The following is a 267,841-nucleotide window of genomic DNA, read 5'->3' as shown; positions in this document are numbered from 1 at the left end:
CAAGACCGTCACACCACATGCGTTATCAAATTCCAAGCAAGCATGTTACAAAGTCCAGACTAAGTTTTTAGCAGGCAAAATGCAATGACCACAAGTAGTTTCTGTCTGAATGTGATGTTAAGAAAAGCATTTGAATCACTATTACTGAAATATAGCTTCAGGCCACAAATGGCAGCATTAAGCACGGCGCTGCTGAGTAGCAGGTAACAGGTGGTGTATTTTATAGATGGCAAAAACCTTTTTTCTTTAGTTTGCATGATACTGTGTTATGTTCCCCTACATAATGATGTTTTTCCTGCCAGTCCTGGATCAAATGTGATTTTAGATGTTTTGTCAAGATGTTCTTGTCACCAGAAGAATCTGGGTCTTGGAATAATGTACTAGTACGTAAGTTAATGATGTTATTTTTTTCTTCACTTACCGTTTGGACACTGATCCAAAACTGTCTAAACTGACAGTGAAGTTCAGAGAGAGGTACACATCCCTTGACAGGAAGAGATGTCAGTGTGTCAGAAATGAGTACATCTAAACAGAAGTAAACACCAGCCTTATTTTGGTCATACATTTTCCTTTTAAAGAAAAATAAATACAACTTGTGGATATATTTGTGTAGATGTTTTAGTAAAAACAAGTAGTGAAACTAACCAGAAACAGAAGCAGGCAGCAAATAGCAACAGTAAAGTCTCAACCACAGGAAGACTGGTTTCCAACCGTAACCACACACATCAAAGGCCTCGCAGTTTTCAAGTTCAAGAACGATGCTACTAAAAAAACTAAAAAAACAGGATACATTAACGCTCCGACATGCAACAAATTAACGACTCCTCCTACCACCTCACCTCTCGCAGTCTTACTGTAGAAAATTAGAAACACTTTTTTTTTTTTATCTAAATTTGATGATCAACTTCCCGGGCCTGCTTCCAAACAAGCTTGTTTGCACATCTCAAAGAAGTCCAGTCGCACATCTTTTTCATATCTTAATTACATCATTCATGGTTGTTATTATAACTTTGTTCTCAACACAAACCTTTTTCTACCTTTACACCAGCGACGGCCGTAGCTGGTTGTATCATGTTTCTGGTTTGTCCGTCCATCCCATTCTCGTGAACGCACTCTGAAGAATTTCTTCAAACTTGGCACAATCTTTCACTTTGACTTAATGATGAACTGAATAGATTTTGGTGATCAAAGGTCAGAGGTCAAGGTCACTGTGACTTCTTCTCCATCTCATTATTGTGAACGCAATATCTCTAGAACACCTCGAGGGAATTTCTTCTAGTTCAGCACAAACATTCACTTGGACTCAAGGATAAACAGATTAGAATTCTAAGGTCAAAGGTCACTGGGACTTCAAAAAAAAGCTTTGTAGGTATAACTCTTGAATTCATTCATGAATTATGACAAATCTCACACCAATGTCTGATAGGATGAAATGGTGAAGCGAGAACTGTCGGGATCCCCGTCTGTTTTTCCTTCTATTCTGCCTCAGCCCCGGTGAGAATTACGAGGACACTCTCACCAGCCTGCACAGGTCTCAGAGACCTGAGGCCCGGTAGGATCCCGGGTCGGTAGTGACTGTTGTTGACTTACAGCCATCCTGGACTTCCCTCCGTCCTCACGCACAAACCTCTGGACTATTCACCTGTTTAGTGTTGAGAATAAACCTATTTTATATTTTTTGTTCATTGTATATACTTCGGTTTGAATATCATTTATGTAATAATACTAAGTGTTGATGCAGGTGCTTCACTTAAAAGAACCTAAACAGTTCCCATTTTTCTGAAAGCACGTGCGTGGTCAGTCTGAGCAACAGTTCAACAACACAAACACTCCACCTCCTGACATTGAGAACACCCTTCTTGTGGCTCACATCAATTACAGACACTGCAGAGCTTCAGTCCTCAGCGCAATGTGGAACTTCACCCTGACAACAGCTTTGAGTCTCTGCAGCCTCTGTAAGTACTGACTCTTAATTACTCTGTTTAACCCATCATAAATGAAATAGATTTGTTTATTACTTGCCAAGTTTGATGACGAGGTATTATTTAACTTCATGTTGCTTTAAAGTTAGTCTCTTCTTGTCTCTGCTGTTTGTTTCAGGCTGGATCTCAGTCTCAGGTTCTGAGCTTCGGACTGTGGAGGTTCAGCCGGGTGATGGAGTCACTCTGACATGCTCCAACCTTTACCATTATTCTGTGGCATTTTGGTTCAGACTGGTCGACAAGACCGAACCCAGCTGCATCTCAGTGATGTTCACATCTACCAGCAAGCCTGAATACTGTGAGGGAATGAAAAACAGATTATTTGAAATGAGATCCAACATCTCTACTTTCTCTCTCAAAGTCAAACGAATGGATTCGTCTGACTCTGGGCTGTATTTCTGTGGATTTTACATAAATGCACGCATGCTTTTCAGCGCGATTCGTATAAAAGTTAGAGGTAAGATGATTTCCTCTTTTGGTTCCCTTTACTTAATTTTATTTTTAAATCATGTAGCCAAAATAAAATCCAGGCTAACATGATTTTTATTTCCGTAAAAAGGCAGAGACGAGATTCATGGTGAAATAGACAGCAACTGTACTGGTAAGATTTTTTTAATTTTTCATTGTGCAGGAGATAAAAATTCAGCCATTCAACTCTGTTGATTTTTATTTCTGTAAAAAGACAAGCTTCATGATGAAGTAGACAGCAAATGTACCGGTACAAATTTTTTAATTTTTTTTTTATCGTGCAGTAGATAAAAATTCAGCCATGTCTCAAGTCTGCAAAGTAAAAACAGAAGCTAACTTAATGATTTGTCTTGCAGAAAAGTCTGGCGGAATAACAAAATGGACGAGTGTGACCTTGGGAGTTCTGACCGTTTTACTTGTAATGGTCATCATTGGTCTGATTGTCCAAAACAGGAAACTTCAGACAGGTACTTTAAAGGAGCCACAGTGCGAGTGTTTTTGTTTTAAGCATTCACTTGAAGTTGTGTCAATATTCTTAATACAAATTTTTAAAAAAGCAAAACTGTTTCACCGAAGACGACAATCAACTGAGCGGATGTATTGTTTCTGTCCCTCAGCTCATAGAGGAGAACACAATGCAGAGCAAAACAAGGTGAATCCAACTTCAAAATTTATTCATTATATGTATATTTATAAATATATTTGTATGGTGTATATGTGGAACAATTAGTAAAAGGAAAGATGCAGTTTGTCTATTAGTGAGAGTAAAAACATTTTAACAGTAAAAAAAAAACAAAAAACTAATTTTATAGGGATTTGTAATAAGCCCTTGTTAATAGCATGTATTATTTACCATAATAAGACTGTGAATTTTATTTTCATAGAATCGTGGCTCTGATGACCTGAACTACGCTGCTGTTCAATTTCAACCAAGAGCTAAGAGAAGGCAGCCGGATGCAAATGTTATTTATGCTGCTACCAGATAGAGTCTGGAGACAACTGGAGCTGATGCTGCATCATGTGGATATACTCCGAGGCGCTGTATGGCTTTTTTGGTGACAAGAAAAAACCCTTCGCAATAAAGACCACTTATTAATTCTCTGTCAAGTTGGGTTTTTTGCACAGCATTTCCTTTCTCTCTGTCATGTTATAACGTAGCAACACAAACATAGATTATTGTTTCATGGAGGGGGAGCTGGTAAGAACACTGATGAATGTCCAGATCGTTTATAGCGTTACACCGTTTTAACCGGAAGAGACAGCAGGTGTTCTGAACCCAAACAAGATGAAAACCATGAGACCCGTTAACTCAAATCTTTCCAGTAGTGGAATCTCAAAGGAAGCAGTGAATACCGGCTGACTTTCCTCTGCAATAAGAAAAATAAAAGCCACTACATCTGTAAAGTAGTTTAGTCCTTCAGGGTGGAAACTGGATATAACTGTGTTGTGATGTATATACGTATAATCACATGGATCAAAAGCACAATATACTTTAAAACTGATTATTAAAGTGTCTGTTACTAGATATAGATGCACATACATTTGAACTCTGCTGTTTGTCTTTTGTTTTGGGACGAGCGAATAAGGCCACCGGTGACTGCCTGGAGTGTCTTGCGATGATGGAGGTCTGCAGCAGTGGAGGAGAGGGTGAGGTGCACATCCCTTGTTTGATAGGAATTGACAACACAGTGTGGTCTGAACAACCGATGGGCATTTCAAGCTAAAATACTGTTCGATATTCACTGGGAACAATTCAACTATTATTCGACTATTCAACCTCTCCATCCAGTTTCTCCTTCATTTCAGATTTAGTTCATCCTGACAACCAACACTGCAGTTTAATGTTGAGGTTCAGACAATAATTCTGTGCTGGTAGCTCCACCTCCACAGGGTCATATACTGCAGGTAGAAAATATTACAGACAGACAGGTTTTCAGTTCATATAAACAAGCTGAGAATGTGTGTTGAACCCTCTGCATGCCACTTACACGTAGATGTACTGTATAGAAGCTCAGGTCTCCCATTTATTTAGTCTCACCATATGCATGTTGCAGCTATCATCTCAACATTTCTAACTTGCATCCTGTTTCTGAGCCTAAAAAATATCTTGCCAACAATCTCTGATCATCTTGTAATGGAGGTCAAAACTGTGATTTATTAATATAATGATACATTTTGACAATCTGAAAAACGGTTTTGAAATTTCATTTGTACATAACATTGACTTCTGGTGTAAACTGTGCTATTATATGCTAGTTTTTGCTTACAATAATACAATATATGTATGCCATATTATATTTCTTACGTGCAATCTCGTATTAATCAATTATTACTCCTCAGGCGTATGCAACAGGCTGTGCCTATATAGGTCAGCGATACTGCTGTGCAAAACAACAAGGTCACCGGGTACGGTATGGAACAGTTGATTTACAACCGTTAGTTTCACCTCTTGTTTTTCTTATCTCTTCTGAGTCATAAAACAGGAACAAGCTGCTGTCGCGACAGCTCCAGGCTGTGAAGGAAGACAACCCCCACCTCGACCAATCAACAAAGGACACATCATCATACATGACTTTTTGGTTCCTGTACTATAAGAAGACTGGGTCAGGGAGAGTCAGGAGGTCAGACTTCGTGAACTGACACATACTCTGTTGCAGTGAGGGAAACATGGTCTGGACCCAGAGCTCTGTAACACTGATTATTCAGCTGTTAAATAAACATCTTGAAGCATGACATCTTCTCCTGTAGCCTCATTAAAGAACACGCAGGACTGGGGGCTTACACATATTGGCTTTGTACTAGCAGGAGCCCGAGTCCAACATAACGTGTTGTCAAATAACACGGTCTAAAGAATATGTTCGGCCTAACAACAAGCATCTGCACTTTTTGTTCCTAAAAGCATTTATGTGGTCAGTGTTAGCAACATGATGAGCGCCTCTAACCCCCGCCTCTTACATTAAAAGCACCCTTACTGGAGCACAGTTCATTGGCGGACATTGCTTTGCTGCAGTCATACACACCATGAAGAACTTCCCCTTGGTAACAGCTCTACTCTGCAGCTTTAGTAAGTACTGGCACCCAATTATTTTAAACTTTGAGAATATAAACTTTTAAAAGTTATTCAAATGATTTGTTTTCTTGTTTCTTTTGTGTGATTGAAAGTAAATCGCTTGTTTACTTGTTTGTTTCAGGCTGGATCTCTGTATCAGGGTCTGAACTTCAGTATGTGGAGGTTCAGCTGGGAGCAAACATCACTCTGCTGAGCCCCAAAATTTCAACACATCCATCTGTAATGTTCTGGTTCAGACTGGTGAACAAGACCAAGGCCAGCTGCGTCTCTGTTATGTACACGGACAACACTGTTAGATACTGCGGGAAATTTGAAGATGGATCATTTGAAATGAGCTCCAACATCTCTACTGTCTTTCTCAACATCACAATGGTGGATTTATCTGATGCTGGACTGTATATCTGTGGATTTTACACAAATGCTCACCTGGATTTTCATGCAATACATTTAAATGTCAAAGGTAAGAATTAGAAAAATACCACAAAATATGATAATGATACAAATCTGTCAAAATAAGATCAAGATAACACTTTTCTCCCTTTAATTTCCTTAAAAGACGTCAACGGATTTAAACATAAAATAGACAGCAAGCCTGAAGGTAAGATCTAATTTATTGTCTTGGTATATAAAGCCAGATCTCACGTCACCAAAGAAAACATTTAGTCTAATTATATGATTTTTGTTGCAGAAAAGTCTGACGGAAAAACATATCTGATAATTAGGATTCTGGGCGGCCTGCTCGTTCTTCTCATCATGGTCATCATCTGTCTGTTTGTTAAAATCAAGAAACTTCAGAAAGGTACTTTGTGAGAGTTACTGAATTTATCTTATTTGAGTATAGTTTTACATCCACTTTCTCATAAAGAGCCCTTTGCAAAAGGATTGTAATCCATAAACCAGAAATAAGTAATCAATGTAGCCAACTTTTGAGATGCCAAGCTGTGCAAAAATCTCTGAGGTTGTTTTTTATCTTCCTGGAACAAGGCACTTGATTTGTCTTTGAAGCAAGAATCAGCGAGGAGCTGGAATATAATTCATGGACATTTCAACATTTACACCAGCATAGCCGATTGATTTTTCTAAAAACCACGTTTATCATTTTCACTGACTTAATAGCTTTTGCAGATGACTTATCAGAACGTGAGAAATCTATGACTCTTTATAAAAAAAAAATTAATTGTCATAGGAGGCCCACAAAGATGGGTACAAATTAAAATGGTTGTTGTTAAATAGATGTATACTGACTTTTATTAGCTAGTATGGATCAAGCTCAAAACATGCTGGTCCGACAACTTTCATAACATACTCTGCAACTTCTTTCATTTATATAATTGTACATTTGTATAGATTCAAAACATCAACGTGGATGTTGGATGTATTTAACTGAAATGTTAATTTGCAGCACGTCTGAATAAAAATAGAATATTCTTTAAAAAGAGTGAGTTGTGTTTATACAAATAAGTGAGCCTCACAACCTCGCTTTTGCTGTTGTGTGCAACGGTGACAAATACTATGTGCATTATTGAGACGTTTGTATCTTTCACCTCTGACAGACTCAAGTCTACCTGATTTTCACATCGTGTTTAAGCGTCTACAAAACGTGTGAACCTGCGAAATGCCCAAAGCAGCGTGAGCCTTTTATGGCCACATATGAAACCACTCCGTCTGCTCCAAGCTCTACATGTTGAGAGAAAAAGAAAAAGAAAATAAATCACATTACTACAGCGACTACTCAACAATCACTGGCAAGATAAAGCTTCATTCTAACACTCAGTCTGATGTTGACGTTGTATGTAACTCAAGGCCTAGCTGGGATTTGCTTATCTCCCGATTCACTGCTGGCATGAAACTTGGTGGTGATTTAATATGTATTGCCATTCTTAAGTGTTGTCGATCCTACAACTATTGAGATTTGATAATACAATCAGCATTAAAATAATCAGAGTGTATCGTGATTGACAGTTGCCCTGACAACGAAGCTTTCCGTCATTGCTCCACTGCTAAAAGCTGCTAATATGGTGATGCTTTTCATCAGGTTGCATCCTGTTTGTAGTAAATCAATCTCAAACAGTGTCACTGTGGATCACATCACTCCAGTTCGGAGGTCTTTACACCATCTTCCTGTCGAACAATGAAGCGACTTTAAAATCCTGCTGTTGATTTATAAAGCACTGAATGGTTTGGGCCAAAATACATTTCTGATCTGCCGTTACCTCATGAACCATCCGGGTCGTCTGGGACTGGTCTGCTTTCTGGTCCCAAAGTCAGAACTAAACATGGAGAAGCAGCGTTCAGATTTTATGCTCCACATATCTGGAACAAAGTCCTAGAAACCTGCAGGTCTGCTGCAACTCTCAGCTCCTTTAAATCAAGACTGAAGACTTTTCTATTTGCTGCCTTTCACAAAACCAGATTTGAGGATCTTGATTCATTTCTTGCATTTCACTACTGTAAGTACTACGACTGTATCTTGTGTATTAAACTGCACTGTAACTTCAATCCTATTTTTAGCTTGCTTAATGTTTTAATCAGTTTTGAATGTTTTAATCATTGTTTTTAAACGTCCTTTTCATTTGCCTTGTGTTTTTATGCTTTTATGTGACACACTTTGAATTGCCTTGTTGAAATGTGCTCCACAAATAAACTTGCCTTGCTCACTGGACCACAAGTCACACCTAACAGTGTCAGTGCTTACAAAGCCTTACGTCACTGCTCTCTGTTGAAATGACGCCTGAAGCAAGGTACACTTGCGCAGCCTCATATCAAAGCATCGACTCTGCTAAAGGCTGCATATTTTAAGACATGAAAACAGCAGCAGCTGAAAGTCTCAGACCTCCACTGTGCACTGGAACCTAAGCCTTGCAAACATGAATCAAATAATAATCATTGTCCAGGTAAGATTCAAACTGCTCTTACAGATATAATCATTTAATTAACTGATATTGTGTGCACATTATAATCATGCAAGTACATCAAAGTTGTCTTTTTTTTTTAGCTCCTGTAGCAGGTTTAATAATCTTCATCAATAACATCAGCATTTTAATAAAATAAATAAATTAAAAAAAAGACTTTCAATTATAATTATGCTATAATCAGTCAAGATGAATAAAGTCATTGCTGCACAATGATATAACACTTTAAAAGTCAAGATAAACAAAGGGTGTAAATACTTCCCATGTGAGATGAGTGCAATATATTTGGACATATTTGAAAAGATTTCAGTATAAAATCAAATCACAAGTGTGAAAATAAATAACTGTTGAATTGTAAATTTCTTACAAAATGAACACAGCTAATACTAATTAGACTAAAGAACACCACTTCTGGTTTAGTCCCAACTGTTTCTTAATTATATTGTCAGCATCATGCTGATATCAGACAGACAAAAGAGTAAATGTGCAACGATGTGACAACTTGTTCATAGATACAGAAACTCTTATTTAAACTTGTTGAACATCTATTGTAGCAGCTGGAGGAAAAGAACAAAGATGACACTTCCTCATACTCTACAGACTTTAACAGACGGATGCATCGATTCTTCTAAAGTTTTCCTAAAACATAACAGAGATACTTTAAAGTGTCATCAAACCAGATAATAACGCTGTCCTGTTCTGTTTGCTCCCTTTACTTTGTAATCATTTCACTGACAGCATTTACAGCGTCAGTCTGAGCCAACATAAGAATAAAGGAACACCCCACCTCTTTACATTGAGATCACGCTCACTGGAGCACAGTTCACTTGCACACATTGCAGTGGAGGAGTCCTACAGTACGAACAATGGTGAACTTCAACTTCATATCAGCTTTACTCTGCACCTTCAGTAAGTACATCTAACAATGATACATCAATAATAAGCCTTTATCCTGTAACCAGAGCTGAAACTGACAGACAACTGTTTGACATCAGAATTTCAAGGTATAGTTTGAATGTTGAATTTGAAGTTTATGAATACTTATTTGTTTCAGGTTGGATCTCTGTCTCACTTTCAGAGTTTTACACTGTGGAGGTCCAGTCTGGTGAAGAAGTCATGCTGATGTGCAACAACTTCAGCACTTTGTCTTCTTACATATCGTGGTTCAGACTGGCTGATGGAACGAACGTCAGCTGGATCTCATCTATGTTGTCATCTGATAGCAACGCTTCGCTTCACGATGGATTTCAAAATGGAAAATATAATGTGACATCAAACAGCACGAACCTCTTCCTGAGAATCAAACCAGTGAATTCATCTGACTCTGGGTTGTATTTCTGTGGTCTTTACAAAGATGAATACCCGGTGATTGTCAGTGCAACATATTTAAACGTTCGAGGTAAGTAGTTTCTGTCTTTTGATTGTTAAGAAGTTACAATTAAAAGCACTTATTGGAGGTAGAATACTAACCATTAAGTTTCATTTAGACATCTCTCCTGTAGACATGCTTGATGGATTAACAGACCTTACCAGCGTGATCCTGGGAGGTTTAACTGTTTTCCTCTTCATGGTCATCATTAGTCTGCTTGTCAAAATCAGGACATTTCACAAAGGTATTTATATTTGTTTTTATTTAAGCTGCTAATACAGAACTTTACAAATACAAACTCCTTATTTAAAAAGCAACATTTTGGAACGAGTAACTATCAGGTGAACTTTTTTCTGTCATTCAGCTCAAGAAGACGTAGAGAATCCACAACACAGTGAGGTAATCGAAGTTTAACTTTAGACTGAAATGTATTGCTTGATTGATATATTCTCTGGTTTAAATCATCTAAGAGGTAATTTTGTGAGATGAGAGATTGTAAATCTTTTCATTTCCAGAACGTTGGCTCGAATGACTTGACCTATGCAGCACCGAGTTTCCGTCCCAAAGTGAAAAGCCGCAGGAGGCCGACACCAGAGAGAGAACTGGAGCCTAATGTGGTGTACGCTGCTACAAGATAAGACTTCTGGAACAACCAGAACAACAGTGAATATCATGCTTTATCATATTAATCTGCTTGTGGAGGTTTGTATGGTTGGTGAATGGGAGGAGTTATGATGACAAGAAAAATCTAAATTTGTAATAAAGATTCTTTGTTCATGCAATGTGTGAAATTTTGATTCTTCTCCTCCCTTTCCCTTGTTTGTCTTCTGTAACTGATATGATTGATGTTTGATGGAAGAGGAGCCAGTAAAGAGACTGATGACAGTCACATTATCTTATCGTGAGAGTGAGTGGGGGTCTGCTGCAGTGGAGTCATGAGAGATACACATCACCTGTTTAACAGGAAGAGACGGCACAGTGTGGTCGGACTACTGCTGAAAAACATGAGGCCTGTCTGACATTTGTCTGTATTTACATGTTAAAATATCAGGATGAAAAATAGTCAGTTGCCAAAAGGCACTTTCCACTGTAGTAACGAAGGTGAAAGCAAAAGCTGCGTCCTCAACCACAGGAATACTTCCCGTCAGCTCTGAGCATCACAATCACACAACAGTTCTCAAGAATTACAACAAGATGTTATTTTTCCCAGAAAAGATTGATATTTATAGTTGAATGTTATCAATAGGGGGCCTTCGTAAATCTATTAGTTCAAGCATCATGTCTAATGTGAAGGTCCAGTCATGGTTTGATATTTCTGACAACAAAAAATAGTGCAGTTTCTTTGGATGAAAACCAGAGTGAGACACCAACACAAGTCTCACACTGACTGTTGGCATTGTTTGGTTATTGTCAAGGAGTGCTGCGTAACAATTGGACCTATGATAGGACTGATTTACCCTTACCAACTCTTCTAAAAGCAACCTCAAATTCTAATTCTCTCTCAGGCAGGCTGTTGTTTTTTTTTACTTTGTCCTTTACTGTGCGAGTTAGATGGAGAACTGCAGCAGAGGAGGAACTTGTACATCACAAGAAAAAGACAGCACGGCACTTTGTCTGAACACAACTGAGCCAAACATCATGCGGCATATGTTTAGTCAAAACTATGAGAAGAAATCCTGGTTGGAAGCAATCAATAACTGCTAACCATCTGTAGTAAAATCCCTCCCCACCCCATATCTGTATATTTAAAAACTGTCTATTCCCGCTTTATTCGTGAGCCTGACCCAGCTGACTTTGGGCGAAGGCGGGCTCCAACCTGGACAGGTCGCCGGTCCATCCCGGGGCCAACACAGAGGCAGAAGCACACAAACATTCACATTCTCATTTATACCTACAGGCAACTTGGAACCACCAACTAACCGAACATGCATTCATGGGAGGAAGGCAACATTTTCTACATGTGGCGAGAGGAGGGTGTGGTTAGAGTTTTGAAGACATTAACCAATATTATTAGTAAGAGTGCGACAACGCCATCTTTGGAATTAAGCAGATCTATATTCCACAATCCCCCTTTTGATCTCAATTTAAGAGATCACCATTTTGACAGGTATTATTAACCACAAAAATACAAAAAATGCTAAGCTAGATGACATTCACAACTATTACATACGACCTGATATCTTTTTCTCTGTCTGTGTTCTTCGGGTGAACTGTACCCGGCGTGGTTGTTCCCTTTTTCATCTGATGAGTGCCCTTGTCTAGTTATGGTGCTCCTCTGGTCCCAATGGCACACCTGAAACCCCTGTCTCCCATAATATGACACATACTACACCTGCAGAGATGAGTCCCAAGGCCATGAGCCATCTCCAGTCACCCCAAAGGCTGGTTCTCTTGTTCATCTTAATTTGTCAACAGAATTATTGCATCAATTAACAGCACAGGTATCAATAGCCAAGCAAAACATAAAATTTATATATGTGGATCATCAACTTGCGAACTTTGAGTGACGTGGCAGACACTTGATGCAAACGAGCCCTCCCTCGTTCGAGTCGGCTGTCTTCTTGCTTCGAATACCGAGAGTAGACTGTCTCGGTATCTGAACGTTGAGGGGATTATTCTGCCCCTTATGATGCGATGTCTTCAGGCCCAGCCGGGCTCGAGGTGTTTGTGGCGACGTCGGTGCTCGCCTCTTCCAGGGTCCGCTGCGGTTCCAGTGCTGGCTTTGTCCTCTACTTCTACTCGTCGTACGCATTCATGTACCAGTCCTTCTCCTATTCTGTCTGCCATGTTGATTCCTTCCTGTGTGAACACCAGATTTGGTGCTTCCAGACTTTTGAGAATCGCTGTTGTCTCAGTGATGTCATGGTAGAAGTCTGTGAGTTCACATATGCCACTATGCTGTGTGATGTTAGGATGTGTAGTGGGTGTCCCATGACTATGTGTGTGCATTTTGTAATGAGTTTGGCTACTCCTGCTGCATGTCTTGTGCATGATGGATGCCTTTTTTCCATTGGATCCAGCATGACACTTAAATATGTCAATATTGTCCTATCACCTCCTTTTTTCTGAAACAACACACCATTTACAACTGTGTTTGTTTCAGAAACATCCAAATAAAAGAGTAGAGTGTAGTCCACCAATGCCAGCTCGGACGAGTTGGCCAATAATTGTTTAAGTGTAATGAATGCCTGTTCGGCCGTGATAGTCCATTTTAGCGGCCCAGTGAGATTATGCATGCCCACCTCTCTCACCATGTTACGTAAGCTCTGGGTGAGGCATGTGAAATCGGGTATATAGTGTCTACTATATCCGATCAGGCCCAGAAACGAGAGCATGGTTTTGACTGTCAGTGACTTTGTGTGGTGCAGGATCGATGTTCGGTGTGCAGGCGACATTGAGGCCCCCTTTTGTGATATTAATCGACCCAAAAATGACACCTGCTGTCGTGCAACTTGTAGTTTGTTTTTACTAACCTTAAACCCGTGTGTAAAGAGATGCAACAGGAGTGTCTGTGTGGCAGTGAGGCAATCCTCCGCTGTGTCAGAGGCCAATAATAGGTCGTCCACGTACTGTATGAGTGTGGTGCATGGGGGTGTCTGTTCTCTGTAGCATCTAGTATCACTTCTCTGTAGCATCTAGTGTCACTTCTCTGTAGCATCTAGTGTCACACTTACGTACATCAACACCTTCCTGTCCCCCCCTTTCTCTGAAACAGCACACCATTTGCTGTCTGGGCTGTTTCAGAAACATCCAGATAGAATGGAACTTTGTAGTCAGGGACAGCAAGATCAGAAACAGTGCTAAGAGCGTTTTTGAGTGATATAAACACCATTGCCGCTTGCGCGGTCCAGAATAAGGCGGCAGTAAGGTTCCTCATAGTCTTTTGCTCATTATCTTTTCTTTTATTTATATTGTGGTTCTATTATTATTTATCTACTTATTCTAATCCGCCCTTCTACTTCTGGTGTGACTAGCGCTCTCCTATACTACACTGTCTTTGGGCCCCTTTAAATTTTAACTTTTACGTCTTAAAACTTAGTATTCTCTTATTTTCTTTGATCTATCTTATCCTTAACTTCGTTCTATCTTTTCTATTAACTCAGCTCTAACTAATCTCATATTATTTTAAGTTGATTTATTTTACTTTATCTTATCCAATCAAACAACTATTCTTCTGAGACAGTTACTGTTTCAGAAGTTGAATTGCTGGTTCATCAGACTTCCTGTTTGATTGTTTAACGCATTTTTCCACATCACCGCCCCCTTTTGTCCCCTGTAGCATTCTGTTGTTAGTGTCTCTTAGCAGTGATCACGTGACAGGTATGAAAGGAGTTCGAGTCGGTGGAGTCTGTCGAGGTCAGCCAACTGTTTCTGACACCCAGATTGTCCGTGCCTCCCGTACTTGTGCCACCGGATCCATCTCGGTGTTTTACTGCCTCTTGTCATGATTTCAGTGTCTTTTCTTTTTTTATTGGTCTTTATTTTGATGCCTGTTGCTTGTGGTTGCTCCGAGGAGGACTGTTTGTCTCTGTCCTCACTCTCTCTGTCCACTTCTTGCGGTGCAGACATGGTGCTGGTCTGCTGTATTGCCTCCTTTGCTCTCAGGGTGTCTTGACTGTGTTGTCGCAGAGTTTCATCTTCCTCTGCACTGGGAGAGTCCTCTTGCCTCCCTCTCTGGCTACCACACCCAAACCCTCTCAATCTGTCCGTGATCTTTGCATCTTATAATATCTCTCGTTTTTACTGTGGGTTTGTTTGATTTTCCCACCTTAGGGCTCTCACGGGGCTGTGATGCAGATTTTGCTGTCTCTAACCTAATTTTCTCCCTTACTCTCCCCGTTGTTTTGTGTCCTTTTTACTTATCAGTAGCTTTTGCGTCTGGCGTCATCTAATTGGAATTTTAAAAGCTGAGCCTGTGCCTGTCTCAGCTCCTCCTCCTGTTCCTTTTTCCTCTGTTATCTCTATGCTATCACTTATCTTAGGTTATTCTTGTTTATTCATGTATTTTCTTCAATCTTTAACCCATATTTGTTTGTTTCTTTTTTTTTTTTAATTGGCTTTCTTAACCATATTGTTTCTCTCTTTTTTTTATTATTTCGTTTTTTTAACTATCACTATTATTAATTGTTCCCGTTCTTTTATTTATATATTGTTACGTTCTGGATTATTCTAGTCATTTGTCTGTCTGCGTTGTTCTAAGTTTTTGTTTGTTTTTAGTGCGATCTTTCAGCGTTAGTTTTACTGTGTTCTGATTTTATTTTTTGCTTACTTCAATTTTTGTTATTTCTGACTGAGATTCTGCCTCTGTTTATGTTATCCTTCTCTCTCAGTAATTTTGTTCATCTAGACTTTTCTTCACCTGCTTTTTCCGTTTACTCTCCCACACTTGCTGTGTGGCTCTGCCTACTAATGCCATATTATGCAAACTTCTTCTCCTATCCTGCATCTCTTCCTTTTCCTTTTTTAATTTGTTTTTTACTGTTTATTCAACACTACCACACAGTGATAATTCAACACACACGTGGAGATTGAGTGTGAATGACTCCTTTAGGTCAATTTGTGGATCAAGCTTCTAGGCTGAATAAATTCAATCCGGTCTCACTCTAGGGGTCGCCCCAGATACCACAAATCTTTTAATTCACGCTCACTTCTTCACCAACACCACCCTTTGTCCCCACAGAACAAGAACTTGCCGAGACTGGATGTCTCTATAAAACTTGCTTAGTTCTTGGAAGCCATCCACGTTTTCAACCCAAAACAAAAAAGCTATTTCTGAGTTCATACACTCCGGGCGTTTCGACCCAAAACTCTTTTTCTGCGAGACATTGCTCTCCAGGCGTTATAGCTACAACTCTATTTCACTCTATTTCTGAGAGATTCACCGCTCTCCCAGTATTATAACTACAGCTCTATTTAACTCTATTTCTAAGAGATTCGCTCTCTGAGCTTCGCTACTGCTCTATTTAGCTCTATTTCTGAGAGATTCGCTCCCCGGGCATTTCAACCCTCTATTTCTGAAAGTCGCCGTTCTCCGAGTATTATAATTTACAACTCTTTTTAACTCTCTTATTGAGATTCACGCTCCCCGGGCATTCCAACCCACAGAATTCGGGGGGTTCCTGAAATTCCCCCCGGGCCTCTAACCCAGCGCTTGCCAAGGCCTCGTCAGACCCTGGTGGGGTCCGCCACAACCAGGACTTAATTCGGGGGCTTCCTTAATTCCCCCGGGCCTTTCACCCAGCTTTACCAGTGCCCCGTCAGACCCTGGTTTGGTCCGCCATGACCTGGACTTTACTCGCTTCTATTTCCGAGAGACGCCGCTCTCCACAACTCTATTTTGCCTTTTTAGCGATTCAGTTTACACAGATTCACAGAGACTTTTTTAGTAGTAGTCAATCGCAGAAATTCAGTTTAAACTCAGTTTTCTGCTTACCTTCGTGCGGTCGACCTGGTCTCTGAGTGCCTGTGCTTCGCTGAATCAGGTCCGAATATGCCTCTATCCCGGACGAGCCCCCAAATTGTTGCATCTCAAATTGTTGTCCCCAATTGTTTTCCCCGAGTCCGTTGATAGAAGCAGTCTTTAGGCAGTTACCGGTCTTAGTTGATTTTTATTAAGCGTAGTTTACAAGATATCTTGCATAGCAGCATACAAGACATCTTGGAGAGCCCAACATCAACCTGAGGTCTCTTTGTTGGAGTCTGACTTCCCCCTTTCCGGCACATACACTTATACTATAGGAAGAGGCGTTACCTACGTTGTGGCGGGAACATTTGCATCGTATGTTTGTCTCAGTACTTTTCCACTGTCCTCCGTTTGAACCACATCCCCCTTTTGATCTGATAGTGAGTTGCACCCTACTGTGACCCCAACGTGATAAGTTCCTGCATAAGCAATGTGTTCTACAATGCTTACAGTCAGTATGTATTTTGTGCTTCTGTGCTAGGATATGTTTACAACAATACAACACATATATATATATCATATCATATTACTTACATATAGGTCGTACCATCACTACCAATCTTAAGGTGTAGACAAAAGGCTGTGTATGTAAATGTGAGTGATACTGCTTGGCCAAACCAAAAGGTCACAGTAGGAGGTCTGCAACCTGTGGGGTCACATACTGTTGTTCTTTGAGGCATTATCAGATGACTGTCTGGAGGACTCCAGGGGGTGAAGGAAGACAACCCCCACCTCCACCAACCAACAAAGAATACATCAATATACATGACTTTTGGTGGAAGACAACCAACGAGCATACAACATATGAGCCCTCATATGCACTAAGCAGATCTATATTCCACAGGATGAAACCAAGGCCTAGAGAGTGATAAAAGCTGCCTTATGCTACAAAAAGATATTGCTGGAATGTATTTAAATAGACTCATTTCGGCCACAATAATCATATAGTGAAAGGCTGATACTGTGACGGTCACAAAACAAACTGCCTTTTTAACCAGAGGATGACACTTAGGAGACAATAAAAGCTCACATACGTGACTAAATGTCTCAGAGATTATACTACTCCTGTCTAAAAGCCACATAGTAAGCAGAACTATAATAGATAGCGGTTGTGTTTGTTTACCTTACCTGTATGTTGAGGCTCCCTTTGCTTCATATTGACGAGGCATCCAACAACTGCGTCAAATAATTTCCCTCGTGAGATCATGTCCTGCGCCCTAAACAAGGTTTCGGCTGATATCCAGCTCTCTTCTGTGCACGTTTTGTGGACTTCTTCCAAGTCGAGTTCCTTTTCACAATCCAGCGATTTCTTCAAGCACGTTGCTTTAGCTGTAAACAAAGTTAACTCATTTTAAAAACGCTTATGTAACTGATGTCATTTGCAACAATGAACAAAACGCGCTCCTGGTTATTTCCACTTTGAATTGCACTGCTAACTTTCTATCGGTTTGTAAATGTTGAACCACGTTGACGTGACTTCTTCCCACAAACTTTTTCCTGAGTCATTACTGTTTGTGAGCTTCAGTGCAGCAGATGGAGGTCTCCAATCAACGGTTATTAATTCCACCTGGCCTCCCTCACCTGACAATGATCTCCTGTGATGACGTGCACTACCCCGTTTGACCACACAGCCACGTTTACTGCCAATTGCAATGCGGGGGACGCTGTTTCACTCCTTTAAAGAAACAATCAACATTTGAGAAGCCGTGATGATTTAAACAATACAGCTAAGCCTATAAACTAATGATTGTTTTAACCAATGAAATCACCCCAACTCTATCAACTGTGTGCAATATACAGACTGCAAGTGAATTTGTCCGTCTCCAAGCTGTATTTCTGTGGATTTTACATGAAAAGTCACCCAGTTATTGTTCATTCAACATACATTTTTGTACAATCTTGTGTGAAGTTAATGGAAAAGGAACCAGTCAGGACTTTAATAAGTGTACAGAGTTTCTTCAAGTGTCTAAATAAAGATTGTGGCAGTGGAGGAGGGTGTGAGGTACACAGCGCTTGTTTGACAGGAAGAGACAACACAGTGTGGTCTGAGTACAACTGAGGTAAAGGTTATGAGCCCTATGACATCAAAGGTACCAAAGGACATAAAAGTGATATTATACAATGTTAAATATGCTAAATGTTTGTATTCAAAATTACGCTGAAAAAGTTTTAAAATGATTCCCAGTTACATTCATAAAGACAAATACACATGATATGAACTCCACATGTTTGTTGTTGTAATGGTAACAAACTGTATCAGTGAGCTACAGGAAGTTTTGCCTTAAGGTCTCAGTATACAGAACCACACACAAATAAATCCTTGATGTCCCTTCACCTTATAGCCCTTTTTAATGAGGATGCAATTAATTACATTATGGTATTGTGATTTATAAGTGAGCATGCTTGTGGAGGTAAATTAATCTTCTGCAGAGCTGTATCACCACAGTTCTCCTCACCTCACAGGTCACACTTCCTGTACCACCTCAGACTCAGGGTGCCAGTTCAGCTCTACAAAGTGCATCAGTTTGTGAAAGCAAAATACCTCCCCAAGTGCCACATGAGGGCATCTACGCTCCTCAGGCTGCACTTCCATCTCCCCATCCATTTCCACTGTAATATCTTCCCGGCCTTTGCAGTTGATTTCAGCCATTTGATAGAACCTAATCAGTGACACAGTTAAAGAGACTCCTCTCCCGTAAAAAACAAGCCTATAAGTCATGTGTGCAAGCAGTTGATTATAACCATAGACTGCAAATGTAAATGGATATTGTCTCGGGGGCTGAAGAGTGAAGCTAATGTGGAATAAAAAAAGACTGTGACTCCAGTCAATACATTGTCTTCAACAAGTCATTATTCGCTAAATTCACTCCTTCTGATCAGTGTTCCAGCAGTCCATAATTAAGATATTAGGCCTCAAAGAGACTTATGTTTGGGGTGTGTCTAATTTGATTGACAGGCCTGGGGTGGAGTCAGGTTTCCGGTATAGGTGGACAAGAAAGGTGTCCTCTGGTTCTCGTCAAAATATGGTCACTTCTGTAATGTAATTGTAATTTATGATGAGCCTGACCCTGCACATGTATTGGCACTCATGGGTAAAAGCCTATGTAGAATGCTTTAGCAGATTTAAGACCTTTATATCCATCCATCATCTATACCCACTTTATCCTGAGCAGGGTCAAGGGGGGGGGGGGGGGGGCTGGAGCCTATCCCAGCTCACTTTGGGCAAAGGCAGGGTCAACGCTGGACAGATCATCAGTCTATCACAGGGCCAGCACATAGAGATGTGGCCAGATGGAAACAAAGCCCTTTCACACCTAAGGGCAATTTGTAGAATCACCAATTAATTAACCTGAGATGCATGTTTTTTTAGACAGTTGGAGGAAGCTGGAGTACCCAGAGAGATCCCGTGCAGACACAGGGAGAACATGCAAACTCCACACAGAAAGGCTCAGGCCCAGATTCGAACCCCGAACCTTTTCCCTGTGAGGCGACAATGCTAATCACTGCACCACGGTCCAGTTCCATGCTCTCTTTGATATGCAGCTCATTAAAGTACCTTGTTCTGTTTCTGTAGAAACACTGACTATTATCCCCAGTTCTGAAACAGGTCATTTTCATAATTTAAATGGTTGACATGGCAACTCTTGACCAGCTTTGAAACTCTTTTTTTTTTTTAACATTTTTCAGGCACTCCTTTTTGTGCACAACCCTGATAGTCTAAAGAATATTTCTTTTGTACCTCTGGTGCCTAAAATGTGACAACAATTTCTTTTGCTCGGATTTCTGCGTCAGTTTGAAAGAAAAGAAAAAAAATGAACATCCTCTTGTTTATGTTGCAACGGCACTCCTCCTGAGACTCACTTCAGTTACGAACACTGCAGAACTTCAGCCATACGAACAATCATGAACTTCACCTTGATAACAGCTTTGAGTCTCTGCAGCCTCTGTAAGTACTCACTTTTAATCAGGCTTAAATAAAACCCAATTATTTATAACTCATTAATTTTATTAAGAGGTATTGCACCTTTGTGTTAAAAAAAAAAAAAAAAAAAGACATGCATATATTTATTTAACTATCTTGTTGTTTCAGGCTGGATCTCAGTCTCAGGTTCTGAGCTTCAGACTGTGGAGGTTCAGCCGGGTGACGGAGTCACTCTGAAGTGCTCCAACCTTTACCATTATTCTGTGGCATTTTGGTTCAGACTGGTCGACAAAACCGAACCCAGCTGCATCTCAGTGATGTTCACATCTACCAGCAAGCCTGAATACTGTGAGGGAATTCAAAACAGATCATTTGAAATGAGCTCCAACATCTCTACTTTCTCTCTCAAAGTCAAACGAATGGATTCGTCTGACTCTGGGCTGTATTTCTGTGGATTTTACACAAATGCACGCATGCTTTTCAGCGCGATTCGTGTAAAAGTTAGAGGTAAGATGATTTCCTCTTTTGGTCCCCATTACTTAATTTTATTTTTAAATCGTGTAGCCAAAATAAAATCCAGGCTAACATGATTTGTATTTCTGTAAAAAGGCAGATACGAGCTTCATGGTGAAATAGACAGCAAATGTACCGATAAGATTTTTAATTTTTCATTGTGCAGTTGGAGGTAAGACAATTATTATTAATTAGGAATATTTCCTTTTCCACAGGATGGTCCAAATTTTCATAATTGACTTAAACAACATGTGGATCTTAAAACATTGTCAAATTGTGAATCAGGAAGCTGATCTGCCAAATATTAAATTATATATTTTCAGGAAACGGCGGCGATCAACTCGATGACAACTAACAACGTATCTCAAAAAGTAAAAAAAAAAAAATATATATATATATATATATATATATATATTCTTTTTATTTTATTGTGCAAAATATCAAATATGTGAAGATAAAACAACTCATTTTCATTCTGTACTGTGTTGTTTAATGTCCGAGAGCTAAAGCTAATTCAAGGATTCTTTCCCCTAGCGATTGAAGGATCAACACTGATGATGTGGATCCTGGGCGCAGTGACTGTTTTCCTTGGAAATGTCATCATCGGTCTGGCTGTTAAAATCAGGAAACTACAGACGGGTACTTTTAACAGCTATGTTGTTCATTTTTTTACCAACTTCTTTCAATAAATGGTGGAAAAATGTCAAATGTACCAAGAGATTTTGTCATAAAGACTGATCTGATACTGTGTTTGTGACATAGCTGCTGATGAAGGACAGAAACCACAACAGAGTGAGGTGAGTCCATTTTTGTTGGTGACAATTGTGTGTTTCATTATTTATAAATCTGCATCTAAAATCATTGGACATTTGTAACTGGCACTGTTCTTGTGTGCAGAATCTGGACTCTGATGTCGCAGCACTGAGTGTGAACTCAACAATAATAAGAAACAGGAGGCCTGCATCAGAGAGAGACATGGAGACTCGTGTTATCTATGCTGTTAAGTAAATTTAACTCCAGCTCAGAATTAAATCTGTGATTTATTATCATTTATGATTTGGTGTGTGCAAAAATGTTTCATTAAAGGATCATTAAATTTTCTTTTTCTTCCTGCGTCGTTCTTTGAAAAGTTTTCTAAAGAAAGTAATTTATGTTTGAGGGAGGAGAAGCCTGTTGCGACACTGAGGACTGTCCAGAGTGTCTTATAGTGCAGAATCAGATGGAGGTCTGCAGCTGTAGAGGAGTGACTGAGGTTGAGATGAAAATGGTGTGGCCTTTCAGATCCAAGATTTAAAACAAAGACATGTGGCATCATAGCATGTGATAAATGTTATTTGCACACTCTAACAGCGCCATATGTCATTCATATATCTGTATCCACATCAGCTTGGCCGTGAGCTCTCTGCATCACAACCACACACAACGAAGGACTTTCCTTTTGTTTCCAATGAGCAACAAAGATGGCGTTTTACACACGATGATCTTTTTGTGTTGTAGAAAATGTAATCTTTGAGCGTCACCATGGCTGTAAAGTCTCAAACATTGTCACCCTCGTGATGAGTAACACTTCACACTCAGACACCTGCTTTTCCTGCACATGGTGCATCAGCATCTGTCTTGTAAAAAGGTGTTTGAAGCAATGTGACACCAGCACAGTCACACAGAGAAGCATTTACTTCGCTACACTGTCTTACATACTGATGTTAAAACTTTAAAATTTAAAAGCCTTAAAGATGTTTAATTTATCAGAGGATTTAAGATTGCACTTGTCTTCACTGATGACTTTCTCATGAGCTGTTTAATAGACTTGTGTACAACTATATTTGATATAAAACCGCATCTGTACTATCTGTCTAAAAATGATGTAGCAAGACATCCTCTTCAGCACATAGAGCATCAGGTCATCCTAAAGTTACAAGAGCTTACAACGCAGGACACCACAGATCTACAGATAAACTCCCAAACGCTTTCGTGTCATACAGCTCACCAAGCCGAATAAACAAACATAAACTCCCCTTTCGGCTTGGGTTTGACTCTGTCTCATGGTGTGAACCAGCTGACCTCTGACCCTTTCGTCAGCCCCACAAGGTGAAAGAATCTAGACAACTAACGTCTGCTGCCCTATAGTGGAACATTGTTACAACTCCACAATGACAAACTCAGTATTCAAGCTGAAACTATAATGAGCATATAACGTTTTATTCTGTTTGTTTCTCATGCAAATTAATAACACTTGTACATATCATTGATGTTCCTAAGCCTTGCTTATATAGTTAATCTGCATACTCTCTGCCTGTCTTTAGTTACTCATATTGGCTAACAATATAAACTTGTATTAAGTATCTGTGAACTGATATCAACTTCCATCATGGTGGATGAATAATTAACTTTATTCTTAGCCGTATCCAAATTAATATTTAAATCCAATCATCTCTCAACCCGGATAAAGCTCAGGCGATCCTTTTTGCCAAAGCTGACAGCTAACATTAAGTTGAATTTACTAATGTCTCTTGTAGAAGTCTTTGATGTACGAAGAAATCTGACGCGTGTGATCCTGGGTGCTCTGATTGTTTTCCTCCTCATGGTCATCATTTGTCTGGTGGTTAAAATCAAAACTCTTCAGAAAAGTAATTTTATTTTCATGTATTTTCACATTCTCATTTTAGTTGTTCCTGTATGAAAGTGTTAGTGAATCCTTTCCGTCATTCCCAGGAGATCACGCTGAAGAACAGACAGCACAACAGACAGAGGTGAAGTATATTAAACATTCAAATTTGTGTTTTTCACAAGTTGCTACAATCATGTCGTTTGTCAGTGAATGATACTCAGGTATAAGAGAGTGACTGAAAATGCTTTAATCCACAGAGGCTGGGCTCAGACGACCTGAACTATGCAGCTGTGACTTTTCATGCAAAAACTGACAGACACCGCGGGCCTGCTTCAGAGGGAGAAGTGGAAGGTGTAGTTATTTATTCAGCCACCAGATAGACTCAGGCAGCACCTGCAGCTGCAGCTCAGAGGGGAACTGATGTTTTGTTCACGTGTACCATCAGTTTATATAAATCAATTGGTCAGGTCACACACCGAAAAAAAAAGTCTAAAAGTCTAAAATTCACAAGCTTGCAAAATTGCTCCTGTCTGCTTTCTTTGTTACTTGGCTTCTTAGTTGATTGCATCAAAAGATGAATAAAAGCTTTTTAAAACCCTTCTTTGCATCACTATTTCAGGTATCTGTATCATGAGAAACATATTCTGCACAGCCTCGTTGTAAACCAGATCACAGCAAAGCCACAGACGGAGATGTCTCCTTCCGTCTCCACTGTGGTGTCTACTCAGGCTTTTAACACTCCACGTTTTATATGTAAAGCTTCATTTATGCATGGCTTTATATTTTCCCAACAACATATATCTCTTACACCTGCACATCACTGACCTGTAAAGCTGTTATGAGTAATCTTTGAAGCAGAAATGACATAAGAAGTTCTGAAATAATGACAAAGTAATGAGGAGCACAACAAAACCAAAAAGGGATGATCATCTGCTGCCCTATAGTGGAACATTGTTACAACTCCACAATGACAAACTCAGTATTCAAGCTGAAACTATAATGCGCATATAACGTTTTATTCTGTTTGTTTCGCATGCAAATTAATAACACTTTTACATATCAATGATGTTCCTAAGCCTTGCTTATATAGTGAATCTGCATACTCTCTGCCTGTCTTTAGTTACTCATATTGGCTAACAATATAAACTTGCATTAAGTATCTGTGAACTGATATCAACTTTTGTCATGGTGGACGAATAATTAACTTCTATTCTTAGCCGTATCCAAATTAATATTTAAATCCAGTCATCTCTCAACCCGGATAAAGCTCAGGCGATCCTTTTTGCCAAAGCTGACAGCTGTTGCGTCACTGCACCCCGGTCATCGATCCTAAACAAGACCCAACGGTACCAGCAGAAGAAGCCTGGACGGGACGCCACGACGCCAAACTCCAGGCCCCTGACATCTGCACGGAGGTCCGCAGGAAAGAGGCTTGTCTGGACGACTGGGAACCCCCTCCAGCAGGCAGAATCTATTGGAGTACTTTGATCCATTGGGTTGATGTCTGCTGATTTATCCAATTCTAAATTACCTAAATCTCTCATTTACGTCAGGAACTAGCTCCGTTTTAAGAACTTAACTATTATTCGTTCCCACCATCACTCCGCTAAAGTTTAGAAATCCTGTTCATCACATCCATAATCCATACATTACAATCAATATTCATATAGTTTATTCTTGGTGTAAATATTGTTCAATAAATATCCTTATAGACCACGCACTTGTTTTTGTGTATTTCCTGGAAGATATTGAAAGAAATCCCTGAATGCAGAAGTCACGGTTCAGACAATGTCAATTGATCACTTGTATATCGGCCTTTACAGCCTATTAAAATTAAATCTTGATTCTTTCTGCTAGACAGAAAATGGTGCCCCGAATATGAACCTAATCCGCTACAATGAAGAGCAGGGAATTATCTGACTCTGGACTGTATTCCTCTGGATTTAACATACAAGTTCATCAAAGGCCATAGTAAGAACTCACTCTGTTATAGTTTTCCATATAAAGTAAGAATCTTTTAGTGATTTCTCAAAACATCTCAGCTTCATTCATTTATCGGCACGTGAATGTCAGAAAAGTCTGAAAGTAGCGAGTGATCAAAGATCTTTCAAAGCTGAGGAGTGTGACTGAGTGGTGTCTTTGTTTTCCATGTTTTGGTCGTCATTGGTCTGGTTGTCAGAAACAGGAAACATCAGACAAGGACTTGATCTCTAAAGATTCGTCAATCTGACGGACACTTTTAGGATGACCTGAGTATTTGTCTCTTTAATTTAGCTCTTCATGAAGAACAAAATCCACAACAGACCAAAATCATTATGGTTCTTCAGAATGTGACTGAGTGACTGTAAACACTCTGAGTAGCAGAATCTGGGCTCTGATGACCATGCAAAGAAACAGAGAGATCTGCTGCTAAAAAATGAGTATCCTGCCACCACGGAGAATCAGGAAGCAACTGCAGCTCAGAGGGAAAAGGATGTGTAACCTGTAGTTTTCTGTGTCAGCAACACGTGCTTTCATAGTCATTGCACAGCACAAAGGCCTTTATAAATGTCTATAAATTGAACAACTGAAGGATTATTAATGATGCAATAACATTCATGACATAGTTTAGTGTTGAAGCAGGTTCAAGGGAGTACATTTAATTCATTTTGATGCATTTAGGTATTTTTACCCATAACAATGTATCGTGTCCTATAAACTGTCACTATTCTCTGTCAGCCTGTTCTAGAAGTCTAAACTACAGTAAGACTGGCCTTCAGCTGTTTAGCGTCACTGTATAACTTCCTCTATATAAGCCACAGACATAAACCACATGTAAAATTAAGTACAGTATTTTTACTTTTTGCCTCCATAAGCAGCATGCTGCAGCACAGAAGAGACACACTGCACATCTTTTGTGTTGTGCTGAATGTCTACATTAAAAACATAATGTATCACAATGTGCTATTACTTGTATATGATCCCACCTGCTCAATATTGCATTTGCACTGTGGGGACACACAGCAGCTTCTGCAATGATATATGTGAGACCTCCACTTGTCTGCACCGCAGTCACACGCACCAATGACTTCTCAAATGTTGAGGTTGATTTGTAAAGTTTAGTGAATTTCCTGTTATAATCTACATCCGTCCCCTCTAGTATGAGAAGATGCAGAGCTGACACATGAAACTGTCCACTCTGCACCAGACTTGATTTATCTGAGACGGGACAGAACACAACCAAGCAGCTGGAGTGCAGTTCCCATCCATCCTGCGTTGAAATGAAGATGAAAACCTAGGTACGCACGGCTTCACACAACAGGATTTCAAAACCATTCAAAAGTGGCCTAAAAGTGGAAAGTGTGAACCAGGTGCCTGGTTGGTAAGTCACTTCAATCATCTACACTTTTATACAGGATTGTATACGAGCCATATTCAGGAGCACACAGATATCATTTTATTTACAATCATATTTTAATTTGGATCCATGATTTGTCATCCTGCATGTGAACAATAAAGACCTTTGGTCCTTTTGTTTGGTAGGACGTTTTACTACCAAAAAAAATCAGCTCTAAAAAAAGTAGTTTTTTCAAAGATGACTGCATTTGTTAATTTGCAATGAATAAGGTTTGAACTTTTTCGTCGTACTGTACAAGAGTCTCCTTAAGGCGTTGATTTTGTGATGGGTTTTTTTAAAGCTGCAAAAAACAAAAACACCTATGCAAACCTCATTACAGGATCTGAATATTGTACAGGGCGGACGCAATCTATTGCACAATGGGGAATTTTACTTTGGTGACACTTTTACTTCTCTGCAGCCTCAGTAAGTATCAGCATTAAACTGAATATCAAGACATTCATATAAATGCTTTGTTAAGGACTCTGTTGCTTTATCAGCCAACAGATAGTTATTTGTTTGTCGTTTGTTTGAGGTCTGATCCCCGTCTCGCTCCGTGAGTCTCAGACTGTGGAGGTCCAGTCTGGTGAAGAAGTCACTCTGCTGTGCTCCAACTTCTCCAGCGCTCCCACAGAGATATTGTGGTTCAGAGCTGTCAAGAGATCCAATTTAACCTGTGTCTCCACCATGTTCAAAGATCCCAACTCCGCTTCATACTGTCAAGGATTCCGAAATGGGAAATTTGAAATGACAAGCAACATGTCGACTGTCTTTCTCAGAATCAAACCAGTCAATTCATCAGACTCTGGACTGTATTTCTGTGGATATCATACAAATAGAAATGTGGTTATTGTTGAAGCAACAAATTTAGAGGTCCAAGGTGAGATTTTTATCTTCATTCCTTTAATTCTGTTGCATCTCGTGATGCCATTGATCTAATTTTTTGATTTTAGATTCATGGAAAATTCCAAATACTTCTGCCTCCCATTAAAACTGTTGTTGTTCATCATATACATTTTTATATTAATCAGCCATAAAGCAGCTAGATGTATAACATTAAGTTGAATTTACTAATGTCTCTTGTAGAAGTCTTTGATGTACGAAGAAATCTGACACGTGTGATCCTGGGTGCTCTGACTGTTTTCCTCCTCATGGTCATCATTTGTCTGGCACGATGCCAAACTCCAGGCCCCTGACATCTGCACGGAGGTCCGCAGGAAAGAGGCTTGTCTGGACGACTGGGAACCCCCTCCAGCAGGCAGAATCTATCGGAGTACTTTGATCCATTGGGTTGATGTCTGCTGATTTATCCAATTCTAAATTACTTAAATCTCTCATTTACGTCAGGAACTAGCTCCGTTTTAAGAACTTAACTATTATTTGTTCCCACCATCACTCCGCTAAAGTTTAGAAATCCTGTTCATCACATCCATAATCCATACATTACAATAAATATTCATATAATTTATTCTTGGTGTAAATATTGTTCAATAAATATCCTTATAGACCACGCACTTGTTTTTGTGTATTTCCTGGAAGATATTGAAAGAAATCCCTGAATGCAGAAGTCACGGTTCAGACAATGTCAACTGATCACTTGTATATCGGCCTTTACAGCCTATTAAAATTAAATCTTAATTCTTTCTGCTAGACAGAAAATGGTGCCCCGAATATGAACCTAATCCGCTACAATGAAGAGCAGGGAATTATCTGACTCTGGACTGTATTCCTCTGGATTTAACATACAAGTTCATCAAAGGCCATAGTAAGAACTCACTCTGTTATAGTTTTCCATATAAAGTAAGAATCTTTTAGTGATTTCTCAAAACATCTCAGCTTCATTCATTTCTCGCCACGTGAATGTCAGAAAAGTCTGAAAGTAGTGAGTGATCAAAGATCTTTCAAAGCTGAGGAGTGTGACTGAGTGGTGTCTTTGTTTTCCATGTTTTGGTCGTCATTGGTCTGGTTGTCAGAAACAGGAAACATCAGACAAGGACTTGATCTCTAAAGATTCGTCAATCTGACGGACACTTTTAGGATGACCTGAGTATTTGTCTCTTTAATTTAGCTCTTCATGAAGAACAAAATCCACAACAGACCAAAATCATTATTGTTCTTCAGAATGTGACTGAGTGACTGTAAACACTCTGAGTAGCAGAATCTGGGCTCTGATGACCATGCAAAGAAACAGAGAGATCTGCTGCTAAAAAATGAGTATCCTGCCACCACGGAGAATCAGGAAGCAACTGCAGCTCAGAGGGAAAAGGATGTGTAACCTGTAGTTTTCTGTGTCAGCAACACGTGCTTTCATAGTCATTGCACAGCACAAAGGCCTTTATAAATGTCTATAAATTGAACAACTGAAGGATTATTAATGATGCAATAACATTCATGACATAGTTTAGTGTTGAAGCAGGTTCAAGGGAGTACATTTAATTCATTTTGATGCATTTAGGTATTTTTACCCATAACAATGTATCGTGTCCTATAAACTGTCACTATTCTCTGTCAGCCTGTTCTAGAAGTCTAAACTACAGTAAGACTGGCCTTCAGCTGTTTAGCGTCACTGTATAACTTCCTCTATATAAGCCACAGACATAAACCACATGTAAAATTAAGTACAGTATTTTTACTTTTTGCCTCCATAAGCAGCGTGCTGCAGCACAGAAGAGACACACTGCACATCTTTTGTGTTGTGCTGAATGTCTACATTAAAAACATAATGTATCACAATGTGCTATTACCTGTATATGATCCCACCTGCTCAATATTGCATTTGCACTGTGGGGACACACAGCAGCTTCTGCAATGATATATGTGAGATCTCCACTTGTCTGCATCGCAGTCACACGCACCAATGACTTCTCAAATGTTGAGGTTGATTTGTAAAGTTTAGTGAATTTCCTGTTATAATCTACATCCGTCCCCTCTATTATGAGAAGATGCAGAGCTGACACATGAAACTGTCCACTCTGCACCAGACTTGATTTATCTGAGACGGGACAGAACACAACCAAGCAGCTGGAGTGCAGTTCCCATCCATCCTGCGTTGAAATGAAGATGAAAACCTAGGTACGCACGGCTTCACACAACAGGATTTCAAAACCATTCAAAAGTGGCCTAAAAGTGGAAAGTGTGAAATTTCCTTGCCTTTGAAACAGCACCAGTTCTCCTCCGTAAACACAGCGAAGTTAAGGTGCCTGGTTGGTAAGTCACTTCAATCATCTACACTTTTATACAGGATTGTATACGAGCCATATTCAGGAGCACACAGATATCATTTTATTTACAACCATATTTTAATTTGGATCCATGATTTGTCATCCTGCATGTGAACAATAAAGACCTTTGGTCCTTTTGTTTGGTAGGACGTTTTCCTACCAAAAAAATCAGCTCTAAAAAAAGTAGTTTTTTCAAAGATGACTGCATTTGTTAATTTGCAATGAATAAGGTTTGAACTTTTTCGTCGTACTGTACAAGAGTCTCCTTAAGGCGTTGATTTTGTGATGGGTTTTTTTAAAGCTGAAAAAAAAAAAACACCTATGCAAACCTCATTACAGGATCTGAATGTTGTACAGGGCGGACGCAATCTATTGCACAATGGGGAATTTTACTTTGGTGACACTTTTACTTCTCTGCAGCCTCAGTAAGTATCAGCATTAAACTGAATATCAAGACATTCATATAAATGCTTTGTTAAGGACTCTGTTGCTTTATCAGCCAACAGATAGTTATTTGTTTGTCGTTTGTTTGAGGTCTGATCCCCGTCTCGCTCCGTGAGTCTCAGACTGTGGAGGTCCAGTCTGGTGAAGAAGTCACTCTGCTGTGCTCCAACTTCTCCAGCGCTCCCACACAGATATCGTGGTTCAGAGCTGTCAAGAGATCCAATTTAACCTGTGTCTCCTTCATGTTCAAAGATCCCAACTCCGCTTCATACTGTCAAGGATTCCGAAATGGGAAATTTGAAATGACAAGCGACATGTCGACTGTCTTTCTCAGAATCAAACCAGTCAATTCATCAGACTCTGGACTGTATTTCTGTGGATATCACGAAAATAGAAATGTGGTTATTGTTGAAGCAACAAATTTAGAGGTCCAAGGTGAGATTTTCATCTTCATTCCTTTAATTCTGTTGCATCTCGTGATGCCATTGATCTAATTTTTTGATTTTAGATTCATGGAAAATTCCAAATACTTCTGCCTCCCATTAAAACTGCTGTTGTTCATCATATACATTTTTATATTAATCAACCATAAAGCAGCTAGATGTATAACATTAAGTTGAATTTACTAATGTCTCTTGTAGAAGTCTTTGATGTACTAAGAAATCTGACGCGTGTGATCCTGGGTGCTCTGACTGTTTTCCTCCTCATGGTCATCATTTGTCTGGTGGTTAAAATCAAAACTCTTCAGAAAGGTAATTTTATTTTCATGTATTTTCACATTCTCATTTTAGTTGTTCCTGTATGAAAGTGTTAGTGAATCCTTTCCGTCATTCCCAGGAGATCACGCTGAAGAACAGACAGCACAACAGACAGAGGTGAAGTATATTAAACATTCAAATTTGTGTTTTTCACAAGTTGCTACAATCATGTCGTTTGTCAGTGAATGATACTCAGGTATAAGAGAGTGACTGAAAATGCTTTAATCCACAGAGGCTGGGCTCAGACGACCTGAACTATGCAGCTGTGACTTTTCATGCAAAAACTGACAGACACCGCGGGCCTGCTTCAGAGGGAGAAGTGGAAGGTGTAGTTATTTATTCAGCCACCAGATAGACTCAGGCAGCACCTGCAGCTGCAGCTCAGAGGGGAACTGATGCTTTGTTCACGTGTACCATCAGTTTATATAAATCAATTGGTCAGGTCACACACCGAAAAAAAAAGTCTAAAAGTCTAAAATTCACAAGCTTGCAAAATTGCTCCTGTCTGCTTTCTTTGTTACTTGGCTTCTTAGTTGATTGCATCAAAAGATGAATAAAAGCTTTTTAAAACCCTTCTTTGCATCACTATTTCAGGTATCTGTATCATGAGAAACATATTCTGCACAGCCTCGTTGTAAACCAGATCACAGCAAAGCCACAGACGGAGATGTCTCCTTCCGTCTCCACTGTGGTGTCTACTCAGGCTTTTAACACTCCACGTTTTATATGTAAAGCTTCATTTATGCATGGCTTTATATTTTCCCAACAACATATATCTCTTACACCTGCACATCACTGACCTGTAAAGCTGTTATGAGTAATCTTTGAAGCAGAAATGACATAAGAAGTTCTGAAATAATGACAAAGTAATGAGGAGCACAACAAAACCAAAAAGGGACGATGTTGTTGAAGTTACTTTATCATTAAAGAAAAAAAAAGATAGGGACAAAAAACTGGTTAAATAAGAAAGAACATGAGGCTGACAAACCAACATGGAGAAAAGTCCTTGATGTGTTTTGAAATCCCCGCGTTATTCTGACCAAGACCATTTCTTTAAATAGTGAAATGGTCCAACAGTGGCGAACGTTTATTATAAATTATTTGATGATCATGAGCAAAACCCCCTGATTATGCGACCCGGTATCAAGGTAAAACGTGAAATAGACACGTCGGTCCACTAGAGCAAAACCAGAGAGTGTCATGCTTTGGGCTGTCTGGGTGTGAAAGTTACATGTTACACAAAAAATGAAACCTACTACAAGCTTAGAGCCATGGGATTCACAGGAAAACAAAACTTAGCAAAAACACCTGGTTGGGGTTAGTAAAAAGAGCATGGTTGGAGTTTAGAAAGTGAAGCTAAGCGTTAGTTCAATCAGGAAGTCTTTACTTCTGACTCTTCCTTTCACTCTCTCCCACTTCTTCTAATCACCTGACAGTGGCCATATTCAGATTTACGACACAATCTCGATCAGCCAATCGTTGCACTGCTGTCAAACTATTGCTGTGATGCACTGCCTCATCCCACTTAAATATGATTGACATCCCAGTGGGGTCTAATCACCAAAGACTCTCACGTCGCTCATGTTTCTTTTGTATTTGTTCACTCAGATCGAGAGTGGGGGGAATCAGGGGGATTTTCCGCTAATTTAAAACAGAACTGCACTGCGGAGGGCTTCACATCCAGCGGCCTGTTTGACAGCTTTTGAATGTAACTGTTATTAAATAGGCAAGAAAGGAGAACCAGAGTGCACAACACAGAAGCAGGTTGTACAGCAAACGGTGGAGCAGAGTTCGAGAAACAAAACATGAGGGAAAGTACAACTTAAAGACAGATAGACAAAATCTTAGGGAGGCAAGCTGACCGTGTCAGACTGGGAGGAGATACAGTATATTGAGTGAGCTGACCGGCTGCAGGTTGGGGGACAGGGACAGGTGAGGAGGGAGGGACAGGCAGGAGACGGGGAAAACAGGAAGACACTGGAGACCTCTGGTGGGCGGAAGGAGTAGAACAAGGAGGAAACCAACAATGCAAAAGTGAAAGGCAGAACCATGATAGGCAAGGCAAGGCAAGTTTATCTTGTAGAGCCCATTTCAACAACAAGGCAATTCAAAGTGCTTCACATAAAACCATTAAAAGCATCAAAACATAAGGCAAAGGAAAAGGAAATTTAAAAACAATTAAGAACATTGATTGAAACATTAAAAACAGTCATTAAAAAATTAAACAAGCTTAAAAATAGAATAAAAGTTGCAGTGCAGTTGAAGAAATAAAATACAGTAGTAAAATGCAGAAATGCAGGAAATTGATCAACATCCTTGAGTCTGGTTCAATTTGAAGGCAGCAGCAAACAGAAAAGTCTTAAAATCTTGATTTGAAGCAGCTGATAGTAACACTCAGATGAAGAACGTAGAATATGTGTTCACTGTCTGTGAAATCACACCGTAATCAGTAAAGAGACATTACAGTGACTTATGTCCTCTTATGGTTATTGTTAAAATAAATATGATGTCAAACTTGTCAAAATAAAATAAACACTACGACGTCTAATGTAGAGGAGCTGATGAGTGTGATCCCAGCTGTTCTGACTGTTTTCCTCTCCATCGGTCTGACTGTCCAAATATATAAAAAAAAAAAAAAAAAAAAGATTCAGACAGGTAGTAGCTTACATGAGCTGTCTTATACGTTTTAATACATTTTGAACATTGATTGTCAATAACAAAGAGCAGAAAATGTAGGACAGAGGTGAAGACTGTGGTCTATTAACGTCTGACATCAAGTCATTGTTTAGGTCATGTTTTTTTCTTAAAATACTCCCACGTGATAAGAGGTGCTCTTATTTTTAGTGTGTGGACTCAGCTGACATGAACAATGCAACGCTGATTTTCCATCCACCAACAAACACCATCAGAGGCAACGGAGAGCAACATGGAGGAAATGCCCGCTCAGCTGGAAGTGGGACTGATGCTCTGGTCGTGTTGATCTGCAAGGAGTTTTTTTTTTTTCTTCTTCTTCTTCTTCGTGTCTCTCCCTGATTTTTCTCGCTTTAGATTTCAGTCTGGGAGCAGAAGAAAGTGATCGGTGTCTGTCTGGATTCACTTACAGGGAAAGTTAAAGGCAGGTCTGCAGCAGTGGAGGAGGTCAGAGACGTACATGTTCCTTGTTGACAGGAAGAGACACCACAGAGTGGTTGGAGGTGGAAATCAGGAGGCCTCCGTGCCCACGGAACAAGTGGGACGGATGAAGCAGTAAACACTGGTGCGGAAACTTTATGTCGCTGTATCCATCACTGACAGTCAACGGTGGATTCAGCTGAAATACAGAAGATGCAGCAGTTTTCCCGCTCAGGCCTTCAGCGTGTGAAGACTTTTCACCTACATGGTATCTTCCCCGTGTGTGTAACTTTAACAATGTGCACTGCAGCAGCCACAAAGCACAGCCGACAAAAAAAATCAAACCGATGTTGTTGTTTTTATCTCACTTCTCATAGACTGTTTTCCTGCCGAAATGATCAACATTCGAATGCATCACCTGCCAGCTTTCATCATTTTATTGTTGTCGTGCCTTCTGTTTAATGCCTTCTGACTGACAGCAGTTACCCACCGTGTTACTTAGTGAGAAATGTTCTGCGGCAGCTGCAGCCTCGTCGGGACACCGCGGTTTAAAAATACTTTGGATCGGTGGCTCTTCCTTTCCCACCCCGTTGAGTGTGGCGAGTGTCCAAAATTTCACACTCGATTTTTGGACTTTTTTTTTTAAGTGCACCATCCGGGTACCGTGCTTAACAGTGTGAACTCACTTGTGAACTCAAAATACTGAGTGCCAAGTACGTCATTTGGAACACAGCTCAGTACTTTCCATTTCTATTTGCAACCCCCAGTGTGATGAGCAGCTTTTCCACCCACCTACAAACTCATTACCTGGCTGATTAAGAAGTACCAAGTACATACTTTCATTTTGACAATTACATTAGAAGTAAAGAGTTCAGTGTTAAATGTCAGTGGTGCTGTTGGACCTTTATTCATATTTTTGTAAATTAATGGACTATCAAGGAAACATTCACTCTCATATCACAAGCTGAAGATTTCCTCAATGCTGCGCTGTGAACGCCATCAACTTTCTCATTTCTTAAGAAGTCATTCGTGTGACCTGTCTGAACAAAGTGATGAACAACAACCCGCCTCTTTCCAACAAAAGCCCCTGCACGAGCTCTCAAAGTGTCACTGAGGTGAGACGATCAGACGCACGATGAGGATCTTCACCTTAGTGACAGTTCTACATCTCTGCAGCCTCAGTAAGTACTCGCACTGACTTATCAAGTACCCACTTTAATGCCAGCTAGTGATGTTGCTGAAAGCTCTCGCTCCTCGTTCTCTCTGCGGTTGGTTTCAGGCTGGATCTCTGTCTCAGCCTCCCGAGTCTCAGAGTGTGCGGGTCCAGCCAGGTGAAGAAGTCACACTGATGTGCACCAACATCTCCAGAGCTCCAACTCACACATTCTGGTCCAGACTAGTTTAACAGAACCAAGATCAGCTGCATCTCTTCTATGTTCGGGTCCGATGGTTACGATGCGTTCTGTGAGGGTTTTGAAAGTGGAAAATTCACCATGAGCGCCAACATCTCTTTTGTCTTTCTTAAAATCAAACAAGTGGGTTCGTCCGACTCCGGGATGTATTTCTGTGGATTTTACTTGTACGGATACAGAGAGATTGATGTGATCCATTTAAAGGTCGAAGGTAAGATTTCAAAGTAATTTCTTTTCAACAGATTGAAATCGCAATCTAATAATTGACAAACAAAAAGAATCTCAAATTCCATGACAGGAAACGAGGAACTTCGTGATGACGATGTTGAGTGTGAAAGTACGTTTTGTCCCAGAAGATGTTTACTTGAGCAAATTGTTGGTGTGAAATCTACAACTTTTTCTCTATTTGAATGTTTTTGCAGAAGAGTCTGAAGGAATATCAAAGCTGATAAATGTGATCCTGGCTGCTTTGACTGTTGTCCTTGTGATAATAATCATTAGTCTGCTTGTCAACATCAGGAAGCTTCAGACAGGTAGGCTACTTTAAAAAGCTGCTAAGTCTTTATTTGGTTTTGTTCTGCCGGGTGTATGATTTACTCTGACATTTGTTTCTGTTGTGAAGCTCATAATGAAGAACACAATTCACACAAGCAGAATCCGGACTCTGATGACCTGAACTATGCAGCGCTCAGTTGCCATTTAAAAACGAGGAGAAACCTGGAGCCCTAACGTGGTGTACGTTGCCACCAGGTAGACTCAGGGACGTAGCAAACTTTTTTTTCTCCAAGTGACGTAATAATATGTTCACGGTTGTCCTGATTCGGTTGAAATACGTGTAAAAAAATTTGAAGTTGCCTGCTTGAGGAAGAAAACCATCTGTGCTATTGGCATTCGAGATGTATTCTTTGATTGACCGCGCCAGCCTCATTTCGATCCGCTCCCTTTTGCCCTGTTAAAGTTACTGCATTACACGTTAACACAAACTCAACATTTCCAATAGTTACTTCAAATTAAAAGAGCTCTAGTATTCCAGTAAATATATATCTTTCGTTTATTAACTAGGCTTTTATTGTGAAAGACTTGCAGGAATGTTTCGGGACTGAAATTGGACAATAACACTTCAGCTAGAACAGTGATGAAAATAGGATTGTATTGACGTCTTTATCAAATTAAAACGATGAAAATATATATTATTAACTACAGTAGGTACAACAAATGTCCACTGTTGGAACAGTGGTTAATCAACCTGAGAAACGAGCCACGACTTAACGTGTACGTGTTCATCTGTGCCCTCATGCGTGCGCTTCACAGGTACTTTAACAAATAGAACTACACGCCTGTTCAAGAAACAACCAGAGCAGCAGCTCAGAGGGGATCTGATAGTTCATCATATCAGTGATGTGGAAGGTGCTGCCATCCCTTCTTGTGGTCATGATGTCTCTTTAACTTTGTCCAAATTGAAACAAAGTTAAAATATTCATGCAACATGTGCAATCCTTTCGGATGTGCGGAATTTGAATTCCATTTTATATTTTCTTCCATCGGACAGAATGCAGTTTGTTTCGTCTGCTTGCCTGTCTGAGATCAGAGACCATGAACACATGGTGTTTTAATGCAGGCCAGTTGGACAGAAGGCCGAGTGACATTATTCTCTGTGGGAAACACAATGTGCCGGTTTATGCTCTACTTATTTTCCATTGTGGCGATGAGCAGCGGTAAAAGGAAAGTCTGAACCACAGGAAGATAAGACTTCAGCTCTCTGTACACACAACAAAGACCTCTGGGTGTCTTTGAAGGAATTCATCAAATGTCTTCAATCAAACAATGTTTTAGGAGCTTTGTTTCCTATTCTTTTCTTGAACGAGAGATCTGCTCCCCCACACATCTTCACACACAGCAGATCCTCTCGTGATTTCCTGGACATGAAAGATGACTGATGCTATCGTGACTGAGCAGCTGCAAAACCGCAAATGGGCACAAAGGCAACTTTGATGTCACTCGACAGATGACTGTGAAAGGTGAAGATCTTCTGACGTTTTTATGTGTCTAATTACACAGTGATGATGAATATTACGTTGTATTTAATTTGACTTTTGCTTTTTGGTGATAGAAAATTCACCCATTTTAAATTACAAAGTAAATTTACTCTTGCGTGAAATCAATGTTTATCACTTATACTCTGTCTATAATGTGGTCAGTATCAGGGGATTAGATCCTGTTAATGTTCTGATTCATAAAAACAAATAACATCTTGACCCAACCATAAATCTTAAGCTCAGATCTCTGAGCTTTACAGTCTGGGATCAATTTGTTTATGAAATAAAAAAAATGTTTAAAACTGATAAAAGTAATCAGCCTCCATCATTGTTTAAGATCGATAGGATTCAGATTAGGGCTCATAAAAGATCACTTCAGAGGCGTCCAATGTTTAGTCATCTCATCTTTTCATCTGGGAACACAGAACTGATGTGACTTAAAAAAAAAAAAAAAAAAAAAAAAAATGCTGCAGTTTAGTGTCATCTGTCCAGAGGACGTTCTCCCCGAAGCATTGCGGCTCGCCAATATGCAGCAAAGTCCTCCTGGGTCGTCTTCCATGGAGCCCACTGCACTCAAACAACGACGCATGCTGCAATCAGACTCCGACGTACCCAGACCTCGGAGAAAAGAGCTTATATCTACCTGGACATTTTCCTTTGCTCTTCGTCTGCCATTATCAACATGCTTCTGTTCAATATGGGATCCCATGGAGCTTAAACTTAACATAACACAACATTTGAGTCCCGGGAACATCAAGGTGCTTGGAGACGCTCTCATAACCTTTACATTTAGCATACTCGTCTATAATTTTCTGGAGTTACCAATTCATCTGTTTTATAGTCGTATAATAGTCTCCGAAGAAGCGACAATTTATCTTTTTTCACTTTTCCTTTGTTTTACTCCGAACGTACCGAAGGCACGCAAGTATATACGTGAGAAAATTACGTTAAATATCATCACTTTTCAACAGGAAGAGAGACTTCTTTTTTTTTTTTACCCACAACTGCAAGTCATAAACCTGATGGATGATGTCATGCGGTGCTAACTGTTAATAAGGCCTTGAGAAAGCAGGAGAAAGTTTTGACCAACTTCCCCTTTCTGGCCTACAGTGGTGTCTGTGGTTTAAGTTCCAAACATTTTAAAGAGAAATAAAACTAATACCAAAAAAACAAAACAAAAAATAGGCAGAAATGAAGGAAACAGTTGGAAACTCTGGGGGCTAAAAAATAGTCTGGACTTAAGTGGATAAAAGCTGTGGACAAATGATTTGATTGGGGGAAGTGGGCATTCATCAAATCTACAATAACCATTTCCATTAACCATGTTTCGTCTTCTATTATCTAAGTGCTGTTCCTTTTTATCAATTTTTTTATGAACCAGTCCCGCAACATTGCTTTGTAACAGAATTTAATAAAATTGAAGTGACAATTTGTTGATCCCTTAAGTGATATTAACTATTAATTAAAATTCTTGTGCAGCTGCATGTTAAGACTTTTTTTTTTTTTTTTTTTTTTTTAGGAAACAGGTTTGGTGGAGAACATGTTAAGATATCTCAAAGCTATTGTTTTGGTTTTGGTACTGAAACTCGGGTATTAAACCTGTACTGAGAATTTTCCCACAATACCCAGCAATAAAAGTGCGGACAGTAAAGTGATCGCTGATTGTGCATCTGCTTGAAGCTCAAATTTGTCAACAGAAAGTGAATAATGCAATATATTACTGCTGCAAACAACAATGGTATCTGGAAAACAAGTAAACCCTGCAGTTTAAATGGCAGTTCACCAGTTAACAAGAAGCTCATATCATTGTTTGAAATATTTTATTCATGCAGGTCAGAATCCAAAAATGGCGATACAATGTAAAGTACTGTGTAATTCTCATGTCCATCAAAGTTCCTCGTGTAATTTCCCTTTAAAAATGTATCAATTTCATGTTCACAAGCATTTAAAAAAATATCTACTAGTGTCTGATGAAGTTGTAACAATGCTGTGATGCTTTCTTCAGGTCCATTTACAGTAACATACTAACTCATCCTGAACACTTCTCTGAAAGCCAATTTCAAAAAAACCACATTCACCAGGTCGACCACGGTCCTCCAATGGTGCTGAATTTAATTTGGACACTGCTGCTGGGATTCAGTTTACTGACTCCACTATCCACCAAATCAGCCACAACCTGTCAACCAGTGACGGTTATACTTTAAAGCTTCACCTGGCACTAGTTTCAATGTCATGGCTGATAAACCACTATTAAAACGGTGGCAAACAAAGAGCAGCAGATTCACAGCTGGATAGTTTTGTGTACTAGCTAACACAACTGGACCAGTAAAATAAGCAAAGTTCTTCTCCCCTCATACAAACCTCTGCACTGAATAACAGTAATATAAAACAGTTCAAAGTGAGACTGCATTAGCTTCTAATTCAGTAACCCTTGACTTACCTGTTCACTCTGAAGGTGTCCGGCTGCCTTTGATGTCACCGTTCCGCCAGATTGAAGGTTAACTAGTCTCTGCTAGGAGCTCAGGAGTGTTACGCTTTTCTTCACTTGAGTTTTAACGCGGTCAAGTTTTGAATTTTTTTTTTTTTTTTTGGCACTGAGGGAGGCGGAGCGGACGGGGGACGGGGGACGGAAGGGGCATGTTAGCGCAACCGCTGATGACTGGGGAAAGCTGGAGCATCGCAGACAAGACCAGAGAGGAGGTTTGTTTTGGGTTGTTGTTGGGGTTTTTTATCAGCGTGACGAGTGGAACATGCTTTTTATACGTTATCACTGGCAGACGGATGAGCATTAGGTGGATGTTGTTGTTTTTTTTCGAGGGTATTTGACTCGGTTACACTGATGAGGGGTTTTACGGCTGATTAGGATCACATCTGTGGACAGCATTACTGCATAAATCCGCTTGACTGAAAATCGAGTTTGACAATGGACATGGAAACGCTTCGTGCCGGCCGGCCAGTTAACAGTTATTTTGAATATTTATCCTACATCTTAGCAGTTTAAATTTTCCACAGCAACGCCACATAGAGGTTTGGTTTACGATGGAACCAACGTGCAGATTAGATTTAATACCAAATTATTCAATTCAGTTTAATCTACAGTCACAAGTATCGCCTAGAAACTGCTGCTGAAGAGATTCAGCTTCCTATGGTCACACACAAGATCAGTCCTTCAAACGAAATGGTACAAAATAAGAAAAAAACGCCTGAAACGTCAAGCAATAAAAATTCCTACAGCACAATAACATACTAAAACAACCAGGAGGAAAAAAGCCGGGTGTAAAAACTGTTCCAAAATAATTAAAACAAAAACAGACGTAGACGTCGGGCAATTCGGTTCCTCCTGTGAGCGTCGCAGGGGAACGTAACGCGCTCAGCCGCAGACAGGGAGAGGATAGTGTCACGTGCATCAGGAGGCGGCGAGCGGCGACGCAGGCGGACGACAATCCTGAAAAAAAGAGCAAATGGCACAAGTGAACTAACTGGAGCTGTTGAGACACTGAGGCACGCTGTTCCATCTGGATTCGGGTTGGGTTTTTTTGGTTGTTTTTTTTTTTTTTGGCGAGTTTCGTATCTTGAGGGCGTTCCTCTCCGAACGTCTCGGCTCATCTTTTATTTTATCGGACATATTTAACACCGATATTAGCTGAGAATCCAAGTTAAGGCATCGACGTGCATCACCAACGCTTTTTACTTGTGGACCAGCAACCCTGTACGCATGCTTCCTCTAACCTCGTTTACCCCCACAAGGGTCCAGAGCGTGTGCGGCGGGGGGAATTCACAAGCTGCCTCTGCCTTTACAGGGACGAAGAGTTACTCTGAGCAAAGTGTGACCACTAGTCTACCTCAGACCTATTCTCACCTTCACAGGCCGTGCTTAATAAGCGTAGCGTGCAGGCGGTGGCGGAGGCAGCCGTTCTGCGTAGGGGTCCCTTGCGCGTGGAGCTCCGTATGCAGGGACCCGGGAAACCGGAGAGAGTCGGGAGCGCTCGTAGGAGTAGCCGTTACTGGCGGGGGGCATGGGCGTGCTCGGCGGTCTCCTGAGGGGGCTGCGATCTCGGGCGTAGTACGAGGACGGCGGAGGAGGGAGGGGCCGACGCTCGTACGGGTCAAGCGGCGGGTTCATAAGGCGGTCTCGGACGACGGCCGACGGGGGAGGCGGAGGAGGAGGGGCGCCAGCACGTTGGTCCTCGTACGAGGCCATGCCATACGGGCGGGCTCGGTACTTCTCATAGTAATCTACGACGCCGTATCGTTCCCTCTCGCCGTCGTACGGACGCTCCGGATAAACGGCTCGTCTAGGGGGAGGGGGCGGCAGAGGAGGGGCGGGGTAACCTGGGGGTATATGGCTGAGGCGGCCCCTCAGGTAGCTGGGCGGGGGAGGCTCGTGCCTCTCTCCTGGGTAGCGTGGAGGCCAGTAGCCCCCTCTGTCGGGGGGAGGAGGTGGGTAGTCGTCTCGCTCATCGTGTCTGGGACGGCTCTTGGAAATCTGGACATGGATGCGTTTGCCTGAATGAAAGAAAGAAAAAAAAAAAAACGTAAACAAAAGATGAAGTTAAGTCAGATTTAACACAAAGCAACATTTAACAACTCCTCCTTCAAATTCTTCACGCGGTGGCCCTTTCTCACCTTGAAATTCAGTGTTGTCCAGTCCCTTGATGGCATCCATGGCCTCGTCAGAGTTGGACATGTGCACAAAAGCAAAATTCTTAACAATAGCACACTCTGTAACTGTACCGTACTCCTCAAAAAGAGCGCGAAGCTCGTCGTCGGATCCCTTCTCTACGTTTGCTACGTGCAGTTTGACAGACCCCTGGTTCTTCCCGTGACTCGCCTCCACGTTGATCGGGGTGCCGTGAAGCTTGTGGAGGTGCAGGGTCTTGATGGCTTTGGTGGCGTCCTTGCGGTCATCCATGTGGACAAAGGCATAATTTTTGATGATGGCACACTCTGTGACCGTACCATACTGAGTGAAGAGTGCCTTGATTTCTTCCTCGTCTGCCTCTCGGGGAAGATTTCCCACAAAAATCTTCACCATTGTTAAAAGATCTGTTCCAGGGCCATGCAGAGAGAATAGGGTTGATGCAGAGTGTGTGGGGGGAGAAAAAAAAAAAACCTTCCATTAGAATTGATGAGGTTTATAGTATAGAAAAGCCTGCTTGAAACATTTGGCTCTGATACGACATGCACAGATGCGAACTGAGCAGGCCTATTCAGTGTAAAATGGCTGACGTCAAGTTAAAGTAACGCAGCAAGTCAACGAGACAATATTTACATAAAGGGGGGAAATTTTTTTTGTTTCAACATCGTTACGTTTTCATTTAATTTATTACGGTCCTAATTTCGCCTGTGTGGACAATCAAGCCAAGTCTAAACACATTTCCAGATGATGGTTGAGGACATTCAAGCTGTTAGCTCTGGGTTAGCATGCTAAGTGAAGCCTCGCTGACACACAAAGCAGCGCAGCAGCGAGCTGGATGGACGAACAACTCAAGTCGTCGCTAACTCCCAAATTTAAAATGCAGTGAATTGCAAATATAAGGACGCTGTTGTATGTATTTTGGTTACCTTTTTTTTTGCCGGCTGTCTGTACAAAGAATTCAAATGCTTTTTGAGACCTTTCCTTTTCCTATAACTGACTTCCGTTTGTGGTTGCCTGCCTACCTACAAGCTAGAGAGAAAAATGCCCTTGCTGGGCTGTCTTTTTTTTTTTTTTTTTTTTTTCTTACCCGCATTCCCCCCCAAAGACCCGCCCCACTCGGCCTCTGGTTGGCTGAACGCTCGGTGCCTTCCTTGTTTAATTGGTTAAATTGGCGTTGGGGGAATGCGGGTGGGAAAAAAAATATCGCTGCTGCGCTGAACCCTAACGCCGCTGTGATTGGTTGGTCCTTCCTCTTCGTCTGCTCTTTTTCCCAGATGGCAACCACAGCGCCACCTACTGTCCAGGAAGGTGAAGTAATCCATCCTCGGTTTGTGGGAAAATCAATAAATGTTCAATGTTTTTTTTTGTTGTTGTTTTTTTACCGTATCTGCTTTGTTTTAGGTCTGTATTAATAATTTTGGAACATCTTTTCTGACTGTACGGCATGTTTTTTTGTTTTTTTTCAATCGTGTATGCTTGACAAAAGTTAAAATGTGTAGACCCAAATTCAATCAAAAGTTTTGTCCAGAAATGTCTCGTATTCATTGACCAAATGACGTCACTTTTCAGAGCTTTGAGTGAGAAAACGAAAAAAAAAAATACACGTTTCTAGCGTCCCGGATGAAAATGTGACGATTAGATTTTGCACATCCCAAAAAAAAAACCATGCCCCTCAGGTTTTGGTTTTGGTTCTCCAAATTGCCCTTAGGTGCGAATGAGAGCGTGAATGGTCTTTGTTTCCGTCTCTCTGATGGCCCTGTAATGGACTGGCGACCTGTCCAGGGTGTAACCCTGCCTTCGCCCAAAGTGAGCTGGGATAGGCTCCAGCCCAGCCCCCTCCCACCCCTCCCCGGTGACCCTGTTCAGGCTAAAGCGGGTATAGATAATGGATGGATGGATAGATGTTATACGCTCACTTTCCAGTTACGGTTATAAATAGTGCGGAGGCAATAACAAATGTGAAAGCATGCAGTGTTTTTTGGGGGGGGAATTTTCGGTGCTGTAATGCTGCGTTCAGGGGCTTATCTTAAAAGTGTCAGATAGAGAAGAGAGGGGCATTCGTGTACTATTTCACTGAAAAATACAAAAAAATTAATTAACATTGTAAGGATGTTACAACGACGTTTTTTTTTTAAAAAAAAAATATATATATTGTATTAATTATTAGGTCTGCAGTTTATTTATGCGATAAAAAAAAAGCCCGTCAGAGAATAATACAAAATTGTTAAAGTAGTACATTACCCAGCTATACTATTAATTGACTAACATTCTTCCATGGCCACTGCTAGTTTTAATCAAATAAAATACACCGCTGCTTAATTCCATGAACAGCATTGAATAGTGATATTTCCGGATTTGCACTGAAACGCAGCACAGTTTCTGATAAGTCTCGTGGATGAATGACGAAACGACCGGAGAGAGAAAACAGCAGCGAAGAGCACTTAGGAGGAGGCTTTCCTGTTTTCACCGTCACCAGCAGCACCGTTAGGCTCCGTCTCAGTGCTGGGAGAGACTTTTAAGCAACTTTCTATGAAAAAAAAGTTCAACATCCAGGTAAGAACCAAACATCTGCCAACGGGACCGTAGCCTGTGTATGCATTGTTTTGTTTTTTTAAGTTTTGTTTGACTCATTTCGCCTTCTGCCCCGGCAGCATTTCATCCCTGAACGCCACCTCCATACTTCCTCAAGATGAACGAGGCTCAGACGATGGAGACGGAGGAGGATCTCCTGACTTGTCTCCGCATCGAGCTTTACCACCCGCAGCAGAGCTGCAGGGGTCTCTATGGATTACTTCCTCTGGGGACCAGGAGAAGACTCGCCGCAGATGACACTCTCCGGCTGGGCCGCGACGCCCAGACTTGCACCTTCGCCCTGGTCGATCCCCGGGTCTCCCGCAAACAGCTGGCCCTCCACGCCTACCGCGTACCCCACAGCCCGGACATGCTGTTCACCGTCCAGAACCTGAGCCAGCGGGGCCGCCTGTCCGTGAACAGCTCGGCGCTGGGATACCTGGAGAAGATGGAACTCCCGGACAAGGCTCTGGTCCGGTTCGGGGAGTACGAGATGCTGATCACCCGAGAGTCCGGTGAGGCCAAGGCGACCTTTGAGGTGCAGTTTGAGGTGCTGGCAGTGTCCCCGTCCAGGGAGACGAGCATGTGTGAGCTTAAGACACCGGTCGTGGACACGGGCGCGCGCGTATTGAACGATTTCCCGGCTGAGTTCACAGCACTTGGCCCCCTGGAGAGAGACCAGACTGTGGTGACTTCTTAAAGAGACTTTTCTTACTGAAATTTTTTTTAAAAAAGCAAACTGCTTGTTACATTCCAGCAGGTGTGGATCCCTCTTTGTAATGTGAAATCACTGTAGCTGGTATTTTCGAACTTATGTTTGTAAAAAAATTTTTAAAAAAAAAGCTGTTTTATTATAATAACAAACGTTTAAAGTGTTTAAAAAAAAGCCTTAAATTGATTTGTTTCTACATTTTCACCTTTAGCTATTAAACTGTATTCTGTGACATCTTTTTCTGCATGTTGTTTGTTGATCCGACAACCAATTGGGAGAAACATCGAGAACTTTAGGACTAACAGAGAACTTTACCTTGAACACAACGTTATGCAGTTCGTAGTGTCTTACATTGTGGAAACAGGCTTTTCTAGATCTGCTGGACATGAAATGGGTCTTACCATCCTTCAGCTCAGGTTACAGAGAGAAGGCCGCCTGCATTCAAAACAACAACAAAAAACAGAAAAACAATGTGCCCCTCTCTTCTTGGCACAACTACCCACCCACCACTTCTCAGAAGTCCAGCGACAAGGAAGTGTGTTTAAAGGAAACCTCATCTGACCTTAAGTTTACTCGGCAAAATATACACATTTCAGTCACTAATATCAGGCGTGTTCAAGTTTTCCTCTACTTATTCAATGAAGAAAAATCACTACATTCAAAATATTACTTTTAAGTATACTTCAAAAAAGTGGAAGTAATCATTATGCATATTACAGCTTGTGTCTAGCTTGTAACTAATGTTGTAAAATTAATATAGAGTACTGGTAGCTTCCAATTGACCTCAAATGACAAATACCTCAAAATTATGCTTTAGTAAATGTACTTTGTTATTTACCACCACTACTTTCGTGACATTTTATATCAGGTCCCCCTGACAAGAATATAATATATGACATTTCATGCTAACAAGACAAACAGCAGAAACTGCTCAGGTCGATAAGAGACATAGAGGGCCGGTGACATGTCAGAGGAAGATCCAGACACTGATAGTATTTGTTAGCCCTCTTGGAACAAAGTCCAGTCTCTTCAGTAAAGATTGGTATCAGTTTTATAAGCAGGAAAAGCAGTGAGATATTGACGTATCCGGATCGATGGAAGGACAATCAGTGTTGTTAGAAGATCAGCAGGTTTCAGGAATGAAGAGCAGAAAAGCCATAAATATTTGGAATGTGATCACAGGCAGTAGTTAAGACTAGTTGACCCTACCGTGGACAAAACACACAACTACCCGACCACCACTTCTCAGAAGTCCAGCGACAAGGAAGTGTGTTTAAAAGGAAACCTCATCTGACCTTAAGTTTACTCGGCAAAATATGCTCCCAAAGACGGAACACAGGAAATGAAACTTCTCACTCTTCGGCAGATCTTATTTTATTTCACGGAGCACTTTGTCTTTTCCACAAAGTAGAGTATCTATCCATCTATACTGGTGTGGTTGCCTACCCAGGACGTACTCTGCCTCGACACCCTGTGCATGCTGGGATAATCTCTAGGACACTGCAACCCATGAGGTAAATATTAAAAAAATATATATATTTGTTTTTTTTTAAACCTGATTTTGCAGCAATCCACTTTAAATGTGTCCATCAGCTTTTCTCACCGATCGAGAGACATGACGGTGACCGCAGAACAAGCACCTTTGAGTAAAAGCGGGACGTTTTGTACAACTGCAGTTTGTCTGTCCTTATAATCCACACTTTTACAGTAAAGACTCCGCCAGTACTCTGATTAATAAAACAAGCTTCTGTCAAACTAAAACTCTATCCAGGTAAAAGTTATTCTGGGAATCCCTACATGTTTAGAGCTGGACTCAATCTCACTACAATCACATTTAACCACCCCATATGGTTTAATCTATTAATCTATTTAAAAGACTTCAGTGTCACACAGCCTCTAACAGACTGCAGAATAACAATTTGAGCATTTTAATAAAGTACAGCGAGGACGATAGAAGAAAACAAGTCGTCTCAGACATCAATTCTGAATTCAAACATTTTATTGACTCGAGTTTAAAACTCGAAAACGAGGGTTTAGAAACTAGTTAGTTAAAAATAAAGTGCTACAAATATTTGTATAGAATGACCCTGATGAACAGTAGACGGGAAGATTACAGGAAAACTAAAAGGGTGAACAGCTGTGGTCGTGCACAGGTTTCAAAGTATAAACTGTAACACTGCATAACGTTTTATGGTTTTAGCCATATCTCCACTTCAGTCAATTAGTCAACGAGTCAATACTAAATGTGACCTGTAGGACTGATCACAGTTTTGATGTCCTCAAAACACAGATGGAACCAGGCAGGTCTCCCACAGCCTGAGACATTCACTCCAGCTCATCAAACGATGGACCAAACACACTTCCTGTAAAAACAGCAGACATTTCATTCCAAGTCCACAAACTGGACTTCACAGAACGGACATATTACAGCAGCTCATTCTCACGGCGTCACAAACTGCTGGTTTGCCAAAGTTAAGGGTGTCACAGAGATAAGACACAAAACGATCTTTATTGTCAGCACTGTGGCCAGTAGGGCCGAATGAGGAGGCCGCGATGGAGGAGAACGATCGGTACAAGTTAACCTACCGAGGACTTTAGGGGCGATTGGATGGAGCAAATACAAGACTTCCCCCCCCAGCAGACACGTGTCCGAGTCCTTAAAGTGAGCAAAAGTAGACATGGATGTCTTCCAAGTAACATAAAAGTCACTTGCATATCATATTAAACTTATGTAATGTTTGTAAAGTGACTGTATGTAACGTTGGTGCCTTAACCCGAGGCACCACGTGTTAATCTCCGAGACGCCGGCTGTGTTTGACGCCCCGCGACGAGAACAGGTTTGATACAGTACATGAAGGACTTGATGACGTGAACTCGTGCTGCTTCACCTGAAACTCCAGGACAGTCCGACGACATCTTTTCCAGCTTGCAATCTCCTTCGGATTCGCTTTAAGCCTCGGAGCAGCCGTCAAGAGGAAAGAGGAGCCTGTGAAGAAAGACACGGGATCCCCACAACTGGCTGTTAATGAAATCATGCAACTTTTCTTTTTGTCTCTTTATTACTACCTCAGTTACGCCAAAAAAAACAATCTAGTAAGGCACAATAAACACGTTAAAGGGAAATATATTCATGTTCAAAACAGTTGTTTTTCCAATGAGGCAACATTTTAGCAAAAGGCAACACTGGTGTTTTAAAATTACATCTTCCAAAAGTGACTTTTTTTTTTTCAAGAGAAAACTGCGATATGAATCCCAAGACATTCTTTTTTTGTGTGTGTGTGTTAGCAATAGTTTTAAGAGGAGTACACGTTAAAAAAAAAGTATCTACCTCTTTTCTTCCAGGATGCAGGACATCTTCTGAGGAGGACTTACCATGAGCTTCCAGCCTAACAACCTACAAAGAGCACAAATACTAAGAACACCGAGACTGCATGCAGTTTGAGCTAAATAACATACAAGTTGTACATGTTGAGAGGGAAGGCGGTTTGCAAAGTGAGACGCGTGTGGCGTAAACTCGATGAAATGAAATGGGGAAACAAATCAATTGCGTGGAACAGCTGTTGCGAGACGACGGAAACATGGGCCGCTCTGAGCGAGCGGAGACGAGGCGGGGGGGTGATGGGAGGTGATGGCTGGGTGTCAGGGATAACACTCGGTGGGATGGAAGAAGCTTTAACACCAAAGTTAGACAATATTTGTTGGGGAGGTTTTTTGGCACTTGTGGGCTTATGGGCAGCTGCATCATTAGCTGGACTAACTTTTGAGTCAGAATAAAAATCTACTTTTGGTTTGGCTTTTTTTTTGTTGTTGTTTTTTACTTGCGACAACTCGAGAAGGCAACACGGTTAATCAGCCCGACTGTCAGACGCTCGTGCTACGAAGTAGGATTTGTGGTTATTAAGGTAACATCAGGTTTATCTTTGGGTTTTCGGGACTGTGAAGCCGGTTCACTTTTTTTTTTAATTTTTTTTTTTAAACCGGGATACCGTCGCCATAGTAACTCGTGCTGCACACCTAACCTGCTCCGCAGCAGTTTGAGATAACGGATCAAGGCGTACGAAAGCACCGACGAACGGACCACTCGTCATCCCCACGGAGCCCGGGGCGCCGACGGCGAGGACCTCCGCCGTGCAGGGCCGAGTGCTCAGAGACCCACCAACCTGTCCCATGTTTGCGATCGGTACGACGCTGCAAACCCCGCCCCTTTCTACGGGAACGCACTTGTGGCTGCATCGGGAAACCGTGGGTATCGAGTTGAGAACCAGCTCCGTGCGACCGCTCAGCACGATCAGGTTTGTTGGGTTTAGCTAAGCCAGATAACAGAAAGTTATCCTGGGTATGTCGAGCCTGATTTGTATCAGAGGCCCGAAGTCGCAAACATCAGTGAACAGCTGCTCAAAATTATTTTTATCCCCCCCCCGTCACATCCGCAAACCTTTTCGCTCAGGCGAACACGGAGAGATTCAGATCGGCGGTAGCGTCACAAACAAAAGAACCGAAGTCTCACAAGCTTCCCAGCTGGCGGCTCTGAAATGATCACCGACAATTGTGTTAAGCTGTCAAGGGTGTGAAGAATGAAACTGAGAGCAATGTGGAGCAGAGCGCCTAAATATGTGCGGTCCGATGAGTCGGTCTGCCCGGTCAGCCGGACGCCAACGCGACGAGGAAGAATGCCACAGTTAAAATGGTGGTTTTGGTTTCATTTGTTTATTAAAAAGCCTTCAAATAAAAAGCAACTCGTGAAGTAAATAAAAAAAAATCATACATGACGCGGCTGTGCTACTTTCGCCAGAAAAGTTAACACAAAGCATAAAAAGAAGAAAACCACACTGGAGCTTTGGATGCCATGCTGACAAGTATCGCAAATCTGAAAAGTTGATGGTACAAGCTCCCACACCACGTGCTCTGTTAAAGCACTCAATCTTTTTAACTTCAAAATGTGCAATCAACCAACAACCTTAATGCAAGATTCTAAATATATATATATATATATGTATTTTTTTTATTATTTTTTTTATTTGTTTCTATTTAAGTGAATTCCCTTGTTTCCCCAGAGGCCAGAACCATTTAGTGAGATTGCAGAGCAGAGTTTGTAGTCTTTGGCCTTGAACAGTCCTGCGTCACGCTGATATAGTCTGAGCACCTAGTCGGCAAACATTTTAAGGATCTGAACAGAAACACAAGCAGAGGAACAGAAAAAGGCATATGAGCAGCTCAGAAGAGCTGTGGACATGGACTCTTATGTTTTTAAGTACGGGCCGTCCGCAATACAGTATCTTCCAGTAAATCTCAGGCGAACGCAACGCAATCCGCCGTAGCCGGGGGGGCGGGGGGGAAGGGAGGGGAGGGGAGGGGGGGGAGCATAGCGCCACGTGCATCAGCAGACGACGACGACGATCTTGTCATATTCTAAACCTGGAAAAAGAGCACACCACACATGTCAAGGAGCGCGTTTTACTCAGGGTTCGCGCAAGACTGATCTTTGATGTTAAAGCAACAAGATTTTAGGATCTTAATAGTAATATTTAAAACGGTTGAATATCGATCTGTGGCTGATGGTAATGACTTAAAGCGAGATGCTACTTTAACTTACGGATTCAGTTCCCATTAAGTACGATACACAATTGTGCGAATATTTTTTATTTCGTTTTTTCCCCCCTAATCATGTCTACTTGGCATCAATGTGATTTATGAGGTCGTGACACATCCACTCTCTGTTCTCACCTTGTTTTACACTCTCGGCGCCTAATAACCTGCGTAGCGAGGCGGCGGCGGCGGCGGCGGCGGTGGCGGCGGCGCCCTCTCCGAAAACGAGTCCCTGGGGTGGGGAGCTGCGTACATCGGCGTCCTGGACATCGGGGAGAGTCGGGAGCGCTCGTAGGGGTACCCGTTACCAGCGGACATGGCGGGCGGAGGAGGGGCTCTTCTGATGGGGCTACGATCCCTGCGCATGAAACCTGGAGGACCTGGGAGCGGCCGTCGCTCAAACGGGTCGAGTGACCCCATTCCGAGGCGTTCTCTAACCAGCGGCGAGGGAGGAGGCGGCGGAGGGGGGATGTTACCGGCATGCCTGTCATCATAGCCGGCAGTGTTGTACGGGCGGGCTCTATATTTCTCATAGTAATCGACCACCCCAAAGGCACTCCGATCGCCATAGCCCTGGTCGGGATAAGGCGCTCGTCTCGGGGGAGGCGGCGGCGGCGGCGGCGGAGGGTAAGCGGACATGCGGCCTCGGAAGGGAGGCTCAGGCCTGTCCCCTGGAAAGAAAGGAGGATAATAACCTCCTCTGCCTGGCGGAGGTGGATAGTCCTCCTCCTCAGGGGCCCCTCTGGGTTTGCTTTTTGATATCTGAACATGTATGCGCTTTCCTGAGAGAGAGAAAAACAGTGTCCCTCAAATCTAAAAGCCTGAATAGTGATAGTGTAGAACCCATAGTAAAATTCGAGCCGAGACTAAAACCCTCAAAAGGCTCCAGACACACCTGGCATTGACACGCGTCCTGGGTAAGCCAATCACCGGTGGTCAGGTTACAGGCGTGCATGTACATCGAGGCATTAAAACGAAGCTCCGGTGAGCAAAGATGTCTCATTGGGTCGAATGCCCGAGGCATTCGAATCCCCTCCTGACTTTCTGTGCGTGATCACGTTCTTATTTAGTTTTACATTTGCTCAATGTACGGCTTCATTTGCATATAGCGTGGGGACGCGAGATCCGATAAATGAGTGGCCACTGGAAGTGCATGATGATGATGATGATGATGATGATGACGACGACGACAGGTGTGAACCGACACATTCAAATTACAGCTGACCGCTTGTGATCCCATCACCGAGGATGCGTAATGCCAGGTGTGAACAGCCTAAAATGTACTTACCTTGAAACTCTGCGTTGTCCAGGCCCTTCAAAGCGTCCATGGCCTCATCAGAATTGGACATGTGCACGAAGGCAAAGTTCTTGACGATGGCGCACTCCGTGACCGTGCCGTACTCTTCAAACAGCTCGCGGAGCTCTTTGTCAAAGCCCCTCTCTACGTTGGCTACGTGGAGCTTCGCCGGACCCTGGTTCTTCCCTCGGCTGGGCTCCACGTTGATGGGTCTGCCGTTCAGCTTGTAGAGGTGGAGCTCCCGGATGGCTTTGGTGGCAGACTTGCGGTCGTCCATGTGCACGAAAGCGTAGTTCTTGTACTTGGCACATTCGGTCACCGTGCCGTACTGAGTGAACAGGGCTTCGATTTCATCCTTCTCCGTCTCCTGAGAGAGGTTCCCGATGAAAATCTTCACCATAGTTGCTCCGGTGTACTTCTCTGTAAACACAGGATGAGAGAGGAACCAGTCAAGAGGCCAGATAGTAAAGCTGCGACGTCATTATCAGGAAATAGAAACCTGGTCATGGAGGCGACAGCAGGGGGCCCCCACAGCAAAAACAACGATTCACACCATCACCAACTACCATGATTACCTCAGTGGTGATTAATGCTTGCAATATGTCACTAGCCTTTGACTTGCAAAACTTTTTATTTTTTTTATGCAAACTTTTTAAAGACCGACGCTGATGAAGTCTCCGTGTTTTCACTTCCTGGACTTTACGAGTCAGGTTGCTTTTAGCAAGCTAACGTTAGCTGCCGATTACCACATGAGGAAGACAAAACGAACTACTCAATCAAATTCACCTCCACCATTGACAGTGTTTGTAGTTACGGCTGTTTTAGCTGAAACTAAAATAATAATATAATTTTAAAAAAACGACTGGAGAGAAGTAGGACGACCACTGCACTTACTGTTTGTGGACAGCGAAGCAGCGAAGCTGAAACTCCGAAGAACGGAAGAGACGTACTGCGGCGGGCGGAAGGGGGCTAATTGAGGACTCTGATTGGTGCATAGGCGTGTCGCTCAAAAAAATACGCACAGTGATTGGGTGATGGTGCGGCGGAAAGTCCGGAGAAGTCTTTTCTGTTGCGGTGTGACGGTGTGTGCCGACAGCCTATGTAGAAAGTTTTCTTTCACTAATTAACAACACAATTAGCATTATGAAAGTGTCCCTTTTATCGCTCCTAAATGTATTCACAAAAAGCATAAAGCTTTAATGTAATTAAAAGTTAAGTATAAAAGTTAACTCTTTCCTCTGTTACCTTCATATTTCAATCAAAATCAAATAAACTAATTATATATTAATAGAATTAATATGACATAAGGGAAAAAAAAAAAAAAGCCCCTGATGTCTGCATCATTAACTTCCGATTTCCTCATCGTTTAAAAAAGGGAAACAGCGATGATGACACATTAGAAATCTCCCTGTGAGCCTAAGCCTGTGTTTTCCAAGCCTTCACCTCGTAATGTATCGACCAGCGTTGTGCAGATTAAATTAAGAGATGCTGCAGTCATTATATAAGAAATCATGATTTAGCATGACTGGAAACCCGTTCAGACAGTCTCATTAAACACAGGACCGATCTGAAATCTACATTAGACAACTTCATGTTTCAATTTAAAACTGCATTCATCGTTTTTTTTGTTGTTGTTGTTGTTTTTTTGTATATTTCACCAGTTGGGGGCAAACACAATCATGTGTTTGATATCTTTTGGCCTTGCAAAGACGAAAAAAAAAAAAAAGGTTAGTAACCGCTCACTGCGGAATCGGCACTCTTTACACAATACACACTGGTCATGTACAAATATTGATTCGTAGCTTTAAACCTCATATAATATATGTCAGTTTTCCTTCGTTATTAACTAATATTACACACATAGCAGACATAGAAAACCAAAGATGAATATTTGACTGGAATTGTTTTCATTTGTGTGTGTGTGTGTGTGTGTGTGTGTGTGTGTGTGTGTATTAATAGATTGGACTGTTTCAAGAAGACAGTTTGGCCCTGACTCATATCACCATCCCACATCGGCAGCATCTGGTTACAATGCATGATGATATCATTTCAAAAGATAAATAATTAAAAGAGTGAGATCGTACAGTCCTCAAAAGGTTCGTGAGGAAAATATTTTTCAGACTGTATGTTTTTTTTTTTTAAAGATACTACATTGTACTTCCCTGCTAGGGCCAAGCATACTCATGGTCGCACGTCAACAATAATGGTGCCCTATTGATCTGTACATATATGCAACATATAAATATTAATATGCACAAGAAGCAGCTCAAAAACAAATATGGAGATACAAATTGGGTTGGATTTATTTACATGATCATATATTTTAATAAAGCCAAAAATAGAATTGCCTCACGGTGGAAATTAAGACTATGTCTACACTTTTTAAATTCTGTGATTTAATTGAGTTAAAATACATCTAAAACCGTTTTTCGAAGGACATAAAATATTTTTAAGCTGTTCAAGACAACCAAGAGAATCTGACTTGTGACAGAAAACCTCCAGTAGGGGGAGACACAGACAGACACAAGTGAAGTCCAAAAGGCAACAAAAAGAAGGGTTTTATGCTCCTTGTAGTGCACTTTTAATTCAACATGTTTGAGTTTCACATCCAGCTCCCAAATAACTTCCCAGGGGGACATTTTTTTTTTTTTTTTTTTTAAATCTGATTTCTTGACAGAATTGTATGCATACTCATGTGCAATCGCTATTTGGATTAATTCAAACCTTTAATAGGAAATCAGGAGGGTAGGCTGTTATTTTCAGTGGTGCCCTGACACAAAACACCAGTTTGATTTGGACAGTGAGAAATGGTTATGTGTAATGCAATGAACCGTAATACGAGTTATGCAACTGACAGTATAAACTAATATCAACCAATCAATGAGTTTTTTTTTTTTTTACTTCACTTGTTTAGTTTCGACTGCTTCCCCTCATGTTACATAGTTGTGACACTGATTGGTGTGTGTGTGTGTGTGTGTGTGTGTGTGTGTGTGTGTGTGTGAAATGAAAATCATTCATTTGAATAGTAGAAGTAGAGCAAATACAGCTTTGAGCCTGCGTGGATAATTCTTTAGTCTTCAACATCTGCACACTTAAATTTCTCCGCAGTTCTTCCAAGAGTCTGTCAATCTCGTTCATGTTTTATGGGCTTCAGGGTCCTGCCACCAATCCTAAAAGTCTTTTGTCTCTTGCGACAAAAAGAAAGAAAAAAAGAAAGAAAACTCCCAGAGGTGTCAGGTTTCTTGCAGACTGCATCAGGTTTTCCACACCAAAAATAATCTAATTCAGGCACCCTCTTGTCTTCTCGGGCCCTCCGTGGGCTGCTGCAGAAGAGCATCCGCCACATCATGACGCTACCGCCACCGTGCTTCATGCTTCTGATGATGCTCTGCGTGTCACTTTAAAACAAACACAGCCATTAAGCACACATTGGTTTCCACGAGAGCACAGAACATTGTTCAAGTTAAGAGCGGCCTGGAAAGACTTTGCTTCAACAGTGGCTATTTCCCAATCCGTGACTTGTAAAGCAGCCCACAGACCACACTTGCATGCTACCAAAGACATGACCACAGTGTTACACCCTACTGTCATTCTCCTGGTTGATATTAATCTGATTAACTTTCTCACAGATTTGTATGAAATTCACCTTTTTTTTTCCTGCAGATGAACCGACTATATTTTCTGCCGGCTAGAGAAGAGAGTGCTGCGATTAAGTATTTGGTGTTAACATAATCATTTCCTCTCCTTAACATCATAAAGATATGTTGTAAGTAGGCAAATAAAAGTTAAGGGGTGGGGACTACTTTGGATAAGCGGCGTCCGCACGTCGTTGCCTTTGCTCGGCTCTTCCAGGCGTGCCGTCGCTAGGCGATGACGACGCGACACATTGCCAAATACTAAAAATGACAATACCCAAATAAAAAAACAATAACTCAAAAATTAGGAAAGCTTAAAATAGCTCGAGGCAAATTTAACACCGCAGTTTGTTCGTCCGCCCGTGCTCGTGTTTTTGTTACTTGCGAGAAGTCATGCAATTAAAGCGGTGTAATGCGCATCAACGGACGCCTGAGTTTGGAGTTTGGGGCCAGTATTCAAAAAGAACAAACTGTTGCGAAAAAATGTATACCAAACAATGAAAAGTCCTTTATTGCCATCAGAACATGAGTGAGAAAACCAGAGACAAAATCTGACAAGAGTGAGGAGTCGACTGTACAACCAGCATTCACGCACGCGCACGCACACACACACACACACACACACGTGCGCACACACGCGCACGCACACACGCGCGCGCACACACAGCCTTTCAACGGGACGGGAGGGATACAGATACATAAGGGGATACAGTACTCACACAATGAGGTATAAAGGTAAAACACAAACATACCAGATAGGGCTTTGTCCTCCAGTCACACACATGCAACTGAACCAAGGTACAAATACTCCCAAGTGCTCGTTCATTCTCTAAAAACACAACATACAGGTGAGCAGAAATGTCTAACAGCAGCATCTGGGTCATCTCGGTTTCAACCACGCTCCCATTCGTCTGTCTCTCAAAACCTTTGGTCATGTGGACGCTTGCTTGTCATGCACAACGTTGCCCCTTTTTTTTTTTTTTTTTTTTTTTTGAATTTAATACTTTTCGTGAGACTCGAGAAACTCGTGAGCAAAGGAGTGGGTCCGTCCCCCCCGACTCGCCTCCACGGACAAAAGAGCGTGGGACGTTCAGGGCAAGATGAGCGGTGGTGGGGTGGTGGTGGTGGTGGTAGGGGGGGGGGGGGAATGTTGTTTCTGTCACAAATAAAGTTGTTCCTCTCTCTTCAAAAAGGTCAAGAGTTTTCTACGTTAGTTGGACATTCAATGTGTACATTAGCAGCAATTCTAGTGAATGAAACAATGGCTTTGTAAGTCAGATTAATAACACCCTTTCCTCATGCACAGGACAGGCACCACCTACTACTCTGGAACTAAATGCCATGCAAGTTAGAAAAATAGACTGCAAACTCACAAGACAGAGAAATCAAAGTTCGTCTCCACAGAAGAGGTTGATTTCACTTCAATTTTTTATTTCATATTTTCTAAAGATGTGGAAATAGCAACAAAAAAAACTTTTGAGAGCGGTAACCAAGACAACAGTAACAACATGAGCAGAGAGCCACTGAGGTTTTCGAGTCCGTCTCTTTACTCCCGTCTTGCCAACCCAAACTGCCGGGCACGAGACAGACACCTCGCTCGTTCAGAGTTTCACTTCTCGGTCCTCTACTTCGCGCCGCGCGGGCGACCACGTCGACCTGCACGCACCTGGTGTGTGTGTGTGTGCCCTGTGTGTGTGTGTGTACCTGCGCGTCATGTGGCTCTCATGTCATTTGAAGCTGTCCCAATCCCAGTCTGCAGTCTCCAGGCCCTCCCTCGCTCTCGCCCTCGCCCTCGCCCCCGCCCCGCCCGCCCGCCCTCCCTCGCCCCGCCCCGCCCCCACTAGCAGCACCCGTCCCAGAGAAGGTGGTCGCCCTCGTGTGTGCATCCGGAGCTGCGCGCTGCAGTGGTTTATCAAGACACTAAGTGTGGCTGGAAGCTAGCACCGCCGCCCCCCCCTCCGGCACAGAGAAAAGAGGCACGGTATAGTTCTCTTTGAGTCTACGTCTAGAGTTCAAGTCTGCCGTCTTGTCTGGTCTCAGCCTGCCCTGTTCACGCAGGGCTGTACGGGTGCCACCCTGGACCCCCTCGAAAGACACGCCCCGCCCCGCCCCGCCCGAGCGGGCACGCGGAGGAGGTGACACGTCACGTGACACACACCCACACACCCACCCCCCATCGGGCCAGGTGGTGAACAAGAGATGCCTCGCCACCGTGCGACGCGCCCCCGGGGGCTGCGTTGCGTTTCGTTGCGTTACGTCGCCCCTCCCAGTTTAGTTTTGTGGTTGCCAAATATCCCACACACAAACACACACATCCGCGTGCACGCACATCCACGCACGCACTGACCCCCCTACCCCCCCTCCCGTCCCGTCCCGTCCCGTCCCGTCTCCCCTCCCCCCCATCCCTCCTTAACGCTGTCCATTCTACGCGGAATGAGGACAAGCGCCTTGAATTTCGTGTTTGGCACCTGACTTCGTTTTCCTCACAATCGGCCAGCCACTCCCTCCGTTTCCCGTATCCTCTCTTCACTCATCACAGGTCTGATCTCTCCTCCAAACTAAAAAAAAACAAACAAATACAACAACAAAAAAACCACCTGGAAGAATGCCTCCTCCTCTTTTTCTTCCTCTCGGGAAACAAAAACAAACTTAAAATGGAGAAAAGAAAAGAAAAAAAAAAAAACTCAAGTTTTTTTTATTTTATTTTTCTTTTTTTTCAAATTCAAGGCACAATGTCTATCAGTATTCCAATCCGTCTGTCTTGTCTGTCTGTCTGTCTGTCTGTCTTCCCTCCCAGGTTCAGTGTGCGAACATCGCGTCACATAAGCTATTGGACTGTCTGCTCATACGCCACTCGCTACAGCTTACGTCTCTCTTTGTCGGTATTTTAACACTGTTAAAGAGACGCGTCTGTTTTGGTTGAGAGAGCGACCGCCGAGTCCAAACCAGTGATAAACAATGAACAAAATTAACATTAACGAAACAAAAAGACACAAATAAAGACAACTGTTTCAAAAACAAACAAACAAAGAAAAAAAAAAAAAAAAAAAAAAGTCTCGTCCTGTTTTCTCGTGTTTCAGTATTTTTAAAAATCAAGTCATATCCACCAGCTCTTTTTTGGCAAGCTAGTTGTTTTTTTTTTGTGTGTTTTTTTTTTTAAATAAGCACTAAGTACTGATAGATAGGATAGCATACACCGTTAACGTGTGTTTTTAAGTAGATGCGTTTGTCGTTTTTTTGTACTTTTTCACTCTCATAGTATGAATTCAGGTATTTTGTCAGGTACTTTTCACTCATCTGTTTAAGGTTTAAGTTAATGCAAGCAGGGACAGAGTTTGCCATGGAGTCTTGCTCTAGACTTGGGTTCGCAAGGAGCGGGGTCGTCTCTTTATGAGACCCCGTTGACCAAGGTCAGGGTCTCGCTGGCCGAGGTCATGCTTTTGCTGGGGGAACGCTTGGAGGGCGATCGCTCCTCCTTTTTGACACTGGTGCCGTTCTCCTGTGGGCACAAAAAGGTGGGAATCATCATCATCATCATCATCATCATCCAATACTCTTGATTAATGTCAAGACAACTGAAGCCGAGGTCGGAGTGCGTGTTTCTGCCCGTACCTTTGGCTCGGGGCCGGCATGGTTTTCCTTCTGGGGCAGGTTCTGTCTGCTCTGGGACTCGGCGCGGGAGATGTAGTCGGCAACAGTCACTGCAAACATCCAACTCCGTTAGCTCCAACAACCACCGGCGGATGTGTTCAGTCCAAAGGGGGAGGGGGGGAAGGGGAGGGGAGAGGGGGGGCACGTCAACTGAAAATGGGAACTCACCACTTTCAGCTGGCTGTCTGTCACGGCTGGTTGAACCACCCTCTGGGCGGTTACCACGGTTACGGCGGCGGCGGCTGCGGTTGCGGCGCTGAGGTCGGGCTTCCTCATCTAACGGTCAAACAGCAAAACGAGCGTTACCGTCTCCGGTCGACTTTTGATCGTAAAAAGGGCGACAGATTCGATTTTCCCGAAACGCCTACGCGACCGAGGCGACGCCACGACGCCGAAGCTCTCACCCAGTCCGTTCTCGCTGGGGCCCGCCTGGCCGTCGGACTCCGCGGCGGCGTCCATCACGCTGGGCTCCTGGTCGTTGCGGGCGGCGGCGGGATCGGCGGCGGCGGTCTCCTCCCATGCCGTCGCTGACGTCGGTCTCGGCCAGCTCCCCCTCCCCCTCCAGCAGGGAGTACGGGTTACTGTCGGGGTCCCGCAGCACTACAGGGTTCACAGAAACGCGCCATTTCAAAAGAAAGTATTCAACGTCCTGCCTTATCGACGGCGTACACCGTTTGGCGTCCTTCTGGTCGTTGGTGGCGGGACGGTTTTTCAGCACACTAATGATCGCTGTGTGACACTCGGGTGAGTTTTCCTTACTTCGTTAAGAGGACGCACCTCTGAGACTTAAATACGAGTTCCCTGCGAGCCGTTTCTCAGAAACACTCCCGACGGTTTGGAAAAGCTCTAAAATCGTAGCGGTTGAGATTTTGACACACGATACGGAGAAGAGCCTCGTGACTGAAATGAAATGGTCTTTCTGGAACCAGATCACGGCGTACCCGAGCTGATGGAGTTGGAAGGCTTGGACCCCGGCCCCCCGCGGCCTCGTCCCGAGTTGGCGCCTCGGCCCCTGCCGCCCCGCCGGGAGCCCCTCTCGTCGCTGCCGATGCCTCGGGGCCGCTGGTCGACGGCCTCCTCGGACTCGGAAGCGTTGGACAGTTCAGAGTTTGTGCCTGCGTCACGCGGAGAGAAATTTAAAAAAAAAAGAAAGAAAAAAAAAAAGTAGATAACTTGTATTTTGAATATTACTCTGAAAACGCAAAGTCCAAGTGACGCTCGCGTACTCACCGTATCCGGAGTACTGGCTGTTGGAGGCCCTGCGTCCTCTCCCGCGGCCCCCGTACGTACGAGAAGTGTGGAGGGAGTTGCTGCTCTCGTCCGTCTGGTAGCCTTTCTCCCGTTCGACACCGGGGCCCCCAGTTCGGCTCGGCGGTGCGCGGTACCCGACGCCGATCTGACGGAGCTGCTCGTCGATCTGGAGGCGCTCGAGGCGCAGCTGCTCCACCTCCTGCGGGACGGGGAAACACTTTGTCAGTCTGTGGCCACCCGGGTGCAGAATATATTTAGAAAATCTCCTCCAGTTTTAAAATCACTCCGTCTGGCACGACGAGATAACCCGGCCCCGCAAAGAAGACCGAGCCAACACTGGGATGCTACGATAACTTAGCACGTTATTAAAAGCAATGCGAGAGCACTTTTTTTCCCTCACTTTTAAGTCAACTGAATGAGCCGTTCTCTCTGAACTCACATCTGCTGTGGTGCTGGGCTGGTTTTGTTCTGCTTGTCGAGCCCGTCATTCTGCCACCGAGTGGCAGCGATGTGCACAGTTCACTGTTCCGGTGACCGTTTTGACAGAAAATCTCAATTCTGTCGAAACACCCGCCGGTCTTTAAGAGACTGACTGTGATTGGCTGACAGGGTAAAGTATTAGTTTGTAGTGGTCAAGCACAATGTTTACTTCACAGCGGCCGTCCTCGAGACCAATCGTTTCCAAACCACTGCCGAGTTTAAAACGAGGCACAGTTATAGATACAGATGTGGTATCGCACTGTTTCCATGGAAACTGTCCCCTCGCTTTCTAATCCCTTCGGATTGGACGACAAAATGGTATAATAAAACAATTTCGATAACCCATTTGGTTAATACTCAAACTTGAGTAATATTTTTGCTGGGGATCCCCTAAACAGCCATGACACCCACGTGACAACCAATACTCTCTCTCATGGCCCCTTAATGAAACACAAGTTTAAATGCTCAACGATACCAGTTTATCATGCGTGATGACGCTTAAAATACGTCTTTAAAAGAACAGCTATTACCTTCTGGGAGTATCTACTATTTCACATTTTTCTTCTGAGCCATCTTTATAGACGAGGGGAGTGGAAAACGGCAGCAGTGCACCGACAGCAGTTTCTATGGTGGTTACATGGTGGGTGATTTGGGGGAGGGGTTGTGGGGTTGTGGGGTTGCGGGGGGGGGGGGGGGGGGGGGGGGGGGGGTCTTCGTATCACAGTGTGACAGCTGTCTCTACCAATGACAGCTGAACCTCAGGGGAGGTGTGAAGGAAGTGAGGCAGGGTGGTGGAGTCTGATGTTATTTTGGAAAGCTGAGGGTCCAGATAGCTGGTAATCTACACTCCGGCGTACCCTTCACCCCCCTGTCCCGGAGAGAGGGGCTATTTATAAAAGCACATGAGGTAGGGGCAAAATGAGGTGCTCTCAGCAGCTTTTTCCTCATGTGGTGGTGGACGGGCGGGAGACAGGTGACCAATACGAAATGACCCCGGCACGTATACGCCCACTCAGTCCCACAAATCACACACAGGACCAGTGCTTCTGAGAAATGTTTCTTCTCCTACTAAGTACGCATATTTATGGATTCCTATGAAGGTAAATGCGGCTGCAATCAAGAGGCAGAAATGTCCCGAACATACACTTCTCTTTTTAGACTTTTTTTTTTTTTTTTTGAGTGACAGAAACAGACAGAAAAGACTAGTGCTGCCATCTGTTGGTGAAAATGGAGGCCGGACTAACCTGCAGATAGGACACATGGTACTCCAGCAGAGCCTGAGCGTTGCTGATGTTCTCCTTAGTTCCCACGAACACGAAGGGAACCATGCCCTGATGAGGCATGAAGAAGAGGGAAGTAAGAGCCGGGGTGGGTCAAAAATCACCACTTTGAATGATGAGTCTTTATTGTCAGAGAGATTTCAGTGATGTGGAAATACTTTAGACCTTACTCAAAAAAAAATAAAAAATGAACTGGTGTATAAATACCATTTCTATGCTTAAAAAAAAAACAAAAAAAAAACGACATGAAGCACACTCAACAGAAACACACCAACCCATCAGAGACAAGTGCCCACACATCCAATATAACTGACATATGCTGTGCAGTGGGCTGTGTGTGTGTGTGTGTGTGTGTGTGTGTGTGTGTGTGTGTGTAAGGCAATGAAAACTTAAGTGTTGATGACAAAACGAGAGCGACAAAGCAGCAGAACGGAACGGTGTCAAAGCAGCGACGGCACATGGGATGTTTACACTCCGCTGCAGCTAGGAAGCTTTTGCTTCTTGGAGAGCAGAGGAGGTAAAAGGGTGGGCGAGGGGCGAGGGGCGGTGGGCGAGGGGGTTATCGGAGACTGGCAGAGCAGCGGATCGGTTCATTCACCTCTTTGCTGCTGGCAGTGTCGTCCCTGCCAGCGGCCTGCCTGGCTACCTCGTCGCGGGGAAGTTTTTTGTCGTTGTCTCCCTCGATCCGGACGCGGACCACGCCCGACTTGTCCACGATCTCCTGGATGACTTTGCCGTTCTTACCGATGACTTTGCCTGCAGGAGTGAAAGGCCAAAAAAAAAAAAAAAAAAAAAAAAAGTCAAATCAACTAAAAAGTAATCATAAGTGAGTTTAAGTGCTACGGTGACGATGCGAGACGTTGTCAACCGACGACGTGAGCGCTCTCTCAGGAATGCGCGATGTGGCTCACTCACCTACGAGGTTCCTGGGCACCTGAAAGTAGTCTTCTTTAAACTCGAGGAATTCTCTGGCCTGCTTCACCGCCTCCGGGCTCTGCGAACACAAACCCCAGCGTTAGCCTGAACCACGGCACCGCCTCGCTCTGTCCACGTCGCGGGCCCAGGAGCCGCCGAGAGCCGGGACGACGCGACGCGCCGCGCCACGGCCCGCGGCGTCATTCGGCGGCGCACCTCTCCGTAGATCCTGAACGTGCAGCTTTCCTCCTCCAGCTCGATGGCGGTGACGCCCGGCACCTTCCGTGCTTGCTGGATGTTTGCACCGTGGGAGCCGATGGCGAGGCCCATCAGGTCCTCCCTGACCTTCACCTCTTCTTGGTATGCCGACGCTAACTGCTTACTTGTCTGGGAGGAGAGAACACGCACACGCACACACAAACACACACACACACACACACACGCGCACACACACACACACACACACACACACCGATGGGTCGGTCGCGCGCAAAATGTGTAAGCGGGAAGCGGAGCGAGAATTGTGGTCACGGACGAATTGCAGCCACGTGAGCGCGTTTGTACCTCCAAGTGTTTGGTGGCTTCTTCGTTGCGGGACATTAGCATGAGCTTGGTACGGATGCTGCGGAAATGCATGTCACTCAGAAGAGTCGCACGCTTTACTGTGGTTTCATTTGTCGACTGTGGAGATAACAAAAAAAAAAAAAAAAAAAAAAAACAAGATTAAAAGTTATGATTTCAGAATTACTCGAAAAGGTTATTATTATATTCATAATTATCATCAATCGTTTGCCTGGTGTTTGTGAAGATGAGAAAGTTTTAGGTATTTTTATTTTTTATGTTTAGTCTTAAAAAAAAATACCATCTAAGAAGAACACGTGTCATAATGTGGATTCACATGCGAGACATGCAGGTTCACAGGTTTGTTTGAGCATTTATTACAGCTCCTTTGTATCATGTCTTCATCTGAGGAAATGCAACAGGCCGCTGAAGTGTGTATTCGGAGTACTAACCAGCACAATGAGTTCGTGTGTTTGGGCGCTGTAGAAGATGCAGTTGGCTCCGATAGCTTTTCTGAAGTCTTTGTGAATGTTGTCATTTGCACAGCTGTCGATAGAAAACGGGAGAGTCGACCTCGTTATTCCCTTCGGCGGCGGCGGACCGTTAAATCCCGACCCTGCTCGCCGAGACGACTTGTGACGTTACGGCTCAACATTCAAAAGGTGGCTTTTTTTTTCTTTTTTTCTCGACGCGGTAAAATAATCCGCTCATGCCAATTCTGATTTCTAAGAATTGAAGAACAGGTACGCGAGACTCACATGTCCCTCAGGTCTTCTGGGATGGGGATGGGCACCTTGTGGAAGGAGGTTCGAGAAGAAGGGCTGTTTGGGGTTGAGGGGCCTGATGCGCTCCGCCGTGACGATCTCGTTGTATGTGGCGTCGCATGCCGCATATTCAATCACGTAGAACTGCGAGCAGCAAAAGGAGACACAGATGTCTAATGATGTGGCCAGAAAACATCAGATTCAAAACATCGTGCCAAGATATACAAAGAGCTAAAGTGCTGTCGTCAATTCCCCCCCCCCCCCCAAAAAAAAAGCCTGAATCAGCTAGAAAGTTGAACATTTACTGATCTATCTCTAAGGTTGAAGAAAAAAAATTGTCGGTTGTTCTACAGCTTTTTTTTTTTATTTAGGAAATAAAACTACACTCATTTCCTGGTTTCTTCTATTTCAGAAGAAACACGAGATGAAACCACAGAAGGAGCGCCGGACCAAGATGCGGAGAAAGATAGAAAGATAGAGAGAGAGAGAGAGAGAGAAAAAACAAAAATGGAGACAAAGAAAAAGAAGCATGAGAGAGTGCAGCGGTGAGATGAACAAAGCCCACTCCATGTTCAAAGGAGTGAATTAAAGCCATCAGTCGATGCTAGACATTCCTGCAGGCTCTTAGCAGACCGCTCTAAATAACAGCACTACACCACCGGCGGCTCCCTTGGCACAGTAGCACTGCGATGCCTTCCTTTCCACATCCCACTGACCCACTATTCAACCTGCCGCTTGTGCCGGTGACTGACAGACAGAACCGGTTGAAATTATCTTGAAATTTGAAAGAAAAAAAGAAAGAGAAGAAAAAAAAAAAAAAAGCTCATAATAAGCCGACTGGGCCCGTTTTCACTTCGCCTGGTGCAAATCCGTTTGGACACAACAAGTCGGTGTGAGGAAGCACAGGGTGTGTGGGGAAGGTAATTTGAAGGTACAACGTCGGACTCAATCAGGACACACCGACTTGCGAGCTTATTACCCGGTACAACATATCTTACTCCGAGCCGGCATTCACTCTGCATACAGCGTACTGTGGAACTCAATAAACACTTACTGGCAATACAGCAGAGCACAGAGGCAAAGTGAAAGATGATTGCTTCGCCTTTATTACTGTTTATTAAATACTGAGATGCAGAGGAAGCTAGCCCAGTCGGATCTTATCACCCACGTAAAGTATCACTTTCTCAATCGTGTTAGTCCTTATCAATTGAGTAGCTGCAGGATATTTAAGCCTCAGGAACTATTATTCAGGAACTATTATTCAGGAACTAACGATTCAATTCCTTCAGCACATTGTCAATGCGGGCTAGCAAAGTGAGGATTAGGCAAATTAGAGCGGATTAAACAAACAAAACAAAAAAAAAACACGTGGTTTCAAACTTATTTTTGCACATGAAAAGACAACAGAGCGGCGTCAAGCCTTGGTGTTGTGCGATGGTGTTTCTGGTCACACCACCGCTTTAGACAGGAAATAAAGTCTCCACTGTTTATTTGTTTATCCCGCGTCTTACGAGATTGGCTCTTAGCAACCACTTACCTCTCCTTCATCATCCTGACCCGCGCCAGCCACCAGCCACATGGCTCCTGTTCGTTGGCCCTGGAGTAAACCTGTACGGAGACGCATAGTGAACGGCAGCTAAATCAGACACCAAATAAAATAAAAAAAAAAATTTAAAAATCATCTTTTTTTTTTTTTAAGTGTTTATGCAGTAGAAAGTGGAAAGATGTGGTGACAGTGAAGATGCTATCGGTTGCATTGTTTAAGAAAGCAAATGGCCACGACCCGTCTTAAAATGCAATCCTATGAATCCACGGCCTCGTATTTAGGATGCGTCGCATGTGGGGGTAACATTATTTGAACATATTCATTGAGTCAACAGAGTAATAAATTTCACTCTGGCTGTACAAAATGGAAGCAATATATTAAATTTCCACAACAGATAATATGATTTCACACTGTAAATATGCACATAGTAATATTTGGTTCTAACCTGCTTCCCAAAAGAACATAAATGGAAATAAATTAAGCTTCATTTTGGATTTTTATTTTTTTTTAGCATTTTGGATTATTATTTTTTTTTCATAATTTAGAGTCTGCTTGAAAGGCCAAAGAAATCACAGTGGAAAGTCACTGCTGGACAATAATTATCTGTCTGAAGTGCAAAGAGACCCGAGGCCTTGAGACACGAGGTTAGCAAAAAAATGTAGGTGTCTGAGCTGAGTCAGACGGATGCAAAGTGTCAGACCTCACCTCCACCTCCTCTCCTTCACCAATATCCTTGTTGTACTCGGCTGGAGGAGGCAACCGCACGTCGCCTGAAGGGCAACTGTCTCTCTGGCTGCCAGCTACGGGCGAGACGAGACAGACAAAACACAAACACTTGTCACCTTATCAACAATCGCAGGTAACTAAATGAAGTCCAGGCAGTCAAGCTCAAGCTCTTTTCTACTCGCGTCGTCCCGGGATTGTAATTATCGCGCGCGTTTCTCCCCTTAATGCTGTGCGGCACATCAATAGACATAATAAGAATACAAAATAAAAAAAATGCCTCATTAGGTTTAATGTGGAAGTTGGAGAATCGGTGTCTGGCCAGTAAGTGACTGTTCATTGCACGACGTCCCTTTTCGATGAATAAACACTTGAACGTAGCTCAACAGAGTGCCAATTAAAGTCAATGATTTTCAAAGGTGAAACTTGAGATGATGGCACCAGACACCAGCACATTTCTATGTTCCTTTACTAAAAAACCCTCTTCTGGTCATTTAAAAAAATCACAGATTTCATAGGATTTCTCTATTGAGAGGCTTCTTTCTGTCATTATAGACCAAAATTGTGCGTCATTCATTCACCGTCTTATACAACCAGCTACACCAACACCTCCATGTGCTCAGAGAAAGTAAAAGGAGAAGGAGGGGAAAGGAACCATCCCGAAAATGACACGGGCCACCACCCCTCCCACCTCGCATACCGTGGCTCACTATTTTTAGGAGGACCCCGATCTGTTCTCTGAGCCAAGTAGATAAAGAGGGACCAGAGGGATGGGTGGGTGGGTGGTGGGGGGGGGAAGAGTATAGAAAAGCATGCCGCCAGGATGGCAGGGCCGGAAGGGGTTGGAGCAGGAGGTAAAAAAACTGTTAAGAGACGTGTATGGACAGCTGCATGCCAAGCACATGTGCTGAAGAGGACAATTTTAAATGCCTGGGTAAAGCACAGCCCTCAACCAGGCATGCTAATTTAAAAGTTGCCCTGCACAAGGATTAGTTATCGTAACGCAGACATACAGGAGTGGGTAAAAGAGAGAGAACTTACTTGTTTTCGAAAACAATTGTGAGTGAGTCTTCGTGGACATCTTTGATATAACCCTAAAAGAAAAAACACAGAGAAAGGACTTTATTCCCGTGAATGCATGAGGGGTGGGGCTGGGAGCGTTTGATTTAGCATGTAAACAACACAGACAGCTGGCTTGTAAGCCGTGCTAGGCCAATAGTGTGACTGTTGCTGAAAAAGAGCATCTCGGGCTCTTTCGGAAGCCAAGACATCACATCACTGACACAATTCTCTGGCTGCAAATTCTGCGCCGGATAAAGTGACGAGGAACACTGACTTCTCCCGACAGCACGGGCAGCCCTGGAGATCTCTCTCGCGCACATACACGCCGATACGCCAACAGCATTAAGATGCACGCGACTCCTCTGTGTGTGAGCTGGGAGACAATAGTTGTGCACGAGGAACGATCATGAGGGCACGTGCACAGGGAACGGAGGCCCTCACTCGGCCTATATGGACAGATGAAGCGAGAGCCCATAGACGGCTGTTACGACAGAGATAACTTAAACGTGTTACTTGTCCATCATTACCATCCACAAATCTGTCGGCGCATGCCATAAACTCTCACTAACACCCCCAGTGCTGAGCAAAGAAGAGACAGGAGGAAAACTAGTGGGTGTGACATGTCCCTCAGTGTGACACTACTATATATGGGACAGAGATGGCAGACAGTGTCTTCAGCCGCAAGCATGCCCGGGGGTTGAAAGTGAGGGTGTGGATTCACCTGTTGCCAAGGTGCTGCCTTTGCACTAGAAGAGCTGGCCAGGGGTTTTGGGCCTTGGATCAGGGGCAGTGTGTGTGTGTGTGTGTGTGTGTGTGTGGACACAGGTGGGATTTTTACTCCCTTGAAACAGTCCAACAACAACTATGGGTATCATTCACCACTTCCTTATGTCCTGGTTAGAAATCAAAACTTGCCTCTGCACCAACGTGAACACAAGCTGCAGGGGACCGTCTACCGCTTCAAATTGCAGGGCCCTAATATTGGAGCTGACTAGTCTCTGGAAAAGGTCCGACTGAAAAAGTGCTCGTCCTCCAATTTCCTGGGGTCACATTAGGAGACAGCATGCGGATGTTCTGTCAGGTTTAATATTGTTCCACTGGGCACTACCAGGTCAAAGGGCAGACAAGCCCTCTTTCTAGGGTGACATGCCTAGCGGAGACATGGGAGCGCTGAGGGGTCATGGGCAGCCTCGTGATGACGTCACTTCATCCACATGCAGGTCCATGTGGTGCCCATGACACACGGACACACTAGCCCGACAGATCAAATACACCCTTTTCGATATGTTCAGATGTATTCGTCTGACTAGCCTACTTATAACACATTATATATGAATTGGGGGAAAAAAAGAGTGATGTCAATGCAAGATTTCCAGCCACAGAATACCAAAATTATTTGAATCCTTATTTTGAATTTGTTCGTCTATCGTCTGCTGCTGCAGAAGACTATAAACATTACAAAGGTCCACTTTCCTGACAGCTGCCATATTGCCCGACCATGTTTATATATATATATATACATATATATATATATATATGATTCTGATTCATAGTTAAAAAGAAAGAAACTGACTGATTCACAGTGACACCGAGGTGAATTGTGTAAAATCCTTTTATACCATGTGTCAATCACAAAAGAAAAAAAAAAGAAAAAGCAGTCCCACTTTCTTCTGTCAAGGACAAAATACATACTGTAAAATTACATTTAGAGCGTCACTAACACAGTTATGTGTCCATGTCATCCGCAAATTGAGAGCTGTGAGATACTGGACGTAACAGAGTTAAGTGGAAAGAGTTCATCCACGTCAGAGCCAAACTGTCACCATGTAAGACAGAACAACAGGTGAAGCAGCAAGAGGAGAGTAAATATAGGGTCTTCACTAAACCACCATGTGGCCGGCTGACTGTCTGAGAGGTTGAAGACAGAAGAGAGAGAGAGAGTGGACTAATAAATCTGTTTAAACAGAGAAATAGAAGTAAGAGATGTGGCCGTGGATGAGATTAGAAGGCAGAGAGAAGATGAATATGGATCTTCGACCATTACAGCGGAACTAACTCTCAATTTAAGCTTCAATCTTGTGAAATCCCCAAAGTTTGAACGTGCGATGTCCACCAGGACCCAAACGTATATCACTAACAACTAAAAACAGATTCAACGGAAAGTCACATGTCTGAACCAAACTATGACACAGCAGCAACAACAACAAAAAAAAGACTCCAGGTCCTGTGTCTGGATATAAAAGTACACTTTCTTCCAAACATTACTCAGAAATGAAACAGAAACCACGACTCCCAGGTTCTTCCTGGTCAGAGTAACAAACAAGTGAATTAAGGTAGTCAATTATTACCAAATCAATTATTAAGTGTGTGAGCTTTTTGGTGTAGCATCACATCACACTTCTATGGAGGAACAGCAGTCTGGTTAGCAGCTCGCTCCTGTTTTAAACGCTCTCATCCCCACAACACCTCACAACAAAGCGACATGTTACGATCACCACCGTGAGCCATTTCAAAACGACGGGCAATCCGTTTCCAGCCCGATCTCCTCTTGACATCTGCCATACACGAACAAATATAGGCCATACATGGTGATGACAAAGTGTACTAGCTTCACTGTTAGCAGCAGGCTAGCAGCAGCCCACCCCACAATGGCCAACGCAAAAAAAAAAAAAAAGCCATCCCTGTTTGTCAGGACTGAAAAACCCGAGCTAACGTTTAGCCGGGGGGGGGCCGGAGGCTCGGGGAGAACGAAACCTAACAAGTTTACCAAGAAACAAAACTTTCAACCGGGGCAACCGGAGACGGATTACCTTGTAGAAGGCCCCGTTGGAGCCGCGAACTTCCACGGCGAGCCCGTCCATGCTGGTCGGCGGCTCCTCGCGGCTGTGGTCGTCCGGAGCCGTTACGACTCCCTGCGAGTCCGGTAACGTTACCGCCCCCAGCTTCGCCGGCCCTTCGCCGCTCTCCGGCCGCTTGTGGATTTCCAGTGTTTCGGGTGGAGGAGGAAAGAAGAGGGGACGAGAGGTGAAAGGGGGGGGGGGGAGAGGAGGGGAGAGGAGAGGAGAGGAGAGGAGAGGAGAGGGGGGGAGGAGAGAGAGAGATGGGTGTGATGGTTGTCAACTAATGCAACGCAGACGCTTGTCTTCCAGCAGCGAGGGGCGGTCCGGTCCGGTCCGGTCCGGTCCGGAGGCACCGCGGTCTTGTTTTTGTCCGAATGTGGGAGTTGGCGCTCGCGACCTGCCTGCCGCCGGGCTCCTCCGCGAGCAAAAGTCTCCGATGTGCGCGAGGAGGAGGAGGAGGTGGTTGGAGGAGGAGGAGAAGCGAGCTGGCGATGCTAACGGCAGGAGGGATGGCTAGCTTGCTGGATAATTAGCTGGGAGGCTAGCTATCAACACCTTGATCCCGTCGGTTTTCAGGGATGCTAGCCGACTAGCATGTGATTAGCCCCGGCTGCGTTTTGTTGGTGGCGCGTGTGGCGCAGTCGCTTGCGTTGAGTAATTTCACAGAAGTCGTCACCGGGGGAGAGGGGGGGGCGGTCGGTCGTTTCTTCGGTCTGCGGTGCGATTTTCAGCGGCGTTTGTTTCCCCCCAAAAATAAGCGTTCGTGATGTACTACCGCCCGGCGACTCCTTTACTCCATTACTACCCGTCCCCTCAAACACACGCCGATAGAGTGAATCAGAGAGGGACTGAATGACCTCGAACACCCCACCCCTCCGCACGGAGACCCGCCCAGAAGGAAACCCGGGTCTGTCATTGGTCGAACACCACGACAGTCAACTTTGTCTTTCGTTCATTGGTTAAGGAAATAAGGGCTGGCCAAAAAGGGCGACCAATCAAATGGAGAGAGTCGCATCCTAACACAATCCATTGGTTTGATCCCGTGTCAGTTATAATGTTACTGAAATTGACTGGCTCCCATATCTTATTTAGCCCACTCATTGATGAGTGAGGACCACCAGCTATTGTGTAAACAGTACTACAGTCAAGTTACTTACTACAGGCAATATATTATGTACCAAGCGAAAGTTACGTCAGATGATAAAATATTCAGACTGCATAAGACCAAAAAAAAAAATTCACTATTTTAGGGATTTACTTTCTACTTTTTGCGAACTCTAATCACTTTATGTTGATCCACAAAACTAGAGCACCTTACTGGAGAAGAATAATGAGCACAGAAGTGTGAAAGAGTGTGGTCAAAGTTAGGTGGGGGTATGGTTGCAAAACAGCAGAAATGAAGAGGACCAGATATGGACAAGGATTGATGCAAGGAAACAGCTGAAGCAGAAGGAAACAGCAGAAGCACACATTAGAGGCCAGAGGTCATGGTGGTTAGAGCCACGCAGTACAAGAACACTCGCAATTGTGGAACCCCAGATTGAGTATTTACAGGAGAGAAAGTGGTGAATACAGGGACTGATGAGTTTATTGTTTCAATCCATCTTGTACAAAGTCTTGACAAGGCCATTAAATGTGTGCATAACAAGGATATAACCAGATTCTTGAGTATTTGATACTGACAGCAGAAGGTGGGTGAAGGCCTTTGAAAGAACCGTGCAGAGAGGGTTTTTATGGGAGAATTTTTCCTTATGACAGAAGGTGTTTATGCTGAACAGACTGTAAAACCCCTGAGGCCAAATTTCTGATTTCTGATTTCTGATACTGTTCCAAGTAAAATTAATTTACTTGACTTGACTTGAGAGACCGAAAATGGTGAGCCAAATCAAGTTATCCTTTTGAATCAACTTTTAAGTACTTATAATAAGAAATCATGATAATAAATATGTTATTCGCTAACCCGTCTCGTGAAGCTCAAAATTTTACTTGTTGAGGGACATCGCTACTTGTCTTTGAATTAATTGTATGCTGCTGCAGCAAGAAGGAAGAAAGTGGGAAAAAACACCTTCTCCATGCAGTGAACAACCTTTGCCGTGAAGGACCTCTGTTATTATGGGCATAAAACACAGGGTGAGATTCAGAGAGCGTGTATCTTTTCATAGGGGCCCATAATCACCTCATATAATTTTCCTAAATCTCCTGCATCCAGTTTATTGATTAAGAAACTATTCTTTTTTTACTATTCCATCTAATTTTGGAACAGGCTAGGCCCAGAGGATTTGGGCGAAGAACATTCTGAAAGTCCATGTTTAGTAGAGTGAACAACAGAGTGTGTATTTTTGCCATCCATGTTACTGAATTTGGTCATTTATAGATTTTAAATTCCAATCCCAGAACTGACATGACTCACGATTTGTGTTATTCATGAATTTTAATCACACTTTGGAGAATACGTTTGAGGCATGGTGCAGCAGCAGTGTGGGCCTTTTACGTCCTCCCAAATTATGATTGTAAGTAGTTGAGATTTTGGACAGTCATATTTCAAGCCCCTTGATAATAACATGAGCTGTCTGTTTTGTGTCGGGAGAATATCTGTAGTTCTGTCAGATGAATGAGCTACTTAAATGATAAACTGAGAAGCAATTGTTAGGGCTGATCAGGGATCTCCGTTTTTTTTATAATACTGATTAATATACGATTGGAACTTGATTTCATAGTGTTATTATTACACGTTATCATTCTCTTTTATTAAGTCCAAAATACATTTGTGTGTAAGTTGTGCTTTGATGTTGTTATTGTCCAATTCTAATATTTGTTTTCAGAGTTTGAAATAGTTTGATTACATTTACCTACCTGGTACTTTTTAAGTGTTTTATTTTTTTTTTAAATTTTTCCTGTACTCTTTCATTTTATCTTCTTTATGTTAAGCACTTTTAATTACCAATGTGGATAAAATATACACAAATACAAATTGCAACGACTAAAAATGGCTTGCATAATAAAACATGATGTGAGCATTTCTGCCAGTTTTATTTTTTCATTAAAATTTTTAAAATAATAGTCAATGTTTTTAAAATCAATTTAGTCTTTAATCCAAATCTTTCTTTTTTTTAATTTTTTTTTTTAATTAATGGCAATCGGGATTATGCTGTTATTAAACACAAATTTTCCTTCGAAATCATTAAAATCTCCGATTATTTTCGTTTGTGCTGTGCGCGCTCCCGCGAACATCATACAGATCTCGCGAGATAGGGAGGGCTCGGTGTGGCTGTATTGACCACGTGGGCCAATTTTAGCCAACAGCAAAGCATCCTGGACACGCGCGCAATTTGATCCAGGAAGTCCACATTTCAGTTTCATGTCGCCTTTCGTGTGGAAAAGCTTCAGAAATCCAAACACGTTCCAGTTTCTTGGCCACTAAGGAACACAATTCAGTTGAAAATGTCCGGCAGCTCCGAAACAACAAACGTGTCGTCGCTTGGGAAGGGCGACGGTCTGCACCAACAGGGTAAGACAAACAATTCACTGCGTACCTGTTAGTATGTTACATGAATGGAGGACTGAAACTACGTTTATTTCAGAATTAGAGAAAAACGAAGAGATGCAACATGAACCTAGCGCTTAAATGTGGCCTGTTCTGATACTATTTCAACGTTAAATATGTTTAACAACGTACTTAAATGCGAAACGACAACCGTCCCGTGACAACCAATACGTTTTCTGTATTTCCTGTCCTCCCACCCAGTGTTGGCCTCCTTCCCTCTGTGCGACATGACGGAGGACGATCTGACCCACAACCCTCGGTTCTGTAAACTCCTGGCCACTCTGGCACAACATGTGGACCAAACTGGACTCAGCGCCCCACTGAAAACAGAGCTGGACAAGGTATCAGCGGTCCGCCGCGCAGTTGAGAGTACACGGAAGTTGAACCAAAGAACTGCGCGTTTGTTGTTAATTACTCAGCAGATAGCCTTTGACTTACTGACCTCTACTGGCGACCAGTCAGAACTGCAACAACAATGGTTAGGTTCGTTTCACAGTTTGTAAGTTTTTATTTTTTTGTGTGTGAATGATTCCCCGACCTGCTGCTTTCCTCCAGGCTGAGCAGAAGCTGAAGAGCCAGAGGCGTCAGTGGCTGCGCGCCGAGAGCCTCCACAGAGGGCTGCAGGAGATGATCCAGAACCACTGTGTCAGAAAGCACCATGCCACTGTCCCTCCTGACCAGAACTTGGTACGCCTCACACACCTATTTGCGCTCGTTCATAAAAGCACAGACAGCTTTCTTTGCACATTCTTTGGTCCAAATTGTAGCTAAAGAAACATTATACCAAATAATGATTATTTCAATCTGTCGGTTATTTTCTTGATGAATCAACGAGCTATTTTTTCTTTTAAAATGGTGAAAAAGGTCCGCTAGTATTCCCCAGGGTGCAGCCTAAAATGTCTTGTTTTGTCCCGACCAGCTCAGTTTATTATCATTAAGGACTAAAGGAACCAGAAAATATTCACATTTGAAGAAGCTGCAATCTGGAAATTTGAGCATTTTGGCATTAAAAAAAAAAAAAAAAAAGATTCAAAATGATTAATAGGTTTTCAAAATAGTTGGCGACAATTTTTTTTTAATCAATCAACTAATCGATTATTAATGGAAGAATTATTATTCTTGGCAGTTCTATAATATTTTATTGGTTAATTGCCTGGTATATGTTTACACAAGATGTGTTTTTTGTTTTTTTGTGGGATGATGATGTTAAAGAATGTAACGCACACTTTGGTTGGGTGTAGTTCTATGAGACGATGGAGAAGTGTCTGCTGGTGGCTCAGTGTGTCAGACAGCTGGATCCCAGTAGCACTACGAACCAGGACCAGCCCTCTGTACTGGGCCTGACCCCCCAACACCTGATGGAGCTCATGCCATTAGAGAAGGTGAGTCATAAGACTACGGTTGAAATCTCGGTTTTGACGATGTGTTCTTTCTGAACTTGTATCAATAAAAGGTTTTCCTTTTCCTGACGCTCACGCTGTATTTGTGTTTACCAGAATGTGCAAAGAATGAGACAGAGTTTACCCCGACAGCTGGAGAAACACCTCAAGGAAAAGTGTCTGAGCCTGCTCTCTTACTATCAGCCCGAACGAGGTACGGAAGCGAAAAGGAGATGGAACTTACCCGTCTTTACCTTTTTAAAATTGGACCTCTCGTTTGCCGACCAAGATTTTGTTTTGTAATCTCTTGCAGACAATGAGAGTGAAGGTCTGAAGACCACCAAATTGTCTCATCTGTCAGCCCAGCTGGACAAAGAGAGGAAAAGAGCAGAAAGTCTGAAGGAGAGCTGCCGGGAAAACACCGTTCTTCTGCAGAGACAGACCCAGCTCTACCTCTCAGTAAGTACTCCTATGAATGTATTTAGAAAAGGATCCTAGTTTCTCTGATTTCTTGCAGGTTGCCACATTCAGTATGATGTGATGAGGACACCCTAGAATTTGGGGATCATACTGTACACTCACTGCTTCCAAACAAAAAAAAATTCTGGTGCATTAAAGGTGTAAATGTAAACAATATTTTGTCTTCTGTTCTTTCTTTCCTTCCCTGACCAGGAGCTGACAAAGTGCATTCAGCTTCTCCAGTGTCTTATCTTGGACCACAGGCTGAAGACCCAGACCGATCTGGACATGAAGAAATTAGATTACTTTGAAGGCAAATGTGAATTAGTCTTACAGAAGATAAAGTAAGCCGTTTTCGGTGCTTTACTTGTGTATGTCGGTGCTATCTTTCAGAAGGCCTTACTGTATTAGGAGAATAAATATATTGTGGAACACAATGATGACATGTTTGGAGATGTTCAGTATTAATCTCTCATGTTTTATTCTTCCTTCAAAGGACTGAGATGGTGGAAATTCAGCTGGACACGTACACAGCAGAGTCAATAACTGCTCATAGAAACATAAGGTAAGATAATATTTGTCTTATGTCTGATTCATTTTGCGAGAATGCACACTGCTGTTGCTGGATGCAGTTATATAGAAGCCACATTCTGGCTGATTTCTTTGTGCAAATCTAACATGCTTTGTCTTTTTTGCCTCATTGCAGGGAGAAGCTGGAGTCTGAGCTGAAGGCCTGCGAAGCAGAGAAGCACTCTGTCAAGTCAAAACTGGCCTCCTTTGAGATCCTGGGCAAAGAGTTTGAGGCCCTGGCTGAGGAGTACTGCAGACTACGGCGGGAGATAGAGATGAAGAGCTGGGCTCTGAAGGAATTCACCCACTACAATGACAAGTAAAGATCGGAGTCTGATGCTGAGACCACAGCCAGCATTTCCCTTTTCATAGCGTGTATTCGCACAGAGTGACACGCTGGACACTGAGACTGTGTGGACATTTGGGCTCCAGAAACACTGTAGCATGTACAGTAGTAAGTGGGATAATTGAAGGCTCCATCAGAGCTCCTGACTCAACAGTGTTGTTTAATTAATTCAGTTTTCCTAAAATAGTCGAACCTCTTTATTCCATCGCCATTGTAATCAGAATTTCTGCTTTCTCTTTATCTAACCAAAACCCAAATTCAGTTCAAAGCTTGTTTAATGTCTCTTACTATTTTAATAAGATGCAGTTTTACGCTAAGCTCATGACATCTTGTATATCTGCTTACATTACCGAAAGGGAATGAGAATGACTATATTTATACTGACACCGCAAGGAAACTCTGCCCCAGAATGACATATGCAACTGTGAAGCATCTGCTCAGTGACTTCATTTAACCTTTCCTTTAACAGCTTACCTCCCTTCATGTATTGCAATATAGACTTTGGGGGAAAATAAATTAAGCTATTACATCATCTTTAGGAGTCTCCAAATTAATCATGTCCTGAATTCTTGTAACTTGGTTCTCTGAGCAGACATTTCTTCTCTATGGAGCTGTGTGGAGAGAATAATGTATAGAAGACAGGTCTGGACATGTACACGGCATCCTCTCACATATGATGGGTGTCATGCAAGAGAATAACGCCAATCTATTTTAGGTGTGCCCTATATAGCCAAACTCTAGTCGGTGTAAATGATGCTGCTCATATGCACTAACAACATAAAATGAATCCTAATGGAAGATTACAACAACCATCAGTAATGTCCTTGTTGCCCTCAGTGATGGCTTCTTCTGAGGGAGTTTTAGTCTTTTCATATTTCTAGAGTGATTGTTTGTTAACTAATTAGGGAATTGTACCTGTTCCATAGCAGAAAATGTACTTTGATACCAGACAAATAATGCAAACTTGGACTCCCCGATCCACCAGATGGCAGTATACTATCAACTTTTACTCTAGATCTTGTAGGGATGGCATTTAAAATTTCACGACATTTATTGAAATTAAACAATGTTGAATTGGACTTAATACTTCCACAGGACTTTAACAGCTCTAAATTCAATGTTGTTAAGAGCAATTTTTTTTTTTTTTTTTAATAAATCAAGCTATAAGATGAGCTCAGTTTCTCCTCACCAGTTGGAAAGAAATTCTAACTCCTCACATAGCATTTATTTAATAAATTGGTTACATGCATTATTTATTGAATAAATAAGTTGTATGCCTGAATTTGTGTTTTCGAGATTTGGTCACTGGCATATTAGTCTTCATCACAACTGGCAAAAAAAAGGTTCAAATTGTCCTACTTCCATATTCAGTATTTTTTTTTTCTAATGCTATCCACGCACTATTTAGCTTCTAATGAGCTAGAAATTGTGTTTTTAAAAGTAGTGGTACCCAGAAACAATTTAAAGCTGTCCACTATAAAACTATTTCAAATGACTTTTTAAAAAAAAAAAAAAAAAAAATTTAGGTTTTAGTCTTGAGCACTATTTTAAACAAGCCAATTCCCTCATTGCCGTTTCCCCTTGTGGGTTATTAAACACATCTGTTCAACCCTATTCATATCCGGTAAAACGCACACTTTGCTGTCCTGTCACACTGACGATCTTTGGTGAGTCTGCTTTCCGCCGGGGGAGGGGAGGGGAGGGGAGGAGAGGAGGGAGACGGAAGTGGGTAAGAGTGAAGCCTCTCGCGCTGTAAATCCCTCTCTGGGTTCCTTCATCATCACTTACAGCAGCAGCAGCAGCTGCAGCCCCGCCTCGCGACGTGAACCGCTGGCTTGGTTCACATCCAACACAAACGCACATCTGGCTGTCACTGAACGCTTGTCGCCCGCCGCCGCTCCGTCCGGCACCGCGGTAATGCTCACGTTCACACCGGGCGCTAAGAAGTGGATTTTAACCGGAGGGGCGCGATGTCTGAGGTGCGAAAATTCACAAAGAGGTTAAGCAAACCCGGGACGGCCGCGGAAGTCAGGCAGAGCGTGTCGGAGGCTGTGAGGAGCACCGTGGACCTCGAGGTGAGCTTGAGCCGTCAATGCGGTCCCGCGGACCGACTGCGGTCATTTTCGCTCACGGGGATAACTGAACTGACCGGGTTGGCCTGATAACTCCCTTCCTCTCTGTCCTATCGCGGGGATAATACACCTTTGTTTTCTTCTTCCTCTTTCTATGCCGCTGCTGTTCTTTCAATTGTGTTTTTTTTTTCTTTCCCCCCCCACCACCCTCAGTTTTCAGTCCCTGTCTGTCCTCGTGCCGCCGGTCTCTACCGGTGGAGCCGCCGTGGACCTCTGCTATGTCTCTGAATGCGCGGCGCCGTTGGCTCTGCTGCATCCTCTGTAATGTTCAAAGACCGGTCACCACGGGAGCAATTGCATGCTGTGAAGTCGAGCTCCCGTGTGTCTGCTTGCTTTTCCGATTGCCGGCATCACACCGTAGTATGACATTGTCCACGGGCACACATGCTTTTTTCAGTCTTGTGCGGCTCCTTTTGTGTGCTGGCGGATGGGGAGCAGTGCCAGTTGGACAGCTGCAGCATGGCTTCCCTGTCTTTGCCTTGGATCAGTGTGTGTGTGTGTGTGTGTGTGTGTGTGTGTGTGTGTGCCTCTTTATATTTCCTGTAAAAATTGCCACATAGTGCAAAAAAGAAAAAGAAAAAAAAAGGGCAGTCATGTCCGTTGTCTTCATAACTGATGTATATTGATAATAATGAATGTGCAAAGCAAAAGCGTTTTGAGTGAGTGGCAGTGCTGGGGGGCTCAGAGTGGCTCAACAGACTGCAATAATGAGAGGGATTAGGCGCAGTGGCTTGGGATGAATAGCATTTAGGATCGTGCTAATACAGCATTGGCGTGTGGAATGATTTTGATGTCACTAAATCCGTGGCGTGACATTTGTCTTGAAACTCGGCCGCAGTGATTTCAGTGCATATCGTCGCTCGCCTAATGACATCTTGTTTTCTTTTGGTTGGAACTGAAGCCATCTGGCAAGTCGTCCACTTTTTCATGATGTGACGGTGACAAACCGCAGCCTGTGACGCCGCGCGACAGTCGCACATCTCCGGCCGTTTAGAGAGGTGCCCCGGATGAGTTTATTCAAGAGGAAAACTCTTGTTCCCCTCGGGGTTAGTTCATAGTCTTATGATGATCATCTCGAGGAGTATTACGCAAAGCGTAACAATCTCGTGATAGGGTTTGGATTCCCGCAACAGAGGTGGGAGTGTTGTGTGTCCACTCGTAGCTACGTCTGATATGTGCGTGTTTTTCTGCTCTGGATAAGTTCATGTTTGGCTGCTGCCCTTTTCACGGAGTAAATGGCGGGCTTGCTCACTGAGAACAAATGCTGTTTTGTGGAGGGTGCACGGCCTGTGCTCCTCTCACATGGGGATTCCCTCAGGCATGCCGTGACCACGCTTCCTCTGTGACCCAGGCGGTGGGCTCATTCTTCACTTCATCATCTCTGTAAAGTCCGTCCGGTTGGAAGAAGGGTTCGCTTCCACGCTCTGCAGAAGAAGGAGAAGGAGGAGGAGGAGGAGGAGAAGGAGAAGAAGAAGAAGGAGAAGGAGAAGTTCCACGCTCTGCAGAAGAAGAAGAAGAAGAAGGAGGAGAAGGAGGAGGAAAAGAAGAAGGAGAAAAAGAAGAAGGGGGAGGAGGAGAGGGGAGGAGGAGAAGGAGGAAAAGAAGAAGGAGAAAAAGGAGGAGGAGGAGGAGAAGAAGAAGGAGGAGGAAAAGAAGAAGAAGGAGGAAGGGGGAGGAGGAGAAGAAGGAGGAGGAGGAGGAGAAGAAGAAAAAGAAGGAGCAGGGGGAGGAGGAGAAGAAGAAGAATAAGAAGAAGGAGGAGGAGGAAAAGAAGAAGGAGGAGGAGGAGAAAAAGAAGAAGAAGAAAGAGAAGGAGGAGGAGGAGAAGAAGAAGGAGGAGAAGGAGAAGGAGGAGGAAAAGAAGAAGGAGAAAAAGAAGAAGGGGGAGGAGGAGAGGGGAGGAGGAGGAAAAGAAGAAGGAGAAAAAGAAGGAGGAGAGGAGGAGGAGGACAAGGAAGAAGAGGAGGAGGAGAAAAAGAAGGAGGAGGGGGAAAAGAAGAAGAAGGAGGAAGAGGAGGAGGAGGAGCGGGGGAGGAGGGGAAGAAGAAGGAGAAGAAGAAGAAGAAGAAGGAGGAGGAGGAAAAGAAGAAGGAGGAGGAGAAAAAGAAGAAGAAGGAGGAGAAGAAGAAGAAGAAAGAGAAGGAGGAGGAGGAGAAAAAGAAGGAGGAGAAGGAGGAGAAGAAGAAGAATCCAGTCTTGCCCGTTTCCAAGCAGAAAGTCAAATCAAACTTAGACTAAAAGGAAACAGCAGAGAAGAACGCGCGTGACTTTTTGTTTTTGTTCCCTCAAACCATTCAGGCAATTAATTCCTTGACAACTATTAAGTTGATTTATGAGAATTCCCATCAGCTGATGACTGGGTTTTCTGGAGTTCTTGAGAAATGCACTGCTGCATTTGTGTTTCGCGGTCTGTCACATAAACTTGTCATGGAACCTGTGGACAGTAACGAAGTACTTGGTTCTTAAATCAGTAGAACCCCTGACATATAGACGTCTGACGCCATGTGGGGTACCACCTCCTCTTGTGTCTCTGGTGTTTAGTCAGGGTTATGTCTCTGTACAGAACAGAACAGAGACTTGATTCTAGTTTAAACATACTTTAAATGTTGCCGTTTGCTCTCAGGTGTCCGATGGAAAACTGTTACAGAGCCGGACTGATGCATCGACCAGCTGATTTTATCGGCCCGTCACGCACATATCAAATTCATATGTTGGCAGATACGAAAGAATTTGTTTTTTATTTATTTATTTATTATTTTTTTTAATAGGGATTTATAAGCATTCAATTTGCAGTAAAGTTTATTGTTTCAGTGTGGACAAATAAATATCCTGCCTCCATTACAACACACGTCTTAAAAGGGTTTGATAGCCATATTTTAGGGATCAGCAAAAAGTGTGTGTGTGTGTTTTTGTACACACGAAGAAAAGGATTATCGGCCAACACATTAATAATTGAACTTTTCTGGCACCAAAATCCGTCTCTGCTCACCAGCCAATGCTGACTTGCATTGATTTTGCGCAAACATTTGAACATTATGAATATGCAACTCTTTCGCACGTAAACGTCCAAAAACCCCGTGTTCTATATTTTGCCGAGCTGCGTACTTGCGTTACCCCAAATACTCCCAACAATGTTTAAATCGGGTCCGTCGCCACGCCAACGGCACCCCATCCTTCGTCGCCTCCTCCGCCGGAGCCGTTAACCGCCCCGACGGGCCGGCGAACCGCAGCAAATCTCCCATTTCCTTTCCGCGGCGCGGATCAGCGCTCCTAATTCTCCGAGTGAATAAATGCCATTTATTACTACGCGCGGCGTTACCGGCGAGGGAGGCAGGAGAGCTGGCCGCAACGCGAGAACCCGCTGGGAGGGCAACCGCAGGGCAGCGGGAGAAATGAGCCGTCGCTAAATGCCAAGATAAAAGATCCAATCTCATCGGCAGCGGCAACCGTTTACCCGCATAGTCCCAGCGCGGCTTCATCACGTCGTCAAACTCCCATTTTTGTTCCAACGGAGGAAAAACAAAAACAAAAAAACCCAAGCGGCAGAAACGATGTACCGTTTGTTGAATTGAGAAAAGCAGCGGGATAATCAAATTAAGGAAACTGTAATTGCTTGCGAGGGGTTTCTCTACGAGGGCGAAGGAGGGAGAAACTTGAAACATGGAGGGAAAGCAGCAGACCTGTCAGACACGGCTGATAAACATGATTGATTGACTGCTGCGGCGGACGGTGAAGTGGAGCCTCCTTGACGTCAACAGTTCCACTCGTGCTCTTACTGCCGCTGCGTGTCACAATATGTGCTGTGAAAAAGATTCATTTCGGTAACCGTGAAGGAAAAAAAATGAAAAAAAAATAGAGTCCTGTAATGCTGTCAAGATTAGCACCATGTAATCAGTGAGCCGTGTTATATTATTTCATTTTTTAGTACAAAGTCCTGACAGGGAACGGAAGACAAAAACAGATGACGTCAGGTCAGTCAAGTCTAAAGCGGCGTACAGTTTCTTTGGTGTGTAATGAAATGTTTTCCTTCAAAATCACCAGCGGTGCGACCGGCTCGCTCTTTTAACTCGCTTTGAGTTTGACGCGGCGCGTTAAGAAGAAGGAGGCTTCTGTTTATCCCCGGTGGTTGCGATGACGGCTAATTTGAACCGTTTGAACGATGATGAAACGACGAAACTTCAAATTTAACAGCAAATCCAAAGAAACGGAAACAACGTGACGCCGGCGAGACGGATCTCGGCTGCAGTGGCTGCTCATCACCAGAGGGGTCACCAAAGAGAAAACAAATCGGAAATCTTTGTAAGTTTGTTGCTTTAAATCCAAACCTTTTGTTTTCCCCTCTGTTTTTGTTGTTGTTGTTGACACTGCTAAATATAAATGCTGCCTATTTATGGAGGCGGAGGAGGGTCAGACACTGGCCAAGGTGTTTTTCTCGTTTTAATGGCAAGTTAGCGGGTTTTTTTTTTTTCCTCCGGGGATACGCAGGTTTCATTGGACGACAACACGATGTGTAATTTGCTTCAAATCTGATATTTACTGTAAATCCTGCACATATCCGTACTGTTTATATAAAGACGAGAGTGCGGCAGGGAGCTGTGTGTTTTATTTTATTTTTTTGTATTTTTTTTGGGGGGGGGGGATCAGAGAGTGATAGAAGGATAAAAGAGGCCTGCTTTGGCTCCTGTTCTCACTCAGATGAGCCGCTGTGTGTCTGTGCAGCTCATTTCCACACAGATTGGAGCATTTAGTCGGGGTCAGCTGCGGGACAGCGAGGCCGTTTTGTGCTGTATGCGACTTGCATGCCAGCGTGTGTGTGTGTATATAAAGTGTGTGTGTGTGTGTGTGTATGTGTAAAGTGTGAGCTTCCCGAGCCGGTGTGATTGGAGCGACTCGGCCGTTTTGGAGTGGCGAGTGAGGCACATATTTTGAGACATCTGGGAACGCAAAATTTGCGAAAAAAAAGAAAAAGTCCTCGTCGTCGTCTTCGTCGTCGTCTGGAGGGCCGACTGGCAGTTTGGTACTCGGTGACCGGCGCTGTGAGCGTTCGTTCTTCTCCAGCCAGACTGACGGCGGAGGAACGAAAGTGTGAGACGCAGCTGAGATGGGGAAAGTGACTTTGATGGCTGTCACTACATGACCACACCCTGGCGTTGGGTCACATCCTCGCGGTGGTTCTGGGCGTCTTTGCCGTGTCTCAATCCGCGAGACTGTGGACTTGCGATTCTTTCAGCTTCTTTCTTTTGTGAAAGCAGAACTTGCTCTCATTCGTTCCCCCCCTCTCCCCCTCCTCCCCCCCTCCGCTTCCTCTCCCCCTTCTCTCTCTCCCCCCTGTAACGTGGGGCGCTGCGTGCTCCGACTCGTTGCACATGACAGGAAGCAGAGCCGCTGCGTCGGGTGCAGTAGGCGGGCACAGATATGTGTAATGGCTTCGACAGACTCGTAGGTGTTGTGTTTTTGCTGCTGGTTTGTCCAATGAGCTGCGGGTCTGTGTTTGGAGAAAAGAAAAAAAAAAAAAAAAGGATACAGCGGCGATGCCACATTGTGCAGAGAAATCGGAAAAATACTCCAAATTCACATTTCACAAAGTACCATCGGGGTCTGGAAGTTTTTATTTAGATTAGCGGTTCGAAAAAAAAATGCGAGACGGAGGGTTTATGCGGACAGCCGAGAAAGTCGGGGTCTGGTGGAAAAATCTGCGGAGAACATGTTCACGAAACCAGCTTATTTCACCGGCCAAATTACGGGTTGGAGAACTTTGAAAGGGAGGACTTTCTGTTCTTTACTGGGTTGTGCACAGATACCAGCATATTCAAGGAAACGACTTTAACCCCTCAAACATAACTGAACTCATCCCATGCAGCCAAACATTGTTCAAATCCACAGAACTTGGTTTGGGCTGACATTTGATGGAATGGGCATGAAGTGATGCGCACGATGACTTGCACGAGTCTGACCGAATATATATATATATATATATATATATATATATTCGGTGAGTATCCTCGTGAATACTCTACATAATGCTGTTATTGTGGAATACAATATTATTATTGTATTTATTTTCAGCCTTAAATCTTCTTAAAGTCTCTGAACTTGGTTGCAAATATGTCGCCCCCCCCCCCCCCTCCAAATCAAGCAGATTTAGAAAATATGTTCTTGGGGGGGGGGGGGGGGGGCAAATCCTGTAAAGCTGGATATTTCCAAAGACCTCAACCTATACAAGAGGTTTGAATTACATATGCAAACATTGCTAATGATAGTTTTAAAGTAGGGGGAAGCAGCAGCAGCAGTCAAACTACTGCCTCTCTGGTTTTCTCACTCTGCCCACTCGTCCGGCGGTGCAACAGCAAAACACAAAGCTCCACATCTCAGCTGCACGACACATGAATGGAAACACCACGCAGCACAAGGTGGAAAATCACTCACTCCTTCTCTCCCAGCTGTGGAGAGAGAGAGAGAGAGAGAGGGAGCGGTCAATCTGTCTCTGCTTGTTCACTCAGCAGCGCGTCATCTACCCACCATGCATCAGACTCTGGGGCAGTGACCCACTCGTGTGGCACAGAAGCCGATCAAATCCATACAGTCCGATTTCCTCCCGCTCGAGCCCAAACGGCTTCGGTGTCGCTCCGCCGAGGCTTATTGGCTAAGCTATTCATCCCCATTTCCTCTGCTCAGCTCGAGCTTACAGAGGCACTTTCTTGGAATTAATTTTGAATCTTCCCAAGTGGGTTTAAGGTTCACACTCGCGATCGCATCTTGACCTAGTTGTGGAAGGGTCGGTTTTAAGCCCGCAGGGCTCTTTTAAGACATAATGGGGGAGGCCGATTTCATATCACCCACTTCTCTATGAAACTCAAAGCAGGAAGTTATGATGTTTAGCCGTTTCAGATTTTACATTCGTCTCTGCCAGGCTTTATTTATTTTTTTAAAGTTACATCATTTAACTTCAGTGAATTATTATTATTATTTTTTTTTCATTTTTGCTTTTGCTCATGAATTTATTGTCAGTTTCTTTCCTTTCGTCATCTTTTGCCTTTTTTTTTTGTTTTGTTTGTTTTTTTCCACCCACCCATAACTCCCCGAGCCGCCGTTTCTCAGCACCTCTGAACTTTGCGGTCTGAACTCTGATCTCCCGTGGCTCTGCTCTCACATGTTTGGCGAACACTTGTTGAATGCTTTGAAATAGCGGAAGTGCGCGGAGCTTGCCAGAGCCGCAGTAAAGACAAAAAAAAAAATCTGAACGTGAGCAAAAGAAATCTTTTGTTTCGCTGAAATGACGCGTGTTTGAACGCTTTCCATCTTCTTCCTCTCAGGAGCAGCCGAAAATCATCGAACCGCTCGACTACGAGACTGTGGTGTTTCAGAGGAAGGCCCAGATCCACAGTGACCCGCACCGGGACCTGCTGCTCTGCCCTGTTGATGATGTCTCGGTGAGTCCCATCATCTGACCGCTGTATTTTTGAGCACATATCATAATTTTTTATATTGCAACAATATTGTAGGAACACCTGTAATTACATTTTGGATACATAATCATCAGTAATGTGCATATAATGGCTGTGTGAAGGCAAATTGTAGAACTGCAGGAACACTCTAATAAGTTCAGAAAGTTGCATCACTTTACTGTAATGTGGCCTTTAAAACCACTTATGTCACATCACAATATCATTTTTTCGATCATTGAAGAAAATACCTAGTCTCATATGGGAATATTGACAGAGTATTGATATATTGCCCAGTCCTAATTTAACAGTTATGATAACATTGTGCCAGAAAATGAAGGAGTGAAACAAAGGAAGACCCACGTTGTCTGTAATATACTTTCTTTTAAATAAAGTTTGAAATTATTAACATCAAAATCAACCTTCTGTGTATAAAACAATGATTTTTAAAAAAAAAAAAAATTCCCATCGTAAACCTGAAAAAAAACATCTTATTTGGACTCGTACTAAATGAGCGGATCCACATTCATTCTTTAAGCTGTCTCCTGTGACCACAACCTTTAGTTTGTACGTGCGATACAAATGCCGAGATCTCCGCAGTAAACCGCCAGGTCAGCGGCTTCTTTCCATCTGAGTCAAACGGGAACAAATAGCTGCAAAATATCCCTTTCTCAAGAAGGTTTTCCCATCATTAATCACTGCTCATCCGCAGCACACCGGGCTCAGTTATTTATGGGTCAGTCCGGGGGCCTGACCCATCAAACGCAACCCAGCCAGGTAGCTCCGCTCTGGATTTATTGGCGCTGCTTCAGACACATGTGGTTCTGTTTAGTGGCTTCGCGTCTACGTTTGTTTTCTCCGTCCTGAGAGAATTTGTTGACACTCATCTGTTTTCTCTCAGACTCCCTCTGTCTGCTTCCTATTCCCTTTCTCTGTCCTCGTGTTTGCTGCTGTGCTACCATTTGATGAGATCGATAAGGACCCATCATTATCAAACAGTCCATGTGCACGGGCTCATCACGTGTCTCACTTTTTTGGGTCTCGCTGTGTTTGCATTCGTGCAGGAATCTCAGATCTCCCGGCAGAGGAGGACTGTTGTTCCCTCGGTGCCCCAGAATGCCGAGCGGGAGGCCAGGAGTCTGTTCGCCAAGGAGGTACAGGAACCCAGCAGACCCATGTGGACGACTTATAACAACGACATCTTGCGCTTTCTAAAAGGAGATTTGAAGTATAAAAATTAAACTAATGCATTCGTAGATGACATAGTACTTCCTCTTACTGATAACAGCCTGCTCTACGAAAAGCAGAACGTTTTAAAGTCTAAATTCATCTTTTAACAAACACAAAAGAGGATTTCTTGATGATTTCACACCAGCCTTCATGATTTTGAGCCTAATGTGTTCACTTGAAGCTCATAAAGAAACGCAGTATTCTCAGTCCAGCAGTAAACACATGCTGTAGTGGTGCAACGCTGCATTAGCAGAGAAAAAACGAACATTTCTGGCATGATGTGGAGGTACTCTGCTGCTCCACCGGCCTCTAAATCCGTGTTCATCAGCCAGCTCTCATGACTGCGACATAGCATGGAAACAACTGTCGGAGGGATTGTTATAACAGACCCAGGCACACTCAGCATTTACCGAACAAAGATCCATTCAGTGAGAGTTTCTACTCGCAGCTCCGCGCTGAATAACAAAGTAATGCGAGTAATGAAAACCATCTCGAGTAACACCAACTAGAAGTCGCAGCCAGGGTGAAGATTTCTTCTCCTACTTTGCAGACTTATTTTCAGTTCATAAATATATAAGCAGAAATTTTCTCCCCAAATTAGGGAACTGGCTGCTCTGTCGTCAGTCAATGGCAAGAACTGTGTGCATGGCTACTTCTCTTTCTTGGCGCGGCATGAAGGTGTAATCCAGCTCTCTGTGTTGACCTGTTTGGCAGTGCATCAAGATGTACAACACCGACTGGCATGTAATCAACTACAAGTACGAGGCTTACTCTGGTGACTTCCGCATGTTGCCAAGGTAAGGACCATGAGGAGAAACAAGAAATGAAAACTGTAGATTGGATATGTGGGGGAAAAAAAAAAAAATGTTGAGGGTCGGGCTTAGAGTTTGTCTGCTCTGTACTGCCAAGTGTGTAACATGTTCAAGGGATTTACTCTGTTGTCGTTAAATCGGCTGGACAACGACCTACAGCAAATTACTGTATGTTAATGCTTCTGCAGCAGAGAGGGAATGTTTCGCTACACAACAGGTGCAGCCCAGATGTCGTGAGTTCATAGTTTATTGTGATGAAGCTTATACCTAGGGAATGTTTTGTTTTTGTATCGCTGCAACCAACAACTGGAGAAACATTCTGTGTAATAACATTCAACAAATATCATAATTTCAGAAAAAACTGATGCAAAAACTGCCAGTTTGCTGCAGTGATTTGTTGAATGTTTTAGCAGCAGTACAGAGTCCAAGAAACCAGATATTAAAGTGACATAGTTGACCTCCAGTAAAAGGTCAACCATGTCAAGTACAGTGGGGGGGGGCAGGTTTATTTATTGACCCTCTTTCTCTGTTCTTTTTAAAGCAAAGGCCTGAAGACAGACAAGCTGCCTGCTCACGTGTTCGAGGTCGATGAGGACGCCAAAGACGAGGTGAGCAGAGGAAGCCGAGCGTCGGTAGATCGCACACATTGCTCAGCGCAGTGAGGATGAGTGACCCGCTGCTGACTCGGCAGGCCCGTAGTGGACAGATTGCACTTTGTGTGTAAATGCATGGCTTTTAGCGATGTTGTATAATTCTTGTTTATAAATTAAAAATGATTACATTCATTGTTTTGAGTCCCGGAGCTACAGGAAATGCTCAATCAACAAGCTGGATTATCCTGAAAACACAAGCAAAGATATTGTGTGTCTGCAGTGGAATTGTGCTGTGAAGAAGAGCCCTGGTGACTGGTCCAACCCGGCCATGTGACCCCTCAGAGACCAAGTGAAACCAGAAGCCTTATATGTTCTATAGATAGCTCTCATCGATCCTCCTCTACCTCCTTTTCCTCCTCGTCCTCCTCCTCCTCCCCCTCCTCCTCCTCCTCTCAGGCCAGATGCAGATAAACTTAGACCAAGAAAAGGGTTTAATTGAAGGAAAATAAATGCTGCTCTGCCGACAGGATGGGAGGGCAGAAAGGAGATGGCTCTATTACGTCCCACGACAGACCGTGCTTCTGTTCCATTAGCTCTGCTTTACCATGTGTGGCTGAGATGAGGCGGGCAGCACCGTTTGTACTGCCTGTACAAATGTTTGCTTTTATATGTCCTTTACGTAACCCTCGACACGGCTGCAACGCCGAATCGGTAATAATGCAGTCAGGGACATTGGGTTACAGGTGACAATACCAACTTCATACTGTATGTGCAGGGTGTAGCCATGCGATTATACGTATGGACATGAGCGAGCGGCAGGCGGACAGCAGCCAATGAGATTACGGGGAGAAGCTGGAGAGGGACGGAGAGGAGGAAGCATGACACGACACACACAGGACAAAACAGCACTTCAGTGTGATCAGGCTCATCTCAGTTGTGCACACACACACACTTACACACACAAGAAATCTCCCACACCTCTACACAGCAATAGCCTTTTCACTCCGTGCTATGATATGTGTGTGTCATGTGCCATTAATTAAGTTAATTAGGCTGCTCTGTGCTTTGAATTCCTTCAAGAGGCGGGATGCATTACTCACAGAAAGGTGTGTGTGTGTGTGTGTGTGTGTGTGTGGGTGTGGACATGTTTCATGGCACTAAATGCTGTAAATGATGACAGGAGCTTTAAGTTGCCCTCACGCACAGCAAATGTTTAATATGCGAGCAGCTTCAACCTGAACAAAGCAGCGTAATGAGGCCCGCCTTGACCGATTCCCCGTTTTTTGTGTTTGTGTCTGTCAGGACACGGCGTCGCTGTGCTCCCAGAGGGGGGGCATCATGAAGCAGGGCTGGCTTCAGAAAGCCAACATCAACAGTAGTCTGTCTGTCTCCATGAGGGTGAGTCACCACCAGACCTCCTGTGTTTTCTTCGTACAGCATAACGGCAACAAATGAAACAACAGCAACACCGTGCAGGGACCAAACCGCAAGGAGGCAGGAACTGTCGGTCCTCCTGGTGGATAATACGACATCAAAACTACACTATTCCTCCCCATTATAATTAAGAATGTTTACATACGCTTCTGCAGCCACACTAACAGCAGCATTTACTGCACTGGCAATAATTGCTGTGAAAAAAGTGTTATAAATATAAAAACAAACAAGACGCATAAATGATGAATAATAAACGAAGGAAAGGAAATTTAAATCAAATCAACACACACTTAGGCCGCACCAGAAGTGTTTAAAATGCACACGTCCTACTGTATTTCTCTGTTTTTGAGTCCTTACAAGCTGCTAGGTATGAATCTCCCTGACTTGCTCTCTGTTGCTGTGAGTTACAGGTGTTCAAAAGGAGGTTCTTCTACCTGTCTCAGCTCCCTGATGGCTCCTACATCCTCAACTCTTACAAGGATGAGAAGAACTGCAAGGAAACCAAAGGATCCATCTACCTGGACTCCTGCATAGATGTCATTCAGGTACACGCAGCACAGCTGGGGTTTGAAAAGAAAATCACAGAAGCGTCAAAATGCACAGCAGCAGCAGCAATGTTTTCTCAGTTTCACCAACTCTACCATGTTGTTATGTGTAATTAGACTGTCTGTGCACTTCCCTCGTGTGATCACTGTGAATGTTCAGTTCTTGGCGTGAGCTCCCACCCTCGTGAAAGTCGGTGTGTTTTCTAGTCTCGCCACGCTCCGCAGGCTTTTAGCTGCTTTTATTGGACAGATTTACTGCATTCCGTTGAGTCGGGCAGGAAAGTGTAGTTCGAGCAGATTATAAGGGGCTGCTGCTGCTGTTGGTGCTGCTGCTGGTGCTGGCTCATGGCACAGGCTGGTACCTCCCCCAGGTCTGCCCTGACTGAGGAAGCTGCCAGGAAGCTTTCAGCTCGATGAGCGTACGCTCAGATCAGTGGGCAGAGCGAGGGGACTCATCCTGGCAAGTGGGATTAATGTAAAAGCTTGTGTTTTACATGCAAACCAAGTTTTGCACCTGCTTAGTCACGGCTGAAGAACATCGGCTCCCAAGTTGTTTCAGAATTCAATTTAAGATTCTATTGATTACATTTAAATCTCTACATTGTCTGGCTTTGCTGCATATTTCAGATCTTTAAACCTTTATTCTCTACCGAAGCCCCTCAGATCTAGTTTGAAGGCCCACAGTGCAGGCTTGACACAAGAGGGATCATGCTTTTACTGCAGAGAAAACGCTCCTTCAGCATCAGATCCTCAGTCAGTGATACATTTTAAAAAGCTTTTAAAAACTGCTATCGATTGGCATTTTTATATCCTTGTTATAATTCTTTGTCTAATTGTTCTATACTGTTCCTTTTATATTCTGTTGTATTAACTTATGTTTGACACCTCCCTGACACGCTTGTCGTGTTTAATGGCAGTGTAATAACAATAATGTTATCCACTTAACTAACAGACAGAAGCTTTCATAGATAACATATCCTATAGGAGGATACACAACAAGATTCAGTAAGCACAGTCTGGTTTGAATCCATCAGATGCGATGTGCTAGCAAAAGCTCTATCAAAAGTCTAAGGCGGAATAATGATGTCTTTTTCAGAGCCCTAAAATGCGCCGCAACGGCTTCGAGCTGAAGATGCAAGACCGCTACAGTCACTTCCTGGCTGCAGACAGCGAAGCAGAGATGGAGGAGTGGGTGGTCACGCTGAAACAGGCGCTGCAGAGCAGCACTGAGGCCGGCCAGGACCGCAGGAATGGTGCAGAGTCACTGGACTGTGTCCTGGGTGAGTTACTGGATTTTGGATATACACGTGCCCAGAGCATCTGTCAGGCAACCTAATATTTACAGTCTTACTGATGAGCTTCTATACAGTCATTCATCTATGATGATGATGATGATGATGATGATAATAATAATAATGGTAATAATAACACATTTGAAGTAATGGTAGTCAGAGTTAAAGTTTTCTCTTTCCCTGACAGTGGAAGGACTCCAAGACGTCCTTGAATTTAAGGCTACGTTATGGCTTTTTAATTGCTTCCTGATTGCATATTTACACAATACATAGGCTTCACATCACGCGTATAGTTGCTGCCAGTACAGAGACAGAAGAGACCTGCTTCTATATCAGCTGCAAGTTCTTCTAAAAGACGTTCAGACGTGGAGGTTCAAATAAATCAAATCTGAAGATCAGCTGCTGTATTTTTATAGTTAAATGTTAAACTCGTTGCGTTTGCTGAACTGTGGAAAAATGCGAGAAGTTTTATGCAGTTTAAGTCTCACCAACATCCGTGGGCCCCTTTTTCTCATATAATATATACATAATACACCCTCTGTGAAACCCAATAAGGTCGGTCACGAATCTCCCACATGCCGACGAGAGACTGGGCGGTTGTTCAGAAAGACGGAAGAGTTTGAGTTCACTCGGTCCATCATCTATTGTGTGTGAGTCAGCAGAATAGTGAAGGTCACCTTTTTTTTAATTTGGAAGATATTAGTCTGTCCGTCAGGGAAGACAAACCTGCAGACGGTCACCAAATGGAGCCGCTGGGGAAACGCCGAGAGGGGAGAGCTTTATTGGCCATTCGCGTGCGTTCTGATCACATTTGTTGACGCGTATTGTCTTGTTCAATCAGATGACGACACCACCAGCCAAGGTAAAGGTGAGAGCCTGCTGGAGAGCCTGGGGAGGAACTTACACACCGAACTCATGAAGGTAAGAAGGTTTCATTCTGCTGAGTTTGGAAGATATAATACGTAGAAACATTTCGATTTTAAACAAAAAAGTGAATCTGTTGTAGACATGTTTATTCATGGAATTATTATTTATTTAATGGATTTTTTTGTTGTTGTTGTGCAGATTGATATTAAGGACAAAAATGGGGGGGAAAAAAACTGTCTCTTAAAAAAAAATTAACGACAATAAGACGTATCTCGAAAAACTAGTCTGAACACTTTTAGAATCCCTGGTTTATAGCGTGTACGTGATGGCAGAGCGAGAGGAAAACGGCTCCTTTGTTGAATTGGCTGAATGTGAGTCAGCTTTCTCAGCCTGAGAGCATCCGTGTTTATCCCACGGAGACGGTGCTGCTTTAACGTGTCTGAACCCAGAGCTCCACGCCAACAACAAAGGCCTCTGTGCTCTGCGCCGCCGTTTCCTTCTGTTCGCTCTGGGCCGCTCCGGCACAGCTTCTCCCTTCACTCGCAAAAGATCACTTGAGTTTGTCTGCAGGCTGGGCACAGTCCGAGTCGAGGGGAGGGGGAGGGGAAGAGGAAGGAGAAGGAGAAGGAGAAGGAGATGGATTAGGGCTCTTATCGTTGCCCGAGGGTTTGATTTGTTTGTCTCCATTAGATGCCCTTCTTTCTTCCGTCATGTCTGCGGACTGCATATCTGTCTTTGTCTGCCTCTCTGTTTGTGTTGTTTTACTGAAAATCTCACAGGCAACTCGGTGAACAGACTAAATTAGTTTTGGATATGGTGCGAGCTGCCGCTTTGTTGTCACAAATAGGTGTCTTTCTAAAGCGTGATGGTAAATTCAGACGGTAAAAATACGCACGGCTATTTTTAGAACAGATCATACATTTTTTTATTTTTTTATGTAAATGTATAATGTAAAAGTAAAAGGCACTATCAAATCGATATTGCAAGAAAACAGGGAAAATTCGATACGTTAAAGTGACCGTATAGTATAAATTCCGAAACAAATAAACGCACAATCATGCTTTACTTTAATTGCTGTGCTCTCTGTGCGTCTGCAGTATACGAGGGAGACGGACCAGCTCAATAGGATCAACAGGAATGAAGGCAGACAAAAGCTTTTCTCTCTGGATCCTGAAACACAGGTAACATTTGGTTTTCTTATAATTTATTTATTTCATTATTGATTCAGACTATTTGATCTCCCTCCCTGAAACACCGTTTCCTTCTCCCTCATCTGTCTTCTGCGCACATCTCTTTGCTCATCCCGGATCAATCCTTCCTCGTCTCCTCCTCTCTCCTGTCTGATATCCAGAGGCTGGACTTCTCGGGCATCGAGCCAGACGTGAAGCCGTTTGAGGAGCGTTTTGGCCGGCGGATCATGGTCAGCTGCCATGACCTTGCATTCAGTCTGCAGGGCTGCGTTACTGAGAAGGGCGATGGTGTTCTCACCAATGTAGGTCATTTACTGAAATTCCACAGCGGTATTATTTTATTTCCAGCACGTTGAACTACTTCCACTGATTTCTGCGCTTCAGCTTGGACTACTAGTAAAAATTTAAACAAAAAGTTAAACAAGTGCAAAAATAAATCCGCACCACAGGATAGAACTTAAGAATACTAAGTTAGAATAAACCTATCCTTTAGTCATTATTAAATGTATTTAATTCCATGTGAGTCATCCCAAACTTTAAGCCTAATGACCTTTATTTACCTGACTGGCACTTCCTGCCTGAACATATGAGAGGGCACGCTGACTCAGTGTAAGTTAAAAGTCTGTATCTAACATAGTATATCTCTCATAATTTGCAATTATGTATATATTTAGGTTGAGGCCACACCTAAAAGGCTAACTGAATATTGATATCAATTGTATATTGACCCAATAGGACGACACTCTCCTTGCGATGTTGTGATTTGTTTAAGTATATTCAACCACAACACAGGTTTGCTTTTCACGCCACAGATCTTCCTTCTGTCTTCACCCTCTGCAGTGCTGCCCCAGATAATACACCTTCATAATTCATGTTGTCCTGGCTGGAAGCAATGGAAGTAACCAGGCCGAGAGAGGATAACACAAGTTGATCTGGATGTAATACCATCTCATCATGTTTATGATAAACCTTGAAAACAAAAATGGAAACAAAATCACAGTGATGTCGTGTAATTGTCTTTTTTTTTTTATTTTTTTAAAGCTAGAAGCTCCTCAGCTTTAACTGTCTTTGCTCTAAATAAACAAGAGACTTCAGGTTATGCAAAAAGACCATCTAATGTATGATGACCAAGAAGCTCCTGGTAGCATGAGCGAGCAGTTTTAAGCATACGAGAGCTTACTTTGTCGGAGTGGATTGCTGTAGTCATAAAACATTGAGTTAGACCTCCTCCTACATTAGACCGGCTGGGAGGAGGAATCAACTGAATTATATTTGTGGTTTGGAGGCAGCACGCACTCTCTTTGCCTTCTCCTCTTCCTCCCTTTCTTTCCTTCCACAGTCTCAGAAAGGTTTCATGTTTATTGGGTGGAAGGAGTTTGTCCATCATACATTAACCGTCCGCCCTGGCATTAAGGAGCAGTCCGTCAGAAATGTGTGGGCGGCACCGATGTGGAGGAAACCTTTGCTTCCAAGCTGGGCATCGACCATTTATTGTTTTTGAGGCTGCAGATAGATGCAGATTAAACAGATTAAACCTCTTAGTTTAAATCCATTATAATGATAATGTTTTAGGGAGATTAGCAGCACATTGCAGGATAAGTCAGGTTTTATATAATATTATCCGCCACACATTTACACATATTTATATATAGTAAACCCCATACTAATGCAGTGGAACACGTGACTATTGGTGCTTTTAAAAGCTACGTCTGGTCTCCAGTTCAACCTGTTTCTTAACCATGCAAAACACATATTTTCATTATCAATCAATCTCAAAATCTTTTGGTTTATAAAATGTCTGAAAATGTTAAAAAAATACCCATCACAAATGAACAATTGATTTTGCTGAGCCAACAGTCCAAAACTCACAGATGCTCCATCCATTATCCGGAGGCTTTGACTTTGGGGGCGAAGGCAGGGTACAACCTGGAAAGGTCGCAAGTTCATCACACAGAAAGACACACAACCATTTAAACTCGCATTCACACCTCCATACAATTTCGAATCACCGGTTCACCTAGCATGAATGTCTGGCTGTGAAAGGATCTGGAAAAAATAAATAAAACACACACAGGCACAAAGAGAACATGCAGAAAGGTTGCAGACTGAAAGGCCCAGCTGACAGCAGCTGAACCTCCAGAACCTTCATGCCGGGAGGCGACACTGCTAACTGCTAACCACTGCACCGCCGATACTCGTACTCATGCTGTATTTGTGAAGCTCATCATTAAATATTTGGTATTTTGCTTGAAAAGATTTACTCAAATATTATGGCTTGAGAATGAAGCAGTCATTTTTGGTAACACAAGCTCCGAAACTCAGTCATCCAGTATATTGTGTGCATTCCTATAAATTGAGTATCTGAGGTTAAGTCTTAACCCAGTGATTAAACAAAAGTGGAATGAAATGTGATCGGAGGTAAATCCAGGGAGATCATGAACTGAAGCCATTCACCATCTCACCAACTCTCTGCTGCCTCCCAGGTGGAACCGTTCTTCATCAGCCTTGCTCTCTTCGATGTCTCCAAGAGCTGCAAAATCTCGGCCGACTTCCATGTTGACCTCAACCCGACGTGCGTCAGGGAGATGCTGACCGACATCTCTGCCCAACTCTCTCCTTCATCTGACTCTGATGGAGGAGGAGGAGGAAGAGGAGAAGGAGGAGGAGGGGTGATGGTGAACGGAGACTCGGGGAAGGGCAATGTCCTGCCTGCTCTTCAGAGGGTGTCGGAGGCTCTGCTGCGATTCCCCACACAGGTAGAAAACTTGATTGTACCGAGACGCGTGTCTGATTGAGGAAATGAGTCAGAAAAAGGTGTTACACCGGAATAATTGTTCATTCAAATCCAGGTGTGAAAAAAAACCCCGCAACGATTCTCCTAATTAAAACGGATAACTGTTTTTAAATTCAAGACTGCAGAAACTGCAAATAATAAATCTGATGTGATGCAGGCAGATTTGATAAAAAACAAGATCATAAAAATAATGTAAAACACGATCGCATTTTTTACTAAAAGGAACTTTATGGGCAAGTTGTTTTAAATAATGCTGGAGAATTTTGTTGTGTTGCATTTCAGAGATTTGTGTGTTAAACTGATGCCAGTGGGCTTATTAGAGAGAGAGAGATTTGTCGCCCTGTAGGGTTTGAGGTTTAGAAGATGTGGAACTGATTCCAACCCTGGTTCTTGATTTTAGTGTTCAGTTTGTTTTAGTTTCAGTTTTAGTGAGATTGTTCTCAGATGTCACAAACTTTGTCTTTATTTCTATTAATTTTGTGTTGCTTAGGATCGTTTCTAGTCATTGGTTTTGAGACTCCGTTCCGACGTACGAGAGTTAAACCTGACCCGAACACTGAGGAGAGTTTAAGCTACTTGATAATAAGTGAACAGGTATAACACAGTTCTCTGTGACATTTTGAAACACAGGAAATAACCTGTTTGTGGTTGAGATGGAGGGGACACCTCGGTGTGATGTGTCCTCAGAAGACCTTTCACTCTCTCTCACTCTTCTGAAACGGAGCGAGCTGAAGCATGAAAACAAAGAGTGATGCAAACATGACGCCAGTGAATGTAGGTTATTGATAGCTACAATTTAGAAGAAAACTCCACTTAGAAGATTTAAAATGACGTCATTAGCATCGCCAGTGATACGCTGTTTATATTTCCCTCCAGTTTTGAGGCCTCGTCAGCTTGTGGCTTTCAGCCAACCACAGTCCAGCGGAATGGTCATTAATTTGCTGCTCCTGTTACCTCAGACTCTGCTGACACTGTGATCACTGACTGATGGAGCTCTTTAGTTAAACAATAATAAAGGTTTTTCATTGATTTCTCCTTTCCAGCCAAAGTCCTGTGCTTTCCATTTTCATGCCTTTTTGTAGTGTTTCCAGATGATGAGCGTACGCTCCAAAAGGATCCACACGAGTGCTCCGTTTAGCTCACTCAGCTCACATTTGCAAGTGATTTCCGAGCTGCTTTGGTTTGCCAGTGTTTCTGATGTGAGCTCAGCACTTGGTGACGTAACCGGCATGTCCAGTCACTTCTTTTTGCAGTGTTTTTATGCCGAGAGTTTATTTCAGGAGGAACAATGCCCGTGTGCGAGTGTTACTTTCGGCTCAGGCCGTGTGCAAACTCCTGCAGGTGATCATCACACACACGGTCCGCCCCTCACCTCTGGCCCCTCGGCCCGTTAATGGGATTGAGTCGCCCAGCAACACTGGTGTCTGGTGTAAATTAGCGCCACTTAGGCTATAAAGACACTCAAGATACTTTCTGTTTTCATAACAAGAGGCGAGGCTTGGATGATCATGGCAACAGACTGAAAACAAGGGAGAGTCAGAGTCACAAGCCCTCAGAGCATGAACAAGAATTCTCACAGAGGATGTAGCAGCTGGTATCGGGTCACATAAGAACGTTGGAAAAGAGTCCGAAAAGCTGCAGACATAAAACAAGGGAAGCGTTTCCAACTTCCATGTGCTTAATTTATGAGCTGAATGTTACGCTCTGCCAGCCAACATCTGTGAAAGTTCCGCAGCAGCAGAACACGCGTGTACACACACACGCACACACACACACACGCACATACAAACATGCAAACATAGCAGCTTCTACCTCTGTGATTAGTGTGCTGTTATAGCTCAGCAGACCACAGTTTAATTTAGGTGCACTGGGTGTGGTCCAAGGACGCAGCCTCCACCTCTTCTATCTCTCCACTGCAACAGCAGCAGATCTCCGGAGGCCAGTTCATTACATAATTCACAGATCTGATGCATCTGACTGAGCGCGAGTACGAAGCAGCTTTTAGTGTAGTATGATGGTTTATGTTCGCAAAAATGGGTTGTGACCCCCATTTACGAAACCGTTTGCCAAAACGTTGCATTTGCAAGCTTTTTAAACCACACGGTAGATAATATATGTTGATGAGTCGTCAGCAACAAATCACAGTGTCAAAGACTTAAAACCAGAAGCAGCTGTGTGTGGTTGTGTTAACGATGTGAGTATCAGTAGAGGAGGGCAGAGTTACGGCCTGGTGTCTGTCTCTTCTAACATGCAGTTTGTGATGTCTGCATTATATGTCGATTGAAGTGTGCATTAGCTGCTGAGATGGTGCAACTGGGCCCTCAGTCGTGTCACTGAGTTTTATCCCTTAGGCGGAAGTCATTTCCAAAATGACTTCCGGCTGCTTCTGTTTTAAGTTTTGTCTTTTTTTTTACCAGAAACCTCTGTGCAGGGTTTTATTGTGCACATCAATGCGAAGCAGCACGGCCTTGTGTGAATGTCATTTTTGTCCCCTTGAGATTGTTAGTTTGAACAGACACTTGAGGCTGAACGACGGCCCCGTCTCACCGGGGCAAAAATAGACGTGAGCCCCATGTGGTTTTCCTGCCCAGCTTCAGTGAGCATCAGCCACATCCCACTGCACTTGTTTCATAGAGAAGCAGAAGATGAATCTAAGAGTGAAAAGACATTTCAAGTTTGAATTGCTGCTGATTTCTTATTTATCTAAATGCCAAGTAGTTTGGATGAAGTGGTTTCTCTTTGGATCTGTGCGTCCGTCAAGTCGGCATCTCTCCTCTTCATGTTCCCACTGGGGAAAAAAGTCTAGAAGGAGGGTTTTAATGAGCGACACTTAGTTTCCAGATCACACTACATCTGCAGTTTCTCCCTCTCCCCTGCAGGGCATCTTTTCAGTGACCAACCCCCACGCAGACATCTTCCTGGTGGCCCGTGTGGAAAAGGTGTTACAGAACGGCATCACCCACTGTGCTGAGCCGTACATCAAGACCTCTGACATCAACAAGGTCCACTGCCTTGGATATTTAACCTCAGTTAAACACACGCGCACACGATGAAGCCATCAGTTAGCTGCTCTGGTTTGGATTTTGTGTTGACTGTGTGTCTTCTCCCATGTCTCCCCAGACGGCTCAGAAGGTGCTCAAAGCTGCCAAACAGACATGCCAACGCCTGGGCCAGTACAGGATGCCGTTTGCGTGGGCTGCCAAGTAAGACAGGAATAATTCATGAGTCAAAATATTACCCTGTAATGAATCTGTTTGGATTCATCTTTGGAATGATCTCATGCAAATATATCAACACAACAAGAGCATGCACAGGATTTTAAAACCTAAAAATCGATCCGTTTTTTAATATATAAATGTAAACGTTCACACAGCCTCTACAAGCTTCAACAGGGGTAGAAGATGAGGTTCAGCTGATATGTTTTCGCATCATTTTCACATCAAGATATCCCAAATATTGAATTTAACAAAATAGAAAAGTCTCTGGAACAGATTTTGTTGCGAGAAATGATCTTCCTTTAAACCCGGCATGTGTTACGATCAACCTAGTGGCCTGATGAAAACTCTGAACTGCCATCTGGTTTGGTTTCTCCTCGCTGTTTTAATGAATTGTTCGGAAGATCTGAGACGTGGGCCGTTCGGGGCTTCCCAGCGACTATCAGTGTAATACTACCGTACAACATATTACAGTAAACACACACTGGATATTTAAGCATCCTAATTGCCTCAAAACATTGCCTACATTACATTTTTTTTAAATACTGCCCTAAAGAATGAAATACTGAATATTTGTCAGTGTGTGTGTGTGAGACGACCCTGTGGCTGTGTGTGATGTGTTTTCAGGCAGGTGTTCAAAGACGCTCAGGGCAGCCTGGACATGGATGGGAAGTTCTCTCCTCTCTATCGCCTGGACAGCAGCAAAATCTCCACTGATGACATCATCAAGCTGCTTTCCGACATCAGGAAGTGAGTCAACAACCACTTCTCTGCTATTTAAGCCCGTGCTTAGTTACTGTTGCACAAAACAGTCGTGTGGAAGCACATTCATGCTTTTTTAAGTCTACGTTTCACATGGTGTGGCCAAGGAGGCAGTGAATCGCCTCGCTGCTTTTGTACTAAGTCAGGATTTGCCTCATGGAGCTCATCATATAAATTCAAGTTTAACGATTGCCCCTTCTTATTTTAAATCTATTTCTCGTGTCAGACCTGAGAAGAGCAAACTTCAAACCATCCCTGGACAGCTGAACGTCACCATTGAGTGTGTCCCGCCTGACTTCTCAAGTATGTTCTGGTTTCTATGCGCTCTCCATCTGCTATTTTGTCTTGAAGTCAAGCGCTGACTTTGAAAACACACCAAGCACTGTCCATTTGAGATGTAGCGCAGCTCTCGTGTGTTTTTACTTTTCATTGCAAATAGAATTCAATAACCAAATTAAATGACTTCTAAAACTCGAAGTAAATGGCTTTCTTTGGCCTTTTTATAGTTAAATCTAAAATCCTCATCTATAGATTTTGGTCTAAATTCATTCATTATTAAATGTAGCACTGACTTATGAAGCCTAATATTATATAACAAAGTGCTGTGCTTTCCTGTGATCTCTTGCACGTCAACAGTTTTACCATTTTCATATTTAGCTGCTGCTGATTTTATCTTGAGAGCAGTACGTAAAAAGCGCAACGAAGAACAAGAAGCCCGGATTTCTTGGAAGATTACGATCAAACAATAGTGTCAAGCGTGAAGACCGACCTGTGGTTAGCTCACAAAACATGTAACCGAGTATCTCAGTCCGTTTCTGGGGTCATAACAGACAAGGGGTCAGAGGTGAAGAAGGTTAGGAAGCCTTTTTGGTGACAGCGTTTACCCAACAGCATCCTGCATCAATTGTGAAGTGTGTACATTTGAAGCCTTGCCAGGAAGTAGTTAAGATAATCATTAAAAAGATGTGTGCAGCCTGAAGCCGCTCAGCTGTGTCTCTAATCAATATCGTTGAAATGTTTGTTTCCTGAACTCCGAGGGAAACTGATCGACCCCAGCCGAGATCCTGGTCCTCTAACGCAAGCGTGTGCTCTGTGCCTCAGATACGGTGACGTCCTCTTACATTCCCGTCAAGCCCTTCGAGGACGGCTGCGAGCGGGTGTCAGTGGAGATCGAGGAGTTCCTCCCCGCGGAAGCCAAGTATAACTACCCCTTCACCTCCTACAAGAACCAACTCTACATCTACCCGCTGCAGCTCAAATACGACAACCAGAAGACCTTCACCAAGGTGTGTGAATGTAGCTGGATGAAAAGATCCGATTGGTCAGAGTGGCAGTAAATAGTACAAATCTTTCGTCAGGGATTGGTGACTGTTGCCTCTGTGATTGTTTTTGCTTGGCTGTGTGCGTTGTCTGATGGAACGTTTCTTCCATATCAGGCCAGAAACATCGCAGTCTGCATCCAGTTCAGAGATTCAGATGAAGAAGGTGCAACTCCTCTAAAGGTGAGTCGGACCTACTGTTTATAATGTAATATTTAAGCTGCTGTGTTTGGCTGAGAGACGGGAACAGCAACAACAGAAGAAAGAGGCATAAAGTTCAAAACCCTGAAGTTATTGGTTTTACCAATAAGGAAGACGTTTAACTAATTGTAAAAGATTTGAGGTTGTTGAAATGGAAATGTGATCATTTACATCATGTAGGAATCAGTAACTGGATGTGGCTGGAGTTCAGCGGGAGTGTTTTGCAATCAAAAATACTACCTGTAATTTTACATATATATCCAACATCATGAATGTTTTCCAACAGATTTTAGAGGTTTTTTTTTATCTGGAAATATTCCAATTTATGTTTTTATTCTTAAATTCTTCTCTGGGCGTTAACACTATCAAACGCCAGAAAAACTAAAACAAAGTTTATCAGATAATTTTTTTCTCGCGCAAAGATGCAAAGCAGCAGGAACAAGCGTCATCCAGAGAGTGTGTCATACTGTACATGCGTGTACATTTATAATATTTTTGTCAAAAAGCAGGACAGGACAACATACAAGCACTAATACCAGTGTTTTTGGTGCACTCAGCAAGAAAGTGCTCTGGTTTTCTCTTTCCTGTGTTTCTGATGCAGGTTGGGTTAGTTGGTGATGAGAAATTGCCTGTAGTCATAGCTAGTACATGGATGGAAGTAGCAGAACACACAGGCAGATAATATAATAAATATAAAAGGTAGAAGAAAAATTAAAAAGAGGATGGATGGTTTGGGGTGATGCACCAAACACGCCATTTAACCAAGAGGTGCAAATGTCTCAAAAACAACAATACTGCAGTCAAAGCTTATGAAATGCCCTTCGAGAGATTTGATCGACATCAGTGGCCTCACGCGTGATAAACCTTTCTTTTTATTGCTTTTCACTACGTGTAAGTCAGAATGCAGCCGAGGGGCCACAGAAGGAGAAAGGAAAAGCTTGCAGAAGCTGGTTATTATAGCTGGCAGCAGAAGATAATGAATGGTCACTCTTCTCCTCCCCTCTCTTCCTCTACTTTTCTCTTGCCACACATGTCAAATATTTGTGGTTGGAAATAGTCACCAAAGCGCCAGGGATTGTTTTTCTTTTCACTTTTCCAGAGGGAGGATGCAAAACGGCAATTATTTTAACTTGACCTGCCAAACTATTTACCGAATACTTGATGATCTTGATTAAGAAAGCCCGGAGGCAGACGGATCAGCACGCAGTCATGCGTGTCATATCTCAGCTTGAGAGCGCGCGCGCACACACACACACACACACACACACACACACACACACACACACACACACACACACACACACACACACACACAGATCAGACTCAGAAAAGATTAAAGTACAGTGAGGCATAAAGTTCTTGACAAACAGTGAGGGGGAGCCAGCAGCACACCTCTCGGCCTTCAGAAGATTTACTCACGGTTAGCGGAAGCTCAGGAAGGTTCTGTTTTTTACGTAAGACACAAGTCTAACCAAGAGGAAGTGCATTTGAAGCTTTGGCAAACAGGAATGTGAAAGTTAGAGAAGCCTCCGAAGTTGCTTGTTGATCAGTCAGAGCTCCATTCATGAGCTCAGGTCTGATTTATCGGTGAACGGCACCAGAGGACGAGGCTGGGCTTGTATTCCTGTGCGGTGCAGTACATACATGTGCTGGCAGGACAGCCTCACTGACAGATAAGATGCCAGGCAACTCTTCCAGTTACACATCGACCCTAATCCTGAGTCAGGAAATCAGGACTCCCATCAGCCTCCTTTGCTGTTTGCTGCCTGAATGGCTTGTTTTTCTGTAGTTGTACGCAAACTGTGCACCACCTGCAGTACTGCACTTTGTGATCCGCAGCCACAGATCTTTGCTGAAATCTGCGTGTTCTCCTTCCTCCCCCACCTGAGCTGGGAATTTAAATGCGGTCCTCTCTCCCGGAGTCTCTCCCATCCTCCCAGCTCATCTCGTCCTCCTGAACAGGCTCCAGATTATTTCCCACCCGCTATCCGTCTCATTTTCAATCAGTTGGCTCAGGGAGGTCTGTCCTTCCTCTGGCCAGCACTGCTCATTATTGTCCATTAGAGATGACTGCAATTGTTAGCATCCTAATTACAGTATCACGCCATCAGAACAGGTCTGCGCTTTCTTCTTCCTCTTCGTCGCCCCTCATTAGGAACATCCTGACCTGGCCCAGCTCGACCTTTCTGTGCAGGTTCATTTTTCCCACAGAACTTTTTCTCAAAGTGGCTGCAGCTCTGATACAAAAACAAGATCAGGGAGCAAAAGGTCCACGTGTGTTATGCAGTGTTTTCATAGAGTTTGAAGGGGAATTTATCAATAGATCTCACAACAAATGCTAATGTATGACTGATGTAAGTTGTTATTTGGAGCAAAACATTTCATATTTAAAAGTCAAAGTAAGATAAGAGATACGATTAAATAAGACTTTATTTATCCCACAGTACAGTATAAATGTGCAGAAAAAAGTATAGTATTGCTGTAAGTGCTCTGGTTTTCTGTCATCACCAATCCCGTTAGTTAAAATAAGTTAAACAATGCTGTTCAAGGTCTAAAATCTCATATGTTGTTATGACGAGGCATCCGTCCTGTCAGAATTCATGTTTTTTTTAGTGTTTTTTTTTTTATAATTTCAGGTCCTGCTCTGTAGTTTCTTCAGGCTCTCTTTAAATTGTTGCTGCTTCATATGATACATTCAGGCTGCAAACTCACCCGTGTCTTTTCTCCAAGTACCGTCAGCAACCAAATATTTCTGAGCACTCACCGCTGTGCCCTCCAAACATCAAACAGAATTTGATTAATGATATGCCTGCTCGCCTTTCAGTACATCTACGGCAAGCCGGGAGACTCACTCTTCACAAGCAGCACCTACGCAGCCGTCCTGCACCACAATCAGAGCCCCGAGTTCTATGATGAGGTGAGACTGCATCATCGTAACCTTTCATTTCATTCACCTACAGTATCATAACTCGGTACTCTCACCGACCGGCGGTTTTACAGGAGCGTGACCGGTTCCATGTTGTGAGTAAAACCTTCAACAGAAACAACATAAAGACATGAGTTGGGTATAAAGATAAAACTGAGTCGTTTTATTATTCTCGGACAACCCGGACCTTTTATTTTTTTATAGTGGCCGTCTTTGTGTCCTGCACTCGAATTCCTCAGCAGCACCGAGATAATCCAATAAATCTGTCTCGGTAAAAGTCTGTAATCTCGTACTCTGCTGGTCAAACAGTCACAGACTGAGCAGAGCAGAGGTCAGGATACTGTCGAGAGAGGTGGAGCAGAGGGGGTCCGTACGGCCCTGATATCAGACGGGTTAGGATCTTAAGTGCCCTCATATACGCCCCCCATGCACGCATGGACGCACAAAGGCGCGCTCACCGGGATTTACCCCCGCACGCTTGAACGCAGCCTCCATCTACACGAAGGAGAATTTCTGCTCAAACAGCACAACAATGATCTGACAGTGTCTTAGGAGGTTTCCTCTTTATTTATTTTTTTTGTATTCCTAAAGCATCTTAAAGTGCACTTAAAACCAAATAGAATACATGTATAATTATTGTTATTGTACCAAGAATTCGGACATTTCATAAAGTCTAAGGACACAGACTGGCTTGTTGGCCTGTCACAGTCTGGTGGATGTATTTTAAAACTTTGGTCTGACTTACCCGACAGAGAAACATTTATCATAGCAGCGGAATGATTCATACTTGTGTCATGAAATCATGATGTTCATGTACATTATGTGTCATTTCCTGTGAGAGAGTCAGCATATGTTAGGCCAGGGGGGAGGGGGAGGAGGGGGGGTACATTTGCTTGCTGCTGCTGCCCTCTGCTGCAGCAGCGCAATTCAACAGCATCACATGTGTCCTGCGGGTCGAACAGTTATACAAAGCAACAAGGGCTTTAGTTTCTTTTATAGTCAGCATTTTTTTTTTTTTTTTTCAATTATGGTCTAACCAGAATGGAATAATGGATAAAGCTGATAGGTGTCTCCACTTTTGCTTAATTTTATTTGTTTGCTTTTGAAAAAAAAAAAAAATCCTATGATGAAAATAATAATCTCTGAATAACCACTAAGGCCTCAAAAATCCTAATACTCTTGTGTTGAAAGTGCACAAAAGCACACGGATTCAACATTTTATTCATGACTGGTATGTCAAATGAAGCTCCTCTTAAACCGTTGTTTGTTCCACTGCGTGCAGGTGAAGATCGAGCTGCCGGTTCACATGCATGAGAAACACCACATCCTGTTCACCTTTTACCACATCAGCTGTGAGTCAAGTAGTAAGGCCAGCAGCAAGAAGAGAGACGGAGTGGAGTCGCTGGGTGAGTCTCTGACCGCCACTGTGTTTACACGTGTCAACAAAAAAACACTGCTGACTACAATTTTTTACATTGTAAGCTGTTTGTTTTTTTTGTTTGTTTTTTTTTGCTTGCAAAGCAGGTGTTTTTCTAATTATTCTTCTTTCATTGTTGTCAATATGAAGCTTTCGATGATTTATTGATCAAAGGTATTTGGCTCTTTAAGTCAGTCCGGTGCTTCCGACATGTGTTTCAGTGGGCTACTCCTGGATGCCTTTGTTAAAAGATGGACGGATGCAGTCGTCAGAGCTCCAGTTACCTGTAGCAGCCACCCTGCCTGCTGGATATCTTTGTCAGGACACCAGGAAGGTAAAACCATACTGTTTGCCCTCTTACCAGCTCACAAGCACCAATGTTACCCTGGAAACATGAGAGTTATTCCCAAAGTTAGTCCCAAAGAACCTTAACATCTCAGTTTTATATCAGTCTTTTAATGCTAAAGTAAATTGTTGGAGCTTTAATGAAAGTCAAAAACGCTGATGCAATCTTCGCCAGTTTTGTGTATTCAAAGTATTGGCGTGTGAGCAATGCTCATGTCTAAAACTGTGCTAATGCTGTACTCACTGTATTTTGTCTCTTCTGTCTTTGAACAGTCTCAACCAGACATCAAGTGGGTGGAAAACGCCAAGACACTGTTCAAAGTGAGGACCCACGTGGCATCAACGATATATGCTCAGGTAAGATGGGATTCTTCTGTTTTTTGTTTTTTTTACACACTTACACACAGTCAATTAAAGCATGCACGAAGGCAGCTGCTGTATCGCCGCATCGTGTGTCGATGATACTGATGTTCTGCTGGGTTTTTTTCTTTCTTCCACAGGACCTCCATCTACACAAATTCTTCCAGCACTGCCAGCTGATGAGGACGACATCAGAAGGCAACCAAGCAGAACTTATCAAATACCTGAAGGTATGATGCTGTGAGCCAGTGCGCAATGTCATTAGTGAGCAGTGATTGGTTTGCAGTTATTGATCTTATACAGACATTTAAGTCTTATTGCAAAAAGTCAGTGATTAAAATTAAATGATCAATCAGAAATATTTTAAGACAGCAATGAGGCAAATAGAAATACATTAAAAAATAATGCAAGTGTAAAATAAAATATCCAACCGTAACAAAAGATAAAAGTAATAAATAAGACAAATACAGTAAGACAGGCTGACAATAAAACTGCGGCAACATTAATTAAAAGAAAAACTTTTTATTTAAACTGACTGCAAAAGTCTGTTCTCCTTTTTGCTCAAGTTAGGACTGGGAACAGCCAGCAGAGCTCTCCCTGAGCATGTAAAGCTGCACTCCAGTTTATAGCAAAGCAGTAATTCAGCAGTATTGTTGCTGAGCTATCGTATATGTAGCGGTGCAAAAAATTACAATAAGGAAAGTCCCAACAATTCAGGGTGTTCCACACCCTTCTCCTGTGATTTCCCTTAAAGTTCAATCTCAGCACTCGTACTGTTTCTCTCTCATGCAGTATAGGTTTTCACTTAAAGATTTCCCAGCGAAATACAGTAAAAATAAAAACCAGGAGAACTTTCTTCTTCATTTGATAAACCGATAAAGAAAAGGGTGTAATATTTCCTTTGCCAGGTGAACTTTCATATAACAACTGGTATAAAAAGGTAAAATCGTAACCTTTTATTTGCTGAAATACAGTTGGAAAGCCTCAGCCAAGGTCTTTACTATTAAAGGTGAGCAGAGAACCCAAACAGGCAGATTCCGTTATCTTCTATCAGTGTTATGACATAGTTATTAAAGTCCAAGTCGAACCTCGCTGTATGATTGCCCTCTCGTCCTACTTCATCCGGTACTGCACCTTTTACCTCTGACTCCCATCTCTTGCTTCCTCTCCCAACGTCTCCCACAGTGCCTGCACGCCATGGAGACTCATGTCATGATCACCTTCCTGCCAACGGTGCTGATGCAGCTGTTCGAGGTGCTCACAGCAGCCACCAAAGTAGCCCATGAGATTGCCGTCAACTCTCTTCGGTCAGTTGTTCACTTCAGTGGCTTCGGTTATTAATATTTCTCCCGATGGAGGTGTTCAACCGTTTGTAAATCTCCACGCTTTGTACCTTCAGTGTGATCATACATATAGTCTCCCGATGTCACGAGGAAGGACTGGAACACTACCTGCGCTCTTTTGTTAAGGTAGCCCACCGACACGAAAGCACTCGCACACTTCGTGCACTTCAGCAAAAAGAGAGTTAGTAGGTGTCAGTTTCTGTGTATAAGAGCATCTTTGTGTTTCTTCCTCTTGTTAGTATGTGTTTCTGACCAACAATCCTGCATCAGGAAACTCGGTGACCACTCATGAGGTGCTGGCCACCGCTGTAACAACCGTCCTCAAGCAAACTGCTGATTTCAACACCAGCAATAAACTGCTCAAGGTGCGTCAGTCCAGTTGCAGAAGCAACATTGAACAGCAGGGAGCACACTTCACTATGAAATGGCAGTAAATGTCTCTCACTGCTATTATGACCAACGTGTAGCTGCTTTTACTGTACATATCATCTTTCTAAATGTCGTCTCTGTGACGTTTGTCCCCGTCATCAGCTTTCCTGTAGGTAAACTCCCTTTACTTTCTTAGGAAGCCCGTGGAATAAGAATTATCCAGAGTAGTCTAACTCCAATGATCTTATATCCCTGTCTATAGTACTCTTGGTTCTTCTTTGAAACCATGGCTAAATCCATGGCCCAGTACCTGCAGGAGGGAAACCGCATAAAGGTTGGTGTTAAGTCCTTTCTTTTTCAAAAGTTAGATGGAACGGTTCAGCAATGCAAGTCTTGCAAGTCTGCAAATGCTAATTATTAAAGTTTATCTCTATACTGGTTGCTGTTTTCTGACTGTTGATGTTTTAAGTTTTTAAATGCCTCGAAAGTGATGTCGTCGTCCTACGTCTGCAGATGCCTCGGGCCCAGCGCTTCCCCGACAGTTTCCACCAGGCGCTCCAGTCCCTGGTGTTGTCCATAATGCCCCACATCACCATCCGCCACATGGAAATCCAAGAGGAAGCTCGCTGCATCAACCTGAGCCTGGCACATTTCATCAAGGTCTGAATCCCGCACGCAACTTCATTTTACAAAAGGCTGTTTAAAACTCCCTCAACCTCTCCTTTTCCTCTACACCCGCACAGTTTCAAACTATCAAAGATAAATTTTCCCACCTTAGATGATTGATGAACATCAGGTTGCGCCAGTCATTGTGTCTTAAGCTACTTGAACGGCTCTTCCTGCTCTTCCTGTTATTATTGTAGAATACTTTGTGCTAATAATTCAGCCCCAGGACGGTAATTTAAGTCTTAAAAGATATGCTGCACGCAGATCAGCGGCATGCGTACTAACTACACTTTCTCTCCACAGAGGTGCCTGACCTTCATGAACCGGGGCTTTGGTTTCGGCCTGGTCAACCACTACATGCGTCATTTCGGTCTCAAAGATCCCAAGGTATGTCAGAGGGAGTAGGATTACCGTTTGGCCGCTGAAAAGGGGGGACGGCAAACTAAAAGTCGCCGTTTGTGAAGAGCGCAACACCTGAACTCTTCCTCTGCTCGTGCGTTCGCTGCAGGTGCTGACTGAAATGAAGTTTGACTTTCTGATGACGGTGTGTAACCACGAACACTTCATCCCCCTGAACCTGCCCATGGCCTTCGGGCGCACCAAGCTGCAGAGAGTACAAGGTGAGACTCAGATACCCGAAAGCCTTACGCAGCTCACCACATATGTAACACATGGCCAGCGGTCACATGACCTCAACCTCGTGACCGTGTTCTGACCTGCATCCACCACACTGATCCCCTCTATATTAACCTGCCCGATTGTTTGGCCCACACGTACACACGTCTAGAACTGAGCAGGCAGCACATCACACCTTCCCGCCATCAGTCGCGTCTGTACCTGCTGCAGAAGTTTATCGAACATCAACATGTTTTACAAAACCACACGTGAAAAGCAAACACTTGTGTGCTGTGGAAATGCTGCATGGATTGTTTTACAGTTCCCCCCCCCCCCCACCAGATTTCTTTATTTTCACTCCACCCGTGTCTGTGTTTTTTTTTTGTGTGTGTGTGTTTTGCTTGTGGTCAGATTTTATTCCGTATGCGACGGAGCTTTTTGGCCCTGTAGGTAGGTGATGCTCACCGCACCATCCTGTCCACCACGTTTTCTGCCTTCATGCAAACATCTCGCACATGACTGCGCCTCGTTCCGACCCGTACTAACCCATCCGGCCGCCGTCAGCCCGCTTTCCTCACGGGGGGGGCGCTCATTCCCTTCTGCTCGCACAGAACAATGCTAATACTAGGCTAATGCCTTCATCTGCCTGCCGGGGCCTGAGCCTGATTGTTGTAGAGGAGCGGCTGTTATGGGAATCGACTGACCTTCTTTTCTTCATGCATATTTGGCATGATACTACCTGATACCAGGCAGAAAAACATCTTTCATTAAGCTGTGGTTCTCTGTCTTGCTCTCTCTCTCTCTCTCTCTCTCTCTCTCTCTCTCTCTTTCTCCACCATTACAGATGGTTACTGTTGCAGGCGTTATTGTGAAACTGTATGTCTTTGTCTCTGTTGAGTCAGAGATTCTCATTTTTAGCAGCCTTTCTCTGATTCCTATAAAGTACATTTAATACTTTATTTATGAATGTACAGAATGTAAATTTCCAGCCCTGTAGCAATAAGTCTTTGTGTTATGTGTTTAGGTGTGGAAACCTGTTGTGTCTGAATGAATGTGTTATGTGGTTTTGTGGAGACCCTGTTGCATAATGGTTTGCAGTGTTGCACTTCGAATGGTTGAATTTGAAAGTTTGTTGGTTTGTCCCTGTATTTTATTACAACTATTGAGCAATACTCATTATGCTGTTTCAAATTAAACTGTTTGTTGTTTCGTCAAATGTTTTATGTTGTTTGTGCTGACTTTATTTATCTTGTTGTTTGTTGGATGCTTTTATTGTGAAGGACTTTCAAGCTTTTCTTTTGAAAGGTGCTATATACATAAATCTTAGTAAATGATATGTGTTGCTAGAATGAGCCATATAAGACCATCAGTTACTTTTTATTTAAAAACTTGTGTGACACGAATGTGGTTAGATTTCTTCCTGCATGCACAACTAGCTACAGCTTCAACAGAAAACTAATTTCAAAACACTGCTTATAACATTTAGCTATTAGGAAATTTGTGTCCCAGTAAGCCGCATTGTTTTGAGCATCACTTCAGCCCATCTAAATGTACTGACACCTCCTGTCTGGCCCGACCACAGAGCAAAGCCTGGAGTTCAGCCTGACGGAGGAATACTGCCGGAACCACTTCCTGGTGGGTCTGCTGCTGAGAGAAGTGGCCGAGGCCGTGCAGCAAGGTCCCGAAGTCAGACAGCTGGCCGTTGGCGTGCTCAAGAACCTTCTCATTAAACACGCCATGGATGACCGCTACACAGCATTCAAGGTGAGGGAGGGCAGGGCTGATGGAGGCACTTGATGACGGACGGACGAAGAGGTGAGCAGAGGCAAGAGATACAAAAACAGAAGAATTTGGAACAAGAAAGAGGGGGAAACGGTGATGAATTGTAATTTGATATAAGAAAATGATGAAGAATGTTAACTATAATTAAGCAATCGAACCAATTACTAACTTCAAATCTCACCCTTCATGTAAAAATCTGTTTCAGAATCGGATTTTTATATATATAAAGATTTCTATATTTATAATATATATTTACTGATTTTGAAAATCAATGATATTGTTTTTTCAGTGGTGTGCAATATATTATTATGAAAAGATCCGATTTTTCTCTGCCAGTCTACCATTATAAAACAGATCTTCATTGTGTGCACACTAAAACTTGATGGTTATTGTGACGCGGCTAACTGACTGCACATACCATTAACGGTGTATTCACTCCCGCAACAAGATAACAGATTCTGTTATGCAAATAAACGTGTTTAGAGCGCAGTCACCATAGATACTTGCTTGGGACAGATGGCTTTCAGGAGTGTGCTGAGGGCATGCGTGTGTGTGTGTCACATTAATGTGGAAATTTGTAATCCTTTTGTCTGCCTCTGTGACTTTATGTCGTGTCACTCATCAGTACATACATACATACATACTTAATATAGTAATTATGTCTTTATTATCAAACTGATAATGTAGTCATATATGTCATGTTTCAGAACCAGCAGACCCGGATCTGTTTGCTATACCTGCCTCTTTATGAGCTGCTCTACCAGAACCTGAAGCAGCTGTCTGCTCAGCCACACACCTCCAGTCCTGGGCTCGGCCTCAACGTGAGTCCCCCTGCTGCTCTGAAGTTCCACTTTTAACTGTTTCATAAACAGGGACTTGCTGATGTATATTTCTGTATAAAATTCTTTACTGTTACAAAAAAGTATAAAGAGTGGAGTCCAAATCAGATCTTTGTCAGGCAAAGAGAAACCTCAACCCCATGTGCAGAAGCATCTTGAATCGGTTACTTCATTAGAGATTTATTGCACGGACTGTTAAGTTTTGATGCCGGCTTCAGATGGGATCTGCATTATTTCTGTTAACTTGTCTAGCGCCTATAATAATAAGCATTTAGTGTGTTCCAGTTGAAATGTTAACAGCAATAACGGTTCCCCCCTCTTCCATCTTGTGCTTGTCCAGGGCTCCAGAGATGACCTGATATCAACCAGCTCCGCAGACAGCAGGAGAATCAGCACCGCGATAGAGCGAGACCACGGTAAGCTGAGATACTGCACACTACACACAGTGTACGTTTGGCCTCTTCCTGTTTACAGATCAGTTATTATCAGCACCACAGCCACACAACAATATTTATGTTACACAGATTTACCCATGACGTCCCATTCTGCCTGAAACCAGTATGTCAAACACGCTGCTGTATATGATTGTTTATTTCTTCTTGGGATTTGTTCTCACACACGAGACCACTTTCCCGAGCCTTCTTCCTCTAACATGATGATGATGATGGTAGAATAAAACTAGCACTAAAGGAAGGAACAGGATATGACAACAGTAATAGTATTAAAAGGAAGTTGGAAAAAAACATTCAATGTCCTAAAAAATAGTGAACATATTATAGTATGATTAGATCTTAGTTCAGATGGATATGTTCACAATCGGCTCGAAAGAGCGCTTCAGACATTCAGCCTTGCATTTTTGCAAAGAGACAGTTTAAAAACAAACAATCGTGAAAATCACAGCAGCATTAAGCAGAGATATCGTGACTTTTCGTCCCAAGTACGAATCCTTCACACACTTCCCAGAATGCCGTGCAGTAGCTTCTAGTCCCTGGTGCCACAGCGAGAGTGATGTTCTCAGACGTCACAGAGTAGTTGATACAGCAGGGTTCACAGGCTCAGCAGTTTCCCCTGAATAATTACCTGTTCCAGCTGTGTTAAATCAGGAGGTTCCCTTTAATGGATGGTTCATTAAGATCTGTTTATCTGCAAGCTGCCATGTTTTAAATGACTGAACTGTCGGTGAAATATGCAACATCATCAGCTGAACTCCACTGCTGTGCTTCAATGACGGCCACTAGATTTGCTAACATTACCAGCAGTGAGCGGTGTGACTCGTCTGCTCTGTGTTGCAGGTCTGCCGCTTCAGAATGGTCATGTTGTGAGGAGAGAGGACTCCAGAAGTTCTCTGTTTATGGACCAAGGAACACTCGACAGCCTCGAGGTGAGAACATGAACCCGCTGTGAAACACTTAATGTTCAATAATGACAGCCCAACACATGTACTTGTTTACAACGACACAAACCTTGCAGATAACAGACAATAAATGTCATTTACCTAAAAGTTTGGGCACCCTACTATTTGGAAGAATCGCAGAATTTTTGGGCCCTAAGTGACTCTTTTGGACTTTTAATGGATATGGACATTAATGGATATGAAATATTATCAGCTGAATTTCAGAGTTAATAAATTCTCTGACTCTTAAAACCTTATGATAGCTCTCGACAACTGTTGGCTCCTTTAGGAACCTGACTGAGAATCTAAAGATAAACTAATTATTACAAACAGGGGAAGGCTATAAAAATATATCCAAACTCCGAGTTGGCATTTTCCACTGTATGAAATGTCATCAAGATGTCTGTAGTATTTAGAGGAGTCTACTGGCAGAAATGTAAAATAATATTCATATTTGTGTTATTATTCGTGTATAATCAACTGAAACCAAGAATTGTTGAGTTTTTTTTGCCTCATATGAGTTACTTATATCTACTTAGGACCTGCAGTGCAACATGTGGCATACTGTAATACACTGCAATAGAACAGTACCCCAGAAGGGACAAATCAAACACCAGCATTAGAGAGGGACCTTTTACGTTTCTCATGGCCGTCATAGATTCTCATACACTCTTTTAGAAAGGCAGAGTGAGGCGAGTTGTATTCAGTTGGTTGCAATCTGCAACCTCGCTGCTAAATGACAGAAAATGGCGCACACTGCTCCTTTCAGGGGAACTGTGGATGTCAAGACAAGATCTGGAAAAAGCAAGAAAACCTTTGGTTAAAACTGTGGGCTTGCTCGGCAGAAAGTTAAACAGCCACATGACTGCAACGGAGCTGCAGGAAGGTTTGGCACAGGAGCGGCAGTGCACCGTTCCACGGCGCAGAATAGATGCGCAAACATGTTTTATGATAGTCGTCAGAAGGCAACCTGACCTGTGACCTCATCACGAAAGGCAACGTACAAAGTTTGTAAAGCAACACTTGATAAGCCAGTAAGACAATAATACACGCAGTGGACAGTTGGAGGTAAATTGAGCTCTTCGGCCGCAGTTATCAAATGTATGTTAATGAAAAGAGCAGCAGAAGAAAGACTGGATTCCACTAAATAACGACATATTGTACTGTAGGCAGTCAGGAAAATGTAACTTAAACGAGGCTGGATTTTACAACAGGACAATGAGCCAAAGCAGACCTCAGTGACTTTGAGAAACACAAACTGAAGCTTGTGGAGACACAGCCAGTCCTCAGACTCTATCATCGAAAAGAAGAAGAAGAGAAGGTGACAATTCTTAAATCAAGACTAGAAAGACTCGTATCTGGCTACAGAAAGAAAGACAACTGTTTTCTTCTAAAATCAGAGAAAAAAATGATTTTACCCAGGAGTGTAAAACCTTTGTACTGGTTTTAAAGAGCACTGAATGCTGCTGACACATGTCATGTGTAACGCGCTGTTCTGGATCCACGTCTGAAGTCTCCATTGTTTATTTTTCTCCTTGCAATCCGATCCAAACACAATGTTGAAAGAGCAGTGTGCCATGTTGCTTTTGAACAGTGATCATGTTTTCTCAGGTATCTGCTCTGTCTGAACACGGCCAACATGACAGACCCTTGACTATTCCTGTTGTGCAAATGCAGCACATTGAAGGAGATGGACTTGGATTTGCACTTACACTGTTGAATACTGAGAGAGACACTTTAATAGGTTTATACAGTATACTTTATAACAGGGCAGCTTCATGTAAACACGGGCTTGGTGACCCAAATGTGAGTTATAACTAACTAATGAACTCTTCACTGGTCTGCTGGCAAACTCCAGAGAGCTTCATGATGTAACCAATTTAACATGACTGATAGATGGACAAAACTCCCAGCATTTTGTGGAGAATATGTACCACTAAGGTCCCACCGAATTTACTATGTTATGTAACGTTGTCAGAAATGTGCCAAGTTTAAAGCTGTTTTTTTTTTTTTTTTTTCTTTCCTCAACAAATCCCATTAAAAGACAAAATATAACAATTATCCTTCTACTAAGTATCATCTGTTTAGCTGCACACTGTGAAGAGGCGCATTACATTTGAACTCGAATCAATCACATACACACTCTCCTGTCTGCTGATACTCATTAGTGGGGCAGCTGGGACTCCAGATAGAGAGCTGCTTGTTTATAACTTCAGTGATGTTGGTTTAACTTCCACTTCCTCCTGTACACACGTTGCATCAGGTGTCCTCAAAGCTGCCGAAGTTATTCTCAATAGCAACGCAGCTGCCGTTCATCCACCAACATCAGTTTTTGCAGTGTGAATAGTTGAAGAAATTGCGAAAGCACTTTGTCCTCTAAAGTAGAGAAGAGCTGTATTCGTTCAGTACAGTGTCTCTACGCATTGTTGACTTTGGTCTTTGGTACGTCAATAAAGTTGATAAAAAAAAAACAACTAAAAAAAAACATTATCACCAGGCATATCTTTGTAAATTAGTTACACAGGTGATAACTATTTCTATCTCAGATTAAGGGGTTTCTTAAATGAAAGTAACTGTACTGCTCTTATTATATTCAAACTCAATTTCAGAAGTAAAGATTTAGGATCCCAGTAATTTGACCAAATACAAAAGGCTAGTTTTGTTGGACTTCATCATATTGTTTTCACCACCAAGTGTGTGTTGTTGTACTTTGTTCCAGCTGCAGAGACGTGGCTCCACCATGAGCAGTAGCCCCATGCCTCCCATTGGCAGACTGGGACGATATGAGATCAAGGGCCTCCTGTTTTCCTTCCTGCACATAATCAAGACCTTGTCTGAGGGTCAGTGATGATCTAAAGCTGTGCTGCACATTCTGCTGTTTTAGGATAAGAGTACACAGAAATGTAGCTTGGTTGTTGCACCAAGGATGAGTTCCGCTTGGCTGCACGACAGAGGAACTGTTCATTCAAAGTTGTATATGCCTTGTAAAAACATGTACGCAGGAGTTTGGACTTTGCAGTTTGGCTTCCTTTTTGTCCACAGACACTCTGAACGCCTACTGGAACAAAGTCAGCCCTCAAGACATCATGAACTTCCTCAGTTTGCTCGAGTGAGTAGTGCATTAAAGCAGCGAGGTGAAAATGATGTTATGGAATGTTACGTGAAACCAGATATCTGCTTTGTCCTGTCTGTCGTGGCAGTCATGCAGTGCTCATTCCCCACCAGCAGCTCTCTGTTCTGTATACAATAGACATTGCTGTGAGTGTAAAAGGTGATCCGCGTTTTTATTTTAGTTTCCCTCTCTCACCAGGATCTGTCTGGTTCAATTCCGTTACATTGGAAAGAGGAACATTGGCAGGTAAAGCAGGAAAACACAAGCAGCTCTGTTGTGTTGCTCATCACACCTGCCTTTCTGTGTCCACATCTGACCTTTGATTACCAGCCAAATGTAGTTCAGACTCAAAAAAGCATGATCCCAAGTTGTCTTGAAAAACATTTACCTGAAATTGTTTGGTTAATAATTCATTCGTCTTTCTTTATGTTTCACGAATTATGACCATTTCTTCTCTGTTAATTATTGATGTTAAACATTACACATCTTCCCCTTAGTGGAAAGCTCTTGGCAGCAGAGTCTCATTCTCTCCTTCTTCTCTTTCAAACAAACAAATGGACTCCCTCTCTTTCGGCTGATGCGTTGTTCTTGTAGAAGCCAGGAGATGTGTGCGTCGAAGCTCTTCTCGTCAGACAGGAAGTCTCAGACGATGCCCGCGATGCGCTGCAACCGTGCCAGCTTCATGCAGACCAAGATACACCAGTTCAGCACCATGGAGGCCTCCCTCACTCTCAATATAGGTAACCACAGCCACCAGTTCATATGCAAAACCTTCATCTTTATCTTCTGGGTTTATTTTCCTTTTAGTTTTTACGAAAAGGAACAGATGTGTCGCTAAGATTGACGAAGTGCAGGTCTAAATTACAGGCGCAATTTTAACAATATGGAGGATAAAGTTTCCTAACAAATATTTTCTAGGTCCTTTCTTTAACAAAAAAAAAACAAAAATTCAGTCTGTAAATTTGATGTCTCTTTCCAAAGGCATTATAATGAAATGACTGGACCAGTAACAAATCCTTATGAAGGTCTGCAGACAAACTTAACAGTAAATTCTGTCCACACCGACCATACAAAAAGTGCAGTAATCATATTAATGCAGACACTCGTATCGACTATCGAAAACTGCACAAGTTTTTTAGAGAATACCAGTTTTATATCAGAGCTGCATTTTCCAAACTACAAGTACACAAGTTTGATGATTTAACAATGACCAAACAGTGTTTCAGTTATGAAACCTGGATGATTGAAATATTTACACATGAAAGGCAGTTTACAGTTGACAGGTGGGTTTGGAGACACAAAGTGAGGAGACGGTTACAGCTACTGCAGTTAATGTCACGAGGCAGATTTACTGAGGTCTTCTCTTGTGATAATCAAACACAAATGTAGTTAAAGACGCGCACAATGAACTGTTACAATACGGGGAACAAATAAACCTACACAGAGGTACGGCTCGAAATTTTGATCTGAATTACAACCAGCCTGAAAGGGCATCTCAGAGGCACCTGCTGGAAGACTGAGGCCGCCAAACGAGCTTCAGGCTGAAACCTATTCTATGTCGGTGACTGCATTGTGTGAAGCTCAAAAGCTTCTGTGTACTTCCTCTAATGGATCAACAGGCCGTGACAGATTAATACAACAGCGCGGAAAATCCACCCCGAAGGTGAACGGAGAATAGAGAGAGGAGTTCACCTGCATGTTGACCTATTCTTCATCAGTTTGCAACACACCCTTTAAGTTGTTTGGACGGGGGTTTACTTTGATGCAGAACCGTGGCCGTAAATACACATTAAGGCTGTGACAGGCTCCTGTATGTAAACACAGGACAGATGGACAGACACACAGACAGACACTTTATTGATCCCGCAAGGTGAAATGTTTTCCCTACAGCAGCATCTAAAGATACAGGGTAAAAGCATTTAAAATGACAGAATGAAAATAGAGGCAGTAAAAATATAAAAATGTGAAAAAATGCACAATGTATACAAATAAAATGAAATAATATGAAATTAAAATGATAACAGTGCAACTGTGTTAATGGCGTAGAGCAGATTTGGCCAGAGTGGACCTATTGTACAGTCTTCTTGCAACGGGCAGGAATGATCTCCTGCATCGGTCCTTGTGACAGCGGAGCTGGCTGAGTCTGTTGGAGAAAGTGCTCCGCTGTCCCTGCAGCAGGTGGTGGAGAGGGTGGTCCGGATTATCCAATATGGATAAGAGTTTGTTCTTCCATGCAACGTGACCTATTAACATTCTCTGTTTGTGTGCGTGTGTTTTAGGGACCGGGGCAACAGAAGCAGAGATCCACCACCAGGCTCTGCTAGAGGGCAACATCTCCACCGAGGTGTCCCTCAGTGTCCTGGATGTCCTGTCTCTTTTCACTCAGTGTTTCAAGGTCAGCACACAACACAAGCTAACGAACCACACCAACGTCTGAAGGTGACACCTAAAGTGGCTCAAAGTTACATTTGGGTTTTACTCCATGTGAGCTCGGCGAGTTGCGTCTGCAGGAAGTTAATGTGAGTTAATGCAGTGTTCTTTCTCTGTGTGTGCGTGTGTGCGTGTTTTTCAGACCCAGCTGCTGGACAGCGAAGGTCACAACCCCCTGATGAAGAAAGTGTTTGACGTCTACCTGACCTTCCTTAAAGTGGGCCAATCAGAAGCTGCCCTCAGACACGTCTTCGCCGCCCTCAGGGCTTTCATCAACAAGGTGTGTCTGCACATTCAAACATTCACATGCTGCGGAAAGCAGCGAGGCAGCCAGGATGACTCATATTTCTGTTGTTTGGACACTGTCTACGAGCATCAGTCACTGCTGACAAACTTTTTCATCATTAGAAAACAAACTGGAGTATTACATGTTTATATTTGTCCAGCCTTGAGGTCAGTACCACAGTCACAGGACGCTCGCTCTGCTGAGACAAAGCGGCTCTTGAGAAAAGCAGATGTCCATTAATTGACATTCCTTGTCTTGTTTGTTTGTTGCCATCATTCCTGGCTGGTTTCCAGACGCACACGTTGCCTCAGTGCTCTCGATCGTATATATATATATATATATATATATATATATATATTTTTTTTTTTTAAACAAGCTCCAATGTGACTCGATCTCAGACTAGTGAGTGAAAATATACAGTTCCAGTGAAAGGGCACCACCTACTCCCCCATGTCCCTGTGTGAGAGCATCAGGAGTGTAATGTTGGAGGGTTTCCTGATGAATCAGAGAAGAGCAGCATTGCAGACTCTGTTCTGTCACGTTGTTTCTGTTGTAGTAAGAGTGTGAGAGGTTGACCTCTGCGGCGTAGCAACAGTCAATGTCTCCCCGAGGTAACAAACAAGAATGTTCGAATGTAAGCTATCAGACAATATGAAGATTGAAGAAACTTATTTATTTTTCTCCGGTGGGATAGAGCTCTATTTTAGTCAACAACCCAACAAAAGCACTGTGAATAAGAGATAATGGACAAAATGGTAAAGAAAGAAGGGCATCGATATAGCTTTGAGTAAAATTGGAACATAGCATTGAAAGCAGAGCAGGAAAGTTGTAAAGTCCTGAGAGAAGGAATGAAGTATTTCTGCATTTGGTCTTTACTCGTGAATTCGACAAAACACCAGTGAAGGGAGGTGCACGCTCGATGACCCCATTGAGATGCTGCACACTGTAAGCTTGTTGCTGAGGCTTCGTACTACGTAGTGTCTTACTTTGATGTATGAGCGTAGCATGCATACTGTTAGTATAGCATCCTGATGTCGTGAAGCATTTGGTAGGTGAACACAGGTCATCTTATTGAGTCAGTTTTCCTTTGCCATGCTGTTCTGCATTAATATTTCTTAACAACAAAAAGTTACCAAAAAAAGGAAATGTTGCAAGAACTAATATGTCCCCCATATCTGCCTGAAAAAACACATTATGTTGCTAAAGTTCATTACATGGGCACTTCTGGACACTTAACACAGCCTGTTTGACACATAGAGGAAGTCTCAATCATGCTATCAGTGTCTTCATGTTACAGTTTCCAGTGACAAAGTTAAAATGATATTTTTTTTTTTTTTTTTTTTTTTTTTAACTCAGCAAAGGAAACTCATTCTTATGTTTCAAATTGTAAAAAATAAAAGATAATGAAATCAGAATGGGAAATTAACTGGGGCTTCAGATCCAATGCATTCATCATTCTGAACAAAAACACCTGGCAAAGACCGACGACTCAGAAATGTGACGTCAGTGCAGTTCTCATGTGTTTTTGGGTCCCACAGCTCCTGCTCGTTTCTAATGGCCCGTTCTCTTCCCCGCAACTCAATGCATTTTCTAATCCCACCCGGCCCACAGTCCGCCTTTTAATACACTAACACGTTGTTCCGTCAGTTCCCGTCGGTGCTGTTCAAGGGCCGCGTGACGCTGTGCGAGGCTCTGTGCTGCGAGGTGCTCAAGTGCTGTGTCTCCAAGCTGGGCTCTCTGAGGGCCGAGGCGTCCGCCCTGCTCTACCTGCTGATGAGAAACAACTACGAGTACACCAAGAGGAAGACCTTCCTCCGCACCCACCTGCAGGTAAAGTGGAGAGAGACGAACAGAGCGAGCATGTCGTCCCTCTCGAGGTCGAATGTCTGGTCATACACTTTCCCACCGCCACAGTCAACATTCAATACTTGGTGGTCTAATCCACCCCGACGTTCTCACTCGACTTTAATCCTTTTGGCGAAATACGTTCCTCCGAGTGCTTCGGTTGCTTTTATAAGAGAGTTGTAGAATACGAAGAGGGTGTTTTAAAAAGTTTAAAACGAAGGCTGTGTTTTAAACCGGGGGGGAACTGGTTGGCTGCGTTTCTGAGTTTCTAGCCGCGGTACTAACATAGGAAGAGAAGGCCACCCAGCTTTCCATGAGCTCTCACTGGACTGATGTCAGTACATCCACCATTTAAAAGCATTAAGTTTGTTTCTGTTTGTCCTCTTCTCATTTTTCTCCCTTGTCTGTCCCTTTCTTCTCTTCTATGTCCATCCCTGCCTTCTTTCTCTCCTTTTTCCTCTCCAGATCATCATCGCAGTGAGCCAGCTGATCTCCGATGTGGCGCTGACTGGCAGTTCTCGCTTCCAGGAGTCGCTCTCCATCATCAACAACTTTGCAAACAGTGACAAGGTCATGAAGGTAAAGTAGAAGTCAGCAGGACTAGTGAAGGAAAAACAAATCACAACCCCGACTGCCAATAAAATTTCAAGCAAAATCTAAAAAGCAAAAGAGCTGATTTAAAAGTTCACACAGTTCTAAAAAATCTTTCCACGTAAGCTCAGGCTGACAAAGAGAGTTCAATCCAAAAACTGCCTGTGATCCAAGTCTCTGTGTTTACCCTGTCTGTAGACCAGCCATTGAACCCCCCTCCTAAAACCCACTGCTCTGAATATGAAGCATAGCAAAACCTAATATGGTTTGTTTAGACTGTATAAAAGCCATATAACAAGCTTGTATAATATGTAGGAGGTGGAGATGACAGATGTTCTTACAAGGAGCATTTACTGTAGAAATTCAGTGGTTTAACTCATTTTAGTTATCGAACACACCTGCGCATACTCCTGCGAGAAGTATGATTGCAGTATCAAACCGAACATTTCTCTTGTGTCTTCGGGGGAGAACCTCGTAAATCGAGCACCCGGCATCTCTTTAGTGCATTTATGGTTATAACTACTCGTTTAACAATAATACAAGTGTGGAAACATGGATCACAATGTAAAACACAAGAACACCACTAAAACGGCAGAAACATAAAGAACATGAAAGATTTACTAACTTGAGGTACACGCGCTCACCACAAGCAATCAGCCAATCAAAGCAATGCTGATCAGGATTTAGATTCTCTCTCCTGTGGCTTTATTTCAAAATAAAAGTACTTACGTAGACCAATTGATCAATCCCCAAACTGCATTTAAAAAATTCAAATTAGATGGATTATATTTAACAGGATTATTTTAGTTTGATTAGAATTAACAGGATTATTTTATCTTAAATTCAATTTAACAGGATTATTTTACCTTGATTAGAATTAACAGGATTATTTTAGTTTGATTAGAATTAACAGAATCATTTTAGCCGGATTATATTCAACAGGATTATTTTATCTTGATTAGAATTAACAGGATTATTTTAGCTATATTAGATTGAACAGGATCATTTTAGCTGGATTATATTCAACAGGATTATTTTAGCTGGATTAGATTCAACAGGATTATTTTAGCTGGATTAGGTTTAAGAGGATCATTTTAGCCTGGCAACAACATGGCAGCCACATTTGAAGAACAGAGCCCCGTCTATATGTTTTAATAGACCTGACGATGTTTGTTCAAATGTCTGACCTGTGTTTGCTCATCTCTGCATGATGATGCAGTCCACAGCGTTCCCCTCAGAAGTGAAGGGTCTGACCAAGCGGATACGTACAGTGCTGATGGCCACGGCTCAGATGCGGGAGCACGAGAAAGATCCTGAGATGCTGCTGGACCTCCAGTACAGCCTGGCCCGGTCCTACGCCAGCACCCCTGAACTGAGGCGGACCTGGTTGGACAGCATGGCCAGAGCACACCTGAAGAACGGAGATCTCTCTGAGGTAACGGGAAGATCTCACATCATCATATCATTTGTGTATCTGTCCGCCTCTTATTATTTTATTGTTACCCGTGTCCAGATAACAGTCACAACACAAATATAGTTATCAGTGAAGGCTCGTGTAAAGTAACACACACGTATAAAAACAAAATATTCAAAGCGACTATGGATTAGTCTGACTCAGAATAAGATGTGAACAGAGTGGAGCTTTGTTACCAGTCGAACAAAGAACTCAGTGAGGTGTTGAGAGAGCTTAACATGTTTTAAAACACACAAAGGAGTCTGATCAGTGGCCTTTCCTCTGCCAGGAAGGTGTATTCATTAATTCAAGGAAACCATTGTTGTCATCTTTATTGTTTTGGATGCTTTGGGAGTTGGTTGTTTTCCGGTTCTGAACCTCCAATACATACGTAGTTTCCATAGTTTACATCGACTCAACTAAAAATGTCAACAACTTGACCACAAGACAGTGTAATAACAAGCTGGAGTATTGTGATTTGTGAATACAGCGTTTTCATATCAACCATCACAAAAAGACATCGGGTCTTTTTATTTTGGTAAAGCTACAACAAAAGTTGATTTGAGGTTACAAAGAGATAAACATTTCTTGCTTCATCCTTTGTGACTGTAAACAAGGGAGCCTGACACGGAGTTAAACGTTTACATAATTATATCACGATGGTTCGAAGGAAAGTCTGGATTACGTGACATTATAAACCACTCTGCTGTGATTTGACCAGCAGTGGGATGTTTTATAAATGAATGATGGCCTTGTTACTGTAAAGTATTTGGCCTTCCTGCAGAACTTGCGCCCGGGTGGTCCAGTTGATATACTGTTCATTTCAGTTCAAGTGCCTTGTCTGTTTATTATTTTGTATTTTTGGCAAGGCTAAAAAGACTTTTCACAAACGGGACAGACCAAAATGATGATAAATCGAACCGAGCTAATTTAGCCTGCAACTTGGGTTTGCTTATGTTTCTGTTACACTTTATTTTAATTGTTGCATATTTATTCATTTTTTTGGTTTTCTTTTTTTTTTTTAATGGGATTTCATTGTTTTATTTGGATTTTATTTAAAAACTAATTTAAGACGGATATTCTTCTTTCTGGTAAATTAAAAGGGACTCGTAAACCATTTGTCACCTTCTGGACCCAATTCATAAGAATAAGAATCATCACTTATTAAAAACGGTTAAAAAAAAATAGTTGAATATGTTTCAGTGGAGTATCTGAGGAACACAAGAGAACTTTTTCACCTGCCAACTTTCATGTCGTGGTGCGTGTTGTTTCACGGTTGACAAGAGGCCAACTTAGATAGGAGGTGTGTCTGATGGGTATGAGGTTGAGTGAGTTCACAATTAAACAGCTCAACAAAAACAAATATTTCATTACAGTCACAATAGAACAGCAACTCTAAATTTGACTAATGTTTCGCGGGTCGAAGTTGCCAACTGCACTTTTACCTTGTCCTCAAAGTCTGTTGCAAGGCTGAATTCACACCGCACATTATGTAGAAGCTTAATGTTGTCACGTTTTGTCTTGTGTTTCTGCAACATATTGCAACTCTCCGGACGCAGAAATGCTTACTCAACCTGACGGTCTCTGTTTTGTTTTGTTTTTTTCACTGCAGGCTGCCATGTGCTACGTACATGTCGCTGCACTGGTTGCAGAATACCTGAACAGGAAAAGTAAGGCTGCACTCCCCATCCATCCACACACACACACACACACACACACACACACACACACACACACACACACACACACACACGCATGCACACACACTAACAGTGCTTTAACCTTTATTCGTGCGAGTGTGCGTTTATTTATATATATATATATATATATATATATATATATATATTCGTAACCGACCTGTTGATTGAACCATTCGGCAAAATAATAATTTAACTGTAGAAAAAAAACACACCACTGCAATTAAGGCACTAAATTACTCGACTGACACTGACGATTTCCTGCACTGTTGACAGAAGAAATGCCTGCTCGGGATCTGTTGTTCAATACGCAGTGACACCGAGCAAAAAAACAAAGCCTCACCATGCTGTGGTTTTCTTTATCTAATGCAAAACTACAGGTGATTATCTTTGAGCAGTGATGACCGACAGGAGCATTTATTAGGGACATTAGCTGGTTGTCAGCGACGCTTATCAATTAAAATTTGCTGCTGCATGTCTGTCTGCTTTCTGCTTGTGATTTATTATTAGGTTAGTCACAAGACAGCAAGAATGGAATCATATTTTATTCTTTCTCTGTGACCTGTTTCTACAAACAAATGTTCACACATATTTGGACTTTCATTTCATTTCTGTGAACTTTTTTTTCCCGTATCTTGTCTTTGCTGTTCACTTGTCAGAGTTGTTCCCGAGCGGCCTTGCGGCTTTTAAGAAGATAACCTTCAACATCGAAGAGGAAGCTGCCATGAAAGAAGACACGGGAATGCAGGATGTTTATTACACTGAGGTGCGGCCCTCTGCACACAATCTGCTTTCTTGCGCATGACATTGTGAAGTGACTGAAATAAATGAGGCATGTTGGTTGTACAATCCAGAGATTCTGATATGACACGGCAGGTTATGTTAAGGAACGTGCTTGTTCACATTTCTAAAAGTAAGGTATTAAAAAACAGTCTACTGAAAGCTTGGTATTAATAGGATGGTACTGAACATATTTAAACGAAACGGTAAATGTGCTGTGTTATTCCATTATTCCATTTCTGCCTGTTTAGGAAGTGTTGGTGGAACATCTGGAGGTCTGCGTGGAGGCGCTGTGGAAAGCTGAACGCTACGAGCTCATCACACACATCGCCAAACTCATCATCCCCATTTATGAGAAGCGGCACGAGTATGCGGTACAGTTAGCATCGTCCGTACACTCAGATATCCTGAATAAACATGCAGCCAATGGCTCTTTGAGTTTGAGAGGCCCACTCATCATAACAGGATTTTCAGCATTTCTTCATTTCATTTTCATATTGTTTGCTGGCAGGTCAAACTACCGCACTGCTTTTATCTTTCAAAATATATATTTTCAACATCACTTATGCACCCTTTGGGATTTCATCTAGTTTGTTATCAAGTGCTTTCTAGCTTTTTACTCTTGAAAAGTACATGAAGAAGAAGGAAATGGCATCAATGCATCCATCAAACCGTTTTCTACACCCGTTTCACTTGCTCAGGATCTTTGGGGCCTTTAGTCTGCCTTCACAAACCGGGCAAGCCAACATGATGCACACCACTTAACCAAACTTTACGACAGCGCTGGTCATCATCTGGGATGTATTAGACGGTGCTAAAAACCGTTGGTTCTAGAGACCTGAGTGACTCTGATGAGGTCCAAATTATTATGTCCATATGGCCGGGTTGGTGCAGCTCAGCAATAGCGGGGCTCGTTGGGTTGCTCCTGGTCAGCCGTGGGACGCGCCTACTGACGAACTATGAACCAGGATAGTCTGTCCATCTTGCTCCAAAGATCTTGGCACCAGATACCACACAGCACTCTCAGAGGTCGTGTAGAGTCCACGCCTCAGCGGGTCAGGGTCTGTAAATCATCAACAGCATATTTGGCAGGCCTGGTTGTAAAGCTCTCACTCATCAGTACTAAGTTTGCTGGAGCAAGCTGCGAAAAGACTTTAATCTTTGTTGTTTGGACACGTGTGAAATTCTTGCATCTGCTGCCAGGTTACAAGAAACAAACAACAACAAAAACTCTCATCCGATCATCCGTTTTCCTGTTTTTTTACAGAAACTCAGCCGACTGTACGACACTCTGCACAGAGCCTACAATAAGATCATGGAGGTGATACAATCAGGCCGCAGGCTGCTCGGGACATACTTCAGAGTGGCTTTTTACGGACAGGTGAGTTCAGCAGGCAGCATTCAGGGGTCTTTTATTTGAAGCACGATGGCAGTTCCCAGCACACAGTGCAGGTCTGGTGTGCACAAACAGGACGGGCATTTCTAATTCATAGAAAAAGGCAAAAGTCTATCAAGCAGTCAAGTGGTGGATTGCAATAAAATTAATAGTAGTTAGACCTTATCATGTCATATCACAAAAAAAAACAACATCAGGAAGTAAAGGTGAACTCCTGACGTGGTGAACTATTGTGCGAAATTCCTCGTGCATTCTGCCAGGTTGCCTCATGTTGAAGTGTCAGAACAACAATTTCAAACCAACAGGTTCAATCTGCGAAATGAATCGCAGTGAATCATGAGGATTAACGCCTCTGCAACACTTTTCAATTTGGAGGCTGCGGATTTATCACGCATATCTGCCCTGCTGCAGTCAGCTGAGACCTAATTAACAGGAGCAGAAGGTTTTCACACAGTGTAAAGCAGTGGATGACAGGTAGTGGTGAGAATCACCATTTCTATGTCAAACTATGTGATTGCATTCTCTTCAAGCCAACTATGGAGTTAGCAGTAACGAGGAGTGCAGTGCATGAGGAAAGTTTCGTTTTTGAAGCTCCTGTTCAATAACCAAACAATGGACATTATGTTGCTCTGTAATGTTTTGACGGATATTAAAGTGATACAATTATAATAACTGTAAAACATAGCAAACACATTATGCGGTGCAACCTGGACCAGTTCCACAGTGGATTGCTTGTTCAATACTCAGCTGTCATGTAAAGAATGAATGACACACATTTCAGTCCATTTGTTGCGATTGAGATTGAAAAATTTCAAAACAATTTCGGCACAATAATAATTCAAATATTGCCGTCAGAGCTTTTTGAAACCACGGTAACAGGCTTTATATTGAATTAAAGCAGAAGGCTGCACTGATGTTAGAAATAGGGAGATATTTTGATTAAATATGTCTTCAAAATGTGTTCCCAGTCATATCACCCCGTCTTTATAATGATACTGGTAGGGTTCATTTGTATTGAAGAAACTGAAGACTTATTCCAAATTTAAGATGCATTACTGAACTAAATAGTTGTTGTTTTTTAAATGTTACTTGAAGCAGATCTAAACGAATGAACATGTGTGTTTTGAACAGGGTTTCTTCGAGGAAGAGGACGGGAAGGAGTACATTTACAAAGAGCCCAAACTCACCGGTCTGTCTGAAATCTCTCAGCGGCTGCTGTCTCTGTACGGGGACAAGTTTGGGTCGGAAAACGTCAAGATCATCCAGGACTCGAACAAGGTGCAGCAGAGAGGTGGAGGATGAGGAGGACGAGGAGGAGAGGAAGACTACAATAAGTAGTCTTTGTATGTGGTTTTAGACTTCAAATGGCCAGTTGTTTTATCAGCTGAAGATCAGAAAGAAATAGAAATAATTTCTTTGGAATTTGCAGCCCTACTCTTGTGTTTCTTTAGAAAATATCATGTGGAGAGGTTCTTTCTCCCCAATGGAGTCATTTCTTTGATTGCTTGTATCTGGAGGCAGTTGCGGTTGATGAATATCACCTAGTAAGCCAAGTCTTTAAGATTGAAAGATTATTTTTGAAAGAAATATTGTGAAAGCTGGAGTTGCTTTTGGATGACATTTTCATGATTCGTCAGCTATTTTCAACAAGTCAGTGAAATTCAGATCAATTTTCTTTGTATTGTGCCAAATTCTGTGCACAGAAACTACACGAGCAGTTCCAACTCATAGGTCATGAGAAGATGAGAACGCTGTATTGTCTATTACAATACATCCTGGTCAAATAATTCAAAGCAGGCAGCAAAGGGCAGCTATCAGAAGGCACAAATTGCCTTCTTGTACCCATTTTCCTGACAAGTGGGGCCTTAAGTCTCCTGCCAGATGATGCCAGATCATCCGTTTCAGCCTCGCCGATCTCAAGCCGCCTTCCTATTTGTATCCCGTCCTGTTTTGCACTCTCGTGCCTAATTTGTCAAAATCGCCTGCTCCGTCTCAGGTCAACCCCAAAGACCTGGACGCCAAGTTCGCCTACGTCCAGGTGACATTTGTCAAGCCGTACTTTGAGGAGAAGGAGGCGCCGGAGAAGAGGACCGACTTCGAGAAGTGCCACAACATCAACCGCTTCGTGTTCGAGACGCCGTACACGCTGTCGGGCAAAAAACACGGCGGGGTGGAGGAGCAGTGCAAGAGGAGGACTGTCCTCATAAGTACATGAAACACACACACACTCAAACACTGCGGTTTTGTAGCTGGACGCAACACTTGACAGGAAAGCAAGTCTCTACATCATACTGCATAAAGTTGTGACATGATGAGAACGGCCCGTTGTTACTGTTAAACATCACACCTGGTAACGTGCTAACGTTAAGCATTCGTCCATGTCATCACAACACTTTTCGGATTAGTGCGAAATTATCCCTTTCAGACATTTACCGTTGCGTGCAAAACAATGATTTTTTTTGTTTGTTTACAGAGCAGACGGGCGAGGCGCTCTCCCAACGCGCGTGCCCCGTGGCGGACTAAACGGCAATAAATATTAAACATTGACATCAACAGCAGGTTGGCGCAGCCAGCGGCAGCTGGGCGCTCGCGACCCCGTTCGTGTATCTCTGGGTTGTCTCGTATAACTTGACGAGCGTCCGCCAGCAATGTTTTTCTTTCTCGTTCACTTCATTCATATAGTTCTCTCTGTCCGCACACACGAACAGAGACAACATGCTCGACGTGTCTTCTAATTTGCGGAAACAACACGTGGTTTCGCCCGTTCTTCTCCTCCAAACAAACAGCGCTGCTGCTACTGCCAAAAAAAAAAAAACCCAAAAACCGTTGTCTGCCTCCACATGCGATTGTTTCCACATAGCAAACAGGATCATGTTTATTTTAGTTCCAGATAACTTGTAACTTGTTTGTTACATTTGCATGAGTTTCGCCACCCAACCAGTTTCCCCCTGCTCTCGCTCGCGTGCAGCCGCCAACACGTTCCCGTACGTGAAGAAGCGCGTGGAGGTGGTGGGCGAGAAGCACGTGGAGCTCAAGCCGGTGGACGTGGCCATCGATGAGATGAAGGCGCGGACGGCAGAGTTGACCAAGCTGTGCTCGCACCAGGAGGTGGACATGATCCAGCTGCAGCTCAAGCTGCAGGGCTGCGTCTCCGTGCAGGTGAAGGTCCCAGTCCGTCAGACACGTTGCTCAGCGGAACATTTTAAGCCATTTCTTCCGTCCCTTTTCTTTTAGAACTAATAAAATAATCCGTCTGATTCACTGACCTGCTTTCAGCTGCGGCGAGACAAATAAAACAACGTAAACAGATGGGGGGGGGGGGAAGCGAAATAAGTACACGGTACAGCTTTGTCCTGCTAGATATACATTTATTCCAAAGTATGAACATTGATAGGTTTCAAGAATTACTCCCAGTTCGGCTTGTTTTCATCGATGTCTCCCAAAGCCCTTTTTAAAAGAGGAAAGGCTTCAGTCATCGACCAGTGACATGACCAAAAGCTATTTAAATAGTTTGCAGTTTGGTCGCCACATTTTCTCCAGCAGGCTCCTGTCAGCTCCCGGGAATACCTTAGCCGTGTCATGTAAACTTTATACTAATCTGTATGAAAGAGACCTGTGTACCACTGTGCAAGGGCTGTCAAAATGTATTTGTGTGGTAATTGTGTGCACTTGTCAGCGTATGAGAATGCTTAACGAGTTGATGCATGTTTTGCTGCAGGTTAATGCAGGGCCGATGGCATACGCCAGAGCATTCCTGGATGATACCAAATCCAACCAGTCTGGCAACAAGAAAGTGAAAGAGCTAAAGGATATTTTCAGGTACACTTTATCCCTATAAAAAAAAAAAAAAAAGAAAAAGAAAAAAAAGACTTGACAAGACTGCGTGTTGTTTACAGAAACTTAGTTACTCTGAGAAATTCTTTATAATTGTCACCTTTTCCTTCATAAGGGATCTGACAGGTCGTCGGTTAAGTTTGTCTTTTCATTTCTGCTGACGTCAGGCGCTTCGTGGAGGCCTGCAGCATGGCTCTGGACATAAACGAGCGCCTCATCAAAGAGGACCAGTTTGAATACCACGAGGGCCTGAAGGGCAACTTCAAGGAAATGGTAAAGGAGCTGTCGGACATCATCCACGAACAGGTAATCTCGCTTCTCTGGGGCCGTCCCGCACAAACGCTAAAATAGCCGGGCGGCACGAGGTAGCCCGACGCCTCCTCCCACCTCGTCACACACGGACATGCACAGACACATTTCGTTCTGTTTGATGAACCGTTTACTGCAAACTTACATTTATCACACGCGTGGGTTTTTTTGTGTTCCCACCCCCCTCCCAACCTTGAAAGGTATCTTGCCACATACATACTTTAGATTTGGAGGAAGCTTGTTTTCTCTACGGGATTAAAAATGAAATAAATAATGAATAAAAACTCTCTGCTCTACTTCTTGATCGTTAATGTTTAACATCTGTCATGAGCAGATGTGAAGTGAGTTGCAACGGGAAGCTTTTGTCAATTTAACATCCAGTAATCATCGAGAGCTAAATTTCCTCTTGAACATTTCCTGCTGGAACAATTCTCAGTGTTATATGGGAGACGACTCGCACACTGATCTGCTGCTGTCTTTTTTTTGTTGTTGTTTTTTTTGTTAAACGCCTGTCAGTAGAATAAAGCTGATTCTGTGTGTACATATTGTGATATATTGTGTAACGTGTCCTTCTGCTGCAACACTTGAGATCACGCCGAGATCCTTTTTAAAGATGCACTTCAACCGATATTGGCTGATTTCCCTCAGAAGAACGTGTCATGGCTGTATCTGTCACCGCGGCTCCTCGTGGTATTCCTGTGTGTGATTGTGCCTGTTGTCTTTTCACCTCCCTTCCTTCACCAAACTAACTCCTCTGACTTTTCTTTCCTCCAACGTGCTGGCATTTAGCTTTAAGGAAAAACAGGTAACGTGATCGCAAAGTGTGTTTGAAGCTCGCTGTCTCGCGGTTTTGTTTTGTTTTGATGTTTTTGACGAACATTAGATATGATTTTGCACCTTTCTACTCGTTCTTTTCCCCCAGATGTTTTACGATTAAATGCAGAGATGTTCTACATTTCAAATTAGCAAATAAAAAAAAAAAAAATCAATTTAGAGTGGGAGAAAAAAACAAACAAATAAAATAGAATGAAACGGCCAAATGCCGCAGCTTAATGTCAAATAAGATGCATTCAGCTGGAAAGATGTTTTCAAGGCATTCAGAGGTCACACTTGGTTTTGTCAACCATCAATTTCCTCCTTTGACAAACATGTCGGGTCACTGAGACATGAAAAAGGTCTTTACACTGTAACTATACCGGTGTTGTTTGAAACAATGCAAATGAGACATGACCCTTAATCAAACCGGGTTTACATTGCCACTGCCGTGTTGTTGAAAATTTGCATGTCTACACACATAAATTATTCCATCCTGGTCCTCCCTCGGTTGTTCCAAACCACAACACTGATAAAGATGTCATTTAGGATTCAGCCAGCTTTCCTCTCCACGTCTTAAATCATTCAGCCGTGGCAAAACTTGTCAGAATTATGACACGAAACAACAAAACTTTCTGTTCGGGGAGTTTCCCTGATCTGTTTAAACTTGCGGGCGATTCATTTGCACACTGCTGCCGTCCCAACAGAAGTTAACAGAAGCAGCTGACGGCCCTCTGCAGTATTTAGGTGGCGAAGGAGCTTCACCTCCCACCAGGGTCCAGGGAGGAGAGGAAAGCTCTGAACGAGGTCAAAACTCCAGAATCGCCCACACTGTAGAGAACAGCTCATTGTGAGGCTGACACGTTTCAGCACGCGATCTCCGGTGTTTCCCCGAGGCAGACGGCGCGATGGGTTCGCGCCCTTCATGAGATAAAAAACGAAACTGATAAATCAACGCGACTTAGTGACAGACAAGCGCATCAGCCACTCCCGAGCTGAGTACAAGTCTAAAGTACAATGTAAAGTGCATAATTCATAATAAAGACAATGGTGGTCTTCGTCATGACTGTCCTGATGAAAGATGATCCTGAAGTTCTGATTGATTACCGGGACCGCCGAGGTCCACTTTCACGACTGTGATAAATACAAAAGAAATGTGTATTTCTTCTAATTATATAATTGTCGTTCTTAAATACTCGACAAACTTTTTTTTATGTCGGACAGCAACAAAAATAGAGCCTTTTGAAAGGTGACTGAAATCTACAGGATCTTTGAAGTGAAAGGATTTGAATATTAGTGCACCGGATTGTTTGGTGTTTCGGTAATACATTTCATGAGATGAGGATGTTTGAAAGAGTTGTGCATACACTTTGGTATCTTGCTTTTCAACCTCCTCTGTTTTGGCATCAGCTCGATCAAAAACTCCCCTCTGGGCTTTTATCATTGTAACGTTGGAAGGTGTGCGTGTGTGTGTGTGTGTGTGTGTGTGTGTGTGTGTGTGTGTGTGTGTGTGTGTGTGTGTGTGTGCGTGTGCGTGCGTGTGTGCGTGTGCGTGCGCGTGTGGGCGGACACTCATCCTCTGTGTTTTGCTCTGACCTCAGATCTACCAGGAGGACATGATGCGCTCACTGTTGCAGAACTCCGTCCACGTGTTTCGTGCCATCAGCGGGATGTCCACCGAGCTGGCCTGACTTCTGACCTCTGACCCCCCCCACACACACACACACACACCCATCGGCCATCCCTTCAGTCTCGTGTATATCCTTTCGAAACTTCCCCGAAGGACCCGAAGCGGATGCGAACAGGACAGCTACGCTTGGCCAACATGTCCCCTGCTGGACGCGCAGCGGACGGTTGGACCGAAAGATTGCAGCACGGCACATGGATTACAATAGTCGCACCGCAGCAGCAGCGTTTCTGAGAATGTATCACGGCGACACCAACTAAATGTCTGCATGTCTGTTTTTGACGTTGTGCTGAGTCACGCGAGGCTGCAATGCACCTTTTTTTTTTTTTTTCTTTCCGCTTTGGCAACAGACTGCAGGACTGACTGTTAGCGGCTGTACTCGAAGCAATTCCCTCCGTCCTCTTGTCTCTCTCTCTCTCTCTCTCTGTCTCTCTCTGTCTCTGCGACGTTGCCCCTGGACATCTATGCAGGACACACCACACGTCCTCCAGACTCGCCTTCCGCCGCCCGAGACGGCAGCGTCTCCTTCAAACAAACCGAACGCTGTGACGCACCACAGCGTTCGGTTTGTTTACGCCGTCGGGACCCGTGCCAACACCACCAACCCGACTGGATCTGTGGTAACAGGCACCCAAAACCGAAAGCGTTCGCGTCCTCCGCGACACAAAAGGGTTGTTTCATAGCAGACCGTCACACCCAGGCGAACAAACTGCGACGGACGCGCGGGGATCGGCGGCGTATTAGTGAGCGTCCAGCCGGCGGTACCGCCCCGGTTCATTTCCCCGACCGGCCTCCTCCGGCCTGGTCCAGAGTGACGGACAAGAAAAGACAGAACCTCGGGGTTGTTTTAAAGCTGGGCGTCAACGCTTGCTGGTGAGAGTGGTTTTGCGGAGCAGCTCGAATACATTGTAAAGGTTAAAAAAATAAATAAATAAATAAAAAAGTCCTAGATTGTATTAGAAGTAACGAATAATGTAAAACCAGAAAAGAAACCTTATTATTACAAATTCTATCAGAGCTTTAAAACAATCATTGAAACGGTGTTATTTGAAATCAGGGCCCGGACGCACGGATCGCGGCGTCGTGGTCGTGTTTGCTCCAGCGCAGCGGGGTGAATGAAGAGTTCCTCTCGTCTGGGTGTAGATCCAGTGCCTTTGTGCTCCGCCTTTCTGAAACGACTCCCTTTATCTCAAGTAATAAGAAGTACCACGTGCTGGTTCTTCACAGTATTTCACAAGTGCTACACTGAAATTAGCAGTTAGATGAATTATATATTCCATCAGATGTACAGAATTTGTCAGCGTGCTGTAAATTGAAGTCTGTATCCACGTATGTTTGTATGTACTTGTATGTATGTATTATATTTGTTACCTTTTTTTGGACTCTCGTCCGGTCCAGGATCAGTCCTCGCAGAGAGATTTTTGTTTTCGTTTTTATTGCACTATATACCGAGGTGCAGCTGCTTGTCCAACTTACTTTGTAAAAGCCTTTTTCAAATAAAACCCGGGGAAAAACTGAAAGGTCACTCAAAAGATCTCCCTGACGCAAACGTTCCCAAAATGCCGCCGACGTTTTACGCCGAGGCCAAAAACGCAAACGAGGAATTCCCGTTTCCGTGACGACCGGGGAAAACGCCGACCGCGGGTCGTGCGACGCATTCGACAGAGCTCGGTTGAAAAACTTTAGACGAGAGCATTTTGTGATGGAGTGGTCGGGTCGGGTCGGGTTGAGATCGGGCCTGAGAAAAAGCCCCGTCCTCAAGCGACCCGGATCTGTTTGAAACGCACAAGCCAGCTGTGAGCGCAGCGTTTTCTTGAAACAACAATGTGCTTATTTTGCGGGGGCGTGCCACCAATGTCATACAAGGTTCACGTAGAAATATATACATGATTGTATAATAATCGGCAGGATTATTTCCCTTTTTTAAAAAAAAAAAAAAAAAAAAGCACATTACACGTTAAAAAGTGTGGAGTTTTAAAGTGGGAGGCGTGCATGAGCTGATATCATTTTATGGATTCAAGGCATACAAAAAAAATGAACGGATAACAGTAACAGGAAATGAAAAGTGTGGGATGCAGCTTTTTTTGGAGCTTAAAAAGGACTGCAATCACAGAAAAAAAAAATACATGGAATTTCCTGTGTTTTTTTCCCCCACATGGAACACATGTATAACACATGTGGGGGGGGGGGACACAGGAAACACATGTGGCATAACACATGTGGCAAGGTGTTCTCGGGAAAAACAATTGGGAAAAGTTTTCACACGGATATCTACATGAGTTTCACTCATTGCACCATGGCAACGTCCCAAAATGCACGCTTCCCATGCGCAAAAATAAACGAGACGCAGTTGCACAACCACGCGATCAAATGACTTCATGCAAGTGTTTCTCCTGTTAGGGGGGGGGGGGGGACTTGAGGTCAGGATACCACCCCCTCTCGAGACATACACACTGAAAGCCTCGACTCCCATCTCCGTGATGTTTTCCTTTCTCTCGTCTTTGTGCCATCGGTTCTCTCTCTGCGTAGTTTGTTCGAGCCATTAACAAACACATAATCGGCTTAATGATTCACAAGACTCGCTTAGAGCCTTGACGACTTCCTGGAGGAATGGATGGACACTTGCGGTTTATAAAGCCTCGCTGAAGAGGAAACAAGCGATTGCGCCCCTCCTCCCCCTCCACACACACACCCAGAGAGCCACGAGAGCAGCTTCCTTGTTCAAACTCCTGTGAACACATCGGTTTCGTGGGGGCTGGATGTCTGTGTTTGGTTCGTGTGGAAGACAAAAACTGGTTGAACATTCCGTCTCTTGACAGTCACGTCTCCTCCACCGCGTCCCTCCCACTCCCGCTCCCGCTCCCCGGCTCCGCCCCGCTGTTCCCGGACTGAGTGGGTAGACACCGACGCAGTCAAGGTGCTTTAGCGAACGAGTTTAGTTTCCCTTCCGTTTAATATTTACTCCCTTCTTTTACATTATTATTATTTTGTTTTTATCTCTCTGGGCAGCCTCCGTAACTGTTGGGAGGATATATATATTTTTTTTTTTTAATTTTTTTTTTTCTCGGACTGGAGAGGAATTTACGCGTTTCCAGATGGAATAAATGCAGAGCGGCTCGAGGACAACATGACTGTCACTCTGGAGTTTTTCACCTTCCTTTACACTGCCATCATCACGGTTGTCTACTGTCAAGCAGGTAAAGCCCTGGCAGCCCGCTTCTGATCATGACGACTGAAAAATCCGACCTGCTGCTGGAGTAGGTGGACCATCACGTCCTGCCATTGGCAAAGTTCAGCAGGCTGAGTCATTTGTGAATTGTGCATTTTTTTTTTCTTCCTGGTACAAAAACGGCTGGATGTGAAATAGTTTACTACCGGCCTACTAGTTTAATTGATAAGTAAACAACTATTTATTTTTCGGCTTTTTTTCATTTAGGGGTTTCTTTTTTTATTATTGTTAAATTTGCAGGTTAAGACCGTGATTTCGTATTTGCCTAATTTATTTTAATTATTCGTATTTAATTGACCTGGCTGGCCTGTAGTTATCGTTTACCTTTTTTTTTTTTTATATGCAGTCTATGTTTTATGTGCGGGCTCTTCAAACTGAGGCCGGCGGATCTTGATGGATGGATTTATTTTTTTTAATTTTTTTTTTAATTGTTATGCCAGAAGACGGCTGGCACGCGCAGATATGATAAATAAGCCTACATGAATCTCTGAGCCACTTGAAGACAGCTGATTCATCGGGAGATGAGTTCCTCGTTAATGTGGTCACGGAAAACCACCTAAGCCTATTTATTTGTTTATTTTTCTTATTTTCTGTTGAGACTAGTGGCACTCCCAGTAAATCTGGTCGGGAAAGATACTTATGATTCATAACCTAAATTACTCGCGCCGCCAATCGGCTACCGTGGTTACCAAACACACTCCCAACTACAACGTAAACTGCGGCCGCCTTGACCACACTGTGGTCTCAACTTTACAACTTTGAGATGAAGTCATTCGTGTTGAAACACATATCAGTGTCTGCTTTTGACTTCATATAAAAAAAAAAATAATGAAGATCAGATTTGATTCCTGAGCATGTAATATGTCTGGGCTTCAATGTGATAGAGTCTACAAACCAGCTGCAGGAGCTGTCAAAGAGGTTGCGGGTTTTACTTTGAAAATGTATTGAAATAATACAGGTCAAATTGCATCGATATGATCCTGAGATAATATCAGTATATTTCAGGTTGTCCCCGAGATAATTACATTCCTGTCAATATTCCAAAACACTGAAACATATTTCAAGAGCACACAACTGCAGAAGATTAATAAGTGTTATAGTTTTATATTTCAGCATAAATATAGTCTGCCTTCAGATATTTCATGAAAACCAAACAAATGAGCCGTCGGCTCTTCATTTTGTGAACGACCGCAGCGACTCGGTGAGATTCAAGATTCTGGATCAAACACGGCTGATTTCAGTCACGCTGGTCGTTGCTGCGTGTAACATGTGTATGCTGCGTAACTGTATGACATCACTACGGCAACAAGTTGTAATATTGCCATTACCGATGTAGGAATGACCAAAAAAAAAAATCACATGATAAAAATATAAATGACAATAAATGAAATAGGCTGTACGAATGACACCGATATTGTCGCGAACACTACAATACGGCACTCTAATGGTTGTCCATTGTGATTCTGTGTGCAGAGCGTCATTCGTTCTGAAAACCTGCTCTTTTTGTAACACCCCCCCACCCCCCTCCACCCCCCCCAACAGATTGCCCTTTTCCGGCACCCAGGAACCTGTCGTACAGATGGATGGACCCGTTCACTTTGAAACTGTCCTGGTTCTGGGAGAAGCCCGACAACCTGCCGCCCGGCTGCGAAATCAGTTACGAATTAAACCTGGAGAACACGGACACGCACAGAGTAGGAGAAACGGTGAGAGCTGCGGGCGCGAAACCCACACTGTCCAGTGCCGGGACGACGCACTCCAAACGGGTCCAAAGGTCAAGTGTGAAACGCAGGAAACTCTTCCTTAACGGTCGCCACGTTGGCTACGAAGAGGAAGTGGCACAAAAGTGTTTACGTTCCGCCTCTGCTGCTGGACAGAAGCCATCAGTGTGTTGTTTTGTGTGTGCGTGCGTGTTAAACGGAGGTCATGTAATCGAGTTGAATTCCGGGTTAAACAATTAAAGCCGCAGATATTTATTTCACAATTAACTTGAAACTGTAGTCAAGCACGAGACTGTGCTGCCGTGTTGCTCGTGCCGCAGACTTTAAAAAAAAAAAAAAAAAAAAAAAGGCAGCCTGTTATTTCTGCTGGACATTCATTAAACACTTTGTTGTTGTTGTTGTTTTGTTTTTTTCCCCAACAAAAGTTGCGCACAGAATCGAGACATTTCATCAACAACTGTCTCACGGAAGAAATGGGTTCTGGTCAGTGGGAGTTCAACATTCAGGTCGTCAGCAGCGGGTCGTGTCACGGCTGGAATTCGAGCAGACGCGAGAACAAAATCATCAATACGCCACGAGGTAAGAGCAGCAAAACTGAGACGACGACAATACAAAGAACTAAAGTCGTGTCCTGTGTTTCCAGCACGTGCGTGTATGTAACAACCTTTTGTTGTTGTTGTTGTTGTGCACAGCTGAAGTGGTGAAGGACTTCCAGTGCCTCCTGAGGTCCAATGAAACGAACTGTTCCTGGATCCCAGTCGACCCGTCTCTCAACTGGACGCTCTCCTACAGGTGAGCGTCAGCTCGACTGCAACAGGAGTACAGCCTCCGCCGCTTCCCGACGCGCCGTCACCGAAGCCTCGCGTCGCCCTCCTCGCCAAGCCGACAGCAAGAAGTAATAAATCGGCGTGCCGGCGTCTTGTCGGGAGCCGGTTTCGATTTGGTGCCATTATAGTGACGCGCGTGACTAGTTTCTCCCGTGTACCTGTTAACATTTAACAGTAAGAGGTATTTGCAGGCGTCTCGGGAGCGCGGCGTCCCTCGCCCGAGGACACTTTTGGCACGCGGGCGGCGGGAGCCGAGGTTCGAAACCGCTCAATTCTGTGGGCGACCCGCGCGAAAGTGCTTTGTTGTAGTAAACCTGCCACGCGGTTGTAATCGACCCCCCCTCCCCCCATCCCCCCGTAAGTCATCTTCAGAGTCATTTGAGCAGAATATTATCCGACATATTCCGCTCAATGTCATTCGCAAGAATACCGAGATTCCCGCGTCAAAGTTCCCTTCAGAGCATCTGCAGCGCTCGGTGGAAACCCACTCGTAGCTTCACCCGGGGCTTGCGAGGTCGTGGTATTATACTCGGTGGCGACCGAGCGATTTACAGGAACCGCGGCGCTCACTTCCTCATCTCGTCCCTCGCAGGAGCTGTGGAACCACCGCGGAGGATATAAGAAGCACAAAAGAGTGCGATCGGCCTTACAGAAGCGGGAAGAGGTGCGGTTGCTTCCTGAAAGTCGACGCCATCGCCAAAGACATCTGTGTGTGCGTGAAGACCGAAGCTGGACTGAACACCTTCAAACCGAAACTGGGTCGGTACTCCCTCGGAATGTGTTGTTGTCGGTGTCATAACAAGTTGTGTGAAGAAATGTGGGACGTTTACTGTCGTAACCAAAAGCCGATCTCGTTGAGTCGGGCCCGCCGCCGCGCGCAACAGAAAAGTAAAGGATGTTTTGTGCGCGTTCCCTCCTCCGCAGTGATACCGCCGCCGAAGCTGAGCATCAAAGAAAGCGGAGACAACCTCAACCTGACGTGGACAACTCCAGACGTCGGAAAGTACTGTACTTGGAAGTACATGGTCTGCTACAAGAAGTGCAACGAGGACAAAGTAAGTTGTCCAACGCGCCCGTGTAATTTGAAGCCCTCCCTCCCCGGTCGAGGGCGTTCGCGAAATCGGCAAACGCGGTCTCGGGAAAACAGAAAAAGAGACCCGAACGGCCTTCGTCGTCGTCCGTTCAAAACGGGCAGCGAGTTAGGGAGGCCGGGCGGGCTACAACCGAGTCGGGACGTCCCGCCTCGTTTTTTTTGTTTTTTTTTGAAGCGAATGCGTTTATTTCCTTTTCGCCACGAACGCTGCGACGTCAGGTGACGTCAAACCCGCTTCTCATAAACCTCCTACTTGTTTTTTTTAGTGGGACGTTCCCAGTTTGAAAGGCGTTCAGGTGGATTTAACCGCTCGTGAGTTTTGCAATTTTCCCCACTTCCCGCTTGCTGATGAACGCAGCATCCGTTGCGAATCCCACCAATAGGGTTTCATTTTTTATTTTTTTTTACAAATGTTAAGTCTTGTACACACCATGCAATCATTTGAGTAGAATTTGTCATGATTTTGCATAATCGTTAGAATCGTATCCAGTAACGCATATAAAAACTGCTGGATGAAACCAACACGGGGAGGTCATCAATAGTCCCGTTAATATTTCCGCTCTTTTAATGACGTCCAGCCCCGCTTCTTCTTCTTCTTCTTCTTCTTCTTCTTCTTCTTCTTCTGGGGTTCGAAGGGACGAGTGGAGAGTTACCGCCACCCGGTGTTCAACCGGCGGCGTTACCGCGAGCATCTTTTAAAATAAACATTTAAGGTCGAGCCGCATAGTCAAACATCGCAGCGGGCGAGCGTCTCTTCTTCTTCTTCTTCTTCTTCTTCTTCTTCGCGACGCGTGTTGTTAAAGCGCGACCTGGCTTTCACTAAAATAGCGGCGTAAAACGGAACAGAAAAAGCACAATCGGAGCGCAGTCGCTCGCCGCCGGAGGATCGACCGTCAACCGAGCCGCCGTGACGTCCCGACGGCGCGGGGGGCGACGCGCGGTCCGTCCGCGCCGGCAAAAAAAAAGCTCAACGCCGCGGTGTCGTGTGCTTGCCGTTTTCCAGGTTTGCCAGACCTTCCAGCCGATAATGGACACCGAAGAACACGGGCCGATGCGGGTCCCCTACGACAGGAGCTGCCTCTACGAGTTCCAGTTCAACACCACGAGCGGTGAAAACTGCGTCCCGGTCTTCAGCAACGGCGGCGCAAACGCAACTTACGGTAAACCGTGCGCCCGACTTCACTGAACCGGGCTGCGAGTCGGTCGGCTCGACGACGTGTCGAGTCAGCGTCTTTGTCGGATGATCCCCGCGCTGCTGTTTATTCTGTTGTTCTTTTATCGGGTACTTTTCACATGATTTTTTTTTGTTGTTGTTTAAAGTGTGGGTTGTCCTGAATGTAAATATGATTTTTTTAATTTTTTTTTAATTTTTTTTATAACACCTTTACATGTTTGATCCTGATGCAAATATTTCTTGAAGTGTGCGGGGAAATCGGGAGCGAATGCAAATCTGAATGTAAACTCAACAGTTAGCCAGGTGCCTTCGGTTGTTTTGCATCGCGTCAGACGGCACATTTGAATTATCTTTTTTTTTTTTTATTATTATTTTTTTTAAGCTCGTTCGCCGGCGCGGTGATAAACTGCAACAGAAGACATTAGACCCGCGTGTTTGCAGAGTAGGTTGTTGTTGTTGTTGTTTTTATCTTTACAAGATTCATATTCATTTCTTGAACCCTGGATGCCACCAGTTGCAGACAAATGTGGTTTCCGCTTTACGTACAGTATTCTCTGCTTGCAAATGCTTCTGGTACCAGAGGCGCCATGTCGGCACACACACTTTGTTTAAGGCAGCTGCGTGCGCCGTGTGGAAGCTTCGGAGCGCTCTGTTGGTCAAATCGTATATGACACCGTAGCAGACGGCACTGAACGCCGCTGATAAGACTGATATTAATGCGACATTTACGTCAGCGCAGACACGTACACTTAAAAAAGAAGGAGCTCTACCCAATAATTACAAATAATTCTAGAAAGCCTTTGCACAATCACGCGCTGCAAACGGATTTCAACGTTTCTGCGCTTCCTCGTGCGCTTCGACAATTTCCCCGTCGGCCGAATTGGACCGGAGCGAGCGGGGTGATTCTGCAGGATGTAAAATCAATAATAATAATTTTTTTTAAAAAAGCGTCTGTTGTTCTCCGCAGGTTCTAACAAGCTTCACGACGGGACGCTGACCGTGGTCTCCATCGTCATCCCCGTCATTCTGTCCGTCTGCGTCATTCTGTCCTGCTACTGCTTCAGGAGGTACGTGTCGGGCCGAGCTCCGTCCACCGGGCGGAAAAAGCCAGGCGACGTGTGTGTGTGTCAGAGTAAAATCTTGTGACATGTGTAAAGACGTTGACACATTGGTGAAGAAAAAAAAAAAAAACACACGCCCGTTGCAAAATTTTAAGTGGAAAAGCTCGTTACCGCTTTCTGTCGCTGACGTGCTGTCCTGTTGTTTTTGCATCCGTCCGTAGGCACAGGGCCATTATTTGTCCCAACATACCGGACCCTTCTGCGATATTCAAGGAAATGATGGTGAACGGAAACAAAGAACACAAGGTAGATTTGAAGGAAAACCTGCGATCATCTTCTTGCTCCTTTCGTCCGCTCTCCCCGTTTCCGCACTTATTACGCTGTTCTGTTTTGTTTTTTTCTTTTCAGATCGCAACGGGGAGTCTCTACACGCCGGTATCGGAACCCGTGGAACCCTGCAAAATCACCCTGCTGACAGAAAACGGTGTCCTCCAGCAGAACACCTGACGTGACACGCGCGCACCCTGACGTGACACGCGGCCGCGGGACGGCCACTCGGGGCAAATTCATCAGGAACATTTACAGAGTTTGACTGAACAACGGGCTGAAAACGATTGGCTTCACCAACTCCCCTCCGGCTGAAGGTTCAGTCACGCGAGAACTTCAACATCTCGATGTTGTCGAAAGCCTGCTTAAGATGTTACTCTTGATGCACACGGACACGGGGAGCGAGTACACTGAATCACAGGAGGTACTTTCAAATGGAACGGCCCAGCTTCGGGCCCGGAAATGCCAACCGGGCAAGAAAACACGCCGCTCGTGTCCTCCTGGATGACGAGGACGAGGGCGGGATGTGTGTTTTCTTTGACTGGACACACCTGGAAACTGTCCTGACCTGATGCAGGAGGTGGAAACTGTTCCAGCTGATGCAGGGGCTGGAAACTCTTTAACCCGATGCAGGACCTGGTCTATCCCTCAATATCTGCTGTAGGACGAAAGGAAAAAAAAAGAGACTTTATTGGGAGTTTATTGGACAAGCGAAAGCCAGTCAGGCTGCAGCTAGACACGAGGCGGGGAGAAATAACCTGAAGTGTTGAGAGAGCAAATGTTTCACAACGCTGAAAGTGATCCAAAGACTGCACAGGAAGTCAAGAGCTGTTGTTGACCTTTACACCCCTTTTTTTTGTCCGTTTGGGTCGGACATCTTCAACGAACGGAGTCAGAGGGACGCTGCGCTCAACTCGCAGCTGGGACTTCTTTTCTGTGGGGAAACTCTGAATATTTAATCTTGGAACTAAATTTAACAACACCCTTTTATCAGTGCATGTCGAAGGGAATTATACCGAATCTGGACATTTGGGGAACCTGCATGAACTTCGGACATTCTCGACTTCAGCGTCGACGCGACAATGTCTCGTATATTTTGGATGAAAATAAGTCTTTTCTTACAGTGCATATTTAAATCCGTTTAATCCGTGTTAAGAAGAATCCTTTTCAACCTTTGTACACCTTCTAGGAAAAGAGATCAGTGATGGGAATTGTGGAAACATCTGCATGCCTATTAAACTGATGACAAACGTAAGCGTCAGTCTGTTGATATTGTGTACGCTCCGTTTCCTTTTATCACTTACCCACACGCCCGAATCCAACATGGTGCAACACTGGTGGCGATAACGCTCTTCCTTCCTTAGAGTGAGGGAGGCTGTTTTTAATCTTCTGCTTTGCTGGATTTACTTGTACTATCTCTTTACAGCTATCGAGGAAAGTAAGAAAGAGAAAACGTGTGTGTGTGCGCGCGTGGTAACGTTGTTCTTCACTGCCGTCTCGTCAGTCGTTATTGCTCATTTCTTCAATGGAAATAATGCACCTGTCTCAGCTTGTAGATGTTAGTCATGCTGCCAGTGGGCATAACGAGGCTTGGGCACATTACTGTTATTAATATAAATCTCAACTTAAAACCTCACAAAAGAGTGTCATGAGTTCCACTATGAAGGATCTTAGAGAAGAATAACTTACTTTAAAAACATTAGACAAATGTTTTGTGGCAACACTCTCAATATGTTTTTTTTAAAAAGAAATTGCTACGGAGATGGTTTTAAAAATGTTTGAGCGTAATGTTCTGACAACATTATGAAAAACAACACAAAAAATGTTGGCACACAATATTTTTATTGTAGAATGTTTGAGAATATTAAGAAGAACAAGAGTTAGTTATGGAGTTCCACAAGGCTCAGCGTTGTGCCCGATACTTTTTACTTTGTACCTGCTTCCATTAGGAGATGTCATCAGGAAGCACTGCATAAACTTCCATTGTTATGCACATGACACTCAGCTATATCTTTCTATAAAACCAGATGACACTAATCAGTTAGTAAAACTTGAAGCCTGTCTGAAAGACATAAAGGCCTGGATGACCAAAAACTTCCTGCTTCTAAATTCAGACAAAACGGAAGTTATTGTACTTGGTCCTAAACACCTCAGAAACTCTTTCTGTAATCACTTAGTTACCCTAGATGGCGTTCTCTTGGCCTCCAGCAAAACTGTGAGGAACCTTGGAGTCATATTTGATGAGGATTTGTCCTTTAGCCGCCATATAAAGCAAATCTCCAGAACTGCCTTCTTTCATCTACGTAATATTAATAAAATCAGGAAAATCCTTCCTCAGCGTGACACAGAAAAACTCATTCATGCGTTTGTTACTTCTGGGCTAGATTATTGTAATTCCTTGCTGTTAGGATGTCCAAATTACTCATTAAAAACCTTGCAGCTGATCCAAAATGCTACAGCAAGAGTACTGATGGGATTTAGCAAGAGAGATCATATTTCTCCAGTTTTAGCTTCTCTTCACTGGCTTCCTGTGAAATCAAGAATAGAATTTAAAATTCTCTCAAGGACTTACAAAGCCCTACATGACCAGGCTCCATCATATCTTAGAGATCTTATAGAATCATATAATCCTAGCAGAGCACTTCGCTCTCAGTACGCTGGTCTACTTGTGGTTCCTAGAGTTTCCAGAAGTAGAATGGGAGGCAGAGCCTTCAGTTTTCAGGCTCCTCTCCTGTGGAACCAGCTCCCAGTTTGTGTTCGAGGGGCAGAAACCCTCTCTAGCTTTAAGATTAGACTCAAAACGTTCCTTCTTGATGAAGCCTATAGTTAGGGCTGGCTCGGGTGGACCTGAACCAACCCTTAGTTATGCTGTTATAGGCCGAGGCTGCTGCGGGACCTCGTTACACGCTGAGCTTCTTTTCTTTCCTCCTACTCTTTAACTGACTCATACCTCACCATCTTTTATCTATAAAAATAAAGTTGAATTGAATTGAGCATTCTCTGAACAACAATCGAAAACTTTCCCACTGACAACCGGCCTTTGTCTTAAAACAATGAGTCATCTGCCCAACTGAGCAATGCAACGGGTTTGACTTCTTGTAATCGATTAAGTCGCCACTCCTCATCCTGTTCCATTCAGAAGCTGACGTGAGGAGTCAGCCGCTGAGCACATGGAATCTTATGGTCTTTGATATTGCAAAACGTCCTCTGTTGCATCACGTTTCGTTGCGCTGACGCTTTTATCCATAGCAACTTACAATAAGTGCATTTCAACCACGAGGGTACAAAACCCAGAACGACAGGACAGCTACTGGTAACCGGTGAAGGGAGGAGAAGGAGAAGGAGTAGTGTGAGTGAACTTAGGGAGGTTGAAGACCAGTCGAGCTGCTGCGTTCTGGATGAGCTGCAGAGGACGGGTGGCACTAACAGGTAAATTAGCTGCATGGCAACAAAAAGAAGCATTTACCTTGAGTGTTTCCTTCAACTTATTTGGATGGATGGCGCCTCCTAATTCCAGATTAACATGTCCATAAACATTTTTGCACAAAAACGAGGAGTTTGTGTCCCCCCCACCACCCGCACTGTTGGACAGGAAGAACAATTGCTTGTATTTTAAGACAGATGTGTTAAACCAAAATCAACCTCGTGCGAATCTTAAAACTGTGAAGTTTCTACAATACTCGCGCCAAAAGACTTTAAAGTGTCTGAGTATTGTGCAGTATTTATCTAATGCGACTTTTTTAAAATACCACAGCAGTTGTAATGTGTACATACTGTCCTTACTCGCATGTCTGTACCACTGTGCTCGTTGTCCAACCAGCCGCGTCAGCACAAGCGTGTCCGTTTGAAAAAAAAAAAGGAAGCGCGCCGCCCATTTCCAGCCTCCCAGCAGGTTTTTTTTTTTTTTTTTTTACACATTTCTCCAAAGAAATTGGAAGCGAAACTCCGCTTTGAAACGCTGACGGACTTTTCTTATCGTGTCCTTTTTTTTTTTCTCTCTTTTTTTTTTTTCTTTACAACGCAGCAAAGCAGGCTGGGCGACAAGACGACCGAGTTTTGTTTTTTCCCTCACTTCAACGGCTTAGAAAAACAAAACAAACAAAAAAACATAAACTTTGGACTCGAGAGAGACCGAGCAGGATGTTTCAAAGTTCGGACTTGGTCTTTTGGGGCTTCCTGTTTCTAACGGTTGAATCCATAACGGGTAAGATAACTATTAGATACATTTACCTCCCTTGTATGTCATAGTCTGCCTTAGATTACTGTTCTCATTTTTCCCTGGAATGTACCCCCACGTCATAATATATTTCCCAGTAGTGACGTCACCTCTGGTAGGTTATTCATCCCGATGAAGCAAGGCTCCTACGTAAACTCCTAATCAAAAAAGAAAAAAAAGGCGCATTAAGGATTTCAGCTGTGTCCCCGGACAGTCCAGCCTGGACTCCTCGGAGGAGGAGGAGGAGGAGGTTGTGGGTGAGAGGAGGATTGTTGGCCGAGCTTGACATCGATCATGGACGACTCCTCTCACCGGCTCCACGAGACCGCGGGAGCTTTAAGCAGCTCCTTCAAGTTCGGACCGCTGCAGCCTCGGAGCAGGAAAGAGCTCGTTGGTTCCGACGGTCCGTCACACTTTTCAACACCACAATAATAACAACATGTTGCACTGTTCATTTCATTACACGGCGCCTGTCACTTTCCATTCATCGCCCAAGCTGTATTTATTTATCTTTATTTTATTTGTTTTTGTGTACGTAGTCTCTTGTGTGTGTGTGTGTGTATGTATTCTTTCATTGCTCTCGTTCTCGTCTAAAAATATTGATCTCATTTCGTTTTATTTCATACATGTGTTCATACTGTGTAATGTGGATTCACGAGTATACGCTGCAAAAAAAATAGTTTGTGTTTATTTATGTGACGCAAAACCAGAGCTGACGTGGAACGTTTTTTGTTGTTGTTGTTGTTGTTGTTGTTGTTGTTGTTTTGCATTGAGATTCTCTGGCTGTTTCTGACATTTGACTTGCTCCCTCTAGACGGAGGTCAAGTCCCGCCGCACTACTCCGCAGGGAGTCAAAGGACAACTTTATCACCGCAAAATGTGTCCGTCGTGTGGACTGGGGATTTTAACCCGGAATGGTCCTGGCCACCGATGACAAACTGCACACATACCGTGGAAACAAAAACCAAGAACAAAGGCAGCGGCCAGAAACACGTAAGTATGCAGTCACCTGCTGTATGCCGTTGGTACATTTTTTTTTCTTCTTTTTTTCTTTTCGTGTGTTCTTCCTTTTGTCTCAATGTTTAAGCGGCATTTAAACGTTGCAGTTGATTTAGGATGGCGCAAATGTTAACGACTTTTGTGTGGGTTTTTTTTTGTTTTTTTTCCATTTTAATTTCCTGCTTTCTATACACAGTATTTGATCTGAAAAGTATCAAATAACTAAAGCTGTTAAATGAATGACTTTTTTTTTTTTTTTGGGGGGGGGGGGGGGGGGGAGTGGTACTGAGTGCCAAAACTGCCAAAATTAGAAAATTAAGAAAATAAGAAAGAAACAAAGAAAGGAATTACTTAATAAATAAATACATCTAAACAAAATAAATGAAGTTCAATTCAATTTTATTTTTATAGCGCTAAATCACAACACAGGTTATTGCATGGCACATAACACAATAAAGTCCTCACAGCAGAACTTTACAACATTATACAGAGAAACCCAACAATTCAACAATTCCCACATAAGCTATGAGGGGAAAAAAAAAAAAAAACTCCTCTTTAAGGGAGGAAAAACCTCCAACAGAGGGAAGGAAAAAACTCCGACGGAATCAGGCTCAGAGGTGGGCGGAGCCATCCGGCCGGTTGGGGTCGAGGGGAGAGCAGAGAGGGAAAAGGAGAGCATAGAAGACATGAACTGTTGGTGGCGCAGACAATCGCAAAGCAGAGACATGCAGCTCCAAGGCCGGGACATCTGCAAAACGAAGAACGGAAACTAAGCGGGAGGGTGGGGGGAGTGTTAATTCATTGATAAAATGTGATGAAAATGACAGACCTCTCGTTTTCACAGCGAGGCGCAAGTGCGTAAAGAAATGTAAGAAAAAAAGAACAAAAAAACATACATATGTAAATAAATTCCAAAATGAACAAATGAATAGATAAAATGCTAAATTACATGGGAAAGTAAAAAAAATAGGTGAATTAATATAAAGGTAAATAAATACAGAAGTAAATGTAAACAAATGTATCAATTTATGTCACATTTGATGAATTATTTAATGTCTAGATTTATTTTAAATACTTTTGGTGCATTTAAAGGCATTCATGTATTTAATGAGAAAATTATTAATTTCTTTATATATATATTTTTTTAAATTTTGGCAGTTTGAGTCCTCCTTAGAGTAGAAATTGCAGCAAAATAAAACCCTTAAGCTCAATTCAGAATATTAATGAATGAGCACCGGTCTTGTTGAATTGGCTGTTTGAATTGATTTGACGGAAATGCTTGCTGATGCAGTTTTCATTACCGGAATCACAGAAATTAATTTTCTTGTTAAAAACCCAGCAACAACACTAATATCCAAATCATTGAGAGTGATACATCCCTAATCAAAAAAGGACCCGTGTGTGTTTTTTTTCTGAAACACAACAGTTTTGATTTGATTTGTCTCAGTGTTAAAGGATGTTTTAGGTTGTCCGCTCAGTGAGCTTTTTTTTTTCTCTGTGTCTTTGTTGTTGGTGGTTTCAGAATAATCAAACATCTCCCTGGCGTTTGGAGAGGATGATGGATGGAGGATTTCTGTACTGGTCTATTTCCACTGATTGTGATGGCGTACACAGTGAGGTGGTCCTCAACTTCAATGACTCAGGTACCTCATTTTGGTCACCTTTAATAACAAAATGCTTGAGTAGACAAAAAAACTGTCATTGTTGATCAAAAAGAATGACGCTGGCGAAACCATTTGAACTATCTATGGACTGTATAAATAATCTGTGGTGTTCGCCCGTTTATTACGATACGTGTATGTGTTTCTCTTCCTCTTAGACCTGGTGACGGGGTTGAAGTGCACCAGTTATCCCGCCAACCGGATTCAATGCTCTTGGAGCCCAGCCGGTCACACTCTAGATCTTGGCTTCTTCTATCAGTATGCACTTTTATGCCATTTTATTTTTGTTGTAATCTTTTTATTTTACATTTATATTGTGACTCAAGATTCTTAACTTAGTAAAGGGATATTGAAACTCAGTAATTAGTTGTGAAATAGTAAAATTCACGATTAGACAGTGAAGGCTGTATTGCTGTTTTGCAACACTTCCTGATCCGCAGTGGTTAACTTTTGTTTCATCACGAGGGAGCCGGACTGCACTCCAGTGGAAGTAATGAGCTCGGCTTTAAACGAGGCAAAACTCCTTGTGTTCATTGGCTCTTTGTTTTATCAGCTGAAGGCTTGTGTCACTTTGGTGTGACACCGCAGTTTGTTGACTGTGGGAGGTTTGTAGTTTTCAGACCCAAACCATATTTGTGAACGTAGCATTTAATGAAGCGGTTGAAGCGTTGACTCCAGCCAGTTGTGACCCTACGGTGGCCCTGAGAGTTCAACACACCGCAGCTTAATGAAAACACATGCTAACACACGCACACACGAGTAAACCTGACTGACAACACAGGAAGCGGCGTGTGAACACAAACGCAACCGAATGCACAATCACGCTGCAAATGTTGTACTTTTCCCGCTAAAAGAACAGTGAGAGGACCAAAAGCTACAAGTGTTGTGTTTGTATCCGAAGCCAGATATATTGCATTCAAATCAATTGCATTATATTTATATAGTTCCAAATCATAACATATGTCATCTCAGGGCAATTTACATTGCCAACAAACCCAACAGTTCCCCTTGAGCAGCACTTGACAACAGTGTGGAGAAAAGAAAAAAAAAGTCCTTTTTAACAGGAAGGTACCACCGACAGAAGTGTCACCCCGGAAACGGTAGTGACTGTACACATCATCTGTGCTCTCAGGTTGAAGATGTGTGTGAAGCCTCTACGGTTTCGAATTAATTTCTTTTTTGTTGTTGTTGTTGTTGTTGAAACGTCCATATTTGAAACGTCATCTGCTGTCATGGCAACAGCTTTGTGTTCAGTCAGAATCAGCTTCATTGGCCAAACATGAGCACGTGCAAAGATTCCCTCAAAGTCTTCACTGCATGTATATTATCTGAGTGTGGAAAGACGCGGACGTAAACTATATATCTAGTTGTTTTGCATCTTGTTGCTTCCAGTGACTGACCCACGTCTACATTACCGACGAACGAAGTTAATGCAATAACATAATTGCCATGATAACGAGGCAGACACTGTACCAGTGATCGCAAGGGATTATTTCAGTTTTTAGAAATCACTGATTTGAAGCGTAGAAATCTCGGGACATAACAAACCATATTCATTATAAGCCATTTCATTGACTTGCATCTGCAGGAGGAATGGATGGGCTTGGGGCTAAGAGCCACAGAGGGATGGAGGCAGTCCGTTTATGCCTCAATGTTGACAATAAGAAAGGTTTCAGAACTGCTTAGTCGAAACGGATATTTGTACTTATTGTGTCGAAGAATTCACTGAATTAAATATCGAAACTGTATTTTGTCCTGTTTGTTTTTTTGTTGGTGTGAATCAGAAAAATTGATTCATCCACCCAGCTACAGGGTCTGCACTTATATAGCACCCTTTTTTTTATTGCACATTTTTTAGGTGTAGCCATTTCCTGGCTGGCAGCAGTAACTGTCTGGCGTCTCTTTATCAACATGATGCTGTCACCACTCGCGACCACACACACACACACAAAAAAAAAAAAATGAGTCCGGCTAGTCTTGTCATCTCATTTCCAGTCTTTGTTGTAAGATAACCGCCTGCTGGCCATTGCTCCACATTTAACAGAGAAAAAAAACACGAGGGATCTTATCATCAAACCCCCAGAAAGAAAGGGAATAAGCATTATTTTGAAATGTTGAACTTTTCCTTTAACTTCATCGAAGAGTGTTTTATTTAGTTTTAAGTTCAAAAATCGAGTTCATTAAAATGGTTGTCTCTTCATTAATCGTTTTATTTATTTATTTGTTTGTTAATTGATTTCATCATTTCAGGAAAACTGTGCAGCATGAAACTAAACCACCCTTTTTATTCACGTTTAGGTTAGTGACTGAATGTTCAGGCAAGACCCCCGTCTCACCAGAAACACGAGAATGCCCGTCGTATCGCTTTACTGATGGCGTGAAGACGGGTTGTGATCTGAAGGCGACCACCTGTGAGGCCATCTACATCTTGTTTAATGGAACACAGAATAACACACTTCTCAGGAACACCTTCCACAAAATCCTTCTCTATGATGGTACGTGGCGGACTGACCGGTATCAAAACATTCCTGTTGAGGAACGATCGTGTTGAAATATGTTGCACTTCCTCATTAAGTTTCAAGGTTCTAAGAGAAGTAGTTCTCTGTCCTGTCTTGGAAATGTTTTAGCACTTCGTCATGATGTCGAGCTGCGTGTGTCCGCGCGCGTGTGACTGTGTTCTTGCGGTTGTGTAATGTATGGTCGGACAGGACGCAAAAAAACTATCCAAAAAAACGTGTGTGTGTGTGTGTGTGTTTGTGTGTGTGTTTGTGTGTGTGTGGGTTTCCAGCGACCTCTGTAGATTTACAGTAACTTATATGTCTGTTCTGTCTTTCTGTGTGCAGTGAGACCATCTACCCTTCAATTTACATTGAAGAAAAATGGAACTACTCTCAATGTCAGCTGGACTCCTCCTGACATGTTTCGACTAGAAAACTGGATGTTCAGAATAAATTACACCGAGTGTAATGAAAACAAGGTAAGAGACACAACAATGCTATTAGGATGTTTATTTCTGATGTCTTGCAGTCTAAGGTATGTCTACTTTAATTTTGTTTGTTTTACATAATTTAATTGACCTAAATAAGAGCCAGGACCATTTCAGTCTTAGAAGCTGCTAAATACCTAAAATAGTTTATTTTGTTATCTATATAAATATATGTGTTTTGAATTTCTCTGCAGCCTATGGAATTTCCTGAAGGTCACTTAAAGGTGCCCTGTGGAGTGTTTTGCAAATATACAAAGTGGTGAATGCCACCTTGCCTTTTGATCCGTATCTCGGGGTTCTGTTCACCAGTAATCGTAGGCACTAGTGAGAGATCGACAGGCAGATTGGAGCTGTGCTTGCAGTGATGTGGACACTGTACTGGTCTAGTGTGGTGAAGAGGGAGCTGACTAAAGCAAAAGCTCACAGTTCACCAGTTGATCTGTGCTCCTATCTTTCCCAATGACCATGAACTCCTGCTCCAGACTTGAAAGAACAGGATTGCCAATACAGGCAGCCTAAATGAATGTCCTCCACAGGGCCTCAGGGACAGGATTAGGATTTCAGACATCGGGAGGGAGCTCAGGCTAGAATATACTTAAAACCCTTCGGTTCTCTTGCGTTGAAAGATGCCATCTGAGGACTGAACCAGATTGTATTGGCGGGATTATATAACCCTTCTGGACTGGGAATACCTTGGGATCCCCCAGGAGGAGCCGGAGGAAGCGGCTCACTATCGGGACACCTGGGCTCCTTTGCTTAGACGGCTGCCTCTGTGAGCCGATTCAGGACAAGCTGCCGTAAATAATGAATGAATAATGAACTGAATGGACTTTTAGATCAGAATTGAGCGACATGAATATAATCTTCAGCCTTGCGAGCAGCGTGGCTCCAGGGACAGAATGTAACTTGAGATAATGACATTCATGATGTCCAGAAAATGAAGCTCCTCGCCTTCTCAGGTCGCAAGTTTTGGGTTTTACTAAAATATCTCAACAGCTTTTGCATGCATATTCATTACATTTGGAACAAATATTCATTGTCCCCAGTAGATGAGTCCTAATAACCCTGGTATTTCACGACTTTTTCGATAGAACCACCAGCTGGTCACAGTTGCTGTGACATATAGTATATTTATATCTACTGGATGGATTGATACAGAATTTTGTACTGACACTCATGTTCTTCACAGTTGTTCTCTTGACTTTTAATCGAATGCCATCATCAGGTCAAAATGTGATTTTTTTTTTTTTTTTTTTCCTCAATACTTTTCACAGAGTGAAGTTGTAGAAGGAGTCACATTTTATCAGCTGCTCCTGGCCCCTCACTGTGCGTACAACATCACTGTTCGAGCAGAGAGTGAGAAAGGACATACACTATGGAGTGAAAACCAGTATTTTGGTATGGTCATTGACTCTTTTTTTTTTCTTATATTGAACAGTTATATTGTGAAATAAATTTGACGAGATCAACAAAACATGAATTTGTCTTCCATTTTGAGGTTGTTTTGAGACGAAACGTGTTCTATCACTGTACACTGTAGATGTGTTGTTACTTTCAGCTGAATATAATGTTGCTGATGCTTTTGCATGCAGATGCAGATGCAGATTCTAATACGTTCGTCTATGCTGCTGTTTTCATCCCCCTGGTGATTGCTGGTCTGGCAGTCCTAATGTTTGTGTGTTGGCGGAAGTATGTAAATTCCTCTTCTTTTTGTTTGGATTTTTTTGATCTTTTGGATTTTGATCTTTCTATTATGTGCCTCTAACATTTAACTGTTTCTGTCTAGGAATAAGAACAATATCTTCCCCGAAGTACCACAACCTGTCAATCTGATCGATGAAATTTCTGACAACAATAATAAGGTAATGCTGGTTTATTTCCCTGATTGTCTTGTGTCTTTAAACATTTTCTGCTGCCACTGTTTTGGTCCTATTTCTACTCAATTATGCCCATTCCTCTATCCTATACTTAATAACTTTAGTAACTTCATAGAATTAATGTTAACAGCTTATATTGAAGGAGACACTTGTACTTATTTGGATTAAATTAACAAGAATAAATCACTCACTGTCTTCACAATGTTCTTAGATTTATTTGTATTTTGAACATACCAAAATATTATATATATATATATATATATATATATATATATATATATATATATATATATGTGTGTGTGTGTGTGTATATACAGTGCATCCAGAAAATATTCACAGCGCTTCACTTTTTCCACATTTTGTTATATTACAGCCTTATTCCAAAATGGATTAAATTCATTTTTCCCCTCAAAATTCTACACGCAATACCCCACAATGACAACGTGAAATACATTTTTTTTTAAATTTTTGCAAATCTATTTAAAATAAAAAAAAACGAACAAAATTACATGTACATAAGTATTCACAGTCTTTGCCATTACACTCAAAATTGAGCTCAGGTGCATCCTGTTTCCACTGATCATCCTTGAGATGTTTCTACAACTTGATTGGAGTCCACCTGTGGTAAATTCAGTTGATTGGACATGATTTGGAAAGACACACACCGTCTATATAAGGTCCCACAGTTGACATGTCAGAGCACAAACCAAGCCATGAAGTCCAAGGAATTGTCTGTAGACCTCCGAGACAGGATTGTATCGAGGCTCAGATCTGGGGAAGGGTACAGAAAAATTTCTGCTGCATTGAAGGTCCCAATGAGCACAGTGGCCTCCATCATCCGTAAATGGAAGAAGTTTGGAACCACCAGGACTCTTCCGCCCGGCCAAACTGAGCGATAGGGGGAGAAGGGCCTTAGTCAGGGAGGTGACCAAGAACCTGATGGTCACTCTGACAGAGCTCCAACGTTGCTCTGTGAAGAGAGGAGAACCTTCCAGAAGGACAACCATCTCTGCAGCACTCCACCAAGCAGGCCTGTATGGTAGAGTGGCCAGACGGAAGCCACTCCTCAGTAAAAGGAACATGACAGCCCACCTGGAGTTTACCAAAAGGCACCTGAAGGACTGTCAGACCATGAGAAACTAAATTCTCTGGTCTGATGAAACAAAGATTGAACTCTTTGGCCTGAATGCCAAGCGTCATGTTTGGAGGAAACCAGGCACCGCTCATCACCTGGCCAATACCATCTCTACGGTGAAGCATGGTGGTGGCAGCATCATGCTGTGGGGATGTTTTTAAGCAGCAGGAACTGGGAGACGAGTCAGGATGGAGGGAAAGATGAATGCAGCAATGTACAGTGACATCCTTGATGAAAACCTTCTCCAAAGCGCTCTGGACCTCAGACTGGGGCGAAGGTTCATCTTCCAACAGGACAACGACCCGAAGCACGCAGCCAAGATAACAAAGGAACTCTGTGAATGTCTTTGAGAGGCCCAGGCAAAGCCCAGACTTGAACCCGATTGAACATCTCTGGAGAGATCTGAAAATGGCTGTGCACCGACGCTCCCCATCCAACCTGATGGAGCTTGAGAGGTCCTGCAAAGAAGAACGGGAGAAACTGCCCAAGAATAGGTGTGCCAAGCTTATAGCATCATACTCAAAAAGACTTGAGGCTGTAATTTCTGCCAAAGGTGCTTGAACAAAGTATTGAGCAAAGGCTGTGAATACTTATGTGTTATATTTTCATTCTTTATTTTTAATAGATTTGCAAAAATTTTAAACAAACTATTTTCACTTTGTCATTATGGGATATTGTGTGTAGAATTTTGAGGGAAAAAAATGAATTTAATCCATTTTGGAATAAGGCTGTAACAACAAAATGTGTAAAAAGTGAAGCGCTGTGAATATTTTCCGGATGCACTGTATGTGTATATATATATATATATATGTGTGTGTGTGTAATATATATTTTTACACGTATAACATGGCTTATCCACTAGTGTACCAAACATCAGGTTGACAATGGAAAAGTACAAAGTTTTTAATGTACACTGCTGCTCATAATCACAATGGAACTAATTTTTTTTAGAATGATTTCTAAAATATACAATGTTCTCTTCAACACTTAACATCTAACAGGTCATCTTCTTCTTTCCTTTCACAGAGCACTCTGTTCAACTTGTACGTCCAGTCAGAGGAAGAAGAGACCTGCAAAATCACTCTGGTGACAGATCCACAAATCAGTGAACCAGGTTGCTGATGTCAACTCAAACTTCCAATGAAGAGAAAACCAGTGACAGCTATTGCATTTGAAAAGTGATTTATTTATTTTTTTTTAAATTGTTTTGGCATTGACCAAGTGTTGCACACCTGGATGTGGGAGATATGCTGGTCCCAGGTAAAGTGAGGATTTTCTGCTTTTACCTGTTTGGACACATATTGTTGGGACTTTTATTCTGGTCTCCAATACACTGTCACCTTATAGTTCCGAAGATGTCGTTATCACTGCTATTTTCTAAAATTAATATATTTGATAGATTTTTTTTTTTTTAATTGAAGTATTAGTTTGCCTTTTTGGCTAGGCCAATTAAGCAAGCCCTGGAAACCCACATGCTTCTTATTGAATGAATGAGTGAGGGGCTGAGTGATGAAAAACAATAAATAGGATAAACTCAATTGACTAACAGCCAATCAGTGTGATGTACACAAAACAAAGGCATGTGTCATTGTATGTCAAGATCAGGCTTTAATGAATGTGCTGCTTTAAAGACGCCCCTGTCTGATAGCTAAAAATGCCATTAGACAAAAGGAGAACGAGCTCATTCTTCTCACCTGCACATGAAGATAATTGATTGGTAACGATCAGATGCATAATCACCAGTGTCATCTTTGACATTGATCGCTGCTCACGTACTGTACAAACTATTGTACTTGTTCTCGTCCGCTGCCTTAATCAGGTGCGGCTCATTTCAGTGGCTGCCTCTAATGAAGAGCATTCTTAAAATGGATTACTTTTGAGTGAGCCAGTTGGTTGAACCTACTGTTGCCTGACTGTTTGTTATCTTCATGATCTAAGGTCAGGGGAACACCTGGCTGTCTTGAGAATTGGAATAACTGTGGCTTTCTTATGAAAAAAGCTTCGTGCAGATTGATGTGAAGTAATAGTAAATTTCCCCACTGTGGGATTAATAAAGTCAAGATCTAATCTAAAAAAAACACCTTGTGGGATTTTTGGTGGAATTAGCAGGTCTGTGATGGTTGCTTTCAGTCTCTTCTGTAGTTTGCTTGTCAACACGTGTTAAAAACAAAAATTGGGCCCCTGAAATTCTTAAGCTTATGTTTGGAGCATGAAGTTCTCATCCACTGTAGATGTTAACCTGCTCTTTTTGGAGTTGAGGGTTATGACTAAGATAAAAAAAAAAAAAAAAAAATACTGTTGTATGACTTTTTGCACAAAATCACTTTTGGTGTCGTACAGTCTGAAATTGTTTGTAGTTTGAATGTATTTGATGACATGCCTACGGTGGTTCACGCTGGATGTCGCTCATGACCGACTTATAATTCACTTTACATGGATATTTTATTACTTTTCAAGGTCGCATTTCAGAAATCAGTTTTCTAAACTTTCATCAGGTATTCAACATGCCTCACCCTGACATTTTGGGAAATGTGCTCATTGCTTTCTTGCTAAGAGCTTGGTAATGCAACTGGCACCACTGTAACATCTAAACGGTAAATATGTATTCCCAGCAGGCAGCAGCTTGGGAAAAAGACTTCACCTCTGAAGACTGTGAAGCTCACTATTTTAATAATCCTCCGTGTTTAATCTGTTTCCTTGGATTTATGTGTGGGACCATGGATCTGAAGTAAGCAACCGAGCTGCTGGCTTAGCTTAATTTTACTCTCAGCTGGAAAGCGACTGAGCATATTTGTTGTCATGTTCATTTAGGCCATTTCTAATATCATGTTAAGATTTTTATTGATGGTAAAAAATGTCTAAAATCTGCAGTATTTAACTGTTTTGATAGTTATTGTTTTGTGAATGTGTAGAAAGAGGTCAAATAAATCACAAAAGTGATGTCGGCATTAAAAAGCTTCTTTTTTTTCATGAAAATGTGGACATTCATGGTTGTTGTTTTTTTAAAGTCTTTTCTCAGTATTTTTTGCAAACAAGACATTTCTGTGATGATTTTGTGTTCAATATCTTCCTTCTGTCATATTAGACCTTCACTTGAATTTGAAATACTTTCGGCCAAATCCTCACTAGACTACCAGAAATCAAATCAAGAGAGTGAGAAGGGTGGAAGAAGAAGCTGTAGTGGAAATGTTTAATTTAAGCGACTTCTCTAGATCCTAAATCATCAAATCTTAAATCCTCACCCGAGTTAAAAGGTAATGAACCAGTGGGCCAGACTGACCGATCATTAGAATATTCAAATCATGACTCCTTGGAGATTCTGATGGCATCAACACTTCACCCTCAAACAAACCAGTTCGAGGCAGAGCCGGTCTTTAAGATCAGAGTGATCATCGAGCTCTAAGTTTTCATGCTGCTACTTTAATATCTTCTGAGTGTAAAACAGAGTGAAACGGAAAGGGAACAAAGGATACGTCCTCCGTAACTTTAGCCAGAGAGGGAAGTTGTGAAATTGCTTAAAGATTGCAAAATCTTGTAACTGAAATGAAAAACTGAGCAACTGCTTTCCTGAAATTAGACGAGACTTCCTGTAAAATTGCTCTTTTCTATTGTGGTCATGTGGCCTACTTAACATACATTTAAATTAGAGTTGGCAATATGTCATTTATGGGTCATTTTTCAAACATCTACTCTGTGAGCCCATGTTGTTTATTTGCCTACTTTGTGGTAGGATCCCCAAAAGACAAAGGTTACCGTACTACCTCTTGACAGTTGAAGTCTCAGTGCTCATGTTTTTAGTTCACTGAGTTACATGTCTGTGTCCCTGAATGCTCACAGCCTCATGTCCAATAGATCAGTTTCGATTTACAATTCTTTTATCTGGACTTTCCTTTTGTGTGATTTGCAGGACAAACTGGGCCAAATCCTCCCAACCCGAGGACATTCTGCTGGGATGTCCTTGACATAAAAAAGTGCACAAACAGACACAGTGTGGGTTACAGGAAATGAATGAACGTGTCACAGTGTGGTGAAGGGCGCAGTGGAAGGAGGTGCGTAATTGGTTTCTGATGCAATCTTGGTGTAATCCCAACGTTGCTCCTGGAAAGTTCTGCACCGTTTCTATGACGGACATCCGCTTCACCAACATGTGAAATGAAAACAATGAATCCGTGTCTATGAGGAGTAAACACAATAAATCGTAGCCTATGACATAGCGTAAAAAATAGGAATAGGAATATTAAGCACCGTCTGTGATGATAATAAGAAACACGGTTTATCTCTCTAAAGCTTTCATAATATCCTCATTTTTGTTCATAGCTTCGTCAACTCACCGACACAGAGCCCAATACATATATTCGCCTAAATATAATATTCAGATCGAAAACGAAAACAAAAGGCTCCCGACAGGAACCATTTTGGCTCTGTAGAAGCTTTTGAGCGAACACCATTAAGTTAGCTTCAATATAAAGATTTCCCTGGTGGCGTTGTTTCAAAATTAAAGCCTCCGCTGCGTGTACATATTATGGCGCCATCTACAGTCGCAGGGACTTTTATTTTGATCACGTTGGAACTTAACTTCCGGTTACGTGCATGCCAGCCTTGACGATCAATTCCGCTCCCGTCGTGTAGCAGCACCGCCCTCTAGTGGTCAGCCCCGGTATAGCCAACATGTCGGCTCAGTGGTCCTGATGCTGCAGGGATGCAGAGAACAGCGATATGAGAGGATGTGCAGTATGTAAACCGTGCCAGGCCCGAGTAATCTTGGCGCAGTCTCTGTGGCGCAATGGAATAGCGCGCTGGACTTCTAATCCAGAGGCTCCGGGTTCGAGTCCCGGCAGAGATGAGTCACTCTGCTTGCCACACGGCAGACCTGCGGTCCCTTTTAACACTTGGACACACTGATGATGTTTTAGTTTCAGATTATTGTGCTGTTCTGTCCTCACTGCGCGCTCAGAAGGCATATACAGACTACAGTGAGCACAATGAAGCACAGCTCCATCACTGCTCTTATTTGCTCTTTTCTGTGTAATTCAGACTAAAAATACAAAAATCTTGATTGAATTCAGTTAAGAATGGCCGATTTATGTTTGAATCCGAATAGATTTACACGAGCTTCAGTTTTCTCTACTGACATTTTACTGGGATGTCTTTACATTTCCATCTTAATTTATAAGCAACATTTTTCCTCAAATGTCCTTTCAATACTGGAGTGTTTTGCAGTGATTTAAAACCGGAATTCCGCTTTTCTCTTTGAAAACAAAACAAAAAAAAACAAAAAAAAGGGAAGATATGTCATCTCAATAGGATTATACATGGGTATGAAACTGTAAAAAAAAAAAAAAAAAAAAATATTTATTACATTTCTTGTTGCATACCAAAACTTCAGTTAGTGTGGTGCATTTTTTTTTTGTTTTTTTTTTTGATGTTCATAGTGATAGTAACAATTACAGTTTGGTACTGCAATGAATCCAAACAAAGAAACAACCACGAAACACATCAAATTGAAAATGTTAGGCTTTTATTCTATTTTTCCTCAAATTACACAGGTTATTCGTGAAAATATTATACAAATATAAAACATTACTTGTATTCAGTGTATTTAGAGCCTGTCCGAAGGGGGGTTTTTGTCAGTGAAGAAAGGATATATAGATATGGCCTATTTTGTAGGAAAACAAGCAAAAGAAACAACAACAACAACAACAAAGGTGTATGTTCACGATGCCAGCAAAAGGTGTGATGGGCGCTTGTGCGCGCGCCCGCGGATATTTCGGGACGCTTGTTCCAGTTGCGCTCGGAGCAGCGCGCCGCGGGGTCGCTCTCGGTCGAGGACGGAAGGGGGCGCTGCGGCATCGGTGAAAGCCGTTTTCACCTGCTCTGAGACGGGAGGAACCGGCTCACTGTGGAGACCTACTGAGCTGTGACAGCTCCACGATCACGGGGATCCATCACCCAGAATCTGTAGCCCACATCACGGGACAGGAAGGAGGACATGGTCTGTTTTAATCATCAGCTGGTCAGTTTTATTTCCCCACGGTGACATCACCGCACTGAATAGTCGACATTATCCTCGGCAGCAACGGTGTCTGCGGGTATTTATATTACTATCATAATATATCCGGCTGTTCTCCCTACTTCCAGCACACGGCGTCTCCTCTTAATACTCTGCTCGCCGTGACATACTGCTTAAACATGTAATATCAGTTTAATATCGTTCACATTATGAAGTTCAGAAGAGTGCGACTCCACCGACGTGTCTGACCTCAACCTCGACTGACCTCGTGCACGTTCTGCGATATCCCTGTCGATATATATATATATATATATATATATATATATATATATATATATATATTTAGAGTGACATCTGCATCATGAATTATAAAATCGGGCGCATAAAGGTCTCGAGGCAAGTTAAGGTATCTAAAATCATGCCATTGCCCAGTGCCACACTGTGAGCGGCGGAAACCAAAGCAGTCTAGACCGCAGCAAATGTGTCAAAAATGATTATGCCTCTCTTTAAGCTGGTTTATTTTTTTTAATTTTTTTTTTCATAATATTTTTTTTGGTTTTTTTTTTTTGGCCGGTGTTAGCCTGTGCGAGATCCAGAGGGAGAGGGAAAAGGGGGCAGTGCTGTGGTGCTGCTGACGTGAGAGGGAGATAGAGGGAGAGAGAGAGAGAGAGAGAGAGAGAGAGGAATGCGCCGCTAATGAGAATATGACGTCAAGTCAGAGAGATTAGAGCTGGGACAATACCGGAAGTAGAGCGTGGTCAAATTGGGTGAATTTTTTTTATTTTATTTTTGTGTAGTTTATTAATCGGCGATTAGGTGGAGGCTGTGGGTAAATTTTTTTTTTTTTTAAAAACCACATTTTATTAGCCTATTATTTTAAAAGAGATATCAAATTCAGTTTGAGTTCCCTAATAACTGCGCATTTTAAATTCGTCGTAACCTAAAAGCACACCGAGGTCTGAATAAGGGAAATCGCCAGAGCAGATGTCACTCTGATAGTGCTTCTAAATAAAATGGCTCCAGACAAAATATAGCCTATCCGCCGACGTAATTAAAACTCCTTTATTCAGGATTTTATTTTGAAGATCGCAACCGGAAGTGTGGTGTGCCGTCGCCGCCCGCTTACCGTCTCAGAGTGGAGTAGAAAACGGACTGTCGCTCCAGAGCAAAGAGGAGGAGAGAGGTAAAAAAAAAAAAGAAAAGAAAAAAGAAAACAGTGAAATGTTGTAAAAGCGGAGCGAGTTCAAAACCAAGTCGGGGGCCAGACGAGGAGGGACGACGCAGGAGGATTATTATTATCTGTGCAATTGTTGTTAAAGTCAGAGAACTCCCGCTTTTTGATGCTGTCCTCACGGAGGTTTGAGCCAATAACGGACTTATTGGTCGGCTGAACCATGCAGAGGCTGCTGCTCCTGAGTTTGCTGTTGAGTTTTCAAACTGGTAAGACTGCGTTTTCTCTCTTTGAACGCGTAACGGGCGGCGAATAAGGGTGAAATAAAAAAAATAAAAAATACTGTGTGAAGCTACGGAGGCTTAAAACACGCAGAGCCGTCCGCTGCTATTCATTCTGAGCTGTGTGTGCGTGTATGCGTGTGCGTGTGTGTGTGTGTGTGTGTGTGTAGGGGAGAGAAAAATGAGAAAGGCATATAACATGATTTCATAGCATTCCCATATGAACCGCAGCAATGGATCACCTTAGGCGTACGCGCGTGCACGTGCAGCTTCGTGTGTGTGTGTGTGTGTGTGTGTGTGTGTGTGTGTGAGTGCGCGCGCGCGCGTGTGTGACTGCGTGTCCGCAACCGCAGCAATGGATCACCACACTTTTATTTATTATTTTTTTTTGCAATTTTTTTATTTTTTTTTTAATTTTATTTTTTTGAGGGGGGGAGGAGGGGGGGGGGGGAAATGATGGGTGTCGCGCGCGTGCGGATACAGGCGGCCGATTGTGCGCGTGCGTACGTACGTCCAACTTGAACATGACTGGTGGCTGCGCGCCCATCGGCCTAAATGACCTTTTGCATATGACACCCCCCCCCCCCCCACCCTTTTACCCCCCCCCCCCCTCCACCTCTTTAGCCCCCCCCCCCCCGTGCCGTTATTCAGACGGGCCGTGGTGAGGCGCTGGGGACGTGACGGGAATGACAGTGATTGACCAGCGCTGCTCTGCATGCCAGCAGCACTTCCACACTGCTATCGCATCTGAATGGCTTGTCAGTCAATGAGAGCACTGCTACCGTCTCCTGTAGGGATCCTCTAGTGAAAGGCAACCCTCTCTCCTCTTGTCCCCCCCCCCCCCCCCAAAAACACACACACACACACACACACACACACACACGCGCGCGCACACACACACAGCGTCCCTGTCCTGGTGTCCTACCTGTGCGCCCATTCGCAAACCCTCTTTCGTTGCCTTCCTCGGTGCATTTCAGCAGCACAGTGAGGTGTGTGTGCGGCGGCAGCACCCGTGCATCCGTCTCCCCTCCGTACCTGTGCGGTGCCAGGTAAGCCATTGGCTTATGGTAATCACAGCTGTAAACCGAGTTGCTAGGATACAGGAGGCTGAAGGAGGAGGAGGAGGAGGAGGAGGAGGAGGAGGAGAGGACGGCTGTAATTTCTCGAAGCTACCTGTTTGATTGAGGCAGATCCGTGTGTCGTCGACGTGGTCGCGCAGAACCTCCCATCTTTCCATCCCATTGTCTACCTTCGGAAGGGGCCGGGAGCGTGCACGTCCTGGCTGCCGGGCCGGCCACTTCATCGTAGGTAGGGGAGGGGGGGGGGGGGGTGGGAGAGGGGTGGGGGTGTTCGGCGGGGAAGCGAAGGTACAGAGAGGGATGATGTCACCGTGTCTGCTGGGCTTTTGTATCGGCTCTGCCTCTGCCTCGCCGTGCTCAGCGTCCACCCCCAGCGAGTGTTGCTGGGGGGGGGGGGGGGGGGGGTCCACACAAGCACAAGACCGTCTGCATCCAGCGAGGGAGCAGGTCCCTTTTCATCGACAAAAATAAGGCGCTCTCCTGGATTGGCGTTATGACACAATCTGGCAACTGGCAGAGACACCCCCTCCCCCCCCCCCCCCCCCCCCCCCCACCTCCACTTTCTCCATCGAGACCCTTTTTTTTTTTTGTTTTACTGTCACGTGCTGTCCCCCTTGTTTGTCCACTTATAAACCATTCACACACACACACACACACACACACACACACACGCACGCTGACATACAAGCTATTTACATGCGAAGCCATGTGTCCCGTTGTCTGCCGTCGCACTGTTACAACTGTATAATCCATGATTACTCCATGTTGCGCTCTCAGACACAAAGATATTTGCTCTTTGAGGCTTTCCCCAAGACAAGATTAGCAGGCTGTAAACGGAGCCGTATTTTTTTTAAAAATTTTTTTGTTGTTGTTTTTGTTCTGGGAGATTTAAAGACGGTGCGATACAACGGAAGGTCTCGAACGCTGCGCCGCGATTTTGGCATCGGGCTACGAAAACAGAAGAGGAGGGGACCTCGTCCAGGGCGAGCTCAAATTAACATCACCTCAGAAGAGACGCATCCCACTGTAGGTTTGGAAGCCTTTTTTTTTTTTTTTTTTTTCCCTTCGGCGACGCTTATCTCTTCACCGGACTGGTAAAACAGTATTTCACGGCCCGCAATTTGCGCACATGTAATTGCCCGACGGCGCTAATGATTGGACGGTTATTAGTGGAGCGGCCAATTAAAGCTTCAGGGTGTCGGGGTGTGTTGAAGTCGAGCTGCAAAAACAGGACTGACCGCGGTCCGGCTGGCAGCGCCGCGGCCGCGGTTGACTCGGCGGCCCGGCCTTCGCGTCCACGCCACCGGGCCCGGTGACAAGTCAAGTCCCGAGCGAGCGACGGGCGCGTGGACGCAGCTGTTTGAACGACGCCGCGTTGATCAATCACCGCCAACTCGCCACCTTGAACTTACTAATGGGCGTTGAGAGTCGTGAGGTCGGACTCGCGGCAGCTACCTGCGGCACCTCACAGCCAGAACCCCAACCCCACCCCCACCCGGGTCTGAAACGCTGACTTTGGACGAAGGCTTTTCCCGTGCGGGTGTGTGCCGTTTTTTTTTTTTTTGTTGTCCGGGCCTGTGCGGATCCGGGCCGCCCGGGACGCTCCGGCTCTGAATCACGCACAGCCGAGCCGTGAATCACAGACCTCAGACGGATTCCTGTGTTTGTGCGGCTCCGGCAGAGGAAATATTCAGATGTTGGAAGAGTCAGACGCACTGGGGGGGGGGGGGGGGGGGGGGTGGGGGGGGGGGGGGGGGGGGGGGGGCTTTTACACCCAGAGAACGAAGGGTTCCTTGGGGGTTGTTTGATCGGGGAAGTGGCGGTTCGACTACTCCTATATGCGTAATGTTAATGACTCAAAGTGGGTTGTAATAGTTCCAAAAAAAAAAAAAAGAAAGAAAGAATGAAGGATTAGGAAAGACTCCATAAAAGAAGAATCCAGCGCAGCACAAAACACTGGTGAAACTGCTGATTTACAGCATTTCACGCATTCCTGCCTGCAATAATCTGTAGCATTTTCTCCTAAATAGATTCCACATTTTTCCGTTCTTTCACAGGTTCGTATTCGGTGGCCGGAGATACTTTTCCATTTTGCACGGGGGGGGGGGGGGAGAGAGACGGGACGGGACTCCTGCGTCCCCGCAGCCAGCGGTGTGTACGATGGTCCCCCTCGTGATGAATAAAAGAGCAGCTAGCCCGAGCTAATCTCATGTAGCCAACCCCCCCCCCCCCCCCCGCGTCGTGAAGCTCACGCAGGTCTGGAGAGAACCGAGCACTGAAGTGGGTTTACCAAAGGATGGGGGGACGTACTCAGTGGCTTGTAATAACCACTGAAACCTCACTTGGAAGAAGTTGTTTCGGCTCAGATAAATAGCCACGAGAGATTAAAAAAATAAAAAAATAAAAAAAAATGAGCAGCGGTGGCTACCGCGGCCGACAAAGTAAAAAATTTTTTTTAAAAAAAGTGCCACCTACGGAAACTCGAACTTGTCGAGATCCTCCGAGTGGATTTACCACTTCTGGAACTATTTATAGCGGCGCGATGCTTTTACAGAGCTCTCTGCCGCGGTTTCAAGGCCAAAGAACCATTTTTTTTTTTTTTTTTTTTTTTTTGGCGGCGCTACAGTGAACCCCTTTTCCGGCTCGGAGTGGAGATGGGGAGTGACACATGTGGTGAGGCAGAAGTCTGTTTTTGATTTCGATCCCGGCGAGCGAGATCGTAGCTCCGCGGCGCGCCTGCCGTTAATATGCGAATTCGGGTCACGGTTTTTTAACGCGATTTTGAACGAAGCCCGTTTACCGAGAAGCGTCTCTAATTGAACGTCAGCCACTGAACGCGATCGCTGAACCAGCTGCGAAGCTCAACCCGGGCGCCGGGTCTCTTGACGTTGCGACGTACATCGGACGCCTGTTGTTCCCCCAATGGGGCCGCGTCCAATCAAGACATTCTTGGCATTTAAGTGTGACATGTTGATTGCTTCTCTCAGTTGTTTGTTTAAGGGCATTCCTCTGGACGCGAGTGTCCTGTAATGCTTTTTTTTTTTTTTTTGAAGTGGTGCTCGGGAGAAGAAAGAGACTCGCCTGCTTTCAGATGATCCAGTAAAAAAATAAAAATAAAAAATAAAAACTCATCGTGTGCAGAAAGTGTTTCGTCGGATGATTCATTACCGAACTCGCAGTCCGAGATAAATTCAATCAAAAGCGTGCACGTCTCCTTTGAGCGTCATCAGCAGCTACGTGCATGTTTCTCAAAGTGAAGCCCCGGGATCTAAAGGCCCCATAATCTGATTGTGTTTGACAGGCCGGGGGCATACAAGTTATAAAAAGAAAGAGGAAAAAAAAACAAAAAAACTTCCCCTTAAAAATGTTTCTTTATGCAGAGTCCCCCGAGCAAGAGAGGAACACTTTATCACATCTGACTGAATCTATTGGCCTTGTTTTCCCAAACTGCACGACCACATTCTGCAGCCAGGAACAATGTGGGGTGATGGAGGGGGGGGGGGGGGGGGGGGGGGGGGGGCTGGGGGGGTTACAGGAGAGAAAAAAAAAAAAGGAAAAATAAGTTGTTTGGGGGAGAAGTGGAAGACCAGGAGGGGGACAAAGAGGGGTAGTCTTATAGGCAGGTGGGTGAAGCCTGATAGACTGTGATTAGAGGTTGTTTTTTGTTTGTTTGTTTGTTTGTTTTATAGAGGTGCTGAGGTGGGAGGGAGGGGGGGGGGGCGACAGTATTGTAGTGAGGGAGGAGGTTGTGATGAAAAGAAAAGCAAGCCTGGAGAGAGGGGACCAGGACCAAGGAGGAGGGGAGGAGGAGGAGGTGGTGGTGGTGGTGGTGGAGGAGGAGAAGGAGGAGGAGGAGGAGGAGGGAGGAGTGGTCGGGAGGCCAGCGGCAGAGAGAAAGGGACTATTACTCAGGCCTGACTGCTCCCTCAGTGGGGACAGTGAAGCTGCTCATTCAGACAGAATATGGTGGAGGCCGGTTCAAAGGCTACATTTGCGCTGGAATCAGCAGTGATTGAACCCACATCTGAGGTGCCAGCCGAGCTCTTCCTCTGCCCCCTCCCCACCGAGGTTAATTGCCATTAATCGGCAGTGCTGTTAAATTTCTTTTATGCTTCTCTGACTCCCAACGTGGAGCTTTTTCTGCTCACCAAAGTTCATTCTTTCTCTCGCTTTCTGTCCCCTCCTGGATTTTTTTTTTTTTTTTCTCAGTTTGCCTCCCCCCCACCCCCCACCCCCACCCCCACCATTACTTCTTCTCTTTCCATCTCCCCCTTTCTCTCTCCGGCTCTCTAATAACTTCCAGATGTGGTTCTTGCATTCCTCTGGTCGGTGGAGAGAGAAAGAGACCAGAGGAGGGAGGGCGGTGAGGGAAGGAGGGAGGGAGGGAGGGAGGGGGGGGTATGAGTCGGGGGAGGCAGTGGGGGGAGGGGACGGGAGGGAGAAGCACATGAATTAAAACAGGGAGCACATGATGAGGAAGAGGAGCCCGTGGACTGTAACTCACACACTGCAATGTGCACTGGAAAACACACACACACACACACACACACACACACACACACACACACACACACACACACACACACACACTGTGTGTGTGTGTGTGGGGGGGGGGTTGGTTGGTCCTGTAACCTCAAAAGTTTTGGGACATTCTCCTCCTCTTCCCCCTCCTCCTCCCCCTCCTCCTCCTCCTCCTCCTCCTCGCCCCCTCCCTCTGCAGGAATGTGGCCGACGCTGATGATGTCACTTCATTTCTCTGCTCTCCCAGTTTCTGCTTCTCGGCAGGGACGCGGGCCGAGAGAGACAGGGACACACAGAGGGAGAGAGAGAGAGATTTGCCTCGCTCTCAGTCCATCCTCCCTTTATGATAACAACAATTAGGGTCAGTCGTCTATCTAAATCGGTTACCGCGGCATCCGCGACGCTCGCCGTCCCCTTGTCATGTAATATAACAAGCCTGAAGGCTGAGCTGTTGCGGGCTACAAATGATGAGAGCCATCGCTGAGTAATAATCATGATTTTTGAAGTCGAGTCGTGAAAACAACGTAGCGCGTTAGACGCTTTATTTTTGTCAAAAGACTGCAGCTGCCAACTTCGTGCTGCGCCCTCGAGGCTAAGCTTACCTTGACCCGGCGTACCCATCTCCTTACACGCAGATTAGACTTAGTTTACATTTCAGCAAGTCACCTCCGGTTTGATGGAAGACGCGCCGAACGGCCCAAAGTGCGCGGACCGTGGCCGTTAACCCGCCGTAACAATCCGTCCTTTCCTCAAGACTCGGGATCCCGACTTCAGCGATTTGCTGCCAACCGGCCGCAGAGGTCGGGGCCCCGACGGGCTGACGGGTGACCTTTCAGTTTATCGCGGTAGGTGTCGGGTTCGGTCGGGATCAGCGCTCCGTGCGAGTCCGGTCTGCTCCTCACGCGGCGAACTGGAGAACACCGGCTTCGTCCGCGGGGAGTTTGGCACGATGAAACGGGAAGCGGTCCGTTTTTGCCGAGACCGTTGTCTAGGGACCGTCTCCGATCTTCGGTCGGAGACGTGAGGACTTTGAACTTTCAACCCTCCCAGTCTGCATCGTTGCGAAACCTGCCAGTTTACACCGAAGGCAACAAGACGGCGTTGACACCTCCGCAGCAACCACTCTCTACGCTTCTGGTTTAGCTGTCAGTTTTCCAGGCATCTTTGCAGCTGGTTAGATTTTGTACCGTCTTAAAACGTGAACGAGACTCATGATCGTGAGTTACTTGCAACAGTTGCATTTTTAGTCACGGTGAAACGGTGAGAAATAAAAAAAAAAAAACCAAGATGGTCAAAGGCTCGGAGCCACCAACGGGTGTTTCACTGGAATAACGGGGGGGGGGGGGGGGGGGGGTTACGTTGTGAAGTTGAGCCCCGTTGTGTCAATTCCTCTCAGTTCAGTGGTTTACCGCTTCACATTATTAAACTGCCCACTTGTGACTTGACAAGTCGCAGGCGACGCCGTCGGCCGGCGTGAGTCTGGCTGAAACCGGCCACTTCACAGTGCTGCAACTTCTCCCAGCAAAAGTTCTAAAACGGTTCTCCGTCGTCGCAAATCTTTGGTCCTGAAGCGGCCGCGAAACGTCATTGCGCGTTCTGCGTCGTCGCGATTTTTCTTCATTGGGACTGAAGGAGCCGATCCCAAAACATCCTCAAATCAAACGGGCCTTACTTTTGGCCGTACACTGTAGTAATTGTAATAATTATTTAGGTAAAAAAAAACAAAAAACGTTTTTGCTGTTGTGAGAAGATTTTGGTCTTCGTTTATTGTTGTTAATCTCAACCGGAGGTCCAAATTCCATCATCGGCTTGCGTATTGCCGTCCACGGAGGTTGAAGTCCAGCGGTCCGCAGTGCTCTAGCCAGTGTCCTCCTCACCCCGCTCACCTTGCCGTCTTGTCTTTTAGACCGTTTGCCGTCCGGGAAGAAGCCTCGTCTTCAAAGCGACAGCGTGCACCGCAGGTTTTTATTGGCAAGGGCCCCCCGTATGAATATTACTGCACTCTGGGAGGTCAAGGCCCCGAGCTTTTATGGGATGTTTTTTGTTACAGATGACATTGCAAGAAGCTACAGTACATACCAATAAAATTAGATTGCACTGGATTGAATTAAAGCAGACCTTGAAAGGGGTGATTTATTGACGGGACGCCGCTTGTAAAATAGTCCCGGCGGATTCCGCCTCCGCGCCGCACCGAGGCGCGACCCGGATTGAGGGCCCGTCTGAGAGCTGTCACATGCTGATGGGCGCCGATGCTTGCTTGCTCGACGGCGTGGGCTTCGGAGGCGGCGTGCCTTTAGGAATGGGCTTGCTCGCCACAATCAATGGGTGACCACTGCTGGGAATTATAGATTCATTATGATATTGATTGTGCCAGCTGAATTCAGTGGCGACCCGTGCGCCGCAAGCTGCACAGTGCACTGCTGCAGAGCAGCAGCAGCTTGATATCTATGTATCCTCTTGTTCGAGCTTATCCAGAGGACAGCTATTGTTAGTTCTGGTCACCCTTGGTTACAGCGGAGTATTCTTTGTCAGCCGCTCGGCATGTTGGCCGCACAAAGGCTCGTGGATTACCGGCGACGGGGCCGGCTTTCCAGCGATTGAGCATATTCATGTGGCCGTAATGTGTCAGATGCCTCGTCCATGAATTATCATATTACCCACCAGTGATCATGGGGTTGCCATGGCCACTGTGTCTATCATTGTGTCAGTGGTCCTCACTGGCTGTAGCCATGGTAACAATGTCTGTAACAGAGGTTTGGTACAAATAAAGCTCTTCAGATGTGAAATGCATGTATGAGAGGAGCCCCGGAGAATGGTAGGGTGGCACGCGCGCGCAGACACACACACACACACACACACACACACACACACACACACACACACACACACACACACACACACACACACACACACTCTGCCTGTGCAAACATCCATTGAAAATTAGTGTGTACACCTCATACACACGGTGGTATCAAAATGGACAGACAAAGCGCAGGAATCATTTTCTTTCCGCCATTTCCAAATAAAACTTGTTTCCACAGCAACCATTTTGATAGCAATAGATAGAAGCAATTAAGAGGAGGCGCTGATTGAGGGGAAGACACGCACATGTGCTTGAAGGTAGAAAGGCTAGCCCAAGGAGGGAACGAGGTCGAAGGTGGACGGGTAGAAGGAGGGATAATTTCTTAATAGATGCCCGCTAGAAAAAAGGAAGTGAATAGAGAATGAGAAGGGGGCAAGGCCACAAAAGAGAGGAAGAAAGAGGGAGGTCGCTAACTGCAAGTAAGGGGGAGGACGGCAAGGTAAGATAACAGAGGAAGGGAGTGAGCAGGCAGACAATGCGGCAAACAAAGGCAGGCGTCTCGGAGTCTTTCTCTCTCTGGCTCGTTCTCCCCTCTGCCCTAATCTTCCCTGGTCTCCGTCCCCACCTCCAGGAGACACCTTTGTGTTTGACTGACACGGTGTCAGCAGGCTCAGTGGGTCGCCTCCTTTCACTCCCTGCCTCTCTCCGACTACGTCTTCTCGCTCGCTCCTATAGCGCCGTCGCCATGGTGATGGGTTATTATGGCCATCCTGCCAGGCGGCCATGTTGTTGAGAGAGGACAGGCACAGGTGGTAGAGTTCCCACTGCCAGACAAATAGATGGAGAAACTGCATACGCTCAAGTAGTGCACGGATGCAGTCTTCTCGCCTTTTGTCAAACAAAAACACCCAAATTTGAGGATTTGTCGCTCTTCTCTCTTTTACGTGAACGTAAACTGAAGATCTTTGTTGCTTGAAGAAAACAAGCAATTCGAAGGTGTCATTTTCTGACATTTTATTGACTTAATAGAGCTGAAAATAATAATACAAATAATTGTGACTTGCAGCAATACATACATTATACAGCGCCTACATGCACACATTCATAAAAATGTATGCCGGCCACATGCATACAGAGTGAATGTATGCGCTTACATTGCACAGCGCTGGGCTGCATTACAACCTCCCAGCTCCATGTCAGCTTTTCAGGAACTAAAAGAAACCAAGCTTCATCTGTGTTTAGAAGTTTTCAGAATTAAAAAAAAAAAAAAAAAAGGAAATTCAGACGGTTCAAAAGGTCTCGGAGACGGATGCGTTGAGACATCGGCGTGCGCACCGACCGGCGGACTGACAGCTGCATGTTACTGTATGTCATATAGAGCAGAAAGGGACAGGGTGAGTCAGTGCCGCGTGACTCCTATGGCTGCAACTTTGTCCTGAAACAATGATGTCATCCTCCATCACACTTCACAGCTCTGTGTCTGTGGACCTCGCCGTCTCTTTGTTCTCCCGTTCCTGCATCTCATTTTTCCCCGGCAGCCCCTCCGTAACACCAACACATCGGCCACACGCGGCGCCCGATATGGAATTAGACAGATAACAAAATCAATTTGGAGCAGATTGACTAACAGTGAGGAGAGTGGGGAGCGAGGGTGAGAGAGAGAAACAACGAGAGACCGGTGCGGCCGCCTGACTATTAATTGAATAGGTGGAGCGAGGATGAGGTCATTGAAAAATGTGTTTTTCAGAGAAAAAAAAAAAAAAAAATGGGGTGTACCGAGCACAAGGGAGGGTTTCATCAGATGCACACACGCGGGTTGCGCTCGCAGACACGCTTGTACAGAAAACTTTTTTTTTTTGGGCAGTTACTTTACACGTCAGCTGTTGCTATGGTGACGCGAGTCTGTGATCCAGCCGAAGCGGGGGATTGGCTGGAGAGGAGCGAGGGAGAGGAAGGCAGGGGGACTTTGTCGGAGGGGTACAGAGGGGCACGGGGAGGTGGGGGGGGGGCCAGACACAAAGATAATTAGATCGATGCATAACAATCCATACTTAATGCCATTTTATTTAATAGCATCTGATTCAATAAGACCGAACGCCACCAGTGAGCCTTCCCTAAATCTGTCTACAGCCTGTCTGCTGTCCCGTACAGCGAGGTGAGGCGAGCCGGTGTGTGCGTAAAGGTGAAAAACAAGGTCTGACACTCACCACCGGACTGCAGAGCGTGTGGCAAACTAAAGAAATACAGGGCATATAAGCAGCACACGTTCTAAAAATAGCTCCAAACATCTCTGCGTGCATATACCCTTTCGGTAATTTTCAGCAACAAATTGACGGTTCATTACCTTGCTATTAAAGCACCGTCGCATGGTGCGAGAGGTGCTTTCGGGCTAAATTGCTGTGGTTGTTGACACGATGGCGGCGTGTGGCCGTGCGTTTGGTGAGTCACCCCGGCGCGGCAGTGTGTGCTCGCCTTTGGCTTTGTGTCTGCTTTGACAAGCAGAGGTTGGTGTCTCAGTGTCGGCAAGGGCTGTTGTCCTCGGTCCCAGATTAATCCTAATCCCTTTCCAAACTTTGACTAAGGCCGTATTTAATCCTAGACCAAACTGAGACCCGTTCCCAGCGGAGATGAAGACGCTCCGCTGGCTTGACGGTTTACTCTGGAGTCGTGGTGTAATCCATGTTCGGGAAACCGCCTCTGCGTGTCGATTACATGTTAGGGGTTTGGAATGGTTGTGTTTGTGTGTGTTGACAGGAAATGGTTAGCCCATGTGGTGAAGGTTAGGTCGTCTGTGCTGCCTGTTTTTGTTTGTGTGTGTGTGTGTGTGTGTGTGTGTGTATGTGTGTGTGTGCGCGCCTGTGCGTGCGTGCGTGTGTGTCCGTGTCCATGTGCATGCGGTCATGGTCGCAGCCCTTTGTCAGTGCAGTCTGTGTGTGGACAGGGTGCTCGGAGTCTCCCGCTGGTATCTTGGGGATCAGTAACTCAAGGAAATCAGGACACACTCTAAATTTGTCACTGCAGCATAACCCACATAATGAAAGAATACAAGCTCCCTTGCATACACTCTCCTGTCTTGCCTCCGCTCCGACTACTCAGTACGTGTAGCTTCCCTTCTTTAAACACACAGACGCAAGCACGTACACTCGTGTTGACAAGTGTTAACTGGGTAATATGGAAATCAGAAGGCGACGAGCACATGTTTAACTGAGTCAGTGTTTTCAGTCCTCAGCCTTCGCATGGGTGTTTTCTCTGCAGATTGTGTAGCCTCCACTCAAGGAGCATTCAGTTTGGATTATGTTTCTGGTTTACTGAGGGAGTTGAGGGAATACCTCCAGCTAGCATATCTGAGGTGGTAGAGGAAAGGATTTGCCTGCCCTCAGGCTACTGTCGAGGTTGCGGGGTAGTTTAAACCCAGCTAAACTCTCTTTACACCATGTATATCTGAGAAAGGGTTTTTCATGCTTTTTTATGACGGTATAAATCCACACTGTACACTCCAGTAATTAGAAATGAAAACACAAGTATAAAACAATAACCTTTTGTTTATAATAGCATTTATTTCCAAAACATCATGCCAGTTATGCATCCCCAACCTTAATTACCTCGGCGGGTCATATGTGCATTCTTATCTTGAAACATTTCCGCGTTTCCACAGTTTTTTTTCACTTAGAAATTCGAATAAAATCTTTCCGAAAGTAGCTCATGAGAGACCAGCAACTGCTTTGATTTATCTGGTGCAAATGGAGCATCCCACTCCCAATTAAGTGGCTACAATCAATATTTCTATATTCACAATGGGAGCGAAAGGGGTTATTCATAATAACAATTCCACAGAGAATTATCACCCATATCTCAGATTTATGGAGCATTTTAGTGTGTTTCAGTTCACTGTTCACCTTGTTTTGGTTCACAGTAAAGCAACTGTAGTTCAAAATTCTTCAAGTTTTTTTTTTTTTTTTAGCATCTGCTTTAAGCAAACCCAGTCAGAGATGCCCCCTGCACGTTACCTGCCTATAGGAACAAATTGATGACAACCAAAGTTAGCAACTAGTTGTTGACCATCATGAAGCATTTAGCAGACAGATACTTCCTTCAGGAGGTAGTGGAAACCAAACACAGCTAAAAGGAAATTGAATATTGCACTCGCATTAGTTCTGTCAACTTGGTGCGTGAAAGTATGTGACATCAGCCTTTCCAACTGAGCCCCATCCACTTCAAACCAGTAAGAAAAGCACGTTATTCAAACATTTCTCGTTGAAATTACCAACGTTTGGGCCAAAAACAAAATGTGTAAATGTGGGCATCCATCTCTTACCGTCAGAGGGTTGAGGAAATAACTTTTCGGGGCCTTTAGGCCTTAATGTCTCCACAATTACATAAATATATGAGAAGTCCAATTTAGTAACCGGATCCTAAATTCAAGCGTAAAAAATAAATGGACTTCACATTGCCAGAGAGAAACTGGAAGTTCCTTATTTACATCAATACGGTCGGTCAAGCTTGCATCTAGTGGCCATTAGAAGAATCATGCAACTTTCAACTGATGCGATCGCTGCCTGATCAAACCGTGCACTTTTGTGGTTCCATTTCAGTGTTTGCAGTCACAGGCTTTTGGCACTTATTTGATTTTACCCCCAACTTCTCAGAGCCAGTCATTTTTGTTGTGTGCTTTGTTTATCTTAATTCATTAATGTTGTTAATTAGGGAATTCCTCAAGGAGCAAATTAAAGACCGCTATTGTTTTTTGTTGTTGTTGTTGTTTCTGTGTTCGGCACGGAATTATTCTAGGTATGCATGCTGCAAAGCTCCATCTGCATCTGATTCCCTTTTCACCGTGTATCCTCGCACATCTCCTTTATCTTCAGAATATTAATGCGCTGCACTGTCAGAAGCCATTGTTGTGATTGGTACGAAAATCTTTTTGCATGACTGGGTTCTTTTGTATTATCAGGCATATTGTACCTTTGCAAATCACACCAAATATGACATGATAGAGGGAGAGTGCACGTCTGTGTATATGAAAGGGAGGGGAAATGTGAGAGATAGGGACCGAGGGTCATGGGTTTGGGGAGTGAGGGGGGGGGTGCAGAGGCATATGGCAGTTGTTACAAAAAAAAAAAAAAAAGTGAGAGAGATGGGAACCTTTGGAAAAGCGCTGGAGGGCTCGGAGGGGGAAGTGTGAGGGAATGAGGGGAGAGAGTGTCAGGGAAACAGAAGGGCAAAACAAGTGATAAAAAAAGTGGAGAGGACAAGTGAGAAGGAGAGATGTAAATGGTAGGAGGTGAAGAAAAAGGGAGTGAAGGGAGAAAAAGTGAGAGAAGAGAGCGACGGCTGAATGGGGGAGAACGAGGAGGGGAGGGAGAGAGAAAGTGCTGGAGGGCTGATATTTAATGTGATAAATGAGTTGTGACAGTCCGCCTCTAACCCCCTTCCAACCAGCAAGGAGGAGGAACACAGAAATAGAAAGCATTATGGGTAAAAGCACATATACGCCATTATATATGTATATAGAAGGCGACGCGTACGTGGAGGTAGACGGAAAATCAGTGCTGGCAAAAGGACATTCGTAGACAGCATTATAGATGTACAAAATGAAGGAGGCGAGTGGAGATGCATACATATAGGCCGCAAAGCAGAGAGGGAAGCAAAGCAATTTGGGCAAAGGACATACAACATTATGGAGAGAGAACAGAAGGAGAGAGGCAGTAGCAGAGGAGGAGGAGGAGGAGGAGGAGGAGAGAGGGGTGGTGGGGTGGTAGGGGAGGGTGTGGGGGGGGGGGCGCACAATGCAGCAGTGGGTTAATGATCTACTGTACGAGATTCTTCGAAATAACAAGTGGGAGAGGGAGAGAGAGAGAGAGAGAGAGAAAAAAGGAAAAGCGAGGGCAGAATGGAAAGAATGAAAATTTCAAGTAAATCCTCCACAGTGATTGCCTCTCGTCCATTGTACGGGTGTCATGTCTTCAAGGGACAGCTAATTACAACTTGTCATCACACAGCGTGGAACGGCAGCATATTTTGCCTCGTCCCCCCCGCCCCCCTCCCCATCTCCCTCCCTCGCCCCCTCCTCATATTAGATGGTCGGTGGGCCAGCTCGCCTATCTTGCTGTGGTCGTGGACTGCAAACTGGAGGGAGAGAGGCTCAGACAATGACAGCCACTGTAGTTTTGGTTGGGGAGTGGAAGCCTGGGAGATGACTCATGGGGAGGAATGAAGAAAGGAGAAACAGAGGGAGACGGGGTGGGGGTGGGGGGGAGTTTTTTAAGAAATAAAAAGTCAGGAGCGAGAAGAAAAAAGGGGCGTGAGACACCCGATGGCTGAAGCTGTCTTGTTTGATCTCCTCCAGCTCTCCTCTCCTGAGTCAGCGATAACCACTTCTTCCACTTCATTCTTTCTCTTTCTTCTCCAACTCTGCTCTGGTTTCTTCTCCTCCGACACCTCCGTCTTCCTGTTCTTTACTCCTCTGCAGCGCTCGGTTAATGGCCGCGAGCCACTTTGCGATCAAAGGTGGTAATTATTGGCATTCCATGGCTGCTGTGGGAATGCAGTTTTTAATCAATTAACCATAAACGATATAGACAGATACTATAATAATCTTGTTTTGGGAGTTATTTGACTGGAGCTTGCCTGCAGTGTGTACACAGTGAAAATGAGAGTGCTTAACTTTTCCCTCTTTTTTTCCTTTCCCAATCCCCCTTTCAGTGTGGACAGCGAGATTCTCTCAGGAGCCGGCAGACCAGTCGGTGGTGCGGGGCCAGAGGGTGATCCTGTCCTGTGTTGTCTTCAACTACTCCGGCATTGTTCAGTGGACCAAAGATGGCCTGGCTCTGGGCATCGGAGAGGACCTGCGGGGTGAGACATCATACGCCCTCCTCGGGCTCTCGGTGCTGAGCGTGGGACTAAAATGTTTTGTTTTTTTTGTTTTTTTTTCAAAGCTGATTCTGATATCTTTGGATTGACGCTTGCTGATAGGCAGCATTTTACGCTGGCTGCATCTTTTAAAGTTTAAGATTTTATGAGTGCTTTCAGTTTTTCTGTCTCTCTTTACGCCAAACAATTGCGAGGATGGCTGACTAAAGTAATGTAACTTGTACCACACCACACAACACGGACTGAAGGGAAACATTCGCAGTGCGGAGGGTCGGAGTTGGATTGTGCTATGTTCAAACTGGACACCGGGGGGGGGGGGGGGGGTCCTCGCTCTTGTTAAATTTATGCCAACAGCCAACAAACATTGGAAATGCACAAACCAATCACTACAGTTGTCAGATGAAAGACAACGATATTATAACGACTGCCTAAACCAAATAATTCGAGCGAGGGGTACACGCATAGTCCTCCGGGGTGCTTCCGTAGTTGCCAAGTATTATGTCGAAAGATTATGGGATAGCTCAGCCAAAATGAGACGATGCTTAAAGTTCTACAGCCATGATAGCAACTCTTTTAGCTGTACTTTGAGCTAAATGCCAACGTCAGCGATATATTTATTATCAATGGTAACCACGGTGCTACTGACCGCGGCAGCCCGAGTGCACTGTAAAACCCGAACAACACTGAAAGTAGTTTCCAAGAGAGTGCCGAAGGTAACAGATAAATGATGCTTATGAATGCAAACCAAACTAAGAAAGAAAAAGCCTGTCTGACGTACAAATTGTGATATTGGCTTTTCTATGATTAATTGTGATTTAAAAAAAATAACCTCCAGTTGAAAGTCATATCAGCAACCGCTGACCTACTACAAAGTTGGTAGAATCTCCCCTTGCTCCTTCATCACGGTCTTTTGTAAGTTGATCTTTTGCAACAGTTTGGACTGCAAACAAATTATTTTCACTGTCAATCAATCTGCAGATTATTTTCCTAATTAATCGATGACTTGGGTTATCTAAAAATACGTTATTCATAATGATCTAAATCCCAAGGTCACGTATTCAAGGCTGTTGTTTAATTTGACCAACAGTCCACCACCAGCAGACATCCAGTGAACTGTTGTTAAAGAAAAGCATCACATTTTCACATTTGTACGAGTGGAACCAGCAAACACAAGAATGACTAAACTGATTAACCAAACTAAATAGTTGCACATTCGTTTTCAGTCCACCGGCTAATTGATGAGTCGGCTAATTGTCGCAGCTCTATTAACGTTTGTCCTCGTGAACAGCAGATCTTTGTTTTTCTAAATCTCCCCCAGCATTAGTGCAACTTTGCGTGTTTGTAACTGTGCCATCTAATGCATGCTGACAAAATGTTTTTTGCTGCTGCAATTTTTTGGATACAGCTAGATTGAGCCAGCCAAGCATGTTTGCCCGAGAGATGAAAAAAAAAGAAAGGCTACTGTCATATTAAAAAAAAAAGACATCTTAACCACCATCACAGATATCCCATCGCTTCCTATTGTGACACAATGTGCACATATTTAAGTCGGTGCTAAATCTGGCCGCCTCCTGAACGCATCGTCAAATGTTTAATGGGAATTTCCAAGCGCCCTCGGGCACATTTTGCTAACTGACACCCTTCAGTTTGGCTGAGGGACATCACATCATCACCTCTGTCATACGAGCCGTGGGTGACACTGACTGGCTAATATCTAATTTTTATTGAAAGGCGGATTCATTAACTAATAAATAGCCCTCGTTCCTCGACGCAGCTCCCATGTCCTCACTCTTCTCTCTTCTTTTTCTCTTTGCATTTTTGTCCCCAGTGATTTCCCTGTTTTAATTTTTTCTGACTTTGACAGAACATGTGAGGAGTGATGCATCTCATCGCTGGCTTGCAAAATCTTCAGAATTGCACTGATTTGCCTAACGGGGCTAAAACCGGGGCTGTGCAATTACTCGTTAAAACAAATGGGCATATTTTTAACCGATTGGTCCGGAGGGAGACTGCATCATTTGTGACATGCCCGTGCCTCGCCGTTACTGTTTTTCCTGCGGACTCTGACTCTTTCCTCTGCTTTCTTTCAATTGTCTTTTTTTTTTTTTTCCATTGTTGAATTTTGTTGTTAAAAAAAAATGGAAAAACAAAAAGTCATTCTCAAAATGAATATCAACTATGCACACAATGAGTGTCCAAAAGAGGAATTAGTAGTAACACAAAGAAAAACAGGAAACAACAAAATTTGAGGACCCCCCCAACATATCGAAAAAAAAGTAGCAGCAGCCTTCAGAGTGAAATACGGATTTCTCTTACTTTGTTTTACCATTTATTTCCTTTTTTTTCCTCCTCTCCTCTCCTCTCCTCTCCTCTCCTCTCCTCTCCTCTCCTCTCCATCTGTCATGCTATTCCTCTGTGACCTCCTCATCTTAGATCCCTTGTTGCTCTCTCTCCCTCTTGTTCTCGTTCTTTCAGCTGCCTCTGTTGTACTGAGCCCTCTCTCATATTCCTCTTTTAACTTGTCTAGCTTGTCTCTCCTTAGCTTTCAGTGCCTGACACACTCTTAGTTCATGCACTCTTCACTCTGTCAGCTCTTACGTCCCTTCTTTCTCTCGTCCTGCCTGTCCTTGTCTGTCCCCTTTCCATTTTTTCTTTTTGGTCTGTTTCTGCCTTCCTTTCTTCTTACTTTGGTTTAATCATATTATTACTGTAATGGTTCAGTGCTTCAAGCCAAAACAATGTGAATGAAAACTGCCCACTTCATGCACACGTACCCTCAGTGTGTGTGTGTGTGTGTGTGTGTGTGTACGTTGTTTGTGTATGAGGCTCTGTCCCTCCGTCCCCCACCACCCACCCCCGCCTCTCCGGGCTTTTCATACGCTTCCTCGCCCTGGACATTTCACATGCAAATGCGCGTATATACAAGGCACACGCGTGCACAAATGCATGCAGAAACAAGGACACGCAAGGTTAGGCGAGCAGCAAAAGCCCCGTTCGCACGCTGCACATGTAAAAACGGCAGCAGAGGATTTCACATGTGATCTACGTCTGGGCAGCAAACATGAATTCTGCACCAGGGACTGGAGTCTGTTTGAGTCCTCTAAAACGTTGCTGTCATAATGCATTCATCTTTTCCCCCTGCTGGTAAAAGAGAGCATGGCTGCCACCTAATGGTGAGAATGTACAGCAGTGACACAGCTGGGCTGTGGGCTGGATGGGGGAAGGGAAAGGGAGGACTGGGAAGCCTGTCGTGAGTGCACGCGTGTGTTATGTGTGCATTGTACAACTACGTGAATGTATATGTTTGGTGAAACATTTGTTTCCGTGCACATCAACACGGGGACTGTACATGTCTGTGGTGTCCTTCGGGATTCCCTCCGATTTTTAGCTCAAGTTTGACGGATCTGATGTTTTCTGATCAGCATGAATTGTAACAAGCTGCATGGTGTTGCAAGACCACATGAGTGTTTTGGGAGCCTGAGTTCATATTTCAACACTGATATTTGGGAAGAAATGTGAGGTTAAAACTAAAATGTCAACGTAAGCAGAAGAAATGAAAATATGTCTCATTCTTTGGGTCTTTTTGACATCTTTGTGTCGTCGCTTTCTGTACGTTGCAACCTAAAACAGATATATATAATGCAAAGCATCGATGTAAACCTGAGCTTGTTTAGTTCTTATTACCCTTCTTTACGCTTGTGTGTCTGTGTGTCCCAGCCTGGCCTAGGTACCGTGTGCTGCGTGTCCAGGAGCTCGGCCAGTACAATCTGGAGATCCTGTCAGCTGATCTGTCTGATGACTCCCTGTACGAGTGCCAGGCCCCTGATGCCGCCCTGAGATCCAGGCGGGCCAAACTCACCGTCCTCAGTATGTTTCTGTGTGTCTGGTCTGTTCGCATGTCTACGGGAAGTGTGTGAGGCCGAGTGTGCGTCTCTTACCACCCCCTCGCTCTCTCTCTCTCTCTCTCTCTCTCTCTCTCTCCTGCTCCAGTCCCCCCTGATGACCCGGTGATCGATGGAGGTCCAGAGGTGCTGCTGAATGCGGGGGAGTCCTACAACCTGAGCTGTGTGTCCCGAGGGGCCAAACCGCCTTCTATGATCGAATGGCTTAAAGATGGTCTGCCTGTGGATGGGGCTGCCAGTACCACCGTGAGTCTAAAAAAAAAAAAAAAAGGACTCAGACACACAAACAAAAACCACACATTCAATGATCGGTATTGTCAGTTTCTGGCCTTGTATGTGTCTCTTGTGAATCTCTGTGTGTCCTCCAATCATCAGGAGGTGCTGCCAGACAGGAAGAGGGTGACCACACGCAGCTATCTGCCTATCCACCCCGTTGACACCGACACAGGGAGGAACTACAGCTGTGTGGCCACCAACCTGGCTGTTCCCACCGGCAAAAGCACAACCGTCACCCTCAACGTGCACCGTAAGCGATGCCGCTCTCAATCCAGAATTAACGCATTAACTAGTACTTCTGATAAAGTACACAACTCTATACAGGTATACAGCAAAAGAAAAGATTTATTACACAGCCCAAAATAATCTGTTTCTTTGAGATACTTTTACCCTTCGTACTAATACATAAATTGTCATTACATTTATGGCTAATTTAAAGGAACAAGCATCATGATCTCAAACATCTGCAACCACGTAAAGACTTTTATAGCTGTTCCTTAAGTCATGCACGGCAGCCATTTTGCATCCGACTGTCCTCCAGATTGCAGCATGCATTAGATGTAGTAAGGCCGTTGTTATGTGAGTCTCTCTCTCTGTCTCTTCCAGATCCACCGACAGTGACCTTGTCCATTGAGCCTCGCTCTGTCCTAGAAGGGGACAGGGTCACCTTCACCTGCCAGGCTCATGCCAACCCTCCTATTATGGGCTACAGGTCTGCTTTCACCAGGCACCTAAATTAGAAGTCACTAGCCAAAAAGGAATATTGTCTTTCTTTTTAGTTTTGAATGATTTAGTGGTTTTGAGCTGTGTCTTTGTTTTACTTTTGCTTAAGTCCACTTTAAGTAGTCATAAATATGGAAAAATATCTAAATAGATACATATTTTTTGAGGTTTTAATCTGTCTCGTGTTGGTCTTTTTTTGTACCTATAATATCGTGTGTTTAACTCCTAGGTGGGCTAAAGGCGGCGTGGTGCTGCAGGGCGCCAGGGAGAGTGTGTTCACCACCAAGGCCGACCACTCCTTCTTCACTGAGCCTGTCTCGTGTCTGGTTTTCAATGCTGTGGGAAAGACCAACGTCAGCATCTTGGTGGACGTTCACTGTGAGTCACGCACTACTCATCGCACCTTGTTCAATCACTTGTGGCCCACTTCACTCACTACAGTCTGGAGTCAGACGGATAAAAACATTGTTGTGTTTCTCAGAGTAGTTTTTCCTCTTTAGTCCTACTGCATTATTACTCAGACACAACAAAGGAAGCTGTCTTTCCCTCCATTCTCTGTCTCCAGTCGGTCCGATCCTGCTGGTGGAGCCGCAGCCGAAAACAGTCGATGTCGACTCTGATGTCACCCTCAACTGCAAATGGGCTGGAAACCCTCCGCTCACCCTCACCTGGTTCAAAAAGGGTTCAAACATGGTAAGCAGCCAAGAGCCCACGCTCTGCACGTAATCCCTCTGTTCTCGTATTCACATTTTTTTTCTTTTACAGGTCACACTCTCTTCTCCCGTGTTTGCAAAAGCATGCTGTCATTGAAGAGTTTCGTCTTGTCTCTACTCTGGAATCTTCTCTGTTTAGCTGTCAGGAGCTCAACTTTCTTTTCAGTTTTTTCTTTCATATTTATCACTGACGGTTCAATTAGATTTCATTAATTCATTTAATATGGTCTTCTCTGCTATTTTCCATTTAATAATATGAATGTTGCAGCAGAAACACGGTATATTAAGTATACAGAAGATTTCAGGTGACATAAACACTGCTTGGCTAAGATTTTGAAGGTCTTGAATAAACATGGTTCTTAAAATTCCAGTGCATTTACAGAATTGATTCAAAATTTACATGCTGGCTGTAGCTTCATTAAAAAAAAAAACTAATAATCATATTTCCTAAAATGTTAATTGTCCTTCAACCATTCAGTTTTATTTTTACAAAATCATTAAGTTGACCCTCACTGATTTGGTGTTAACATTTACTGTGGACACCAGAAGCTAAAGATAGAAGGTGTATGTAAACATTAGCATCCGTTTCTTTGACCAGTGGCAGTTTGGTCAGCAGCAGACTGTTCAGTTTAGCGGCTCTGCCTCTCGTTAAGCTGCATTTAATGGTGGAGGTGAGACCAGGACTTAATACGAGACAATTCCAGCACAGTAAATGAAATCTGCTTTATTACACATCTGCCTTTGGCCAACACCCACGTCTGTATAATCACTCTAGTTCAGGTATTTCGCTCCCTCTGGGTGGTTACATATTTAGCCATAATTTTCACAGCTAATTTTTCTGATGGATGTGGTTGCTAGGCAACTACAAAACCTTTGTGATGGGTTAAATGCGGATGTGCAAGTTTGCATTGTTCGCCACGTCGGGTCAGAGGAGTGGAATATATACAGCAGGCTCACATGATACGTGCAATGTGGTCTTTTTAGATTAATGAAACATACAGATGGAGGTGTATTAGCCTCTCTCTTCTTCTTATCTCCTCTACTGGACTTTTATTTTGTTTATCCCCTTCTGCTGTTTGGCAGATTCGCCTTGTTTATGTTTGTATGCGTGTTTCACTCCCCCACAGGTTCTGAGTAACAGCAACCAGCTGCATCTGAAGTCGGTGAGCCAGGCGGATGCTGGGCAGTATGTATGTAAGGCCATCGTCCCACGGATTGGAGTAGGAGAGACCGAGGTCACGCTCACAGTCAACGGTCAGAAAACATCCACACAGTTTAATGTACCACTGCTTGTAGACGGAAATCTTGTACTTTCAAAAAGGTCAACTTGTCAGTAATTGAAAGGAAAAAAAAACAAAAAACGCTGTTTGTCCAAAGTGGTGGGCATTTATTTTTTTTTTTAAGTCCTACAATTCCTCTTGAACAGGCTCATAAGGTCAGCATCTTTAAAAAACATCCAGCTTGGATATTATTTTTTGTGTTCCTTCCGTTTGAAGTGTTGTTTCTTTTATCACATACACTCACATGCTCTCTCATTTTTGACCCCTCAGGTCCGCCTATCATCTCCAGTGATTCAGTCCAGTATGCTGTGAGGGGGGAGAGAGGAGAGGTGAAATGCTACATCGCCAGTACACCTCCTCCGGATAAGATAGTAAGTGAAAAGATGGGAAATATGAAACACTTGTGGCACCAAACTTTCAAGAAAATAATTCAAATTTTCGTCCGGCATCAATTGTTGAGACAAGAAAAATACCAAACAGGGAAAGCTTTGGTCACAAAGAGCACAAAGTTGTACATTTTAGCCTGACAGCAAATTGTATTTTACTGTTACTGTACTGTCCTTTTCCTAAATGGCTCCCTTCCTGCCTGAATGCTTTTAGGCACTGTCCCCTTTTTCTGTTTGAGTGGTGACTCACCCTTAAACTCTCCCAGAATGTTCCTCCATCCCATCACATAAACAAACCAACACTAACATGGTCCACTTTTAGCTCTGCGTCAGAAATCAGCCCGGCTGCTTTCTCTTCTCAGCTGTATCACAGAGACGCAGTAGTAGTAGTTCCTCGGCCGCCCTGCCTCTGTGACTGATCCTTCCTGACTCGCAGTGCACGCTCCTAATGCAAGTGGCGCATGTTGGGACAGAAAAAGATTTATAAAATATAAAGGACTGGAGAGGAACAGTTGTCCCAGTAAATGCCACAGCCAGGAGATTCTCCTTCTCTAGAATAAGTGGGCAGATTATGGGAACATGTGGGCTTATGCATAATTAACTCACGTCCGTACAGTACTTCAGTGCTGAATAATACAGCTGCTTTTAGTGGCTTTAAAGTCGGAGGATGTGCAAGATTCTCGCCGGCTCAGTCACCCACGTCGTCCTCCACTCCAGTTCGCGGAAACATACAAATTGTTGCCGGAATGGGGAGTCATGCAATGTGTGTGTTTACATGTGGGTGTGCTCAAATGTGGGCGCTTCATTACATCCAGGTCTTTCTACAGTGTGTGTTTGAGTTAGACAGATACGTATGGCCGATGATAAGTTAACAGCCATTCGCTCTGTTGTGTTGAAATATTAGAGAAAATAGAGAGTAACACAGTTGTCCTTTACAGTTATCCCTATTTCAATACAATTCAGTTTTATTTATACAGCACCAAATCCCAAAATAACTCATCTCAGTGCAGTCTTTACAATATCATCTTGCAATATGATATTTATAATGTTTTATTTTATTTATGGATTTAGAATATTAAACATTCCAGCATGAACGCATACAAACAGACATAAGAATTGTCAGACATCATTTATTAATTACTTTATCTACATCCATTAACTGAATGACTGCTAGAACAAATACATCTATTTTCACGTCAAGATTTTCTCAAATTAACTTTTATTTTTGCTTATTTAATAGCCCAGTGTATGTGTACATTACCTTAATATCCTCTAATAGACTCATCCCTATGGGTTTCTGTTTGGACATATGATATACTGTATGTAGTTTCTTGTGATGTGTGAATGCTGTTTTAGATGCTTTTGTATTAATGCATACTTGATGAATATAGGACATTAATGTTAACACGTGCTTAGGTGCATTACTGAATGCGTACGATTTCTGATTCATATGACTTGAGTGTGACGTGATCATTTTCTGCATGCAGTATTATTGCATGTAGTCATTGTAGCTCTGTTTGAAGTAGATTCATTTTACTGGTCTGTACAGTAAATCAAATTAGAGTGAAACCCTGAAAAGATATTGGTTGGTGTGAAATGGTTATGCAGAGATTTAAAAAAAAATGAAGAATTATTGTCTTGATATATCCTGAATGTGGTCCCTTACCTTCCCTGAGTGAAATAAATCTATTCTAAATTGATTGGTTCTAACATGGCGTCCTGTGTGTGTGTGTGTGTGTGTGTGTGTGTGTGTGTGTGTGTGTGTGTGTGTGTGTGTGTGCGGCAGGTGTGGGCGTGGAAAGAGAACGTGTGGGAGAAGGAGAAGGGGACGCTGCTGGAGAGGTACACGGTGGAGCAGAGCAAACCGTCAGCGGAGGGCGGCGGCGTCCTCTCCACCCTCACCATCAACAACGTGATGGAGTCGGACTTCATGTCCACCTACAACTGCACGGCCTGGAACTCATTCGGCCCGGGAACCATGATCATCTCACTGGAGGAGACCGGTGTGTTGGCGGCGCATTTCATTTTTTCATGTTATGAATTTGAGATAAGAAAATCAGAGTCTGCACAATGTGGAAGTTTGGAGCGACAGGTGTTACAGCAAAATGTCGTTACAGGGTAAGACAGTAAAGAATTGGACAAAATGGACAAAATTAAATACTATATCTTTGAACAATACCTCAACAATACATTTGGGATGATTATTGGTGCTTTTACAAAATATTTACACAAGGAGATTTTTGATTAATAATCCTCAGTAAATCAGTAAATATATAATGTGTAAAGGCTAATAATAGAACTGCTGGAGGCTGGTAAGTTCAGAAAATGATGTCCCTTTACTGTAATTAAGCCTTTAAAACCAGGAAAAGACAACAGTTATTCCATATCAGGATACGACGATGTCCAAAATCAGAGACGAGATCTTGTCTCATATCACAACGTTGATATAATATTAACATATTGCCCAGCACCTACATGCTAGCAGTGTTAACACATTTTTTGTGAAGTAAAAAAAAGCAAAACAAATACACACAAATAGCGATATGTGTATGTATGTACTGAATCCGCTAAATGCAAAGAAAGTTTTTTGTGATCATATCCCGTATATATACTTATTAAATACAAAATTTTCCCTCTTAAATTGACCTGAGAATCATATTTAACCGATATGACAAATAGAAAACCTCAACTTTGTGTCAGTAACTGGGGATGAGGCACCTGCTTGTGCAGGTATGGACAGACATAACTCACTTTCTCTGTGTGTGTCTCTCTCTCACCCTTTCGTTACAGAGGAGTTTCCAGTGGGGATAATAGCCGGTGGGACGGTGGGCTCCGCCATCTTCTTGTCCATCTTTCTGATGGGCTTTGTTCTTATCTTCTACTGGCAGCGCAAAGGCAGTGAGTCATATTCTCCATGTGCCTTCACATACAACACAAAAGCACATCAGCGGCCTGCGAATACAGTTTTTTCAGAGCATTTCATACTTTGTTTATAGAAGATCACGGATAAAATATTCAGTATTTTACCCAATAACTGGCAGCAAAGCAAATCAAATCAAACGCCTACCGCTTCCTCTTCACCATATGGATGTAGGTGCCCTCTGAACCTGCTCCTTCAGCTCATGAAAACACACTTGACTGACAAGCGCGTGTCCAGCTGCATTCAACCTCGCCGTGCTTTGCTTCCAGGTCGGCGCGGGGTCACGCTGGGTAAGCCCGACATCAAGGTGGAGACGATAAACAAGGAGACCCACAGCTTGGAGGAGGACTCCGGCAGCGTGTCCACAGCTTCGCGCATGGTCAAGGCCATGTACTCGGTGAGCAGCAGCGGGGTGTGTGTGTGTGTGTGTGTGTGTGTGTGTGTGTGTGTGTGTGTGTGTGTGTGTGTTTGGGTTGGACACTGTTGACACAGCCTGTAGACGTTAGAAAAAACTAGATTAACTCAGTAACCTCTCCCTACGCCGCACTGTACCTTTTGACTAAAAAACAAACACTATGATTTCCCCTTTAATCGCTCCTTTTTAACACTTTTAATTCCATTTTCTCTTCTCCTGTCATACTCTGTTGCCTCCTTCCCTCTTCTGTTTTGTTATGGCACCTTCTCTCCTCCTTTTTCTTTCTTTTTGTTTTTTTTGTTTTGTTGTTTGACGGTTTAGTTTCTCCCCTCTGTGTCCTTCTCTCCCTCCAATCAGCCCTTTAAAGATGACATAGAGCTCAAGTCTGACCTCCGCAGCGACACCCTGGACACCCGCCAGGAGTATGACCTAAAGGTGAGATCACACGCGTGAAAGAAACAATCAATCCATGTCAGTGTAAAAAAAAAATACAGTTTATCGTTTGGACTAATCGACAAAAGCTGGCAAAGAGTTCAGTGTCTCGTCAGCAACGATGTGTTTCAGCTCATTTAATGGTGTCATGTGTGTGATAGACCTTAAAACTAAATGTTCGTGTTGCACTTAATATTTGTGAGAATATTAGAGTAGGGTATTGAAGACATAGATATTTAGCAGTGTTGTATGCGGTATTTGCTGGAGCTCTTTAGGTTTTCTCTTCTTCCCTTCACTCTCCGTCCAGCTGAGGAAACTTGCTTCTCAGATTACTTGTCAAGCGCGCTCACTCACTGTAGACTCTTTAAAAGAAAGCCAGAAAGAAACAACTCCAATTAGAAAGAAATATTTTGAAGAAGAAATGAAGTTCAAGCGTACTCCGCCCATCCAGCTGGCATGAATCTTTTATACATTTTGACACTGTGGGGCTGGGCTAAGGTGATGAATGCACTTTAACGCGTAAAGCTGCCAAAATGTTCCTCTGAACCTCCCTCCCATGAATATTTTGTGAGGGCAAACAAGCCACCCTTCTAGCTGGAGTGCTGCCTTGGATCACTTTGAAGAAACACAGACATGAATCCACCCCAGGAGGTGGTTAGATCACCCCGACAACAGCCTCAGCCAGACTGTTTTTTGTTTTTTTTCACTCTGTCTCTCCGCTGCCTCAAGCGCCAAAGCAGTGAAACAAAGTTTGAGAGGGGCGGGGGGGGGAGTCTGGGTACGTGAAACACAATGAGAGGGTGGGGTGGGGAGAGGAGGGGTGTGTGGGGGTAGTGAGCATTCTTTCTTCACCAGCAGCATGAGGTCGACCCTGCATGTTAGGGATTCACCCTGCTGGACATTCCCGGGGTGGAACGTGGAATTTAGGTGTTAATTTAAGGCATGTTTTTGCTATGTAGTGTGCTGACAGGGAAAAAATAAAACACGTTAACATTTTACAGGACAAAACCAAGTAAAAATTACCCTTACCTTACTTTAAATGTTTGATTTTTGAGTGTGATTTTGATGATAATAATAACAACTGTAAAATAAATTGAAACAGATTCAGATGTTGGTGAGACAGCCCCTTAAAACCAATATTGTGTTTTTTTTTAATTGTATTCTTGTTTAGTTTATTGTGCAGAAGCTCTCCTACTTTGCAGTTTGATTGACATTCATTGGTACAAGTCTTGTGTTCAGTGCAAATACAATACTTTGTGAACACTGGATTATAGTTCAAATTAAAGATCAGTTTGTAGAATGGATACAATATGCTTTTTAAAAAATGATAAATTCAAATTGCGTATTTTTTTTCCAGGAACATTTATTTGAATGAGAAGTGCTGAAGATCAGGATCCTGCACTTTTAACATTCATCAATACATTCTCAAAAAAATAATTTATACATTTATACATAAAAGAGCTTTTTGAAAGGTGACAAATTTTTTTCCACTAATGTTAAATTGCTCTCATCAGTTTTGGTAGATTACCCCCTGCGGTTGAAACATGTCATTTTAGCGTTGTTGTCATTTTAAGGAGGAAGGAGAAATTGATTTGCATACATTTCGAAACAGCTGAGTCATGAATAAGCAGCAAACTGCCCTCACAGCACAATCTTAATGAATCTGGACTTGGATGCTGACCAGCTCGCAGGTGCAGTTCACCCTGACCTCTGACCTTCTACAACAACAACAAAAAACCTCTGTGGGGATCAGGAAGGAACATGCTGTTATTATAGGAGCCCTTTTGAATTTGACACTAATGTACAGACATTTTTCTTGATTATAACCCTCATTACTTGTCATCTCAACGCCCATTTCATCTTATGTTTCCTGTTGTTTCTCGCTCTCTCGCTTCAGGACCCCACCAATGGCTACTACAATGTGCGTGCCTCCACCCACGACGAGGTCCGCCCCACCTCCCGCTCCACCATGCACTACTCGGACTACCGCTCCCCTGCAGGAACACCAGGGGGAGCAGCATCTATCAGCAGCAGCACCGGAGGCTCAGGCGCCACAGCCAGCGGAGGAGCCCCTGGTCCCCCCGGCCCCCTCACCTCCCCCGGCCGCCCACAAGCCTGCTACGACCCCCGGCCGCCCTCCAGACTCTCCCACATCAGCTACGCCCAGTTCAACACCTTCACCCGTGGGGGCCAGAGCCAGCAGCCCCCGGCTAACCCCGCCCCTGCAGCCAGCGACTTCCCCGCGGACTGCAGCCTCCTGGACTCCACCTCCCAGCTGGCCTACGACAACTACGGATATCCCTCGCACTACCAGACCTACCGTATGGGTTTTGCACCGTCTAGCCTGGCCCCTCTGGAGGCCGGCCCATCCTACGAGATGTACGGGGTGGGATCTGGGGTAGGGAGCCCCGGGGTCGGGGTCGGGGTCGGGGTTGGGGTCGGGGTCGGGGTTGGGGTCGGCCCGGGCGGCCCGGGCGGCCCGGCTCCTTCGGGATCAGAGACTGGACTGGGGAAGTACGGCAGCTCCACTCGCTTCTCCTACACCTCGCAACACTCTGACTACTCCCACAGCAGACACACACAAAGGATGCAGACTCACGTGTGAGACGGAGACGCAGAACCACCTCACAGTCTTAGCTGAGCTTGAGGAAGCATCTTATAAATAGTGTCACACCTAAAAACACACGCAATCACAAATTTACATGCACACGTTCTAACACGCTAACACGAACACAACTACAGAATACAAAAAAACATCCCACACACACCCATGCACAACGTGAGAAAACCATGCCCGTGAGACAGGGAGGGGAACACAGAGAGCAAAAAAAAAAAAAAAAAAGAGAGTGTAAAAGGGAGTTTTAGTGAGACAGGGAAGGGAAATTCCACACAGTTTTGAATTCCCTCACTCCCAATGTGTTTGTATATCTGAGCTCTGAAAGAGCGGACAGCGCAAGTCACAATCAAGACTGGGAAAGAGAGCAAGAACCAGAGAGAGAGGACGAGAGATCGCAGATCTTTGGAGCCCATAGCCTTCGCTATGAACTGACATTGTAAAATGATGAGAGAGAACGTCTTAAAGCAAATTGACTAATATGGTACATGCTGATCGAAAGAAACCTCAACCAGTGGAAGTCATTTCTGGCCGCCATTTTCAATTTTGTTTTTGCTGGTTGTCTTATTCGGTGATCGTAGAGCACATATTATAGTATCCCAGAATGCCCTTCTGTACAGTGGTACCATGCCTGCTTAAGCAGGGTGGGGGAGTGTGTGCGTGTCGCCAGGGCCGGGATTGGAAGGGTTGTCATAATTTTGCACTGCATCTACAGTATTCATGCTTAGACGTCCCTTAACTATATCTGTGTTATGTCTTCTTTTTATTTGCACACCAGACTAGAGCTTTGTATTCTATTTTTTAACATTACAGAATTATTTTTGTCAATGTAAATCATGTAATGTGTATGTATGGACCAAAAGTTTGAACATGAGCGCACATAACTTGGGCGTTTTGCCTGAGGGAAACCCACTGAAACGGAGTGAGGAGCTGTGCCAGCAGAAGAGCCTGAATTCAGGATGTGTTTCCCATCAGAAGGGTGTTATCGGTGTATAAAAGAAACCTAGTGCCAAGTGTTCACGTTGTTCTTCACCTTAGACCATGTATATGCAGTAGAAGCTCCTTCTATCGGCGACTGTTGCTTTACAAACCGGGCTCGGGGGCGAGGGCGAGGGGGAGCTTGAGTCATTCCCAGACCTTTTCGTAGGCTGGAGCCTTTTTTTTTCTTTCTCTGAGCTCCTAACTACAAGCCTGGTGCAGACGGAGAGAAAAACACAGTTGTTGGGTTTAGAGTGGCCTTATAGGGGAACATGTCATACATTTCCATTTTGAATCATTCCTCATTGTCTGTCTGCCAAAAAAAAACAAAAAAAAAAACAAAAAAAAACGGCCAGAGGAGAATGTGTACGGAGAGGTTTAATGAAGGCTTGTCCACAATATTGACATGTAGTAGTGTATGACTGTGAGTGTGTGGGTGTGCGAGTGTGTGTGTGAGAGAGAGAGAGAGAGAGAGAGAGAGAGAGAGAGAGAGAGAGAGAGAGTCAAGGGGGAAGTGTGTGGGCGTTGGCGCGCACATCGATTTGTACAGTGTGTTTGTATAGATGTGTGAATGACGGCGTGTGGATGAGCAGCATACTGTAAACACGCAGCGCCCGACTCCGAGTGCGCGCGTGACTATTGTATGCCTGTACGTGTGCATACATTACGTGTGTGCGTGTGCATGTCCGTGTCTTATGTGTGCGGGTGTGTGTGTGTGTGTGTGTGTTTCAGTATATGTCCATATCATTTCTCTCACAATCCTGTTACAGTACTTTTATACCTCTGGTAGGACTGTATCCTGTATTATTGTGTCTTTGAATTTAGGAAAATCCAATGTTTATCTTATTGTACTGTTCTTCGTAGCAGAGAAAACTGTTCAAAAGATGTACAATGAACGTTATCAAACTCTCATTTTTTAATTTCATTATCTCCAATATTTTTTAAAAATGGTATGTAATTATTTTTCCACAGTATTACATAAATAAAAGCACTGTTTTTTATATAATGCGGAGTTTGTCATTTTTAAGCAGATGGGTATTTCAATACACATCCTGTTGCTGTTGGAGCCCAAATTCTGGGTAAATGGAGACCCAATTTTAAATGTGTAAAATACGCTTACTCACAGCAGTATAGGGTTTATTAAAAAAAATAATTCTTAAATATATCTTCAATGTCACACATTCCAATTGATTTTTCTCAGTTACCCACGGCAAAAAGCACAGCACAGGCTACAAATATTAAGCAATTCAATTCAATTCAATTTTATTTATATAGTGCCAAATCACTGTATCACAATAAAAACTGTTATCAGGTATATGAGCACAAGGACTTTTAAAAATAAAAGTATGGCTTCTTTCTTTGATGAAAATGCTTATAATATCTACACAAAAAATTCGATGTTTTTACTACAGATAATGGTTTTATTTGCCATGCTGTTAACCTGCTAGAAGTTACAAGTATGAAGGTGATCATCTTTGTTACAAATTCATCTATATTTATCACATATTTGTAAACGTAATTTCTGATATACTTAGGTTTTGAAAAAATTTAAGTATGAAAAGTACGAATATATTTTATTGATTTATATTATTTTATACAGTTTTATTTATATAAAGCTTGTACAATATGGCTCTATTACATCGATTCATATTTTGTATACATCTTGTGACACGCGTGCGCTACTCTTGACCGACAGGGGGCAAACTCGCAGCTGACGCGTGGCTTGTCAACCAGCTTCTAAAACAACAGAGGAAGAAATGCCTTTACGTCATTGGTCAGAGGTTGTCTGGCAGCCAAGATGGCGGCCACGATGCTGAGGTCGCTTACCAAACTAGGACGTCCTTCAACAAAAATAATATTAAACACTAATTTGCTGAGCCCTGGCTGTACGCTCCTGCAGAACAGGTAATTATAACAAAAATTAAAAAAAAATTATAAACAAAACTGTCTTACTTATTGGTAAATAGGCCGTAAATGAAACTACAGTGATGCCGGTCAACGAGGTTTAGTAAATAGTGTAAATACTCTTTCATGCAAAAGGTTCACTAAGGAAAGGATTTGATTTTAAAAACAAAACTAATGTTCATTTAATCAGCTCGGAGCTCCTTGAAATAGCTCCTCGGTCCTTCGTGTGTTGATACGTAATCTGTCGGTCCTGGCGATGATCTGCTCGGGCTGTAAATCTCACGACAGCCAGCCTCATGCTTATCCCATGTTAAGATTTATACCTACTGCTTTTTTTTTTTTATTATTATTTTTTTTTTTACAGGCAGAAACAATGGCAGCCCGACGTGGAGTGGACGGAGCAGTACGCCGGGGTGGTGATGTACCCGACTGCCGTTAATGAGAAATGGACACCACCTCCGTGGAACGGTATCATCCTCATCCGCACGAATAATCACACTTTTAACACGGATAGTAAAACAAAATAATAAAAAAAAAGACAGCTATTCTCTACTGATGGATAATTTTTGTGTTTAAATCAAAAGGTAAATGTAAATTTTGCATTTTGAGCGCGTCAGACTTGGTCTGGGACAGAAGGATAGATATTTTTAATTTCAGTGTAAGAGATTTAAGACACCAGTGTTTTGCCAATTCATTACATCTCTTCTTCTAACATTACGGTTATTGGTATGAAGAAAAGAAAAGAAAAAAACATTAAGTCTTCACATTGTTACAAACCAAACCATGAATACAGCTCATTTGGATTAGAAAAATCTAATTTAAAATTACACCCAGTTTTTTCTTGTCCCCGAATCTAAACAATGAATTTTTCTTTTCTTTCTTTTCCTGTGGTTTTTTTGTTGTTGTTTTTTTTCCTGCCTCCTTCAGACAAAGATCCTCCCGCAGAGAAGGATGTGGCCAACCTGACGATTAACTTTGGCCCGCAGCATCCGGCGGCCCACGGCGTGCTGCGACTGGTGTTGGAGCTCAGCGGAGAGTCTGTCAAGAAATGTGACCCACACATCGGCCTGCTGCATCGCGGCACCGAGAAGCTAATCGAGTACAAGACGTATCTGCAGGTACTGAAGCGGCTGCAAAACGTTGTGCAAATGAGGTTTCTCCGGCCTCGAACTTACGGCCGTCGGAGAAATGGTTAAATTGTCTTGTGTCCACGCAAGCGTAGCGGTGCTCTAGATCACAGAGCAGTCGTGGCGTACCTAAACAACAGAGCACTAAATTGCTGTGCAGTTTATTGCATAATGACCTTTCATATTGTTTTTGGACAACATACTGTTGATTGCAGTAAAGATTACCTGAGACTGATGGACCTGCATAACATCTAGATGCTGCAAGAGCAGCATCTTTCCCACCCGGACCTCCGCCAGTCTCTTTGGAAATAGCAAAATGAAAATACTGACGTCACCTGAATTGATTCGTCAAAGTTCTTCTTCTTCTGTTTCAGGCCCTGCCCTACTTTGACCGTCTGGACTACGTTTCCATGATGTGTAACGAGCAGGCCTACTCTCTGGCTGTGGAGAAGCTGCTCAACATCAAAGCTCCGCTTCGCGCAGAGTGGATCAGAGGTGATGAACAGAAATGGTCAGATATGAAGAGGCCTGTGGTCTGAAATCAGATGGTTTCAAATGTCAAAGGTGCTTTTTCAAGAGTGAACTTGATATACGTTTGCTGGGGTTCCCTCTGTACGCCAACAGCTCAGCTGTGTTGTAGCCGTGAATGTAAATTAAAATTACTTTTATTATCAACAAATCTGCAGATGACTAGATCCACTGTTCGGTCCATCACATAACAAAAAGTAGAAAAAGATGTGAATTTAAATTTCCCAGGATGCAAGGCGACACATAATTGTCTCGAAGAGTCCAAATCCAATGAAAAACATCTGCGCGAGCGGCCGGAAGTCGTCTAATCTTCTCAGTTCGCTCAAGGAAATCACTTGAAACTATTTATCAATAATCAATGCAGTCGGGTTTTTTTTTTTCATCACCGGACTAATTGTTAAAGTGAATACTGGTTTCAGCTCTGAATGGTTGGATGTGCTCTGTGTTGCGTTCACAGTGCTGTATGGAGAGCTGACTCGCATCCTGAACCACATCATGGCCATCACCACACACGCCCTCGACATCGGCGCCATGACACCCTTCTTTTGGATGTTTGAGGAGAGAGAGAAGGTGAGAGGACACGACGTCACGCTTTTTATGTCGTCGTCGTCTCCCCCGCCCCCGATGCAACCGTGGGAAAGCGCGTGCGACCCGAGAAACGACAGATGCGCAAAATGAGAATGAAACCTTAATGTCGCCTGCCGTATACGAGGTGTGATCAAGAAGTTACGAGGCTGTTTTTGTTGCACACAAACACGACGTGGAGCAGTGGGAGGCAATAACTTTAGTGAGTAAGCGTTCCAACGTGTGTCTCTCGATCAAAATCAGCACCCGCGTTACAAGTACTTTTGCGACCGCTCGCACGTGCGCGTTTTGTCATTTTCGCCGTGGAGCTGAGCATGTCAGACAACATCAAAATTCCGTGTCAAAGTTGGGAAATTAGCAATGGAGACCCCCTCGACGTGCTTCAGAAAGTGTACGGCGATGAACCGGCGACCTCATCGAGGTGTTTTGAGCAGTTTTAAAATTTCAAGACGAGCAGAACATCACTGAGGAAGGCGCGTCGGGTCGGACGCGCAACCAGGCGGGGTTTTTCTTAGACTGTTCCGGGGTTGTCCACCGAGACTTCGTCCCCGCCACCTGTTATTCAAAGGGATTGGACTCCCTGGGACTTCTTTCCGTTCCCTAAAACTTTGATGCGCGCTCTCTGCTCCAGCTTCAGGTCCGTGGCAAAATTGCAGATCCACACGTACCAGCGGTATTTATTTTAATTTTAAAACTGCTAACACATTAAATTGTATTGATGGTAACTGGACAGGCAGTCAATCAGTGTCCCATACAAATTGACTCTTTCTTGGACAGCATGGTTCCATAAGATTCACTGTTTGTTTGAGTTTTGCAGGTGATCTTAGAAGCATCACACAACAAGTACATGAAACTCAAATCAAAAGTGTGTTGTCGGCGTTTTCTGAAGATGCTCTTCACGTTCTAGACAGAGTCGCATTATTTAGTTATTCAATCCAAAATGTAAAACGCGGAAAGTACCGAGTATAATCTTTGTGTCTGACTCTTGTTTCCTCCCAGATGTTTGAGTTTTACGAGCGAGTGTCTGGAGCCAGAATGCACGCCGCATACGTCCGGCCGGGTGGCGTTCATCAGGTGGGAGAACGGACTCGGCGTTTGGTTTGATTTCTTCACTCACAGTCGAATGTGCTCAGGTTTCCTCCGGTCTGTCGTCAGGGATTCAGTCGTGTTTCAAAACAAAAACTTTAAAGAACACAATCAAGGAGACGATAAAACACACGCAGTCCTGTAACTTAAAATGAGGCAATTTTTTAATTTTTTTTAAATTTTTTATTGTTAGTAAACATGTAGTTAACTAAAGCATATCACGTGTATGACAAATATGGATCACCTGGTAATATAAATGACCAACACTGATGAACTGTGCTCCAGGATATGCCCCTCGGCCTCATGGATGACATCTACGAGTGGTGCAAGAACTTCTCCATCCGAATCGATGAAGTAGAAGAGGTGAGTGACTTCAGAAATGCTCTTTACAATCTCCTCAAACTCTAAAACACTTGACGGGGCACGATTCCGTGTGGTGGAGAAACGTCCAGAAACTTTTGTTTTCCCGTCCGCAGATGTTGACCAACAATCGTATCTGGAAGAATCGCACCGTCGACATCGGGGTGGTCACCTCCGAGGAGGCCCTCAACTACGGTTTCAGGTGACCACGAATGAAAGCGTAGACAGCCCTCGAGTGTAGAAATGACACCGGATGAGGCTTTTGACGTCTATGCGATATTCAGCTTGCGTTCTGACGCGTGTCACCTTGTCTGCTCATCCCCGCACCAGTGGAGTGATGCTGCGAGGGTCGGGCATCAAGTGGGACCTGAGGAAGTCTCAGCCCTACGACAAGTACGATGAGGTGGAGTTCGACGTTCCTATTGGAAGCAAAGGAGACTGCTACGACCGGTAAAAGATGATTTTTGTCTTATTGAACTGTGACTTCCCTTCCATTTCCTGCCCGTTTCTGTCTCAAATTAGGATCCCCTCGTCAACATGTTTTGCGGCATGCAAGCGGCAACTTCGTCCTTTCATGTAGATTTCGATACAATAAGACGGTAGGACGGAGAAATATATCTTGATTTGTGAGAGCAGGACACTGGGAAGTATTTGATCTATTATTGGAAGAGCACACGCAAAGAGAGAGCGAAGAGAGAGATACGCGTCACACCATGAACTCGGCTTCAACACGCCTTCAAACCCTCTGCTTCAAGCACAGCCGTTTGAGAAGCGGCTTCACCTTTTAGCCGGGGGCTTTTGTTCGATCTGCACATCTGGACCGTCTGCTCAGAGCTTCTCTCTGATGACCGTGATACCCGTTGGCAGAATTGTGATGTGCTCGCTTTACCTGGCAGAGTTTGCCCTGAAGCTCAGTTAAGCAAAAGCTCCACATGGAAGCTTCCTCCACACGTATGTCTTTTTTGTTGTTGTTGTTGTTGTTGTTTTTCCACGTTTTCGTTGCCGCTACTGCAGCATCTAATCTCAGAGCGCCAAACGCCGTCTCCTGACAGCCGGTAACATCGTGCTCTTCTTCGGTTGTTTCATGGCCGACGGCAGAAAACCTTTCGCTGCGTTACCACCACCTTCTGGCAGCAGCGGTAGTGTTATCAGCCGCTGGTTAAAAACGGGAAATGTGTGTATTTTTAAAGACAAGACAGTAGTTGCATGATTTTGTTTTTTTTGTTTTTTTTTGTTAATGATATATGTTTATTTGAAAATCATGACCTATCCCTGCTCTGAATTAGAAATATTCTCAGATGTTCTTTGACGGCTAGAAGTCAGTTTAAAGTACATTTGGTCATTTTATGTTCGATGTGAATTTTATTCAGCACATTTCAAGTCCTCTCCTTTCCCCTCCTGTTTCACTATGTAGCAAATACGACATTTGGACGACCCTCTTGTGAACAGTAAGATATTTCACATTCAATTAGTGTTGTATGGTTTGCTATTGCCGTTTCATAAGAGCTGCGTCAGATCAACGGCATGTCAAAATATGCCACGTCAGTCGAACCCCGAACATTTGGTCTGCTACTGTGTTTACTGGAAAGGGTTTCATGACCAAGCGTGCTTTAAAGGAGTCCTGGTTTCCACGCCGCTAGCGTGAGCGTGACGCTGCGGAAGGCGGACTTTGACCGAGGCAGCGGGCCCGAGCGTCGGGGAAATGAACACGTCACCGGTTCAGAGAAAAGACGCGACCTCATCTGTTTAAGGACAGAACTCGCAAGTCTGGCCTATTTCCTGTCTCCCACACCGCTGCTGTCCTTTTTTGCAGAATGAGTGAAAGCTCTGCTGGCTTTCTCAGTTCTCCGTTTCGATGGAACAGATGCACTCCGGTTTTAATCAGTGCAGCTGTCGCCACCAAATTATAATCATCCATATCATCATATGTAAAAGATGAGCACCAGATCATCAGTGTGTGTGTGTGTGTGTGTGTGTGTGTGTGTGTGTGTGTGCGCGCGCAGGTATCTGTGCAGGGTGGAGGAGATGAGGCAGTCCCTGAGGATCATGCTGCAGGCGCTCAACAAGATGCCAGAGGGAGAGATAAAGGTGGACGACGCCAAGGTGGCCCCGCCCAAGAGGTCTGAGATGAAGGTGAGGTCGAGTGGAGGACTTTAGTCCGACGCCCGCAGCCTTGGTGATCTTGGAAATGTTGGAACTTTTATTACTTCGCCGCGTTAATTAAATTTCTCGCGCGTCACTAATTTCTCTTCTCGCCACCGCTTCTGCAGAACGAGGCCAGTTCCGCTGTGAAATTCAATTTAAATTCGTCGGCCCTCGAGGCCTCCGATCACCTCTACCTCCCCCTCAGTGTTTCAACTCTGTGCTGCAATTTAACATCTCTCTCAACGCGTGCAGCTTCCTCTCACACTTGTATGCGTCTTTTTCAGTAAACTTCTACCTGTGACATTATTATTTATTTTAATTTTTTTTATCGCGTGCTCTTGTTGCTAGATGTCCATGGAGTCTCTGATCCACCACTTTAAACTGTACACAGAGGGCTACCAGGTCCCCCCAGGGGCCACGTACACCGCTGTCGAGGCGCCCAAGGTGAGACCACTCGTAACTCTTCTGTATACATCCGCCTCTTTGTCGTTTTTCCTCTGATTCACCCTAAAAAAATACAATAACCTGCAGATGATCCGCTTATATTCAGCGTGCGACTCCCTAGACTCGCAGTGTCCATAAAGTCTTTTGAGTCTCAATTAATCGGGCCTTTGTTCGCCCTCAGATGCTTGTGGTGATGTAATATGCTTACTGAAGTGTATATCTGTGTGCGTGTCCCTCTGTTTGTTGCTCGCAGGGAGAGTTTGGTGTTTATTTGGTGTCAGACGGCTCCAGCAGACCCTATCGCTGCAAGATCAAAGCTCCTGGATTCGCTCACTTGGTGCGCACTTAAAACTTCACAAGCCGCTGTGAAATATTAAACACACCGGGTATCAATTATTCAGCCCGTTTAAAGGCTCGTCCTTAAGGCTCCTTTGACTTCATTAGCTCCATTTTATAAAGTATCACAGAGCCATTTGAAAAGCACACACAGAAGCTGTGGTCTCCCTCCTTCCTGCTCGTCTCGTCGCTCGTGGCAACACGAACTGCAGTTTAACATAGTCATTAGAATTTGGCTGTACAAGGCTAGAAAATGGCTTTAAAGTTGCATAAACAAACTATTAGAGTAGTTGGTGCATTAACTTGAGGCTACGCTCTCACGAGTTATGAAAATGAACTTTCCCACGGCTGCTCTCCTCTTCATCTGAATGGTAATAACTGTCTGCTTGTTTCCAGGCCGGTCTGGATAAAATGGCCAAAGGACATATGTTGGCAGATGTGGTTGCCATCATCGGTAAGGATGAGATGATTATTTTTACAAATGCAGAAGTGGGCTGATGTTGCATCACAACGAGTCGTCACTTCTCCTTCTCCTTCTCCTTCTTCTTCTTCTCCTCACAGGTACACAGGACATCGTGTTTGGCGAGGTTGACCGTTAACGTGAAGCTGCTTCACCCCCCCCCCCCCCCTTCCACCTCCCGCAGAGGAGAATTCACTCTTTGTCACGCGTCTATTAGACAGGTGTTCTTCCTGTTCTCTGTTTGCTGTAGTGAGGTTTTTGACAGATGACTCCACTTATAAGCCCTCATGTACAATGCTCAAATAAACCTAATAAATATTTTATGACTCAACAGTGAATTAGCCACTCGTATTTTAATTTTTTATTTTTCTTCCGATTTCCTAATCTAAAACGCGATCGTTTTCAAACGCACCGTTTCCTCGAGCCGTCTGAAATGTTGAGGAACCAAGCAGTAAACATGACGGCAGAGACGTGGGCCTCGCTGGTGTGTTTTTTCCCTCTGGTTTGGTGTTAAAAAGGGGGAGTGGTCTGATGACATCTCAGGCAAGTGGACTTAGAGCTGAGACCACAACTTCCCCTCTGAGCCGTGAGGTACGCAATACCCGAGTGTTCACCAGAAAGCAGAGAAAAAGTACCATCGAGTCGTCGTGTTCTCTGGCTGCTGAAAGGATCCCAGTCCGCGTCGAGCCCGTGTTCTAGATACCATGACCGCACCGGGAAGGAAGCTGCTGCTCCTGGCCGTCCCTCTGTGGATGAGTTTCGGGAGGGCTGGTGAGTCCTGACAAGCAGCTGGAATGTAAATGTTTTTATATCTGTTCGGTTCGATGTCCAAAGACCTCATGATGATGATGACTTTTTAGTTGGTGAGAAAAAAACCTCCCGATGTTGGTTAACCAGGGTGAAGATAACAGACTTTTTATGAGATGAAGTAGATTAAACACTTTTCTGCTGTGTAGAAAATGACTCTGTAATTTTTAAAACCTACAACTTCATGTTCAGCGGACTGGTACATTTTTTTTATTAAGAACAGTGAGTTCTTTCTGATGTTTGGCCTCATTTGGCTTAGCATTGGCAGCAGATCTGTTTTCACCACATCGAGTTCCTGTGAAAAGAAAACTGACCCTGTTGATTCTCGTTACTTGGGCCGAGAGACACGGATGTTGGTGGGCATTTTCTTTTTCTTTTTTTTTTTCTTCTCGTTTTTGTGCACACTCTTCCTCTGACACAGTAGTTCAGCTGCCTCCAAACTATAGTGGATATATTATAATTAAATCAAGTAACCTGACGAAATAAACTAATTTGTAAACTTTTATTTCAACACAAGTTGAGATATGTACAGTAAAAAACTTTTTAAAATAGTCAGTTGGGACCGAGAAGGCCTTTAGTGGGGGAACGCATGAATACAAAGCTGATAATGAATTTGTCATTTGTTATTTTGATAAAGTCATAGTTTTTTCAGCACAAATTCAAAATTTTTACGGGTGTTATTTTTCAGACGCTTTCGGCTTTTCTTTGTCTCGCATCATATTTACTAAAATATGTAGGCATGTGGATTGAGACATAAAAAAAAAGGCCATTTTCAATATTTGATCATTTACTATTTGATTTACTTTAAATACGAATTTGTATCTGATATGGTTTTCCACAAAAATCTTGTATCTTCTAAAAAAAAAATCATTAAAATTCTAGAATTGATAAATATGCAAATGTATTTAATTTCTTAATTTCACCCGCTGGATACAAAATGTCTCATAATTCACTGTGAATTTAATTCAGGGTGTATACCGGGGAGATTTTCAGTTTCCACGTCATGCTTTTTTTTTGTAAGTTGAATTGGATCAGGATTGGCTTCCCAATAATTTGTGATGTCACAGATCCTGCTCATAGGCCTGTCCCTTTAAATTTGATTTTCAGCACGCACAGAAAAACATTCCTTCTTTAGCAGATGGAAGTAAAAACAGCGTTTACACCGTATAGCTCAAACATTCAACTGTAAGATAAAAACCCACTTTTGAATGGCTGCACCTTAAATAATTGAATAATCAACAGACGGCAGTCAGTAATGAAAATCACATTTACTCGTTTCTCTAAAGATTTTCAGTTGGTAGTCTACTTTTGTGTGTTTCAGGAAGTGAAACGGGTTTATCAAGTGTTTTAAGAGCTGTTGCACCCGAAATATTTCAGTTAAACTTCAAACTAAAATGTCCTATGTATCTGTGGCCTGATGGCACTTTGTGGCCAACTGGGGTGTGAAAATCTAAGAGAGAAAGATTTCATTTTTGAGCGCTCCCCTGCCCTGCTCTGCTCTGTTTTGTCTGTCGTAACGCCCAACAAAGATGATCGTTTCTAATCACTAATGTCGCTGCTGCGTACTGCTGAGATAAACATGTTTTTACGTGAAGAAAAAAAAAACCTCCTGAAGGCATCGAGTACAGTGAAGACATGCTCACTTAGTGGTCACACATTAATATTAGACATGTTGGCTTCTAGTGTTTGCCGTTTCCTTTGAACCCCCACTGCGCGTGACTTGCGGAAACTGAAGATGTCATCTCGGATAACACACCACAACTCACAGGCTCACATGCAAGACTTTTAACATGTACATCTGATGAGAGCCATCGAAACCCAATGTGTCTGCTTGGACATCTGTCCTCCTGTCCACCAGCCACGATCCAAAACAGTCCCAGATGTAATCTTACTGTCATTTTAAAATGGAGGCAGTATCTGGAATTGAGCAACTGAGTGGAGAACCATCATGTGGTCATACATTTTAGAGAAGTGATTCATTTCCTTGAATTCGTGATGGAGGGTAAAGAAAGTTGGGAGGAAGGAGAGAATACAAAATTACATTTGTATTAGGGGGGGGAGGGGGTCTAGAGAGTGAAGTTGTCATAGTTCTTTTTTCTAAAAGTAACAAAATAAGAAGTATTTGTATTAATTTAGATATATTTAGTACGTCATTTGTACTTTTGGATCAGTTGAGCTTTAAAAATCGATGTGGTTGGTTACAAAAACCCTTAAAAAAACAAAACAAGATTGTGGAGTTTACAGGAATACTTTTTAGTCATTGATTGTAATTATTAAAAAAAAGAAAAATGTTTAATTAAATGCAACTGTGAATTTATTCATAAAACACATTTAAGATATACTGACTAAACTGTTATAAAATAATCCTAAACTGTGCCAAAAAGTTTGTGATTGTTCTGGTTTTAATCATTTAAAGACAAATTCAGGTCAAGTATTTCAACCTTCATAGTTTCCATTATCTCATTTTTCTTTTTTTTTTTACTTTGAATTAAAATACATTTAGGGATGTCCAACCTACAGCAGTGAGAACTCTGATTGGCCAGTAGTTGTTCTCGGTTTTGTGAGGCAGGACTTATGTTTTTGACATTATTCTGCAATGGACGGCCTTTATTTTTCAGAAATACTTTGCCGCTTACACTAGCTGTGTGTTTTTTTAAAGGAAGTGCCTGAAGTGATGTAATCACGCAACAGGAAGAGTCAACACTGAACAGAAGACAATGATCACTACAGTGTATAATTACACTACGAGGAGGAACACAGCAAAAAGACACGTTAGAAAATAATAACAGATTTTTTTTTAAAAATAAAATAATACATTTTACATGAATGGTCATTAAAATATTGCCATGATACGTATACATTTCATGAAATACTGAGTCACAATGGGTTTTTTTTATGCACGAGTACTTCATTATCATTGATAATAAAAATGAAGACGGAGTCAAATAGTTTTCATTGCAGCTTCACAAATGACGCGTTCTTGTACAGAAGACGTTCTCAATCATTAAAGTCATTTTCTGCAGGCTTTTTGAAAAGTATATGTCTAGAAAGAACATGTGCTTTATTACAATTTTGTACCTCGGTTACACTTTGCTTGCTGTGCAGGAGGAAATGATTGTTGGTCACTGCAGCTTAAATTCTAACTAAGTTTATAAAACCACAGGTCTGAGGACGGTTCTGTTGTTTACTCACATTTTGTAAATGAGGATTCTTTGAGAAGTTGATTAAATGATGAGGGACACTGATCAAACACGGCATCAGGAGGAATTCATTTGACTTTTTTTAATCGAGCAGCAGGATCATCACTTATTTTGCTGACTGTATGGTTGTGTTTATGAACATATTATAAAAAAGAGACATAGGTTGCAATTTTAGTGCTCAGATAAAATCAGTCTTGCCGATGACTAAATTACCTGTGATCATTTCCTCTTTATTTTCCACCTGTAATTTCCCCACGTTATTTCTGTTAATATTTAAAACACAAACCCATTTAAAGCCTTTTCCAGTTCAGTTTGTACCCTGCAGTTTCTTGCTGTCGCTGTTTGTTTCTCAATCTCAAATGATGTGTGAGCTCCGTTTCCTAAAACTGTTTTGTGAAATACATGAAGCGACGGTTGACATGGAAGCCCTCTGCCAATAATCCGTTGCATGTAATCATTTGATAGTTGTAACGATGAGCTGCTCTCACGGTTTTGCTGCAACCAAACTCTTCCCCTGTGATTCCTCAGCTGCTCTCAGCGAGCCGGAGATCTGCTACGTGCTGGACGGCATCCTGTTTTTGTACGGCGTCATCCTGACCATGCTCTACTGCAGACTCAGGGTATGTCTTTGCGGAAGCCTACACGATGCCTACAAATGTAACTTTTCATAAACGCCTGGACTGTATGTGATAATTGATGGACAATGCAAGAATGCAATCATCTATTAAAGGAAGCAATGGCCGAGCTTAAACAGTCGCGGTGCGTTGTCCGAGTGCGAGTGTAAAATAGGGTGTCATCGGCAAAATAAAGCACGGCGAACGTTCTCGAGGGACAACAGATCGTGTGAAAGCCTTAAAAATGTTTCTACTGACGTAAGTACTACTAAATACTGGTGTACTGATGTCAGTCATGACTTTGGATTTAGAGCTTTTCAATTGTGCAGAGTACCTGATAGTTATCATCCCGTGTGAGTAAAACCAGAATGACCCACACGGGCGCGGTGTAGTCAACTCAAATTAAGGCGATAATAGAACAGAAGTTATACAATAAGAAATAAATTATAATATTTTAGGGTAAACTGATGATTAACTTTGAAATAATTTTTTTTTTTTTTGCTGCTGAAATAAAAGCTCTTTCATATCAACATTCTTATGGCCAGTAAACTGAATGGACATGATATGAAAATAATATAATAATACAACTACAAATAGATGGTAACGTTGGCCTGATGTGTGTCTTCTACAGATCTGCAATGCTCGAGAGGCTAACAAGAAAGAAAAGCCAAAACAGGTAAGAATGACTGCGTTCACACAACTCCTACGTAATTAAAAAAAAAAGAAAAGAAGAAGAAGCAGAAACACATGACACATTTCTCAAACCACATGTGGAGAGCAAATAAAACACCGCAGCACAGAGTGGCGTTTCAGTCAACCAACGAGCTCGGCCAGAGGCAAAAATAACCCGGTTAGGTCAATCCTGTGAAGTCTGAGAATAGAAGTAGTACGGACCACGCCCACTAACACCTACTGTCTTTTCGTTCATTTTTCTTTTATCTGCGGCTCTTTGCGTGTCGAGTTCAACCGTTGTTGAAGATTAGAACATTTGTTCTAAAGAAAGTTTAGATTCTTAACTGAGACCAACAGGAAGCTGTAAGACCCTCCAGCTGACTCACCACAAACCAATCAGAGGCCTTGCTGTACATTGTGTAAAACCTTCAGCAAAAACTAACAGACTCATCTCAAATAGGAGATTTCTATTAGATGTAGTTTTCCCTTAGTTGGTTAGCAGCGAGCTAGCAATAGTTTGTAATTAAGATGAGGCTCTTGCATTCGGTACTGTGCATTATATTAAAAACAATGGTAAGGGGGAAATTTAGAACAGATTTATGCTGCTTTAATTCTCTCAAGAAGAACATGAGAATATGTTCATGTGTGTTATATTTGATCTGATATGACGTTAAAGCGACACTGCGCCAATCTTGCAGTTCAGAGCAGAATGCTACTCAGCTTTGTTGAGTTAAAGAAATTGAGTAACATCTCTTGAAGCTGAGGAAGCTCTGTTTCGGTTTGGAGACATTTTTTTATTGAACTAAAAGAAGTGGATGTTTACCAGTCGGGAAAAAAAAAAAAAAAAATGGCTGTGTGATGGGAAAAGCAGGAATTCATGTTTTTGGACCCACTAGGAGCTAAAAAAATAAATATATCTCAGCCTCTGATATATTCACCTTAATCATTCTTTTTGAGTTTGTCTTTTGCACGTTTACCAAATAGGACACTGCAACACTAAATTGCTGGAGCGTCCGTTTGATTGGCCGATTGAATGACATTACACGCGTGGAAAAGCAGACTTACAACTCGTACGTCTTTTCTCACCCCAACCGGCTGTTCTGCTTAGCTTTTTTTTTTTAGTTTGTTAATTTCGTATTACCGGCTGCAAACCGCACGCAGCCCAAGCCGCTGCGAGACTCTGCGCCTGGCGCGGCTTCCTGGTTTGCAACATTTCTCAATTACCTCAAGAGATTGGAAGTCTTTTATTGTCATTGAACTCACAATGTGTGCATTTTGATTTTTTTTTTTTTTTCTCACAATGATACTGTGTCTAATGTTGCTCTCGTCTTCCCCCGTCAGAGTGTCGAAGAGGGCATATACACGGTGAGTTTTTGCGCCGCGTGTGATGAAGAGAAAACAAACGGCAGCAGATTTGTGAATGTTAAATGACTATTTATGATTTTGCAGTGGGCACTTTCTGATCTCCTCCCTCTTTGTCCTCCCCTCAGGGTTTGACTCCTCACGCCAAGGACACGTATGAGACGATCGGCTTGAAGAAGTGATGAGTGAAAGGCCAAAGTTTTCTTCTAAACACCTATTTTTTTAATTTTTTTTTTGTATTTAAATATTGCATATCGTTCTCTGCTTCGATTTTGAGAGTATATAAGGTTTTGTACACCAGTGTTTATTTCCCTTTTGTAGGATCTACAGAAAGTTTAGAAGGGTATGGTGGAAACAGAGAAGTTGAGCTGAATTCTCAGAAATGCTCTGCCCATGTTGTAGAAGATAGATCCACCGCTCTGTTGCACATATTTAGGTAAAATGCAAACATATTTTGATCATGTTTCAGAGATTTTATACCGTAATACTTATAAATAAAGAATAGACAGATTTTTTTTCTTTTGTTTTATATTTATTGGAATGCCGAACCGTCCCATCCTCCTGCTACGGACAGCACTCAACTCGCTTCCTCTTTGAAATACATACATTTATGTGTACTTGCGTAAACATGTGACACAGCGTGTGGTTTTATTTCCTGCGTATGTTTAAATCCTCCTGTTTGTTTCAGAGCAACAACAACAAAAATAAGGATGAATGACATCGTTTTTTTCAAAGTATTTTAGGGGAAAATGGCAGATGATGCTGGTGGTCGGAAAATCAAAACGAATCCAACATCCTTTAAAGTTACTGAGTAGTGTTTCCTAAACGCCACAGGGTGGCGGTGTCTTTGGTGTTGTCCTCACCTGTCTGCGTTCACAGAACACACAAGTTATTTTGTACATGTACATATAAAGCCTATTAAATGTTTCCTGCGTGTGTTCAATGACTCTGCCTCTCTTTGAATTGCAGTTTACAAAGTACTTTTATTTCCTACACCAAGGTGTTGCGTTAAGGTACACAAAACGAATGAGAAAACAACAAAAAAAAAAAAAACCATTTCCTGAAAGTGGTTTGACATCTGTGGCACTTTTAGTTTCAAATGGCAAAAAAATATAGAACAACGATGGAGGATATGGTGGTCTATTAGTTGAAGGTGGTTCAAGATAATCTCCATTACCGTGATATATGTGATTAATACGACAACATTTTGGGACTAAATGTACTTTTTTAGATGATGAAAAGATAGTGCTGATTGTTTCTGATGACCTTGTTCAAATTAAAAAAATTATTTTGTTTTCCTCATAAGGGAGGAGGCGCCTTGTAGTATCATGTTCAATATCCAGTGTTCAAACGGCTTCTTCGTGCCTGCCTCTCCTCTGAGCAGAGCAAGTAAAGACGAGAAAATAACTGTCATGTTGCCTCAACCAAACCGGAAAGGTGACTTTTGGCGCAAGTTTGTGCGCGCGCCTCTGCATGTGTTTGTGGCTTATGGGTCGTTAGGTGTGTGTGTGTGTGTGTGTGTGTGTGTGTGTGTGTGTCAGAGAGAGAGAGAGAGAGAGAGAGAGAGAGAGAGAGAGAGAGAGAGAGAGAGAGGAGGTGTCGCGCAAACAGGTGTATCCCAAACAGCTAAAGCTGCGCCTTATTTTTTCTAAAGCGCAAACATAATGCCGTGGGTTTAACAAGTCAACACGTTGCCAGACTGAAAGGACTTATTTTCCACAAGGATTGACTTGTACAGTTACAACTTTTCTATACATATATTTATATTTATATTCCGGGACTGGACTTTGGAAAGGATCTGGTCCTCAAAGAAAACATCACCAGGGATGATCCAGCAGCGAGAGGCATGAGTGCGCCTCGCTGCTCCACGCCTGCCTGTTATTTCGGATCATATTACCTGGACTGATGAGCTTTATTCCAGCGCTGAAATTGTCCAAACTTGTTCACAGTTAACAGTAACTCCCGGGGAGGATGACATCCCTGCTGAACGGACTCTCTGTGTGTCTCTGCGTCGTCTTTGGTAAGAAACAAACTTTCCATGGAGTCTGCGAAAACAGTTGTGTTCTTTTAAGACGTTATAGCGTGTCTGTAGTTTTTCTGTATCTTTTGTCCCATAGTGGCCTTGTTATAAGAACTGTGGTGTGTTACAATATCCCTACGGTGGGCCTGTAGCTTACTATTATAGGCCTGTGCTCATAATGCCAATGCCAACAGGCTGATTGTCTGAGCGTGGTTTGGAAGGACATTTCAAAAAATAAAACAGGCATTTCAAATGCAGTGATAACTTGGTGACCTTTGGTTTCCTGTCAGTATCTCGTGCATACACTCAGTTCTGTTAACTTTGTGCAGGTGGATAGACTGAGCCTGAGCAGGGCTGTTAAAAACACTTGCGGTGCTGTCCGATATTTCAGGAAAAACAGGTTGCTGTTGATCAATTCCCCTCATTGTCTGATTCATAGAAACTGCACGGACCCTCCTAGGTTGCGTGTTTTGGTGTGTGTGTGTGTGTGTGTGTGTGTGTGTGTGTGTGTTGCTTAAGCCCAAATATGTGTGTACATGCGATACTGGCGGCAGACGTTTTTGTACTGTTGAATAACAAAACACACTGCATTACGAACACTTTGTCAGCCTGTTACTTGTTAATATGGAGAAGTCACATTTACTAAAATACTTCTTACACGATCATGAATAAGAGCGTGGAAAAAGAAAAGTTTTCATTCCCATACATAAAGACAGGGGTGTTATTCCAGTAATGCAGCACAGGCAGATTCCGAAGGGGGCTTAAACCTACACACACACACGCACGCGCACGCACACACACGCACGCGCACACACATACACACAGTCATGGAAAAAAACACACCTGCCTCCACAGCACACTCATCAGGTCTGATGGTAAATGCATGAATCACTTCCAGTCCACTGACACATCTGAACAGATTCTCCCACATCAGGTGCTGAATAAACGCAGTATGAGAAATTTACTTAATTGGGTCAACACCTGGTTCGACTTATGGTGGCTGTCAAATAAGATTTGCTATTATTTACTGAGGGAATCAAAGTGGAGCAACAGAAACATCTGAAACAATGATGTTTTGAATCAGAAATATATCAACACCATGTGGACAAACTGTGCCGGGATGTTTCATTTATCCCTCTGCCCTTGTAACTTGACTTTCTATGCTTTATCGGCCATGTAGCTGCACAAGGATGGCAACGTCACATCGTCTACTGGTCCAGAATGATTATTTGTGGTGTCTCTACGCTGTTCTTTTCTCTCTCTGCTCTCCCCTCACTCCAACCGGACACAGCCGACCGCCTTTTGGAGGTTTTCTTCTTGTTAAAAGGACATTTTTCGTCACAGCTGTCGCTCATGAATTGTTGAATGGTTGTTGCGTTCCTCTTTATAATGTTGTAAAATGTCAGCACCTAAACTATATTAATTGACTTTTGTTATGATTTGGCGCTATATGAATAAGATTGAATAAAACTGTGTTGAAATTTCTCAACAACTATGACATCAGTTGCCATGACAATTAAGCATTTAGGCTAATAGAGACATTCCTGGTCCACAGAGGATAAATCACGTGCATTTTATTCGAGCTCCACTTTGAGGTTGACATTTCTAGTTTCGAGTGACAAGTATTGGATGCTGTGCCTTGAAATGTTGTGTAGAAAGAATGAAAGATAATTGCTTTGGTTGTTGCTCAATTTTCCAAAACTGTACCAGCCTGGTAAAAATGTTCACTCTGCAAACCAAATTAAATTCTAATCAGCCTCATCTGGACTTTGTGTTTAGTGCTAATTACCAAATGTTAACATGATAAAGTACAATGGTGAATTGCACGTACTAAAAAAAAACAGCCTTAACATTAGCATTTAGCTTGAAGCACTGCTGCGCTTAAGTATAACTTGAATTATTCTTGTAACAATTCTGCCCTTAAAACACGCAACTGGATAATGACTTGAATCGTTTTGATCCTGATATAATATTTAATTAATTTTCCATTTAACAGGTCAAAACTGGATGTTACATGTACAATGGCGAAATTGAAAATTACAGAATGTAATGTAATACAGCTACCAGTAAAAACAACTTCGACCTGCATTTAACTTTCATTATCGGTTTAAGTGATGAAAACAGCAGCTGCATTGTTCAGCTTACATGCATGTGGTGCGGATGTTGCGAGCTGATATGTCATTAGTGTATGGGAATGATCCATTTGCTAAACTTAATTTTCCGTCCAAGTTGTTTGTCTTCAGCCTGAACAGGGTCATCACTATCTGGAAGCTGCACTCTCTGAGAGCAAATTAATCATCAGCAACACCAGCCAGGTGCCAGGAGCCGCAACATAATAATAGGTGTCCTTGCATTGGCAGAACTTCCTCAAAACTTCAATTAAATTGTATTTTAGCAGCGTGCGAAGATGCAGATCCTCCTGACAGGTGCAAACAAGATCTCTAACTCGTGCAATCGAACCATTAAATGCAGGTTGCAGGGGTCAACATCTTGTGACTGTGTATTCCCTCGGTGTGCGTGTCTATTATGACACTACAGTAGAAAATACGCTTCCATGCCTAAATCAAACAGACTGGCGAGCATTATCTGCAAACAGGAAGGCAGCAGTGGAGATAAGCAAAAAAACAAGAGATTCCTGCAGACGCTCGGTATTTGCGGTTTGAACCGTGTTGCGGTGTGACAGTGTCACAGACAGGCGTCTTTGAATGCTTGCTCAGTCCAGACACTGCAGTAAAGTTTGCTTTGAAGACTTATCTCGAGCAACTAGTTAAGTCACATATCTTCTCTTGTGCTGAGCTTCCATGATAGACAACCTGTTTCCTCTCTCCTCCCTCGTCTCTGTCTTCACACTGTGTCTTTAAAGCCCATCTGTGTGCCCTTCATTCGTTGGAGTCGGGTCAGTTATTGTTATCTTTACTGTCATGTTTTCTCTGATTCCTCTTTTAAACCTTAACCCTCGTGTTGTCCTCGGGTCAAAATGTGTTATGTTTTTGGGGATCATTGGTCATCATAAAGAAACCCTCACAGCCTCCTTGTCACCAATGATCCCAAAAAATATGAAAATAAAATAGAACTTGGTTGAACACAGCTGCGGGTCATTTTGACCCGAGGACAACACGAGGGTTAAACTTTCTCAATGAAAGGTTCAACTTCCTCACACAAAAAGGACTTGTGAAACTTTGGTCCTGCCACAAACATTCCAAAAAACTCTAATAAAGGAGCAGTTTTGTATTTTAGAAATGTGCTTATTTCTTGGAAACAGTTAGATAAGAAGATTAACAACCTATCAGACCTTTACAGTAGCTTAGATTAACATAAAGACTGGAAACAGAGGGAAACAGTTAGCCTGGCTCTCTGCAGGTCAAAACGGTGCCCAGCTTATAACCCCATATAGTATTTGCTTACACAAATAGTATATAACATTTTAATTTGTGAGCCTTATGGTACTTGTGTGGAATTTTGTTACCTTGATATCATTGTTACCTTGCTAGAGCTATATTTACATTTATTGTGACCTTTAATGACTGTTTTAATGATGACAGGGACTAAGGAGGAAGTCGGATAGCTTAGAGTACAGAGACAGTCGGTGTCAGGAGGAGGTTCAGGAGGCTGTAGTGATCGGACGCACGGATTTCATTCAGGAGTCGGCTGTTTGTGTCCCGTGTGAAAAAGTCACTGCTGACTTATTGTAACTTACAGACAGAAGTCAACTTAACGGGATTTGTCCCATGTGTGTGACGTATGAAACCCTGGCTGTCTGATTTTGTGTTTTTGAGACTTTCAGACTGTCACTGCAGTTTCAAGGTGGAAATTCTGAACCATGCCGACTTCTTTCTCTCATGATATGTCCTGTAGCAAAACACTGCAAGGACTTTTACTGGCAGGGGGTTTTAACACAAACCGTGATCTTTCCCTGAACTTAACCAAGTAGTTTTAGTGCCGAAACCCGATCAAACTGTGAGCGTTTCACAGGATTTACCATTTGTTCATTATGGTTTCCATGACAATGGCAGTCCGATCCCCTCCGTCACTGGTACACTCCAAGGATACAAGTCGTTTTTGCAAATGAACATTGTGTCGATTACATATGAGGGCATGTTGGTCTTATAGAGGGTGCTGAAAAACACTGACATGTTATTTTAGGAGTCATAATGTGTCGTTTCGACATGCAGACAGCGATATCAATCTGCTCATCAAACTTCTGGCAAGAAACTGAAGAGCCTATAAGTGTTTCCCCAAATGTTGAACTCTTCCTGTAAGATAAATTTGTTCTCAGTAAAACTGTTTAAATTTAGGTACACTGTGTTAGCTGGTTTAATACTGTATGCAGGTCTATTCTTCGTCGCAGCCATTTGGTTTACAGTGAGTAACAATGCCCGTTTGTAGAAATGTAAAATTATCATCATATATCAATGAGTTTTTGTTCTCATCCTTTGCCTCAAGAAGCAGTTTTGGAAGTTTGAACACTTCTCACGTTGTTCTGGAAACAAAAATAAAGACCAAGTCTTCGCAGTTATTACAGCATTTTCATAAACTTCAGTGATGAAGAAAGATTAAAATGCCAGTGACTTCTTTTTATTCATTCTTACCAATTTCCAGTGACAGCAGCACACGAACAACCTGTGGCTTGAACTTGACCATATTTGTGAATGGAAAGTGAACGGGCCATTGAAATACAGTATTATCTCCTTTCTCTTATAGTGTCTTTTTAAAATGTCAAGAAGAGCATTTTTGGGCTATAAAACGGAGAAATGATTCCCAGAGCTTATCTCTGTGGCTCAGATGGTAGAGCAGGTTGCCCACAAATCAGAAGCTTGGCAGTTCAAACCCTGGCTCCTCCTTTCCACATGCCTAAGTGTCCTTGGGCAAGACACTGATCCCCATGTTGCTCCCAATGGTTTACCATTGGTGTGTGAATGTGTTCCTGATGGCGTCAATGGAAAAAAGTGTAAAAGTGCTTTGAGACTGCTATGGTGCTAAAGTAATATATAAATACAGACCATTTACTTTCTAAAGATGTTGTGACTGTAAGTAGTTTAAGGTTTAGACAGTAGTTCAAAGGAGAACTTCAGACCAGCAGACCCGGAGCTGGTATTGAGTGTCAACCTCAGAGTCACTGTAATACACGATCTTTAAGCAGATAGATTTAAGTTTGTATCCTTCTCTTTTAGTGACAGTGATACGGGGAGACTTTGTGGAGCCTCCTTCAGATGATCCCTTACACTCCCTGGCGGAGGAGGAGACCATCCTGCCGTGTCGCTACCAGCCCACTGGGGACAATATGGTGATACAGGTCACCTGGTCCAAGGAGAACGGAGACGACAAGCAGCAGATCATCACTGCACACCATACCAATGGACAGACAGGTAGGTTGTGGCCTCGCTCTCGTCATGGTCTCTTTATATCATCTGCCGTAAAAGTCTCCTTAAGGATGTCTTCACATTGAATTACCTCTCCTGTCCTCACAGTGAGAAATATTCTCTTTATCACCACTCTCATTCCACAAAGCAGGTTGTCAGTTTCAGTTAACAAGTGTTGGTTGGAGGCTTTGTTTCTCTGCTTGTAGAATATAAATGGCTTTAAGGCAAGTGTTCACAGTCATCTAAAATTAAATTGGACTGTGAGAGACACTGGCAACTTTGCAGTGATATCATCAGACTATTTCAAGAGTGCCAGGACTCTGATCTTAACACTGTTTTTTGTTGCTTGTTATTTGTCGCTGTTAAACCCTTGGTGTCTTGTAATTTGTGGTGATTCCGGAATTGAAGCCTGCACCATTTGTGAGTGTTTGACATATTGGATGAGACTCTTAGTTAAATGTCCAGAATGAAATGTAATTCCAGGCAAGTATGCAGACATGTGTGTGGGACTGGAAGTGACAAAGGAAACCCTGAGGTCGGCTTCGAAATCACTGGACTTAATTTTTTGTGTCACATCTTTCCTCACGTGCTCCCTAAACCCTCCCTCCGCCTCTCCCTCCCTTCCTCGCTCTTTGTCTGTCTGCAGCATTTGGGTCTTGGTCTCAGCGTTTGCGCTTTAAAAACAACGAACCCACCGTCGACTCGTCTCTGGTCATCATGAACACAGAGGTCTCTGATGAAGGGAAATACATCTGCCACATCAGCACCTTCCCCTCCGGCAACTTTGACAGAGAGATGTCTCTCATCGTGTGGAGTGAGTCCCTCCCTCTCGACTCTACCACACACTTGAAAAAGATGAAAAAGTGATAATGTGTTGGACTCACAAGGATGGGAATGGATCAGGAAATCAAACAGGCTGTCAACAGGCTGGTAGTTTGCAAATCTGTGCAACATATATACTAAGACATAATTAATTTTACTACTTTGTAGTAGTAAATAATAATGTATATAAAAACAACACCATAAATAATCATTACTTTGTTGGTCAAACAATTATTCAAACAATGTTAAACAATTTTAACACTCCTGATAGGGTAATGATCATAAGCAGATGAAACATTGTGTAAGTTTATACAGCATATTGTTGAGGAATATATTACAGTAATTGTGGTATTTTATTACATTTTTAATCTATTCTCCTTTGTAGCCTTTTCCTTTTTATATTTTCCAACATTTTTAAATCATCATATATTCAATTATATTCTTTCTGTGTATTTAAAAATTGGTATGTGCAGTATGGTGTCAGTCCAACATGTAAAATTCAAGTTTTCTTCAAAACATTCCATGGCACGCTGTAGGGTCCTTAAAAACTGAAATACCTTTATTTTACATGGCAGTATGTATTAAAATGGCCAATGCAGTGTGAACCACACAGGTCTTCATCAGGGTCATCATCAGCAGTAGCTTGCACACCTTTAGTGCTATGTGCTAAGTTACTCTGTTTTTACTTAACCAGGGGGAGTGAAGAGGTCTCAGAGGATTTGATTAAGTCAGTAATATTTTAGTTATAATGAATAGACAAAATGAACGAGTATTTCTCAGTCTACTCATCCTCAAGTGCAGCTTGTTTTAGCTGTCAACCTTTCTTTTCTATGCATGGTTACTTCCGAACATCCCCGCTTGTTTGCTCAGTCTGGGCTTCAGCCTCTGACAACAAGCTTGCTAAATGCAGCAATGTGTCACTCACAAGCAGTCCAACATCAGGATGCAGTGAAATTTTGTTAAGGATCCAGATTAAATTGTATTTTGGTTTGGATTTGGACCAGAATCTGCCTTTTTAGTATGTATGGACTTTAAAAACAAATTAAAAACTGTGGCTGTTGCCATAATAAGAGTAAATCTAGATGGGTTAAAATGGCCTGTTGACAGTCTTTATTGTCAGGTTTGATTACTAATCAGTTATATTTTGACTTATAATAGTATGAAAATTACTTGATAATTTGATTCATGTTTAGACATTGCTGACTAGATTATTTATTCATACTTAAGTAGTTTATTAACCCTGGAAGCCTTCAAATCTGAACTTATTCTCTGTAGCATTAAATATCTAAAATATATTTATTTTTTCTTTTGTTCAATTTATTTTAACACTAAATTTAACAGTGAAAAAGGACACCTGTAACATCCTCTTTGTGTGTGTCCTATGTGTACTGCTTTGTGTGTTGACTTGCCATCATTATCTCCTCTCTGATCAAACACTGTGACAATCTCCCCTCCAGCCACTCCCATTTCCTCCCTGGATCCTGTGGTTCTCGTGGAGGGACACCCTTACGGGCAGGTGGCTTCCTGTCGCTCTGTCGCCCGCCCGCCGCCCCGCCTCTCCTGGGACACCGACCTGAACGGCCAGTTCATCAATCGCTCCTCTGACAACGGGGCGGTGTCCTCGTACTACTCTCTGCATCCCCTGAGGAGCATGAATGGCAAGAAGCTGGACTGTCTGGTGTGGCATCAGACTTCCACGAAACCCCGCAGGCTCAGAAACAACCTGGTGGTGCACTGTGAGTAGTCATCAAAATTACACAGTCAATATGCTATCAAATCAAAAGATTAGGCTACTGGGCTGAAAAATGGACACATTCGAAATATGCAACGAGTAAGCACACGTCGATGAAAAGTTTCAACATTATTTTGAAGGTTAAAACATGTTTACTTCCTGTTTTAATCACTGTAAGCACCCCTTCAAAGCTGGAAGAGACTTCATGAGTGCTGGGTCACAACACATTTCACTCCATACAATAATAATTTTAACTTGCAGTATTTCTTTTATACCGAATAATCTTTAATCACCTTAAAGGTGAAAAAAAACAAAACAGATGTGGTTCTCTCCTTGATTTCTGTTCTACTGTCAGAACCTAATGCGTGAGCAGTCTTGGCTTACAGGATACCACCAGGGTAATATGAGTTTGAACGTTAGCTGTTTTGATGCATTTTAGTTTTTTTTTGTAAAATGTTGCATTTATTAGAAGCTGTGATTCATATCTGCATTGGCTAAACACCTGAAAATTCCACTGTCATCCCTGTACACACCTTTTCTGTCAGAAACAGTATCACTTTTCCCTTCACACCTTAAAGCTGGTCATTGGTTGTTCTTCCTCCCAGTCCCTCCGCATGCAGAGGTGTCTGGCTACACTGGAGACTGGTTCGTGGGTTTGGAGAATGCTGCCCTGAGGTGCACGAGTGGAGGAAACCCCAAACCACACAGTTTCACCTGGATCAGGTACAGTAGGACCCACTTACTTGTCAGGCTGTCTAGTACTCGTGTGACTAACTGTCTGATGTGTCTAGTCATTGTTTTCTTTCCCAGAACTGTCAGAGTCATTAGGCCAATTATGTATCCTGTGATTTCATGTTTGTAAATAAGATGTCTTGTGAGGTTGCAATCAGGTCATTCGCAGGGACCAAAATTAGAAATCAAAGTTACTTTTACTGTTAGTGTTAGCTACTGTTATATACAGTGAATTGCTTATAAATACCAGGATGTTTTGGTGCTATTTCAGTCATGTGACTCTGTGCTTCGGACATAATCAATAATCTTTTAGTTGCCACATTTAGAAGCATTTCAAAATTTACAATCCTGAGATTAAGTCTTTGAAATCCTCAGTAGCAGCCACAGGCACGGTAGTTTTCAGCACGTCACTTAAACACAAAAAGATGGTTTGTTTTTGGCAGACTATTTTCGGCTGCAGATTAATTCACATTTAGACTGTGTGTGTGGGATTGAGTCAAAATGAATCGCAGCATGTGTGTTGATAGCAACAAGCAGCATGTCACCCAGTGTTGCAGTGTCCCACATTGGTTTATTTTGAATATTTTTTGGACAACAGTGGAGCTCTATAGCGCAGAGGTGGAAGATCTATCAGGCTCACAATACTTTCAGTAGGATACAGTCATTTGTGGTCTTAAGGGGATTTGTTGACAATAAGAAAATTATAGAATGCCACCAGATTTACAGACATTTCAATTACTAGTATATTTCTCTGCCACAGATTTGTTAGTTTTATTATTACTTGCATGCAAACGGCTGAATTCACGGAAAATAAAAAAGCAACCCTGACTTCTTTGATAAATTTGATCACCAACTGCTTGAATAGTTTGTATTTTAGCTGTTTAGGCCGAGCTTAAAGGTACAGAGTGTTTGACCATAAATAGTACTGTGTTTTTATGAGTGGGTCTGTGTTGATGCTTTCCTGCCATCCGATTGATCGACAGTTGGCAATGGTAACGGGCAAGAAACTTAGCAATGCACTCACAAATTGTCATTCAGAAGAAGGCTGCTAGCAAGTAATATATAGATGTAAACAATGCATGATTTGAAATACTAAAAAAAGACTGAAAATATTTAATCAGGGAGAAAATGTGCTCAAGATGAATTTTAGACTTTAATGACATACAATCTGCACTTGAATATACCTTTGTTTAATACAACAAACCAACATAGTGGACCTTTAATTTCTTGAGTCTATTACATTCATTTTAAGTTCAATTAAGTCAGAAAGTTCTATATTATAGTCAATAGATCCTTTGAACAAAGTATTCAGCATTAGTTACTCTTTAGTATTTCCTGATTAGATCTCCATTTGACTAAAATAAATGTGACAGTGTCGTGGGGGAGGATCTCGTCCACATGACTTCACCCAACAAGCCCCGACATTGTCACCCCCTGATTCTGCTGCCTCAGTGGAAACTGACATATTCAAATGTTGCGTGTGTCATTTAAGATGTGGCTCATTGCTGCCGAGCTTTAAAGGCAGACGAGGGTTTGACTCAGCCCGATTTTGCCCAATTTCTTCTGCTTGAGTCACTTGGTGTCATTTGGAAGCCATTCCCTTGGTGCGTTAATATATTCTCAGGGTGTGGTGTGGAGTTTGTCTTGAAAATGTGAGCCGGGTAAAGAATCCAATTATGAGATGTCACAGTTGGGCCTCTGAGGAAGAAATACACACAGAACAGATGTATGTGAATGTAAAGGAAAAAAGGTTTTGTTTTATTTGAGTAGTTTTTGCCAGATGATGATGATGATGTTGATGTTGATGATGTACTTGTACGTATTACTTGTCAGTAGTCACAGGGACACACCTTGGGAAAAGAGTATTTGTGAGGAAGGCTTAACAGACACACGCCATGCATACAAGCACTCGTGAATGCGCATACACACACACACACACACACACACACACACACACACACACACACACACACACACACACACACACACACACACAGAACCAAGTCAGCATTCAAAACCTCTTGTTACAATCAATCTCTTATTACTCATGCACACATTTCACATGAACACACACGCGCGCATACATACAACGCGCACATACACGCACACACACATGCACGCACACACACACACACACACACACACACACACACACACACACACACACACACACACACACACACACACACACACACACAGAACCAAGTCAGCATTCAAAACCTCTTGTTACAATCAATCTCTTATTACTCATGCACACATTTCACATTTTACATTTCACATGAACACGCACGCGCGCACACATACAACGCGCACACACACGCACACACACATGCACACACACACACACACACACACACACACACACACACACACACACACACACACATATGTGTGTGGCAGCTACAGCAGCGGACAAACCTGTTGGTTTTGTCAGTAAATGGCAGCAGGTGAAGTAATAGCTGGTGTCACAGTGTCATGTTGCAGCTTGTGCTGAGAGCAGACAGATAAGGCAGTTTCACACGAAGGAGGGAGGAGGAAGAGGGGGGTGAGGACAAAAAGGGAAAGGGATGAGCAGAGTGTGGAGGGATGAACCAGTGTGAGAAGGTGTAGGCAGAGGCACAGGAGTGATCTGAGGGGTGCTGAGAGGGGGAAGAGCAAGAATAACATGTGGATTTGTGAAATGTTATCATAGAGATATGTTGGCTGCATATGTAAAAACAGACAGTTCCTCTTTCCTGTCTAATGATAGTGACTCTGACACAAGTTTACCTTGTGCAATATGTGAATGTGAGTGTACCATCTGTGAATATAGGAACTGTGGCTGGTTTCAGAACATGTTCCTTAAATATATTTATGTTGAAATGTAAGTTGTTCACAGGCAGACTTTAAGTTCTGTTCTGTGTGATTAAATCAAATATGTGCAAAACAACAACACAGAGACAACACCCTGAAACATGTTGCTGAAACAGTCAGCCTGACTCACACTGACAGGAAATGCCGTTCATTTGTTTTCCAAAAGATTATTGAAATATAATTGTAAAAGAATTGAAAAACTCAAAGGTGCTTCTTTGCTTCTTTCTCAAAATCCTATGAAAGAAGAAGGAAACTTTATTTTAATATAAAAAGCAGCAATGGGTGTTTAGCAGTCACAAGCACCACCTACAGAAACTTTAGCTTCACCAGGGACTTTACAAAAATTATTATGGGTGAGGGAAGCTCTGAAAAAAAGCGGATAGTGTAGGGATAAGTTTTTTCTTTTTTGCTCAAAGGAGGGTCTTTTGGGATGTTATCTCTCCAGAGAACATGTACTTCACTCTAAAATGTCCCTCTGAGTTACTCTTTGAATGCCCTGTAATGGACATTGTGTTTGTTCTGCCTGCAGAGAGGGTGGAGAGCTGCCCAAAGATGTCGTCCCCCACCCTAACGGAACTCTAACTTTTGGGCGACCCCTGAACTTGTCAGACGGAGGCACCTATCAGTGTGTGGCAACCAATGAAGTGGGAGTAGGGAAGGTGGAGGTGGAGATTACTTTGAGAGGTAGATGACAGCGCTGTCAACACGACAGACTCTCTATAACAATATGAACTGTGAGAATAGATCCATTTTAATCCTGCCTGTTTCCCTCCTGACTTCCCAGAAGCTCCCCAGGAGAAGAAAGAGCTTGAAAACCTGCTGATAACGATAGTGGGGGGCGTGGCCGGTGTGCTGCTCATCTTGATGCTCATCACCGTCATCACCGTCACGTGCCACCAGAAGCGCAAAAACAAGAGGCTAAAGAGGGAGCTGACGGAGAGGAAGTATGGGATAGCATGATGTTTAATTAAGATGAGATTAGATGAGATGAAACTTTAATAATCACCGCAGGGCAGATCGAGCTTAAAAAAAAACAAAAAATGAATTAGGGCTATTAAGCATATTTGAGCTGACAGTTACAACAAAAGTTGAAAATCCGGTGGATACGTGGCTGCGTGTGTGTGTGTGTGTGTGGGATACGTAAAACAATAGCATGAAAACTGAATAAAGGATGAAAAAAGATGCAGTATGAAGTATATTAAAGCTTAAACTGCTAAAAAAAAAAAAAAAAAATACCCACAATTCACAGTGGAACGGTTTCTTTAATCATTTGAATAACATTTTTCTCTCCATCTCTTGTTTCTCACAGGGAGGAAATCACCACTCTCTCCAGGCAAGCTTCTTTCAGGAGAGTGAACTCTATCAGCACAGATGCCAGAGGAGCGGTACTATTACTGAATTATTCTCTTCACGCTCAGCACGCCGTTCCTCTGCAGCGTCACTTTGTGTTTCTCCCCTGTGTCTGCACAACCTGATTCAGGCTGTGAAGCTTGACGCCACTGATCAGAATCAGTAGACCGCTGGTCCCATATGTTTCACACAGTCTTTTATGCAAAGAGTCCTCAGAAATACTACAAATTTCAGTGATTAATAATGAACAAGGCACTCTTTAACTGTTGGCAACAGTCAAATGTCTATCATAAGTCACTGCTTCACACACTTTGTCTTTCTAAAGTAACGAGAGAGCGGTTTTAAAAGTTTGGAAAGTGCACAATGTTTTATGCAGGTTTAGGACTTCGAAAAAATTGGAGTGTGTCCTGGTTTCAAGTCCAAATGCTGATGTTTCCGTGTGTTTCTTTTCACTGCAGACAGAAGAAAACATCCCTCTGAGGGTGGAGGGCACCCTCAGGACCAGCCTGTCTTCCCTCGGGGTCAGTCTACGTATCTATCTAAATCTGCATACAGGGCCGGGGCATGGGACTGAGGCTTTACTGTCAGGATGCCACGCGGCTAAGTTCTGACCTTCAACAATTACAATCTGAATGTCGTGTTTCTCAGATTTTGATAATACTATTAACACATTATATTGCTGAAGACCTTTGAGATACCTTTATGTTCCTTTGTCCTGGGACTTTTGGCTTCTGTGGCTTTTTTAATTTCTTCAAAAATCTCACATTCCTCTCTGTGGGCCCTGAATGATGCTGAAACATGTCTTCTAAATATGAAGCCAGAGACAGCAACTGGTTAGCATAAGCATATTGTTTAGATGCACTGCTGAAAGCTTATGAATTTCAGTTGCTTTTGTATTCTACCATTGTTTTCCCTGGAGTAAAGCTCGAAAAAGAAACAAAATAATAATAACAATAATAATAATAATAATGGTTTTATTTTATGGGTTCATAATTTCTTAAGACTTTCCTCTGAAGTTTCCTATAAAGATCTGTGAAATTGAATATCAACAATAGAATTTTAGAATTTTGTATTTTGGAAACTATTAGGAATTATTGATAATTGAAGCCCTTGTGATCTTGAGATAATGTTTTTAAACAGGCCTCTATATTCACCGTCTCCATCCAGGCCATAAAATATGTAAGACTGTTTTTTTTTAACATGACTCAACAAATCTGTCGACAGAATTGTCAGAAGTCTTTTTTTTCAACAGAAAAAGATTTCATGATTTCATCAAGATAATGTCCATCAGTTTCACAAGATGCTTAAAGAAATAGTTGAACATTCTGGGTAATTATTGGTATTCTTGCTGACAGTGTACTCACTTTTACAATGTAAAGCTAACTGCCTGCTGGCTGTAGCTTTAAATTTAGCATACTGATATACAACGTAGGAGTAATACCAATTTTCTCATCAGGAAGAAAGTACATTATCATATTTTACAAAATAATGTCACTATGACTTTGGCCTTATTTAAATAAGAACTCACTTTCAACAGAAAGAAACATGACGTTCTTTGTCTCTTATCAGTAGATCTGTAAATATTCATAAGTGTCTTTTTCCTTTGCTGTTAGGAGCAGGCCTACTGCCGAGACAGCCGATCTACTACCTCAGGTGGGAGGGGAGGAGGTGGAGGAGGGGTACCGTTTGACTACCTGGGCAGACCAGTCCTGTACAACAACTCCCGCAGGGGGAGAGAGAGGACTCTGGATCGAGAGGAAGAGAATCGAATCAGAGTGGAGACCTATGTGAGAAACAGCACTATATCCTTGGTAAGTCATGCATGCGTGTTTTCGGGCATGTCAAAGCTTGATTTCACCAAATCGTGGAATGCTTCTCACCCGGCTCACCGAGCTCTGCATACTTACCTGATGAAGATGATGGAATTAAGAATTGTGTCTGCTCTGCCTTTGCAGCAGGAAACCCGTTTCCACCCTCCTCTCATGCCATCCACCTTCCCTATCGTGCAGTCCACTGAGATCACGAGGCAGCTGAACGGCAGCGCCATCATCCCGGTAGACGGGGGTTCCAGACAGGGAAGTGTCACCAAGAATCACCAGCACCCTCCTGTGACCTGCACCTACCGACCAGTAACTTATGACGAGGATGAAGTGGATGAAGGTTTGGGTGGTCCCGCCAGTCAAGAGCATCCTGATGACCAAGACAGTGAGACCAACAGCTCTCACATGTCTGACGCTCACAGCACACGCTATCAGCAGAGTAATGGCACGCTAAGATCCAAAACCCGGACCAGCTCTCCTCTGGTCAGTCCGCATGCCTCCATCATCCACAAGGCCCAGATCGTGTAGCAAGTGGCAGGGAAATAACGTGAAACTGCAGAGCTGGACTCCGGAGGTGCTTCAGATGTGGATACACGACAGACAATCAGTTTTTGGTCAATACACTGACTGCAACAGTGCATCGTCTCTAACAGAGTGCAATAGAGTCTTGTCTACTCCGAAGCATCCTCTGATTTCTGCCTGGTGTTCGGACATCAAACGTGTGTTGTGTGTTCCCCCCCAGATTACTAAAGACAGAATCACAAAGTTTCCAGTGCAGCTACTACAGAGTTTAACCCCAGACGATATTCCCTCCTCAGTGTTCACAGAACCGACAGTTGCTCCAACCAGCTGAAGCTGACAGGTGAATGCAGCCGACACACCTCGTGAGGTCATATCGAAAGCACTTCAGGACACGCACGGTAGGGAATCAGGAAATACGGAAGGAGTGTGGGAAAGTTACTAAATCAGAAAAGTTGATTGCAACACATCTATGCTGAGGGTGGATTTTTCAGTGTAAGAGTTAAGCATGCCTGTGTTAGGTTTCCTGACACAACACTGATTGGGACCTCATCCAAACCTTTGGCTTGTTCCTCTCCGGCCACACCTGCAACATGCATACCTCCATACTGCCCTACTGTCCTTGTGTCTTTGCCCAAAGCACAGACAGTTTGGATCAGATAAAAACTTCATACAGCCAAAACATGGTTGAAGTGTCCTACAAATGTAGTGATTGTGAATCTGTACAAATACACATACGATTCACTTACAAAAACTTCTTTGAAATATTTTTGCAATCCAAATCATCAATTATACAGTATATTAGTTGAATGAACTGTATTTTCTTACCACTCCACACATGTTCCCCCTCCTCACCAACCTGACATCCACACCTACGCTACACAGCTATAGCGGACATAATCAATATAAAGGTAACACTTTGTGTATAAAACATGCACAGACACACACGCAATAAACAACTGGATGTCTTCAATACTGATGGAACATGGAGGGAAGCTGTCAAATGTTTGTAAAAATATGTTTTAATTTTGTACTTTACTTTCTTTACTGAATTGATGTGGCTGCTTCTGTAAATACATCTCGATTATTACACTGGAAACCATATAGACTACATAAATCAGTAAGCTGACACAACCTGGACATGCTATTTTACACTTTGGAAAGTTTTCCCTGCCAGGACAATGTCTTTCCAAGGGCAAGTTGACATGAACCATTACAACGTTTTGATGTTTGTGTCAAAACCAAGCATGTATTTTTTTTTTTTTTTTTTTTTTTTATCTGTGGAGCGTTGGTTTGATGTTTTTTGTTTAAATATGTTTTGAGTATTGTTGGTTTCTGTTACAGCCCTGATATGGGAAGCAATGTGCCAAAGGGGAAAATGGAAAAAAACAGTTTTGCTTTTTTAGCACATATGAAGTATTATCTTGTTTTGTTTTTTTTACACATACTGTAGAGTTACTTTTATCTGTCCTTCCTGCTGTAAATACTTTTTTGAGACAAAAAGTCAAATGTCACCTGCATGAGGATTAAAAGTATGCTGGTACAGTCTGTGGTAAATTCTAATTGGCACATTATTAGGCACCACCCAATAGGTAATAGCAGACGAATGGCATTGTGTTTAAATGCAGGTTGTATTTGTTGCAGACAGTGCCCCCTAATGTGTACTGCTGGGAAGTGCAGGGACCCGAATGAGCCGACAAACTGTCAAACTACTGGACTATGAAAGACTCTGAATTCCACTGTGATTCTCATGACCTTCCCGGTCATGTGCCTGGAATTTCATTTATTTTGAGGGCTTTGTATGGGTATCAGCTTGTATTGATGGGTTGAAATAAATGTGCATGGTTTTCCTGATATACTAACAGACTGTATAAGTTTGGACTTTTATATACAGTCTATGGTTTGGACACACCTATTCATTCAATAATTATTTCATTAGTTGTACTGTTCCCTATATTGCACAACAATACTAATGACATCAACATTATGAAATAACACATGATGAATTATGGTAACAAAACAAAATGTATTTTAAGGTTTATATTCGTCCATGTGTTCGCTTCCATAACAGCTTTGCACATACTTTGCATTCTCTCAAACAGCTTCATGGGATAAAGTCAACTGTAAACAACAACAACAACAGCAACAAAAACAAAAGCAGTCTTGAAGGAGTCCCCACATGTTTTATCTGGTACGCCCCACACACACACACACACACACACACACGCACGCACACACACACACACACACACACACACACACACACACACACACACACACACACACACACACACACATACATCACACCTCCTCCTCTATGCATCATTATAGCAACCACACATGCAGAATTCTTCCCCATGTATGCATCTCACAAATATAAAGCAACTGTAACCAAAAATCAAACATTTCTCATCACAAAGTCCAGATTTCCACTGGTCTAATTTCCCCTCCTTGTGTTCCTTGGGTCAAGCAGTTCTCTCCTTCTGATTGGTCTTCCTCAGTAGTGGTGTCTTTCTATGACCCTAACTTTGGTTGTAGAATATACAATGCCTTCATCAGAAAAGCTGGAAGACTGCCTTCTTCTGATGCACAGTTGACACTTAGTTTGTTATTTTTAATAAACATATTTATTTAAGAATACGTGTCAACTGAAACAAGACTAGAGCTGCGTCTCAATTTACGCAGGGCCTACCTCTGTTTGTGCACTTACATGTATCACACTTACATATTTGAGCCCTTGCGTAGTATGTGAATTTTGACAGGGTAAAATCGAACACCTTTCTGCACTTACTGAAAATTAACTTAAAAATGAACATGTTAATCGTGCCCCCAGTTTTATACACATAACAGACTTACTGATGGGCTTTTATCCAACAACAGTGTAAGTGTACTTAGTGAAAAATACACACCTCTGCTACGTCGCCACGATGGCAAAACGTGTCCGGATTCATGCACACTTTTTGGATCATTTTGAATACACCATCCGGGCAGTCATAGCACACTGCATAGCTCCATACATGTCAAGTGTAAGTGCACAAATTGAGACAAAGACTCCAATTGTATGACTGGACGGTGTATGACACGCTAGGGGGCATTTAATCTAGTTGTGTTTTGAAAATTCAGTCATACTGCATTTGGCCCACCAGTGGGCGTAACCATAGACTGTATATAAATTTGGACCTAGCTTCTCGGCCTGACAAGTAAGGCCAATGTGGAAGTGCAGTAACACCGAGGAACCTCTCTCACTGCCCCCCCCCACCACTGGTCCAGCCAAAAATAAAGGGCAGCCTAATAAAACTAGATATTGAAATACAAGTCTGGACATAATGAGTAACGTTACAGGAGACACTTCAGGGCCCCAATAATTAAGGGTTATATTGTGGTTTAGTGCACGAGCCCAGACTTGGGGCCCCCCTTGTCTAGAGACCTGTTATGAAAACTAGAGGATTTAAAAAAAAAAAAAAAAAAAATTTTAATGTAAATTTACCACAATGCGCGAATGTGTATCTAGTTTACATAACAGTACTACTTTTTAAAAAAAAAAATTATTTACTTTTATTTTTTTTATAGGATCCTTGACACACGTTTTTGCTACTGTAGTTACAAGTAAAGAAAGTAAATAAAGAAATAAATACTTAAAAAAACATAAATAAAGTCTATTCTGGTGTGTGTGTGTGTCCCCCCCCTCCTCCTCCACCCCCGGAAGTATGTAATGAATGAGGTCATGCAGAAGGAGGAAACAGATCGCGACAGCTAAGATGGCGGAGGAGCAGCAGCAGGAATCATCACAGGGAGAGGTGGAGGGTGAGAGAAACGGTTACACCGCACACGATCCGACAAAACGCAGCGCTGGCATTTCTCTCGCGAACGAAACCCGCAAGCGACCCGCGTGTCCGCAAACGCGTCCTCTCCCCCGCGGGTCCTCTCTCCTCTCTCTCTCTCTCCGAAAAAGGTGGCCGACGTGCGGGAGCAGATGTGTCCGGCAACACGGGCCGGAGCTGCTTCGGCTAACGCTAAGCTAAGCTGCCATTGCTACACAAAGAGAAAAAAAAAAAAAAAAAAAAAAAAAGCCCCGCTTGTTTTTAGTTTGGTGACGGGACAGCAGTCCGTGACAGTCCCCGAGTTTTGGACTCGAGGACATGTTGAAAGCACATGCTCCGTCGCTGAATCCGGGACGTCCTCTCTGCGCTCTCTAAAAACCGTGTTTTTGTTTGTTTTCTTTTTCGCGCAGGTCGAGCTAGCCGTGTTTTAGCTGGCTGTCGTTAGCCGCTGTTGTGGATTAACTTGTGTCCATGTTGACCCTGCTGTCCCTGCTGTCCCCCCCCCCCTGTCCCCCCCTGATCGAGTCCCCCTGGGCGCTTCTGGTGACTGCAGATGTTGAAAAGAAAATGTTTCGTTATCAGCATTTTTTGTTTTGTTTTTGTTTGTTGTTGTTACGTTTTGAATTCACGTCCCCTCTCTGAATCTTTCTTGTTTACGTGAGTTCAGTGGTGTGTCTCTCCCCCCCCCCACCCCGTCCCCCCCCACCCCCCCACCCCCAAACCGGGGACATATAAACACCTCTTTATTGTTCAGAAGACAAATGGACAGATATTTAGAATCCGATGCAGGAGACGAGCACAAACGCGCACACTGGACTGATTCACAATATCTGGTGCAAAAAAAACAAACAAAAACAAACAAACAACAACAACAAAAAAGTACCACCGGGAGCTCCGACCTGGTCTTTAACCGGGGAAGCCGTTTCTGCAGGAGCTGCTTGTTTTTTTTTTGATGTTCAGGTACCTGTTTTGTAACCTCACCTGTATAGTCGGCGTTACTTCTGCGCACAAAAAACACACCGAGTTTCGGTCACGAACGAGTGACGGTTCTTTTCAGTCCGGCTTAAATCGCAATCGCTGTTTCGCAGGCTCGCGTCCCAACTACCTACAAACCTTGAAATAGTGCATTTAACTTTTAAGAACGGCATCCCGGATTGGCGGTCTTCTGCTCGCCTCGCGGTAGTCCCGTACGAGCTCTGCACCGTGACTGCGGTCTACGATTTTGAGCATCTTCTCCCGCAGCCTAATACATCCGTCCTCTGATACATCCGTCCTCTGATACATCCGTCCCCTAATACATCCGTCCCCTAATACATCCGTCCTCGTTGTCTTGCAGGAGTGAACTGCCTCGCGTACGACGAGGCCATCATCGCTCAGCAGGACAGGATTCAGCAGGAGGTGAGAAATCACTTTGCATGAGCAAAGATCGGCCGTCCTTTTTTTTTTTTTTTTTTATTTTTATTTTTATTTTTGTCCTGCCTCCGAGGAGAAGGGGGCGACATGTTTTCACCTCCCGGTCATTTCTTTACACTCCAGAAACGTCAGCGGACGAAGGAGGCGCAGCTGGAAACTTGAAAAATCATTCCTGAACCCCAAAATACTGCGTTTCTTTTGATTGTTTTAAACAGAACTAGAAACTCTTTTGAGTACAGCTTTTCCAAAAAAAAAAAAAAAAAACGGTGACGTTGACGTGCGACTTTAAATCCTGTCTGCACAGCTATGAGCTAATAATGAAATGATCCGTCTCATCAAAACAAATACAAGACGCGCAAAATTGCAGTGGAAGTTCTGTTTCATAAAATGTATAAATGTGAACGTGGCCCTCGACGGGTGAGGACGGCGTGTCCGTGAGTTCGGTTGCTGACGGTGCCAGCATTCATTTTGATTGTGTGTGTTTGTGTGTGTGTGTTTGTGTGTGTGTGTTTGTGTGTGTGTGTGTGTGGGTGTGCAGATAGCCAACAGTAACCCTTTAGTGTCGGACAGACAGGACCTGTCGGTGCTGCAGAGAGAGTACGCCGACGATGACACAGTTTATCAGCTCAAAATCAAGGTTAGTCAAACCCGCTTCACCTGCTCTCAGGTTACTACGCCCACATCAGGCCACAACTCCCACCTCTGCACGGGGGGGGGGGGGCGCCATTTTATTCAAAGCTCGTCCGCGTCTCGCTTTCCTGAGAACGGCTTGGCGTTCGATTCGGCCGCACGGGATAATACCGTTTCTGATTTGTTTGCAGGACCTACACAAAAAGTACTCGTACATTCGAAAGACGCGACCAGATGGAAACTGTTTCTACCGAGCTTTTGGCTTCGCGCACCTCGAGTCCCTGCTAGATGACAGCAAAGAACTTCAGAAGTAAGTGCCGTGACGGTTGCCGCTTGTGCGATGCCGGCTGTTGGGTGTCCAGGCTCGGATTCCCACTTCTGTCGTTGCGGACTGTTCAGTTTGTTTTCGGCACAAGCTCTTGTCCCCGTCGCGGCTGCGCCGGAGGCGGGTTTGCTGGATTTGCTGTTCGAGTCGGGACTCGTGCAGGTCGGAAATGTGTAGAAAGTGTACACGTATGCCGTCGCCGAAACACGTAGGCGCTCTGTTGCTGTGGTGCGGGGGCCTGGGGTACCGACCTACGGTGCCTTTCGCAGCGGCGACCAAATCGCTCCGATCACATCGAGCATTCAAAGGAAGTCTTTATCATTCAGTACCAAACCGAGGCTACGTCCCGATTTAGACGTCACGGTTTAAAAAAAAAAACAACAAAACCACGTTTATGCTGGATTAAGTCCCGTGAGCGTCGGGGAGCCACGCCGTTTCCCGAACATACGCTCTGATTGGGTGGCCGCCCCAGTAAAATAACTGGGTTACAACCGAGGTAAATCTTACACTGCAACGCCTTGTTTCACTCTTTTTTTGAATTTGTTTTTTTTTTGCCACACCTGTCCGAGTTGCACTGCAGTAACTTGAGTCTCTTGTGCGTAGTCGCCTCGCTGGCAACAACTAATAACTTTCATATTGTGGTGTTCAGGTGTCAATCTGGACATTTTATTTTCAGCCTGCATGTGCGGAGGGACATCTACAAATTGTAGCTATAGAAAATAACCTGAAGTTAATTGTACACTCAAAATTGCATGACAACTTTAGATTTGTACTATAATCTGTAACTTAATTCTTTTTTTTTTTTGATAAAATACATAAAAAAAATGTTTTTTTTTAAATTGGTAGAGGAAAAAAGTTTTATTTCATGAACACGTCGAGGTGTCAGACGAGTGTCCAAAGTGTTGGAGTAAAACCCAGCTGTAGTCGTCCAAAAAAAGCGTCTGCTGTGGTTATTTGTCTGCCTGCGCGTGTCCTTGCTGTTTTTCCGACGCATTTAGAATCTCATAAGCACCAGTAATATTCTTTGGGTTATTCAACACGTGTTTTTGTGTCTCCAGGTTCAAAGCTGTTGCAGCTAAAAGTAAACTGGACCTGGTTAACGAAGGCTTCACCGAGTTCACCATCGAAGACTTCCACAATACTGTGAGTTTCCTGCCAAACACTTTTGTCTCACTAATGCAGCAAATAGGAGGACATTATGGCAAAATCCATCACACAACAATAACACCGTTGTCTGTTTTTCTTGGTTGTTTAAATATATATATATAAAAAAACTAAAAAAAAACTTTGCACTATTGTTTAGTTAGTTTTAATTTAATTATTCTATTTTATTTTATTCTATTTTATTGTATATACTGTGCATTTTTATATTTAATATTTTTTACTGTTATTTTATTTCTTTCCTGTATCTATAAATGCTGCTGCAGCGAAAGAATTTCCCCTTGGGGATTAATAAAGTAACCATCTATCTATCTATTATTGCTAGGGCATAAAACTGGTCAGTCTCGCAGTATGTACTCTACATCTTGTATCCTGTTGGATTTGGTTGTGAATTATGCTATCAGAGTTAAAACGTAATTTGCTCGTTGCCTCACCCAAGTTTAGACGAGCGCCTGACTTAAAGTACACGACGGACTCGTACACACCGGTACGATTACGCAGTGACGTAACTGTGTTGTTCCTCCCAGTTCATGGACCTGATCGAACTATGTGAGAAACAACCGAGCCTGCAGGAGCTGCTGAGCTCCTTCAACGACCAGAACGTGTCGGACTACGTGGTTGTGTACCTGCGGCTGCTCACCTCAGGCTACCTGCAGCGAGAGCACGGCTTCTTCCAGCATTTCATCGAGGGAGGACGCTCCGTCAAGGAGTTCTGTCAGCAGGTGGGTTCGTCCCCGAGTAGTCGCGGGAGAAACGCACCTGGGTCGCGTCGTTATTCTGGTGCAAAGGGCAGTTTGAGGGAAAGCTTTTTTTTTTTTGTTTTTCCCAGGGGAAAAAGGCACCTCCTCGGAAAAGTCACTACACTAGAGAGGTTAGGTGTTCTGGGCATTTGCACACGTATTTCAATATTATATCGGAGGTTGTTACTTTAAAAGTACCCGGCCATCCTCGTGATAAAGACAGAAGGCTAAAATGTGTAATCAAAATGCTGTGTGTCTTAATTGTTTAGGTTTTGTAGTGGAAAAACAAACTCACACTTAATGTGCTTTCTTTTTTCTCTTGTACAAGGAAGTAGAGCCAATGTCCAAAGAAAGTGACCACATTCACATCATCGCCTTAGCCCAGGCCCTGGACGTATCGATCCTGGTGGAGTACATGGATAGAGGGGAGGGAGGAACAGTCAATCACCACGTCTTCCCCGAAGGCGGCGACCCACGCATCTTCCTCCTCTATAGACCTGGCCATTACGACATCTTGTACAAATAACACTCCTGGCCACGGCCCACCTCTTCCTCATCCTCCTCCTCCTCCTCCTCCTCCTCCTGCTGTGCCCTGCAGCAGCGCATTGAAAAATAACTTCAGCAGCCACGTTGATGGAGCGTACATCTGTGTACGAGATTACACTCATGTATTTGAAAAAAAAAAAAAAAAAAAGATAAAATCACGTCACATGCCTCCTTTACCCCCCCCCCCCCCCCCACCCTCCAAGTTTACCCTCAGTCATCACAAAATGGTTAAATAAAAAAATCTTTGGAAAAATAGAAGTGACTCCAGCCATTTAGAGTTGTACAGGTTTTTTTTTTTTCTTTTGTGGTTGTAAATGTTATCTACTTGCTTTATGTTTGATTCTTTTCCTTTGTTACACTGCGTTTCATTGAGTTTTATTAAAGCGATTTACATCTTAAGTCACGTGTCACGTTATTTTTTTTTTTTTTTTTATGAATATTGATTCGGAAATAGTGGAAATGTACAATTACTTCTTCAAGCGACTTTGTTTTGACAAAAACAAACCAAAAGATTTTCAAAAGTGCACCGATCCAAAGAAAAACGGAGAATCGTCACATGTGAGAAGCTGAAACTAGATGACTGCACAATTTGCTTGTTAAATAACTTTTAATGATTGATTGCTAATATTGTATAAAATTAATCTAGCACTTCAATCTGTACAAATGTACAGTAACTGACAACCAACTAAGCAACGCAATGTATATTAAAGTGAGAGTAAAGACGACCGAGGCAAATCAATATTAGTGAGAGCTAAAGGAAATCAACCCCACGTACAATTATGATATTTTTTATAGTCCATCTAAACAGCTGTGTTGGTAAATTGGCAAACACATTAGAAAGGCACTTTGTCAGTCAGATGCAGTTTACTGCCACTTTTACGCGAGCAGTTCAGTCACTCGACTTCAGTGCGGACGCTTTGTTTACACTTACACTCGCACATGCGCAGTTGCCTCATTGCTGCGTCACCTGACCAAAGATCGTCAAGCGCGAGACAAGCAGGTGCTTATTTTCGTAGATATTTCTGCGGACGTATGTCGACGCGGTTGGTGCCCAGAAACGCAGTCGGAGTGAGACGTCTTCGCGCAAGAGTCCTAACGAGCCAAGATGTCCCCGTTTTCAAAGTCGTTGACTTTGTCAGGAAGGAGACTGTTTGCCGCACATGTACGGCGTCATACTTCTCTCACAAGTACGTCCGAACCTGCGAGGTTTTTAATTTTTTTTAAAAATTTCGTTTTACTCGGCATTATTTTCTTCAATATCTCTGCAGCGGTGTCGCACATGGTCCTGCTGCTACAGCTGCTACGGCTACTACGGCTAAAAAGCGAACTGGCTTTTACAGCGTCACGTGGTTGAAACTGCTGTAGGAAAGTGTGTGGTTAACTTTAAATTAGACCCAGGACGTTTGTTTGCAGGTTTGCGTCCTGACACCGACAGCGAAACAGTAATTCAAGAGTTTTTTTTTTAAATTTTTTATTTTTATTTTGGATGCGTACCATCCAGCAGCTCTTTGCAGGTTGCCAAGTTTATTAAAGTACACCGAACTAAACCTGTGTTGCTTGATAGGAAGGTAGGATTTATTGCAGGACAACAGTGTCGCAATAAACCCTGCTTTTAATAATAAATGTTAAAGCTGCGATTTAAAGTGATCATTGTACGTTGTTATTTATTTATTTTGAGGATGCGGCTCCTCTATTATACAGGAACTTTTCTATTAGTTAGCACACCTCTGATTTAATAAGGGTGGACAGCCTCCAACATGACAATACAATTGAATCAATCCTATGGCATCTTCGTCAAAAATACAACATTATAGTCTTAAGGATGCGCTGTTTGCTGCGGGGGGGGGGGGGGGGGGGGGGGTTGTCACCAGTCTGCATTAACTTTATCTAGGTACTCCTAATAAAATGGCAAATGAGTTGTTCCAAGTTTTCATCATGTGGAAGTCCGCAGCGGCTACCACCGACCCGAGGAGGCATTCAGCCAAACTCGATGAATCATCGGTCAATTTAAAGCCCCTTGGCTATATGACGACCACGTAGCCAGTAAGGCGAGCTGTATCTGGGTTTTTTTGTGTTTTTTTTTTGAATTTCCTAATGCTCTGCCCCGTCCTCTCCGTGTTTGTGCCCAGCTGAGCTGATTGAAAACATGGATAAAAAGGCGACCTGGGACCGCTTCTACACCGAGAACAGCAGCAGGACCCCGGCCTTCAAAAACTTTGAGTGGTTCTTTGGTTTCGACTCTGTCCGACACCTCATCGTGCCCGCCTTGCAGGCTGCGTCTCATCCGGACGCCCCGCTCCAAGTCTTGGATGTGGGCTGCGGCACGTCCGCTTTGGGGCCCTCTATTTACAGACACTCTCCTCTCCCCGTCCACGTCACCTGCGCCGACGTTTCCCCCGTGGCCGTGCGACTGATGCGGGAGCACGTTCGAGCGGAGGCCGTTCAGCCTCGAGACCTTTCCTCGCGGCTCGAGTTTGTGGAGCTGGACTGCGCGCGGCTGGACGAACGGTACGGCTCCGGCAGCGTCGACCTCATCGTGGACAAGGGGACCACAGACGCCCTGCTGAGGTCTAAGGACGGGCGAGGGAAGGCGGGCCTGCTGCTGAAGCAGTGCTTAAAGGCGTTGCGGAGTTCTGGGTCTCTGCTCCAGTTCTCCGACGAGGACCCGGACGCCAGGCTCCTGTGGCTGGAGGAGGCGGCACGGGATGCACGGGATCCAGGGGTGAGCGGGGCACGCGTTGGGGCGCAGGAGGTTGGGGAGATCCGGGGAGTGTGTTACTACTGCTACCAAGTGACTCCTCATCCTGTTGTAGAGCAGTGATTATGGACGTTAGTAATATTAAACTCATCAATTATTGGACATATTGTATTATATTTGTCAGCCTGATTCTTTTTTTTTTAATCACTATTATTGTCAATAGTAAACATTTAAGTCAAATTCATATCTATATAAAAGGCTCCGTTGGTTTTGATTTGGAAATGGAGCTTTTACTCTTTCATTACTTGTCATCCACTGCCATCTAGTGGCCAGCAGATATATATCATTTCATCCAGCAGGCCAATGGTTGTTGACCTCTACTGTGGGTACTGCACAGTGTAGTGCACTGCGATGCAAGAAAACTGAAGCATACAAAAAAACAAAAAACAAACATTCACCTCTCTTTGATTATGCATATGACACATTTAGAAATAATGTCGAAAACAGTTTTCATACATAAAAATACCCGCCATTATAATTTAGTGGTTGATATTTTTGGGCTACTGGACAACATACAGATGTCGTCCATGTGGAGCTATTATGATTGCAGCAACTTGTTTTCACCCCGCTGCTCTGAAAAAAAACTACGAGAGACGCAAGTAAAAATGCCTTAAGGGCAAATATTAAGTAACACCCATAAAAAAAAAATATAAAAAAAAAGAATGCGGCAGGCACACAGGCAAACAACATTTTGGAGATGTCAAACACACACTGATGGACTTAGTAAGAAGTCAATGTATCATGTCATTTTTGGCATAGTTTTTATTTATGTATGCAGTACACTTAATTCTGAATAACCAGCAGGTCTCTAGCGTGACTACAAATATGAGACACGTTTGGGATCTTTCAAGAACACCTGAAGGTAACCGATAGTCCTGTTGCAGAGACTGTAGCATTGCTGTGACCTCTTGTCAGAATTATTCTTATGATTTTACAATAAGCGGTAATTTAAATCAAATACCTGGCAAAACAAAATCAAACATTTTACAGCTACCGTGTGACGATGTATTTTCTACTCGTAAACTGCACGCGTGATAAAAGTAAATATAATTTCTCAGATCTTTATTTGTTATGAATGGCTTCTACTGTTGGGCTGTCCAGTGTGTTGTTTAAAGAGAACATTGAACCCGCAACAGATGTACCAGTTAAATGTGATTGAATGATGAGATTAATTTTACCCACATACAAAGGCCTACAATAGAAGACCGCCACTAAAAGAAACTGTTCATTCAGTGCAGAGTCAGCGGCCATCATCATCACAATGCACTTCATTACCGAGAATAGCTTTGTGGTTTAAAACATGCTGAAGAAGGTCACCGGATCATCTTCATCGTCTTTCTCCAGCCGGGCACCCTTACAGAAGGGCGGCGGGTTGAGGAGTTGAGGATCAGGAAGGCCTCGGACGTTGTTGAAGAAGCTGAAAAACAAGAACGTGAAACGGACGTAAACAATCGGAGGATGCCAATGAATTAAATGCAACACGGAGAATGGGAGGATTTAGAGTGATTTTTAGAAAACGTCCCATTGGGAGTCGCGGTTCGAACTGTTTAATATTCACATGTTGAAGGAGAAATCACATCTAAAAAAAACCTTTGAAATTTACATTTCATTGCATTACACTGAAGGAATAGTTCAAATTTACTTTTGCTTATAGCAAAAAAAATGAGATAATGGATACTAGTCTCACTTTGATACGCGAAATGTGAAGATAGCACGTGATCCTTTTTAACACCACCGATTCTTATTCCAGATGTATTAAACAGAAAGTATAGTCATGTGTTAATTAGTGTTACCGTTGAATCCATCTTTGTTTTGTTTGTTTCTCGCTCACATACTGTTTTATGTTGTGTCGATTTGAAATAAATTTCAATATTGTTTGAACGACAGATTTTTTTTTTTCCCCCAGTGGACATTTTGACCTGATAAACAGGAACCACCGAGATTTAAAGAACTCTTGCTTGTGGCCCCGTTCCATTTAGGCGTTTGATAAACCAATGGCAGTGAGTCGGCATGCACCGTTCCAGCGCTGTGGTGTGAACGCCACTAAATGGAATCACATCATTGTATTCTATGACTTTCAGAAGGCCTTTTTTTTTTTTTTTTACCCCCAACGTGTACACGCACTGACCTGGTCACCACCCATCCAATTCTCTTGGAATGAAACAGAGTGCTGACAGGAAAACATCCAAACTCGGTGACGGTGCTCATGTACTTCGCTGCGGAAACAGAAGTGAATCAGAGGGGAGCTGAGGCAGCAAAACCGGACAAGCAGGTCCGTGAGCATAAAGATACAATAACAGTAACAGACAGAAGATTCGGGAGGAAAGTCATGTGCTGCAGTTCACCACGTGACTTTGAACTTTTTCTGTGTTATTTCCTCATACTGTACCTGTTCCCTTCTTCATCTGCAACTCCCCAGCCCAGGTGTTGACCAGGACTCCTTCTCCTGGACCAGAGGAGCTGCCCAACACGACCTGCCCCAGCAGGGAGGCGTTGTTTGGAATGGCCAGCGGGTGGAAGTCCACTCTCAGAGGCTTCTTGCAGCACGTGTGGTTTCTGGAGTTTATCTTATACATAACACCCTACAGAGGACAGGAGGGCATTGTACAGTAATCTGTGTTGTAAATGGCACTGCCCTAATATACACATCACTGCTATGTCATCCATTACCTGTTTGTAGAGAAGAAGTGCATCAAAGTGGAAGGACTTATTTTTAAAAGATCCATACTCCCTGAGGCGGATGCGTTGTCCCTCTGCGTCATAGCTGTACCTGGCGAAGGCCATCAGCTTCTCACTTGAGGTGGACTTTGAAACGGAGGGAAATATATGTTGTTTTTTTTTACTGAAAATGACTGTAATCATAATGCTCCGAATGAGGTTACTTTGAATAACAACTATTACAGAATACAACCTTTTGAATGCACCGAATCAGTCAGAGTCATCACAGGAAGAGTTAAGTCTTACCACAGAAAGGCTTCCACTCAGCAGCGGTGGGGATGCTGTCAGAATTAAAGAAGTGATTTTAATGTTTTGGGAGCATTTACAGCACACGCGTGCTGAGCCGGTAACTTAATCGTTACATGTTCCCTATAAATGCTGAAACGGTCAGTACTCGTGCTGTTGCAGGTAAGCCGCTGAGATTGGAGCCAAACTTAATAAGAAAACTGCACAAACGACTTGAAGACGTGTGTGGTACTCACCGCATCGTTGCGGCCTCTGAGCGAGGCAGACCACCGACAGGCTCGCGAGCAGGACGAGGGCCTTCATGCTGTCCGGTGGGCAGGTTGTCGTTCCTCTGCGACTGTGGCAAAATATGATGCCGCTTCAGAGAGCTCACTTCCTCTTAAACAAGCTAGCGAGTCCTCACCTGTCCTGTCAGAATAAAGGTAAAACAAGACTCCCATCTGTCATAATACAGAATGGGGAGGTGTCCTAGCGATTCAGCTGGCAATTTTTTTTTTTTTTTTTTTTTTTTTTTTCCATGTTGTATTGTTATGTTTGAATACCTCATGTCACTTCCTCCTCTCTTTTCCAGTCCATTGTTGTCTCTTTGTTGATGTACAGAAACGACCGATACTCTTTTAACTTTTGATCTCTGGTTAAATTATGTTTCCTATAATTTTTCTCTTACATTTAAAAAAAAAAAAAAAAATTCTATCCAAATGATTACATTCATATTCGTTATTTTAGCATTATGACAACGACCGTTAGGCGACCTTGATCACAGTGAAGACAATAAAAATCTCGATGCCCCTCTGGCAGCCTGCGGTGTAATACTGATTACGTTACATTATTATTATGAAGCTAAAGGAGGAAGAAACGCCAGATTTGAACACTAAGATTTTTGATTGAAAGACCGGAAATAACCATTTAGTCACATGACCAGCATTTAGTTACATTAATGTTCCAAATCTTTCTCTTGAAGATTCAATGCAAAGAAAAATTTGAACCTGATCTTGGGTCATCAAAGTTCACCAGAAATTCAGGGATGTTTATTCCTGAAATGAAGTCACATTAATAAATTCCTCTGTTCCTCATTTTTAAATTCTCGTCACGCATCACTTTCACTGTTATATTTATTGCTCTATCATATGATAACAAACATTAATTTCTTAAATGTTTGTATTGATAAACATTGAATGTGGTCACCATCAGTGCACTGTAACAAAGTATAGAAGTATATCTATATGCATTCATATCTTAATATGAGAAAATAAGTGGATTTAGCGATAATGCACTGTTGGTGCAGTCATGATCATAAATAGACAGAAGGCTTGCTGTTGAATGAGAGAAGCCAATGTTTTTATTTTGGATTTGAGCTCCAATTTTTACTAAAAGAAGGCAGAAACGGCAAAGTGGGAAACTGCTTAGATTAAAAAAAAAAAAAAAAATACATTCAAAAACATGTAAAATTCATAAACATAATTATTTTCAATTCAAGATGCTTGGAAATACACATGATGGAAGCAGGAGTTAACGCGATGAATTCCTTCTCGGAGAGATTTGAGTGAAAGGAGGCCCGCTGCTTGTTAAAGGAACACGCTCAAGAAGTGTACTGGCTCCTCTTTGCTGTCCTTCGTCTCTGCGTCTCGGCAGAAGTCTGGAGGGTTGAGCTGACCGGGGTCTGAAATCCCAATGACGTTGTTGAAGTAGCTGGTGAACAGACAAGACAGTCACAAAACAATCACTCGGCTGGTTGCAAATACGCCAGCTTCTGCTTTTGGTGATGTTGATGGAAATGAAAACCTACCTTATCACCATCCATCCATACTCTTTAGTCTGGTACGCAGTGCTGACAGGAATGCAGCCGAATTCAGTGACTGTACTCACGTACTTCCCTGGAGGAAAAAAAAATTAAAAGTGTTCATAAAGTGTGGATGAATGAACAGTCGAGAGAGTTATAACAGTTAGATGGTCTCTCACCTGCGTTGCCGGGCAGATCACCTATCCAGGTGTTGACCAGGAGTCCTTCACCAGGTCCAGACGAGCTGCCCAAAACGGCCTGGCCCAACAGAGACGCGTCTTTTGGAATACCCAGAGGCTGGAAGTCGACCTTCAGAGGCTTCTTCTTGCATGTGCGGTTATGGTCAGAAATCTCATACATGGTGGCCTGATGGATGAGTTGTGGGATGAGAATGACGATTGCTTATACTGATTCACTTGTCTCGGTTTTTCTTATTCACATACATGTAATGTAATAATTTACAATGACTGCTGTGTGTCAATTGGAATACAAATGTATTATATAACTTTAACATCCGCTGTTGTCGTGGTGCGAGACTCTTTGAGCACTTAAATCTGTACATTCACATAAGTACTTTCACCTGAATATGACGAATATTTTGTCAAACCCGGAGCGATAAATGTGGTCAGTCTCTAACCAAAGATTTATGGTTTTGTTGATGTGCTAAATGAGAGTAAATGATTTACTATCACTCCATTTCATTGGATCCTCCTGGTTTCATAGGTTACTCCTATTTGCTATTGTTCTTGAGTTGGTAGACCGTACTGATCACATTCCAATCAATTCTACTGAAATTAAGAACAACATTGTTTTGTTGTTGGAATATAGGAAATTGACATTCTGAGCAGACTCCTGTTTGAATAACCTTCGGAGCAGATCTATGTGCCTCTACTTCAATACATTGATTTCCTTGTAGCCTACTTTTCACCCGTGGTCAGCAGTGACTGCACTCTAAAATAAATATTTGGGATGTTCATGTCTTTGCTTTGCTCACTTCTCTGTAGAGCAGCAGAACGTCGTAGGGGAATGACTTGTTGTCGTAGGTCACCAGCTCCTTGAGCCGTATCCGCTCTTCCAACGCATCGTACAGGTATTTGCCGTAAATCCACAGCTTTTCATTCTGTGTCGACTGCAGAAACAGAAAACCAAGTTGTTTACATTCTTCCTTTTTTACATACTGTATGTAAATGCGGTGAGCCATTTTGCTCATGGTTCTGTCCTGTTGTCTACATTAAACACACACTCACCACAGTGAGAGCGCCACTCAGAAGAGGAGGACTTGCTGTGGAAAGAAGATGCAATCACAACACTGCATTATTTCACACACGAGTATACATTATTATATGAAATAAGTCTGATCAATGTGTAAGTCGGAAATGAGGAACAGCGAGTTTCCTTGATTATTGAGAGAGCAAATAACATGCTAAATCAGATCTAACAAATCCATCCCTGCAATCACAATAAAGTTGATCTCTGATATGTTCCTTACTATTTTACTTACAGCATGGGTGAGGCCTCTCTGCCAGGCAGGCTGCCAGGAAACACGTTAGCGCCACCAAAAGTCTCATATTTTCTGATTCCACGCCGATCACAGCCGGTCACAAACAGTGCCGCTGTAGAGGTGACTCACTTCTTTATAAACACTGAGGCTGACGACAAGGCACTGCTTCCGGGTTTTATTTTTAACCATGTCAGCATCATGAGTGTCAAGTTCTTGTACCTCTTGAGTTACAACTTGCTGTTATTTGACTGAGACAGCCATAAAAGCTCATAAAAGCCAGTATGCACAGTATAGGCCTGTTAAATGTTTTTCATGGAGAAGACAATTATGCAGCAGATAATTGTTTAGGAATATAATACTGTATTTACAAATGAACTGAGGACATGCTCACTTAATCCACGCCACTGAGCACTAACTTCAAAAATACACCACTTCTTAGTCAAATTAGGACATCACTTTTCACTGTGTGCATGTAATATAGAGCTGCTGTGAAGACTGCGCAGTGGGTCAGGGGTAAAGAATGTCAGTTGTGTTCACAAAAGAAGGAGGCTAATAAACTCAGAACCGGATTTTGGCCGATCGGAGAGGAGGCTTACATGTGATAACAGCGCCATAAATGGCATCACTGTCATATGACTGCCGAGGTGTGTGACTGCGGTACTTAAGCACCTGGATTGTACATGAATCTGGCGTCAGTGATTTATCTGAGCACATAAACACACTTTCTTCAACAACATACAGCAACATTAACATAAAGCTTTATGATTCAATGGGTTAATTGCATTTTAACAGTATACAAAGGTGAAGATGGTGCACTTTGAAGTTTCTGATACTGTAGTTGACTTGAAAAAAAATGTGGTCATATATCAACCTGCAGTTTACAGTTTTACTGGACTATAAGAAGGACATAGTTCACTGTTTAAAATAATTTCCTGTCTTCATTTTGTAAAACATTAATTACATCTAAGCTCATGTTCTTATTCTGACTCACCATTGTGATACATTCAATATGTAGAGTAAAGAGCAGAATAATACTTTTGTTATCATAATCTACAGTTACAAAGAGGCCTTAACGTAAATGTTATCTGACCTAAAGGTGTACAAGAGTCACCGGAATGACTGAACTGTTGAAGCTTAAGTAAATATGTTATCTGACCTAATGGTGTACACCGGAATGACTGAACTGTTGAAGCTTAAGTAAATATTGCAAATTCTTTTGATTCATGAAATAGTGTTCCCTCTGAGTTGCACTCCCTACATGTCAATAAAGAAGGTCTTTTCTTTTCAGTTGTTTTGCAACCTGCTTACGTTTCACAATTCAGCACCATCGTGGCCATATTTATGTAATAATTAAACTGGGAAGATGAAATAAAGCTAACACAATTGTATTTGTAGTGGTAATGAAACTAAAGATGTAGAAAGTGCACGTAGTTGAAACTTTTCATCAATGAACAGCTTCACACTCAGAATTATTTGTCACAGTGTCATGTAATACCTGCACTCCCATTCCAGTTTGACAGCAATCCTGTCACAGAGTGAAGAGACAGTGATTGATAGCAAAATCCTTTTATCAAAAACAAACAAAAAAAATATTACATAATGGAGTCATGGGTTTTCATGATTCAATGTGTCATTGCAACTGCTGTGTCACACAAAGGAGATCACAAGACACTGTTGAGATTATCTTTTGCATTTTTGTAACACCAATGACTTTATCATGTTTTTTTTTTTTTTAGACATTTAACCATCTGACAAGAGAGCCTAGTTGTAATGTATATGGAGAAATCATCTCTTCTTAATAGCTATTCTATATAGCAGAGATTGATCGCTTTATGGTATAAAATTGTACAGTAGCACCACACGTAGAACTCAGTCTGTAAAGATTTTGTTGATTTTTATCTTTCCTTTTGAGTCTGTATATCTCCCACCAACAACCCTTATTTGTAAACTCTGTACTCTTCCAGCAGATTTAAAATACAACATCTCCTTCTGATCAATTTTAAAACTAAACATGGTACATAAGAGGTATTCATTAGCCCCTTATTTAGTGGGTCTCTGGTGATGGCAGCTAAAAGGAGCAAATTGTCATCAATACATTTAAAAAGTCTAGTTTTAACACATTGTTTTTGTAATTATAAAACCATACTCATAAACTCAGTATCCGCACTTCTCAATGTTTCTGTGGAGGAACATACAGCTGTGTGGGCAGTGGACGTAGTTTGAGCAGCTGGCAAATCTCATTGCACTCAGGTCCATGCTGCTCCTCCAGGAAGTACTGGAGCCCCCTATCGGCAAAGTTAAAGGGACCTCTGGGGGTCCTGGTGGAGTGAATCTGGGGGTCAGTGAGGTAGGTCAGTCCTTTGCCATTGGCTGTCACCCATCCTGTGAAAAAAAATAAAAAAATTTAACAAAAATGCACGTTAAGACTATAAATTCAGTGATCAGTGACACACACCTTGCAGGTCCACAACAACTTCCTGTTCATCAGAGAAGAGGAAGGTGAAGTGTCCAAAGGCCAGGCCATATTCTGTAGCCTGGAAACTCCTGTTCTTCTTTCCAGTGTTGTTAGTCAGTTTGACAAAGTCTCCGAGCATGTAGGGCTCCACTGTTACACAGCCCACGATCTCATCTCCGTTTAAAATCTGTTCACCGGCGGAGGAAACAAAAGAGGTGTTTTCGAACATTAGGAGCCCGTTTGAACATTTATGCAGCTCATGAAGAAAACATTTCTTCTGTAATCCAATGACTCTTCAAGTGAACTAATACTGTGTTACAATGGTAGTGAATATTACTGTCTTACTTTATGGTGTCTATATGAAGAGCTGGAAGGATATATGTTCTAATTTTTTGCTCAGATTCACTCAAGAAAAAGCAAAAACAATTCAGAGACTGCTTTCCAATACGCTATCATTCGTAGCATAATCTTTTAACTTTGCTGTTTTAGGAGGTTCTAGAACCTTCCGAATTTATAACTAACAAAATATTGGCTCTGCACCTGCCACGAAAGGATATTTCTGGTTGTAAACTGACAACCGGAGGGTGTTACATTTTGAATTTCAACCAAAACTGCTTTGAGGCTCCTGCAGGCTATTTTACACTCTGCGTAGGGGGTTCTATTAATGTAGTATTTATGAATTAGGTCTTTTCAATGCAACCTCTGCTGTCTTTACTTGCTCGAAATGAGGTAAAATGTGATGCTTATATTTGGTGTGTGCTTATTTCATTTGATTTTCCGCAGCAGTGCCTCACCAATAGTGCTTCTGAGGGAATGAAGAAGATCTGAGCCATGACTTCTTTTTCGTACAGACTCTTGTTGAATTCCGTCACGTAGTACTGGGCTGTCATCTGTCTCTCCACATCTTTCAGATGAAACTGCATCCCCTTTGGTTTCAAGTAATCCTTCCCTACATAACTTAAGGACAATATTGTACAGACAAAATTAAACTTAAAGTCGTCATGTTCAGGTTGTGCCGACATCGTGAAGCTGCATACCTGGATAACCTTTCCTCCTGATGTAAAAACTGAACCCATAATGCTGCTCTCTGCTTGCCCTCCATCCCCATCGGCTCGCCGATGTAAGCACAGGTCTCCCTGGCTGTCCACAGCCCCGTGGCCTTGGAAAACTTCAAATGAAGAGCATCTAGTGGCGATAACGGGCAGAGATTAGCAGACAGTTGGAAATATTTGATTAATTCCCAAACACAAGGCTGGGTCTCTACATCTCTACAAAATAATCTACCAACCCACTGACTCCGTCTGTTTGGTGCTTTGAGCTAAATGCTAAAAATCATGCTAATGTTTAGACGGTTTACCATCCTCGGTGTATTAGCGTGCTAATATTTGCTAAATACCACAATAAACAGTGTAATGTGCATACCATTGCAGGTATTTGGTCATAAACAAAAAAATATTTGACAAATAGAGACTTTGACCCAATGATGGCACAATAGGAAAACGTTAGGGGCTCATCAGTGTGATGACAATTAATTCAGGGGCGAACATTAGTATTTGCACCAAATTTCATGCCAATCCGTCCAATAGTTGTCGTTACATTTCACTCGAAACCACGAATGTGGACCTCATGGTGTCACTACCTGAAAAGTGAGGTGATCACCGAAGACAGTAGCATGTAGCCTCGGGGGATCAGGAATGTCTGCTAAAATGTCGTGGCAATTCAGCCACTACATTTTTCAACCCAGACTAACGGACTGACCGTGGCATCCATAGAGCCACTACTACTGCAGCTACGAGGATATGCTGGTGATGAAGACAAGTCTCAGCTATGACAAGAATATACAGTAAACTCACTGTGGGCAGTTCTGTGTTTCTTGAGTTTGAATTGTGTCTTATCACTGTGCAGCCTCTTCAGCAGACACTCATGGCACACTCCGGCCAGCAGGGCATGGTAATCCTGCCGTGACAACAAAAACTGTCTCACAGGGACAACGCCGGCGACATCGCTGAGATTCAGGCAGCTGTAGCAGGAAGGGTTCTTCCTCTGAGACACGTTCACTTTTTCTGTCAAAGCCTCTTTCTCGTGTTGGTGTCCACTTTGATTCACCTCCAGCATCTCAAACGAACTCTCTGTGGAGGTTTCTGTGACGGCCCACTGTTGTGGGACAGCCTGTGAAGGGTTGTGTGGGCTCGCTGAAGAGTTGTTGGTTACGTCTGCTGAGTCAACTTCAGTCTCCATACTTGGGTGAACTTTAAGGCTGTCCAGAGGTTGTGGCTCGGACGAGGCGCTGACTTTCCATCCAGATGTTTGTTTTTTGTACATGTTATCAAGAGCTGAATCGCTTGTTTCAGAATCAAGTGTTTCCAAGAGGAAGAAGCTCCCATCGGAGTCTGGTGACTTGCTGCTTCGGCCGGTTCCTGTTTTCTGCTGGGGTTTTACATACGTGGGGGAGTTCAGGTCAGATGAGATTTTCTCCCATGATGACCCTGAACCGAAACTGTCACCCAGGGAGCTGGAGGATGTCGTAAGAGTTAGCTGGGATAGGGATTGTACCCCTCCTTCAGTTACTGCTGGCTTCTGTGCCACACCCACAACCTCAGTCATCCATTCATCATCAGTGCCCAATGTCTCTATTCTAGTCTGTACCACTTCAAACTTCTTTGAATCACTTCTCGCCTTGGAGGAGGATGTCTCAGGGATTACAGATTTTGGGAGTGTATGGGAACTGATACTAGAATTATAACCCTCTACATTTCGCTTCTTGTTTTTATCAACAGATTGTAACATGCTGTCTGACTTGTCATCACGAGTCTCGGTGGTCAGACAGCTCTGATTGCTCATATTCTCTCCCCGTTCAATGGCGCTGCTTCCAGCATTGCCACTGCTGCTAGGCTGAGGAGAGCCTGAACAACTGAAGGAAAAGTTCTGCCATGAAGAGCTGAGACTGTCTGTGCTTCCTGGAGTGATACTCGGGTCAGACTGTGGAGGCAGATGGGATGAATTGGACCCTCTCTGTTGTGGCTCCTCTGCTTTGGGTGTTTCTTTCAGCACTTTGCAGGCTTCAGTGCTACATTCTGTGTTGGTGTTGGTTGTCTCGAGCGCTGTTATGCACAGCGTCGTGCCATCTACCTCATCTTTAGTCCCCCTGCAGTTTGTGTTGTTAGTCTCACACAGTGACGCATGATACTTCTGAAATCTCTGCATTATCTTTGAGAAACCACCCAGAGTGAAATTCGCGGAGGTGTCCGTGACATTTTTGTAGCTGTCAGGGATGAAAGACCCCTTGTCTGAATTAGGGAAAGACTCCACCCGCAACAGACACTTGACTTGTGCAACCAGACGCATGATCTCAGTACATAGGCTGTCTTTGTCTTGGGTATCAGCAAGGCAGTAATCGTAGAAATTTGCCAGAGCTTTGTGGCAAGCTTGAGTTGCCTGCACCACAACCTCCAGAGGCGTGCCGAGCCATTTGTGAGTGACGGTGAGGGAGTAAGCCGCCTTGAGGAAGGTATGAAGCTCCTGCTTGCTGGTGACCAGGTCACCCTCTGCTTTAGTGAGCAGGCCAATTGCAAATGCTTCTCTAGCCTGCAGGAGGAAGGACCGTCTTTGAGAGGCAGGGCACTCCACTGAGAAACTGTATGATAACAAGCAGGTCCCTTGAGTCGCCTAAGGAAACAGGAACAGGCCCAGGCAGAAAAATAAATTCAAGGACCATACCAGTGATTTGACATATCAAATGTTTTCGCCGTATAGACATCTGCATTTCTAATTTACGATCATTTTAATTTGGCTTGTAAAACCAGTCTTAAACTGGGACTAATTCCCACTGTGGAGATATACAATCCTTCAGTGTAGTTCCACTTTTAGATCGGTAGGCATGACTACGAGTAGTTCTCATTGAACAGACTCAGTGAAGTAGAGTCTGTAAGCGGGATGCAAAACTTCATCAACAAAAACAACAAAGTCCTTATGTTGAGGACTGCTTTGTTTGGCTTGTGTGACAACAACAGTGTTGGTTCCAGTGTCTGGCATTGTGGTTGATTGAATGATGTTATCAGCAGTGTCACCTCTTCTTGTCATTTCCTCATTTCACTACTCTCTTCTGCACTGTTTCCAATTAATCACAGCAAAGGCTAAAGTTGTGAGCAATAGTCAGGTGGAGAAAGGTCATTTATGTGTTATTGCTTGGTTCAAACTGTCCTCCACTTTGAAACAACTCAACAAAATCCTCCCAGTTTTTAAGACACTCATGTCGGATAAGTGCTTGTTGAGCTTCCGAACATTAAAGTTAGATTATCGGACTGTTCCTTGAGAACACGAATCCACAAGGATTCACAAATAAATGACACAATTAAACTAACTTGACTGTAATTAAGTAACACGGCAAATGGACATGTGCTTTTATGTTTATTTTCTGAATAACCGGACTTTATAAAGAAGGGAAGTGACGTCACTGCGAGAGCGCTCAGGTAGATGGTGGAGGCGGCGTCCGGAGAACAATACCTATCGGCAAGTCCAGGGGATCTTGCAGAAGGGAACCACGTCGTGGAATATTTTCCTTTGGATTATGTGGCATATGGACTTTACTGCCAGTGGAAGAGTTCTAACTTCTGGACCAACAGCGGTGGGGGGATCTGCGCGGGCTTTGCTTGGAGACGTTAAGCCTCGGCGGCTCGCCACGCTTCACCGGGTATCACACCTTTTTTGGTTTAGACACTATTTTTTTTAAAGCCAATGATGACTATTTATGTTTGTTCACTTGGGAATAGGGGGTATTTGGGTTGTTTGGGATATACGGCGGGTATTGTTTGTGCGTTGGGGGCGGCCTTTGTTTGTTACGGCACCCCTCTTTGTTTGATAATTAACGTGTCCTAATTTTTATTTTTTTTCCTTTAATATATTGCACCTCACAACCAACCTGTGTCACTTTCGTTCATTTATATTTTTGTTTCACATTATAGGCAGGTAAAGGTAGGGATGTTATGTTTAGGTCTGGAGTTTTTTGAGTTAATTAGGAGGTCAGCAGGCTGGAACCATACGGCAAATCAGGTCCGCCCGTTCCCTTAAATAAACGTGTAGCATTCTCCTTACTATTAAGGAGGGTGAATTGTTACAACAGCCAGAACTGAGAGGTGCCAAAGACTGCTCGGTAGAAAAAAACATACCACATTTGTCAACACATAGAGTGAAGTGTACTGGCTGTATATCACCGCCATCTTAGCCGCCTGGGCGGCTGAAAGAAGTCGATGACTCCCGTCCCAGAATAAAGACTGCTCAAAAACAACAACAATAAAAAAAAGAGACATTGTAAAGAGAAATTAAACAAAACCAACAATAAACAGAGAATCATTACGTCAGTTCAACTTACAAAATCAATATCGGGATTAGACCTAAATGTGTGGAAGTCCTCATCATTCATAGACACCAATATGTTTGCCAGTATGCCTAGAGATGTTGAGATGCCCTATAAAATTAACAGAAATGCAAAACAAAGGTTTATTACATTGTGCCAACCGGTTCTCACCAAGTTTACAATCTCGTAATATAATTGCAATGACAGTACAGTTTAGTGGTTGTGTCCCTGACCTTTTTATCAGGTTGAGGAAGTGAGTAGTAGCCAACCAGAGAGATCCAGATTAGCTCTGCAGCCTCAAGCCACAGACCTGAAACAAGTCACAAAGGTAGTATAAAAAAAAAAAAAAAAAAGTAACAAAACAGCAGCAGTATTTTTTCATTTTGTAAAAATTATCACACCTAGCTTTTGCAAAATCATTCCACGCACTTGAACACTAACAGCCTGCACGAGAGCCCTGGCACTTTCAGAGTGGTACATCCAGCATCCTGTGTATCCAAAATAAACATGTTGGCTTGCAAGTACACAGTTTAATACATCATTAAAATTGGCATAGAAATGAAACTACCTGTTGTCCCGCTGGTGTTAATCAAACTGCTTAGGATGTACTCTGCCTTCTGCAGCTTGCCTGTGGGGCAGATGATGATTACATTCACATTCAACCAGCTTTGTATTAGCAAAACATCAAATACCTAATAATGAAGCTGTGAAAAAAACTGTCAAAGTAATGAAAGGCTTCTCGCGTCTAATTTCCATGTTATGAGTTTGCATCAATCACGATAATTTCCCAAAACAATAATTAGGATGATGTGTTACTCATTCAGTCACATGTATTCAGTGACTATAAATCTAAAATTAGCCTCCCACTATGCACTCACTCACACCCCTCCTCCATACTGTACCTGAGTTTAGATAGACCCTGGCCTGCCGGATGACCAGCTGGGGGGCTATCGGGGTGTCAGGGTGGCGTCTGTGCAGCCGCTTGGCTATCTTCAGCAGCCGGCTCGACTCGTCGGTCCAGTAGAGGAAGCGGTCCACTAGGAAGACCACAGCCAGTGCCGAGTGTGCCTCCTGAGCCGTGATGGACGCCTTAAGAAGAGCCTTCCATAACAGCAAAAACGTTTACTCAATTCTGAGGAGGTGCCAGTGCATTTCTTCTTAATATTCGGTAACACCACAAAGATGCTGTGTAATTATTACCAGTAGTTGAGGTAGGTGCTTGCTGATGAGGTCGCTGAGGTTGGTCTTGTCATTGGTGCTGACCGACTGCTTGTACTGCCACTTCTCCGGCACAAAGGGCCACTTCATCTCCACGGCCTCCTGCAGCAGAGAGGCCAATTCTGCACACAACGAGTCTACCGAGAAGAAACGTAGAATTGATTAAATCCAGTTACACCGTGTGCAAAGATTCACAAAAACGCCTTCGGACCCCAAATTTGTTGTTTAGCAGGAAGAAGAAACTTGCTAGAAAATGCTGAACTTCAGTCAGAAGAGCTGGACACACTGCTGTTTAATTGGATTTCTTGGGTTCTCCGTGTTTGCCAACAGAATCTGGCAAAAAAATATTGAGAACAGAGCTTCCAATAAGGGCGAAGGAACCGACTTCCAACATAAAGGCTTATTAGTTTCAGCAGCTTTGGACGGTCTTGAGTATGTTGTACTGAGAATGGCATCAGTGTTATATTGGGATTATTAGCAGGAGAAAATTCTCTGAAAATCAAATGAAAATGGAGCATTTTTTTTTGACACGTTTGTCATGTTTTCAGAGTCCATCGGAGGCGCAGAGGGACCAGGTAATGCTGACTCCGGAGAGTTTATCATGAGCACTGTCCGAGCTCGTCTCACTGAGAGACATTAAATGAAAGGAAATCCAGTCAAATTAATGCCAAGGAGAGACTGTCAACACGAATCATATGTGCAGCACTTATGTGACCTTTGCACCTGGGCTCCTCAGATCCTCACCCAAATCTCCATCAGTTTCTCCCATGGTCAAATAAAAACAGATTAAACAGCGCCATCTTGTGTCTGACCTCTGCAGCTACAGTAGTTCAGCCCCTGTGCCTCAGACAGCTGGGTGGACTGCGGAGCTGCTGCTGCTGCTGCCCTGAGGCAGTCCTCCAGTAAATCCCCCACCTCCTGGCTGTCCATTCTGGTAAACAGATGTTACAGATGTTGCAGGGAGGAAATTATTTCCTCCTTTTTTGGTCTGCTCCTGTACAAGGGTGATTCAAGAAGGAAAATCCCATTGAAGAACCAGACTGCTGTTGAGAAAGCATTGCACCATCAGGTCTTTTTGCAAGTTTCAAAACATCAAAAATAATCCCTTTAATTTCTAATGAGCTGTATAAATAAATGAAGTACTTGACAAAAATGTGTCTGGTTTTCTCTATTGAAATTCATAATTTTTCTTCTAAGTGTATGAAGAACAAACTTTTTCCCCCCCCACTCTCCAGAAACAATATCTCAAGTCATGAAAATGGGTTTATGGTATAAATAGTTACAATGGTCCATAACCTTTGAACAGTGAATGTAACATGTTGATCGAGTCAATTGAGTCATAATTATTGCATAACAATTTGAGGCTTATCAAAACTATTGAAGAGATTTGTAAAAAAGAGAAAACACACAATATTGTGGAGTGATGCTGTATGTTTTTTACTTCCTAGATTTAAATGGGTTTGTCAAACACAGATCACAGAGATAAGCGAACAGGATCGTAGTAGCAGCGACAGTCACTAATGAGGAGACGTTTAGAATTAAAGTATGGAAACCTGTTAACCTTACAGAATGTGTAATGTCCACTTCATGAAAAAGTATTTATACTGCAAAATAAAACGCACTTACAGAGAAGCTTTAGTGCTCCCCCAGCTTCCTGGTAGGGCATGGCCGTAAATGCTGCTTTCAAAGGCTGTCGGAAATCGAAAGGGTCTCGTGGTAGGCCGATAAAAAGTTGCCCAAATACTGATATCTGGCTGATCACAAGAAAACCAGATTAAATCGAGCCTAGCAAAAATAAAATAAAGTTGAAAGATGAATCTTGGTAAAAGCTTTATGTTATTGTCAGAACAACATTTAATAGAAATTAAACTCTTAAAAAAAAAAAAAAAAAAAAAACAACAACACGTAGTTGTGGTTTATATTTATGCCATTTCATTTTTATTAGGGAAGTTCTGAATGTTAACACTTTGACTTTACATGCTTTTCTTTTAGTAACTGTGATGTCACATTCAAACAGACACATAACCCTTTGCCCAGAAAAATAAAGAAGGCCAAAAGATGCGAGAAAATAAAGTGCTTGAAGACCCAAGCTTTAAAATGTTGTTCACTTCGACTCTCAGAACTACCGGGAACCTTTCAGTGATGCGTGATTACGTGATCTTCGCAAATCACACTGAATTTTACTTGTTTGTACAGAGTTGGTGTTTTTTTTTTTTTTTTCTCCCCTGCGTGATCTGAATGCAACGTGAGACGTCAGAAAGGGGGCAGAACTGAGCCGTTCATAGGGCCTATTGCAACAGGTTAGTTAGAATGTGTACATTGTATGACAAAAAAAATAAAAATAAAAAAATTATATATATATATATAAGAAAGAAAAAAAAAGCATTCAATAAGGAAACTTTTTGAAGAACAAACGCATAGTCAGGAATGTCGCTATTTTTTGCTTATAGAGAAACACATTTATTAATTAAAAATTAATGTATCCCTCATTCTACCCTTGCGGCAGCTGTCTGCTACTTGTTTATAGAATTAAAAAAAAAACAACAACAACAACAAGATGCGCAACACCTCTGTCATCCCGCCAGTCGCATTTGACAAAATGTTTGGATTTTTGAAGTTTATGAGGTGCATTTTGAAGGCAGCATAAAACTAGATGTGTAGCCAGGAGACTACAGAGTAACGACTCTGACAGTCAGGATGCATTGATGTCGCAGACATGCCAACAAATGATGAAGTGTTGTGTAATGGCGCGTGGCTACCCGTACACGACAAGCATGCGGGCAGACTGTAGTGTTGCCGTGATACTACCAATAGGCGGGACTGTGGCTCTGCAGAGTGATGGCGAGCTGCACAGCTGGAACACGAGCAGAAGGCTGACACGCGGTTCAGCTGCGGCCAGCTCAACCGACATCAACAGCTTCTGCTACACTAACACACATCGCATCCATAACTTGCTTCCGTGCGCGCCGGGAGCGCGCTTCACGGTTCATTACTGAAAAATACCCCGCATGGCTCAAAGAAGCATCATTAATTCCGAAGAAAGATCCGAGCGTAGGTATACACTCTGATGAGTTGTTGCGGGCTACGATCATTGCCGCCTCAGTCTGCAAGACCCTGTATGCCCACTTCCTTGCGAACAGACGCTGTGAGTTCGGTGGTGCTGGTGATGTAACGCTGTTCGTCTCAGACATCACTCCACAACTGTTGTCACTGCAGCCTCTTCTCTCAGAGCATGGGACCCTTCAAACTCTAAAGGTAAGAAATGTGCCATAACTTGCATGTTAGTAAAACGCCGATGCCACGTTTATCTATTTGGGTATTTTTTACGCACGGCGTTTTTTTTGTTTTGTTTTTATTTAAATCATTTTCCGAGCTTGTCTTTGGTTCTGCGTCAACATTTCATTACTTAATCTGTTACTGTTGCATTTCTACACTGGACTCGTCCGATTGCACCAAAGTCAGCCTGAGAATTTCATGTTGACTCCTTCGGAAGTTATGCTTGCCCTTTGTGCATGTTTTAGAAAAAGTACTTACAGCTGCTCACCCATGCACATGATATCATTCAGTTGTCAGATAAATCTACTTGTTGAATAGTATCAGTGATGGTACCGTTTACAGAGCCTTCACAAAGCAACCAAATGGCTCTGTGGTTGTGTACAAGTATGAATGCAAGAATGCATTATCTTTATGGCTGTTAATAGGCTCTAAGCACAGTAACCATAAGCTCAGGTGCTTAGAGCTGTAGCTGCACTGATGATATGTTAATACCTGACTCCTGGTGATCTGAATCCACCACAAAGGGAATTTATGGGCATGTGCACATTCATTTTCAGGGAGGATGAGCATCACAGAGCAGAGGAGAAGGGGATGCAGGAAGCCTTTACCTAAAATTAGATTGAGGAAGTGGCAGGAGCTTTATCCTGCTTTAACTGGAGTGGGACTGATGGTCAACAAAAAGTCTGTTGACATGCAAAGTTAGAGCTTAACAAGCAAAAGCAACATTTGAACCTGTTTTTTCCAACCTTGATACATTTTTCACGGCCGAGCACTCGCTGCGTTATCCATCAGATTACTCTCACATTGACTTTCAGGACCCCTGGCAGCTCTGCTAATGACCAATGAACACCTGAATGTTGATTGGAATTTGCCTTGACTATAAAATAACACTCCTGGCCTTATTGTGATTCAGCGTTGGCTGCTGAATTAAACAAGCGAGAGGTCAGACTTGCCTTGCTCACTTGATTTCCCTTCAATCAGAATGTGGTGATTTTCTTTTCCCCCTCAGCTCTCGGAGCAGCAGGGATTAGGAGGCATCTCTTGAGTTTGGGGCCGCTGATTACATGCTCTGTGGTTTCTTGGCCAACTTCTCTCCAGCCTTATCCACCCATGTTTTGGTATCGGAGCATTGGGATTTGACATGTAATCAGTAAATGCAGCAGCTGCAGTTTTGCAACCCATCGCTTCGTCATGGGAGGCAGAAAAGTCACGTCAGTGTTTTTGGTGTGTCTGATTTGGCTGGAGCGGCATGTTGATGATTAACTGTACCTCTTTTGAATATTGGACAAGCTTGCTTTTGTGCACTCCGTCATACAGATCAGTGTCTGATTCAGAAAATGCAAATGAGGTTTCCATCAACATGAACCATCATATGTGCAGTGCCCGACTCAGAGAAATCTCTCAGCAAGCCACAAATCAACAAAATAAACATTGCACAGTCCATTTTATCACATGCTGGTGTATTCGATCATCGGCCACCTCAAAGTCATCCATGGCCTCTGTGATCTCATGAAATCAAAATGTGAAGTGCTGCTTGACTTGAAAGATATAGCGCTTTAAAAAGACAGGATTTCAAGGATTAAAGCGCGTCCAGAATAGTGGGAAAAAAATAAATAAGTACAAGAGATTAATAAAGAAAACCTCTGCATCTCTATTCCTCCTTTCTCTCTGCTGCTGCCGCAGTGCAATTACTTGTTCTTCTATTGTGGCCACCCTTGATATTTAGCATCACTTCCAGCTGCCTCCTCCACCTCAACCTGTAGCCGGGTTGCACTTATCAGGGAAGCCAGCCATAATTGACTCCATTGTAGAAGGCTGCTGCTTTATGCCAAAAGACCAACAGCAACAAGCCTGGGAGGAGGGCAAGAGGAAAGAATAAACTAAAACAGAACAGAGGAACACAGCAAGGAAGAGGAAAACAAAAATCAATCTGTGCGAGAGGAAAAATCAACCAGAGAAGAAAATAATTAGAGTGCAGACAAAGAGCAGCAGCTCCGACATGTGCGCTGGATGTTGGCCATCATTGGGATTAACGGTCCAGTGCACTTTTTGCCTGTCCTCTGCCTTCCCTAGTTTGCCTGTCATTAGCTAATCCAATATTTCTCCACAGTTCTGGAGCTACACTCTTGATTAGCCGCACTGACACCACCTGAATTTTCAAGGCCGTTTTGTACTGTTTGTTTGGAATTGATTTAAAGCACCAGAAAAGATCATTTAAAGGCACGCAGTGTGGGCAGAGCAGGAATCAAGGTTTGGTTTGACTCCCACTAACTTGGCAGGACAACAGCAGTCCTAAAATTCTGACAATAAGGATCTAATATGAGTGGATGTTATATTAACCTTTACAAAACAGTTTACAAACTGCAAACCTTGGCCTACAAAAATAGTCTCTACTCTTTATATTTCCATCCTGGATCTGTCTTTTCCCTCTGTCACCTCTTCAGCAAGCCACAAACCCTATAAAATCTTAGTCTGTCATTGCACTCCGCTCTGCTCACCTTTAAAGGCACGGCATGCCACAGTGAAGAGAGAGGCAGAACCAGAGGAGTGGGGAACATTTTGTAGGAGGGGAAAGAGAGTGTTAAACCTGAAGAGCTATAAATCAAGCTGTGGCGTGAATTAAATCAGTCAGGTTGAAATACCATCGTGGATGAGCCCAGCGGGAGGGAAAAATCAAAACTCACTGGAGCTGTATCTTACTTAACGATTACTATAGGCAGTGATTTCGCAACGGCAGTGATTGCAAGATCATGATGAGTTAAGGTTTCAGCTGACTGAAATCTGTACTGCAGGTGTTAGGCGTGCCTCAGTTTCAGAGAGGAAAACAAAATCGCTTGTGGTATTCTGCACCTGCTATCAAAACTAGCATCCATTTCTCCGCCTTTGTTTTCATACTCCATCTGTTTGCAGTCTGCAATCTCTCAAGCTTTTTGTCTGAATGTGCATGATTAATTGTGAATTAATCACTGAAAATTGAGGAATTAGTGGCCTGCTCAGGGATGCGAGCTGTTTTAGGGGCGAATACATAAACAGGAACTAGCCAGGGCTGTCAGAGGCAATGGAGAGGCTGGCTGGGTGAAAGTGAAACTTCCAGCGTTCACGCATAAAACTAGGTTGGAATGACTGTTGTGTAAAACCACTGTACAGCTCAGTGAGCGCAACTCTGACAGGCAGGAGGAAATGAAGCAGATAAACACTGTGCAAGGAAAACATTTGCCTCCAGATGCACAGTTTGTACGGTATTCTGCAAACCAAAGCCATTTCATAGAAACTCAGACTTTGTGAAAATTAAAGGATTCAGCATCACTTGGTGTGTGACTGAGCATTGTGTCTTCAGGCTGTTATATAGTAGATGTTTTCCTGCAGCTACGCAGCCATGCTTCCATGTTTCTGCATGAATAGAAATGTCTGTATTAAGATTGAGAATTGCTAGAACAAATGCGAGAACAATTGCTTAAACATTATGGAAAATAAAAAGATAGTTCATGTTTTCTTTTTTCTTTTTCATTTGATTAGCTTTCTGCCATTTCTTGCTTGCTTAGCTTAGCATGAAGACTAGGAACATTAACTGGTTGGTGTTGGACTTATTTTATGTGGCAGATTTTGTTATCTTTGGACAGACCAAGGCGAGCTCATTCCCCTTGTTTCAGTCTTTATGCTAAACAAAGTTAATTGGCTTCTCGCTTTAGATACTAAGACATGAGAGCATAAACTGTGTATAAAAGTGGATGTAGCTTCTGGGTCTGAAAAATTAGGCTAATGCAGAAGTGCCTTAAACTGCAATACCACAGAGGGCAACTAGGGGTTGGCTCCAAAAAGGCTCTAGCTCCTTGGACTCCCATTCAACTTCTCAAAATCCTCCATACACAAGATCCAGTCGGGGAAAAACAAGTCATACTATAGTATGTCGTCCAAAATATCATAAAAAAGTCATACTACAGTATGTCGTCCAAAATATCATAAAAATGTCATATTATAGCATGTCGTCCAAAATGTGATAAAAAAGTCATACTTTTCGTCCAAAATATCATAAAAAAGTCATACTATAGCATGTCGTCCAAAATATCGTAAAAATGTCATGCTATAGTATGTCGTCCAAAATATCATAAAAAAGTGATACTATAGCATGTCGTCCAAAATGTCATAAAATGTCATGCTATAGCATGTCGTCCAAAATGTGATAAAAAAGGTCATGCTATAGCATGTCGTCCAAAATATCATAAAAAAGTCAAACTATAGTATGTCGTCCAAAATATCATAAAAAAGTCATACTATAGCATGTCGTCCAAAATGTCATAAAAATGTCATACCATAGCATGTCGTCCAAAATGTGATAAAAAAGTCATACTATAGTATGTCGTCCAAAATATCATAAAAATGTCATACTATAGTATGTCGTCCAAAATATCATAAAAAAGTCATACTATAGCATGTCGTCCAAAATATCATAAAAATGTCATACTTATAGCATGTCGTCCAAAATATCATAAAAAAGTCATACTATAGCATGTCGTCCAAAATATCATAAAAAAGTCATACTATAGCATGTCGTCCAAAATATCATAAAAAAAGTCATACTTTTCGTCCAAAATATCATAAAAAAGTCATACTATAGCATGTCGTCCAAAATATCATAAAAATGTCATACTATAGCATGTCGTCCAAAATATCATAAAAAAGTCATACTATAGCATGTCGTCCAAAATATCATAAAAAAAGTCATACTTTTCGTCCAAAATGTCATAAAAATGTCATACTTATAGCATGTCGTCCAAAATATCATAAAAAAGTCATACTAAATATCATAAAAATGTCATACGATAGTATGTCGTCCAAAATATCATAAAAAAGTCATACTAAATATCATAAAAATGTCATACTATAGCATGTCGTCCAAAATGTCATAAAAATGTCATACTATAGCATGTCGTCCAAAATGTCATAAAAAAGTCATACTATAGCATGTCGTCCAAAATGTCATAAAAATGTCATACTATAGCATGTCGTCCAAAATGTCATAAAAATGTCATACTATAGCATGTCGTCCAAAATATCATAAAAATGTCATGCTATAGTATGTCGTCCAAAATATCATAAAAAAAGTCATACTTTTCGTCCAAAATGTCATGAAAATGTCGTACGATAGTATGTCGTCCAAAAAGTGATAAAAATGTCATACTATAGCATGTCGTCCAAAATGTCATAAAAATGTCATACTATAGCATGTCGTCCAAAATATCATAAAAATGTCATGCTATAGTATGTCGTCCAAAATATCATAAAAAAAGTCATACTTTTCGTCCAAAATATCATAAAAAAGTCATACTATAGCATGTCGTCCAAAATATCATAAAAATGTCATGCTATAGCATGTCGTCCAAAATATCATAAAAAAGTCACACTATAGTATGTCGTCCAAAATGTCATAAAAATGTCATACTATAGCATGTCGTCCAAAATGTCATAAAAAAGTCATACTATAGCATGTCGTCCAAAATGTCATAAAAAAGTCATACTATAGCATGTCGTCCAAAATATCATAAAAAAGTCATACTATAGTATGTCGTCCAAAATATCATAAAAAAGTCATACTTTTCGTCCAAAATGTCATGAAAATGTCGTACTATAGTATGTCGTCCAAAATATCATAAAAAAGTCATACTATAGCATGTCGTCCAAAATATCATAAAAAAGTCATGCTATAGTATGTCGTCCAAAATATCATAAAAATGTCATGCTATAGTATGTCGTCCAAAAATATCATAAAAAAAAGTCATACTTTTCGTCCAAAATGTCATGAAAATGTCGTACGATAGTATGTCGTCCAAAAAGTGATAAAAATGTCATACTATAGCATGTCGTCCAAAATGTCATAAAAATGTCATACTATAGCATGTCGTCCAAAATATCATAAAAATGTCATGCTATAGTATGTCGTCCAAAATATCATAAAAAAAGTCATACTTTTCGTCCAAAATGTCATAAAAATGTCATACTATAGCATGTCGTCCAAAATATCATAAAAATGTCATGCTATAGCATGTCGTCCAAAATATCATAAAAAAGTCACACTATAGTATGTCGTCCAAAATGTCATAAAAATGTCATACTATAGCATGTCGTCCAAAATGTCATAAAAAAGTCATACTATAGCATGTCGTCCAAAATGTCATAAAAAAGTCATACTATAGCATGTCGTCCAAAATATCATAAAAAAGTCATACTATAGTATGTCGTCCAAAATATCATAAAAAAGTCATACTTTTCGTCCAAAATGTCATGAAAATGTCGTACTATAGTATGTCGTCCAAAATATCATAAAAAAGTCATACTATAGCATGTCGTCCAAAATATCATAAAAAAGTCATACTATAGTATGTCGTCCAAAATATCATAAAAAAAGTCATACTTTTCGTCCAAAATGTCATGAAAATGTCGTACTATAGTATGTCGTCCAAAAAGTGATAAAAAAGTCATACTATAGCATGTCGTCCGAAATATGATCAAAAAGTCATATTATAGCATGTCGTCCGAAAAGTGAAAAAAGTCATACTATAGCATGTCGTCCGAAAAGTGATAAAAAAGTCATACTATAGCATGTCGTCCGAAAAGTGATAAAAAAAAAGTCATACTATAGCATGTCGTCCGAAATATGATCAAAAAGTCATATTATAGTATGTCGTCCAAAATATCATAAAAAAGTCATGCTATAGTATGTCGTCCAAAATATCATAAAAAAAGTCAAACTATAGTATGTCGTCCAAAAATATCATAAAAAAGTCATACTATAGCATGTCGTCCCAAAATGTCATAAAAAATGTCATACCATAGCATGTCGTCCAAAATGTGATAAAAAAGTCATACTATAGTATGTCGTCCAAAATATCATAAAAAAGTCATACTATAGTATGTCGTCCAAAATATCATAAAAAAGTCATTACTATAGCATGTCGTCCAAAATATCATAAAAATGTCATACTTATAGCATGTCGTCCAAAATATCATAAAAAAGTCATACTATAGCATGTCGTCCAAAATATCATAAAAAAGTCATACTATAGCATGTCGTCCAAAATATCATAAAGAAAAAGTCATACTTTTTCGTCCAAAATATCATAAAAAAGTCATACTATTAGCATGTCGTCCAAAATATCATAAAAATGTCATACTATAGCATGTCGTCCAAAATATCATAAAAAAGTCATACTATAGCATGTCGTCCAAAATATCATAAAAAAAGTCATACTTTTCGTCCAAAAATGTCATAAAAATGTCATACTTATAGCATGTCGTCCAAAATATCATAAAAAAAGTCATACTAAATATCATAAAAATGTCATACGATAGTTATGTCGTCCAAAATATCATAAAAAGTCATACTAAATATCATAAAAATGTCATACTATAGCATGTCGTCCAAAATGTCATAAAAAAGTTCATACTATAGCATGTCGTCCAAAATGTCATAAAAAATGTCATACTATAGCATGTCGTCCAAAATGTCATAAAAAATGTCATACTATAGCATGTCGTCCAAAATATCATAAAAATGTCAATGCTATAGTATGTCGTCCAAAATATCATAAAAAAAAGTCATACTTTTCGTCCAAAATGTCATGGAAAATGTCGTACGATAGTATGTCGTCCAAAAAGTGATAAAAATGTCATACTATAGCATGTCGTCCAAAATGTCATAAAAATGTCATACTATAGCATGTCGTCCAAAATATCATAAAAATGTCATGCTATAGTATGTCGTCCAAAATATCATAAAAAAAGTCATACTTTTCGTCCAAAATATCATAAAAAAAGTCATACTATAGCATGTCGTCCAAAATATCATAAAAAATGTCATGCTATAGCATGTCGTCCAAAATATCATAAAAAAAGTCACACTATAGTATGTCGTCCAAAAATGTCATAAAAATGTCATACTATAGCATGTCGTCCAAAATGTCATAAAAAAAGTCATACTATAGCATGTCGTCCAAAATATCATAAAAAAGTCATACTATAGTATGTCGTCCAAAAATATCATAAAAAAGTCATACTTTTTCGTCCAAAATGTCATGAAAATGTCGTACTATAGTATGTCGTCCAAAATAATCATAAAAAAAGTCATACTATAGCATGTCGTCCAAAAATATCATAAAAAAGTCATGCTATAGTATGTCGTCCAAAATATCATAAAAATGTCATGCTATAGTATGTCGTCCAAAATATTCATAAAAAAAGTCATACGTTTTCGTCCCAAAATGTCATGAAAATGTCGTACGATAGTATGTCGTCCAAAAAGAGTGATAAAAATGGTCATACTATAGCATGTCGTCCAAAATGTCATAAAAATGTCATACTATAGCATGTCGTCCAAAATATCATAAAAAATGTCATGCTATAGTATGTCGTCCAAAAATATCATAAAAAAAGTCATACTTTTCGTCCAAAATGTCATAAAAATGTCATACTATAGCATGTCGTCCAAAATATCATAAAAATGTCATGCTATAGCATGTCGTCCAAAATATCATAAAAAAGTCACACTATAGTATGTCGTCCAAAATGTCATAAAAATGTCATACTATAGCATGTCGTCCAAAATGTCATAAAAAAAGTCATACTATAGCATGTCGTCCAAAATGTCATAAAAAAGTCATACTATAGCATGTCGTCCAAAATATCATAAAAAAGTCATACTATAGTATGTCGTCCAAAATATCATAAAAAAAGTCATACTTTTCGTCCAAAATGTCATGAAAAATGTCGTACTATAGTATGTCGTCCAAAATATCATAAAAAAGTCATTACTATAGCATGTCGTCCAAAAATATCATAAAAAAGTCATACTATAGTATGTCGTCCAAAATATCATAAAAAAAGTCATACTTTTCGTCCAAAATGTCATGAAAATGTCGTACTATAGTATATGTCGTCCAAAAAGTGATAAAAAAAGTCATACTATAGCATGTCGTCCGAAATATGATCAAAAAGTCATATTATAGCATGTCGTCCGAAAAGTGAAAAAAGTCATACTATAGCATGTCGTCCGAAAAGTGATAAAAAAGTCATACTATAGCATGTCGTCCGAAAAGTGATAAAAAAAAAGTCATACTATAGCATGTCGTCCGAAATATGATCAAAAAGTCATATTATAGTATGTCGTCCAAAATATCATAAAAAAGTCATACTATAGCATGTCGTCCAAAATATCATAAAAAAGTCATGCTATAGTATGTCGTCCAAAATATAATAAAAAAGTCATACTATAGCATGTCGTCCAAAATATCATAAAAATGTCATACTATAGTATGTCGTCCAAAATATCATAAAAAAGTCATACTATAGTATGTCGTCCAAAATAATCATAAAAAAGTCATACTATAGCATGTCGTCCAAAATATCATAAAAAAAGTCATACTATAGTATGTCGTCCAAAATATCATAAAAAAGTCATGCTATAGTATGTCGTCCAAAATATAATAAAAAAGTCATACTATAGCATGTCGTCCAAAATATCATAAAAATGTCATACTATAGTATGTCGTCCAAAATATCATAAAAAAGTCATACTATAGCATGTCGTCCAAAATATCATAAAAAAGTCATACTATAGCATGTCGTCCAAAATATCATAAAAAAGTCATGCTATAGTATGTCGTCCAAAATATAATAAAAAAGTCATACTATAGCATGTCGTCCAAAATATCATAAAAAAGTCATACTATAGCATGTCGTCCAAAATATCATAAAAATGTCATACTATAGTATGTCGTCCAAAATATCATAAAAAAG

General features: G+C 42.9%; 19 protein-coding genes, 1 long non-coding RNA gene, 1 other non-coding gene and 1 gene segment (V, D, J or C); 16 read left to right on the top strand and 6 right to left on the bottom strand.

The window, feature by feature from the left end:
* The first annotated feature begins 9,298 nt into the window (after positions 1 to 9,298).
* Positions 9,299 to 10,521, top strand: LOC138203813 (uncharacterized). The gene is made up of 5 exons (XM_069158805.1): positions 9,299 to 9,341; positions 9,487 to 9,831; positions 9,935 to 10,045; positions 10,166 to 10,200; positions 10,317 to 10,521. Exons 1-5 carry the CDS (start codon positions 9,299 to 9,301, stop codon positions 10,437 to 10,439), a joined length of 657 nt encoding a protein of 218 aa, XP_069014906.1. The 3' UTR covers positions 10,440 to 10,521.
* A 12,719-nt stretch (positions 10,522 to 23,240) lies between these two features.
* LOC138204193 (uncharacterized) lies at positions 23,241 to 23,649 on the top strand. The gene is made up of 3 exons (XR_011178783.1): positions 23,241 to 23,326; positions 23,412 to 23,449; positions 23,565 to 23,649. It is a non-coding gene; the product is annotated as an uncharacterized lncRNA (long non-coding RNA).
* A 6,634-nt stretch (positions 23,650 to 30,283) lies between these two features.
* Positions 30,284 to 31,570, top strand: LOC138204154 (Ig heavy chain V region IR2-like). The segment is given in 4 exon segments: positions 30,284 to 30,329; positions 30,439 to 30,783; positions 30,990 to 31,100; positions 31,310 to 31,570. Coding segments are annotated over 4 exon segments (654 nt in total).
* Positions 31,571 to 39,468: 7,898 nt separating this feature from the next.
* Positions 39,469 to 43,371, bottom strand: LOC138204054 (RNA-binding protein 4.1-like). Its single transcript, XM_069159167.1, has 4 exons — positions 43,231 to 43,371; positions 42,292 to 42,711; positions 41,525 to 42,171; positions 39,469 to 41,110 (listed from the first exon to the last, which is right to left on the bottom strand). Exons 2-3 carry the CDS (start codon positions 42,698 to 42,700, stop codon positions 41,540 to 41,542), a joined length of 1,041 nt encoding a protein of 346 aa, XP_069015268.1. The 5' UTR covers positions 42,701 to 42,711; positions 43,231 to 43,371; the 3' UTR covers positions 39,469 to 41,110; positions 41,525 to 41,539.
* Positions 43,372 to 44,562: 1,191 nt separating this feature from the next.
* tifa (TRAF interacting protein with forkhead associated domain) lies at positions 44,563 to 45,816 on the top strand. The gene is made up of 2 exons (XM_069159306.1): positions 44,563 to 44,857; positions 44,956 to 45,816. Exon 2 carries the CDS (start codon positions 44,994 to 44,996, stop codon positions 45,573 to 45,575), a length of 582 nt encoding a protein of 193 aa, XP_069015407.1. The 5' UTR covers positions 44,563 to 44,857; positions 44,956 to 44,993; the 3' UTR covers positions 45,576 to 45,816.
* Positions 45,817 to 47,568: 1,752 nt separating this feature from the next.
* On the bottom strand, positions 47,569 to 53,396 carry LOC138204053 (RNA-binding protein 4-like). Of its 13 annotated transcripts, XR_011178764.1 has the most exons (6): positions 53,365 to 53,396; positions 52,462 to 52,890; positions 48,916 to 51,955; positions 48,476 to 48,573; positions 48,174 to 48,243; positions 47,569 to 47,950 (listed from the first exon to the last, which is right to left on the bottom strand). XR_011178764.1 is itself a non-coding variant. In XM_069159165.1 (4 exons), exons 2-3 carry the CDS (start codon positions 52,868 to 52,870, stop codon positions 51,333 to 51,335), a joined length of 1,032 nt encoding a protein of 343 aa, XP_069015266.1. In that variant the 5' UTR covers positions 52,871 to 52,890; positions 53,365 to 53,396; the 3' UTR covers positions 47,569 to 48,981; positions 51,312 to 51,332. The 13 variants fall into 13 exon arrangements, 3 of the variants coding, with proteins under 3 accessions (XP_069015266.1, XP_069015265.1, XP_069015267.1); XR_011178763.1 differs by having other exon boundaries at positions 48,174 to 48,573; XR_011178761.1 differs by having other exon boundaries at positions 47,569 to 48,243.
* A 5,393-nt stretch (positions 53,397 to 58,789) lies between these two features.
* On the bottom strand, positions 58,790 to 71,284 carry fxr2 (FMR1 autosomal homolog 2). Its single transcript, XM_069159163.1, is given in 20 exon segments — positions 58,790 to 59,604; positions 59,718 to 59,806; positions 59,925 to 60,032; positions 60,161 to 60,239; positions 60,241 to 60,356; positions 60,698 to 60,871; positions 60,987 to 61,206; positions 62,732 to 62,818; positions 63,366 to 63,523; positions 63,683 to 63,761; positions 63,899 to 64,069; positions 64,247 to 64,363; positions 64,696 to 64,789; positions 65,002 to 65,072; positions 65,074 to 65,151; positions 66,541 to 66,615; positions 67,259 to 67,324; positions 67,326 to 67,353; positions 68,318 to 68,370; positions 71,149 to 71,284. Coding segments are annotated over 20 exon segments (2,025 nt in total). The 5' UTR covers positions 71,200 to 71,284; the 3' UTR covers positions 58,790 to 59,493.
* Positions 71,285 to 74,299: 3,015 nt separating this feature from the next.
* haus4 (HAUS augmin-like complex, subunit 4) lies at positions 74,300 to 78,694 on the top strand. The gene is made up of 9 exons (XM_069159162.1): positions 74,300 to 74,686; positions 74,924 to 75,063; positions 75,278 to 75,409; positions 75,964 to 76,104; positions 76,219 to 76,315; positions 76,415 to 76,560; positions 76,774 to 76,904; positions 77,057 to 77,125; positions 77,267 to 78,694. The coding sequence occupies exons 1-9, from the start codon at positions 74,620 to 74,622 to the stop codon at positions 77,451 to 77,453; spliced, it is 1,110 nt and encodes a 369-aa protein (XP_069015263.1). The 5' UTR covers positions 74,300 to 74,619; the 3' UTR covers positions 77,454 to 78,694.
* A 527-nt stretch (positions 78,695 to 79,221) lies between these two features.
* Positions 79,222 to 137,112, top strand: dock11 (dedicator of cytokinesis 11). Of its 4 annotated transcripts, XM_069159160.1 has the most exons (55): positions 79,222 to 79,551; positions 86,922 to 87,038; positions 88,115 to 88,204; positions 88,995 to 89,077; positions 89,634 to 89,700; positions 90,988 to 91,083; positions 91,530 to 91,664; positions 92,761 to 92,944; positions 93,798 to 93,877; positions 94,921 to 95,004; positions 95,175 to 95,315; positions 97,497 to 97,769; positions 100,687 to 100,809; positions 100,928 to 101,010; positions 101,650 to 101,772; positions 102,011 to 102,087; positions 102,886 to 103,070; positions 103,221 to 103,286; positions 106,129 to 106,221; positions 107,513 to 107,636; positions 107,869 to 107,981; positions 108,266 to 108,349; positions 108,493 to 108,582; positions 109,538 to 109,659; positions 109,752 to 109,821; positions 109,935 to 110,060; positions 110,327 to 110,398; positions 110,578 to 110,724; positions 111,034 to 111,117; positions 111,239 to 111,350; positions 111,757 to 111,795; positions 112,928 to 113,109; positions 113,835 to 113,948; positions 114,307 to 114,382; positions 115,259 to 115,347; positions 118,079 to 118,199; positions 118,402 to 118,468; positions 118,670 to 118,717; positions 119,066 to 119,211; positions 120,751 to 120,866; positions 121,044 to 121,181; positions 122,835 to 123,017; positions 123,498 to 123,611; positions 124,843 to 125,058; positions 126,689 to 126,746; positions 127,433 to 127,539; positions 127,805 to 127,927; positions 128,821 to 128,934; positions 130,081 to 130,227; positions 130,946 to 131,156; positions 131,918 to 132,108; positions 132,668 to 132,768; positions 132,951 to 133,089; positions 133,882 to 133,897; positions 135,507 to 135,592. In XM_069159160.1, exons 1-54 carry the CDS (start codon positions 79,447 to 79,449, stop codon positions 133,885 to 133,887), a joined length of 6,195 nt encoding a protein of 2,064 aa, XP_069015261.1. In that variant the 5' UTR covers positions 79,222 to 79,446; the 3' UTR covers positions 133,888 to 133,897; positions 135,507 to 135,592. The 4 variants fall into 4 exon arrangements, 3 of the variants coding, with proteins under 3 accessions (XP_069015261.1, XP_069015259.1, XP_069015260.1); XR_011178757.1 differs by having other exon boundaries at positions 132,951 to 133,897; XM_069159158.1 differs by lacking the exon at positions 133,882 to 133,897 and having other exon boundaries at positions 135,507 to 137,112.
* Positions 137,113 to 137,630: 518 nt separating this feature from the next.
* LOC138204049 (interleukin-13 receptor subunit alpha-1-like) lies at positions 137,631 to 146,278 on the top strand. Its single transcript, XM_069159161.1, has 10 exons — positions 137,631 to 138,789; positions 140,364 to 140,527; positions 140,968 to 141,121; positions 141,235 to 141,334; positions 141,962 to 142,128; positions 142,294 to 142,424; positions 143,466 to 143,622; positions 144,604 to 144,703; positions 144,919 to 145,003; positions 145,106 to 146,278. The coding sequence occupies exons 1-10, from the start codon at positions 138,720 to 138,722 to the stop codon at positions 145,202 to 145,204; spliced, it is 1,227 nt and encodes a 408-aa protein (XP_069015262.1). The 5' UTR covers positions 137,631 to 138,719; the 3' UTR covers positions 145,205 to 146,278.
* Positions 146,279 to 148,397: 2,119 nt separating this feature from the next.
* On the top strand, positions 148,398 to 160,868 carry LOC138204046 (interleukin-13 receptor subunit alpha-1-like). Of its 3 annotated transcripts, XM_069159155.1 has the most exons (12): positions 148,398 to 148,453; positions 148,845 to 148,916; positions 149,049 to 149,228; positions 150,055 to 150,233; positions 151,762 to 151,882; positions 152,059 to 152,158; positions 154,199 to 154,395; positions 154,744 to 154,877; positions 156,161 to 156,284; positions 156,479 to 156,575; positions 156,673 to 156,748; positions 158,925 to 160,868. In XM_069159155.1, the coding sequence occupies exons 1-12, from the start codon at positions 148,423 to 148,425 to the stop codon at positions 159,018 to 159,020; spliced, it is 1,407 nt and encodes a 468-aa protein (XP_069015256.1). In that variant the 5' UTR covers positions 148,398 to 148,422; the 3' UTR covers positions 159,021 to 160,868. The 3 variants fall into 3 exon arrangements, with proteins under 3 accessions (XP_069015256.1, XP_069015258.1, XP_069015257.1); XM_069159157.1 differs by lacking the exon at positions 148,398 to 148,453 and having other exon boundaries at positions 148,796 to 148,916; XM_069159156.1 differs by lacking the exons at positions 148,398 to 148,453; positions 148,845 to 148,916; positions 149,049 to 149,228 and adding an exon at positions 149,255 to 149,643.
* Positions 160,869 to 162,667: 1,799 nt separating this feature from the next.
* Positions 162,668 to 162,741, top strand: trnar-ucu (transfer RNA arginine (anticodon UCU)). The gene has a single exon. It is a non-coding gene; the product is annotated as a tRNA-Arg (tRNA).
* A 2,231-nt stretch (positions 162,742 to 164,972) lies between these two features.
* Positions 164,973 to 196,278, top strand: kirrel1a (kirre like nephrin family adhesion molecule 1a). Of its 2 annotated transcripts, none has more exons than XM_069159153.1 (15): positions 164,973 to 165,348; positions 180,466 to 180,615; positions 184,351 to 184,500; positions 184,624 to 184,781; positions 184,911 to 185,061; positions 185,418 to 185,523; positions 185,764 to 185,912; positions 186,100 to 186,227; positions 187,375 to 187,501; positions 187,798 to 187,898; positions 189,700 to 189,916; positions 190,704 to 190,811; positions 191,103 to 191,230; positions 191,570 to 191,683; positions 193,578 to 196,278. In XM_069159153.1, the coding sequence occupies exons 1-15, from the start codon at positions 165,303 to 165,305 to the stop codon at positions 194,283 to 194,285; spliced, it is 2,541 nt and encodes an 846-aa protein (XP_069015254.1). In that variant the 5' UTR covers positions 164,973 to 165,302; the 3' UTR covers positions 194,286 to 196,278. The 2 variants fall into 2 exon arrangements, with proteins under 2 accessions (XP_069015254.1, XP_069015255.1); XM_069159154.1 differs by having other exon boundaries at positions 164,974 to 165,348; positions 191,606 to 191,683.
* A 762-nt stretch (positions 196,279 to 197,040) lies between these two features.
* On the top strand, positions 197,041 to 204,579 carry ndufs2 (NADH:ubiquinone oxidoreductase core subunit S2). Its single transcript, XM_069159151.1, has 14 exons — positions 197,041 to 197,177; positions 197,542 to 197,645; positions 198,105 to 198,295; positions 198,679 to 198,799; positions 199,290 to 199,402; positions 200,417 to 200,491; positions 200,789 to 200,866; positions 200,980 to 201,065; positions 201,194 to 201,313; positions 202,867 to 202,996; positions 203,357 to 203,452; positions 203,706 to 203,789; positions 204,185 to 204,242; positions 204,350 to 204,579. The coding sequence occupies exons 1-14, from the start codon at positions 197,071 to 197,073 to the stop codon at positions 204,385 to 204,387; spliced, it is 1,401 nt and encodes a 466-aa protein (XP_069015252.1). The 5' UTR covers positions 197,041 to 197,070; the 3' UTR covers positions 204,388 to 204,579.
* A 101-nt stretch (positions 204,580 to 204,680) lies between these two features.
* fcer1g (Fc epsilon receptor IgFc epsilon receptor Ig) lies at positions 204,681 to 211,849 on the top strand. Its single transcript, XM_069159152.1, has 5 exons — positions 204,681 to 205,019; positions 208,784 to 208,875; positions 209,501 to 209,545; positions 210,883 to 210,906; positions 211,032 to 211,849. Exons 1-5 carry the CDS (start codon positions 204,953 to 204,955, stop codon positions 211,083 to 211,085), a joined length of 282 nt encoding a protein of 93 aa, XP_069015253.1. The 5' UTR covers positions 204,681 to 204,952; the 3' UTR covers positions 211,086 to 211,849.
* Positions 211,850 to 212,543: 694 nt separating this feature from the next.
* Positions 212,544 to 229,985, top strand: nectin4a (nectin cell adhesion molecule 4a). 2 transcript variants are annotated; one of them, XM_069159149.1, is made up of 11 exons: positions 212,544 to 212,923; positions 218,095 to 218,289; positions 218,930 to 219,097; positions 220,563 to 220,841; positions 221,443 to 221,560; positions 224,952 to 225,106; positions 225,210 to 225,366; positions 225,732 to 225,807; positions 226,231 to 226,293; positions 227,386 to 227,583; positions 227,728 to 229,985. In XM_069159149.1, exons 1-11 carry the CDS (start codon positions 212,875 to 212,877, stop codon positions 228,118 to 228,120), a joined length of 1,851 nt encoding a protein of 616 aa, XP_069015250.1. In that variant the 5' UTR covers positions 212,544 to 212,874; the 3' UTR covers positions 228,121 to 229,985. The 2 variants fall into 2 exon arrangements, with proteins under 2 accessions (XP_069015250.1, XP_069015249.1); XM_069159148.1 differs by having other exon boundaries at positions 212,545 to 212,923; positions 225,207 to 225,366.
* A 1,834-nt stretch (positions 229,986 to 231,819) lies between these two features.
* otub1b (OTU deubiquitinase, ubiquitin aldehyde binding 1b) lies at positions 231,820 to 237,146 on the top strand. Its single transcript, XM_069159150.1, has 7 exons — positions 231,820 to 231,915; positions 233,269 to 233,330; positions 233,884 to 233,982; positions 234,167 to 234,285; positions 235,359 to 235,443; positions 235,989 to 236,183; positions 236,530 to 237,146. Exons 1-7 carry the CDS (start codon positions 231,828 to 231,830, stop codon positions 236,725 to 236,727), a joined length of 846 nt encoding a protein of 281 aa, XP_069015251.1. The 5' UTR covers positions 231,820 to 231,827; the 3' UTR covers positions 236,728 to 237,146.
* A 580-nt stretch (positions 237,147 to 237,726) lies between these two features.
* Positions 237,727 to 241,386, top strand: cskmt (citrate synthase lysine methyltransferase). The gene is made up of 2 exons (XM_069159145.1): positions 237,727 to 237,934; positions 238,877 to 241,386. The coding sequence occupies exons 1-2, from the start codon at positions 237,853 to 237,855 to the stop codon at positions 239,566 to 239,568; spliced, it is 774 nt and encodes a 257-aa protein (XP_069015246.1). The 5' UTR covers positions 237,727 to 237,852; the 3' UTR covers positions 239,569 to 241,386.
* Positions 240,253 to 242,884, bottom strand: LOC138204038 (ependymin-2-like). The gene is made up of 6 exons (XM_069159146.1): positions 242,706 to 242,884; positions 242,470 to 242,504; positions 242,176 to 242,310; positions 241,895 to 242,087; positions 241,634 to 241,721; positions 240,253 to 240,922 (listed from the first exon to the last, which is right to left on the bottom strand). Exons 1-6 carry the CDS (start codon positions 242,770 to 242,772, stop codon positions 240,799 to 240,801), a joined length of 642 nt encoding a protein of 213 aa, XP_069015247.1. The 5' UTR covers positions 242,773 to 242,884; the 3' UTR covers positions 240,253 to 240,798.
* A 901-nt stretch (positions 242,885 to 243,785) lies between these two features.
* LOC138204039 (ependymin-2-like) lies at positions 243,786 to 245,873 on the bottom strand. The gene is made up of 6 exons (XM_069159147.1): positions 245,751 to 245,873; positions 245,497 to 245,531; positions 245,244 to 245,378; positions 244,429 to 244,615; positions 244,256 to 244,343; positions 243,786 to 244,158 (listed from the first exon to the last, which is right to left on the bottom strand). The coding sequence occupies exons 1-6, from the start codon at positions 245,815 to 245,817 to the stop codon at positions 244,035 to 244,037; spliced, it is 636 nt and encodes a 211-aa protein (XP_069015248.1). The 5' UTR covers positions 245,818 to 245,873; the 3' UTR covers positions 243,786 to 244,034.
* Positions 245,874 to 247,264: 1,391 nt separating this feature from the next.
* On the bottom strand, positions 247,265 to 256,435 carry alpk1 (alpha-kinase 1). Of its 2 annotated transcripts, XM_069159142.1 has the most exons (14): positions 256,403 to 256,435; positions 255,589 to 255,770; positions 254,759 to 254,913; positions 254,461 to 254,659; positions 254,127 to 254,186; positions 253,960 to 254,046; positions 253,792 to 253,868; positions 253,574 to 253,669; positions 253,371 to 253,475; positions 250,059 to 251,871; positions 249,243 to 249,390; positions 249,000 to 249,162; positions 248,206 to 248,392; positions 247,265 to 248,132 (listed from the first exon to the last, which is right to left on the bottom strand). In XM_069159142.1, the coding sequence occupies exons 2-14, from the start codon at positions 255,704 to 255,706 to the stop codon at positions 247,921 to 247,923; spliced, it is 3,420 nt and encodes a 1,139-aa protein (XP_069015243.1). In that variant the 5' UTR covers positions 255,707 to 255,770; positions 256,403 to 256,435; the 3' UTR covers positions 247,265 to 247,920. The 2 variants fall into 2 exon arrangements, with proteins under 2 accessions (XP_069015243.1, XP_069015244.1); XM_069159143.1 differs by lacking the exon at positions 256,403 to 256,435 and having other exon boundaries at positions 255,589 to 255,779.
* Positions 256,436 to 257,463: 1,028 nt separating this feature from the next.
* The window catches only part of LOC138204035 (RAS guanyl-releasing protein 2), a 68,595-nt gene continuing 58,217 nt past the window's right edge, over positions 257,464 to 267,841 (top strand). Inside the window, exon 1 of the mRNA XM_069159141.1 lies at positions 257,464 to 258,031. The gene's annotated coding sequence lies outside the window, so the exon portion shown is untranslated. The remainder of the gene's footprint in view (positions 258,032 to 267,841) is intronic.

Source organism: Embiotoca jacksoni, unplaced genomic scaffold (genome assembly GCF_022577435.1).
Source record: "Embiotoca jacksoni isolate LCO1_2020_lvr unplaced genomic scaffold, fEmbJac1.0.p SCAF_24, whole genome shotgun sequence".
Lineage (NCBI taxonomy): Eukaryota > Metazoa > Chordata > Actinopteri > Embiotocidae > Embiotoca > Embiotoca jacksoni.
The sequence above is the reverse complement of the archived record's forward strand: the minus strand, read 5'-3'. Positions and strand labels throughout refer to the sequence as shown.

Coding starts and splice junctions, on each gene's coding strand:
- LOC138204038 (XM_069159146.1), bottom strand. CDS start 242,772: ATGAAGGCCCTCGTCCTGCTCGCGAGCCTGTCGGTGGTCTGCCTCGCT. Junction 242,088..242,175: donor CACTTCTTCTCTACAAACAG/GTAATGGATGAC, acceptor TGTCCTCTGTAG/GGTGTTATGTATAAGATAAA. Junction 240,923..241,633: donor ATTGGATGGGTGGTGACCAG/GTCAGTGCGTGT, acceptor CTTGTTTTTCAG/CTTCTTCAACAACGTCCGAG.
- LOC138204053 (XM_069159164.1), bottom strand. CDS start 52,870: ATGGTGAAGATTTTCATCGGGAACCTCTCTCAGGAGACGGAGAAGGAT. Junction 51,956..52,461: donor GGACAACGCAGAGTTTCAAG/GTAAGTACATTT, acceptor TCTCTCTCTCAG/GAAAGCGCATACATGTTCAG.
- LOC138204054 (XM_069159167.1), bottom strand. CDS start 42,700: ATGGTGAAGATTTTTGTGGGAAATCTTCCCCGAGAGGCAGACGAGGAA. Junction 42,172..42,291: donor GGACAACACTGAATTTCAAG/GTGAGAAAGGGC, acceptor TCTTTCATTCAG/GCAAACGCATCCATGTCCAG.
- LOC138204049 (XM_069159161.1), top strand. CDS start 138,720: ATGACTGTCACTCTGGAGTTTTTCACCTTCCTTTACACTGCCATCATC. Junction 142,129..142,293: donor CACCTTCAAACCGAAACTGG/GTCGGTACTCCC, acceptor CCTCCTCCGCAG/TGATACCGCCGCCGAAGCTG. Junction 144,704..144,918: donor TCCTGCTACTGCTTCAGGAG/GTACGTGTCGGG, acceptor ATCCGTCCGTAG/GCACAGGGCCATTATTTGTC.
- cskmt (XM_069159145.1), top strand. CDS start 237,853: ATGTCCCCGTTTTCAAAGTCGTTGACTTTGTCAGGAAGGAGACTGTTT. Junction 237,935..238,876: donor GCGTCATACTTCTCTCACAA/GTACGTCCGAAC, acceptor GTTTGTGCCCAG/CTGAGCTGATTGAAAACATG.
- nectin4a (XM_069159148.1), top strand. CDS start 212,875: ATGACATCCCTGCTGAACGGACTCTCTGTGTGTCTCTGCGTCGTCTTT. Junction 218,290..218,929: donor CCATACCAATGGACAGACAG/GTAGGTTGTGGC, acceptor GTCTGTCTGCAG/CATTTGGGTCTTGGTCTCAG. Junction 225,808..226,230: donor GCACAGATGCCAGAGGAGCG/GTACTATTACTG, acceptor TTTTCACTGCAG/ACAGAAGAAAACATCCCTCT.
- kirrel1a (XM_069159153.1), top strand. CDS start 165,303: ATGCAGAGGCTGCTGCTCCTGAGTTTGCTGTTGAGTTTTCAAACTG. Junction 187,502..187,797: donor GGTCACGCTCACAGTCAACG/GTCAGAAAACAT, acceptor TTGACCCCTCAG/GTCCGCCTATCATCTCCAGT. Junction 190,812..191,102: donor CTACTGGCAGCGCAAAGGCA/GTGAGTCATATT, acceptor CTTTGCTTCCAG/GTCGGCGCGGGGTCACGCTG.
- LOC138204046 (XM_069159155.1), top strand. CDS start 148,423: ATGAGCTGCAGAGGACGGGTGGCACTAACAG. Junction 148,454..148,844: donor AGGACGGGTGGCACTAACAG/GTAAATTAGCTG, acceptor TTGTCCAACCAG/CCGCGTCAGCACAAGCGTGT. Junction 150,234..151,761: donor AAGGCAGCGGCCAGAAACAC/GTAAGTATGCAG, acceptor TGGTGGTTTCAG/AATAATCAAACATCTCCCTG.
- fcer1g (XM_069159152.1), top strand. CDS start 204,953: ATGACCGCACCGGGAAGGAAGCTGCTGCTCCTGGCCGTCCCTCTGTGG. Junction 208,876..209,500: donor TGCTCTACTGCAGACTCAGG/GTATGTCTTTGC, acceptor TGTCTTCTACAG/ATCTGCAATGCTCGAGAGGC. Junction 210,907..211,031: donor TCGAAGAGGGCATATACACG/GTGAGTTTTTGC, acceptor TCCTCCCCTCAG/GGTTTGACTCCTCACGCCAA.
- LOC138204039 (XM_069159147.1), bottom strand. CDS start 245,817: ATGAGACTTTTGGTGGCGCTAACGTGTTTCCTGGCAGCCTGCCTGGCA. Junction 244,616..245,243: donor TTCTGCTGCTCTACAGAGAA/GTGAGCAAAGCA, acceptor CTCATCCATCAG/GCCACCATGTATGAGATTTC. Junction 244,344..244,428: donor TGATCTGCCCGGCAACGCAG/GTGAGAGACCAT, acceptor TTTTTCCTCCAG/GGAAGTACGTGAGTACAGTC.
- otub1b (XM_069159150.1), top strand. CDS start 231,828: ATGAGGTCATGCAGAAGGAGGAAACAGATCGCGACAGCTAAGATGGCG. Junction 231,916..233,268: donor ATCACAGGGAGAGGTGGAGG/GTGAGAGAAACG, acceptor GTTGTCTTGCAG/GAGTGAACTGCCTCGCGTAC. Junction 233,331..233,883: donor AGGACAGGATTCAGCAGGAG/GTGAGAAATCAC, acceptor GTGGGTGTGCAG/ATAGCCAACAGTAACCCTTT.
- dock11 (XM_069159158.1), top strand. CDS start 79,447: ATGTCTGAGGTGCGAAAATTCACAAAGAGGTTAAGCAAACCCGGGACG. Junction 101,011..101,649: donor CCGTTTGCGTGGGCTGCCAA/GTAAGACAGGAA, acceptor ATGTGTTTTCAG/GCAGGTGTTCAAAGACGCTC. Junction 110,399..110,577: donor AGGAGGGAAACCGCATAAAG/GTTGGTGTTAAG, acceptor CTACGTCTGCAG/ATGCCTCGGGCCCAGCGCTT.
- alpk1 (XM_069159142.1), bottom strand. CDS start 255,706: ATGGACAGCCAGGAGGTGGGGGATTTACTGGAGGACTGCCTCAGGGCA. Junction 249,163..249,242: donor CAGGAGGAAAGGTTATCCAG/GTATGCAGCTTC, acceptor ATTGTCCTTAAG/TTATGTAGGGAAGGATTACT. Junction 248,393..248,999: donor TTCCCTCAGAAGCACTATTG/GTGAGGCACTGC, acceptor GCCGGTGAACAG/ATTTTAAACGGAGATGAGAT.
- ndufs2 (XM_069159151.1), top strand. CDS start 197,071: ATGGCGGCCACGATGCTGAGGTCGCTTACCAAACTAGGACGTCCTTCA. Junction 203,453..203,705: donor CCGCTGTCGAGGCGCCCAAG/GTGAGACCACTC, acceptor TGTTGCTCGCAG/GGAGAGTTTGGTGTTTATTT. Junction 203,790..204,184: donor CTCCTGGATTCGCTCACTTG/GTGCGCACTTAA, acceptor GCTTGTTTCCAG/GCCGGTCTGGATAAAATGGC.
- LOC138203813 (XM_069158805.1), top strand. CDS start 9,299: ATGGTGAACTTCAACTTCATATCAGCTTTACTCTGCACCTTCA. Junction 9,832..9,934: donor AACATATTTAAACGTTCGAG/GTAAGTAGTTTC, acceptor TCTCTCCTGTAG/ACATGCTTGATGGATTAACA. Junction 10,046..10,165: donor AATCAGGACATTTCACAAAG/GTATTTATATTT, acceptor TCTGTCATTCAG/CTCAAGAAGACGTAGAGAAT.
- tifa (XM_069159306.1), top strand. CDS start 44,994: ATGAACGAGGCTCAGACGATGGAGACGGAGGAGGATCTCCTGACTTGT.
- haus4 (XM_069159162.1), top strand. CDS start 74,620: ATGTCCGGCAGCTCCGAAACAACAAACGTGTCGTCGCTTGGGAAGGGC. Junction 74,687..74,923: donor CGACGGTCTGCACCAACAGG/GTAAGACAAACA, acceptor CCTCCCACCCAG/TGTTGGCCTCCTTCCCTCTG. Junction 75,064..75,277: donor TGAAAACAGAGCTGGACAAG/GTATCAGCGGTC, acceptor GCTTTCCTCCAG/GCTGAGCAGAAGCTGAAGAG.